The sequence below is a fragment of the Centruroides vittatus genome, unplaced genomic scaffold (genome assembly GCF_030686945.1).
Source record: "Centruroides vittatus isolate TY-2023 unplaced genomic scaffold, ASM3068694v2 contig_677, whole genome shotgun sequence".
NCBI lineage: Eukaryota > Metazoa > Arthropoda > Arachnida > Scorpiones > Buthidae > Centruroides > Centruroides vittatus.
This window is the reverse complement of record NW_027122424.1, coordinates 1-253971: the sequence shown is the minus strand read 5'-3', so window position 1 is coordinate 253971 and position 253971 is coordinate 1. Positions and strand designations below refer to the sequence as shown.

Here is a 253971-nt window from a genome sequence, read left to right as displayed (position 1 = left end):
TGAATAAAATATCCTATCAATTGCATTTATAATAAATTTTTGAAATGGTAAAGAGACTTTACGGACACCCTGTATGTCTTTTATATTAAGGAAAAAAGCTTTTAGAGGTTATGCTAAAACTTATCGTGCTCTTATTTTAGAAAATAGTGATCCATCTGTCTTTTTTGGAAAAATAACATCTAGTATTTATAATATTTTAGCTAATGATAATTTCGTTTGTAGAAGAAAATTTTTAATAAATTTAAAAACTAAATTTATAAAATATAAAGAAGATGATATTATAGAATATCAAGATGTTTATTTTTCTAGTCGTGTTGAGCATATTTTATCCTCATATATGATTAATGAAAAATTAATGAATGCATTTGATACAATTTTAAACTATATTGATGAGTTTATAAAATATGGATCAGGGTGGATACTGAAAGAAATTATATTTATAGATGTTCATATAGGAATATACAAAAATGAAATTGGAGGATGTGGTAATATTATTCTTCCAAAACATATAGTTAATAAACGTTGTGTGTTAAATATAAAATGTTCAGACAATCAATGTTTTTTATATTGTATAATTGCTAATCTGTATCCAACAGTTAATACCAACAAAAATTCTATATATTTGTATAGGAAATATTTAAAATATTTAAATATAAATAGTTTAAAATTTCCTGTAAATGTTAAAAATATTCCGATATTTGAAAAAAATAATTGTTTAAATATTAATGTATATGGATACGAAAACAAACTAATTTATCCGATTTATATAACCAAATTTCAATTTGAAAAAGAAATAAATTTGTTATTATATAAATCTCATTATTTTTTAATTAGAAATTTTAATAGACTAATGTCTGAGAAATTTTTGCCAAGAAAATTTTGCAAAAGATGTTTAAATGGTTTTGAAAGAGAATGTACTTTAAATGAGCATCTCAAATTTTGTTCTAATCATAAATATCAAAAAGTATCCACCCCGAAAGGAAAAGAAGCAATCACCAAATTTCATTCTCATGAAAAATCATTATTTCACCCAATCTGCATATTTGCAGATTTTGAATCAATTTTGGAAAAGGTTTCTTCTAATGAAATAAATCCTAAAGAAAGTTTTACTAAAATCGTTGAAATTCATAAACCTATATGTTATTCGATTATAATTATTGAAAATGAGGATAAAATAATATATGCTAATTTTTATTGTGGTGATAATGCTGTTAATAATTTTTTAATTGATATTCAAAACCAATTGAATAATTTGTTAAGTAAAATAAGTCATAATGTTGAAATTAATTTAAATACTGTTACTAATAATTCAAGACATTTATGTCATATTTGTAATGAAAAATTTGATGATGATGATATCCGTGTAATGGACCACGATCATCAAACAGGCTGTTTTCGAGGGTGGGCTCATAATAAATGCAATTTAAATTATAGACTAAAACCGTTTATTCCAATTATATTGCACAATTTTTCTGGTTATGATTCGCATTTAATTTTTAAAAATATACCTTCTAAATTATTTTCAAAAATTAGTATTATTCCAATAAATTCAGAAAAATTTACGACATTTTCATTAGATTATTTTAAATTTATTGACAGTTATCAATTTTTAAATTCTTCTCTCTCTGTTTTAACCGATAATTTAAAAAATGCGAATTATAATTTTCCAATTTTTAATCATTTTTTTCGTCATTACAAATATAGAGAATTATTAAAAAGAAAAGGAATTTTTCCATATTCCTATTTTAAAAACAAAGAAATATTAGATGAAATACGGCTACCCCCAAAAAAATGTTTTTATAACGAATTATCAGGAGAAAATATTACAGATGATGATTATAATCATGCTCAATTAGTTTGGAAAAAATTTCGCTGTGAAACTTTCAGGGACTATTTAAAATTATATCAATATGTTGATACCATATTATTAGCAGATATATTCCAAAATTTTAGAAAATTAAGTTTAACATATTATAATTTAGATCCTGTATATTTTATAACAACACCTGATTTAACATGGAATTGTGGTTTAAAAATGACAAAAATTGAATTAGAATTATTTAATGATCTTGATATGTATTTATTTATTGAAAGTGGAATGAGGGGGGGAGTAAGTTTAGCAGGGAAAAGATTTGCGCAAGCTAATAATCCATTAATACCCGAAACATATGATAAAAATCAACCTCATAATTATATTCTGTCAATAGATGCAAATAATCTTTATGGGTTTGTAATGAGCGCATACTTACCCGTAAATAATTTTAGATGGCTTCACAAAGATGAAATAGATGCTTTAGACATAACTAATATATCTGATGAAAATAGCATAGGATATATCTTAGAAGTTGATTTAAAATATCCCGAATATATTCATGACCGACACGATAATTTGCCGCTAGCTGTTGAACACACTGCCATTCCGTATGATTTATTATCTAATTATCAAAAAACAGTACTAGATAAATTAAATTTAAAATATACTAATAGTAAAAAATTAATTCCTACTCTTTTTGATAAAACAAACTATGTGGTTCATTATAGAAATTTAAAATTTTATCTAGAAGAGGGCCTGATAGTAACTAAAATTCATAGAGTATTGGCATTTTGTCAAAGTGCATGGCTTAAAAAATATATATATTTTAATAATAAAAAAAGACAAGAATCAACTAATGATTTTGACAAATCATTTTTTAAATTAATGAATAATAGTTTTTTTGGAAAAACATGTCAAAATGTAAGAAAGCGTATTAACTTAAAAGCAGCTACAACATTAAATCAATATCGCCGATATCTATCTAAACCGTCTGTAGAACAATTTCAAATTATAAATGATAATCTTACAATTTTTAAAATGAAGAAACCTAATTTATGCTTAGACAAACCTATTTATATAGGTTTTTGTGTATTAGAATTAAGCAAATTACATATGTATGAAACATTTTATAAAGTATTTAAAAACAGATATGGTGAAAACGTACATTTATTATATACCGACACAGATTCATTAACACTTCAAATTTATACAAAAGATATTTATGAGGATTTTAAATCATTCCCTGATATTTTTGATTTTAGTAACTATCCTAAAACTCACAAATTATATAATGAAATGAACAAAAATAAATTAGGATATTTTAAAGATGAAACACTTTCGAAACCAATAATTGAATTTTGTTCTTTAAAACCAAAGATGTATTCTTATATTTTTGATAAACAAAATAAAAAAACCGCTAAAGGTATTAAAAAATCTGTTATAAAAACATTTAATCACGATAAATATAAAGAAGTTTTATTCAACACAGAGCTATTAAGACATCAACAATATGGAATTAAAAGCAAAAATCATGTAGTAACAACATACCTGCAGAACAAAATTTCGCTTTCTCCATTTTATGATAAAAAATTCATTCAAGATAATGGAATAGATGTGGTATCGTTCGGTCATTACAGCTTCTACTCTTGATTCTTACAGATTTTTGGATATCATCATCATCATCTCCACAATACGGATTTTTAATAGTAGGTAAACGAAAACATAGTTATGTAATACATAGTGTTTGTAATAAAACTTATGTATGTTTAAAGCAAGCATGTAATAAAGCAGCATCATTAAAACTGTCTAAGAATAAAACATATGAATGTAAATTTTTTGTAATAAATGATAAAATAACATTACCAATATATGACAAATATTTTACAAGATGTGACTGTATGAAATGTAATAAATAATTTTGTATCTGCTAATATATGTACTCAATTTGAATAATGTTATCCATTTAAATATGTATTCAATTTGAATAATAATGTATTCTATTGTGATATCCATATAATAAAATGTTATTAATATGAATAATGTATCGTATTATGTAATTAATTAAATAAATATTTCTTAACAAAAAAACAATTTTGTTTCTTTATAGACAATACTCAACTGCTAATTGATTGGGGGGATTCATCATTTTCACCATTAGAAGAAAATAATATTCGTCATTTAAGAAATTATATTGACTGGGATATCATCAGTCAACGAAACGATTTATCTCTCACATTCATTTCTGAATTCGCTGATAAGTTAAATTGGGAAATCCTATGGAAAAACTATATATTCTCTACTTCATTTATTGAAAAACATATTAAATATGCAAAATGGGATTTAATTTGCGAATATCAGGTGTTAGATGAATCATTCTTAACCAACTTTTCACAATATCTTGATTGGAATAAAGTCGCTGAATTTCAAATTCTTTCAGATAATTTTATTAGGCGATACATACATAAGTTTGATATAAAAAAAATTTTAAAATACCAACGATTAAAAACTATGACTTTACGCATATTAAAAGATTATCTAAACTGGAATTATGTTTCTCGTTACCAAATACTTGACCAGCAATTTATAGACGACTTCCAAAATGAACTTTCTTGGTATTACATCTTAAAATATCAGAAAATAGACCGCGAATATATTGTCAACAATCACGAAAATTTATTACTCCACTTACTTGCAGAAATGTGTCATGTTTTAGATAAAGTAAATGAAAAAACTGGAAAAGCTTAAATAAAATAAAAAAATTTCAAAAAATAATTTTGTTTGGTGTTATATTATTTCATACAATTGTCATGTTTTAATTTTCTCAGATATTAAAACATTTAATAATTAATACAAAAACTTTGCATTAATGTTAAAATAAAATTAATTCAAATTTGTAAAAACATTTAATAATTAATACAGAAACTTTGTTTTAAAGTTAAAATAAAATTAATTTCATTCAAATTTGTGATTAGAAAATTAATTTTGTGATCAGTGCTACTCAAATCACTACTACTAACAGGTTTTTCTAGCCACGTAATCGATGTTAACACAATCCGGTTAGAACACTTACTTTTAAAATGACAAATGTCCATCTTGACAGATAATCAGTATATTTTTTATTCACGCGCAAAGTTTTCGTCTATTTTATTATTAATTATCAAATATTTTCACCAAATGATGTATTCCCCCATTTAAATTTATTGTTTCAAAGTACAGTATTTATTATTTTTATATGTCTTTTAATCTTACGTTTAATCATATCCGTCATTGGTTCGGCCAGGCACACAATGGTAATAGCCAGTGTTGAGGGACTAGAATAGACTTATGCGGGACGACATCCCATGAAAAATTCTTGGAGTATAAATAGCCCAGAATCCAGATCCGGTTAACGATTAAAATATTTTTTAATAAATTTCATTTGTTATAGTGAATGACTTAATATTTATCGAACTTTTGAAATAAAGTTTTCAGAAATTATAATTTATTTTCGAATAAATTGTTAACAATGGACAAAATATTGTTTTATGTAACAAAGTATTATTTGCGATTATTGCAGACAAAACTATTGTTAATTCAACCAAGTAAAAAGTAAGACGTTTTAAAAACTATTCTATTCATTAGTTCTGTATTATCCAGTATTTCTTTTTAATTTTTAATACAATGAGAGTTTCCGAGAAACAAGTTTAATTTGTTTGATCCAAAAATTATAAATCTTTAAATTCAACTGATATATAATTTTTCATTTGGCTCTTACCGACTCTTAAGAAAGCCTTTTCAACTAAGCCTATCGTGGGTTCGAATGGACAGTGAGAGACGGGACCGGACATATTCGAGACCTCCAAAAATTCATGGAGTGTTGGCCCATTTTCCATTCCGGGTTCCTCAACGCCGTAGTCAGTGAGCTTCCTACAGAATCGAGGAATCCGGATTAATAGCCTATATCAATTTTTTCACGTTTGCATGAATGTAAGTTAAGTTTAATAGTGTCTAGAGATCAGTGGCGTGCCGTCATTGGAAGCGATGGAAGCGCCGATTCCACCTTCCAATGACCTTCCCTTGTATTTTATAAAATATAAATTTTCATATTTTAACGTACTTTGCATTAATTAAAATTAATATTTTATTATAACCGCATTATGTATCTTTTACAAATTTCTATACTACATGTGAAAAAAACGATAAGATTGCTATTGTATATTCGAATAATTCAGTGGCGGAAGGAGTGTCGAAACCGGGTCAGTCTCCAATCAGCCAGATTATATAGGCATTGGCACATGCGGTTTACAGAGCACCAACCTCACCCGGTTTAGCTGGTAGAAGCAACACACGCATAAAGCATCTAATTTTATATCCCGGACCGGTTGTGAGCTGTTAGCCGCCTGCCTGCTAGATATTCGGCCGCCGTCGCCCGATTATGTGAATCGTGAGCAGGCTAGATCAACGGCGGGGAACCCCCGGCCCGCGGGCCAGCTACGGCTCGCGAAAAGTTTCTATCCGGCCCGCGAGATCTTTAATAGATTATTACATTGGAAAAATAACTAATTAATAGTTAATTTTCCAATTCTTTGTAATTTTCGAAAACGATAAGAGAAATAAATGTAGTAATTAACTTTTTATTTATTTATTTCATATTTGAAGACTAAAATAATTACAAGTCACAAGAAGGCGTCAATTAACTACTACGGTTCGCGGAAAAAACGTAAAATTTATTCTGGTTCATGTTATAAAAAGGTTGCCCACCCTATACTAGATTTATAACTTAACCCAACCGATAGGAGTTTACTGGCATGTTTTTATGATAGTTCGGTATAGTTGACACGAGTTTTAAAAAAATCCATTAAAATATTTGATATATTTATTCTGCGTTTATTCCGCTCTCCCATTTTATATTACTTACGGATTTCAATGTTAAACCGGTGATATACAGTAGAGAGTCGTTAATCTGAACGCCGGTAATCGGAACGATTTTCAGTCGGACTGATGTCATGCTGAATCGAACGTTTTTGATACTAGATTTACTTCTAAAATATAATTTTCATGTTTTTATATTCTTCAATATATTTATTTTGTTTGTACAAAATGCAGAAATAATTTTTAACGATACGATAGCCTCGATTATTATTATAAAAATTTTCGTTAGGCTTAAAATCGACGAAAATTCAACGCGAAGCGACACGCAAAGGAGAAAAATTTGAACATCGGACAGGTTAATGTATTTTTTCGTACATAATGGGTAATCGGAACAACCCCAGTCCCCAATTGATTCCGATTTTCGACTCTCTACTGTATTACGATTTAGTATGTCCCATCTGTAATAAGATGCAGAAAAAACGTGTACAATTCTAGTACAGTGTTAAAAAATTAACTGTTACTTTGGCAGCATCATTTACAACCAAATTTAATGAATGAGACGTACAATGGTACAAAAAAAGCTCTAGAATTTATTTTCCTTAAATTTACGATTTATGTATCGGTTGTCATGGAAAGTTCTTTCCACTTCTTTCCCAAGACTACAGATATCCAAGTACAAAGTAACTAGTTTCGACTTATTACTACTTAAGTAGTAGTTAAATAATTAAGCGATTAGGGAATTAGAAACATAAATAAAACCCTGATGAAAGAGCCGAACTTTTACTTAAACAGAAGCTGAACTGAATTAATCTCTTGCCGAGTACAGTGGGGTCTGATCTCTTCGTAATATTAGATGTAATAAAGACAGAAATTTTTCCAGTTCAATGAGAGTGACCGAAAAGTTGTAAATTTTGGAAATTTCCGTGAACACTTGGTCCTAAAACGAATTAGTTAGAAAAGGAACGACAGACAATCTGTTAAGTTTAACATATTTAGATTTTACAGCTATGATGAGAATCGATGCAAGATGTCGTATTACGGTCAGCAAGCACAACCAGACAGACAGTTTTTATGGAGTTTGTTTCAAAGGGTTGATACTGATAGAAGCGGGAGTATTACAGCAACTGAATTACAACGAGCATTATCTAATGGTACATGGAAACCTTTCAATGCAGAAACTGTTCGGATGATGATTGGAATGTTTGATCGTAGAAACAGTGGAACAGTCAATTTTGAGGAGTTTGCAGCACTTTGGAGATACATTACTGATTGGTTGAATTGCTTCAGAAGTTTTGACAGAGATAATTCAGGAAATATTGATGAAAAAGAACTTCAAACTGCTCTTACAAATTTTGGATATCGCCTTTCTAATAACTTTTATTCCATGATTATGAGAAAATTCGATAGGGATAATAAAGGAGCTATTAATTTTGATGATTTCATACAGTGTTGCATAAATTTACAGACTCTGACTGCTGCCTTCAGGAATTATGACACTGACGAAGATGGCTGGATCACCATTGCCTATGAAGATTTCCTAAACCTAGTGTTCAGTTTACAAATGTAAATTATTTACACCAAAAATCAAAAGATTCATTCCATTCCATTCTATTGCCAACTGTATTCAACTAAATAAAGGTGGAAAAAAGCCAAGTGGTTGTTATTAACACGAATTTGTGTTTGATACTTCGAAGAATAATACAACACGGTTTCACAAAAATCAAGTGTACTTTAGTTTTATATTCTCCCAAAAGAAATAAACTAACTCTCTTGCTGTCAACTTTACACCACAATAATAGCATTGATTCTTCAACCCACGAAAAAAACAAACCCGAAATCGTAAAGTTTTACAATCTTACGAAGGGAGGGGTCGACGTTGTTGATGAACTGGCGTCACGTTATAATTGCGCAAGATACTGCCGACGTTGGCCCCTTGTTATTTTTTGTAGTTTGCTAAATATTTCGGCCGTAAATTCTCATGTCGTTTATTATCTGAATAATAAACTTCCACAAAATCAACGCAGAAGATACTTCATGAAACTGCTATCGATCGAACTAATGACTCCGCAATTAAAATTACGTGCACAAAAAGAAAATTTACCCAGAAACATTAGGACGGCAGCCCTTCAATTCTCTTACGTTGCAAAATGAAACATCGAAATCGGAATTAACAACAGCATCAACAGGGACATCATCGGCATCAACATCAGTAGCATCACATCGAGATCACCACCGCAGCATCAACATCACGGAAGCGATCATCCTGTTCTGATTGCGGTTATAAAAAGGGCAGAAAGACGAGAAATCGGTGTTTTCGATGTAATAAATACATTTGTGGTGAGCACTCACATACTTTATGTAAGTCACGTATAGAAAGTTCAGAAAGTACAGTACAATAGAATAAGAAAGTTAACACTATACGAACGTATTCATTTTTTATATTACGTATTTTTCTGTATTTCATTTATTTTCTGGGTTAGACATAAGGGGTTGCTTTCACGGACTTGCAAACAGGACCTTTTGGATAGAGTATCCAACAAATGAACGACATTTATTGATCAATAAAAGTTGTTCATTTGTTGAATACTGCATCCAAAAGGTCCTGTCTGCTAAATCAGTGAAAGCAACACCTTTTGCCTAACCCAGAAAATAAAAAATTAACTTTTCTGCACACGCTAATTATACTTCTTGCAATACAAGATGTACATAAAGTTTTAGCATTGTATAATGTAAAATATAATAAAATAATAGAAATGAATAATATTTAAATGTATAAATAAATAATATAATTTTTTTTGTATTACCAATTTATGCTGTTTATTTTAATTATTATTTATATAAATCTTGTATTAAAAGTAGAATAGATGTAAAATATTTTGGTATTATACTTTTGTTCTGTTTTTTATTTTTTAAACACAGTAAGTAATTAATATATATTATTCCTATATAGATTTATTAATTATAATAAGCATACACTATCTAATACTACATTAAAATAAGTCTCTCTAATTAACATCTGAAATGAACAAATAATTGAATCGAGTCTCACCGCCATCTTAAGTGACGCGCGACAGTAATAAATTGATTCTGAGCGCGTCGCGTTGCATCAATTTAAAAAATTTATAAAAATTAAAATTATAAATATGTTTACAAAATAATTGACCATATCTGTTCGCAATAATACCGTAAAACAAACTGTGCTTATAGTTTAGCATTACCGATAATATTTAATTAATTTTCGAATTTTATTATATTTTATATATAAAACTCGAAGAAAAAAACATAAATGTGTAAAACTTCATAACACACATAAGTATGAGAATCCATCAAAAAAAAATAGTAGTAACAAATAAAATCGAGGAAAAAATAAATAAAACTTTCAAGGTAAGGTAATTTGTGGTAAAATGTGAGGTAAGCGATCACGTGACGCCTGTCTCCCCATCTGCTGTAACCAAACCGTACGACGTTGAAATAAAAGCCTAATCACCAGTAGAAGTAAACATTAACATCGGCGAGTGTCTAAAGCAATAAACTCGAACGGGAGCGAAGATGAAACACAACACTTTGTAATTTATGCTATTTACCTTCTAATATTATTAAAAAATTGAAATCATCAATAAATTATGATAAAATTAAAACTTTTTTGACAGAATTCGACTACAAACATATCATAAAGCTGGTTTAAAGTTAAAATATCCGTTTTTAGACGCTAAATTTTTCTTAATTAATTTTTTAAATTGGTGTCTAATTGACCGCGCGCGCGTGATTTCTATTTCACTGCGCACGCGCGTGACGACGGGTTAAAATACTTTAAATTATCAATATTTACAAATATAACAACCACTAATTGTACTGTTTATCCTTCTAATTAAACTGTACAAAAAGTGTTCCAAATAACTACATATGTAGTACATTATTACAACGTGTACATATTTCAAATAATTAAGTAACATTAGAAGATACGACAACATCTCTTAATTTAGATATGTTCACTAATTAGAAGTTGGATTAACTCTAATTTATTATTTTTTCTTAATAACTACAGTTCATTTCGAAATATCCGTAAATTAACAAAGTAAATCTAACTAATCTGCGATAATGCTGGTAAATCTGTAGTTTACCCGTTATTCCTGTTATGATGATACACCTGAATGAATTTGGATTGTTTTCTCTTCAACCGGAGAAGTTACTGAACGTCTGCCGACAGCTTCTGCGAGAATTCTCTGCATTCTTCAACTTTAATAGTCCCGAGAAGACGGAGTGTAGAGTTGAAGCCATCTACCGGTGAAAAAATATAAAATATTTAATGTGGACCTAATCGTTCTATTAATAAATTGCAGCGATTTTTAAATTACGCAACTATGCGTTACAAGTCATAAATACTTTTATGCAGGGAACCACCGAACATTGATGGAAGGTCACGAGATTGCATAGACAGGATGCCACGCGTATTTTTTTCGGAATCCTCTTAGCCAGTCCTAAATAGAAACCATTTTTCCAGAAAAATCCCTCGTGGGACGTACACTCCTTGGTGGATTGCCTTGATTATCGCTGCCTTATTTCATCCATCGAATCAGATTTAAGGGTATAATTGAAGAATATGGCTATTATCGTCCGTAAAACATACAATTAACAGTTAAAGGGCGTGACTGTAATCTGCTGACAATTTTAAACGAAAACAGATTTTCTACAATCTACCGATTCTCTTATGACGTTATTATTAAATTGCGTATTAATATCAGAACTGCAGGAAAATGAGGTATAAAGTTTAAACAACAGAATCTGTAAAACTACCTTTTGAGGAATCCTTTTATTGACGGTGTAGAAACCTCCAATCAACAGACACAAGGAGACTTTTCCAAATCTTTTCATGAAATCCAATACCTGAGAAAGAATTGATATTTAATACTAGCAGATGAGCCCGGCGTTTCCCGGCAAAATATAACCATAGCGAACATTAAGATTATTAGATTATAGACGACCTTAACCTAATCTTAAGTCCTAATTCTTGCACCCGTTTTTTCCGGGTGCAAGAATTAGGACTTTCTCTTTCGAGGCTAATTGAAGAATTTTTGGATAGTTTAAAAATATGTTCGATTTCCCGCAAAAACTCAAAAAAAAAAAAGAAAAAGAAAAACGCATCTAAAATAGTAGAGTAGAGCCGAGTTCTTCAGGGTAAGCCCTAACCCTCTTCCTCTCCCATGGGAGGAATTTCCAAAAATTCCTTGTTAATATGCATTCTCATGGCGTAGCCCCATGGTCGGCAAATTGCGGCTCGCGAGCCGCACGTGACTCTTTGGCTGCTTGAGTGCGGCTCTGCCATTAATATTTACTCTCTGCTAAATATTTAATGATTTACATTTAAATTACTCTTACCTTATAAACGACTTAGTCAAATAAACAATTACAGAAACATTAAAATAAATCACTTCATTAATCACAAAATTGGACGAATATTAAGGCGAAAACTAACACGTGCACACGCTGCTATACGTAAACAAAGAGGTCAGGTTTCGTGCTAACATCACTAACTTCGCATTCCTCGTTAACACTGTAGAATAGGGATGAAGTTCGTCAGCAGTCTCATTGTGTACAGTACGTTGGTTATCAAGAGGAAACGTTTTTAAACGTTTCGCTTCCTTACTAACAGAAATTAAAGCATTTCTTCTTGAGAAGGGTGTTCACTATCTAGGACTAACAGACAATCAGTGGATCCAAAAGTTTTATTTCATGGTAGACGTTACGTCTCATCTAAATCAGCTTAATCGTAAACTACAGGAAAAAGGAAACTCAATTTTTTCGATGTTAGAAGAAGTTATTTGGGTTAATGTTACCCTAGGTATACAAAATAGCGGCGCTTCCGGTAACCTCGATGGCAAGTGTTTTTAGAAAAGAAATGTAGATGGCGCTGATAGTAATAATGCCTCAGTATGCAAATATCCATCAAAAAATTCTGTTCCGGAAACTTGTGGACTAATGTGAATTTCGAATTTTGGTTACGATATAGACGGATTATGCACGTTGTTAATTTTTTAAAGGTGTCTGTGTTTTTTTAAAGTTTGTACAATTTACTCGAAGTCATTAAAGTTATCGAGGAGGAAAGTTTGTCAATGGTAATTATCATGTTAAACGTGTCCCTAATGTGTTTAATGTGTGTTAAATGTGACAAAAGTGTATTAAAGAAATGTTAATAGTTTGTAAACGAGGTAAAAATTTTGTAAATGTGTTTAAATGTGGTTCAAATGTGTCCTTAATGTGTGTAAATGTGTTAAAAGAGTTTTAAATGTGTCATAAGCAAGGATCTGTAATAGTGATTTCTGACACTGAATGACAACGTGAACGACACATGGAAGGCTAGGTGGCCGTGGATCGCAGCTGCCACACTCTATGGAGACGTTGCTCATCGTAGATGAAAAGGCGAGAGATGTGAATCGTAAGGCTGCAGTTCTTAAGAGGAGTAAAATTTATGTACAATACAGGCAAATTTTGTTCGAACCACTGATGTATAGAATCTCGTAATTAACTTTGTCCATACATCGATTGAATCGTTAATCTTACCCAGGGCCGGATTTACATAGGAACATTTGGGGCCGGTGCGCAGGGCCCACACAAAATAAGGGTTTCACAAAACTATGTTTAGACATAATTTTTTTTCTTATTACTGCGACAGCCTAGTGTGGCCAAATCATGAGGGCCACAGGCAAAGAAAACCAAACCCAAGAGAAAAACGTACGAAACATCGGAAAATTTCGGGAAAAAATTTTACATAGGTATTTTTCAATTAAATTAAAATAATTAGTTTTACACAATAAAATATATGCATGTTTACAATAACCTTATTTTTAAATGAAATTTACAACTTCCTAGTTGAAAGTACAGTATTTTGTGTAAATTTTTTCAATCATCAAATTTGACTATTCTTAAAGGGTATTTGTGCCCAGGGCCCCCGGATTGGTAAATCCGGCCCTGATCTTACCTATGGTTCCAAAATGGCGGTTCGTTTCTGATTCCAGCAAATAGAAGAAAGGAAACAGTGGGGACGCACGTTCTAATCTAACCTGTTCTAATAATTTTGTTGGTAATACTTATGGTAATTTATTAGAATAGGTTAGGTTAGGTTAGGTTAGAATCTACATTCCCACTGTTTCCTTTCTTCTATTTGCTGGAATCAGAGACGAGCCATTTTGGAACCATAGGTAACATTAACCGATTGAATTTATAGGTAGTATGATGACATTTTTATTTTTTGTTTCTGGTCCAAAAATAGGAAAAGTAAGTAGCAAATTTACTTTTTAAAAATGTTTTAATTTAAAAGAAGTTTAAATATAAGGGCGTTCATGTTATTGTCGACAGTCGCGGTCTTGCTTGCACATTTGCGTGTGTAAACAAGATGGCGACCGGCATTTTGTATATCTAGGGTAACTTTAACCGTTATTTCATTCGAAAACAAATTATCCCTTTTTGCTCAAGATTTTAAAAAAGAAATTTTGATTCACTTTCCAAGCCTCTTGAAACATCGCCAAGAAAATAATTCTGATATTGACATTTGCAATTTCAAAACAATAATTTTAAATACGAGGGAAGCTTTTCTCAACAGGTTTCAGGAATTCAGAAACAGCAAAGCGACGTTAGCCTCTGTTAGAAAACCTCTTAATGCTACTGTTAGAAAATTAAATTTTTCTCCCTTTAATATTGAGATTGGCAGCTTTGAAATGCCGTTGCTGGATTTAAAAAACAAAGAATTATAAAGCTCTAAATTTGAACGTCTTTTTGCTGATATTGGAGACAAAAAATGTGAACTTTGTTCACAGCGGAAGTGGTTTGCTTTGAAAGACCTGTAGAAGTAATACGTGATTTTTAACACCTGGAATAGTATTCCCGACTCATATGATCAGTTGAAAAAACTAGCGTTTGCTGTGTTTTCCCTTTTCGGTTCTACATATTCATGCGAACAATCTTTTTCAAGCATGAACCTTATCAAGAATAAATTGAGAAGTCTTCTTATTTATGAGAGCTGGAATCGTGCCTAAAATTAAAAACAACAACGTACAAACCTGATCTACTCAAACTTTTCAAGGAGATGCAAGGCCATTGTTCACATTAGTGTTTGTCAGTCATTATCATGATTTAATTTTATTGATACCTTAATTACAATTTAATTTTATCAATAAATAATATCATTATTAAGTAGGATATCAAGTTTGCTTCAATGTACAGTACCTATTGTGTAATTAGGACTTAATAAACTTTAATTAAAATAAAGATTGATTAAAGATTGTATGTATTTATGCACTAAGTTAACAACAATCTATCTACCTATATAGTTTAAGTTTAAGAAATTTGGCTCTAAAAAGGAATCTCAATCGTTGTAATGTTGATATTTGGCTCTTTGACTAATGAGTTTGCCGATCATGAGCGTAGCCTAACTGTGTACCAAATTTCAACATTCAACTCCTATCCGTTTGGGCTCTGTGCTTATTATTACTATTATCAACCCATCTCGATTATATTGTAAGAAGATTAAATATATTAAACAAATCTAATTTATAATAACAATAAAATAAAAACAACTTTTAGCTTTTGTCGCAAATCCAAATCGCAATTTGCAAATCGCCGAATGTCTTGAAATCCGTTTTGCATCTAAAATATTAAAACAAATTCAATTAAAATATTTAAAATGTTATAAAATAATGATAGTAATAATAAATACCGTGAAAGCAAGGCAGCATAGAAAACAGCAGCATATAATGCAGACAAACGAAAAAATAATCATCAGCAAGAAAGACCAAATTTTTAAAAGCTCATGCATATGAATATACAAGTAAGCGTAATACAAAAAGCTCGTTCCCCAAATTATTCCGAAATAAATAACTCCGCTAACTATGCTGGATTTCGTGTTCCACTGATTTATAAAAGCCCACAATTCTTGATGACGGTTCATCAAATCTTGTAACCTTTTACGTAGATTTCTGTCACTGCTCGTTATTATGCGGAACTCCGAAGAAAGTTCTTCGAACTCTGTATAAGAAACACCTATCATCAAACCAATCAATAGTAAAGCATTCGATATACCGCCTATAGCTATTGTCGTCACAAATCCAATGTTGACAGTGCACATTAGAGCTTCAAATTGAAAGTATTGCTTTTTTTCAAAAGCCGGATAATAAACACTTAGATTGACAATTTGAAAAATGGTCGTAAGTAACACGACAATGAACGAAACAAAGAGGCAGACGTTTCTTACTAAAGCATTATTCTGGACGACCATTTGCTGATAGAACCATTCGTTTCGTAGTTTCGTAATCAGATCGATCTTGTTGTAGCTGCTAAAGGTCAGAGTGATCGAATAAGTGAGGAATAATACAAGAAGACAAATGTTTATTATTTTACCATCGGGTTCAAATACGTCATACCACCCAAGACACAATGCGTATTCACCTAAACTTGGTAACGATTGCCACATTAAAAGAGCAGTAAATTGCCACAGTGTAAAGTGAAGGCATCGAACGTAGATCTTTGTCAATTTTGGATATTTATGTTTGTAAATTGGCCGCTTACAAGAACAAATTCGGAATGGATCCCAGCCGTAAACCAAGGCCACGGTCCAACAGGGTGAGAGGAAACAGCTCATGCAAATTTCTTCCTCGATATTCGAATTCATCTTGCTGATGGCTCTGCATCTACGAAAAAACTAACATAAATGGAAATTTACTGGAAATATCGAGTTATATAACGACACTAATTTAATTTTCCTGCAATTCCAATTTTTTAATAGAGCTAATTTGAAGTCGTGCCAAATGAAGTATTCTGAAGGAATATTCAGCTTCTATCTTATCGCAACTTTGTTTAATAGGTTTACTTGACTAATTGAAATGTGCATCTGTTTGCCTTAGGCGAATATTTTGTGGAAATTTATTGAACGTGTCATTATCTGAGAATGTAAAATTGAGATTGCTTTCAAAGCGAGTTAGATTACGAAGTATTTTAAAAGCTTATCGATTACAACGGCATTATTTTTTAATATAAACTATGAAATGTCAGTAATATTCGTTATATACTGTCAAAGCCGGATTTATATTTTTCTAGGCCTTAAGGTAACAAAGAGTCGAGGCCTCTTTCCCAATTTTTTAATTGTATAAAAAAGACACATCGGGGATACTATAGATTATTACCTATGGAATTTCGGGTCTTTGAGTATATATCTGAACTCGGAGATCGAGACGAGTTCAACAATACCATACTTTTCGACTGGAGACAAAAAGTAATAAAGTTATCATACTTTTTTCCAGCGATCGCGCGATGATACGGTTAAACACGCGTCGCTCTCTCCGCTTTCGTATCGCGTGTTTAACCCTACTGGAGATGACCGTAGTCCGACGTCATGGTTTGCGGACTTAACCGCAAGATGGCAGTACTAGCAAATATAATGCCTTCTTCATGAGAGCATTAAAAAGGTATGGTAACTTAAAAAGCATGATAATTTTTTTTATTTTTCGTTTCCGGTCCAAAAATAGAGTACCGTTGAACTCGTCTCGGTCCCGAGTTCAAATATATTATGAAAGTCCTAAAATTCCATAGGTGATAATCTATAGTATACCCTACAAATCTCCATTTAAACAACTTATTAATATATAACAAAGTCTTTATTAAATTATTTAACTTTAATACGTATAAAAATGCTATAAATAAATACAAAAAATATCAAAAAATACAAATAGCTCTAATACGTGCACACGATGTCATCAAAGCAAAGACAGGAAAAATTATTCGATTTTCACGCATCAACTGTAATAATTTATCGCCCGAAAGCGATCCAAATGCTCAAGGTAATCATGGTGTCGTACTAATCTTGTAATAGCAATTAAAATCGGAGAGTTCTACGTCAGTAAGTGCTGAAACTTTCTCTTTTTCAAACCATTAAAAACGTAAATATGCTATGAAAACCGACAGCCACCTTGGCAATCTTTGATGGCCACAGGTGAATTTCAATCGACTTTTTTACAGGGTAGCCTAAAAAACTTTTTACTTCAATTTTTCTTTTAATTTAGAAGCCCTCAAACGCCGAATCCCTGAGCTTTAGGTCATTTAGATTAATGGTAAATCCAGCATTGTATAGAGCTATGATCACAACAGATTTTCGAAAACCGTCAGTCAGTAATTTTTCCAGCTTTCATTCGTTCTATTTCAACCCAGATGACGCTTTGCATATTATAACAGATGCTTACTGAACATTGCTTGTATGGTTGATGAAATAAATGGTTTTTTTTGCCTATATTTTCAATAATAAAACGCTGTTCAAACAAGTATTAATGTTTAAATTCAAGTTTAGAATCTTATAAATAATAATGAAAAAAGGTAAGAATGAATTGAGGGTGAGGCAAGTGCTTGTTGACCGAAGCCAAAGAAAGTTGCACCCTTCGTCGTTTGCTCACTCCCGCAACTACCATCAAAAAATAAACGTAAATAATTCCGAAACGCGTTTAAATCGACTAATTTTAACTTCGATCGAAAATATATTAGAATTTATTCTCATTTGTTGGCTGTGTTAAAGATAACTTAGACTGTCACACTACTTTTACCTTATTCCGGTGTTCCAACCGACTTTGAAAACTATTTTCGTATTTATATCTACAAATATAAATCAATTATTGTTGGTTTGTCCTGTATACAAATCTTTATTCTTAAAGTATCTGAACCAAACTTCGTACGAGTATTACTTACACCTCGACTCGACACTAAGCTATAAATATTACCCGAAAATATTCGGGTAGTATTTAGACTCCGTATCCTTTACATATAGCGCCATCTGTTGGCAAAAAGTAACAAATAAACGCTAATTGTTGCTGGTTTGCCTGCCGATTATCTTAATGCCTTCCTAAAGGCATCGTCACTATAGATTAAAAAGTTACTTCATTAGACGAGAGTCATAATGTAGTCTACCATTGTTTTTAAAGTTTACCTTGGACATGAATAAAACGTCGGAATTTTTTTCTCGCTAATACGAAAATTAAAACAAAAACGGGAAAGAGAAACGGCACTTTCTTCGTAATTATAACTTTAATATTCTATTGAAACAAGTTATTGAACATTTGCGTAGATTCTTTTTCAGATCGTTAGAAAACTGATTTTGTCTAAATATGTGAATGTGTATTTTTTAAGAAAAACTATTTTATTTAAAAAATATACTTAAACTTCGCGAAACCGGACAAATTTGTAAAGCCAAACAACTACTGGCTGCTTTTACGCGATTATATTTAGTTAGTAAATAATTTGTTACTAAAGGGTTCGACAGCTGGATGGCCGAGCGGTAAAGATGGCAGCCTACTGCTCTGGGGACCCAGGATCGAATCCGAACGAGTCAAATAATCTCCAGGAATTTTTCGGGGGGTGGTCCGTTCGGATATGTCGGGCCCTGTACCTCACCACTCGGTCACTCAATTGTGAGCCTGGTTGAACCCATAATGGGCCTACTAAAAAAGGCTATCTTAGTGCCCACAGGGCGGAAACAGTTAAAAAAAAAAAGGTAAAGTACCTAGATATCAGAGTAGCGACATACGAGTCATCGCCGCCATGTTCTGTCGAATACATTCTATCGATACATTAAGAAATGACGATTTTTTTACTTTAATAAAGCATTTTTACGAATAAAATGCTTTATTAACACTTCTATAGTCACGTAATTATGCATTCTCGTTTTATCGCGTGGCTTCTAACAAAATCCATTTTTTATCTTTAAATTGTAAAATTTTTGGCTTCGCTTCAAAAATTATTATTACATCTTTACTTTTTCTACTTTTAAACAGTGTAAAATATTTTCTTATTGACACAAATGCTTTATTTGTGTCGAATTTAACGTAATTTGATACCTAAAATGCAAGAAATAAACATATCAAATTTCAACTCGCGTAATTTATCTCATGTTTCATCGGTCGCCATCGGGTTTGTTTGTAAATGGGCAAGAAATATGAGACTTTCAAGTAAAGTCAGTAGAAATTTCGTACTACTGCGAAAAAATTTGTCAATATACCCGCTTTACCCCTTATTACGAAAGTCAATAATCGTTAATTGTTTTATGACTCTATTTTCAAATGCATCTTACTGACTTGTAAATCGACCAACTGACAAAATTTTTATTTTGTTTTAACTTATAAAATTCATTAATTATATTCCGATTATTATTAGTAGTATAGATTCGATGCAAACTGGGGTATAAAATTAAATTAATATCGATTTTAATGTAAATGAATGATACAAACTGAGTTATAAAAATAAAGAGGATTACACTCTAAAGTCAAATTGCAGTTCATTTTACTATTTTTTAAAAAATTTAACGTTATTATATTGTAAAAGTTATAAAATACGTAATTATGAATTTAATCTGTCAATTTCTCTGAAAAAAGTTCTTTATATCAAACAAAAAAGGACTTGTAAGTCCTAATGTGGTGTAAAGCCTGACGGGACTTGTAAGTCCCATAATTTAAAAATTGTTATTATACATTTTAATTTTTTTATTAACTTATCTGTGAAGAAACACCTCTTCTGATGAGAAATTTAAAAAATTTTCATCAAAAATAACTATTTTATCTATATACACACTAGCGCCCTCTATTGTACACTTCATCCTGTGAAATAACTATTGTAGAGATTAAAAATCGTCTCCCTCCATTAATAAAATTTAATTTGTTAGAATTTAATGTAAAGTAATGATAAAATCGAATTATTTAAAAAAAAAATTATACTAGCGCCCTCTGTCATAGAGTTTGTACCCTGAACTAAGTTGTGTAAACCTGTTGCTTTTCTTTGTGTATTGGTAGATAGGTGCTGGATTTGAATACTGAGAATTATTTTTTGTCACAAAGTTGGGAAATATTGTAAGTTATTGTGATATATATTTAATCTGTAGATAATATATGATCTAGTATTAGTATTTGTAATAATTTAAAAACATATGATTAGTATTTTTAACAAAACGTGAGGGGTGAACTTTGTTTCTTTGTTCTATTCAAACTTGAAGCGATTTCTTTACCGATGTGCTCGGATGCCCTTGTTTCTTGTAAGAAGAACAGAAGTAAAATCCTCTGCTCTTTTTTTAAGACGTAAGTTTTTACTAATGATGTTAGAAATGGTACAATTCTAGGTCCGAATGACGCGGTTGGGACTTTAACAGAGCTGTAGAGCATACTGATAGGAACAAAAAAGTCTAATGAACTATGGGTCTACGAGCGCGCCTTCGCGAGATATAGGCCCCCCAAAATGACTATATGTGAACTTTTCGAGACCCTCAAAAATGGGGTAAAATTTAAAATTCTTCGCTAATTCTGTCGGGCGTTTAACGGCAGTCTTGCCCAAATGAAGCCCTATTCTAACGACACTCGTCGACAACGACCAAAGAAAAGCCACCAAACACGAGGGTGTCACCTCTCCACCGCCACTTCCGGGGAGCGCCGTCGGGACTCGTGCCGCTCTCTCCGCTAAGCCTGTCGCGCGTTTAACGGTCAGCAAGCCCTATTCTAACGACACTCGTCGACAACAACGAAAGAAAAGCCCGATTAACAAGACTAATTAGGCAACGCTTTCTCCGACGCCGCTCCTACGTAAACAGAGCGCGCTTCTTCTATTTCGAGCTATCTCTAACACGCTCTAACTACCGAAAAGGCCAAGAAAACAGATCCTGCACTCACCTTCGACAGAGTCTCCTCCTCTCGCTACCTGACGACGTCTAGCCTGTTTCCGATCTTGTGTAGAACGGGGTGAGGTCGCCGGTCGCCGCCTCCTCCTCGGCTATGTCCCGGAGGTCGGCGACGACGAAGATGGTGTCCGAACAATCGCATATAATCCAGGTTTCGCGTACAAGTATCCTTCGGTAACGCGCACCATATACACACACACAAGCTTTGCCGTTCGCTGGCCAGTCGTCTTTCCCCTGCCGTTTCTCTTCGTCGCCCTCGTGCACGGGTACATCAGAAAACACATGTATACAGATGATGCAGACATGTCGGCGAAGACAGAAACGTCGGTCGATCTTCACATGTAAACCTTCGCCGCCAAACTTTCCAAGCTACGATTAAAACAAGTCCTAATCCATGTTCGTTGAGGTTAGGCATCCATTCATTCGTCGTTCAAGCTTTTAACGAAACCCTCAGCGGTCTTATAACTGATCTCAGCATAAGGAAGCCTTCTACCGTTTACATCACGATAATCCTTACGTAATTGTCCAACGGTTATGTTTGAGGGACAGGAGATCGACAGCGAAGGCACGATTTGTTTCGTTTCTAAGAACAGATCGTTCATTTCTCTCACTTTCGACCTTACATTCCCTAAACCATCGATTACACTTCAACTTCCGGGTTGTGAATGGTCAAAACCGGACACCTTGATGCACAGGAAAGCTGTAATAGAAGTACGAATGAAAAGGCAATCACTACATATAAACTTCTCCTTGTGTTAACACTCAAAGCTGCAGAGAGCAATGCTTTCAACAGATCAGATGAAGACAGAATGTGTCACCAAACTGAAATCAGTTTCACATGTTCTGGATGATCTATAAAATAACGCAATATTTGGAAGTACAGTAACTATGTCCTGACTTCATTCATTGTGATAATCAAGACGATGAAAGCGAATTTGACATTACATTGCTATGTGATTACAAACTGACAATTTAAAAATTCCGAAACAATATCATTTACTTTACTTCTTCAAAGAAGTAACAAAGTCTTTTAGAAATATATATATATTTCTTTTAAAAGTAACTAAGTCTTTTGATAACATATGTGGAGAAAGTAAAAGTAAATCGCTTAGACAGTTGTCACGAGCCAATACCAAGTATGAGATTAAAAGCAGCTCCAACAAGTGTTATCATCTCATTCTGGACATTTGATTTTTGAAAACCATTGCTCTTTGCAGTCTTCACACGAGGAAAAGTTTTTATGTAGAGATTACGGGATGGTGACACGATAATTGATGGTTTACGAAATACAAGATCGAAAATGAGCGGAATCGACAATCTTTTACTAGAAACGAAACAAATCGTGCCTTCGCTGTCGATTTCCTGTCCCTCGAACATAACCGTTGGACAATTACGTAAGGATTATCGTGACTTAAACGGTAGAAGGTTTCCTTACGCTGAGATCGGTTATACTGAAGAGTTTATGTAAAGAGGAAAGCGATTCACATCACTCGACCATGGCTTTTATGATATCGCGGAACGAGTTTCCGGTTAATGTTACCTATGGTAGCGAATATGGCGGCTCGTCTCTGAAAACCGTGGGGGACGCATGTTCTAACCTAGCCTATTCTAATAAATTACCACAATTATTGCCAACCAAATTATTAAATAGGGGTAATTTATTAGAATAGGTTAGAACGTGCATCCCCACTGTTTCAGAGATAATCCGCCAGGTTTGCTACCATAGGTAACATTAACCGAGTTTCCCAGCATCATCTAAAACAGTCTGCTCCATCACTGAATGATGCTGTTGTTACCTCACAGGTGCAGAACTTGCTCCAAATTATTGTGACATTATTCAGAAAACTTTCGGGAAATACCGAAATGATACACAACTTGCGGGAGCCCCCTGTTCATCTCATTCGGAATCGTTTCGCGACGATTGTCCGATTCGTTCACTTAATCCACAGTCGAGTTTGTACGTTATCAAAAGACTTTAGTATTGGGAGAAGTAAAGTAAATAACGTAGTTTCGGATTTTGAAAGTTGTCAACACGTACCATTACTTCTTCTTCCGTAGCCTCGAATGTCACAACTATTAAACATTTACTGAATTGCACTCCCGACTATTCAGGTGACAAACACCGGCCGAAAATGCCTGAAGGTGGCGTACGAGCTTATAACACTTTGGTAGGCCGTGCCGCGGTCACGTGACCCGCGGCCGGCTTGCCATTGGCCGCGCGAGGGGCCCGCTTCAACTTCGCGGCCGAGGTGGGGCCGCATGGTCGGGCGCGCTGCATCTCTGGCGGAGGAGAGGCCCGCGTAGACGGTCAGTCATGCGCAGTGCGTTCCTCGGCCTCGCATGCCTTAAATATGAGTTTCAAATAGGTTCTGGCAGAGCGACTTGACAGGCGGGTGCGTACGGGAGTGGACCGGCGCCTGCTAGGACGGGGGTTCGAATCCCCGCTCAGGTAAGAGGTGTAATAATAATAGATACTTGTATTTACAGGCAATAGATGGTGACTCTGGACGACTGCAAGCGGGAGACTTGGCCCGCAGGCCGCGTGCGAAGGGGAGATGGCGGCGGCGGCGGCTCAGACAAGAGGGGGAGGCGCGCGGGGAGACTAGGAAAGGGGGGGCACGCTTTTTTTAAACACTGAGAGGCGGAAAAATCGAAAAAAAATATTGGGTCACGTGACCCGGTTATTTTGCCCGCGAACCCGCGTGACGTCGGCCCAACTTTCGAGGGCCATATCTCGCGAACGCGCACATATACAAGTATGGTTCCTTTGACTTTTTTGCTCCCCCAGGGGGGTCGAGAGTTTGCCCCCCCTCCTCCCCGCGTCATTCGGACCTAGAATCTTGCCAACTCGAGAATTTTTTCCATTCCAGTGAAGTGATGTATGTGTACTCTATAAAAAAAACTCGGTATTAGGATAAAGTTTTTATTTTTTTACATAAACATATTATTGGTTACAACATTTTTAAAAAAATACAGTAATGATTATTACAGTTGATTACTACAATTAACACAACCACATTTTATAAAATTCTTATTACATAACAGTATTGTTATCTGGTTAGTTAGTATAAAAAATTTACAATAGTATTTCTTATTTTCAAGTAATTTAAATAATCCGGCTTTATTCACAGCTTGTTTTAAACAAAGATATGTTTTACTCGAAACACCGTGTATTAAAGATTAATTTATTTAAATTTATTATATGTCAAGTAAGTTTATTTACAAAACGCTAATATTTTAATTCGCTTTAATATTTCGGTGTAAATTTGAACAAGGAATTTTAAAATTTTAAATAAACGATATACTGAAATTTTCTTTTATTTACAATGATTACGTCACTTCTACAGAAAGTAGAACACGAGACGACCTTCACCCACATTTCAGTCTGGGGGGAAAGGCCGCCAGGTTGTAGTCATAACAACCTTTACGTCTTCTATTGTTGTGGATGAAATTCGTTAACTGTCAATTACATTTTCTTGAATTTGATTCGCAGGTTGGAAAAAATCGTCATTACTTAAATGCCTAAAACTTTAAAAAATTTTATAAAATTGAAAATAAATTCAAAAGTTTTGAAAAAATCGTATCGGATGGAAAATCAAAAAAGAATTTAATATAAATTTGAAAAAAAAAATTTAGCAAAAAATTACCGCGAAAAAAATTCATATATAAAAAAATTATGTGATAATAAAGAACGATTTTTTCTTTACAAGTCGTAACTGTTTAAAAATTTTTTTTCCTAAACGGAAACGAGAAAAACGCGTGGGAAAATTCTTAAAAAAATTCCCACGGTTTATCTCCACAACTAACTGGTAGAGCCGAGACTGACTGTTAAGAGGTTAAATATATTTTTACTTTATTACATAGAATTATCAGATGTATTCTGAAAACCCCTCCTGCGTTGAAGAAAAACATGAATGTAAATTTTGTAAATAAAAACACAATTTTATATTTTAAATAGATTTTTTTATTGAATTACAACATTGGTTATTAGTTGTTACAATCGGTTTTGACAAATGAAAATTATTTTTAACAAACTTTTTAACGAATTCATCATTATAAAATTTATCGCTTACATGTAATTCTGATAAACATAGATTTCTATTAATTTTATATAAAAAATATAAGCAAAAATAACCACAGTTTAAGGAAAACAAACTTTGGTGAATAATATTATTCCAACAATATTTTTTTGAATTTCGTTTTATAAATCTGATGATATTTGCTTTCCTCGGTTTTAATCCATAACTATCGTAATAAATGCAAGAATTTTTATCTTTCGTAAAAAATACCGATACCCAATGGCTTCCTAGCTTATTTCTTTTATCTAACCCTTTTCCAGCCAGGGTACCGATCTATCGTTACCCTAATTGTTTCGCAAAACGGCCAGGGTACCGATTCATCGTTACCCTGTTAAAAATCGATTTTTATAAAATTTATCGACAACAGATGTCAGCACTTGATGGTATCGTCTTGTTTATAGTCTGTTTTACATATTTTTGTCCAGGTGGTGTTCTGTCGATTAAAAAAACTTATAATTATCGATAGTTTTTCCTTAATTTTTCATTTTCTGATTATTTTTTATTTTATTTTTAGCATATCTATGCAATAATATTACTATAGTAAGTTCATTAATGCTATAATAAGTTTATTCAGCTATAATATGTTAATGCATCATAAATATTCAAGTTATGACCTTCAGTTCTGATATTTTATATATTTTTTTAATTTTTAATTTATTTTTTAAATTTAAAATATCCGAAAATGTTACATCTATTGCTACTGGTAATCATATGTTTATTACGAAAATAAATAATCTTGTTTGATATAAAATGAATAAAGTATATTAGTTCATTATATTAGTTGAAAGCAGAATAAAGTTCAAATTTTAAACAAATGTTTGATATAATGTGCGATAATTTCACAACGAATAAACGTACATGCATAAATGTTATATCAAATTGTACAGAACAATATTCTACGTCGTATTGGCTCAGTGACAATAAGAATGGAGTAAGCAGGCAATGTTAATTTTGACAAATAGTAACAAATTTTCAAGTCTGAATGTCAGTTATCATATATTATTATTTTTTTCTCATAAATGTTTCAAACAAACTTTATTGAAATATGTCGTATTTAAAACTAACTATATTGATAAATATATGTAATTTTTTTCATATGAATAAAATAATAATTTAATTTTTAGTGAATTTTTAAAATAATATTGCCTGATTCACCTATTTTGACCTTGGCCGTTTTACAAAATAAGGGGCGTGGCAAACGGCAGCCTAAGGGCTAAATTAATTATAAATAATTGCTTATTACCAACTCGAAATGGGAGATCGTCTGATGCAAACACTCCCCCAAAATTTCTTTTTATTTTCGGATCGCTCGCTGCTAATCTCCATAAAGTAACGGTATTCATTAATAATCGGTGAATACAGTTCGTGAATAATCAATTTCTAAAGTATTATTATATTCCAACAAACATATATCATTTACCGTTTCTTGTATCGCCTTTGAGAACTTTAGTTAAATAGCAATGTTTCCCAGCTGGTTCACGCTTATATGGCCCTCAGATCCTGATTTATCAGGGGTGAGGTCAAAACAATAGAGAGCATAGCCATCTTTATATTCATCATAAGATATATTTGTAGATCTGTGATGGTGAATACATCCAGTATCTTCAAATAAGGAGATAAAATTTCTTGCATAAATTTTATTGCTATAGTCCGGACAGTATGGTTTAGCGGGAACCATCTGATTGTCTTTTGATAAACATATATAATTTAAATTATAATTTTTAAAATTAAAAGGATTACGCTTTACATTTCCGTTAAACGCTGAGTTGGAAACTAATCCCAGAGTTATTCTATAGGGTAGCTGACCTATAACTACATTCGAAATACTTGTAGACTGAATTCCACTCGTTAAAGTAAAAACATTAACATCAGTTCTACGAAATGGCATTTTTATTATACCGGTTTGTAATGCTTTTTCTATCCCAATTTGAACTGATGAACTAACATCTACTTTATTAATTTTCAACGATGCATTTTTAATAATGATTTTATACTCGTCGTTATTTGCCATTAGCGCAAAATTTTCTTTAGATCTCTCCAATTTCACCCTCAGGTCCACATTGTTTATTAAAAGCTTTGGCTGATTTGCTAAATCGATATGAAGACGCCCCATTAAATCTATTATTCTACTTTCTTTGCTAATGTTAAATCTTTTAACTAATCCATGGTTAGTATTATTTTCATCTAAGGGATTTATCGAATCCATTTGTCCTGCAGTATCTTTAAAAAATAATGCGCTTGTTAAAAAAGTTTCTTGCATTTCTTTCGAATTAAATAGTAAGGCTTCTAATATACTTTTATATGGGTAATTAACATGAGCGCTAATCTGTTTATCATTTAAAAACATCGTACACTGTGAAAACATACTATTTAAAAAATAATTAACAGGTGTGACTTTGTCTTCAGAACTTAGATTCGATCCATCCTTCTTTAGAATTTTTGCTTGAATGCATAAATAAATTGAATGTAGATCCATATAATGCTCACCCGATCCTGATATCAGAAACTCAATAGGTGCTCTGCTATCCGATATGGTGGCTACTGGATGAGCGATAACTTCGTAAGTATTCTCAATTGCTAGTTGAGTCGAAACAGTATTAAATAGGTCCAATTCTGATTTGAGACAACCACACGAATGAGGATCCATTTCTAATCAGCAAAAATATCGTTAAGTTTTCGCTTCTTCTTCTTCTTTTGTGACTGAATTAATCTTTTTCCTCGTTTTCTTTTTATACCTGATCCTGTCTGGACTTTTTTAAGTATATCTTGCTTAATTTCAGATCCCACATCTTTAAAACGAGACTTTGTAGATTCTTTAAACGACTTCCCTCCAATTACATCCGATCCTACATTTGATGCAAATTTTAAAGCCTTGCTACCCAGATACTTCCCCACTTTAGAAATTAGGGGAATAGATTTTCGAAACAGATTTGTGAAAAATCCATATCCTCTCTGTATTTGCGGTCCAGCAAAATAATTCCCTCTTCCAAATTGTTGTGTAAAAGGAAAATCGTGTTTCCATATTGTTCCTCCTGCCTGATTGCAGTAATAATTTATACAATCCTTAGGATCGAGCTTCATTTTCTACTTCTCAAAGACGAACTAACGTTAATAAATAAAATATAACGATATTTATATCTGTTTAAAAGATAAAACTAATAATGTTTTTCCCCCAAAAAAGATGATTTCTTTCCCGTTAGCAGTTCGCAGCTCAATTTCAATCGTATCAATATAATTACGGGTTAATGGAAAGTATAGAGGGGACTGGTAAACTCTAACTATTTGATCGGTCTTCTCCCCCATCACAGGTATAACCCTTAAAAGAGGAGCAGATATATCTCCAACACGATGAGAAGCAACAATATTTGAATAAATAAAAATTTCTGAAATTCCTGCAGACAATTCGATTGGATAGTCGCTCACATATTCACCCTCAGAAAATTTGTGTGTTTTAAACCCTAACAAATCTTTTAATTCGTTTCCAAATTCAATCGTTATATTTTTAGGAACTTTTAAAATGATTTTGTTATTAGGTAGTAATGCTAATTTAGTATATTTAAAAATCCCTAAAAATTTTTCTGCAGATGAATAAAGTCCAATAGGAATAAAAATTTTTTCCTCTACATCAATTTCCTCGACAACTTTTTTATTTCTTTCTATTAAAAGTATAAATTGATCTTTATAAAATTTAGAATTTGATATATATTCCCCTGACTCTGCTCGCAATATTAAATTTGAAGTGCCTTGTTTAAATATAATTTCTTTCAGCGGAAAATTTAATAAATAAAGTAATTTGTGAGCATTTTTTTTCGTAATATGCAGCTCAAATCCTTCTTTCAAATTTATTTTTATGTCTTTATAATTCTTGTCTAAAACGAATTCTGCCGTGTTAGACCCTGTTAATGAAACTATATTCTTGTTTATCCAATCGAAAAGAGTCTCTCCTTCATTTTCTTTAGCTGTAGTTAATGGAATCACATATGTTTTATCTTCTATTTTTTCTCTCCTAATCTTATGTCTAGTAATAGTATAATCATTATTATGATTAGATATATTAAACCAATTTCTAGGAATAATAACTTCTGTCAAACCAACCACCCATTTTCCATGTAAATCAATAGGCGGACTCATTTTCACGGTGAAATGAGACTGGTTATTTTCAGGGAATAACTTCATGCTGGCATTGCTTGTCAGAGTCACAAAAAAGTCTGATTGCATCATTTTGTTACCTTCTGTAATTCTTCTGTATAAAATCGTCCTTCCAAAATCTCGTTATTTAAATCCTTCAATATATATGTTGGAGGATGAGATGGAAAACGATCATGAATAATAAATATTTCCTTAGTCCAACCAGGTAGGTATCCTCGACTAAATGTTTTACGTATTTTCGAAATTCGAACAAACTCACCAATATTAAATTTAAACGTATTTCCTCCTTTTATACCATACAACTTTTCGAAAATCATGCTATGATGTAGGGGGGTAACTTCCGATGGAGACATGCCAATACTTCTATGAAAACTATTATTATAACTTTTCACAATATCTGATAATTTATCGATATATTTATAAGAATTACGATAAGTAAATAATCTATATATTTTATTCCGCAAAGTTTTATTTAATCTTTCCACAACTGCCGCTTTTGTATCTGAATGAGTTGAATAATGATTAATTTTAAATTTTTTAAAAAGATTTTTTACTAATCTATTATAAAATTCTTTTCCTTTATCAGTTTGTAAATTTTTCGGAACGTTTCTTTTTTTAAAAATGGTTTGAAAAGCATTAAAAACTGACTGAGGTTTTTTATCTTTTATAGCTACGACATAGCAATACTTAGTAAATACATCGATTACAGTTAGTAAATATTTTATTCCATTATTAAATCTAGAAAATTGTTTTAATACAATTAAATCAGCTTGCCATAAGTCGTTAGGATAAAAACTTTTAGTTTTTCTTCGCGAATATTTAATTCGTACAGGTTTATGAAGTGTATAAGTTAATTGAGAAGACAACCATTTTTTAACATCAGATCGCGGTAAATTCGATTCTTTAACTAATTTACTCACACCACCAAAAGATGCTGGAGATTTCGGATTATAGTATATCGATTTCAAAAGTTTTTCCATTCAAAATTTTTCTTCCTCTTCCTCTTAGATTTTTTCGGTTGATGAAATAGCGATGGAGAGAAAATTTCTTCTGGAGTTTCGAGTGATTTCGGTTGATATTGTATTTTTTCAGGTAATGTTGTCAAACCTTTGTTTCCAATCCACTCTTGTGGAAGGTTTATTTTCTTTAAAATAGTCCAAAATTCGTTAAAACCAACAGGAGGTGATACCGTTTTCCTATTTCGCATAACATACGAAACGAGGTCTACCATATGACTTCCGATAACGGGTTTCCCTTCAATTGTTAATTCGCCTTTAGAATTCCATCCATAATGATTTCGATCAAGCTTAGCAATTAAATGCGGTATATATTTTTGATATAATTGAGGTACTGATAAAGTTATTTGTTTAATAAATCCATCGTCGTGATCAGCTTTTTCTTTTAGTTGAGATTCTGTTTCTTCTGTTTGGTTAGACACAACAGATACTCTAACAGGTTCTTTAGGAGTGTGAACGGTTTTCTGATATCTCGAAATCAATTGACTTAATAGCTTGACTTTACTGTCGTCAGGTAAATTTGTACTCTCAAGTAATTCCTCGATATTAGAACCAATTCTTATTTCAGGCTTTTGATAACTCATCAGTAATTCGGGAGGAACTAGGGCCATCTGCTTCGCCATTAAATTCTTTTTCCTATTACTTTACCAATTAATCCTCCTGCCATAGACAATAATGGAGCCAGTAGAAGAGGAAGGAATCCACCGGATTGATTAACCAAAATTTTTTTCTTGGTATTTAAAGGAATGTGTTTTTCACTTAATTTCCTGATAATTTTTTTATATTTTCCTAATTTACGAACATCAGCAGGTATATTTCCTCTCCGCAAATTATCACATATTTCGCACAAAACTTTAATCTGATTTGGAGTAGCTTCTTTCAATATTGCTTTTCGTTGAGAAGGAGTAGTCTTCGCTAAAAAAGCCAGCATATGATAATTTTTCTTTACGTTCTTCATTTTATAGGCAAGTATATCCAGAAAATACCTTGTTTGTCAGGAAAACAGGAATCTCTCACAGAAAATTTCTTATCTGTTGTAGGATGAAAATCCAATAACAAATAACCAAATTCCTTTTCTGTTGCTTTTTTATATGCATCCATGAAAAAATTAAATTTTCCTGCAAAAGCCTGACGACCCAAGCAATTCACCTGACTTTCATCACGATTATTTTTAAATAAAATCAAGTAATGAGTATTTAAACTTATATCTCTCATAATCTTATTTTTCGGAAACAAATTTTGCATTATTAAAATCACACTTACATTACAATGATGAGATTCTGTTGTAAACAAAAATGCTGTTTTTGGAGACAACTCATGCATCAAATCATCGATTATTATCAAATCCCATCCTTCAACAGATTCTGGTAACCCATACATAAATGTGATATCCTTTTCTTCTTGAAAAAACGGTAGATATACAGAGTAACACCACAAAATCTTCTTCAGAGAATTTTCATAAATTTTGTTGTGAATAATTTTTCTTACTAATGTGGTTTTTCCCGATTGGGAAGGACCCACAATTACACAAGTACTAGGATGTTTGAAATACATATTAATCAACCTTGTCAACCTTTGGAAATTTAGAAAATTTATAATATTTCATTCCTGGACTTATCTCTTTAAACATCAGTAAAGTTTTCTTATCATTTTCTAAACATATTTCTCTCATGTCTTCTGCACACCGTTCGAACGAACCATATAATCCATTACATACCTCATTAATTTCCCCATCCTCGTCGACAATTATAAAACCATATTTTCCTTGTCCTTTCCAAATATCTTTGACTTTAAAATAACGAAGGATAAATGGAAAATTATCAGGAACATCGAACGAGAAATTTTTGGCTGCAGAAACACATGCGTCCAAGCTCTTATATAAGCACTTAGAGGCTGAATAATTTTTAGAGTCGCCGTAAGTAAGTACGAAACCATACATCCCCATGATCCTGGTTTAAATATAAAACTAGTTCCCTCTTTTTAAGAAAGTAATTTATATAAAAATAGTGACCAATCATATTTTCTTTTAAAAAACCTAACAACCAATCGCATGTTTTTAATTAACAGCAATCGTGTTAAAAAATAATAAAATGAACTGCAATTTGACTTCAGAGTGTAATCCTCTTTATTTTTATAACCCAGTTTGTATCATTCATTTACATTAAAATCTATATTAATTTAATTTTATACCCCAGTTTGCATCGAATCTTTACTACTATTATTATTTGTAAAATAATATAAACTTGCTTTATTAAATACATTTATAATTTATTTTGAATATATACATATATGGGCTATTTAATAAATAAACATGTTCGATTGTTCTTAAAAATTTGACTCAGAACCTAACCTTATATCGACCGTTATATTTTTGCTCGTTTTACGCCGATTTTTTTTACGCCAATGTCTCGCGGAACGGAACCCCAACGTAAAACGAGGTTTACCTATATAGGTATTTTTCGATTAATGCAATTAATAAATTTCTCGATGTTACCACTTATAACAAAATCGCGTCAATCAAATACATTTATACCTCGGTACTCGATTGAACGATCACCACCCGCTACAACAGATTTTCGATTAGTTGCAAATTCAACGGCTTTTGGGACCTTTACGTTTCGTATTCTTTAGTTCAAAATTTTGCGAACGAAACTTTCAAAACCACGTTTGACACATTCGGACTTTAGAAGCGTCTACATCATACACGGAACGAGTACTTCTTATTGTTTGTACAGCGGAATATCCTTTAAAAAACTGAAAAAGCATGCATAATGTGTCCCATGTGCATTTTATCTTTAGACATTTCGATTGAATCGAAATATCTAAAGATAAAAATAGAAAAATTTTAAAATAAGCTCGAAACAAAGAATACAATCGCACATCGGAAATAATGTGTTAAATTTCGCAACTTGTAATTACATCACTTATTTATGTTAAGTGAAAACAGCTGTTAATAAAAATACGCGAAAACGTTCCGTTTAAATCCTAATAAAATTACTGTAATATTAGTCGTATAAATAAAGTATTTCGCTACATATATATACAGTATATGTAATAAATAAAGTATTCTGAATTGCGTATACCTATTTTTTTTTTTTAACTTTTTTAATGACTTACACATGCTGGAATTGAAAACTTCGCTTTAAATTTGTGTTACTTCGGATAAAGATAGCTATTTTTCCATTATACGGCCGATTTCCTGATTTCCATTATACGGCCGAAAATACGGAAACGGATTTCCGCTATATACGGGTTAATTTACATTAATTTTTGCAAAAAATTCGAAAAACCGAAGAAATTTTCCGTTAATGATAGGTTTTCGCTATATACAGGTTGCGTTATAGACATGTTTAACTGTATTATAAAATCCTACGTTAACACTATTTTAGAATAGTTTTGTTTTTGTCGCGATTTGTTGTTTACAAAAGAATACGACAATGACGTTATTCGGACAGCAATTTAGTTATATGCACTACTGTTATAAATATTATCGTTTAAGAATAATTTTTATTTATTCAGTAATTAAAAGAATTTATAAAATTCCAGAAGAAGACCCACCGAAACAAAATGGAGGCCAGCCAAAAATTTTAAATAAACAACCTCCATTCGGCTTAATTAATAGGTTCTAAACTTTTTTATAATTTTAGTAATAAATAGTGTTTTAAACGTAATTAAACGTTCTAAAACGACGAAACAAAGTCGTTTATAAAAGTGTTAATGATTACGTTTATTTTACATTAATGTGAGAATCTGGAGTCGGGAGATTATGTTATTGACAAATTTATTTTAAATAATTGTTGAAATTTTATGTCACGAGATTTAGAGGAGCTGAAAAAGAAACTTATTACAAGACTTTTTTATGTAAACATAACATACGAAGTCTTTCGGACGTCGAGGTTAGCAACTTCGATGAGGTGCGGGGCCATCGCTGACCTGTCGTCAAACCGATAGACATTAAAAATTCGAATTGGAGAATATATACATGCTATCAAATATAAATAACATAAGTCGGCTGTTGCTTTACATTGTAACTCCTCAAATTGTGAAATTAATACAAACAGTGTAAAATTCCTAAGAAAAGAATGTAGTTTAATTTTAAGAAAGTTAAAAGAACATTTAGAAATTAAGAAAATTCCTAGAAAACAAACAATAAATCTTAATCGAGGGCGTGAAATTTCGACGGTTTGGGACACAATACTTTTTTATTAGATACAACTCATCTTTTATCCTTCTGTTAATAAAAGTTCAAATATCTTTCCTTTTGGCATGGTTTGTGTGGAGTTGGAACGTCTATATACTTTTATCGTATCTTTTACCTTTTAATTTAATTAATATTTTTTAAATTTATCTTTCTATTTAATAAGTATTAATTTATTTTAGCTCCTTTAGTTTCCATCTTTATACATTCGGAACCCAAATGATTATTTTTACTTATAAATTTTTAAAGGTATTTCTATTTTAATTTTGTATTTTAGTATTTAACTTTAATTACGTTTCACCTTTGTTTTTTTCTTGTGTTATATTGTAATTCATTCAATAACAATGTATGATTATCTTATTTGATTATCTTATTTGTCTACATTCTCTGTACATAATAATTTTATAAAGTGTATATTTTATGTAATTAATTTTAATGATTAATTATACTGATGGACGTGTTCTAACGTTAAGGGTCGATTTACACATAACAGTGACGTGCCGGCACAGTGACCGTTTGGTGCATAAACATCGATAAATATCACACATAGCCAGTGGTGATTAGTGTTGCCAATTTAGCGAAAAAGTCGCTAAATTTGGCGAGTTTTTGCTTTAGTTAGCGCCTTTGTTTGGAGCCTTTTAGCGATGGAGATTTTTGTAGAGAGTATTTTAGTAAATTTAGCTACATTTTAGAGATTTTTTTAACGAAATCAAAAAATTTCATAAAACTATTAAAATTTAATAAATTTCTTCATTTATATTATCTTTAATGTGCAATAATTATGTGCATAAGTCGGAAATCTTATTTTTAATAAGTGGCAACACTAATCACAGCTCAAGTTTTCTTATCATGACCAAATACGGTAAACATTTGTAAAGGGGACAGAGCTTAATGGGCATTATCGTCGCGACTAACAGTAGCAGGTCCAATCCTGATTCAAATAGTTTGTCAATTTTCTTAAAGTTTGATAGTCATCGTTGTTACATTCAAAATTTGGGAATCCTTATAAGTTACCTATCCCGCATCGTGAGTAATCAAGTGCTGTAATATAGTGTCATTTTGTGATAATACTATTTACTATTATTTATCGGTATCGCAATTTATTATTTATTACCCTAATATCAGTGAAAATACCAAATGAAAGAAAATACACTCAAAAATTTCGAATAGAACGGCTACGCGACGATAGGTATAAAAATTGGTTGCAGGAAATAAAAGGAAAAAATGCAAAGTGTCGCTGTAAATATTGTAACTGCATTTTGATAGCAAAAGTAAGTGATTTAGAAAAGCATAGGAAAACTGAAAAACATATAAAAGCCGAGCCATCGTTTAGTATTCAGCGAAGTAGTGAGACTCTTTGGATGTCAATTCAGACCGCTATTGATAGAATTTTGAAACAATGGAATGATTTAAAGGCAAATTTTAATTTGGCCAGAACAAACGAAAGATGTTATACGGCAGAAATTTTGTTCTCAAGTTCAAAAAAATTTCTTATTTCTTTTATTTCTTAAACCTGTACTTGATGAAGTTCAGAGATTAAATAAAATATTTGAATGGGAATAACGATCCTACGAAGTTGCTACAGGACTTGCTAAATTTAATAGAATCTTGTTGTTCTAAGATTGTTATTCCAGGAACAAAAATAAAAAGTGATGTAGTGATTGAAAACCATTTAGCACTCAATCCATATTTGGGTTATCAGTTTGAAACTGAAATAAACAATTCTGTACTGTTAGATGAAGAAAAAAAAACATTCGTAGTCGCTGCATTGCCTTCCTTTTGTCTCTTAGAAAACAACTTCGGCAAAAATTACCTGACAATATATCAATGTTGAAAACCATGACGTCACTAAGTATTGACCATTGTCTCAACCAAATTAGAAGTGATATAATAAACCTTGCGAAAATGTTTTTCACTGATGATGCAGTATTAACTCGCATTGAATTTCAATAGAGGAAAATCCCTACAATCCAGTGATAAGAAACTTCCAGCACGATAAACCTGTGGATGGAGGTAGCTCAATACCGAGATGCTGCCAGAAAAAATCCCTTTCAAGACTTGGTCAATTTTGTTTTAAAAATTCTTTTATTACCTCACTCAAACGCAGAAGTAGAGCGTTTATTTAGTCAGATGAGTATTGTTAAGACCAAACTGCGGAAAAGATTGAATATTATTTCACTCAGTAGCATATTAACGATTAGATATAGTTTGAAAAGATTAGGGAAATGCAGCTATGATTATGAATTGCCAGCAAATGTCATTCGAAAAATAGGCACTTTAAAATCATATCAACATTTACAGTTTGAAGCAGGACCATCTTTTGAACACAATGAGGAAATTGAAAAAGTAATGGACTTTTTCAATAAAGTTAAAAATAGATTAATTAAAGGTTGATTTTTATTTTTTGTTTAGCTATTTTTTTAGAGAATTTTGAAAATTTTTTAGCTATTTTTAGAGAGTTTTTTGTTTGCTTTTAGCTACTTTTATTTTTTTCAGTTGGCAACCCTAGTGGTGATATTTGAAATAGTTAACAAAGGGTTAGCTAGCAGAAAATTTTTCCATAACAATCACCGACAAACGAAATGAGAAGTTTTGGCTAAAAATAAATACAATACCTTTTCTTGCGATATATCTAATAATCAGTGGCGTATTTGGAATGTAAGGGGCCCTGGACGAAGACCAGGTAACAATAGTTTATTAGTGCTGTCGACCTTTTTTTTATTTTTTTTTACGCAGAGAAATTTTTTACCCCGAATGGCACTGCTGATAATAGACAGATGTCATCGTCTCTCAAAATACAATATCCTTTTTATTTCGCTGTCCATAGCCCGACACGTGTTCCACAGCCATCTTGTATTATCTCGAGCGCGTGAGATTGTGTGATCTCTCTTATGACTGGATCTAGTTTCAAGAACTCTCTTGAATCGATCGCGATTAAACCTCGTTTCGGTCGAGATTGAAACGGTCGAGAGAGATCGCACCAAGGCATAGTCGCCGACCTTGCTCACAATCTAGATTGAAATGCTCGGTGCGAACGGAGTATAAGGCTCTAGTTTAGTAGTGTTACAGAGTATAATATGTATATTTTAATATATTTTTTAAAGAAACAAAACCACTGAGAAATGTTACGTGTGTTTAACAGGGTTCGGGAAACTGAAAATTTTACCAACGGATTCGGGCGAACCTGTGCGAACCCGCTGAATATCACCACTGCACATAGCCAGAGTTTCATCTACGACGCGTGATCTGTATTCTGTCAATCATACAAGTGTCGTACATAAAACTCTGATTGGCTATGTGTGATATTTATCGATGCTTACTGCACTGTGCCGGCACGTCACTGTTGTGTGTAAATCGACCCTAAATCGAGTCAGACTGATAAGGAGCATAGTCCGAAATGCATTTCTGACAAACCAAAAGACAATAGCGAGGTTGAGGCCGAAGTTTTAAACGCGAAAACGTGTACGCCGGACGTTCAGCGCCGCTTTCCTGCGAGTCTAAAAGTTTGACAATGACGTTTCGAACGTCAGTGGAATCATGCTCGACATTTTAAACGCCATTGTCAAACTTCCAGGCTTACAGGAAAGCGGCGCTGAACGTCCGTCGTACACGTTTTCGCGTTTAAAACCTCGGCCTCTACCTCGCTAATAAAAATACTTCTTAAACGGTGAATCACTTGACTCCTTGTATGACTTCATCCCGCTAGAGTATTACAATATTTGTGTATGTACTCGTTTTATATATGAAAAATCAATGTTCTAATATTCATATTTTAGATGCTGTTCAATTATTTAGAAAATCGAGTCGGCCAGTTATTAATTTTACGACGAGTAACTTTAATATTCTCACCCATGGCGAAGTCTTTCCCAGGTGTAAAGACTATTGTAGGTAAATGATCAGAAATTAAGTCTTGGTGAAAAAGAAACTCGGACTCGCTGACATTTGTTAGACCATAGTCTATCAAATAACTTCATAACTCGTATTTCTATGTATAAATAATACAATACTATTTTACGTGTTTATTAGGTTGCCTTTCTGTTTTCTCTATACAGTAATCTTTTATCTTTGGAGGAGGATTGTCTGCATTTGTCAAGTTTCACAAAAAGTCAGTATATCAATGTTACAGTCCAGTTCACCTGCTGTATTAATTACGTCTAAATATTTATTACTCGAGCCTCTTACAACGCAGCACAAAAAGACTCCTGTTATTTCAAGTTTTTTTTCTGTTTAATAGTATTTGTAACTCTTTGTTTTATAACAGAGCTGATACACTCCACGATAATCGGTCTCACTTCGATTGCTGTAGATTTTTTATTATTATTGTTAGGTCTGATTCTTTATGCATTTAAAATAAGAGACCGATTAAAGCTGTTATCAACATGTGAGGAGATCTTATGCGTAATCTCAATCAAATTCTCATTTTGAGGTTTTGTAAGGTTAGTCAGATGGGAGAAAGTATCACGACAACCTAGCGATCAGCACTGTCGTGTAGGAGTGGAAAAATTCACGGAGAAAGGTCTTCCGGCGCAAACTTTTTATTGAGTACTAGCTGACCCGGCCACGCGTTGTTGTGGCTCAAAATGTATCTATTATAAATGTATAACACTTCCCCGTGGGGGGAATTTCAAAAAATCCCTTCTTAGTGTACATTCTCTTGACGTACCTATTAAAACGCAATCAAAACCGCATGCAAAATAGTATAAATAGAAGCCGAGTTCTTCACAGTAAGCCTTAATCCTGTCCCTCTCTCCCCGGTGGGGGGAATTTCGACATGTATATTATATAAAAACACGTGCGTATTCGAATGCAACGTGGTGTCAAAATTTCAAAGGAATCGGCAGGAACAAACGAACGTTATATTTTATTTATATAGATAGATAAAAAATGATCTGCTTTAGTCAATTCTCACAGCAAAACATAATGCCTCACAGAAAAGCAAACCTAGGTCGTCGGAAGTTAGCGCCATCTATTGGACATAAAAGCCTTAATCCATATATAAATATATTTTTGAAAGGGGTCTTCACATATGCCAGAAACCTTCGCGGGAATGTATTAAACAACTTCCCAAAGTTTCATGGCAATCGGATAAATGGTATGGTAATGCATGAAGGACAAACAGGCAGACAGACAGACAGGGAGACATACATTCGTTTTTATATATATAGATAAAAAATGACGCTTACAACTACTCTTTTTCTTCGGCGCTTACAACTACTCTTTTTCTTCGGCTTACAACTACTCTTCTTTTTCGGGAAGAAAAATAGTAGTTGATTCTGTCGGGTGAATCAGACCACGTAAAAATGTTCAGTCAATTCGACGGTCGGTTTCTTTTTTTCTTGCTAAGATGAGGAAGAGAACGTTGACCTCGGGGCGCACAACACAACTAGCAGGGATGATTTTTCGGCGGCGGGACCTGGACGATACTTGCCGGGATGAGATGGCGAAAATCTGTCCCGAAACGTCGACCAACTTTTCGTCGTTGAACAGCAACCAATATCCAAGAGCGGAGCACTCCAAAACTAAGAACTGACAACTGATGGAGAACGTCACATCATTTCTTTGACGGTTTTTACAAGTTTCTTCTGAGTCCCCGATCGAACATTCCGATAGGTAGATGCCGACTTCTCACCGCGCTCCAATTGGTCCCCCCTCGTTACGAATTGTAACGAGATCGGAACCCAGATCGTGGGATGAGTCAATCACGACTGACAATGCGATCCCTATCAAAGATGTTCGATCCCAGTACTCAAATTAATCCATTCTTTCAACCCGAGAAGTCTTACTTTCTCGGAAATTTCTACAGACATGCCCTTTTATGGACATAAAATATTCATTTTTCGTTTTCCCTTTTTTTTTTTACTTGTTGATGGGTTTTTTTACAACATTAACTTATTATAATAATAATTATTATTATTCAAAAACAATAAAAAAATTTTCTTTTTCTTTTTTGCACAAATTCTAGACCCATTTCCGTAGCTTTACAGTATCGTCATAGGCCTGCCTATAATTTCTACGCTTGAGTTGTTTAAACTTTGCTCTAACATACGAAATTTTTCTTGCGAACATTTTCATTCGAGTCTTATATGATCATTTTCTGGCTTTAAATCATAAATTGTCTCACCGAGTGTAATATAACTTTTTCCAAAGTGCCGATTCTCTTCTCCATTCTTTCAAAATTACTAGACAAGAACTGTACCGATTTCTGTACATCACCATTTGTTTTATTAATACTTCGTAATTCCAAATGTAGTAATTTCATTACGTTCGGCTTTTCGAAATTGTTTATGTCGATCCGTTTAGGTGACGTTGGGGTGACAGTGAGATTATCTTGTCTTTTACCCATATTTAGATCATGGTTACAAAGAAACGTGTTAATTTGAGCACACTCGCCTAATCCTTTATCTTCTTCCGAGTCAAATATCGTATTTTGTTATTCTTAATAATTTTCGACGACTTACAGTTGTCGCATTTCCAGATTCCCTTGTACGATTTATTAAATTTTTGTAAATTAAGATTCAACTCCAAAACAATAGAAACGTGCGAATTTACAACATCTATAACAAAACGACAAATCGCTTTCCGGAACTTTATGTTTGCAGAGAAAACAGATGTTCGAACGACAACTTGGAATTACTCTTCGTTATTATTTAGAAAACTCTTAAAACTGAAAATATTTATATCGTTTGAAACATGAATAATATTGAATAATTTAGTCTGATTTTTGCATAGAATCCAATTACACATTCATCAAAATAATCGCAACACCACTTACGATAATAATAGAAAGTGAAATTAATATCACATAAATTTTAGAACACTCGCCTTATTTCTCGTATAAATGTTATTCATATGTTTTTATTAATTCTGATAAGAAATGATGTGTTATAAATCGACGAGCGGATATAATGACACCACTTCTACCGAAAATTTACGCTGTAATTAAAAGAACGTTTCATCATTTCTTGTAAAGAATTTTACAGAAATAACCGTAATTTTAATTCAATATTACGACACGAACGTATTAATGCCATTGCATCGAATATAATTTGAGCAAAAATGCCCACAGAGCAGATTGGTGCCCGTGTCTTTTGCCCCTGTACAATCATATTGCCAACGTACAGTTGGATGACAATTAGAATAATAAGAATCCCAATCATTGTAAGCTCACGGAATTGAAATTCTGGAGTAAAGATGTGATTGATATCGACGGCAATTACCTTCCAGGTAGAACTGTAATGTTTTTTGAGTTAATTGTCATTAAATAGTTTACAAAATGTCTGAACTTTACCTTTACAACCCGACAAAGCGAGTGCCGGTGTCGGTGAGAGGTGGCGGGTTTGCCCCCCGCCAACGAGCTAGCCACGTAGAATTTTTCGGGTTTTCCATGCGTTTCTAAACCTTAAATGGGAGCCAGTTTTCTTTAGAAAGTTTTTCCTGGTGGCATTCTCCTTCGACAGATCGGTGACGTGTTGCCTGCCGAGAAGAAATGAACCTAAACCTATGGAACTTTCCAATGTTTCAAAAATATTAAACAGGCCTTTAAAATATTATCTGGGAATGGATAATGCCCATCAAAGCAACGGGAATGACTAGAATAATTAATCGTCAAAAGACAACAGATAACGTACGTGTTATCTATCTATTTATTTATTAATAATGAAAAGAAACTATGGCCATTAGGCCTTTTTCAAGTGGTTACAGACAAACCCATCAAGAAAAAATCAACAAATATTAAACCGGATGTCTATTGACAATGCTATTACAAAACAGATTCTTTGATAAATAAGAAATAAATATTATCGTTTTGACTAATAGCAACTTTTAAATGAAAATTTATTAGGCCTATATAAAATCTTCGGACGAAACTGTTTGTAAAAGATTGCATTTAAGAAACGACATGGATGTCTATGAGATTTCCATTGTAATATCACAAGGCGCCATTGAAGTTTAATGTTTTGCATTGATTCTCTCATTTCCTTAGGCAATCAAAGTCCAAAGAAGAGGACGTTTGTCTGTGAAAACTGCGGCACAGAATTATTTTGGAAGTACATCTTGCAACGTCATAGAAGAATTCACACGGGAGAAAAACCATTCTGTTGCCAGTTTTGTGGTACGAGATTCATTCGAGTTTCCGGTTTACGAAGACGTCTGGGGATTCATACCGGACAGAAACCTTTTACCTGCAACCGTTGCAGACAAAGCGATACAATAAGAAAATATCTGGTAAGTAATCTTTTCATTCACACGAGAGAAAAGCCATTTACATGCGATTGTTTACGACAATTCAGCTTGAAAATTCATAACAAACGGCATAGCAGAGAGAGTCTTAACGTAAATGTTGTAAAAGTTTCACACTTCGAAGAAAAAAGATAATTTCCAACTTTACTATTTAATTTTTTCCTTAGATTTTCTGTTGAAATTTCATAAAAGTAGTTTAGTTTTTCACTTCATCTTTGTAATCATCGTATTAATAACGCTATGGAGTTTTAAAGAACTTTTGGAACTGCGAGAAAGAGTTTTTATGTTATTGAAATTACAACAATTAGAACATTTACTTTTTATGAGAATAGAAGAGAAAATCGTGTTTTGTATCACGAAATTTAATTTCAAGTTACTCCATTTATTTTAAAATTAGAAATTAACATAAAAAGTAAAAATAAAATTGACTTGAAAAAATTGTAAAATGTATTTACAACTACAGTCGAGTCCGCATAAGTCGTCACCCGGATAACTCGACACCATCGGTTAAGTAGTCAGTTCTGTGGTCCCGGCCGACTTACATAGGCATTAACGTCAAAAAACTCCGGTCCCACACTCCGATAAGTCGTCACCCCTCCTGAAAAAATGAATTCACTCCGCACGTGTGGTGCGAACTCATTTTTTTCAGGACGGGGAATCGATTTATTTATTAATTAATATATAATTAATATATTTAATAATATTAATATATACAGTAGAGACTCGTAAATCGGCAACTCTGGTAATCAGAATCGCCGGTAATCGGCACGATTTTCAGTCGGACTGTGTCGTGCTGAATCGAACGTTTTTGATACTAGATTTATTTCTAAAGTATAATTTTCATGTTTTTATATTCTTAAATATATTTATTTTGTTTGTACAAAATAAAGAAATAATTTTTAACGATACGATAGCCTCGATTATTATTATAAAAATTTTCGTTAGCTTGAAATCGATGAAAATTCAACACAAGCGACACGCAACGAAAAAAATTCAACAGGAAGCGACACACAATGGAGAAAAATTTGAACATTGGACAGGTTAATATATTTTTTCGTACATAAACCGTAATCAGAACAAATCCCTAATCTGAACAACCCCAGTCCCAATTGATTCCGATTTTCGGTTCACTACTGTATATACAAATGAATAAAAATACCTTAACATTTTATGTATTTTTATGTAAAAAATAATAACAGATAAACAAAAAGAAAATATACAATCTACATCAACGTCACACCAGAATACAATTTTGCATTTTCTCGTGCTAGAGGCATTAAGAATCCGTAGACGTTACTTGCCGACAATTGACAATTGCGAAGATGATGTTTTCAAGGCGTTCGTAATCGTTGAAAAAAAAAGTCGAGACAGTTAAGTGCTCAAAACAAACAACACTCAAACGAATTTTTCAGTTTTTCATCTACAGAGTAATTATAAATGGAGGACACAATGTATTGTAAGGCTATACTACTGTATAACGCACTACTGCATTTATTAATTGTAGTTTTGTGGTTTTTTTTCCCAACTTCGCTTTAGTCGTTACATCGGATAACTAGACACATTTCCACTTCCCCTTGGGGTGTCGACTTATGCGCAGTCGACTGTAGTTTAAAAAAATCCAGCAACGAGTTACTTAACTTTCCCGGCAACCTTTGCTGCAGCTTTGTGTTATACTTTTATACTTTTAATAATTTCTGGATGATATAATATAATATTATAATTGTGTTATATTTGACCCAGTGGGTTTCTGAAATAGTGATGTTCCGTCACTTCTGAATCCAAGAAGTAATAAAACTGATCTCGGATTATTTATGTGTGGGTATTTTGTTGACCACCTCCAGAAACGACCAGATCAGTGTTAGAACAACCACGTGTCTCGAATACCTTTAGTCAATCCTGTCCAGACCACCACCAAGAATCTGCCATCAACCGATTAAAATGTTACGTATTTCAGCCATTATCCGCCGCTTACAATTATTACCCCCTCGTGTTTAATTATAATATTAAAATTACAAAATAAAATAGAAAGTTACGAAATGGAAAATGTTCTTACCGAAAGTTAAAGTATTTATATTAAATCAATACTTAACTACAAATATTAATACTCACCTTTATTGGAAGAAATATAATTGAAATTCCCGAGAACAGAGACAAACAGAAAAAGATTCATTATTGACAGTTACGCCCAATGACCGAGAATTATTTCAAAACGTCGACGTGATATAAATACAGCAGACATTGTTTATTTCCATTGTAGTTATGGAAACGACATTGAATAAAAACGAAATTTCGAAATTTTTATTCAGACTCGTGAGAGTTGCTTGTTACAGTTAAGTAATCGCTATTATAGTCATTTGATCAGAGAAACAATTTATAATATCTTTCATTGTGCTGAGTTACACACCGGAGTCCGAAACCGCCACCAAAAATTGTTTTAACGGTCGGAGTTCGAGCCTCCGATCAAGCGAAACGTTGGGTGCGTTTACTTTTTGCTAGCTTCCAAGCTCGCCGAGCTGACACCTAGCTCAGCCTGACGTCATACTAGCACGCTCGTAAAAGTATACACAGTAATGGCGGCTTCCGGATTAGTGTCAGCGGCTGTAGCGATAATTTCACAACTACAGTCTCTAGATTCGGAGTCTGAAGACGATGATCTGTTGCTAGAATGTGCAATATCTGCAGTAGAAGCTTGAGGCGAATTCATCCAGTGGTGAGAACAGCAAGTCAGTTGAGAAAGTGAAAGGGTATGTTGAGTACACCGTGCCAAGATACCGATCGAAGGATTTTCAAGAACATTTTCGATTAAACAGAACAACTGTGGACATTTTAATGTCAAAATTAGCATCCTTAATTAATAACAAACCGAATTCAAGAGGACGATGTCCATTGACGGTGGAGAAAAAAATATTGTGCAGTCTCTACTTGTTATCGAATCAAGCTCCGTTCAGGTAAAGTACAGATCTATATCGTTAATTGAGATTCATGTTAATAATATGAATTGTGGTTAAAATTAACAAAATGTATATATATTTTTGAATTAAAAGAAAACTATAAAGAATTTTTAAATGAAACTTTGGTACTTTGAAACTTTAAACATAAATTCTGTTTTACAGTATAAATAAGTTAACTTTTAACATCATCACAAATTTTGTAAATTCTTGATCTTTTTGTGTCAATTAAATATAACTACACCAAATTTTTATATTTTAAAGGTAATACATACAGAAGCTAAAAATAGTACAACTAACATTAAATACGCCTGTTTGCATAAAATTACAGTTTGTCCCTCTTAATTTCTTCTCCAATAGGTAATAAATGACTTTTTTTAGGACTTCTTGATAATTTTTAGATGTTTGTCAGTTAAAATCCCTAAATTTGATAAACCATTAAATCCAAAGCAGCCCCACACCATAACAGAACCACCACCTTGTTGACTGTTGAAAAACTGCACTTGTCTTTCCTAATACCATACCAGTAATTAGGCCATACAAATTAATTTTTTTTTCATTATTGTAAAGGACTGAGCTATTGGTCATTCCACAGCATGTGACCTTTAGTCTACTGCATTTTTGCCAATTTTGTTACTGATGATTTCTTATCAAGGCATAAAATTTCACATGTGGAGCTGCTGAAATTCTTTGACTAACAGTGCTTTTTGATGTTTGTGCGCTAGGGGCGAGATCGGAGCTAAAAGTAAACGCAACCGTTTTTACGTTGTTCGGCGCATTTTGGTAATTGCTGTATTTAAAAATTGTGGTTTTATGAATGGAATTCCCTTGCGACGTAATTCACATTCATTCGACATTCGTCTACACAGGCGTTTTGTTAAATGAAAGCGAGGTTGAAGCCGAAGTTTTAAACGCGAAAACGTGTACGTCGGACGTTCAGCGTCGCTTTCCTGTAAGCCTAGAAGTTTGACAATGGCGTTTGAAACGTCGAGCGTAATTCCACTGACTTTCCAAACGCCATTGTCAAACTTCTAGGCTTACGGGAAAGCGGCGCTGAACGTCCGACGTATACGTTTTCGCGTTTGAAACTTCGGCCTCAACCTCGCTAAAATTTTTTTGTTTTTTTTTTTTCATTATAATTATTGTAAATTACTAATATAAATTTTCACTGAATGTTTTTATTCCCAACGAATTTAACGTATCTCATATTTATATAAATGCAATAAATCATAGAATTTTTTTCTCCTACGTAACACAATTTATCGCTATTATTTTTTTAACATAAAAATTTCGCGATTTACTCGCTTTCAAACTCGTCTGAGAAGCCACAATATTACACACTTCGTTTTTCTAGAGAAATTTTCTATTTCTCTTACGTTTTGATAGGGATTTGGACCCTGCCTGGAGTCTCGCATGTACAATAGTACACATATCGATAGACAACAAAAAATCGCTTGTAAAACACATACGAACTATGCACATAAAAATGTAGAATCGAAAATGTTAAGTTTCATTAAATATATTTTTCTTCTACATTTTGTCTTTCATGAATTGGAATGTTCTTTTATTGCTGTTGTTTTAATACACATAAATCATAGAAATTTTACGAGCTTCTTTTTGTTTGCCGTCTTTTTAAATGTGTATTATCGTTCTAAATAGATTTTAAATAAATCGTATAACTCTAGCACCTGTCTTCAGATGAATCCAGAAATGGAATGTTTTAAAATTTTCAATTTTTGCCGTAAAAACGCTAGATGATAGGTAACATAATAATTATTATTACTTAAATAAATAAAAATTTTATTTGACGTACTGTCATAAAACTTCGTAAGATGATAGAAAACTACGAATATAAGAAATAAATCCTGTCAAAATGTATCTTTTTGAATTAAAACTTCGATTCCCAAACCAGGTTTGGCTTGGTCTAGAGCAGTAATTATTAAGACACGAGACAGAGAGAGAGCCTACAAAAAATTTACCAAATAAAAAACACTATTTACATATTTCCATATTTGGTAAAGTTTGGTCCTCTCCCTTCTCTGTAACGTGACTTTTTGCTCTGATACTATATAAGTGCAGTTTTTTCGCATTAGCTCGTCATTGTTTTTGCTGCTGTTGTTAATTTTGAGTATAGTTCTTCTTTTTTACGATTGTGTTAAAACAGCATTAATTTACGGATGAAACTAATTTTCATTTGCTTTCATCTTCGGAGATAGCAGAGATGATTGAAGATAATGATAATGTTTTTTCTTCGGAGGAAGAGGATGATATTTTGGAGCAGCGAGAATCGGACTCTGAATCTGAACAATCTTGTTCAGATCTAGACGAGGTTAGTACTTCTGGTCCATTTTTTTTTATGGGTAAAGACCGTGTAACTAGGTGAAATAAGGAAATGCCTCTTCAAACTCAAAGGAGAGTAAAAGAAAATGTTATAACTCAGGGCCCAAATGGAAGAGCAAAGTTCGTCAAAACACCTTCGGAATGCTGGAAGTTATTTTTTGATGACGATATATTGAATCATATTGTCGAAAATACAAATAAGTATACAGAGAGAATAAAAGAAAAATTTAGCCGCGAGCGGGATGCAATCTCAACAAATGTTTGTGAAATAACAGCTTTTATAGGAATATTGTTTGCGTGTTCGGTGATGAAATTAAATAAAGTAAATTTACGAGATATTTGGACCTCCGATGGTCTCGGAATAGAAATTATAAAACCTGTGATATCGGAGAAAAGATTTAGTTTTCTAATAAGAGCATTAAGATTTGACGATAAAGCAACTAGAAATGACCGTCGTAATGCTGACAAACTCGCTGCGATGCGAGATTTTTTTGAAAAATTTGTTACTAATTGCCAAAAGAATTATTGCCCATCTGAACTATAGACGAGATGTTGGAGGAATTTAGGGGCAGATGCCAATTCCGGCAATATATTCCAAGCAAGTTGTCAAAATATGGGATAAAAATTTTTGCATTGACAGTTTCAAGGACTTTTTATAGCAGCAACTTTGAACTATATGCGGGAGGGCAACCGCAGGGCCAATATTTTATAAGTAATTCTCCTAAAGATGTTGTGTTAAGATTATGTAAACCCGTAGCAGGCTCTGGAAGGAATATAACATTTCATAATTGGTTTACGAGTTACGAACTTGCATTAAAATTATTAGACATTAAGCTTTTTTTTATTTATTTATTTTAAATTACCGACTGACGGTACTTTAAAAAAAATATCGGTACTTTAGAAAAATAAATAAATAAAAGAGAAATACCGCCAGAATTCATTAGTTCGAGAAACAGAACTGTATTCAGTAGCATCTTTGTATTCCAAAATAAGTGTACTTTAAAGTATCAAACACAAATTCGTGTTAATAACAACCACTTGGCTTTTTTCCACCTTTATTTAGTTGAATACAGTTGGCAATAGAATGGAATGGAATGAATCTTTTGATTTTTGGTGTAAATAATTTACATTTGTAAACTGAACACTAGGTTTAGGAAATCTTCATAGGCAATGGTGATCCAGCCATCTTCGTCAGTGTCATAATTCCTGAAGGCAGCAGTCAGTGTCTGTAAATTTATGCAACACTGTATGAAATCATCAAAATTAATAGCTCCTTTATTATCCCTATCGAATTTTCTCATGATCATGGAATAAAAGTTATTAGAAAGGCGATATACAAAATTTGTAAGAGCAGTTTGAAGTTCTTTTTCATCAATATTTCCTGAATTATCTCTGTCAAAACTTCTGAAGCAATTCAACCAATCAGTAATGTATCTCCAAAGTGCTGCAAACTCCTCAAAATTGACTGTTCCACTGTTTCTACGATCAAACATTCCAATCATCATCCGAACAGTTTCTGCATTGAAAGGTTTCCATGTACCATTAGATAATGCTCGTTGTAATTCAGTTGCTGTAATACTCCCGCTTCTATCAGTATCAACCCTTTGAAACAAACTCCATAAAAACTGTCTGTCTGGTTGTGCTTGCTGACCGTAATACGACATCTTGCATCGATTTTTAAACTTAAAACATCAAATTTAAAACATTTCCTAAACCTAGTGTTCAGTTTACAAATGTAAATTATTTACACCAAAAATCAAAAGATTCATTCCATTCCATTCTATTGCCAACTGTATTCAACTAAATAAAGGTGGAAAAAAGCCAAGTGGTTGTTATTAACACGAATTTGTGTTTGATACTTCGAAGAATAATACAACACGGTTTCACAAAAATCAAGTGTACTTTAGTTTTATATTCTCCCAAAAGAAATAAACTAACTCTCTTGCTGTCAACTTTACACCACAATAATAGCATTGATTCTTCAACCCACGAAAAAAACAAACCCGAAATCGTAAAGTTTTACAATTTTACGAAGAGAGGAGTCGACGTTGTTGATGAACTGGCTTCATGTTATAATAGCGCAAGATACTGCCGACGTTGACCCCTTGTTATTTTTTGTAGTTTGCTAAATATTTCGGCCGTAAATTCTCATGTCGTTTATTATCTGAATAATAAACTTCCACAAAATCAACGCAGAAGATACTTCATGAAACTGCTATCGATCGAACTAATGACTCCGCAATTAAAATTACGTGCACAAAAAGAAAATTTACCCAGAAACATTAGGACGGCAGCCCTTCAATTCTCTAACTTGCAAAATGAAACGTCGGAATCGGAATTAACAGCAGCATCAACAGGGACATCATCGGCATCAACATTAGTAGCATCCACATCCGCAGCATCACCAGCCGCAGCATCAACATCACGGAAGCGATCATCCTGTTCTGATTGCGGTTATAAAAAGGGCAGAAAGACGAGAAATCGGTGTTTTCGATGTAATAAATACATTTGTTGTGAGCACTCACATACCCTATGTAAGTCACGTATAGAAAGTTCAGAAAGTACAGTACAATAGAATAAGAAAGTTAACACTATACGAACGTATTCATTTTTTATATTACCTATTTTTCTGTATTTCATTTATTTTCTGGGTTAGACTTAAGGAGTTGCTTTCACGGACTTGCAAACAGGATCTTTTGGATAGAGTATCCAACAAATGAACGACATTTATTGATCAATAAAAGTTGTTCATTTGTTGAATACTGCATCCAAAAGGTCCTGTCTGCTAAATCAGTGAAAGCAACACCTTTTGCCTAACCCAGAAAATAAAAAATTAACTTTTTTGCACACGCTAATTATACTTCTTGCAATACAAGATGTACATAAAGTTTTAGCATTGTATAATGTAAAATATAATAGAATAATAGAAATGAATAATATTTAAATGTATAAATAAATAATATAATTTTTTTGTATTACCGATTTATGCTGTTTATTTTAATTATTATTTATATAAATCTTGTATTAAAAGTAGAATAGATGTAAAATATTTTGGTATTATATTTTTGTTCTGTTTTTTATTTTTTAAACACAGTCAGTAATTAATATATATCATTCCTATATAGATTTATTAATTATCATAAACATACACTATCTAATACTACATTAAAATAAGTCTCTCTAATTAACATCTGAAATAAACAAGTAATTGAATCGAGTCCCACCGCCATCTTAAGTGACGCGCGACAGTAATAAATTGATTCTGAGCGCGTCGCGTTGCATCAATTTAAAAAATTTATAAAAATTTAAATTATAAATATGTTTACAAAATAATTAACCATATCTGTTCGCAATAGTACCGTAGAACAAACTGTACTTATAGTTTAGCATTTCCGATAATATTTAATTAATTTTTGAATTTTATTATATTTTATATATAAAAATCGAAGGAAAAAACATAAATGTGTAAAACTTAATTTAAAAAATATGTGCAACTTCATAACACACATAGTTATGAGAATCCATCAAAAAAAGATAGTTAGTAATAATTAAAATGGAAAAAAAAAAAAATAAAACTTTCAAGGTAAGGTAATTTCTGTGGTAAAATGTGAGGTAAGCGATCACGTGACGCCTGTCTCCCCATCTGCTGTAACCAAACCGGACGAGGTTGAAATAAAAGCCTAATCACCAGTAGAAGTAAACAAACATCGGCGCGTGTCTAAAGCAATAAACTCGAACGGGAGCGAAGATGAAACACAACACTTTGTAATTTATGCTATTTACCTTCTAATATTAAAAAATTGAAATCATCAATAAATTATGATAAAATTAAAACTTTTTTGACAGAATTCGACTACAAACATATCATAAAGCTGGTTTAAAGTTAAAATATCCGTTTTTAGACGCTAAATTTTTCTTAATTAATTTTTTAAATTGGTGTCTAATTGACCGCGCGCGCGTGATTTCTATTTCACTGAGCATGCGCGTGACGACGGGTTAAAATTCTTTAAATTATCAATATTTACAAATATAACAACCACTAATTGTACTGTTTATCCTTCTAATTAAACTGTACAAAAAGTGTTCCAAATAATTACATATGTAGTACATAATTACAACGTGTACATATTTCAAATAATTAAGTAACATTAGAAGATACGACAACATTACTTAATTTAGATATGTTCACTAATTAAAGTTAGATTAACTCTAATTTATTATTTTTTCTTAATAACTACAGTTCATTTCGAAATATCCGTAAAATTAAAAAAATTAATTCAACTAAACTGCGATAATGCTGGTAAATCTGTAGTTTACCCGTTATTCCTGTTATGATGACACACGTGAATGAAATTCGATTGTTTTCTCTTCAACCGGAAAAGTTAGTGAACGTCTGCCCACAGCTTCTACGAGAATTCTCCGCATTCTTCAACTTTAATAGTCCCGAGAAGACGGAGTGTAGAGTTGAAGCCATCTACAAGTGAAAAAATATAAAATTTTTAATGTGGACCTAATCGTTCTATTAATAAATTGCAGCGATGTTTAAATTACGCAACTATGCGTTACAAGTCATAAATACTTTTATGCAGGGAACCATCGAACATTGATGGAAGGTCACGAGATTGCATAGACAGGATGCCACGCGTATTTTTTTCGAATTCTCTTAGCCAGTCCTAAATAGAAACCATTTTTCCAGAAAAATCCCTCGTGGGACGTACACTCCTTGGGGGATTGCCTTGATTATCGCTGCCATCCATCGAATCAGATTTAAGGGTATAATTAAAGAATATGGCTATTATCGTCCGTAAAACATACAATTAACAGTTAAAGGGCGTAACTATAATCTGCTGACAATTTTAAACGAAAACAGATTTTCTACAATCTACCGATTCTCTTATGACGTTATTATTAAATTGCGTATTATCAAAACCGCAGGAAAATGAGGTATAATGTTTAAACAACAGAATCTGTAAAACTACCTTTTGAGGAATCCTTTTATTGACGGTGTAGAAACCTCCAATCAACAGACACAAGGAGACTTTTCCAAATCTTTTCATGAAATCCAATACCTGAGAAAGAATTGATATTTAATACTAGCAGATGAGCCCGGCGTTTCCCGGCAAAATATAACCATAGCGAACATTAAGATTATTAGATTATAGACGACCTTAACCTAATCATAAGTCCTAATTCTTACACCCGTTTTCTCCGGGTGCAAGAAATACGATTCCCTCTTTCGAGGCTAATTGAAGAATTTTTGGATGATCTAAAAATATGTTCGATTTCCCGCAAAAACTCAAAAAAAAAAAATCGCATCTAAAATAGTAGAGTAAAGCCGAGTTCTTCAGGGTAAGCCCTAACCCTCTCCCTCTCCACATGGGGGAAATTCCAAAAATTCCTCGTTAATATGCATTTTCATGGCGTATCCCCATGGTCGGCAAATTGCGGCTCGCGAGCCGCACGTGACTCTTTGGCTGCTTGAGTGCGGCTCTGCCATAAATATTTACTCGCTGCTAAATATTTAATGACTTACATTTAAATTATCTTATCTTATAAACAACTTAGTCAAATAAACAATTACAGAAATATTAAAATAAATCACTTTATTAATCACAAAACTGGACGAATATTAAAGCGAAAACTAAACACGTGCACACGCTGCTATACGTAAACAAAGAGGTCAGGTTTCGTGCTAACGTCACTAACTTCGCATTCCTGGCTAACACTGTAGAATAGGAATGAAGTCCGTCAGCAGTCTCATTGTGTACAGTACGTTTGTTATCAAGAGGAAACGTTTTGAAACGTTTTGCTTCCTTACTAACAGAAATTAAAGCATTTCTTCTTGAGAAGGGTGTTCACTATCCAGAACTAACGGACAATCAGTAAATCCAAAAGTTTTATTTTTTGGTAGACGTTACGTCACATCTAAATCAGCTTAATCGTAAACTACAGGGGAAAGGAAACTCAATTTTTTCGATGTTAAAAGAAGTTATTTGCGTTAATGTTACCCTACGTATACAAAATAGCGGCGCTTCCGGTAACCTCGATGGCAAGTGTTTTTTGAAAAGAAATGTAGATGGCGCTGATAGTAATGATGCCTTAGTATGCAAATATCCATCAAAAAATTCTGTTCCGGAAACTTGTGGACTAATGTGAATTTCGAATTTTGGTTACGATATAGACGGATTATGCACGTTGTTAATTTTTTAAAGGTGTCTGTGCTTTTCAAAGTTTGTACAATTTACTCGAAGTCATTAAAGTTATGGAGGAGGAGTTTTTCAATGGCAATTATCATGTTAAACGTGTCCCTAATGTGTTTAATGTGTGATAAACTTGATAAAAGTGCATTAAAGAAATGTTAATAGTTTGTAAATGAAGTAAAAATTTGGAAATGTTTTAAATGTAGTTCAAATGTGTGTTTAAAGTGTGTAAATGTGTTAAATGTGTCCTTAGTGTGTGTAAATGTGTTAAAAGTGTTTTAAATGTGTCATAACCAAGGATCTGTAATAGTGATTTCTGACACTGAATGACAACGTGAACGACACATGGAAGGCTAGGTGGCCGTGGATCGCAGGTGCAAATAGAAGAAAGGAAACAGTGGGGACGCACGTTCTAACCTTACCTAACCTGTTCTAATAATTTCTGTTGGTAATAATTATGGTAATTTATTAGAATAGGTTAGGTAAGGTTAGAACGTGCGTCTCCACTGTTTCCTTTCTTCTATTTACTGGAATCACAGACGAGCCGCCGTTTTCGAACCATAGGTACATTAACCGATTGAATTTATAGGTAGTATGATGACTTTTTATTTTTTGTTTCTGGTCCAAGAATAGGAAAAGTAAGTAGAGATTTACTTTTTAAAAATGTTTTAGTTTTAAAAGAAGTTTAAATATAGGGGCGTTTATTTTATTGTCGACAGTCGCCGTCTTGCTTGCCCATTCGCGTGTGAAAAACAAGTTGGCGACCGAAAGCGCCGCCGTTTTGTAAACCTAGGGTAGCATTAACCGTTATTTCATTGAAAAACAAATTATCCCTTTTTGCTCAAGATTTTTAAAAAAAAATTTTGATTCACTTTCCAAGCCATTGAAACATCGCCAAGAAAATAATTCTGATATTGACATTTGCAATTTCAAAACAACAATTTTAAATACGAGGGAAGCTTTTCTCAACAGGTTTCAGGAATTCAGAAACAGCAAAGCGACGTTAGCCTTTGTTAGAAAACCTCTTAATGCTACTGTAAGAGAATTAAATTTTTCTCCTTTTAATATTGAGATTGGCAACTTTGAAATGCAATTGCTGGATTTATAAAACAAAGAAGTATAAAGCTCTAAATTTGAACGTCTTTTTGCTGATATTGGAGACAAAAAATGTGAACTTTGTTCACAGCATAAGTGGTCTGCTTTGAAAGACCTGTAGAAGGAATACATGATTTTTAACACCTGGAATAGTATTCCCGACTCATATGATCAGTTGAAAAAACTAGCGTTTGCTGTTCTTTCCCTTTTCGGTTCTACATATTCATGCAAACAATTTTTTTCAAGCATGAACCTTATCAAGAATAAATTGAGAAGTCTTCTTATTGATGAGAGCTGGAATCGTGCCTAAAATTAAAAACAACAACGTAGAAACCTGATTTACTCAAACTTTCCAAGGAGATGCAAGGTCATTGTTCACATTAGTGTTTGTCAGTCATTATCATGATTTAATTTTATTGATACCTTAATTACAATTTAATTTTATCAATAAATAATATCATTATTAAGTAGGATATCAAGTTTGCTTCAATGTACAGTACCTATTGTGTAATTAAGACTTAATAAATTTCAATTAAAATTTTGATTAATTAAAGATTGATTAAGTGCATAAATACATACAATCTAAGTTAACAACAATCTATCTACCTATATAGTTTAAGTTTAAGAAATTTGGCTCTAAAATGGAATCTCAATCGTTGTAATTTGATATTTGGCTCTTTGACTAATGAGTTTGCTGATCATGAGCGTAGCCTAACTGTGTACCAAATTTCAACATTCAACTCCTATCCGTTTGGGCTCTGTGCTTATTATTACTATTATCAACCCATCTCGATTATATTGTAAAAAGATTAAATATATTAAACAAATCTAATTTATAATAACAATAAAATAAAAACAACTTTTAGCTTTTGTCGCAAATCCAAATCGCAATTTGCAAATTGCCGAATGTCTTGAAATCCGTTTTGCATCTAAAATATTAAAACAAATTCAATTAAAATATTTAAAATGTTATAAAATAACAATAATAATAAATACCGTGAAAGCAAGGCAGCATAGACAACAACAGCATAGAATGCAGACAAACGAAAGAGTAATCATCAGCAAGAAAACCCAAATTTTTAAAAGCTCATGCATATGAATATACAAGTAAGCGTAATACAAAAAGCTCGTTCCCCAAATTATTCCGAAATAAATAACTCCGATAACAAAACTGAATTTTGTGTTCAACTGATTTATGAAAGCCCACAATTCTTGATGACGGTTCATCAAATCTTGTAACCTTCTACGTAGATTTCTGTCACTGCTCGTTATTATGCGGAACTCCGAAGAAAGTTCTTCGAACTCTGTATAAGAAACACCTATGATCAAACCAATCAATAGTAAAGCATTCGACATACCGCCTATAGCTATTGTCGTCACAAATCCAAAGTTGACAGTGCACATTAGAGCTTCAAATTCAAAGTATTGCTTTTTTTCAAAAGCCGGATAAAAAACACTTAGATTGACAATTTGAAAAATAGTCGTAAGTAACACGACAATGAACGAATTAGAGAGGCAGACGTTTCTTACTAAAGAATTATTCTCGACGACCATTCTTTCATAGAACCATTCGTTTCGTAGTTTCGTAATCAGATCGATCTTCTTGTAGCTGCTAAAGGTCAGAGTGATCGAATAAGTGAGGTATAATACAAGAAGACAAATGTTTATTATTTTACCATCGGGTTCAAATACGTCATACCACCCAAGACACAATGCGTATTCACCTAAACTTGGTAACGATTGCCACATTAAAAGAGCAGTAAATTGCCACAGTGTAAAGTGAAGGCATCGAACGTAGATCTTTGTCAATTTTGGATATTTATGTTTGTAAATTGGCCGCTTACAAGAACAAATTCGGAATGGATCCCAGCCGTAAACCAAGGCCACGGTCCAACAGGGTGAGAGGAAACAGCTCATGCAAATTTCTTCCTCGATATTCGAATTCATCTTGCTTATGGCTCTGCATCTACGAAGAAACTAACATAAATGGAAATTTACTGGAAATATCGAGTTATATAACGACACTAATTTAATTTTCCTGCAATTCCAATTTTCTAATAGAGCTAATTTGAAGTCGTGCCAAATTAAATATTTTAAAGGAATATTCAGCTTCTACCTTATCTCAACTTTGTTCAATAGGTTTACTTGACTAATTAAAATGTACACCTGTTTGCCTTAGGCGAATATTTCGTGGAAATTTATTGAACGTGTCATTATCTGAGTATCGTAAAATTGAGATTCTTTTTAAAGCGAATTAGTTTACAAAGTATTTTAAAAGCTTGTCGATTACAAAGGCATTATTTCTTAATATAAACTATGAAATGTCAGTAATATTCGTTATATACTGTCAGAGCCGGATTTATATTTTTCTAGGCCTTAAGGTAACAAAGACTCGAGGCCCCTTTCCCAATTTTTTAATTGTTTAAATGGAGATTTGTCTTTTTTATACAAGTTATTAATATATAACAAGTCTTTATTAAATTATTTAACTTTAATACGTATAAAAATGTTATAAATAAATAGAAAAAATACAAATAGCTCTAACACGTGCACACGATGTCATCAAAGCAAAGACAGGAAAAATTATTCGATTTTCACGCATCAACTTTAATAATTTATCGCCCGAAAGCGATCCAAATGCTGAAGGTAATCATGGCGTCGTACTAATCGTGCAATAGCGATTAAAATCGGAGATTCTACGCAAGTAAGTGCTGAAACTTTATTTCTTTCAAATCATTAAAAAGGTAAATAGGCTATGAAAACCGCAGTGGCGTGCCGTCATTAGAAGCGGTGGAAGCGCCGCATCCACCTTCCAATGACCTTCCCTTGTATTTTCTAAAATATAAGTTTTCATATTTTAACGTACTTTGAATTAATTAAAATTAATATTTTATTATAACTGCATTATGTATCTTATTAAAAAAAATTCTATACCATATGTGAAAAAAACGATAAGATTTCTATTGTATATTCGAATGTCAGTGGCGGAATGGAAGCGCTTCCGAGACAGCTTTCACGGCGAGAATAACTGAATGGTGTAAAGCAGCCAGAAGGCATTGGCGCATGCGCCTTACAGAGCACCAACGTCAGCCGGTTTAGCTGGTGGAAACTACACACGTGTAACGCTTCCAACGATTCTATCTCTTAGCCACTGGTAGGGAGCTATCTGACTAAGTGAATTGTTTAAGATTTAAACAGTAAAGAGTATTCAATGTTATTTTTATGTACGTTTTTTGCAAATTTATATTTAATTACAGTATAATTAAAAGAAAATTATAATTATATTGACAGATTTTCAAACATAAAATCTTTAGAATTTTTATCACTTTTAGACGTTTTTCATAATATTAAAATTATTAACAATTTTTCCAAGCGTGTTTTAATTCTTTAAATTAAGTAAATTTTATGGGAAATTTTTTGTTTTATCTAAATTACGTAGTGAATCGCAATATTTATATTCGTGTCAGGACTATATTGACAAGTAACTCTTAAACATAAAACATATTATAATTAATGTCGATTCGAACAAAGACGTACTAAAATAATTATATGATTTAATATCATTAATTTTTATGGTCCCATCTACCGATGGGTCTGCTGAGCGCAGTTTTTCGACCACGGAGCGAATTCATACATTGGCCAGGAACACTCGGTCGGAGGAAAAATTGTCGTCGCTAGCGTTGCTTTAGATAGAAAAAGTGCTTTTAAATACGTCGATGGAGTCGACGACCAGCGACTTTTATGATAAAGTAATTAACGACTTTGCGGAAAAAATCGCCGAATAGAATTAGTTTATAAAAAAAAAACAAGTTTTTCTATTATTGTTTGTATCATGTCAATTTGTATTATGTATGTATTATTTGTATTTTAGAACTAAAATACATAAATTGTTTATTTTTGTCATTTCCAGTATTTGTTTAAAACTTTTATGGAAATGTGAGGTTCCGGACAGGTCCGACCTGCCACGAAAGACGCGCAAAAACGGTTAATTTAGAGAAAAATTTATTAGTTAAAAAAAACATAGGTAAAAGTCGTTTGTAATCGGACACCCATTGTTTATATCAAACTGCCAGGCAGAAACCATAAATTGCGGAAGGAAGTCGTCCTATGATCGGTGGAAGATCGAATTCATCTTCGATTTTGACTTTTCTCGCGTTCCAGGTAAGAGTCTCGTTACGTTTAGTAACGAGGGACCAACCACTCGGGAAACGTGATTGAGGAAAACGACCAATTAAAATGGATGAAAGATAAAATAGAGATTGATATAATCTCTCCGACAATCGAGGACACCTGGCACTCGGTTAACGTTCCGAATAACCAAAACGCCGTGTGTCAAAAAAAAACAAGTTCTCGCCTATTGTGCCAACCTGTAACCCGTGCCACTTCGGACTTAGACCGTGTCCCCGACTCCAACGGACAAAGTTTTCCTGTGCCTTACAGACTTGTCAACGCCAATGTCCCGGGGCTACCTTCGATCGACCATCGAAGAACCACATCGACGCCCAGGATGTCCGAACGGCTGATTGTCCTAAAGGAAACTATTTTGTACATAGTATATGTTTCTTTTATGTGAAAATAAACGGTTTTTGTCAGATACTTGTCGTCTTTGTCTCTACAGCCACCACCCATGTACGAATGGACCCTAGACCATTACTGACGCGCAATTAACTGATTGCCCCTGGAAGTCGGCTTTTTACAGAAACACAGCTTCCCTATCATCAAATGTCACGGCACGCCACTGGTGAGAAATGTTTAAAATTTACAACAGCCCCGTCGCGTCCTTTGAGATATACTAGTGATGCGACAAAAGAGGCATTTGACATTGACCGGTATCGGCACCCTCGGGATTTGGCACGCACACACCTACCTGGACCGTCTCTGATTCCATTCATTAGCCACTCGTAGGGAGCTATTTCACTAAGTAGATTGTTTTAAGATTTAAAAAGTAAAGAATATTTTTGTTATTTTTATGTACAGTACGTTTCTTCACAAAGTTATATTTAATTATAAGTTTCTATAAAAGTATATTCATACAATTGAAGAATTTTTTGTAATAGGTATGTATATTCATCACACATTTTGTTTTACCAAGTAAGTTTTTTTATAATTTTAATTTTAGCTGTTATATCGTGGCTAGTGATTAAAAAATTTATTTTAAAAAAGTTTTGGCTCGAGACCATATAATGAAAAAGAAAACATTATTAAAAGAGAAAGACCAATGCCTAAATTAAATATAAATACGTCAACAAAAAATTTCGACATTTTGACGATAAAATTTATGACGAATGACGATTCTTTCGTAAAATTGAAGCAATTTGGAAATCAAAATAGAATAGAATTTAACATTGGTAGACAATATAAAACAAATATTGAAAATTATAACGAGATAATTACGATTAATAGATATATCTAAATTAATAGATGTTATATGTTTTTTTCTCAAAGCAAGAATTGGCATTTAGAGGGCATAGGGAATTTATTGAATCTAATAACGGAGGTAATTATATTGAACTTTCTTATTTATTAAGTACGTCAGATAATCTATTAAAAATACATTTAAAGAAGTATACGGTTTTTACTGGCTTATCGAACAAACGAATACGAACGGTCCCTGACGCGCAATTAACTGATTGCCCCTGTAAGTCGGCTTCTTACAGAAACACAGCTTCCCTATCATCAAATGTCACGGCACGCCACTGTTTTTATATACTAACAGGGCTTATTATACTGAAAAATGTGGATGCAGATATTTAGTCTTACAGATCAAAAATAATGTTCTTTATTTAGTTCACCTCCTAATAAGTCCTGTTAATATGTAAAAAGTACTAGTATACAAAATAAATTTAAAAGTACAATAGAAAGGACACAGAGGCATAATAAATAAACATCTACAGTTCAACTGCAGCTAGAATGACGTGGTTTGGTTTGTTAGACACAGAAACACTTCAACTTTGCAACCAGTATGCTAAAGAATACAATTTTTGAAGTTAATTTTTTTTTTAATGAAAATGTGTCAAACTTTTGTCTTTTTAAAAATTTTTTCTCGTCAATTATAAAAACAAATACGATAATCAGAGAGACAGAAGTGTTTATAGACAAAATAAAAAGACAGCGCGTCTTTAGCGCAAAATTCAAGAATAATATAGCAATTTTAAATTATTTTACAAAAAATCCGAGCCTCAGGGCTTGTCGTTTTTTGCGTTTTTTTCGAAAATCCAGGAGTCAAAAGGTTAAGTTAAATCCATGGATCGAATTAAAAAACTAAACAGGAATTTTTATTATTATATTATACAAATATTATTCTATACAAAGATAGAGGAAAAAGTCATCGATAAAACTAAATAGTTACACATTGAGGAAGCTTCTTTTCCATGACTTTCGTGAATATACTTTGGAACAGTCTCTTTTTAAACTCCAGCAATAATCTGCCATCATATGCGTATCCCATCTTCCTTGCTAGCGGTCATCCATAGTTTTAATATCTTGGTGAAATCTTTCGCCTTGTTCTTCACTGGTGTCTCCTGAATTTTAGGAAAACGGTCTAAGTGACTGTGTAAATAGTGCACCTTAATACTCATATTACACCCGAGGGATTTGAAACTGTTAAGCATCTCTTTTACCCGTTCAACATAGTTTTCAGCTTTGCGTTTGCCTAGAAAATTTCTGACAACTGCAACAAATGAAGTCCAGGCTTTTCGCTTAGCTTCATTCATCGAATTTACGATGGCAGGATCGTTAACAAGTTGTGTTATTTGTGAGCCGTCAAATATTCCTGCTTTAATTTTTTCCATACTCAACTGAGGCATTTTTCCCCTACATATGCAAAGCACGTTCTTATCAAGAGCCTTTATAAACTGCTTCATTAGGCCTAGCTAAGATATGTAATAAAGGAAAGATGATTTACTCTCGTTTAACTAAAGGGTTGTTAGTGACATTTTTTTTCTCCAACGTCCATGTTTTCTCTCTTAGAACACTCTTTTCTAACCCAGTGGTGTATTTTGTCTCTGCTATCCCAGAAGCACAAGAAGCAAGGATATTTGGTGTAGCCAATTTGCTGTCCACCTTTTAATTTAATTAATATCTTTTAAATTTATCTTTCTATTTAATAAGTATTAATTTATTTTAGCTCCCTTTAGTTTCCGTCTTTATACATTCGAAAGCCAAATGATTATTTTTACGTATAAATTTTTAAAGGTATTTCCGTTTTAATTTTGTATTTTAGTATTTAACTTTAATTACGTTTCACCTTTGTTTTTTTCTTGTGTTATATTGTAATTCGTTCAATAACAATGTATGATTATTTTATTTGATTATCTTATTTGTCTACATTCTCTGTACATAATAATTTTATAAAATGTATATTTTATGTAATTAATTTTAATGATTAATTATACTGATGGACGTGTTCTAACGTTAAGGGTCGATTTACACAGTGACGTGTCGGCACAGTGACCGTTTGGTGCATAAACATCGATAAATATCACACATAGCCAATCAGAGTTTCATCTACAACGCGTGATCTGTATTCTGCCAATCATACAAGTGTCGTACATAAAACTCTGATTGGCTATGTGTGATATTTATCGATGCTTACTGCACTGTGCTGGCACGTCACTGTTGTGTATAAATCGACCCTTAATCGGGTCAGACTGATGAGGAGAATAGCCCGAAATGCATTTCTGACAAACCAAAAGACAATAGCGAGGTTGAGGCCGAAATTTTAAACGCGAGAACGTGTACGCCGGACGTTCAGCGCCTCTTTCCTGTGAGTCTAAAAGTTTGACAATGGAGTTTGGAACGTCAGTGGAATCATGCTCGACATTCCAAACGCCATTGTCAAACGTCTAGGCTTACAGGAAAGCGGCGCTGAACGTCCGACGTACACGTTTTCGCGTTTAAAACTTCGGCCTCAACCTCGCTAAAATTTTTTTGTTTTTTTTCATTGTATTAATTGTAAATTACTAGGTTCTGCATATAAATTTTCACTGAATGTTTTTATTCCCAACGAATTTAACGTATCTCATATTTATATAAATGCAATAATGGAATAAGGGATTATTGGTAATTTTTAAGTAGTAAACCATCACGTAGTTTCATTTCGCGAATATCGTAATATATACAACAAACAATATTTTAAAACATTTTCTAACATAATGATAATAATTTGAACTTCGAATTAGTAGATTTTACTCGTCAAATATTGTTTGACTTATCTTGTTGATCAAATTGGTCAATAATTAAGTGAATATCGGAGTTTTTCCCAGTTTCTGTTCGTAAGCGTAACATGGCTACCGCAACGAGATGACTTTTTTCCATCTTATAGCTTAAGTAACGTTTTATTGTTTATTTTTTAAACAACGAAAAAGAAATTTCCGCTGTAAAATTTTCATTGAAGCATTCTCAGAGCTATATCGGCGTTGGGATAAATAACGTACAACCTTCATTCTGTACACAAGTATCACAAAATTGTCTTCTTAATCTAATGTCTTTTTAAACACCTCGGGAACAAACAATCCTCACGGCGGAGTCGTCCTTTCTTTGTAGGCTACTTTTCCCGCCTCGATATGTAAAAACAGAAAAACCATCCCCTGGCTATTGAACAATCATAATAATTAATTTAAAAGTGTTTACAAAGACGTTATATTGACAAGACAATCTTGTGATACATCTGTGAATGAAATTTGTAATTTATTAATGTTTTTGTTACTTACAGTGTATATACCTTTGAGTGTGTGTTGTAGATCAATAATAATATACCTCACTGGAACATGTATTGCGAATTAAAATTAAACTAATGAGTCTGTAATGTTTCTAATAATTAATAGACATTATAGAATTTTAAATATTGAAATATTTAAATGTGAATCATAACCTCTTGTAATGTGCAATTAATCTTTGGTAAAAACAATTTAAAATGAATTTAAAAAGTTATATTAAAAATATCTTTGTATCAAATAAAAATATAACATGTCTATCAATAGTTAAATGATTTAATTTATAAAACGTTTTCATACGCATGAAATGGTTTCAAAAGTAATGTGAAACAAAAAGCTTTAGTGAAAAAGAAATCTTCTGGAAAGACTGGTGGGTAGCTTAGCGAGCGGCCATGTAGTGAGAAGGTGAGACCAGTGGAATGTAACGGCTAATCACGTGACACTCGGAATGTCGCTTCTGACCCTGCACACTTAGCTACGGTGAGAGGTTCTAGCTAGCGAGATGACGACATACGACTCGTGATGCCTGATAGAATAGGTATTTGGCAAGTAGATCTCACACAGCAGACTACAGAACTGCCAGACCCTCTATTTTCATTTTTCTTTCATGAAACGCCGTACATTAGGTAATTCCGGGTGTTGAAAAACTTAGACGTTACTTATTGATATGACATCATTGCTAATTGACGCGTAGAGTCGGACGAAAATCAGGATATTTACCAGTCAAAACGCTACATAAAACGATTTTTACATAGAATAAAAAGGCAGTATCCTGTTGTCACCAAAGACAATACTTTTCCATTATTTCGATCTCTTGTACGAGGAATTAAAATTTTAATGTTATGAATTTAACGTTTTCTTTTTCTGTAAAATGAAGCTAAATATTTCAAACAAGAGTTCGTTTCATTCTTTTCACTTAAAACAATTATAAATTCACTTTTCGAATATATTTTCAATAAATATAAAAAATTCATTTATTATTTTACATTCAATTTTCGAAAGTTGAGGTCGCGGTTACTTTATTTTGTACTTTATAATCGAGAATTTTGCACTTCATCACAAAAGCCCTATATATATATATATTATGATTACAGCATAAGGCACGAGTCATTGTTGTCAATGGAATGGAATTTTAACATTATAAATATAAACATTAATACTTGATATTTTATAAAACAAATAATATGCCTTTTAAGGTATTTTAATTAATTAGCGTGGAGTATTAATTTCCGATACTCCACGCTAATAATAATTTGTACTTTCCATATTTTCTTACGATCTTTTATCTTTTCTTTCGCCCGTCGACACGCACCTAGTGCCGATTCGGCACTAATCGATTTTTAATCAGTTCGTATAAAAATTCTAACTGACCAAAAAATTTGAAAAAATTATTACCTGTCTATTTTTTCTTCAATTTCACGATGCGCAATTCAGTTTATGCTTAAAGCGTTCCGTTATTTTTATTCAATTATTGGTGTCAAATCGTCACTATGGCGCGTGTTATCTGGGATTTCAATTTTCAAATTTCCCGCCAGTCGTTGTTACTAAAAATAGCCGCAGCGGCGGCGCGCGCGCGCTGCTTTGTTTATAATCGCGTTATTTCAAAGTGAATTACTTCTAATAAACTGAAATTTGACCGGAAATAATAATTTAATTTCTTACAATGATATTTTCTAATTATTTTGTAAAATTTTATGACATCATCACAACATTTCCCTGAGTGGAAGAACACGATTTTTTAGCCATTTGACCCTCAGCTGACAGAGAAAGGGGTTTTTGAAAACAAAGTAATAAAGCGATTAGTAGTTTGTTCTTTTTCACAGTTGAAAACTAGCAAGTCGCTGAAAAACACAAGCTTTACTACTCCGAAGTTGAAAAATAATATAATCCCGTAAAAGCTAACAAATCTGATGTCAATAAATGAAATTATTTATAGTGAGTTGATGTTTTATAAGTTTTATTTTTGCATTTACAAATCAAATTACAGAAAATATAAATAAAAATTTTATTTCTAATTACACCAAAAAGTATTTTATTCTGTTAGATAGTAGAGAAAACGAGGAAATCGAGGATGTAACTGTAGTCAAGCATATACTGTATATCAGTAGAAATATAAAAATTGCATGAATTTGATTTATATGTGCTGTCGTTACATTGCGCCAAGTAATCATTTAAAATTGAAATCATAAAATTTCGCTTATAAACAATCGAGATGCAACACACGGTTAATTCTAATAATCGCTTCGTTTTATTTATACACCACCTCTCCGCTCCAATGGGAGAGATGTTACCTGGATCAGACTACAGAGGTGGTGTCTCTGCTTCGATAAATATCAACTGTCACCTAAACATTTTTATGGCCATCACGCGATTGTTTTTTCTTCTCCCCGGCCATGCTGTTTTTGCGTTTTATATAAATTTTGTCGTTGATACAAGCGTCCAAGTCAAAGTTTAATCTTTCTGTTTGACATTTAACACCTATGATCAAGTCACACCTGCGACTTACGTTGTTTATTTCGTACTTTCACGACATATTGATATTGTAAGGTAGCCGACCCGGCGAAGATAGGGACTTGGAAACCCGCTTCTCGGCACCCGTGTTAGGTTGCCGTCCCTTAAATGGGATCGGTTAATCCCGTGTCAAGATACACCGAAAGGAGGGTTGTTTGTGGGTCGTGACGGAGGAGGCAAATGATAACAAGTGTTTTTCACACGAAAACCGTTTATTTGTTAACATTTGTGCTTACATCGTTAATCAATCATCTGATTCCTCTTTGTCGACTTTGCTCCGAGATTGTTTATAAAACAATAACACCTGCGCTCATAACTTAGGCCATTGTTTGTAATTTCTTTGCCGTCTGAAAACTTTAACAACCTTTTCCGTCTATCAAAATTTCATTTTTTTTTCCAGAAAGTTTATACCGGTCAAAAATTTATAGATACTCGAGTCAAAGATCTACCTGTTTATGAGCGCTCGTGCTAGAGTTTACCTTCCGGGTTGGCATTGACAAATCATTTGACATGTGTTCGAACAATTCCAAGTCTCGTTTACATTTTTGTGTCGCGTTGTTTAAATCATAGAATTATTTTTTCCCACGTAACACAATTTATCGCTGTCATTTTTTTAACACAAGAATTTCGCGATTTACTCGCTTTCGAACTCGTCTGGGAACTCACAATATTACACACTTCGTTTTTCTAGAAAAATTTTCTATTTCTCTTACGTTTTGCTAGGGATTTGGACCCTGCCTGGAGTCTCACAGTGTACAATAGTACACATTTCGATAGACAATAAAAAATCGCTTGTAAAACACATACGAACTATGCACATAAAAATGTAGCATCGAAAATGTTAAGTTTCATTAAATATATTTTTCTCCCTATATTTTGTCTTTCATGAATTGGAATGTTCTTTTATTGCTGTTGTTTTAATACACATAGATCATATGGATTTTACGAGCTTTTTTTTTGTTTGCCGTCTTTTTAAATGTGTATTATCGTTCTAAATAGATTTTAAATAAATGGTATAACTCTAGCACCTGTCTTCAGATGAATCCAGAAATGGAATGTTTTAAAATTTTCAATTTTTGCCGTAAAAACGCTAGATGATAGGTAACATAATAATTATTATTACTTAAATAAATAAAAATTTTATTTGACGTATTGTCATAAAACTTCGTAAGATGATAGAAAACTACGAATATAAGAAATAAATCCTGTCAAAATGTATCTTTTTGAATTAAAACTTCGATTCCCAAACCAGGTTTGGCTTGGTCTAGAGCAGTAATTATTAAGACACGAGACAGAGAGAGAGCCTACAAAAAATTTACCAAATAAAAAAACACTATTTACATATTTCCATATTTGGTAAAGTTTGGTCCTCTCTCTTCTCTGTAACGTGACTTTTTGCTCTAATACTATATAAGTGCAGTTTTTTCGCATTAACTCGTCATTGTTTTTGCTGCTGTTGTTGATTTCGAGTACAGTTCTTTTTTTTTACGATTGTGTTAAAACAGCGCTACGGATAAAACTAATTTTCATTTGCTTTCATCTTCGGAGATAGCAGAGATGCTTGAAGATGATGATAATGTTTTTTCTTCGGAGGAAGAGGATGATATTTTGCAGCAGCGAGAATCAAACTCTGAATCTAAACAATTTTGTTCAGATCTAGACGAGGTTAGTACTTCTGGTTCATTTTTTTTATGGGTAAAGACCGTGTAACTAGGTGGAATAAGAAAATGCCCCTTCAAACTCAGAGGAGAGGAAAAGAAAATATTATAACTCATTTGCCTGGCCCAAATGGAAGAGCAGAGTTCGTCAAAACACCTTCGGAATGCTGGAAGTTATTTTTTGATGACGATATATTAAATCATATTGTCGAAAATACAAATAAGTATACAGAGAGAATAAAAGAAAACTTTAGCCGCGAGCGTGATGCAATCTCAACAAATGTTTGTGAAATAACAGCTTTTATAGGAATATTGTTTGCGTGTTCGGTGATGAAATTAAATAAAGTAAATTTACGAGATATTTGGATTTCCGATGGTCTCGGAATAGAAATTATAAAACCTGTAATATCGGAGAAAAGATTTAGTTTTCTAATAAGAGCATTAAGATTTGACGATAAAGCAACTAGAAATGACCGTCGTAATACTGACAAACTCGCTGCGATGCGAGATTTTTTTGAAAAATTTGTTACTAATTACCAAAAGAATTATTGCCCATCTGAACTATAGACGAGATGTTGGAGGAATTTAGGGGCAGATGCCAATTCCAGCAATATATTCCAAGCAAGTTGTCAAAATATGAGATAAAAATTTTTGCATTGAGAGTTTCAAGGACTTTTTATAGTAGCAACTTAGAAGTATTTGCGGGAGTGCAACCGCAGGGCCAATATTTTATAAGTAATTCTCCTAAAGATGTTGTGTTAAGATTATGTAAACCCGTAGCAGGCTCTGGAAGGAATATAGCATTTCATAATTGGTTTACGAGTTACGAACTTGCATTAAAATTATTAGACATTAAGCTGAGGTCAGTCGGTACTTTAAAAAAATAAAATAAAAGAGAAATACCGCCAGAATTCATTAGTTCGAGAAACAGAACTGTATCCAGTAGCATCTTTTGTATTCCAAAATAAGTGTACTTTAGTTTTATATTCTCCCAAAAGAAATAAACTAACTCTCTTGCTGTCAACTTTACACCACAATAATAGCATTGATTCTTCAACCCACGAAAAAAACAAACCCGAAATCGTAAAGTTTTACAATCTTACGAAGGGAGGGGTCGACGTTGTTGATGAACTGGCGTCACGTTATAATTGCGCAAGATACTGCCGACGCTGGCCCCTTGTTATTTTTTATAGTTTGCTAAATATTTCAAGCGTAAATTCTCATGTCGTTTATTATCCGAATAATAAACTTCCACAAAATCAACGCAGAAGATACTTCATGAAACTGCTATCGATCGAACTAATGACTCCGCAATTAAAATTACGTGCACAAAAAGAAAATTCACCCAGAAACATTAGGATGGCAGCCCTTCAATTTTCTAAGTTTCAAAATGAAACATCGAAATCGTAATTAACAACAGCATCAACAGGGACATCATTGGCATTAACATCAGTAACATCCACATCTGCAACATCACCAGCCGCAGCATCAACATCACGGAAGCGATCATCCTGTTCTAATTGCGGTTATAAAAAGGGCAGAAAGACGAGAGAAATCGGCGTTTTCGATGTAATAAATACATTTGTGGTGAGCACTCGCATACTTCATGTAAGTCACTTATAGAAAGTTCAGAAAGTACAGTACAATAGAATAAGAAAGTTAACACTATACGAACGTATTCATTTTTTATATTACGTATTTTTCTGTATTTCTTTTATTTTCTGGGTTAGACATAAGGGTTTGCTTTCACGGACTTGCAAACAGGACCTTTTGGATAGAGTATCCAACAAATGAACGACATTTATTGATCAATAAAAGTTGTTCATTTGTTGAATACTGCATCCGAAAGGTCCTGTCTGCTAAATCAGTGAAAGCAACACCTTTTGCCTAACCCAGAAAATAAAAAATTAACTTTTCTGCACACGCTAATTATACTTCTTGCAATACAAGATGTACATAAAATTTTAGCATTGTATAATGTAAAATATAATAGAATATAGAAATGAATATTATTTAAATGTATAAATAAATAATCTAATTTTCTCTTTTGTATTACCAATTTATGCTGTTTATTTTAATTATTATTTATATAAATCTTGTATTAAAAGTAGAATAGATGTAAGACATTTTGGTATTATACTTTTGTTCTGTTTTTTATTTTTTAAACACAGTAAGTAATTAATATATATTATTCCTATATAGATTTATTAATTATAATAAACATACACTATCTAATATTACATTATAATAAGCATACAGTATCTAATATTACATTATAATAAGCATACAGTATCTAATATTACATTATAATAAGCATACAGTGTCTACTGTTACATTATAGTAAGCATACAGTATCTAATATTACGTTATAATAAGCATACACTATCTAATACTACATTAAAATAAGTCTCTCTAATTAACATCTGAAATAAACAAGTAATTGAATCGAGTCCCACCGCCATCTTAAGTGACGCGCGACAGTAATAAATTGATTCTGAGCGCGTCGCGTTGCATCAATTTAAAAAATTTATAAAAATTAAAATTATAAATATGTTTACAAAATAATTGACCACATCTGTTCGCAATAATACCGTAAAACAAACTGTGCTTATAGTTTAGCTTTTCCGATAATATTTAATTAATTTTTGAATTTTATTATATTTTATATATAAAAATCGAAGATAAAAACATAAATGCGTAAAACTTAATTTAAAAAATATCTGCAACTTCATAACACACATAAGTATGAGAATCCATCATTAAAAGATAGTAGTAATAATTAAAATCGAGGAAAAAATGAATAAAACTTTCAAGGTAAGGTAATTTCTGTGGTAAAATGTGAGGTAAGCGATCACGTCACGCCTGTCTCCCCATCGGCTGTAACCAAACCGGACGAGGTTGAAATAAAAGCCTAATCACCAGTAGAAGTAAACATAAACATCGGCGAGTGTCTGAAGCAAGAAACTCGAACGGGAGCGAAGATGAAACACAACACTTTGTAATTTATGCTATTTATCTTCTAATATTAAAAAATTGAAATCATCAATAAATTATGATAAAATTAAAACTTTTTTGACAGAATTCGACTACAAACATATCATAAAGCTGGTTTAAAGTTAAAATATCCGTTTTTAGACGCTAAATTTTTCTTAATTAATTTTCTAAATTGGTGTCTAATTGACCGCGCGCGCGTGATTTCTATTTCACTGAGCATGCGCGTGACCACGGGTTAAAATTCTTTAAATTATCAATATTTACAAATATAACAACCTCTAATTGCACTGTTTATCCTTCTAATTAAACTGTACAAAAAGTGTTCCAAATAATTACATATGTAGTACATTATTACAACGTGTACATATTTCAAATAATTAAGTAACATTAGAACATACGACAACATTACTTAATTTAGATATGTTCACTAATTGAAGTTAGATTAACTCTAATTTATTATTTTTTCTTAATAACTACAGTTCATTTCGAAATATCCGTAAATTAACAAAGTAAATCTAACTAATCTGCGATAATGCTGGTAAATCTGTAGTTTACCCGTTATTCCTGTTATGATGATACACCTGAATGAAGTTCGATTGTTTTCTCTTCAACCGGAGAAGTTACTGAACGTCTGCCGACAGCTTCTACCAGGATTCTCTGCATTCTTCAACTTTAATAATCCCGAGAAGACGGAGTGTAGAGTTGAAACCATCTACCGGTGAAAAGATATAAAATTTTAATGTGGACCTAATCGTTCCATTAATAAATTGCAGCGATTTTTAAATTACGCAACTATGCGTTACAAGTCATAAATACTTTTATGCAGGGAACCATCGAACATTGATGGAAGGTCACGAGATTGCATAGACAGGATGCCACGCGTATTTTTTTCGAATTCTCTTAGCCAGTCCTAAATAGAAACCATTTTTCCAGAAAAATCCCTCGTGGGACGTACACTCCTTGGTGGATTGCCTTGATTATCGCTGCCATCCATCGAATCAGATTTAAGGGTATAATTAAAGAATATGGCTATTATCGTCCGTAAAACATACAATTAACAGTTAAAGGGCGTAACTATAATCTGCTGACAATTTTAAACGAAAACAGATTTTCTACAATCTACCGATTCTCTTATGACGTTATTATTAAATTGCGTATTATCAAAACCGCAGGAAAATGAGGTATAATGTTTAAACAACAGAATCTGTAAAACTACCTTTTGAGGAATCCTTTTATTGACGGTGTAGAAACCTCCAATCAACAGACACAAGGAGACTTTTCCAAATCTTTTCATGAAATCCAATACCTGAGAAAGAATTGATATTTAATACTAGCAGATGAGCCCGGCGTTTCCCGGCAAAATATAACCATAGCGAACATTAAGATTATTAGATCATAGCTGACCTTAACGTAATCATAAGTCCTAATTCTTGCACCCGTTTTCTGCGGGTGCAAGAAATAGAACTCCCTCTTTCGAGGCTAATTGAAGAATTTTTGGATGGTCTAAAAATATTTTCGATTTCCCGCAAAAACTCAAAAAACAAACCGCATCTAAAATAGTAGAGTAAAGCCGAGTTCTTCAGGGTAAGCCCTAACCATCTCCCTATGGGGGAATTTGCAAAAATTCCTTGTTAATTAATATGCATTTTCATGGCGTAGCCCCATGTTCGGTAAATTGCAGCTCGCGAGCCGCATGTGACTCTTTGGCTGCTTGGGTGCGGCTTTGCCAGTGGCGTAGCGTAGTGGGGCGGCAGGGGCGGCCTGCCCCGGGCTGCAGTTTTGAGGGGGCGGCATTTTTTTACAATAAATAATAATAATTTGTTGTAAAAATTTGAACAATTCCATTTCATATTTTTATCGCACCTACGATACCGATTGAAATGAGCACGGAATTTTTCATTACTTATTCTGTAATGTTACTGGGGAATCCCCTTTCTTTAAATGAATGTATAATAATGATATCTTGCTTATTGTAGCGACTGACAACACCGTCTGTACAGTACAGACGACGTTGCCAAGTCAGTACAGACTGTACTGACTTGTAGGGATTCCCCGTATTTTATTTAAGAGGGGGGCGAAATTTTCCTCCACCCCGGGCGGCTGACACCCACGCTACGTCAGTGGGCTCTGCCATAAATATTTACTCTCTATTAAATATTTAATGACTTATATTTAAATTATTTTACCTTATAAACAACTTAGTCAAATAAACAATTACAGAAATATTAAAATAAATCACTTCATTAATCACAAAACTGGACGAATATTAAAGCGAAAACTGAACACGTGCACACGCTGCTATACGTAAACAAAGAGGTCAGGTTTCGTGCTAACGTCACTAACTTCGCATTCCTGGCTAACACTGTAGAATAGGAATGAAGTCCGTCAGAAGTCTCATTGTGTACAGTACGTTGGTTATCAACAGGAAACGTTTTGAAACGTTTCGCATCCTTACTAACAGAAATTAAAGCATTTCTTCTTGAGAAGGGTGTTCACTATCCAGGACTAACGGACAATCAGTGAATACAAAAGTTTTATTTCATGGCAGACGTTACGTCTCATCTAAGTCAGCTTAATCGTAAACTACGGGGGAAAGGAAACTCAATTTTTTCGATGTTAGAAGAAGTTATTTGGGTTAATGTTACCCTAGGTATACAAAATAGCGGCGCTTCCGGTAACCTCGATGGCAAGTGTTTTTAGAAAAAAAAATGTAGATGGCGCTGATAGTAATGATGCCTTAATATGCAAATATCCATCGAAAAAATCTGTTCTGGAAACTTGTGGGCTAATGTGAATTTCCAATTTTGGTTACGATATAGACGGATTATGCACGTTGTTAATTTTTTAAAGGTGTTTATGTTTTTTTAAAGTTTGTACAATTTACTCGAAGTCATTAAAGTTATCGAGGAGGAAAGTTTGTCAATGGTAATTAACATGTTAAACGTGTCCCTAATGTGTTTAATGTGTGTTAAATGTGATAAAAGTGTATTAAAAAAATGTTAATAGTTTGTAAATAAGGTGAAAATTTTGTAAATGTGTTTAAATGTGGTTTAAATGTGTCCTTAATGTGTGTAAATGTGTTAAAAGAATTTTAAATGTGTCATAAGCAAGGATCTGTAATAGTGATTTCTGACACTGAATGACAACGTGAACGACACATGGAAGGCTAGTCTTACCCATGGCCGGATTTACGTAGGGACATTTCGAGCCGGTGCCCAGGGTTCGCACAAAATAGGGGTTCCACAAAACTATGTTTAGACATAATTTTTTTTCCTGTTACTGCGACAGCCTAGTGTGGCCTAATCACGAAGGCCACAGGCAAAGAAAACCAAACCCGGGGAAAAAACATACGAAACATCGGAAAATTTCGGGAAAAAATTTTACATAGGTATTTTTCAATCAAATTAAAATAATTAGTTTTACACAATAAAATATATGCATGTTTACAATAACCTTATTTTTAAATGAAATTTACAACTTCCTAGTTGAAATCTACTTGAAAGTACAGTATTTTGTGTAAATTTTGTAAATCATCAAATTCGCCTATTCTTAAAGGGGGGCCCCACCGAATTTGTGCTCAAGACCCCCGGATTGGTAACTCCGGCCCTGATCTTATCTATGGTTCCAAAATGGCGGCTCGTCTCCGATTCCAGCAAATAGAAGAAAAGAAACAGTGGGGACGCACGTTCTAACCTAACCTAACAAAACCTGTTCTAATAATTTTGTTGGTAATAATTATAGTAATTTATTAGAATAGGTTAGGTTAGGTTAGAATCTGCGTTCCCACTGTTTCTTTTCTTGTATTTGCTGGAATCAGAGACGAGCCGCCATTATGGAACCATAGGTAACATTAATCGATTGAATTTCTAGGTAGTATGATGACATTTTTATTTTTTGTTTCTGGTCCAAGAATAGGAAAATAACCAAAAGCAGAGGAAAAAGTAAGTAGCAAATTTACATTTTAAAAATGTTTTAGTTTTAAAATAAGTTTAAATATAGGGGCGTTCATTTTATTGTCGACAGTCGCCGTCTTGCTTGCGTGTGAAAAACATGATGGCGACCGAAAGCGCCGCCATTTTCTATACCTAGGGTAGCATTAACCGTTATTTCATTGAAAAATAAATTATCCCTTTTTGCTCAAGATTTTAAAAAAGGAATTTTGATTCACTTTCCAAGCCTCTTGAAACACCGCCAAGAAAATAATTCTGATATTGACATTTGCAATTTCAAAACAACAATTTTAAATACGAGCGAAGCTTTTCTCAACAGGTTTCAGGAATTCAGAAACAGCAAAGCGACGTTAGCCTTTGATAGAAAACCTCTTAATGATACTGTAAGAGAATTAAATTTTTCTCCTTTTAATATTGAGATTGGCAACTTTGAAATGCAATTGCTGGATTTAAAAAACAAAGAAGTATAAAGCTCTAAATTTGAACGTCTTTTTGCTGATAATGGAGACAAAAAAGGTGAACTTAGTTCACAGCAGAAGTGGTCTGCTTTGAAAGACCTGGAGAAGGAATACATGATTTTTAACACCTGGAATAGTATTCCCGACTCATACGATGTTGAAAAAACTACCGGTTGCTGTCTTTTTCGGTTCTACATATTCATGCGAACAATCTTTTTCAAGCATGAACCTTATCAAGAATAAATTGAGAAGTCGTCTTATTGATGAGAACCCGGAATTGTGCCTAAAATTAAAAACAACAACGTATACAAACCTGACTTACTCAAACTTTTCAAGGAGATGCAAGGCCATTGTTCACATTAGTGTTTGTCAGTCATTATCATGATTTAATTTTATTGATACCTTAATTACAATTTAATTTTATCAATAAATAATATCACTATTAAGTAGGATATCAAGTTTGCTTCAATGTACAGTACCTATTGTGTAATTAAGACTTAATAAACTTTCATTAAAATATAGATTGATTAAAGATTGTATGTATTTATGCACTAAGTTAACAACAATCTATCTACCTATATAATTTAAGTTTAAGAAATTTGGCTCTAAAAAGGAATCTCAATCGTTGTAATTTGATATTTGGCTCTTTGACTAATGAAATTGCCGATCATGAGCGTAGCCTAACTGTGTACCAAATATCAACATTCAACTCCTATCCGTTTGGGCTCTGTGCTTATTATTACTATTATCAACCCATCTCGATTATATTGTAAAAAGATTAAATATATTAAACAAATCTAATTTATAATAACAATAAAATAAAAACAACTTTTAGCTTTTGTCGCAAATCCAAATCGCAATTTGCAAATCGCCGAATGTCTTGAAATCCGTTTTGCATCTAAAATATTAAAACAAATTCAATTAAAATATTTAAAATGTTATAAAATAACAATAATAATAAATACCGTGAAAGCAAGGCAGCATAGACAACAGCAGCATAGAATGCAGACAAACGAAAGAGTAATCATCAGCAAGAAAAACCAAATTCTTAAAAGCTCATGCATATGAATATACAAGTAAGCGTAATACGAAAAGCTCGTTCCCCAAATTATTCCGAAATAAAAAAGTCCGATAACTATGCTAAATTTTGTGTTCCACTGATTTATAAAAGCCCACAATTCTTGATGACGGTTCATCAAATCTTGTAGTCTTCTACGTAGATTTCTGTCACTGCTCGTTATTATGCGGAACTCCGAAGAAAGTTCTTCGAACTCTGTATAAGAAACACCTATGATCAAACAAATCAATAGTAAAGCATTCATCATACCGCCTATAGCTATTGTCGTCACAAATCCAATGTTGACAGTGCACATTAGAGCTTCATATTCAAAGTATTGCTTTTTTTCAAAAGCCGGATAATAAACACTTAGATTGACAATTTGAAAAATAGTCGTAAGTAACACGACAATGAACGAATTAGTAAGGCAGACGTTACTTATTAGAGCATTATTCTGGACGACCATTTGTTGATAGAACCATTCGTTTCGTAGTTTCGTAATCAGATCGATCTTGTTGTAGCTGCTAAAGGTCAGAGTGATCGAATAAGTGAGGTATAATACAAGAAGACAAATGTTTATTATTTTACCATCGGGTTCAAATACGTCATACCACCCAAGACACAATGCGTATTCACCTAAACTCGGTAACGATTGCCACATTAAAAGAGCAGTAAATTGCCAGAGTGTAAAGTGAAGGCATCGAACGTAGATCTTTGTCGATTTTGGATATTTATGTTTGTAAATTGGCCGCTTACAAGAACAAATTCGGAATGGATCCCAGCCGTAAACCAAGACCACGGTCCAACAGGGTGAGAGGAAACAGCTCATGCAAATTTCTTCCTCGATATTCGAATTCATCTTGCTGATGGCTCTGCATCTACGAAAAAACTAACATAAATGGAACTTTACTGGAAATATCGAGTTATATAACGACACTAATTTAATTTTCCTGCAATTCCAATTTTCTAATAGAGCTAATTTGAAGTCGTGCCAAATTAAATATTTTAAAGGAATATTCAGCTTCTACCTTATCGCAACTTTGTTTAATAGGTTTACTTGACTAATTGAAACGTACACCTGTTTGCCTTAGGCGAATATTTAATGGGAATTTATTGAACGTGTAAATTTGATCTGAGTGTAAATTGAACGTGATCTGAGTATGTAAAATTGAGATTCTTTTTAAAGCGAGTTAGATTACGAAGTATTTTAAAAGCTTATCGATCACAAAGGCATTATTTCTTAATATAAACTATGAAATGTCAGTAATATTCGTTATATACTGTCAGAGCCGGATTTATATTTTTCTAGGCCTTAAGGTAACAAAGACTCGAGGCCACTTTCCCAATTTTTTAATTGAATAAAAAAGACACATCTCCATTTAAACAAGTTGTCTATATATATAATCGAGACGAGTTGATAATAATAATAATAATAATAGGTGCAGAGCCCAAACGGTTAGGAGTTGAAAGTTGAAATTTGGTACATAGTTAGGGTACGTCACGAGGACGCACACTAAGAAGGGATTTTTCGAAATACCTCCCCACGGGGGAGAGGGACAGGATTAAGTCTTAACACTTGCATTGTTGATGGAAGTGTTACGTAACAATGGAGAACAAGAGAAAGCGACGTGCAAGATTTACCGGCCCTAGAGAAAGAAGAAAAAAAAAAAAAAAAAAGATATGTTAGAACATATTCAATTTTCAAATTTAAACACATTAGTTCGGTTTTTCTCGACTTTTCTTCTTTAGAACATTCGATGAAAATCAAATGATAAAATCAGAGCACGTTGTGAAAATCGAACATTAGAACATTCGATTTTCAAATTCGACCTTTCTTTAGAAATACTTAGTTCGTTGATGAAAATACACTTTTTCTTTTGTGACTATAAAGTAATAATCTTAATTATCGCTATCGCTTTTGCCCGAGCAACGCCGGGCCTACCTGCTATTTAATATATAACAAAGTCTTTATTACATTATTTAACTTTAATACGTATGAAAATGCTATAAATACAAATAGCTCTAACACGTGCACACGATGTCATCAAAGCAAAGACAGGAAAAATTATTCGATTTTCACGCATCAACTGTAATAATTTATCGCCCGAAAGCGATCCAAATGCTGAAGGTAATCATGGCGTCGTACTAATCGTGGAATAGCGATTAAAATCGGAGATTCTACGTCAGTAAGTGCTGAAACTTTCTCTCTTTCAAACCATTAAAAATGTGAATACGCTATAAAAACCGGCAGCCATCTTGGCAATCTTTGATGGCCAGAGGTGAATTTCAATAGATTTGTTTTACAGGGTAGCCTAAAAAACTTTTCTCTTCAATTTTTTTAATTTACAGGCCTCCAAAAGCTGAGGCCCCGAGCTTTAGGTCATTTACGTTAATGGTAAATCCAGCATTGTATAGAGCAATGATCACAACAGATTTTCGAAAGCGTCAGTCAGTAATTTTTCCAGCTTTCATTCGTTCTATTTCAATCCAGATGACGCTTTGCAAATTATAACAGATGCTTACTGAACATTGCTTGTATGGTTGATGAAATAAATGATTTTTTGTCTTATTTTATTCATATACATTTTAAATATATTATATTTCATACTAACAGGTATAACAGATTTATAATTAATTATTTTGGGTATTTGTATAGGTTAAACATATTTCTCATAAACTAATCTATCACTTTTTCTTTCTATAGTTACATCTAGATAATTTATACTGTTCTGTTTTTCTTTTTGTAATTCAAATTTAATATTCTCTTTGATCTTATTAGCCATATTTATGATTATATTTTCATTTGTTTTCCTTTTATCAAAAATTATTATCCACATACCTGCTATAAAATTCAATACCTTCTATATATATATTTTTAATCTTTTCATCTATTTGTATCATTGATATTTCAGCCAATTTTGGACCTATAGATGTGCCCATAGGTATTCCTTCTGTTTGGATGTAAAATTTCTTATCAAACTGAAAATAGTTATTTTTAATTACTATTAAACATAATTTAATTATCCAAGGTAATATATATAGAAGGTATTGAATTTTATAGCAGATATGTGGATGATTGTATAATAATTTTTGATAAAAGGAAAACAAATGAAAATATAATCATAAATATGGCTAATAAGATCAAAGAGAATATTAAATTTGAATTAGAAAAAGAAAGACAGAACAGTATAAATTATCTAGATGTAACTATAGAAAGAAAAAGTGATAGATTAGTTTAAGAAATATGTTAAACCTATACAAATACCCAAAATAATTAATTATAAATCTGTTATACCTGTTAGTATGAAATATATTCTAAAATGTATATGAATAAAATATAGACAAAGAACAAGTGAAATAGAAACACAAAAACAAGAGGAGAAGAAATAATTAAAATGTTTATTTTAAATGACTACCCAAAATGTTTACTAAATAAATGGAATGAAAAATTACGTAATGACAATCAATCAAAATCAATGGACAGAGAGAAAAAATTTGTTAAATTAAGGTATGTACCAAAATTATTTGAAAGAATTAAAAAAGTTGTAAAAAGTAGAATTAATTTAATACCTGAAAAAATAAATTCAACTAAAAAATATTTGTGTTATAGAAAAGAAGAAAATTATGATATAACAGAAGAAAAAGGTGTTGTATATTCATTTAATTGCAATTGTAACCTAAAGAAAACGTACATTGGAAAAACAAAAAGAAAATTAAAAATAAGATTAAGTGAGCATAAAAGGAAAGTATGCAAATTCAGCAGTGGCTGAACATTGCAATAAGGAAGGTTGTGAAATTCATTTAAATACTGTTAAAATAAGGAAAAAAGAAGAAAATAATTATAAACGTGTTATATGAACATATATTTATAATCAGACAAACAGAAAGAATAAATAACAATACCGGAAGGGAAATCCACCAATCCTGGAGAAGCATTATAGAAGGGGGAGGGAAGGGAAAGCATAAAAGGAGAGATTTGGAATGAATTGTAAATATGCCCCACCGGTGGGCGAGTGGACTCCGTCTCCGCTCATGCGGGCGGTGACCAGACCCTAAACACCGGAGTTCGATCGGAGGTTCTCGCCTCACTCGGACGAGCTGGCAGCGGGAGTTTTTTCCGGGTTTTCCTCCTTGCCAATGACGCCTGAATAGGGGCCAGCTTTCCCCTAAGTCCTCCCGGAAGGCATTTCTACCTCTCCTTCTCGCGGTGGCCGCCTCCTATAAGGCCGACTTTGGTCGCCTCCGTGACCTCTCCTCTGTCTTGTCTCTTGGCTGTCTTCTATCAGGCCGACTCTTCGGTCGCAGTGCGATCATTCTTCTGTTCTTCCTGAGTATAAAGCCTAAGGTGCTAGCAACTCCACTCTCCCACAAGGAACAAGGAATTGTAAATATAATAAACCCGGGAAGAAGAATTGTAAATATAGATTAAGTAAAAAAGAATAATAAAAAATGTAAGTAGTCAATGTAGAAATTTTAGATGAAATTACGATTATAAATTTAATAAGATTAATTATAATGTATAAAAAATAGGTATACGGTTCGAATTAGATGGTTAATGTGGATTACAAGTATATTTGAATCTTTAAAGAAGTTCGGAAATACAGAAACTGTAAGATTATTTTTTTATCGTCGGGAAATTGATGTATTTATTTTAATTTTTAATTATAATTGTAACAAAAAAACATTTTGTTAATTGTAGAAAGTGCTTTTCAAATGCCTGCTGAGGAGGAACAAACAAGTCCGAAACACAAGCTTAAAGTGTACGTGTTCAAGTGAACTAAATAAAAAATATTATTTCTGATCTGCAAGACTAAATATCTGCATCCATAATTTTCCAGTATAATAAGTCCTGTTAATTGATAAATGTACTAGTATACAAAGATAAATTTAATATATTAGTATTTATTCTCATTTGTTGGCTGTGTTAAAGATAACTTAGACTGTCGCACTACTTTTACCTTATTCCGGTGTTCCAACCGACTTTGAAAACTATTTTCGTATTTATATCTACAAATATAAATCAATTCTTGTTGGTTTGTCCCGTATACAAATATTTGTTCTTAAAGTATCTGAACCAAATGTCGTACGAGTATTACTTACACCTCGAGTCGACACTAACTGTAAGCTAAAAATATTACCCCAAAATATTCGGGTAGCCGCGTCCACTTGACATACTTGTTCAGAAGCCACTGTTTGATGGTTTCTACAATTACGTTCAAAATATATGGAAGAAAACAATATAATTTCTAGTTTTAATTTTAGTTTTCACTAAAAACCGAATACTAATTTTATTCACTTTGTATCATGTATTTTGGTTTGTGTATTCTTAGTGTTATATACCCATAGGAGAGGTGCACTTATTCTAATATAAAAGAGAGAAACCACTACACGGCCTCTCTCCCATGATAAATGCGTAGAGCGTGATTCTGCTAGCGTTATTATTCTATCACGTCACACGAGATGGCGTTAGTACAACGAGAGTTCCGAGATCAAAAAATAAAAATATTACGTAAGACGAGATCTATTACCCCTACCCGAGTAAGAAATCCTTGACCCCCACCCACCCCAAAATACCTTACGTAATTTATGGATGGCCCCTTACATGTGGGTAATAAACGGAACCGAAAAACACCTAACTTTAAATTATATTATTTAAATTTAGATTGTTATGAAGGGCAAAAGACGACTAAAAATCGATTAAAAAACGGAACAGTTAAAATGGTTGGTCTCGCACGCTCTTCCACCGTCGGCGTTTGGGATCGAGAAAAAATGGCGAGCATTTGTAAACCTTCGGTCGTTCCGGATGACTTCGAAAATTCCCCGCCGGTACGATACGTTGTCAGTCGGTGCGAGACTAACCATTTTAATTGCGAGCAGTTCCGTTTTGTCGCATCTCATTTTTAATTATTAGCAAGGTTGAGGCGCGCGTATTCAGCCCAAAGCGTGAATAGCGGACAGACGAGCGCCGCCATCTGGCAATTCTATACGGTCGATAATGGCGTTCGTTACGTCTAGAATGACGAATAGACGATCGGCTTAAACTTTTTGTGTTTGTGGTTAAAATTACGACGTATTTTATTAAAATAATTATTACTTAAGCATTTACGAATAATATTGTAAAAAAACAAATAATTTCTGGATTAAAATCGTCTAATTATTCAATTTTTTAGCAAGTGAAGTGCCTATAGAATTTACATATATTTGTCTTCATAATAGCATATCTTAAGGTAGGTTTGTTCTTCCACGGTATCATCTACCATCAATAGTCATACGTTTGTAAATTTTCTAAAAATTAATTTTCCGAGCTGCTTTCGAATTTACATAAGCCACTATTTCCCTGGACGAAAGTATGAGGTAGTCCTATCGTTCGATTGTACAGTAGGAGACACAATGCTAATTAAAAATAATTATTTAGTGTTATTACGCATCCTATAAATACTTTTAAACAGTTTAATTTGTTTATTTACCTTTGCTAGTAACCCTGGATGTTAAATATATCCGCCATTTTTTCAACAAATTTCCCGTGAGTCAATGCGCGACGTTCAGAGTGATGTGATGTTGTGAACGAGCGCCGCAACGTCTTTTACTTGGGCTTAAAACGCCAAACGTGTACTTCTGCTTGCTGTACAAATTTAACGTTTGTACTTGAGCCTCAACCTATTTACTATCGAATTCCGTCGAGTAAGTTTCGTATTTCTCGTTTTTTTCTAAAAAAATTGCGAATCATTGGCGATTTTTATTTATTTACATGTTTATTAAAACCCCGACGACCGTGCAAAGCTAATCGCCCAAGAAATATTTTACTTAAATTTAATCGGTGGGGAAGGAAAATGACGGGTGGTGGCAGTCTACGCAATACAATTTACCGACACGAAAACACATAGTAAAGACCAGCGCGTGGGTAAGCATTTTTCGGTAGCCATTCGGGCAACAAAAGAAACCCTTCGACTCAAACGGAAAGTGTTGAAAAGTTCGTAATGAGAAGAAAATACTCCTCCTCCTTCGTCGAGACATTCATCTTAAAATAAAATGGTGGTCGAAAACGTGCTTCGCGCCTATTAGTAATTCCACGATATTACAAAAATATATCCTTTATTCCCACCCGATTGCGCGAAACGCCAGCAATGCCGGAACTCGATTCGACTGCTTAATTTGTAAGGCCTCCCTCCCGTCTCGGGCCCGGCGCCAATCCCTTCCGACCGTGGGCAATGGGGGTCGTGGGGAATATCTCCCAGCCCCTCAAAAATGCCAGAAAAGGATCCTCGGCAAAACTCGTCTGTTTCGTCCATTCGTCCATTTTTTCCAGTAGTAAGTCAAAGATGAAACTGATCTTCCCTTAAATCAATCCGGGCTTATAAGCCGATAGAAAATGGCGGCGCGTAAAGTACAGTACGTCCGACGAGCCAGAAGATACTAGAATGGCAACGACCACGGTTACAGGCACTCTAAATGACAATCACGGATATTAAACACTTTTACTAGCGGCCGGATGGCCGAGCGGTCAAGGTTAGCAGTCTGCCGTCCTGGCGGACCCGGAAACAAATCCGGGCGGGTCGAAAAATCCCCAGGAATTTTTCGGGGGTGGTCCGTTCGGATATGTCGGTCCCCGTCCCTCACCACCCGGCCCCCCATTGTGGGCCTGGCCGCACCCATGATGGGCTTGCTTTAGGAGGCCCTCTTAGTGCCCACTGGGCGGAAAAAGTTACAAAAGAAAAAAAAACACTTTTACATAACGAGTTGGAATATTCTAGCTCGTTCCTTTAAAAAACAAAAATAAAACGCCCGTTGACCGAAAGGAAAATTAAGGACACCTATTCATTTTCCTCATACATGGTGTCGCTTCGGCCATTCTATGTAGTATATTCTAGCTCGTTGAGTACGCCATTACGTCGAGGACGGTCGATACTCGGCCAGAACGCGGAAACCTTTCCCGCCCTTTACTTAAATCGTAAATTCTCGACTAGTCGCGTTTAATCTCGTTTGTCCACTTCGAGAAGTGAGAACTGAGAATGAAGCGTACTCCCGATTATCCGTGCAGCAACTTTTTTTACATAAAATTGGCCGAGAAAAAATATGGCGCCGACACAAAATTTTCTTTTAAGAAAAAAAAAAATACATTTTGTGTAAACAAAACAATGCCCTCCGGGTGGGAAAAAACGTAAATCAAAGCTTCTGGAAGTTTCCCCAGGAGTGTCCGGATGTCATTTTCTCCTATTTGTGTTAGACTATCTGTTTTTTGATTTTTCCGGCACGTTCTCCCCATCATTAGCCCAAATAATCAGGAGTACACTGTATTATAACATTGAGAGATGCGAAGGGACGGTCCCAACTTTAGGTAAATTTCTAATATGTACGGACGCAATGGAAAGACAAATTCCGCAGTAGTTTCATGATCCTCAGCGCGTTCAAAACCCCTCGACTTTCCTTACCCACGAAACAAATGGAAGTGCATCGGCAGTTGTGCATACTAAATCTATTTAGCTTTGTTTTCTTTGTTTACACAAGGAATTTGGCCATTTCTAGACCGTAAGCGACGTTATTCTGCCTTTACCTCACGTGAGAAAACGGACCAAAACGAACCGGAAGTGACTCGTTTCCGGAAAGGAACCCGGAGGCCGGGAAATCCTCACTTTCGGTAAAAAATCGCGCGCGCCCCGGGCCACCGGAAGTAAGCGAAGAGATGGAATAAACTGAAAAGCGTATCTTTATTAGGGACGAACCGATTAAAAAGAAAAGAGGGACGACAATAAAACGCGGCATCCGTAAAAAATGTACATCCGTGGTAAGGGCGTCCAGTCGGACCTCCGACGCCGGGTAAAAGTGCGGCATCGACTCTGTACAATACTTTACACGTCATTATGACCTACCGCTTTATATATGTATATATATATATTTATATATACGCGCGTGCACCGGCGCGCGCGGCGGGCGACTCTTCACCTTCCGCTCTCCAAGACGGACAGCAGCGCCGCCGCCGACTTGGCTAGGATGTCGGCCCAGTGCGAGCTCTGGGCCCGGGCCGGGGACGAAGACCCCGGGCGTCCACTTCCGGCCCCCTCCGCCGATCCGGTTGTCGGGCTGCCGCAAGCGCCGGCCGCCTCTCCGTCTCCGGCGCTGCACGAGGTGGATTCCGAACCGGTGGACAGCCTGCGTCTCTTGGAGGGGGTCTCTTCCGGACGACCTTCGGACGCCGTTCGACCTGCCAAAAGATAAAAAAAAAAACACCAAGATTAAATAAGATTCTTCACTCTTACCCTGTGTGCGGACGCGACGCGACATACGGAGACAGAGCGATTGCCCCTTTGACTTCACGCACTTTGTTTACTCAGACGTTTCGGCGGAAGAGGAAGCACCTACAAAAAGTATGGGCGCGTTTTCGCAGTCCTCCGCAGCGGCGACTTCCGACCGTTGGCTAAAAATTGGGCTGGGTCTTACCGGATTCGGCGTCCCTCTCCCCTTCTGACTCGGCATTGGTCTCCCCGCTCTCGGCTCGGGCGATTTCCTTGCAGTGTTCGATCAGACCGTTCATGACGTCGGCGAAATCTGAAGGCACCTCTGCCGGTTTCTCCACTGAAAACACCAGCGTCAGGGCACGCAGGTCCTGCAAAAAAGCCGATTAGGGAGACGAAACTGCCGGAAGAAGATCAAATGGGAGCAACGTCCTCTTACCCCATTCAGCTTCCAAGCGTGTTTGGTCAGGTCCGTCTCCTCCAACATTCGCACCAGCGACGTCATCAGTGACGCCACCAGCGACATCATCTGGTCATTGATCACCTGTCCGGCCACCTGAAACGTCACGCAGAAATGTATCCGGGCCCGGTCCTGCGTCAGACAGAAGGAGGAGGCACTCACCTGAGGTAGAAGCACAGAGAAGAGCTGGTAGACCACGGGATGGTTGAGGCAGGCCCTCTCGTCCAGCAAAACCGCTTCCAGGTAGTCGACGAAGTAGCTGCTATTGCACAGAGCCGGAAGGAACTCTCGACCCGCCCTCTGAAAGGTTACTCCAGTCAGTTCCCCCTCTGGATCGACCGCTCTTCTCAAAGAAAAACAGGCAAACCCCAGTGAAGAGAGAAAGAAACTCACCTCAGAGTGAAGAACATCCAGCCACAGCTTGGGGAAGGTGGGCAAATGCAGGGGAACTCCCTCGATGGCCACCATGGCACCTGTGAAAAAATCCGGCATTCAGTCTCTCCATGGCCCCTCTGGCAAAATCTTCCAGAAGAGGGAAGAAGACCAGAAGTACTCACTCAGGTTGACCAGATCGGAAGTGACACCGTCTCGACCCACAGCCACCCGGCACAGGGTGTCGACGAAGCGGTGATAGGGAAGGAAGAACTCCAGCAGTGCTGCATCGTACTCGTCATCCACCCCCTGAAAAAGAAGGGAGCCCAGTCACCAATATCAAAAAGCCTGGGGGGGAAAGAGGGGGTGAGAAACTCACCTTGGCCGTCTCCAGCTGACTGGGGTGCAGGAACATCTGTAGCATGGGCCTCTGCGGCCGCGCATTGGATTTGCCGGCCAAAATCTTCTGTCCGCGTCTGGGAAAGAAGGGCCCCGGAGTGACTGCAAAACGTGGGAGGAGTCAGGAAAGGCGGAAAGATCCCCGCCGAGAGAAAGCGTTAAGATGAAAAGGGAAGAGACTCACCGGGTGAATTGTTTTCTTGGAAGGAGGCATGGCAACTGGCCAGCAGAGGCACCAGCAGGGACAGACTCTCGGCCGGATACAGCAGAACCAGTTCTTGTAGCACTTCTGCAGGAGAGAAAACACGTGAGGTGACGTGTGGTGAGGACCAGGCGGCAGACAGAAGAAAAGAACATTACCAGTGCAGACATGCCGAACCTCTGGAGGGGCGAAGGAGTTCATCAGGGTCAGCAACTTCCTGTTGGCTTCACCGTGCTCTTTCCACCCAGCCAGCCACTGTCGGACTTCGGCCGACTCCCGACAGGCCCGGGCGCATTTCAGCAGGTCCAGAGCAATGGCCAGCAATTCCACCACATCTCCGGTCACGTGGCAGGCAGTGGCCTCGTGGTACATCATATGCAGGGTGTGAAAGGCCTGAAACAGAAAATGGATTAGTTGGAAGCATCACCTGTTTTCCAATAATGTGGAATACGACTAATAGGCAGCGAGATGACGCAGAGCTATGGCAAATTTGTCATTTGAGTGCTTGTTCTTTCTGCAAGCATAAAGTTTCGAAATGTGACTCGTTAATCTGTTCTAATTGTCCAAAGTTTGCTCATTTCTACTGTTTCGGAATCCAGGCAGCTGACTTTCATAAGTTCAGTAAGTCATACAAAAAAACTTGGAAATGCGAAGATTGTAAATTGGCAAAAACTATTAAGAACAATGTAAATTGGACACAGGAATTAGAAGACAACAAAGAATTGGGTGAGTGTGAGCAAATTATTATGTCTTCACATAATTATAACAAGAATGTGGATAAAACACCAAATAATCTAACTGTCACCTATATGTACAGACACCAAAAATTTTGAAATACTTCTACATGAAATGAAACTAATACACTTGGAGCTAGGTAATATAAATGAAACGAATATAGAAATTCAAAAGTCGATAAAATTCTTGACAAATAAGTTTGATAAAATGGAAGAGAGAATTCATATCTTAGAGAAAAATTATGTAGCCCTAGGTGAAACAATCTCAGAATTAAAAGAAGAGAATAAACATATAAAAGTAGAATTAAAATCCTCAAAAGAACAACTTTCTACGTTGGAAAAGAGTTTAAGCAATTTGAGCTTGGAGATTGTTGGCTTGCCAATACTTCAGAATGAGAATTTAAAAGACATAGCAAATAAAATCTTTTCATATGCTGATGATGATTTTTAATCAATCAACTTTATTAAATGCATGCAGAATTAAATCCAGCAATAATGAAAGCAAAACTATTAATACTAGATCACAACCAATTATAGTGAAATGTGCTAATTCAGTTATACAAAAAATTATGATTATTATTAAAAACAAGAAGTTAAAAATAACTACAAATGCATGTAATATAAATAAGGAATATAAAATATATATAAATGAACATCTTACTCCATATTATAGGAATCTTTTCTATAAAACCAGAATGTTAAGAAAGCAAGGAAAGATATATACATGGACAAATAATGGAAATGTGTACTTACAAAAGGATACTTCTTCCCCTCCAATTTGGATACCAACATTCGAAAGTATTTAGAAAATTTTTTCGGAATGACTGAACTATTGATACATAGAAAGATAGCTGATTTCTCTAGAAAGGGTTTATTTGTGTTTTATTGCAATGTAAGAGGTTTGAATAACAAATATTTAGAAATACTTAAAACAACGGAGGAATACAATTGTAATTTTGATGTACTGGCTTTCTGCGAGGCTTGGACATATGATGAAAATCCTTCACCAAAAATAAAAGATTACCGACAAAAAAGAATGGAAAGAAAACTTAATCAACATGAAGGCATAGTATTATATATACATAGTAATAAAAATTATGAAGTTATACCAGATTTAACTTTCACAAAGAACAATAAACGAGTAGATGCAGATGCAGTTACGATAGTTGTTGGTAAGTTGATGATGATGATAATCTATCATTCCCCATCATGGAATCTTCCTTAATGTTATAAATGATATATTATTTTATAAATCAACTAAATATGGAAAATATAAGTTACAAATAATTGGGGATTTCAACATTGATTTACTTAAAAACAACTCTTCAGACACCTCCGATTTGATAAACCTGTACTTTGCAGAAAACCTAACAATTCTGGCCAATTTGAATCAGTCTATCAGATACGGTAAAAATACTTGCTCCTTGATGGTCTAATAAATGATAGTGAGTATGAATTCTTAATACACCAAAACTTGATCTCTGACCATCTACCTATCATCATCTTTACTCCTGAGAAAGACCTTGATACGGAAACGAAGAGTAAAGCAACCTACCGAAAAATCAATAACTGCTCCATTTACTATTTACAAAATGCTCTGTTGTCATGTTTTTCCTGGGATTATTTTTATAGTCAAAGTTTGACAACTTACCAATTAGCTGAATACTTATATACTAATCTTACTAGTTTTTATTGACAAATATCTTCCAAAGAAAGAATATGTAAAAAAAAAACAGAATTAGCAGGAAAGCATTCCTAAAGAATTTTATATCAGATCACATGCCGACATTAATAAAAAAAGAAGAAAACTTTAAAACAGTTAAGAATAGAAATTGGATAACTCTTGAAGATCGAAACAAGTACTTAGAGGATATAAATAACTTGGATAAATAAATTATGAAAAATATTCCGAATGAATAGAAAAACTACTACACTTTTTAGTTTTCTAATGTTAACTCCCTTTCTGATTTCAGGAAAAGGATTAAAACCTTACCCTTTGAGGTAACCAAGACAAAGAATAAAGTTAAAATAGATCAATTAAATTATAAGGGAAAAATAACTAACGATGAGTACACAATTTGTAACATCTTTGCTGAGCACTTCAGATCCATGAATGGTTTTGCAACAGATGTTTGTGGTAGTGTCAACTCAAAGCAACATAACAAATACCAGTAAATCTAATACTTTCTTTTTGGAAAACTCAACTCCCTTAGAGATCTATAATACTATAATGGTTTTGAAAAACAGTTTTCTGGACATTAATTTTTTAAAAATTGAAATACTAAAATATATATCAGACCATTGCTCAACCATTAATGCACCTGATAAATAATTCTTTCAAAAATGGCATTTTTTCCAGAAAAATTAAATCAAAACTTCATTTTGCCATTATATAAGGATAAAGGATCTAGGTGTGAGATAGAAAACTACCATCCAATCATAATAGTATCTATTCTGGCAAAAATTTTTGAGATGATTTTCTACTTTTATAAACAAATTCCAGATTATTCACAGTAATCAATATGCTTACAAATGGGGATTTTTGACGGTAGATGTTTTGTTGCATTTAAAACAATCAATAATGTTTCAACTTGATAAATCAAATACAGTATTATCAGTATTCGTAGACCTTTCAAAAGCATCTGATAGCTTGAATCTGGAAGTTTTAGAATTAAAATTACGAACTGTTGGTCTAAGAGGAATTCCTTTAAGTTGGTTACAGTCATATTTGAGAATTTACTATGTTAACCCTTTCCATGCGGTTAGCTACCGATCGGTATGTATCACGTGACTTCCTCGTTTATCGGTGATGCAAAACTTACCAATCGGTAACTATTAAAAAATTCGATTAATTTGCGCTACATTCGAGTTTTCCAGAGATCTTAGCTTTGATTCGCTCTTCTGTATGTCGATTGACTTTGTTTAAGCCAATAAACGTTTTGTTACCACCCCTGGGCCATAAATATTTTGGTAAATACATCCCCTACTATTCTACAGTAAATCTTCGCAGTTAACAACTACACAGTTGGCTGAAAACAATCAAAGGGAAACTCTTTCTACAGTTTTATTGAGTCTCTTTTGTCTTTGTTGACGTTACTTTAACTAATCACAGACTTATGAAACGAAAAAATTGCCGCGAAAAGCCCGCCTCCAACCTTCGAAGTAAAATGTAAACAATCACTGTAAATTCGCTTTTTAAATCGATTTTTAATTCTAATTAACTAATTTAATGCACTTAGACATTAAATTAGCTAATTCGACAATATTTAGGCGAGTAAATATGTTTTTAAAACTATCTAGCGATAAATATTTCCGGGAAACTCCATCTTCTTATAGTAAGTCTATGGAAGGTGTTCGCGCTGTTAATTTGGCTTTAAAATTTTTGTCAAATGAATTCATATATATTTTGAATACATTTAATTATTTTACAAAAGTAAGAGCAAAGCTCTACGACTGACACAGTCGTACAGCTGACTAATCGGTGTCGCTTCACGATAACAATCGACTACTCTCTCAGCGATTCTCTGTAAATTAATTTTTTTTTTTGTTCGTAACCTTCAAATTTGTTCGTAAACTTCATATTATTTTAAATATGTATAAAACTAAAAATTATACAATCGTAAACTGTAATATGTTTTTAATAAAACACAAAAAACAGATTGAATATAGCGCGATATTGAAGCGAAATATCGCGATTTAAAAAATTACCCTAAAAACGCAAAAATGCGCCGCATAACGAATTCCACCTATTTACTTAATGCTAAAGGTTTTCTGCATGGAAAGGGTTAAAATTGGACAGGTTATTTCCAGTTCATTTAAGCCAAACAAGGACATTCCTCAGGGCTCAATTCTAGGTCTTCTCTATACATCAATGATCTGTTCAATCATATATCAAAAGATGATATACTTATGTATGCTGACAATATAGTGATAACTTCTCATAAAAATGCTACAAGTCTTCAAGAGAATTTAAACAACATTTTAAAAACATTAAACAATTATATGGGAAAAAATAGGTTGGTAATTAATAAAAACAAGAAAAAACCCCTCTGTTTTGCCAATAGAAACTAAAAGATTAATTTCAACCACCTAAAAATCAAAATAACTGATAACATAGAAAGAGTAAATGCTATTAAGTTTTTAGGAATAACTTTTGATGATAGCCACACTAGAACAGACAAATAGATGATGTTGCTCTATCCTTGGCAAAGTATATTGGGATAACAAGAAAATTCAAAACTTTTTAAGTACATTACATTTGAAACGGGTGTACCACATATGCACGGAATCCAAAATAAGATATGGAATTATAGTTTGGTGAATCGCATCTTTATGCTATCAACAAACTTTGGGTGGTACAAAATTGCTACATGCATTCAATTCATAATCTACATTTTAGGGAATAAGTGTCGGAATTCTACCGCACCCACAATATTGATAGGATGTGTGAAATTTACATGAAACAAGTCCTGTTAGAGAGTTATGAATACACAAAGGATAATAAGGAAAACAGCTGTCTCAGAAATAACATAGGTGAACATTGAAAATCAAACTCGTAAGATCTGTGGATATAATCTTCCAATCGTTAAACTTAAGGTGGGAAAATATGCACCCATCTTCCAAATGATTTCCTATTAGAATAGTTTGAGTAATAATTTAAGGAAGATATCAAGTTACAAAAGCTTCAAAAAAAATGTAAAAAACTTAAGTTATAGTGATTGTTATTAATTAATCTAAAAAGACTTATGAAAAATAATGTAAAATTTTCAGCTCGTGTCTTGGTTATTGTTTAACTAACCCTCTTACTGCTTTGTTTTATTTGTTGGTTTTTGTTCTAAGATACTTGAGAAAGGCCTACTTGGCCACAGTGTCTTTTTGAAAAAAAAATAAATAAAGAAATGGTCATATTCCACATTGCTTGTATCTTCATGGTAAAGCCTGGCTCCCATGCTAACAAAAAGCAAAGAAAGCTTGTGCCGCAATTTGCAGTAATGGAATATTTGCCAATTGAGGAATAAATCCTCATACTTCACTGGAGGAAGTTTTCCACATTTCAGTGGCAGGAAGAAAACAAAAGATTGCAGCACATGCCATGGAGGGGAACTTCGCGATTGCACAATATTGTGGTCAAAAATAAGAGTTATCTGTCTAATTTTGCAGGTTTGCATTTCTCACCTGAAATAAGAGTGCCAATCCGTTGTTACAAATGACAAAGAGACGATCATCAGTGGTTTCCACCAGTATTCGAAGGGCGTTTATCAGGGTGGCCCAACAGGCCCTGGCGTCCAACACCGTCAAGTACAGACGCAATGTTGTCCGTTTGAAATGGTGTATCTCCCTCAGTTCCTGTTCCGTGCTGTCCGTGTACTTGGCCACGAATAATCTCATCAACTTAAACAGTTCGTTTATTGCCTGTGCCAAAACACAAAATAATTCCACAATTACAAACTCTTTTGTAACATTAAAAAAACAAGAAAAACACTGAAATGCCAACTTACGGCCGTATACTGTGTGGTGTAAGGAGTTATGTTTTTGAATGCCCACTGTATATTTTGGTGATTAGCTAACTGGCGAGTGAAACTTCTCGACTGTTGGCAACATAGCCTCAGTAATCCGTAGTATGCGGGTAGCATACAACGATTAAATACTACTACTTCCTGATCATCGTGGTCGGCTCTGTGAAAATAACCAAGGTCACTCTTGCCTTACTTATGCATACAAATCTGCTACTTACGATTTTACTCACAGAATATAATTAAAAGCGATATTTTTGGTAACATGTGAATTCTGAACAATTAACTTAACATTTTCTGGACAGTCTATGCATACTTGATACCAAAATATTAACAAAGCCTGAAAAGTTAATAATAATATAAATAATCTGCTGGAGTAATAGCTTTTATTTTAAAAATACACTCACCTGTTTGTTGTGATGAACTGGTATGGCCGGTTCGGAAAGTTTAGGTTGAAAGAGATTCCAAAGATCGAGGAAATAGGGACTAAACTGTTTAAATGAAGTTATTTGTTAAATTTGAACCTGTTTAAATTCTAAAAAATAGGTATTTTGCACTCTGTTAAAAGAAATCATTATAAAACCACTAGTTCCTACTTCTTTATAGAGACTCCCAAATCGACCAAGCCCCGCCAAGGTTGCTAGCAACCGGGTTAAAAACCCAAGCAGAATAATTATCTATTTAATTTATAACTTAATTGATTAGTTCTATAGGATGTAGATCGGTTGGGGATTCAAGATGGATGAAGTCCTAAAGTGTGTAGAGTGGATGGTCATTTGTGATTTCAATTTAAACATAAGGGTAATACTGTACAAAATTTACACCTAAACACTCCTTCCAGCAGAAAAGTTTTATGATTGCAATGTGTGTCTACAGAGAAGGATCCTATGTTGAACACATACTGTAAATATTTAAAATGTAATTTTGTTCTTCTAATAAAATTGTCAACTTGTCATATAATTGTCGTCCTTACAGCATCACACTTCCCCCTGGTGGTGAAAATTTCAACTAATTTTTCCTCTAAATCTTTTCCCTGTAATCTGCATTGTATGTGTTCAGTTTCATTCAATTTGGTTCAATAGATCCAACTCCATGCATGTCTAAGTACATCAGTTTAATTCTACCCATCTTGTATAAAATATAGTAATATGTGAAAACAGACATTTGAGCCAAACTGTGATTTTCATTTATTACTATCTTTGCTCATCAATAATATGTACACCTGCATAGCCAGAATGAATACTCAATTAAAAAAAAACTAAATGTATAAGGATAACTAATACTGTATCAGTGTAAGACTGTGGTCCAACCATCTATGTTTAGTCTGAATTACCATGTTTTGATGATTAAAAAGTGTAATCTAATTCCAGCTCATAAGATATCTGCCAAAACAGTCATCCCTTTTTACTGTTCATTTAAATAACCTACTTATGAAATACAAATATATCTAATAAAAAAAAATCCAGCAACGACTTGCATAACTTTCCCAGCAAAAAGCATTTAAAGTTATGGTGTCACTATCTCTTATGATATTTTAATTAATAATATGAAAAGTTTTTGATATAAAATGGCAGAATTTAATTTTCACGCTAAAGATGAGTTTTATAAAAAAAATTTTAAATGACAATAATGAGTAAAATCTTCATTAAGTCCAACCCTACTTGAGATATGACACAGTACCCTTTCTATCTTGCCACTCCTCAACCTTTAACCACCAAGATTTAATAGCATCAACTCCCCTAATACACAAACCTCCCTGCAAAATTTTCAACAAAAGATATTAAGCTTCAAAGTGAGTGATCAAACTTATGCCCCCCACACAAATATCCAACACAGAAAACCCCCAAATTTTTTTGCAATTCCTTGACATTTAAAGATGCCAAGTCCAAAAATGTAAAAATCTTGGAAAGGAGTCATTTTTTGACTAATCAGCATACTCCCACTCTGTTATATACTGTATAACAGTGGGGAAAGTAAACAAATCATAATTATAAATAGGGAAAGTTTCATCTTTTGTTACTTCAGGTTACCAAAATTCTAATTAAAAAGCATCTTACCATCAATTTCTCTGATCTACTAATTAAACTATAGGTCATGACTGCAAAATAAGATGTAAGTTTCGTAGTTCCATGTCCAGTCGGATCTGAAACAGAATAATAGAACTGAAGTGATTTCGTTAACAAATGAGAATGTTTCAATGGCTGATTTAACACTTACCGACATATAATTTGGCACGTTTCAGTAGCCTTAGCAGTAAATCATATATCTAATGTAAATAAATGCCAAAAGTAATTTATACTTTAGGTATTTTATTGTCCTTCCTTAATAAAAATGAGTAACTTACCTGGTGCATTACTATTAAAGCTTCGCCACTCATCTGAAAGCAGACAGTTGATCTTAAACAAAACATTAATATGGACTGTAAAGAGAATTCGAAATTCTTTTGCAAAATTTAAATATATTTCGAAAAATATCAAGAGACAAACATCTAACTTAGTTACCGGAATTTCTTTTTGAGGTGTCAGCATACTTCTGGCCGAGCGATAGGTTTGTCTAAAATGGTTACTTGGCACTAAAGATACTAATAAAAGAGCGGCCACTGGCAAACAAAAATTTATTATTAATTTAGCTAATCAAATTGCTCATTACAAATTAATTGAATCTAAAGTAAATTAATAAACATTTCGAAAGTAAAATAAAGTAAAATATATAATTCGAAATTCAATATTTTACTTTACTAAAATACAGAATGTATAGTACCTAAATGACATCCCCAATTCCAAGTGTTACCTACGGTGGAACATAAGACAGTGATACATATGAAGATATTGAAGCAAACACTCAAAAGTTTCTTACATATCCTATAAATGCTTGATATGAGCCCTCTCTACCCTGCAGACCATGCCCATAAGTGGCTGAGTGAACAACTGGTAGTTGGTCATGGGTTCATGCCTTGCCAATAGGTCAGCCACATGAAGTTTTCTGGTTTTCTTTAAGTTTGTAACAACTAAATAAGAGTTAGTTTTCCATAAAAGACCTCCCAGAAGATATTTCCCCTTGACAGATCACCCACATCATGCTTCTGTAAACAAACCCATGCACATCAACTTGGTAGTCCAGTTCATCCCACACACAATACAGTGTACTCCTATCTATTGTTATGTTGACAGCAATGATGCACAAATTGCTTGTATCATCTCTGAATAGTCTTCATGTCTGGTAGATTTTTTTATTGAACTTTCTACGAAAGATATGCTGGACACTTACAGCTGATTTTGTAGAATGAAATTCCAGCACACATGATCATCCAGCATCAATGATCTCTTTGCCTGTTGTCATGTCTAACTGCTGGCCCACTAGTGGTTCAGTGATAGAACCACACAGGCTGTGTGACTGAAATGAAACTTTGAAAGAGATTTATCTTATAATGATCCCATGACATTACTGCATCTTTTGTCTACAAAAGCTTCTCCTAATCAGAGTATTCATTTAGGTACCTGTATACATTATAATAATTTACTAAAACAGTAATTTTCTGAATGTAAGTGAAACTCAAAAATTATAAATTAATCATTTAAATACAGTAGAGAGTCGAAAATCGGAATCAATTGGGGACTGGGGTGGTTCAGTTTAGTCATTTGTTCCGATTACCAATTATGTACGAAAAAATATATTAACCTGTCCGATGTTCAAATTTTTCTCCGTTGCGCGTTGCTTCGTGTTGAATTTTTCTCCGTTGCGTGTCGCTTCGTGTTGAATTTTCGTTGATTTTAAGCCCAACAAAAATTTTTATAATAATAATCAAGGCTATCGTATCGTTAAAAATTATTTCTGCATTTTGTACAAACAAAATAAATATATTGAAGAATATAAAAACATGAAAATTATACTTTAGAAGTAAATTTAGTATCAAAAATGTTCAATTCAGCACGACACAGTCCGACTGAAAATCGTGCCGATTACCGGCGATTCCGATTACAGGGTTCCGATTAACGACTCTCTACTGTAATTAAAACTTAAATTATGTCTGTAAAATCATTTGGATTCAAATGTGGCTACCATATATAAGTATAGAAACGTGTTCTGGCTACAAAAAACAATTTGCAGAGAGCAGTGTTCCGTAATCTTTTTTTTGACTTGCGGCACACCCATGCTCGACATGACTCAACACGGCACACCAAAATGTTGTTCTCCCCAAAAACGTATGATATGATCCTGTTAATAGAATTATGTAATGCCACTAACCTATTATTATTATTATTATTATTATTAAACAGATATCAACATCTGTGAGCAAAGTTATTTTACATTTAATTTCTTAGAAAACATAAAACTGAATAATAAAGAATAAACAAACATTATCTTATTTTATCAGTGCTGTGAAAGAGAATACAAGCATAAGAAACACAACAACTGTGATAAATATATATAAATAAAACTTGAAATTAATAGAATATGTAAATGTTCTTGTCACACCGTCCATCTTGTGATGGCACACTGGCATAGAGTGAGCAAAGATATATGATTAGATTATTTTGAACAGAATAGAAATAGGTGTATTAATTTTTGATTAGATATATTTACTGGGGTAGACTGAAAACTTTTGTCCCACTGTAATAAAATAGCAATGAGTGGACACAAATTAACAAAACAAAAAAAAAATCCATCAACAAGTTGCATAACTTTCCCGGCTGTTAAAAAATAAATTTTACACTATATTTTTAATAATAATAAATAAAATTGTGTATGGTACCATCTGTTTTGAGATTCTGTTATTAAATTTTCTTATATTTTTTAATTATTATAAAATGGCAAAAGGTTTAATTTTGAGGGTAGAAACGAGTTTCATAAAAAATTGTAAATGCTAGTAACAAGTAATATCTTTGTTAAGTCTTGCCCCCTTTCAGATATCATACCCTTTTATCTCTTTACCACCTCAACCTTTAACCACCAAAATTTATCAGTATCAATGCCCTTTATACACAAGCTATCTTGCTAAATTTCATTTCTTCATCATTATGCCTCCTGAGATATTAAACAAAACAGACACAACACATACATACACAAAATTTTTTCCATATTTTGACTTTTTTGGATTCAGGGGTCTCAAAACGGAAATTTGCAAAACCTTGGAGGGTCAGATTTGACACAATACCAATACTTTCCCTTGTTATGTATAAGTTACATAATAGCCAGGAAAGTAAAATGGAAATGTTATTTAATGTATTTACAAAATTACATAAATTTTTCTGCCAACATGTCACAAAATTTGCAGTGTCCATCATCAAAAAAGCTTGGGAGTTTGTTCATGTATATACTGGGATTGTCTTCTCACCAGATTTGAAATATCTGTCTCCCTTTACTCTTGGAGAGAAATAAAAGTCACTTGAAAAAGTGTATAAACTGCATTTTGGAATATTCAAATGAACTGTGTTAACAGATTTTTTTGGTAAAAGGGACCAGTGTCAATAGAAATTAACATCAAAACTCTATAGAGACACAATGGTAAAAACATATCACAGTTAGATAAGATTATGTTGAGAAATAATTATATAACTTTGTAAATATATTGTTGTATTGTTGTATAGGTGAATTATATTGTTGTATGTCAGTGGTTCTTAACCTGGAGTGCAAGAGAACATTTCCAGGAGTGCAAGAAAAATTTCAAGGAAAAAAAAAAAAAAAATACAAAATACAAATGAGGCAACCATATTTCTCTACAAACCGTGGTATCCAGCAACACGGCATCCCCACTTCTTCACTCTCTACTCTCCTGTCTCTCGGCACATCGTGCTTGTCATCAGTCATCAGTACATGCAGTTAATGTAGTCACTAGTGATTTTGCAAAATTTGTGCACGAATAGTGATTTTGCCGAATACCGAATATTCGGCTATGCTCTCGGCCGAATGTTCGGCAAAATAGCTGTACATTTCGCGGGTGAAAACATGTTACAACCTGTCTCATTGCAGTGGATGCAGTGGATGTGGTAGTGATGCCGCAGGCGCATTTGTTTTATTTGTGAGTAGATCGTGTCATGACACGCATTATGTTCATTGTTACATCAAATTGTGTTACTAATAGTCCTTATGACTATTAGTAACACAATTTGAGCTTGAAACTAAAATTGAGCTTGAAACATGGTTCAACTTTGATGAAAATGACAAATATCTGGTTGCCACTTTTCTAAACCCACGTTTCAAAACCAGTTTCCTGGGATTAGTTCAAACGCAAAGAGCAAAACAAAAAGTTCTCTGACAATTAGTTGTGATGAGTCTACTAGTACCGATGATGATTCTTCTCCACTTCATAAGAAAAGAAATATCAATGAAAATGATAAAACCATTGAAATACGCGACAGTTTCTGGAACTGTTTTAAGGAAATCACTACAGAAAATATGCAAAATGATGAGGATATGGAGAAAAAGTGCTATTGCAAATGTGATTGATTTTTATATGAAAACTGTTCGCTTAGATCGGCTGACAGACCTTTACAAGTGGAGGTCAGCAAATGCAAAACAGTATCCAAGCCTGACAGAATTCACTAAGATTTATCTATCGTTTCCCAGCAGTAGCATATATAGTGAGAGGCTACTTTCAGAAGCGGGTATAGTTTATAAGGAAAAGCGCAATTGTTTGCTATCAACAAATGCTGAAAAAATTGTTTTCATTAATCACAACTTACCACTGATAGATTTTAAGTATTAAATGTATTAATTTGTAATTAAAACAAATACATTTTTGAGTAATATGTGCGTTTTTTCCATGATTTGGTATTCGGTATTCAGCTGAATAGTACGGAATATTCAGCTGAATACCAAATAGTAGCTGAATATTCGGGGCACCACTAGTAGTCACATTGTCATGTGCAGTACAGAAACTAGTTGAGATGTGTTTGCATACCTTCAATAAGAACATAAACAAGATTTGTAACAATATTTACAGGTAACTCCGTATAACATGGCACTTCTATAGCACGGATTCACTCTAACATGGTTTGAGAATTGGGTAAAACCCTCGTACAACAAATGAACACACATTTTTTAAGGGGATGAAAGTTTATTTTCAGATTCAAGGGGGTGCTGACCAATAAAAAGGTTAAGAACCACTGTTGTATGTAATAAATAGAAGTAAATACATTAGAAAAGCCTTACTGTCCTTAAAATTTATTATTATTTAAAGTCGTCTACGTGGACGTTATTATTAATAGGACCTTGTACTGGTGTATTGGCACAGTAATGAGAGTTAATTCAGGAAAATTTCTTTATTTTATTGGACAATCGTAAAAACGAATATTGCTACTACAGGTGATAAAATAAAGAAATTTTCCTGAATTAACTCTCATTACTGTGCCAATACACCAGTACAAGGTCCTATTAATAAATAACGTCCACGTAGACAACTTTAAATAATAAGAAGTAAATACAGTATGGCTGCACTAATCCAAACCTCCAGTCATCAAAACTTCTTGTAATCCAAACAGCTTCTACCATTCTCCTAACTAAAATAATGGACGTGTTAAATGTACACTTGCAGCTCGCATGTGAAGTAAACATAAATCATGCTAAGAGCATTGTTGCTCGGTAACCCTGTTTGACTTAAAAATTCTAACCTCTATTTTCTGGCATAATATATCTTACAACAGAAAAAGTGGCCTCAAAGCATATCCTTACCATCGTATCCCCATTAATCCAACTATCACTCGTCTCAATTAGTTTGGATTAGCACGACCATAAGTAAATGTAAAATAGTAAAGCTACATTTCCAACTTTGTTCCGTTAATTTATGTCCACCAAATGCTGCTTGATCATAGTAGGGGAACTTTTCAACCTGCTCTCTTATATAAGTATTAGACGTTTATGGTGTGGTTTTTTGTATATATTGCTTAAGTATCAACTATGCAAACACACTAAGCAATACAATAAAATTTAAAAGTGATACTGAAAGTAAAAAAGCAATAAATTATCTAGACACAACTATAACCAGAGAAGGAAACAACATCAACATAAAACCGTACAAAAAAAGCAGCAATGTGGACAAAATCCTTAACTATAAATCGTATTGCTCCATAACTATTAAAAGAAACAACTTTATAACAGCATTGTCTAAAATATGGAACAGAACATCTAAAGTTAAAGAGAGAGAAAAACAAAAAAATGACCTAATAAATACTTTTATCCTAAATGATTACCCAAACAGATTATTAAAAAAATGGACAACTGAATTTATTAAAAACAGATTCAATGTCAAAAATAACAATGAGAATATTACACATACGTCTTTCCCCTATATTAAAGACACACATGAAAAATACAGAAAAGTCTTCAGAAAAAATGGTATTATAATAGCAGCCAAACTAAAAAATAAAATTAAAAACAGCATCAACATCAACGAAATCCAAAATGAAAACAAACTAGACGAAACAGGAGTGGTGTATGAAATAAAATGTACATGCAAAAAACCAGCAATATACATAGGAGAAACAGGAAGACAACTAAAGACCAGAATTAAAGAACATGAAGCAGCAATCAGACTCAAATATAACCAATCACCATGGACCAATCACTGCAGTAAATTCGAATGCACAATCGATAAAAAAAGTATAAAAATAATCCACAGAGAGAAGGATAACTATTTACGAAAATTCAAAGAACACTTTACAATAGTCAATAAAATCAACACAATAAATCTAAACAACGGCATGGAGGTAGACGAAGTGTGGGAAGAAATGGGGAGGGGCTTAAGAAACGCAAATAAACTAAACGAAGGACAGTTAGAAATGCCTCGGGGGACGGTGACATAAACACCTCATAACGGAATGGTCTTAAAAAAGGTTAGTACCGAATAATACTAACAATAATAAAATTTGAAATAATCCCTTACATTAATTTGTGTTAAATCAATCTAAATAATGTAATAATTATAATAATTGTAATAACTCTTTATGACTAGTCCAAAAAAACTGTAATAATCTTTTATAACTTATATATATTAAGAAACCCATCTACAATAATTAATGTAACAAATGTATTCTCTACCAATTGTAGAAATGTAACACCTGATGAGGAGTGCAAAATAAACGGAAAAGATTGCACCCGAAATGCATAGTGAAATAAAGAATAATGTGAATAAAACCCAATAGTCTTTGTCTCTGATGAAATGCGGTACAGACGAAATAACGACGGTTAAACCAACTGTGAAGTTAAATCAATTAATCTATTGAGAAAAAGAAAATTTTCAAGGGAAACTGCTCTCTTATTTTTCTTTGCATTGCTGTTATCACTGATTTTACTTCTATTTACTAATTTTGTTACAAGCTAAAATGACTATTCCGAATTTAAAATTTATTTTAATTACTTTCATGCTTTTTGAAACAATTTCGATAATATCCTTACACTTAATATTTCATTAAAAAGCTTTTGAAAAGAAATGATTTACCATTTCTAACCCTTTGCATGTTATGAGCAATTAGAAACCTTTCTACCCAACTATCCATGCTCTGAAGCACCCAAGTATGGGCCATTTTATTTCTTGGGACTTGAACGGTTAGCCATTCCAAACATTGTTGAGGACAGTATTCGGCAGCCTACAATCAAAAATAAAACTTTTGTTATTAATACCTGAATTATTTTGATTAACTATTTATAAAATAAAAATAGTCAGCTAATTATAAATAACTGCAGTGCAAAAATCATGCATTTATATATTTTACATTCTGTTTCTTACCTCCCAAATTCTTTGTAAGACTAGATTAGTAAAAGGAGGCATCCCTGGAGGTCCACCAACAAATTCTACTAACATGGACAGTAATTTAAAGAAAGGTCCACTTCCCTGGAATATAAATAAATTCATTACATAAAAAATAAAAATTTTATTAGTAGTAGGTAATTTTAATAAGTAGGTAAAAAGTATTTTTGCCTACTTTATTTTAGGCTCTCTCAGCCTAAATATAAGTCAAAAATAATATTGAAAAAAGTTATTAAGAAAAGAAGTAAATGACAACAAAAGTCTCTCTTTTATTATCATTTACTTCTGTCATTCATTATTTTATAAAATATGTGAAAATAACAGAAAATTTAATAAAGAACATCAACCGAGTCACAATGTTACCACTATTTAAAGATTTTACTGCGAGATTTTTCCTTTAAATAAAAGACCAAAGAAGAAAAATGCTAAGATAGTTACTAGAGCCAGAAATCTTTTAATTTAATTTTTGGGATACAATTAGCCCATCTTTAGAGTACCTGAAAACAAACAGTTACAATGATGCTAACCACTATGAATTTTCCTTACTTTCTACAGAATTCAATTGTAAATTGAGAACTTATGGATTACCCTCTAAAAACTATGGAACAATCTTTTTTTTACTTTCAAATAATGCAAAATAATGTGTAGGCATTAAAATGGTGATACAAACCCTAGTCTACTGATTTTGACATTCAGCATTAAAGTAAATCATAAAGCACACTTCAGGAATAAGAGCAGAACATTGAGCTCCCTTGCAATGGGAATCCCATAGACCACGTATCTAGTGTTGTCATGTCACTAGAGCATAAACTAAACACATAGACTAAAGCATAAAAATTTTGACATGACAGAACCTGTGAAATACTGTTCAAGCATTGTGATCAAATGTGTTATTCAAAACTGTTCATTAGAAGTTATTCTTAAATGATTCCTATTTCTAAGTGACAGCTTAACATGTTAATTTTGCTTTTTAGAATCCAAACTGATAAAGCTACCAGCACTTGAATTAATTAGTACATAAAATGGGCAGATATAAGCAATTTGAAGCAACAAAAAAAAATTTTAAACTGGCAAAATGGTTGGCATTTTTTAAAAATTTTCCAGGGCCATCCCTGTATAAATATGTAGATTTTGCAAAGAAGCACTTAACTGCATAGAAATATTACCTACATGATATACACACATATTTATGACTTGAATGTAGGTAATATAATTTGATTTTTGTACCAAATTCAACTTCTCAGTTTTCCCCTTTCTTTTGACAGCTCACATTCAAGGCCACCCTGTGACTGAAGAGTTCATTACCTCACAATCCTAATCCCTATATAGAATTACGACAAGTCGATTATAAAAATTTCTGGAATATTAAATGCCAAATGAAAGAACTTTTAACCTATAACATATTTTTTATATCACGAATATTACTATCATTTCTATCACCGTCTAATATATATAAACAATTTAATTATTAACAAAAAATTCTTACCTCATGCTGTTTAGCAATGGCAGAAAATATCATATTGACTATCTGGAATAAAACAATATAAAAATTGTAAAGGCTTAAAAATTATAACGATCATCAATTAATAAGCTACGTACATGATGGGCCAAATGTTCATTCCATCGACACAAACTAAATATCAGATTGCACGTCTGCCTCAAATGAATACTATCTCTTATTTGTTGATATAGAAATGGAAAACCCTGAAAAATAAAATTTTTACAGAATGAACAAAGGAAAGTAATGAATGTAAAAAAAATATAATACATAACGTCATTAATTTAAAAAATTTAATTTTTTTAAAGCACATTTATTTCGAAAAATGAACATCCAACAAAAGCAGAGGAATGTGGACAAACTTGGTACTAACCTACTGTAATTTCTATTCAAATCAATATAATAATACAACAACCCAGCTAGATTAACTTAAAATGAAAAAGGAATACAGTCCAGCAAGGACTATATTTTAATTTTGTACTGATTTAAATTTATATTTTAATTATGTGAGTGGGTTCTTCTTTATACTGTTTTATGCAATTTTATTTTACTTACTATCTCATATTTATTCAGTGTAAAAGTTTGCTAATTGGAAATGTTGAAGTTTAAAAAACATTTATTGTGACATGCACCAATCAATTTACTTCAGACTTCAATGTTTTATTTTATCAGTTCAAATTTTTCTGTGCAAGAGTGAAGGTATAAATTTATCCAGATTAGATTTCATCCCAGAATCTAAAAATTATTGAAGCATTTTGCTTTCTGTTTAATTTATAAATTACTGTATATATTCTATTACCATCAAATTCAAAAAAGTTTTTGACAGAGTCTTATTTCTCTTGCCTTATTCCTCAAACGAATAACTCGTGGTAATTCCAGTAACAAAATAATTTTAAAGTAATATTATTCAAAATAAAGATTAAAGACAATGAATATCATAACAATATACATATTGAAATGTTACTACATTGAAAAGTTTAGACACTATTGATAAAAATCCAATTTTGTGTAATAAAAGAAAAACTTAAAAAAAATTAAAAGACCATTTTCTTAATGTTAACAATAATTTTAACAAGTTTTGCATATTGAGGCAGTGAAGAGCCTCAAAATTAAGATCGATTCCACCACTTCACGGGATTCTTCAGGTGTGCGAAAAAGAACAGATTATGAAGATGCACTTTTTAATGTTTTTGAATGCATCTTTTATTACACATAATTTTTAATTTTAGAATCTGTATTTGGATTTCGTTTTTAAGATATTAAATTTATTTTAACAAAGTTCAGAAAATGACTATAAAGAATCATAAATGTTCTTTAGTATATGTCTGAAAATGAAAGTAAAAAACACAGCTTTCATTCCACAAATAAAAATTTTGGTATATATATATATATAGATCAAATTCCTTGTATTTTTCACATTTATTGACAGTTAACTTACTAAATTTCATTAAAATTCAGTTGTCAAAAAAAAAAAAATATCTTAAAAAATCTTTACTAAAAATTTGCAGAATGACTAGATGTCCATAAAACTTACTTTTCCTCCAGCAATAGTATTAAAATCATTATGGGATAAATGCAACCGTTGATCTTCTCCTCTTGATTTTTCTACCAAGAGAGCTATCAGTGTAATCATTTTTTCTAATGAAGCGGGTTTATATTTGTCATCGACTGATGACACGACTTCGTCTTCGTCGTCATCCTCCTCGTCGGAAACTACTTCGACCTAAAGGAATAAGTTTTAAGTTAATTCCAATGTATATCATAAAAGCAATTTAACCAATACATTAATTAAGTCATTTGGTAATTTTTGGTTGTAGAAATTGCCAAATTTAAATAAATTTTAAAAAGAAGCCTTGCAAAACCCTATCTAGTCAAACCAGACAGTTCGGTTAATGAATAAATCAGATAACAAACACTTTCACTAACGATTTTTATGTTCGGACAGTGAACACGATTGGATAACGAACACCTCACAGAACAAACACAAGAAGCGACATAAAAGAATGAATACCGATTGGTCTTCCCTTGTCTTCAGGTAACAATTTGAAACTTTTCGGAGTGTGGGAGACATCGAAATTGACGCTCAACCCGGTATATACTGATCGGATAGTATTCCTCCAAACTTTGAAACTCTCCCTTGTAATTCCAGCCTTTTATTTTTCTGACAAACAATTTTTTTATAGTATTTGCAAGACTGTCAGGCAAACACTTGTTAAGTTTTGTGTCAATTTTTATTTTCGAAAGGTGAGAGTATAATAGCAAAGGCCTACTCTCTTACATATAAGAGAGTAGGCAGATGTCTGATGTTGCTGGGCAGTATGGCTTGAACAGATCTACAGTAGGCTGCAGTTCAATCTTATCTAAGAAAGAGGCTGTATTGTCAAGAAGACTAAGGAGTAACAAAAATCACATCTGAGAAATAAAGAACATTGAAGAGCTCATAATGAAACCTGAAACCAATCTGACGACTGAAGAACCCCAAGAAACTCAGCGAGATATGTTTTCTTCTGAAAAAGAGGATTAATGCCAATATCTGCTATTAAAGATCTTTTGAAGAAGTGAAAGGATGTCAGAACAATGGTCTTAGAATGGCATCCAAACCAGGTTGAGGTTAATAGGCTTGGGGATCTCTACAATTACAATGCTATTAATTACTTTTGAAAAATCCTGAAGAAGAGAGAAAACCAAATCGACATTAGATAGATTCTTTAACCCCCACAAACAGAAAAAACATGACTAATAAAAACGCAAGACTGTGTATCTATGTATTTTTATTATTACATATAAATAAACATAGTAAGAAAGTATAAATTTTTTATTTTTTGAAGTTTCCAGAACAAATTAATCAAATTCCCATATAAACCTATGGTAAATTGATAATCGGTTAGTAAACAATTCAGATAGCAAACAAAGTCTTGGAACAGATTATGTTTGTTAACCGATCACACACTGTATTTCTTTACTGGAATCTAACACCATTATTCAAACTTTGACAAAAATTTGTTTCTCCACAAGAAAACATAGAAAGATCAGTAGTCCAGCTGAAATATGTCTGCAAAAAGATAAAAGAATCAGCTACTTTTAATATTAAAAGCCACCTAGCTACTGAACTTCCCAAGATATCTTTAAAAATAGAGTAAGAAATGATGAAACTTAGAAGCTTATAAACATATCAAGAAAGTGTTTAGACAATAAGATAACATTTACTAGCAAATAAGTATATATGGGTCTCAAGTGTGAGTGTGAAGCCATGCAGAAAAGCTTCACACAGCATACCCCACATTTCTACATTGTCTGGCTGCTTTTCCTTTAAGTATTTCAATATAAAAGAACACCTTTTAAAACTGGAAGATCAAAATCAACACACCAACACCAAAAATCTAGCAAAACATATTTTAAAAGACAAACTAACATCTCTTAAAGTATGTTTTTCTGGATTTTTAGTATTGGTGTGTTAATTTTGAGTATTTTAATCAGACAAAAACCATTTTGTATTAATTTTGGGGCACTCCATGACTTTGAGTAACCTATACTTTTGTGTTCTTGTATTTAGCAAATACATAGCAGAAGTAAGAATTTTATGGACCAAATAGCACAAAACTTATGGCCACTTAATATAATTTTGTCTTCATTGTTGAAATACATTTTTTTCCCTTGATTTTTAGGTGTGTTACAAAATTGCAACAAGTGGCCTGAATGATTTTTTTCTGATCAAGTTATACCATCTCGTGGAGTCATTCAACCGATTGCAGAGACAGAGTTTACGTTAAACGACGTTTAACAACAGAACCGGCTATAGATGTTGGCTGGCTGAACCGCGGTTTAAAATGCATTGCAAAGACGACGAGTGTTGCTAAAGGGACTTTGGCAAAACATTGGCTCTTACTTTCTTCACCATTACTCCCGTTTTAGGAGTCATTCGGCCAATCAAGTTATTCATTTGTGACATCAGAATAGGTCGCCATCTATATTCCGAAAGCTTCCGGAAATAAAATCTTAAGGCTGTCAACAATCGTTGTTCGACAATTAATGACAGTCCTTTTCTATTTCAATATTTAATTTTCATCGCCAATACGGTTTAAAATACGAACAAATCCATATTTAGAAAATTTATACCGAATTCAAAATTCGTCTTGGGAATAGATTTTTAAGGAATTATTTCGACATCGTCTCCCTTTGTAACTGTCGAAATGTAATAGTAATAATAAAATATTTAAAATTATTCAGTTTTTATTTGTGTGAAAAGATTTCGGTAATTATTAAATTTATCTTGTTTGTTTAACAGAATTCTGACTAGGTGATTAACTACAATGACTCCGAAATGCATTAATGTTTTATAACCGACCTGATACTCAAATTGTAAATAAATGCATCCGATTTAAATTAATTGTAGTTTTAAGTCTTCACCCATTTGAATATCGGAATTGGAACATTTAAAACAAATTTAAAATATTTAATTTTGCTATTTTTGTTCCAAGCAATTAATTAATAAATAATTTTGTCGATTCTTATTGTTTACAACATTTATCAAAAGAATGATATCCACTTTTATCTAAACTTTTCCACCAACAAAACTATTGCTCAAATTAAAAATTCCTCTAAACCTGCTGCCCAGTGAGTCTAGAAAGTAGGTCAAATAACTTGTTTCTAATCGATGTCTACATTGTGGTAAACTCAAAACGTTGTCTCTGCAATGAAATTTTTTTGAACCACGATCTACCCGATCTGTAAACCGCCGTTGGTCTCTAAATGTTCTCTCTGCAATTGGCTGATCGAATTTTAAATTCAACAGAACTTTTACCACACAAATGCATAAATCAATCGATAGAAATCCATGGAAAATAGAATAGTACGGATTTCAATGTATGGCATTCAACATAGTACAGATACGATTGTATGATGTGTGATGCAACATTTCTGCAACACGTCATACAATCGTATCGTATCTGTACACACAGACTAGATAAATTGCTGGACATGTTGCATATTTGCAACACATGGCACTTAATGTGTTGACTATTTGTGCACAGCAGTGTAATAGTTCACAAATCTAGGACTCTGCTCTGTACATTTTCTACACTAGTCAATTGGAAATTTCACTTTTGAATTAAAATGTCAAAAAAAACACAAAATTCACAGCAACTACATAATTTTGTCACCTTCATATCTCAGGAACAACAAAGTCATGTAACGGCATCAGGCTTTATTTGAAGGCTCTCCTGTGCTTTGGCATTGTAATTTTTTGTTTTATATATATATATGGAGTCAACCTTTTTATTCAGGCTTCTCATTTGCCTCGATAAACAGTATTAAAACCTGTTTTAATACTTTGAATTAATTGAAATATAGCTTTTATTTTTGACATTTTAATTCAAAAGTAAGTCATTATCCCAGTTTTTAATTTTTATTAATAACAGTTTCATATTTTCGAATCACATATTGGCTTAGCAAATTTTAAGATATGAATCTTTGTCTTCAAATAAATAAAGATTTATCCAACAAATGTTCATGTAGCAAAATATATATATATATATATCAAGTGAAATATGTATATTTTATGATCAATGTACAGTATTCCAAATATTTAAATTATTACAAAAATTCTGTTTCTTTAAGTGAAACCATCTGCATTTTATTTGTACTATAAACTTCAATTTGAAATTATTTAATTAGTTATAAAAAATCCAATAAATGCATGATGCAGTCTATAAAAAGGTATCTTATACCAGAAAAATTTTTCTTTTGCATCCAATTCTACAGACTAAGAGAAGTATATATAAGGACATTTATAGCTTAAAATGTCAACACATATCACTAGAAACATTTGGCATCGAAACCTAAAATTTAACAATCTCAACCAACTTTAGATTGCAATTTTTGCTTTGTGGCAAAATTTACTTTTCCGACTTAAGGTGCTTTATATAACTCCTAAAAATTTCAACAAACACACAAGACACTTTTACATACTATTTTCATACATTTGTTTTCAGCCACTATAACGGTTCTTTACAAAGAGGGCCACTAAAGCAGTCAAAAATGTTTGTTTCCTTTCATTTATCTAACATTTATTAAACATCAGTGCTAGAAGTAATATGTAAAAGTATCTGGTGTGCTTTAGATGCCTTACATAGATTGCATCACGTATACAGAAATTAGTACACTTACATAATCCGAAGATTTCTGACCAAGGTAAAAGTTAACAATTGTGGATATCGTCTCAATAGACAGTAAAAACTGACATTCTTCTTCACCCATTTTTGCAAATTCCAAAAGGAATGCAAAATATTCAGTTAGATGTTTCAAATGTTGTTTAGCTCCATGTTCTATCTGTTTAAAGTAAGTACATTTAAAATTATTAAATAAATAATTAAATTCCTAAAACATTTTTATATTTTTTTAACATTCTGAACCACTACTTACTAGAGTTAAAAGTTTCTTTATAAATCTTGTCACACAGGAATATTGTCCTACTTGGGAAATATCTACATCAGAAGAATCATCACTAAAAATTATAAATGATATTAATTCAAAACTAGGAATTAAATTACAATATGTAAAATATACACACACAATAAATAATAAATCTTTTACCTGTCAGAGTAAGGTTGGAGATACATGGAGGAATGTACGGGTTTAAGTTGATTTATGACGTGTATGCATAATCTTTGAAATAACTATTAAGAAAAACTTTTATAACAAACAATAAAATGAATTTTGTAGGTCAAATAAAATAATCATTTCACCTGTCTGACTACTTGATTCGGACATTTGATAAGAATCTGTACGGGCCACCAGTTATTTTCGGCCATGTGATCTAAAAACCACTGAAAAAGATAGCACATTGCATTATATTGAGAGAGAGAAAACAAGAGAGAGAGAAAAATGAGGAGAAAAACAAAGCAAAATCTTACTTCGCATGCTTGTTGACTCGCATTAAACTGTTTTGTTAATAATTCAATCCATTGAGCAATGGTTGGCTAAAATACATAATTAAGAATGTCCAATTAAATTCATTTAAATTAAATATATTAAAGCTATGCCAATCATCATAAATAGAAAACAATGACTTGGTAACCACCCAATCATAACAAGAAATAAAAATTATGCATATTTAAGTTCATACATTTTTTATTTTGAAATGTTTGGACCATCACACTTCATCATTGCTTGGTTTTAGAGCAACAGAATAACTGCTTCCCTTTCAAATGAATTTACTATTCTATTCCGTTGTTCTAAAGTGGGATTCTAAATGAATCACCTAATTATTATTGGGCTATTATAACACCGGTAAGTAATTATATACATATTCATTTTAACTAGGGTAGGTGGTTAGGTTGCCATGGAATAAATTTAATAATTGGTAATGCAATTGCATAGAAGAGGTTGTGTTCAAGTTCTGCTATGGATCAGTTCTTTACTTTTAGAATATTCTAAATTAAAAATTAAAATTATTCTAGAAGAAAAGAATTGGCCCAGAGAAGGATGCAAACCCACAACTCCCTCTTGCCTTGCAGTTGCATTGCTAATTATTAAATCTGTCACAAGACAGTCTACTTCTAGCCAAATAACTTGTCAAAATATTTATTAGCCCTACAGTAGCCCAATAATAATTTGGTGGTATGTTTGGAAACTAACATACTACTTTGAGTTAGTTGTTGTTTATATATCTAAGTGGAATGATCTGAATACATTTAAGAAAAAGAACTTTTATACTTGAACAAGTAAATGTACTAAATTTTTTTTTTCTTTATGATCTTCATATTCAATTATCTTCTTATTGGCCAAACTAATATATAAACTTTGGGTTGTATAATAAGCCAAGTATATCAGCCAAAGATGTTTATTTGTATTACCAAATGATCACCGTAATTAATCAGACTATTATTTTGCTATTATTAATAATTAGTTTATTAAGAAATTTAGTATTAGAGGTAGATATTAGATGCCATCTCTTATCTAAATTAAAAATTATAATAGTTTAATAAATAATTTAGAACAGTCTGGAAGAAAAAAACTAGCACAGAGCAGAATTTGAACCCACAACCTCCACTTACGATGTGGTGGGCTGCCAGTTATGCCACTTGAACCTCCGAGCAATTCTTCACTTTCAGACATATGGGGCATATCTAAATTGGTGTCCATAAATGTAAGATGTGTTCCTGACATCAAAACATTACAAAAAGTTCATATAAACATGGGTCCGAAAATCCTTCATTAAGGAGTTATAAGGTTTATTGATAATGGCACATGTGAGGCATTTAACAACATAGATTTATTGTAGTATTTATGAAACCGTGCCGGTACATACTGCCGGCATCAACTGAATAAAAATTAGTGATGAAATTTGCCATGTGTCCGAGTAAATACACTATATAGTTAGTGTTCAAGTTGCAAAACATAGATTTACAAAAATTGCTTGAAATGACCTCCTCCTGCTTCAATGCATCCCAAGTCTGTGTTCCATGCTTTGCCATACTTTGTAAAAAATTGCTAGATTTGGTCAAAGCCATTCTGGATACGCTCCCTCAGAACATCAACATTAGGTACATCGTCTGATAATGTCATGGAAGTTACTCTGAATAAAACAAAACAGAGGGGGAAAAAAAGACAATCAGACAAAACAAACCAAATGCCATGACCAACTGTAAAGAAGAAAGTGCATAAAAATGCAAGTTACACAGGGGTCACTATAGGGAATTCCTTTCATAACTCTTTAACAAATGATTTCAAACCCATGTCCATATAAACTTTTCGTAATGTTTTGGTGTCAGGAACACATCCTTACATTTATGGACACCAATTTAGATACACCCTGTATTTAAACTTAGATAAATATATAAATATAACACTTACTAGAGCCTGTGACCAGTGTGAAAATAAACAAAATTAAATCAACAAACGTTTTCCAAACACCTTCCGTCTCCTTCCTCAGGTTAAAACGGCTGGATTCTTTTTTATAAGATCATTCCGAACTTTTAAAACGAATTTGAACGATGACAGTTCGATTGTGTAATGTCCATTGCGCATGCGCCGTATCCCGAATCATATTTATTATGCGTGTTTAGATATTCTTACGTTGCATTCTTTTTTAATTTTAGGGTCACATAACCCCATGCATCATCCGACCTCAGCTACCAAGCATCATCTTGTAATAACGCTTGCCAAGCAAGCGAAAGAGCCATCTCTTCATGCGAATTAATGCATGTCGTTGTAGTTTGCACTTTATGAATCTCTATTGCTTCTAGCCATTTGAGGTGGTCTGTCTGGGGTGTTTTAATTATTAGTGTGGCTCCCGCGAAGTCCACATTATGCCCGGTTCAGAAGCATATATCGCAAGTGACGTGGTAGCTCTGTTATATCGTATATCAACCTTGTGCTCTTTGATTCTGATTTTCATTGAATGTTTCATTGATCCTATATAGATCATATCCCTATTAAATGGTCAGAAGGGCATACATGCATTCATCTACTCAAGAAGCACTTAAGAATGAGTTGAACCACATTGAGAGGATTGCGGATATACACGACTACCACAACATTATTCCTAGAATATCGAAATGCCAAAAAACAAGAATGAACCAAAACACACCTACAATGCCACAGGGTAACATACAGGATACGGAGGTGGAGAGAATATCCCTCACATATAACCCAGCTTTGAAATCCATATACGCTTCCATCGCCAAACAATGTAATGTCATCATTGCTTATAGGAGAGGCCCAACTATCTACAGTATGATATGTAATGGAAAGGACCCATCTGACCCGAGTAGAATGCCGGGCGTCTACCGAATCCCTATGAGGGATGAGAGGTTTAATAGGAATCTGATCTATATAGGATCAATGAAACGATCGATGGAAATCAGAATCAAAGAGCACAAGGCTGATATATGATATAACAGACCTACCATGTCACTTGCGATATATGCTTCTGAACCGAGCATTAATGTGGACTTCGCGGGAGCCACACTAATAATTAAAACACCCCAGATAGACCACCTCAAACGGTTAGAAGCAATAGAGATTCATAAAGCGCAAACTACAGCGACATGCATTAATTCGCGTGAAGAGATGGCTCTTTCGCTTGCTTGGCAAGCGTTATTACAAGATGATGCCTGGTAGCTGAGGTTCGGATGACACATGGGGTCATGTGACCCTAAGATTAAAAAAGAATGCAACGTAAAAATATCTAAACACGCATAAGAAATATGATTCAGAACAGTAGGGAACACGACGGTTACGGCGCATGCGCAATGAGCATTACACAATCGAACTGTCATCGTTCAAATTTGTTTTAAAAGTTCGGAACAATCTTATAAAAAAGAATCCAGCCGTTTTAACCTGAGGAAGGAGACGGAAGGTGTTCGGAAAATGTTTGTTGATTTGATTTTGTTTATTTTCACACTGGTCACAGGCTCTAGTAAGTGTTATATTTATATATCTATCTATTACACCCCGGTGTGTATGAGGAAGATATATTTAAACCTAGATATAACCATTCACGGTTACTCTATGGCACTATCTTACAAAATCTATTTGTACATGGTAATCAGAGATTGCAGGTTCAAATACTGTTCTGGGCTAGTTCTTTTCTTCAAAACTGTTCTAAATTATTTAATAAATTACTATTATAATTATTAATTTAGATAATAAATGGCACCTAACATCTATCTCTAATACCAAATTAATTACTTAATAACTAATTATTAATAATAATTACTTAATAATAGCCTGATTAATTACAACAACCATGTGATTTAGTATCAATGCATCAGGATGTTTATTATATTTATTTAAAAAAATCATTACTAGATAAAAAGTGTAATTTAATTCAATATTTAAAGATATAGATATAAAGATATATTGAACCAAAGATATAGAAAGTTTATTTCTAGATCTTTGATATGTCACTTCTATATATAGTTTACTTAAATATCAAGTAATTTTTTAATTTAAAATCATAATTTTTCTTCAATTATATATCACACTATCTTACAAAATCTATTTGTACAATATATTAATATGACTAAAAACAATGAAAAACAGATTTAAAATTAATTTAATTCCTCACACCAAAAACAATTACATTAAAAAGCCTTAAAATCAAATTTTTAAAATCTTTTTAAGTACTTGCAAATATTACATCATTTAATTTACAATAAGAAATGTATACTACCGTAAGCACTCAAATATACCCAATGTGGATCCATTTTTAAAATTCATTTGAGGTGTGGGTTTAGTTGAGCTGGTGGGACTACTCGAATCTACGGGTTTGATTTTTCAAAATGTGTTTTCTTAAATACCAAATTCACACATTCCTCTCACTTTCCAGCATGAATTTTAGTATTTAAAAGACAATTCCAGCTTTACAATTAACAAGTTAGTTTTCGTGTGTCGGCACAAGTGGCCCTAAGAGTCATTAAACAAAAATCAAAAAACGTTTCTAAAAACTTAACACAGATAAAGAAATATATTGCAGTAATTTAAACAATTATAATTTTCAGTAGGTTGTTTACAGTAATCTCTGGCTAGAAAATGTGATTTGAGTGAACCCACATGCATGTTCATTTGAATACCGTGGGGTTGCTTTTAAATTCAACCGCGGCATGTGTCTAATCGAGTGCGTGCGGTAATTTTAAACATCAAAAATTAACTCATTAACAAAGTAATACCTTTTCTTTTGCATGAATAAGTGTTTCCAGAACAAAAGACGTTCCTAATTTTGCAGACAGTAATGTTACTTCTTGGTATCCTGATAACGTCTGTGGTATGTAACCACAAATTTGCCACATAAAACTATCAAAAAAATGTTTTAAAATTTATAATTATTTTTATATTGTGATCTATTTATATATCTTAAAAATGTGTAAGAAAACCTTATGAGTGACGAGTGAATGTAAATTTGAATTATATCAAACACAAGATTTAATTTGTTTAGACTTCTTGTAAAAAGCTTTTCATACAAACCTGTAAAGATTTGTTACAAACCTTTAAAGGTTAAAGCCATTCCTAGAGAGTGTTTAAAATTTGATTCTGACATTTAATATTTGCTATCTTATATCCAGTTTTAACTAACTATAATTTAATTAATTGTAATTAATTAATACCAATCAATAATAATTATGAAAAACTGGCAAAAACATTTAATGAGTCACTTACTTGAAATAAGTATGTTCAAATACACTTTTATCTTGAAGAAAGTGCATGTTGTCTTGCCAGATCCACTAAAAATATTCATATAGAAATTATTTCAATTTAAAATAATGCAAACATTCATAAAGATGTATTACAACAACATTTTCAGATATATTATTTTAAAATTAATTTCTCTAATTACATTTCATATTTTAACAGTAATAAAGAAAATCAAAATATTGGATAACAACAACTAAATTTAATTTGGGCTCTTCCGGGAAGGTTTGTGCAGACAATGGGATTCTAATGCAGAACTGCCGTTTGCATTCATAAAAACTGCACAAAAGATTTTACTGCCTCTATCATTAAAGTAATTGAAAGATTGAATAACTCAGAATATGACTCATCTTTTGAAAAATCATAAGAGCAAAGAGAGAGAAAATATAACTCAGGCAAGCAAAATATAAAACGATGCAAAATTAAACAATTTATAATAGGTTATACAAATTATTGAAATTAACAAAATTGCAATTCACTTGCTTAATTCCTATTTATTAAATTTTACTTAACTGTAGGTGTTATTTACATGTAAAAACTGTTTTTCTGTTCGTTTGTATACAGCAATCTAATATGTGGGCTATCTGCTAAAAGAAATGCATTCTGGGACTTTCTACAGGAAAGTGGCCCCTATTTATGTGTTACAAACATGAAGGAAACATGAAAAACTCCATGTAACTAGGCACGAACCCATGACAGACTACCAGTGTTTGGTGGCGTTATCCATTTGGCCACTAGTGAGTAATAATTTTTTTCACCAAATTATAATCAGTATTGTATTTACTACATTATTTATATTTTTCTTTATAAGCAAAAGAATGTATATTTTATGCACATTTATTTTCATATTGTATATTCAAATTCCACGTTTATTTTAAAAAGAAAAAAAAAACCATATATGAAGATTTTGAGAGATAAAACAAAGAAAATGTCTTTTATTGTTGCTTTTACGTTCAGATAATAAATAAATAACTGAATATGACTAATTGCAAGCATTTTTTTTGCCTTTTTTCCAACAGCAAAACAAATATATTGCCATTAGGTAAAAGGCAAAACATAACTGGAATTATGATGCAATTTGCAAAAAAACTAGAAAATTGCTAGAATAGAATAAATCCTTTGCATAATCCAGCCCCCATTCCTCACACCTCTGCAGCAACCATTGAAAGGATGATACTTACTGGTATGCAGTTCAAAAGGTTTTGTCTCAAACATTAAAACATTGTTTTTCTATTTCACTTCATTGGAGATGTAACTATAAAACAAGTAAAATAAAAAATCAGAAAATGAAAACTTCCTAAACTTCAGATGCAGAACATACAACTCCCTATCAAATGGAACTTTTTATCATCATAATAAAAAATACTAAAATAAACTCAGAAAAACAAAGCATAATTTTAATGTCTGTAATATTCAACGGCACAAATTTAAGAGGTAATGGTTCCGTTCTTATCCGCAGAGAACTCTAAGCTTAGTTTGGATAGATGTTTGCTAATGAAACCAAAATCAGAATGTGAAAAACAGTTTACGTTTGCTTGGAAAATTTCATTTTCACTGCCATTTTGCAAAAACAAGAATAGTGAAATGAAAGATCGTGTGCAAACCATTGCAAACATTAAAACAAGAGGGCAACTAACAAATGGCACTTTTTCATTCATTTACTTATCAAAAATTCCAAAACTAATCATAATAATTTTAAGAATATAATCAGAAGGTATATTCTTCACAGCTGTTGTAATCCTATGCATGTATTTCTTTCCAAGTTTTCTCCTTGTGTGTTGCCCATTCACATGAATGGCTTTAACTACCTACAAAGGACACAAGATACACAGCAATTTACTAAAAGCATCCTGATAACTCACAGGGGAGATCATAAGCTCTTCAATATCTTCAATTCCTTTTATAAATATACGAAAGCTAAATCACTCTCTACAGTTTACAGCACGCTTAGTCATTTACATTTGTTTCATGCTACAATGTGTAATAGAATTACAACGTTAAACAAAAAAAATATTGGCTTTGAATATTTTAATACTTTGGATAAGCAGCATAAATGAAATATAAATAAATAATTTTTAAATTATTAAATAACAAACATTTACTCAACGGAAAAAAAACCTTCAATTTTCTCCTTACCTCTGCTAATTCATGCGACAGTTCAAAGGTTACGCTTTCTATCTGCGTTTCAGTGTTAGTCTGTAATATAGCTGTATGACTGGGAATATTGTTTATATCTTTTGGATTCATTCTTTCATAAAACAGCATATAGGCACTGTTGTCTAAATACAATAAAATTTCAGTTTAAAATATATACAAACAATTTAAATACAAATAAATATAAAATAATGACCAACCTTCTCAAATGAAAAGTCCATAAATTTATCAGTAACTGAATCATAAGTTTTACTCTGGAAAATATATTAATTTTATGTAATTTCAATTAAATTGCCATCATTAGAAAAATAACAAAAAGATACATTAAAATTCTTTTATTATAAACAAACATAAATCTAAAACGTCTCTCCGTGCAGAAATCTAACACTTAGAATGCATATACTGTATAACAAATTTGTTAAGAAATATCAAATGTTTAAACAAATCGTTTGAGATACTTAATATTTTCAACTTCCATACAAAGTATAATATATGCTATAGGAAAGAATTGCAACATTTGAACAATTAATTGGATTTAACAAAACTGAGGTGAATGTGAACATACATAAAGTTGTAAATGAGAAAATAATCATTGGTACAAAGTTGAAAAACTACAAGTTCTGGCGAATGCTAGGAAATACAGTAATTGTTTACCTCTTTGTGCAGCAATATGTGCTTGAATATGGCAGCAGCCATCACATCGCTAATACCCTAAAATAATGCCGAAAATCACAGAGTTGCTGGTACACCTATATGCTGATGTTTTAACTGCTGATTGTATTCCAAACACGTTTAATAAACAAAAGATCACACAAACAGATTGGCCACTGAAGTATAGTTGTGCTCCAGTCTCGACGATACCAAATGCAAGCATGGACAGTACAAGAACACACTTTATTTTACTAGAAGTGTGTTCCATGTTCTTGAAAAAATGAAACCACTACCGGCCATAAAATCTCAGTTAAATATTACTAAGTATTTAGAGAACCAGTGCAGATCAAGATGAATGACTGATCACACACCAAATCACCATAATACATTTGACTTGTGTTCTATTGTTGAAAGCCCCAGAAACCATTCCTTTCACCTTAACCTATCGGATGGTCAAAGTTTTCACCTATGAATGACACCATGTTGAATTTTCATCGATGTTAAGCCTAACGAAAATTACACGTTTTTGAAAAAAATAATTGTGGCTATTGTGTTGTCCAAAATTATTTTTTTATTTTGCACAAACAAAATAGATATATTAATAAATGTAATAGCCAAAATTTATATTTTGAAAGTTAGTTTTAATATAAAAATTATAACGACTAGTGACATCTAGTTTTAAAAATGTTCTGATACCGAAACAAGCTATCTTGGGTCAACCGATCAAGGTTGGAGGTCATTACCCCAAGATATGTCGAAAATAACACAACAAGTTAAAGCATTCAAACTCATTGTCTTTCATCATTCTGTTCAAGATAGAAAAGAGATTCACATAATAAGGGGTGGCTTGTAGACCCAAAATATGGCACAGCCAAGTTAAATAAAAGTTATTTAGATTAATAATAGCAGATCAGAATTTAAACATAAATAATAAAACAAACCAATTGCCTATTTTTGATTTATTTATTTATTTGTTTGTTTTTTGAATTTACAATATTAATTGGCAAAGTTAAAAATAATACGACAATGACAAATTCAAAATACTTAATTACAGTAAGCACCAGTATTGATAATTTAGTAAAAATAATGAAAACTAAAAAATTTTCAAGGACCAATTTAAAACCAAAACAAATACAATAAATAAAAATTCTGCAATGAAATGAGCAAAAACAGTACATAAATAATTTAATACATATTTATAAATCTCAAAATAAAACAGAAAACTTAAAATATAATAATCACAAATTACTAAATTGGTAAAAAAAAAATATAGTGAAAAATACTGTACAAACTCACACACACACAGTTAACAGTCAAATGTACATTGGAAAAATGGCCTGACTAAGCCGGCCCCAATGCAACACAAACTTCCACGTGCTCCACTAGCATGATGACTAGTGGCAACAGCATATGTTCCTATCAATACATCTAATATTTCTTGCGTGCTATTTACCTGAGGACTAACTCTACAAGTATGGTAGAATGCAATAATAAACATTTTTCTAGAAAATTTCTTATTTTTACAATAATTTGTTACTAAAGACACTTATTGTTGAATAATTTGATTTAATAAAATTATTGATGGGAAACTGGACCTCTCTAGCCCTTAATGACCAGCCACTTGTGCACACAATGAACAGTGCAGCATTACTTTGGTTTTTGTTCCAGTTCACTCTGTCATGACAGCATCAAAGACATTCTATTATGTGACTTTATATTAGATATTCTTGTGGCAAAAATTATAGGAGCTCATTGTTTACTGTCCAAATAGCAAGTCTGTGAGAATACAGCACATAATCGGCATGGCATTTGCATCTTCATTATTTATGCACAATAAAATGATAATTAAGATTTTCTTCTTAAACATTTCTACAATATTCTCTCTGTCATTCTATAAGTTTTGTCTTTTGGTACTTGCAAATTTATGCTAAATTTTACTCACCGTCATTTCGCCGCCAAAACATTCCGCTGCAATGTGAGCTGGGTCGAATGGTTTAACTTCGGCATCGTTAAAAAGAAACCTATTTTGTATAAATGAATTTTTCTTAAAACAAAAACTTATTTCAAATATTGAAAAAGTTTAATTTTATAACAGAAAACAAAAGGTAAGCTAAAATCAATTCTTTATTACTCTTGTTTCTGGTTTAATTGTTATCTTCAGACAATCACAAAATAATTTCTGAGTGTTTGGCTCTTAAATTTGATTATTTTCACGTTAAATACTTTTGATATTGCTGTCTAAACTTTTACGGTTACTTTAAGAAATTAAAACACAACAGGTTACACTGAAAATACTAATGAGAATCAACGTTCTAAGCATTTTACCTTTTGTTTTCTATTTAAAACTGAGTCTTACCATTTATCTTTTCCTGGATTTTGTCTCTCTCGAATGAAACTGTAATAGTGACCTCCGTCTGCCGTACCCGTATGAACAGTCACTCCTATTAAATCATACTCATAGCAGTCACCCTCCTCATCTTTTTTTTCTTCATTAAAAACATCTACAAAATAATGTTAAATGTTACACAATAATTACTTTGTTTTTATATACATTTGAATTCCTTTTACAAACATTTCATTTGTGCCCGCTTTTATGTTTACAAATACCTAACTCCATCTACATAAATGTCTAAAGTAAAAATTTTGGTAAAATGTTTTCGATGCTTTGTGCTCAATCACTGACTTCAGATCAGTGTTTCTCAACGAGAGCAATATTGCCCCATGGGGGTGATTTTCCATGTTGGGGGCAATTAGTAACAATTTATATTTTGGAGAGCAAAAAACAATTTTTTGGGCGATATAGTAAAACATTATATTAAGAATAATTAGATATTTTATTCATTATATAGTACGATAATTAAACAAATAACATTACATTAGTCACTAGTCTATTCAATGCAACACAAATTTGAGGGCAGAGGCTAACACCCAACAAATTTTTTTTTAAAGTGAAGGGGACAATACTATGTAACGATTTTATTGAAGGGGGGTGACGATTCGTTAGAGGTTGAGAAACACTGCCCTAAATCAATCCATACCATATCTCTTTCTAAAACAGCCTTAATTAGAATGGTTATCATCCTTTCCCTTTCCTACAGTTCTCCAAATGTTCTCTAAGTCTCTGATATTGTAAGTTATAATGGTATCATATAAATTCCAGCCTTCTCTTTTGTCTCTCTCCAATCTTTCTCATTTCGAACTCTATCAAAAAGTATGGAATTTCTCTTCAAACCTTCTTTTTATTTGCTACTTCCTTCAAAAATTAATTAAACCCTTAGGAGAAATGAAACTCTATTCCCTACAATTTGGCACAGTGTAAGATCATCACCTTTTTTATCTCTGCTTTTGGTTTCCCCTCTCTCCCAGTCCAATTTTTAACTCTTAAAACTATAATCTAAAAGTCTGATTTCATTACTCCATGCTCTTCTGCAGTTCTCTTATCAGTTCTAAATTCTACATCTAAGAAAGCTCACATTGAAGATATAACAATTACTGTTCTCAGTAAATTTCAAAAGTAGCAACCCTATATTTATAGGGATCTCACAAATCAAACAGTTAAATCACAGGATTGAAATGGCCCTTAATTTGGATCTCCATCTCCTTTAAGATGCATTGCTATTTTGTTTTATATTTCAACACAAATTTTTTTTGCATTATCAAAATTCAAAAACCTACAGAAAGATAACAAAACAAACACTGAACTATCTTAACTATTTTAATTAAGTACGACAGAACGTGCAATATTAAACCCAGAAATAACATTTTAAAATTTTAAAATGGCAATAAACTAGAAATCAATATCCTTTATTCGTACCTGCGTGTTGATTCGGCATGAGATTTTTTTCCATGTAATTTGACATGTCAAGACGAAGTGGGAAAGAAAAATGAGTGTTGACCTTTTCCTTGGTCATAGTCACCATATTAAAAGTGTATCTCATTGTATTGAAGCATAAGATGCGAGGTAATTTTTTAATACATGCTCTGAAAATAAAATATTTTGTAATAAACTTACTTTACATTGTTTTATTATATTTTTAATAGAAATAAAAAAAAAGATTTAAATTACCTTTTTTCAGCTCTTACTTTCTTTCCGCACTGTGAACAAGTATACATGTTGTCTCCTTCTAAAGTATCTTTTACTGTTAATTCGTCAAGTGACTCCTAAAAGCAAATTTTATTTTAGACTTTTTGTTATATACAGTAATCAAAAATCAACTTATTTAGTAGATTAATACATAGTTAAAAACATTTATGAATTTTAAATATTATAAAGTTGTCACAGCAATTTCAATTTATTATATTTGAATAAATCAAACTCGTAGATTTACCCAACACTATTGCAGATATCGAGTTAAATTATTATAAGAATAAGACCAAAATACTAAGAAACAACAATAAACATTGATTTGCTTCATTTATACATTAAAAAAAATATCATTGTCATTATTACTTGTAAAATTTATTGTTATGCTGATTTGGAGTACAGTTGAACTCTCTCCATTGAGAATAACAGACTAGATATTTTTAAAATCAACTCTAAGCACTAGATAAATAAAGATCAAATATTTGTAACAAATAAAATAAATTTTAATTTTGTAATACCCATTCTGAACTATTCGCAGTCTCAGTAACTTCAAATGTTAATATCAATATTTTTCTCCCTCTGTCAATATAAATTTTATAAAGAAACATAATTTTAATATATATATAAGTGCGCACACAATGTAAACAGACTAACTCTTCTCACTGCATCAGGCCACATCATACTAAAGTTGTGTATACAGTTTTTTAGTATTATTTATTCAATAAATCCATTAAATTATACTCTAATTTTAATGGTGTGGTTGTAACTATAATTAATTAATAGCTCTGGAATCAAAAATCAGGAGAAAGTCCACATGTATGACTGGAAACACATCTGCACAGCACGTGGGAGTTGTGGATTCAAGTCTGTGCTGAATATTCTTTATTTAAATTAAAAGTTAATCTGTTTATAATTAATAAATTTATTGTGTGATGGCAACATAACCACGTAACTATAGCCAAACTGCTTTACATCTAATTATTAAATTAGCCTTAATACAGCCCTATAAATAATCTGGCAAATCATTTTGCAATATTAATTGAATCAGACTGTTGTATGTCATTTTAATTTGGTATCACTTCACAAATTACAAATAATTATTGTGTAATGATCAAGTTGCTGAAAATATCATGTTCCATTATGTAATATAAAACTTAATACATAGTAATTTCTAAATAGTTATACTGTTTAATATTTTGAACTGTTAATTTAACATAATTCACTTTTTATAATTTTGATCATTTTTAATCCATGTTATTTTGTATACAGACATACCTTATCATAATATAAATTAATATGTTTATGTCTGCCATATCGGTTAGTAAATTATAAGTAAGTCATCAGACGATTATTTACTTACATACAAATTTCTCATATCTGCGACCTGGCAACGTAAAGTATAAAATTCTTCCAAAGTACAACTGATATGAGGACAATCCTATGAAAATTTTTCAAAATATTTTCAATTATAATCACATTATATATATATACATAAATGCAGTACAAGACCAAAAAAATAGATCTACACTTACTAAAGAGACGACGTTATTTGACAAAACACCACAAAACAATTTCTTTACAAGTTCTTTCTACAATAAACAGATATTAAACTTTAATATTAAATTACTTTCTGAAAAACAAAAATATCGTTTTTCACATACCAACTGTTGAGTCATTTCTTCTAATTTGCTGATTAAATCTGTAAAAAATTCTGCCATATCTTTCTGTTCGCCGGTATTCAGTGGTTGATGGTCCATCGTATAAACTTTACAGAAACTTCTGGGATTATATGCCTTCCGTTCACTTTCCTACAAAAATAAAGTAAAATGAGCAATTATTTATTGTGACATGGTCACAATGCCAGGCTGTAATTTTAAACCATATTTTTAAATTTATTTAATTTAAATATATGCTCTAAATCTCAAATTAGTGGCGGCTTGCTCCCGTACATCATACTTTTTCCTTAACAATAGAATCATGCCGGCAATAGGGTCTAACACCTTTCAGGAAAAATTTTTTATTTGAAATTATGTGACTTCCAGTTTGCATTGGAAGGTCATATATAGTTAATCAGGGCCTTCTGCTCCTATGCTTTCCATATATGGTCACATATTTCATCTATCTAACTCTGTTCTTGAGATTGAGGAAAGACAAACGAATGACAGTGGGAATTTATAGGTCTATAATTTTTTCAAATTGCAGTCCAATAATGTCTAATTATTTATTTAATTTTTACATTGAATTTGGCAATATCTCATGGACAATATTTACGACCCCAATTACAACAGTCCCAATTAATTATAAGTATGTGGCGAAAGTAAGACAAGAGAACAATGCAATATAAAAAAGATTATTTGGAGTCTAGTAACTTTTTACAAATGGCTTTGAATTTATAGAAATCGAGGAACAATTTATCTTTGACATTGGTAGTGGTTTTTTGATAGTGGTAGAAAAGAGACCTGATTGTTACATTCAAATTGCAGTATGGCATACGGATACTAGTTAATAATCTGCTATTAAACATAGGAATGTGGATAAAAGTATAATGAGCAGAAGGAAAGCCATTAAAGTATTTGTAGGTGTAAATGAGATCAAAGTAATCTACATACTGGTATAAGTTAGAAAAGCCAAGACGGATTTGCGTGGCATCAGGAGGATTAGTAGCTGGCAAATGCAAGTTTTGTTGAGAATAAAAAAATTGTTTAGCTTTATATTAAGTTTATTTAATACAGATGTAGGAACTGAGACCCATATAAGTAGTGTATAATCAATTAAAGATTGAAAATTAGCAAAAAAAAAAAAAATAGCATGGTGTGTGTTTTCATTTGAAATGTTTATAAAATTTCGCCAAAGCATTCTGTGATAGATGTATATCTTTTTGATTAGATTTTCTATATCTAGGTTAAAAGAAAATCTGTTATCAAAAATGAAATCACAAAATGTTATTAACAATCTATAGACATTGGCTATAAAGGAAAACATTTATTACTGAGGGAGTTTCTAAAAAGACAAAATCATAACTTTTGTTTTGCAAGAGTTTATTGAAAGATTTAATAATTTAAATGACTTGTTTATACGATTGATATGTTTTTGTAATGTGTGTTGGCAACTATTAGCTATTTTTATGTCATCGGCATATACATTCATAAAAAAAAATTTGTAATGCTAGAAAGAGTTTTCTTAATATAAGCTATACAGAATAAATTGGCAAATATAGATCCCTGTGGATGCCTATTAAAGGAGAAAAATTGACTAAAATAGAAAGCAGGTATCTTAATTTTTTTAAGTGCAAAGTAGAAAGTAATTATTAAACTTTGTTAAAATAATACCATTTATATTAAATTTGATTGATAGTTTATCCAGTAGAATATTACGGGCTAAAGAGTTAAATGCTTTTGAAATATCAATGTAGACAACATATGTTGGAAGTTTTAATTCAAAGTTTTCAGTATTCCATGTTGAATTTCTAATAGATTACTAGTAGAGTTGAGGAATCATTTAAACCGGAATGTTGGCGAAAAGAGAGGAAAGACATAATTGAATAATACATGGATCTATACAGGCACACTTCAAAAATTCATCCATTGACATCCAAAAATTCATCAATATTGGACAAACAGAATTGGGTTCATTTTTAGTTACATAGAAACAACAGACAGCAAAAACTTTTCAACCCCAGAACGTTCATTAAGTGGCTAAATAAATCTGTAAATATTTTCTATATCAATTTCTAAAATTATTTTCTTCATTTATAAATATCTCGTGTGTGTACGCAATCTTTTAAATAGGTACCCATTGGTATGTACCACATACTAAGGGTGGCACATAAGGAGAAATCATTTGGCATGTAACGTATCATACAATTTCTTTTTATCTTCTGTCTTTTTCAATCATCCTTTCATTTATCACCCTATCATTCTTTTTTTTTCTATCAGCTTTTTTATATTCATTCTAATTAAAGCATATTCATTTAATTTCTTTAAATATTGTTATTTGAAGTCAAACTTTAGCACGCATTAACATCTTTAAAGCTAAGTATGCTTAATATATAGCAAGCAAGCTCAAAAAAAATTAGGCATTCCTGGTATACACAAAAACAAGTACCCACCACTAATCTGAAGTAATTCTAAGATAAATTTATGTAAAGTAAAAATTACTTAAATATATAAAAATATTTATCATCACAGAGTCTGAGTAACAATATTCATCATCAGAGAGAACAAGGGTAAAAAATGATCATTATATCTTTAATTATTGTGTATAAGATGAACATGTTTTTGATTTTAGTAATTTTAATAGAAATATTGTACTTTAGTATAGTTACATTTTCACAACAGACAAACCAAATTCTGTCACCAATGTCACAAAAACACAAGACAAGCATTTAGATCCACATAGATTCCACCACGATCATAAAGACAACAGAACACCATAATTTTAAGATACATGTACATGGCCAAATGGCTAGCCATTTGTTGTGTGTGTTTTTTTTATTGAAAAACCATTCTCAGATACTATTTGCCATACAATCTTGTTGCAAAATCCATGATAAACTATTAGTTTGGTAGGCAAAGGGACAACAAATTGTTCTCTAGAAGATTTTGATAATCCATGGCTTTAAATTTTCCATATACAAAAACAAGATCTGTCTTACCGTAATATCCATAGCCAGCCCAAACCATGACTGATCCTCCTCCTGGTGTTGTTTCAAAATAACTCTGGTTTTTCAGAAAGTCATGCCAGTAGTAGAACCATCTAAATTAATTTTTTTCATCAGCAAAATATTCCTCTTTCATATTCTTTTTCCCAGGTCACATGATATAGTCCCAGATCAAGCAATCAAAGTAATTCTATTAGGAAGTTTGGGGGGTGATATTAAAGTAATTCTAATTAAAGGTTTTTCTTGGCCTATCTTAAGCATCAATTTTGAAATGTTTTTACCTTTATATTGTATATGTAACAATTTCCAAATTAATCATCTAGATAAATATATTGTATTTTCATGTGTATAGCCCATGGTAGAGGAATTGTTCCTGGCAAGGTGCAAAAACAGTTGCTCCCTGCACCCAGGCGGCCATAGACCATTTATTACATGTAAAATTTTCACTATTAGAAATAATAATCAAAACTTTTTGGATTATTTTTTACCTTTTACATGAACACAGAAAATTGCTAAAACAAAAATAAAACCTTTGTGTAACCAGCTACACTGTTTACGCAAATCTATAGAGGCAGCTGTTGTTCTAGAGGCACGAGTTTGTAATTGCAATTCAAAACAGATATATACCTGCCCCAACTCTTAATATGCACGCACTTCCTTACAAGTAAATTGACTTTCAAAGACATAATCTGTAGGTTGTATGTATGAAGACACAGTAGTTTGTTATATCAAATATAATAAATTTATAAGTTATAGTATGAAATAAACTAAGTTTAATTTTCACATTTCTTTAATATAACAATTTTTTTATAACATCTAAATCAGCGTTTCTCAACCTGAGGATTGTGGTGATATTAGCGAGGTTGAGGCCAAAGTTTTAAACGTGAAAACATGTATGTCGGACGTTCAGCGCCACTTTCTTGTAAGCCTAGAAGTTTGACAATGGAGTTTGAAATATCGAGCATGATTGTACCGACTTTCCAAACGCCATTGTCAAACTTCTAGGCTTACAGGAAAGTGGCGCTGAACATCCGATGTACATGTTTTCACGTTTAAAACTTCGGCCTCAACCTCGCTATTGAAGGGTGGTCATGAGAGAATAATGATATCATTTTATGAGAAAAAATCATTTATTATAAACTTATAAACATTTTACTCACAATAAAGAAAAGAAAAGAAATTAATGTGATGGTTGCATTTGTTTTTCATTTAAAATTTTCTCCATGTGTGGATGTACACGTCATACATGCATGTTCATACCTGTCGCTATAAACGCGGCGACATAAAATAATAGGAATAGTTGTATTACATTTTTTATACTGTCGGTATTTTCTTAATGTATAAAATTAGTGCAATGTGATTATATAATATTTTAAAAAATTTACATTTATAATTACAGTCAAAATTCAATTAGTAATAGTAAGGCTTACTGTTATTATTCCTTTGGGTGGGGGCGGGTCGCAAAATATTAATTTTATTTATACAGTAAAGAGTCGTTAATCCGAACCCCGATAATCCGAATCGCCGGTTATCCGAAGGATTTTCAGTTGGACTGTGTCGTGCTGAATCAAACATTTTTGATTTACTTCTAAAGTATAATTTTCATGTTTTTATATTCTTCAATATATTTACTTTGTTTGTACAAAATAAAGAAATAATTTTTAACGATACAATAGCCTCGATTATTATTATAAAAATTTTCGTTAAACTTAAAATTGACAAAAATTCAACACGAAGCGACACGCAACGGAGAAAAGTTTGAACATCGGACAGGTTAATATATTTTTCGTACATAATCAGTTATATAAACAAATCACTAATCCGAACAACTCCAGTCCCCAATTGATTCGGATTAACGACTCTCTACTGTATTTACTATTTGGGGGGTTGCAGAGCTAAGAAGGTTGAGAATCACTGATTTAAATAATACTCTCATAACAAACACAATTTTTAATATAATAAATGTATCAAACTTACCAATAGATAGGCAAACATTCTTTGCAGTTCTCTTAGTGTATTTTCATGCTTGCTTTCTGTACTAATCTATAAAATACATTTAGTAAACACTAAATGAGCCACAAAATATACTTCCATTGGTCATTTAAGAAAATATTTCAACTTATGAAAAAATTGTTTATGCAAAAAAAAATGGAAATTTAGAGAACATATATAGAGAATTTAGTCAAATATGAATAGTTTCATTAGAGGAATAATCAACTTTTAAAAAAACAAAAATTAAATGAACATATTTATTTAGCCTAATTAGAAAATGCTTTTGTGCTCCATGAAATGTTACTTGAGCAACATTTCAGCATTTCATGGATGACCGGGTAATAAGCCAAAACACTTTCCCATTTCTTGGCCACCCTGGTCATCAGACCTCAACTCCTGTGACTTCTGATTATGGGGTTACCCACAAAGTCACTGTTTATGGTGATAAACAATTTGACGGAATTGAAAAATGTGATACACCAACATGTCTGTAACAATCCTCTTGATATGCTAAGTGCTATTGTTGAGAACACAGTAAAGTGATTTAACTTGCTTTCAGGAAATGGTGTCCACCATTTCCTGAACATGCTTTGTAACACATTTCAGAAATGATTAAAAACATTTTCAACTGATGTCTTCAAGTCTTATTTTGTTTAACACTATTGCATAAAGTGCTGGTGGTGAGTTGTTATACTTTTTTTTTTTGCAGAAAATAAAATCCCATGCTTTCCTGTAAACTATTACCAAGTTTGATAACATTTTGTCCAGTAGTTTTCCTTTTATGACCATTTCAAAGTGGAACTTTAATTATAAAGACCCTGTATAGCGATCATGTTGCCAAGACTGTGGTGATAATGAAATTACTGCAGGTTCCGAGGGGGGAAAAAAAACAGTCACAGTGGGAAGAATCTTAAAAACTAGATAAAATAAAAGTCGACATTTAGGAAAAGGTTTTCTTCAAAAGATGACTTTCGTAACTTTGTAAGTCTACAGAGCTGTATTAGAATAAGATACAATCTGTTTGGAAGTATAAAACTGAAAAATAATGTAATACATACATAAGACTAACTGCAAATATTTGAAAAAATTTTTCCATCCCTAAAAAAAATTCCATATTTTAACTGATTTTTAATAGATCTTACCAAATTTTGTGTTTTGCTCAAATTGTTTGTACACAGACCTACAAGATCTTATATAGAATAAAATACTTTAAAGACATACTAAACACATCAAAACTCCTAAGATCAGTAAGTGATTTCGAGTTACTGCTATCTTGTATAAACCTTTGAAAGCATTTTTCAAAAACACTTCAAACTAGACTCAAACTTGTAATAATTTTATAATGTAACTAACACTAAGCAGCTTGCTGCAAGTGCATGTTACATGGAGGATTACAGCAACAGAAATTCAGTCTGAAGATGCGCTAAGTCAAAAGCACTTACCAATTCTGCAAGTTTTATTATATTCAGTACTCTTTAAAGGCATTTAATTATTTTTAAGTTTATATTTTGGTAATTTTATGTATATCTAACAAGATCTTTTAAAAACTGCAACTGATAGTTAAAAAGCATTATAATAATTTGATGGAAAAAGTATTTGAAACGTTTACATTTTATTGGTGTTAAATTGTATTGCTGAACCGAGTCTATTATTATATTATCGTCTCTTAAAAACTTTACTATTTTTTTTACCTTGGCTGCTAGAATAGATGCTCGAGCTTGAGGCATCATATATAAATGTTGCATGCATGATGCCAAATAGCAGGTGGCACCTAAATTCGTCAATCCCACGTAACCACAGTCAGATCTCCCGTCTTCGTGAGGCCAATAATCCCAAGGATACGGTGCATGAGATTCTGTAGAAAATATTTTGATATAACCAAAAGTATTTAATTTGAGAAATACTTTTAAAATTAACAAATGTAGTAATTTGTCAATACTACAGTGTATATATATATAAATTTTACTTGATATATAAACAAATTAACATTAATATTTCACCTGGACTATGTTGTTTCAACAGTTTTGCATGAAGAAATTTGTAATTTTCCTCGCAGCCTTTGACCAGTTCAACTAATAAGTCGAATGCTGCAGAACGAACAGGCTGAGATTTACACTTAGGTAAATATCTATGACCCGGACTCGGTAATGCAAACAGACAATCAAACACTTGCAAAAGAAATTCCTAAAAAAAGTCCAAAAATTTACAAAACTGCTTTCCTTCCATAGAATATTTAATATTTCGTACCTGGCCTTCTTTTGAAAACTTAAAAGGAGGATTATGTTTTATCACAACTGTCGCTAGTGTAAGCAAGCCTCTCAATCCGTCATCTTCGACTGTATTGTGCCTCGTCTCCCTAAAGTCACGACTGATGACCGCTTCTGCTAGGTAACGAGCCAAACTTTCCAGATCTAAGAGAGATTTCTGAAAAGAAAAATTTTATATTATGTGATCTAATAAAAACACTAATAATGCATGACATAATTAGTAATTAATTTTAAATTTTGCATAAAATTAAATGTTAAGTTTTAAAAATATAATTTTTTCACAAACGTAAATATTTAAAATGTGTTATACAGGATTCCTACTCAAATTTTTGTTTTAATTTCTATGACTTTCCCTGACCTCTGATCAGCTTTGTACAAATTTCCTGACTCTCACATCTCTTAAAGTATGGCACATTGACAAAATAAAACAGCATTTGACTTCCTATGCACGTATGTTTTGCTTCTCCAATGTTTGTTAGTTATTTTTTCTAATTAACAGTTATATATTTTTTATAATTGCCAAATTGTTCAAATTAAAAATAAAATGTTTTATTAAAATTCTGTTATTATTCCACAACCATAAAATCTACATGGCTTTAAAAAAAGAAAAAAAGCAATTATTTGTTATTATTCATTAACAAATTCTATGTAACTCATGTACAAAAGTATATATTTATTAAATTTCCTGAACTTTACAGAATATTAATAAACTGGAAAAAAATCAGAAACTGTTTTGTTATGCAATCAAAATTATTAAAATGAAAAATTATAAAAAATACCATTTAAATTATTTATCATTTTGTGTACTTTGTAAATTTTTGGGAAAATTTTGTGTAAGCTTAAGAGAAATTTTGGGTCCTAAAAATATTCTTCACACCTTTTCAAAAGTTGTATTGTAAAATTGCTGCCTGGAGATGGCTACACTTAGTCAAGCATATTGTCAGCAAAAAATCAACAAGGCAGCCAAGGAAGCAAATTCCCTAACTTTTTGACAATTTTTAACAAATTCTTTGACATTCCATGACTTTTTCTGAACACATCCCTGACTTTCCAGGTGTGTAGGAACCCTGGTTATAACTTAAACAAAAATATAATACATCATATAACAATTAACAGTAGATTAATTCAGACTAAAACATTAATAAATTCTGAATAATTATTAACTAATTATCCCAGAGTTAGACGTGAATCTGCAACTCTCACTCTGGGTCATTTCTTTTCTTCCAACATTCTAAATTATTTATTATATATTTATTTAAATATAATTATTAAATGTATCAAGCAATGACTCCTTACACCTACTTCTAGGATAAATTACTTTACATTTAATTATTGATAGTAGCATTATTACAGTGATATAATCCAACAAACATTTGGTATTACTCTAATTTAGTTATTGGTTGTTTATACTAATATATAGATATCACCAAATTAGTAGGAAAAATTCATCCCATAATGGCATAAATTATACTTCTATAACACAGGTTACCAAACTACATCTTGCAAAGGTCAGTTCAACTGGCACGCCACCGCACTGTATGCCATAAATGAGCTAAAATATAATTATTTATATGAAAATATCACACATTGTAAATTAACTTACTATGTAAAAAATTTAAAATAAGTTTAGGTAAAAATGCCAAAATTAGTCGAATCTGATTCTTGCATTTGACAGTAATATAATTTTTAGGAAAATCAGTGAAATGAAAAATTCGGTGACTTTTTGTCACTTGGATATCACAGCTCTTTTTGTGTAAATAGCTGCAATCAAGTTTCCAAAAAAAGCGATTACGAGCTTGCTGCAGGAATCTTGTTTCTGTAGTGGTAAATAAATATGTTGGTTTTCTTTATGTTTTGGGTATTCAGTATACTGTATTGAACAAAATGGTTATGCGGCCCACGCCCCTCATTCTCTCAGTTATCCAGCCCGCTGTGAAAAAGTTTGGTGACTCCTGCTATATAATATCATTAAATAAAAACTGAAAGCTTTCTTAAACTATGGAATTTTTAAAGTTTGTAAACTGAGGATGGACTTTGAAAATGACCAAACTAAAAATATCAAAAAAAAAAAAAACATGAAAAATTTCTTATACAAAATTTCTATATTAGTCATTTTCAACTTTGTGCAAACTCTGATGACACATCATGTAACTAATATATTTATCATGGAAGAAATTCAAATAAGCCAAATAAGGCTTAAAGATATTTTTGGGATAAGTCATTATATATTTCTTTTTAAAAAATAAGAAAAAACTATACCATGTTGTTGGTCAAACAGTTATATATAAATGAAATAAATTTCTGGATGAATAAATTTGTTTTAAAAAATTGATTAATACCTGATCTTGTGCATTTTCTTGAAGTATGTCGTCGTCCAAACTATCGACCAGGCGACATATTAGCCAAAAATAATCTTTACATCCCGGTCCATACGGTTCTTTCTCTTCTTCCTAAAAAGTAAGATCTAAAAGTTAAAATAAAAAAAAAACCCAAAAAAAAAAGTACATAAAATAAATAATTCCTACATCTGGTCTTGGAGGTCTCATGTTTTGTGCCACTGACAAAAAGCTCAGTAAACTGTTCAGTAATGGAGCGATGAATCCCAGTCCCGTCTTTCCATCGACAGTTGATCCCAGACACAGCCGATACAGGCCTGTACATGTCTCCCTTCGAACTGCGGGCTGTAAGTAAAATGTTTGTCATTTAAAACCAAGCTAACATTTGATTAAATCATTTAAAATTTTATACTTATAAAATTTACCTCTGGATCATCCAAGACTAGTCTTTTCAGCCACGATTCCAAATCAGGATGTTGAAATAAATAGGTTTTGACGAGCGGTTCGGAAACAGCCCAAGACACCAACAATGTCATTGCACAATACACAACTTGAGCTCTTCCCCAAAATCCTGTTTTGTATTGATTGGGATCGCACGGTAAAGCAGCTTCATATAAAATACTTAATAAAACTTTCAGTACAGATTCCACTTCACACATCATTTGTAACATAACCTAAATCATAAAAAGTATACTTCTAAGTCTCAAATTCAAAAAAAAAAAAAATATATATATATATATATATTAATTCATAAATTATTGAACAGTTGTATAAAGTTAATTCTAATTTAATTTTTGACAGAAATTACTGCACTTGAGGAGAGTATTTGGTTCTGGCTAACAAATCAGAATATTGACTTCTAATATTATGAAAAAATAATCATTCTAAGATGTGAAAACTAATAAACTGAAGCAAAATTTTACAATCAGGCAACTTACAATCAGGTTAACAATCAAAGTAATCTGCTCTGAAAGAAATATGTTTTAGAAAATATATTATATTCAATTTAGGTGTGTCCAATTTCTTATTCCATGGCTAAAATATAAAAAAAATTGCACTCTGTACACTGGAGGTCCTATTTTTAACCATTTTTGGAATATTTTTTTCCTGTATTATTATTATTTTGTTCCTTTGTCTAGTTACTTGCTTTCTTGATTTTACAGTTAAAACTAAATGAAATTGTATAGTGTGTTGCATGTTAAGCAAATTTTTCGAAAGTAGCCATTTTATGTATATGCATCATAAATTTATCAGCCCTGTACTAAGCCACAGTCTATCATATATTTTTCCTTTGGTATGATTCCAAATTATACTTACGCATTCACCTTATATGTATAGCAAGTGATCTGATATACAGTACTACACAAATTAACATAAGCTAAAATAAATTTCATTGAAGTCTGTTATTTTATATCGAATTTATTATTGTCCACACCATAAATTATATCTAGTACATGCTTAATAAATAAAGTAAGTTGTTTTAGTTATTCATGTTTTGCACAATAAATGATAAATAATACATAACTGTAAATATAATTTTTACTAATATTAAATCAAACATCTTGCAAGATTTATCAGACTACGTTTGAGCTATTTATTTAGTTAACTATGATTTGACTAAAGATTCGAAGTTAGATTATAGCCTTGTGCTAATCTTCAATGCTAATAAATAATATCAAAATACTACATAAAAAATTGATAATACACTGCTAAATAAAATTTATAGTACACTTTTGTTTTAAAACATTGAAGCCTTCTTTGGAAATGAAACAGGATTGCATTCTATTTACTTCATCTTTCTGGTTTACCCTAGCATAATATAGTAGCCCAATAAATTTGGTAAGTAAATACTTAGTTTCATATTACTAAAATCAGGCTGGTTCATTGGTATGTACCAAGCAAGAGTAAGTTAAACTGGTAGAGAATCAGAGCCAAGAGTCAAAGATGACCTCAGTAGGCAAGACAAGACAACCTCCACAATTACATAGCTTTTATTAATATTGATCTGAAAGTAAAGACTTAGAAGTCTGGGTAGTGTACTAATAATGCATTGGTCCAATATGCAGAAAAGTCAAGTCCCCACCATGAGTCAATCTTTTCTTCTAGATAATTAGAAATTATTTAATTTACTTAAATTGAACTTCTAGTTATTAATATTAATTAATACAAGATGGTAGTTAAACAACCTGCCTTTGGTTAAATTATATGGTTAATTAACTAAATTAGTAACCCAGACATAGCCTAATACATCTAGTAACTAACTAATAGATTTAATATTAATAAAATCTGACCAGTTCACTGCTTATGTACAAGATCTTAAATATAAATTGTATGTTCTTAATCAAACAAACAACATATATCTAATATTTCTATTCCATAATACTATTTCATTTTAATTTGAGAGAGAGACTAAAGTTACTATAGTTACGAGATTAAAGTTCCTTTAATCTCACATAACTTCAGTAGAAAAATTTATGTATATATATTTCAAAAATAATACAAGAATCATCTTATAATGTAAATTAGTATTTCAAGTCACAGTACAAAAGAATTTTTACCTTATTAAGTTTTGGAATAAGTAGTTTATCTGTGCTGCCTTTTCTAGAACGTTTAGTTTTCTTGCGAGGCATTTCTCCATTATCGTGCCCATCTTCGATGACAATTTCGTTGTCTGTACTTCCAATGCCAAACTGATATATCAATCTCAGCAGACAGGCAACACAATCTTGGTTCCACTGATAAAAAAAATTCAAATATTTGAAATTATTTCCATCATAAATTTGAGCAGAATTAAAAATATATATTTTACTTCATTCCATTCTTCTCCATCTCGTGCTTGAAGGACTCCGGAAACAAATATGTCAAATAAATGTCTCAATCCACCATGTTCCACAAACTACTCGGTTACAGCGAATGGTTTAATAATAAAATTTCAAATTAATATACAGTATATAAAATTCATACAATTCAGAAACTTTTACATACTTTTTGTGCCCATGCTATTTCCTGATGAGATGACTGCTGCTGATCAGTAAGAGAGGATTTATAAGGCTATAAAAAATGAAATGCACAAAGAAATAAGTATTCATAAAATAGATTTTTGTTATTTAATTCAATCTGCAATACAAACGTGTGTTTTTTTTTTGTTTTCAAAAATAAAATTTATAAATTTTAACATTTGATGCCAAATATATTGAATTAGCCAAACAAGAAATTCAAAATTACTGACAAAGAACATTACCCAAGTATCCTCCTCTAATTTTTATGCTTTGATCGCATTGTCTGATTTGTGTTATAAAAGAAAGTCATTTGCTGCACAATTTAAACTAAATAGGATTTTGATATACCTAAATGGTAAAGTAATTAATGTTTTACGTGACTCCAAATGTTCTTTTTGTGGAACAACAGTGATGGATATGAGAAAACACATTCTTGATTCTTGTCATATTCTTTTGAATGTTCAAGTTGCTACACTGCCATCTGATTTTTGTTACCAAATTTTATTCGGTGATAATTTTGCCATGCTATTTTTGTATAAATTATATAATTTCTTTGTTCATGTATCAAACTTAAAACAACAATGTTCTTTAACCCCCTTTGTAATAATGCCCATTATATCAAATAAAGATTGATGATGATGATGATTACATAAAATGTACGTATTTCTTTTGTATTTTAATATAACTGTTCTATAATTAAATATTTACATATTACTCTCTAACATTTAATCAGCATTTGTTGTTTTGAAAAACTGAATTAATTCACATTAAATAGCAGTTCTACTGCTTTTCAAAAGGCACAAACTAATGATGTTTTAATGTATTTATTACTTTTTAACTAGTCTTGTCGTCGTCATCCAACACTAAAAGCAAACATCATTTTTCTACATCTTTCTCCTCTTCTGGTATATTGCATCAATAATTTCTATTTTAGTAACTGAATTCCTCAAATCTGTCTTATTCAACATTTAATGTCTTGCCAATTAAAAGATATATATGACAAAATGTTCTTAGAAACAAATAAGCTATCTTAATGTTACTCTTAAAAATGTAATAGTAATAAAAATACTTACGAGTGATTTATTTAGTTTAGGACCCTGGCGTCTTAACGACTCTACAATCTGAAGAGAATACATTAATTTAGGAGGACCTTCAGGATTCAATAACTTTTGCAACAATGCAGTGTTTTTACCCGGTTCTTGATCCTATAGTTTTTGTTAGTAGATAAATTATAAATATGATGTTAATTTTGTGATATCCTAACTTTAAACTTTTAAAAAAATAAATTGTGATGACTATACTTTAGCAATGTCCTTAAATCCTTGTAGCACAACGGGAGAGGTTGGTAGCATCGTTAAGATTTCCCAAACACGCCGAGATAATACTTGAGCTCTAGTATGAGCAACTGGTTCCTTATTTTAGAAACACAATTATAATACATTTTAATAAACAAAATTAATTAAATTACAAATTCAAAACAGTTAATGACATTTTATCATCTTGTAACAGCAAGATTATATAAATATGTAACAATATCAAACATAAAACTATTTCAACCCTGATAGGTCTGAGAAAGTTTTAATGTTAAGAAAATTTCAATAGACTACTACCAAAAAACTTGATAAATAAAAAAATAACTTGCAAGAAAATTAATAATGTAAGTAATATTTAAAACTACTTACTCCTGCTCGATTTACAGCTTTGTAATAACCAAGTTGTTGCATTAAACTAAATAATTGTTCAAAATACAGTGGCTGCAATAATAAAGTTATCGGAAGACGTTCTTGTGGTGGAGGAGGTAACGTTGAGGCAGGTTCAAGTCCCTCTCTTCTACGCACTGGTCTGGCTGCTCCGACCGAAACAAAAACCAACTGAAATTTTTAAAAATTTTGTACAGAAATATCAATGACTGTAGCCATTAACCCCTTTCTGTCCGCAATCGAACTCAGTTCGATCGGTTTACATAGCGTTACACAGAAAATGGTGTTTTAGACCCTCGGAGAAAAAAAATCGGCGAAAAAAAAATGTTTTTTTGGACTTTCGGATGTATTTTCAGTCCCCAAATTTTTTGAAAAATTTTTTCCCGCGCGAAAAAATTTTATTGCGATTTTAATTAACCCTTAATGACGGGCAATTAACGCTTAATTGTTTTTTTATGGGATTTTTTTATAGAACTTTATTTATCCTTCTAAACTTCTAGCGCACCGATTTTACTTCGGTAAAGTTATTTAAAGCTATTTTCTGATGTAAAAAACAACATCCAATAGTTTTTTAATTTTTTTAATTAATAGATTTTTTTATAATTACGTTTAATTAAGTCGGGGGGGTCGGAAATTTCAATAAAAATCGTAATTAAAAAAAAAAGTTTTGAAATATCCAGCCATCTAGTATTCACCCTACTTTTTACCCTTCTCCTCCCGAGAGTTTCATGAGAATGTCCCGCGAAACACGACACCAGCTGTTCTCAAGGTCATCCAGCTGTGTAAACAATGACTCATCAGTGTCAAGTTTCGCGCTAAGGCGAGAAAAAGGAAATTGTACTTTGAAGTGTTTTCTTCAAAATTAACACATTTCTTTCGTTTTTTTTTAGTTTTGACTATTTTTAATTATAATTTAATTATTAATTATGATTTTTTTTAAAATTCGCGCGGACAAGAAGGGGTTAATTAAAATTTTTATTGTCAAATGTTAATAATAATATTTATCAATTTTTAATAATTTGTAATTGTTAACTCTAATCATTACTGTTTTTTGTGTCCTTACTCATTGGTGTTTAAAATATAAAATCAAACATTATTTTTTTATTATTAAATTTGAAATTGTGTCTTCCTATTTGCTTTCTCTCCTCGGCACAATAAAGTGCAACTGATTAGACACACGGCAGTTTTGACACACCAATGAATAAATAAATAATATAAAAAAACCACCTTGTATCTAATCAATTGCACTTCATGGTGCTGAGGAAACAAAATAAATCAAACAATTAAACATTCAATAAATAACAATAAAGAAGTCATATGACTTGAAAAATTTTATTTGTAAGATTTATAAAAGTCTCTTGTTATTTCTATAGTCACAAAATCTTCAGAATTTCTATTTAAAAGTAATAGTTTTCTAAAAATGTTAACAGAATCCAAAAACATTTAAATGTATTCAGTTTGAATCATTTGAGAAACAATAGGGATTTACATTAATTTTTTTTAACTTTGGCATGCATATGCACACATGTAAATAAGCTTATAAGTAAGAATACTTAAATATACACAACCTTATACTTGTCTGAATGCATTTAACTTTTATTTGCTCTTAATTATTTTGTTGTTTACTATATTAAATTATTTATATTAGAAACCAAATTACAAGAAATAAAACAATTCTCACAGAATACAGATTCGTATCATTCATAAAAGTCACATTTATAGTAACATTTGTGTAATGCTGCAAATTTAAATCCTATTCAATTACATTATTAACAAAATGTAACTTTTAATTAAAATAATTACCTGTAAATCTTTGAATCCCATTTCTGAAAGTGTTTTCTCGTCCAAATCACAAGTCAATTCTTGACCTTGAGAAATCATTCTTATCGGGCCTTCGGATAGCATTGTACCCAAAATGGGAGACAGGGCTGAATTACTTCCGCTACTACTACTTCCGCAACTTCCCTCGATATCCTGTAAAAAATTTGTTTGTTTGAGCTAATTTTGTATAATATTCTCATGAATTCTAATTTCTCTTCGTTCTTTAATTAAACGACGCAAATGAAAATACAATTAAACTTTAATGCCAAGATTCACAATACAGATTTCTCTTTAAAGAATTTTTTCTGTAAAATGTGAAAAGTATGTGTCTTAAAATTGCAAAAATTTTGTACTGTATCATAAAAATCCGTACTGTTTTTTAATGTAGTGAAATATTTATTGTATACAAAAACATTTTCAGCGTTTTCATGTCAACTCTAGTTACATAGAACTCTTGAAAATGGAATGCAGTTCAGAATGTTACAGAATCAAATAATAGAGAATCTTTTAAATACAAAAATTTACACCTAACTTTCCAGCAATTCACTGATTAAAAAAACATTTTTGGCCACTTTCAGTGGCCTGCATAGGTTAAGCAGACTTTTAATCAGTGAATTGCTAGAAAGTGAGAGGAAGGTGTAAATTTTAGCATTTAAAAGATAGTTCCAGCTTTAGAATTAACAAGAGAATCCCTTTCTTTACAAACTAAAAACAAACTGCAAATTGAATGGATGATAAAATCAAACAGAAATTACAGTAGAGTCCCACAAACTGAACTCATTATTTTTGGTAACTTGTTGTCTTCTCAGTCCACGTTAAGTGGACTGAGAAGACAACAAGTTACCAAAAATAATGAGTTTTTATAAAATAGTGATGCTAATCTAAATATCAGAATTTTTGTAAAGGTAAACATGTACAAATTTACATATGTATTAACTACTACCAATAGTGGCTGTTTCTATTTGTAGTCAAGTTTTAATTTTAAAAATACTGGCTATTTGGTGACTATCTAGTAATTAGAAGTCATTAGCAATTAGGCCATAAATCAGTGCAATAAATATTTATGTAGAAAGCATTACCTGCTGTTCTCTTCTACTTTTCTTTTGTAGCTGTTCCCACCACTGACTAACTTCAGCACGAAGATCTGCCACATAATCTGTACTCTGCATTTCTAAAGTCGTCTAAATTATACAAATACTCTCATTAAATAACATAAAAAAATTCTTGTAATTAATAAAAATAGTTTGTATTAAATCAAAAACAATTTAGTGAAACAAAATTTAAAGCCCAAGAGTTTTATTTTAATGAAATTAAAATTTTAATTATACATTAAGCACAGAAAAATATTGTAAGATTGAAATTACAATTATAATTTCAGAAGATTCAGACATTTCACAAATCACCTGATAAAATGTTTGATTACATTCTGCACTAAATATAAACAAAACACACTCACATTTTACTAGCAAAATGGCATACAACAGAGAATAGGTACTATTTAGAATACAAACCTTACAATTTTAAATAAAAAAATACATATTATAAACATAAAAGAACACCTAAATTACAATTAAGTTGGGATTTGGATACTCTGGGAAGACGCCGGTCAGGGAAAAGCGAGTGCCCTTGCCCGTCTCCGATGTGAACCCGTGGTCAGCAACCACGGGGTTGGATGAGACAACGGATGCCGAAGGTGAAGACAGACCGGCGAAATTATGTTGCGCTTTCATGTTTCCATCTAGGCAAAACGCGTTAGTGAAACACTTGTGGAAACACCGGCTGCTGGTCGACGAGGACGAATCCACCGGTTGCTGGAGACCAAAGTCAAATCATGGTGCAGAACATGCTGAAGAGACTCAAGGAGAGCCAGTTGGAGTTGTTGGTGCAGGCGGTGGAGAGTCGCAGCTGTGACGTCACCGGCTGCGCCCTGGTGCCGAGAGGCGATCTCCGCTTGGGACGGAGGACCCTGCCGCTGCATGTGCTCTGTTGCCAGCTGTGGAGGCGGCCCGATGTCCGGCAGCCCTTTGAACTCAAGTGGTTGCATTGGTGTGACACCGCCAACGATCCTCTGTACATATGCTGCAATCCATATCATTGGAGTCAACTCTGCAAGCCAGAATTGCCACCTCCTCCCTACGCAAGACACGCCCGAAAAGCGGAGTCCGAAGCGGAAAGGATGACGCCAGTTGCCGGGCTACCTTCGTCGACAGCCGCCGCTGACACATTCGTTTACTTTGAGGGAAAGACGTTCGACACCGAGGACCGAGGCTCCCACCCTCCCAGTTACCCAACCACAGGTGAGAACAGAGCCTCCGACACCTGGTGCAGCGTGACCTACTGGGAGTTACGAACTAGAGTGGGTCGACTGTTTCCAGTCAGCGGCGACCGAGTGGACGGCTTTTCCGAACTGCCTCACGGCGACGGCCTGTGTCTGGCCATGCTGGCCGAACTCCACTCCACTCGGACCAGGTGTCAGTCTCTCCAGGGAGGCGGACAGTGTCTGGCTGTACAATCGCTCCGACCATCCGGTCTTCGTCAATTCGCCCACCCTCAAGCGGTCCAAGGCGGGCGCTCCCACCGTCTACAAGGTGCCGCCCGGATACTCCATCAAGATCTTCGATTACCACAAATCCGAGTATCGCAGGGCCCGCCTGGCCGCCAGTCCGACCGAACGTTCAGATGGTCCCATCGACCCCAACTCCGTCAGAGTCAGCTTTGCCAAGGGCTGGAAACCCAAATATTTGCGCCAGTTTGTCACCTCCTGTCCCTGTTGGCTGGAGGTACTGCTGGCTCGTCTGCCCAGGTGCCCGAGTCTGCGCCCTTCTTCCCAGACTCGCCTCTTTCGGAGGCCTCCCGCCCAAGGCACCGCTCCTCTTCTCCTGTATATAGAGTGTACATATTTTTGTCATGATTTCTGCCGCGGACGCGTAGCTTGTATAGATTGTACGGACGTATCGACTGGTATCCGTGGGACCAGGCGCAACGGCCCAGGCTTCGTCGTCCACCAAGGGAGACGTAGAAATCGTCGAGTACGACTCGGATAAAGGATTCATAAAGATTCACAACAAAGGAAATAAGGTGCTTCCCATTGGAGGATGGCAGTTAGTGCAGAAAACTTCCGAAGATGAAGGAACCTCCTTCAAGTTCCAACGAAACACCACGAGTTCGCATGCTTACGTCACAGTATGGAGTTCCGATAGCGGTACTTCACACAGTCCTCCCAGAGACAGTCATGAGGGGACAGTTGTGATTCCCTCGGATTCTTTACCATCACACTACTAAATAACAATGGAGAGGAAGTGGCTTTTTACAAACTTATCAAAGAATCTCACTGTTCTGCAACTCACAATCTGTCTGACTCTGGATTATCCGAAAGCATTTTACAGGATCGTTCAGAATCTTCTCATTAAAGGAAGGTGGCTGGCCACCCACCACCCAGTGTTTTTATCGTTGCATTTGTTTTGTATACTTCAGTATTATTTTTTAGTTTAATCTCTTTCTTCTCTGACTAAAAATGAAGAAGATTGTCCCTTTGTCTTACTTTGTGTCTGCCTTTATTCACATTTTATTTTTATATGCATTTTTTTTCTACACTAACTAAATTGTTTCATATCAAATGATTGTTATTCTAACGCTGAGAATAATTAAAATTCCAAAAAAGAATTTCGGCGTCCTTATGGGTACTTTTGTTTTGTCAGCTCCAAATTTTTAAATCTGGTCGCTTGCCCTCAAACATACTGAAACTATATCAAATCATCTTTCTTTATCTGTAGTCAAGAAAAGCAGACAAGATTCAGTGATGGCAAGAACGACATGGTAAACTTAATTAACATAACATGTGTTTGTCTTTAACACACTCCAATGATGAAACTGGTCAATTTGTTTAGCAAAGTCTGCATTAATTGTTAGCATTCTTTGGAGATGGAAAGAGTTAGTCATTGTGCCATTTCCTCCTCCTGCCATTTCCTTCCCGATATGCCTCCTTCTTTCGAAATTATATTTTGAAAGTTTAATTCTAAAAATTCTTATAGTAAAATTCAAATGTGTAAATATCATTGAAATAAAACTGTTGTTTATTACATTAAAGTAAGTATATACATAATTTTAGATTAATTTTTCATACTTTTTCAGAAAGTCCAGCAGGCTGACACACAATTCTAAGAGGTGGAGATTGCCTTTCACCAACACATGATCTGTGACTACTAACACTTTGATCTGCTAGTTGCCAACGACGGAGATGATAGGCATATCTAAAATAATAAAAAAATAATAAAGTCATCTTATTATATTTGTTTTTCTTAAAGTACATTTGAATAATAGTTTACTAACCTTCTTCGAAAAGCTTCAATGTGGGTTTTTAACAATAACAGGGCTCTTTGAATAACCATTAAATTGTTTTCTTCTGACTAAAAATAGAAATCATTCTCATAAATTTCTTCACACAACACTTATGAATTTATTTTTTTAATATAATTAATTATTTCTTACATCTTTTATATCTTGAGATGCCATATTCAAACTACCCATGCAGCGTTCAATAAATTCTTCTTCTTTTTCAAGCGTTCCATGATGTACTAAATACACATTTTGATAAAATTCAAAATTTGCTATTTAATTATAAAATTTATTATAAAATGTAAGTAAAAACAAAATGCATGAGTTAACAATAACAGAATTTCTCCATTTTTTTTCTTTTGTTTAACTCAATAATACATTTATATTATATTACAGGAAATGGACTAATTATCCAGATTATAAAGACATTATCTATTTATCTATTTAAACCATAGTGCCAAACACTGGAAATTTTCATACCTGGATACTCAAGATAATTCAAGCATTTCACAACCAAAGGCATGCAATTTTTCAGATTTTTCAAGAATTAGTATTAATTTTAATTTCCTCTTATAATTTAAAGAATATTAAAACCAATAAACTATTACAGTATAAAAAATTCAGCAAAATGTTGACGTAATGAGCAAGCAAGAGTAGGAGTAACATTCAAAAGACAGGTGAGGCCGTGCAGAGAAGACGCATTTAGTCTACCTATCAATTTTTTGATGGTCTGTCACTTCCCCTTTGAGTATTTTAACTAACAAAAAAATGTCTTGTACTAATTTTGAAATGCTCTAGGCTTTGTAATTTAAATCACAATGCTATCTTTTGCAGGAGCTAAGACAGGATATTGTAAGCATGAAGAGGGAGGGTTAGAGGTGTGTGATTATGCAATCAAATGGCCAACTACATCCTCGAAAACTTATATTTACATAGTAGAAGCAAGATAATAATAAAGAATCGATTTTTTTTTGTTACTGTCTATCTTTCATAACATATACATAGCTGCTAGTAAAGCATTCAATTTGCTTTACATTCTATACAGTTTGATTACATTTAACCAATCAGTAGTTGACAATTGTCCAATTAGTAGACTATTGACTAATTGGTACTGGAAACGGAGCTTCTTCCAAAGTTGCCAATTAATTGGTAACCAGTTAAAAAGATCAATTAGTCTATAACTAAGAATAATGATAAACATGAATATAAAAGCTAATGTTTGTAAATTTCCAGAATGATGAATGAATTCCTCAGCTTTACATAAAATATAAAAGTTTTTCCTGACTTATTCCCAACTATTACAAAATTCCGAAATTTCTCGGTTTCCTTCCGAGGGAAACCTTTCTAGTCATAAATATATGCCAAGTTTTGGACTTATTCAGAACAATTACCAACAAAAACTAATTTTTTAGTCATAGTGCGTCAAATTGGTGGCAGTGTGAAATTAGCACAAAGCTTGATCACAAACCAAATTCGTATGCTTAAAATCAATTAAAAGAAAATAATAATTATAGTTATTTCCTTTTCATTAAAACTTACCATTTATGTAATAATTATTCAAATATTGAATGGCTGCCATACTAACATCAGTATTGAGAGCTCTTAATGCTATTGCCCACAACTGCTGCATTCCACTGACCTGTATTAAATATATTTAAACATTTCTTAAAAATTAATTATTTTGCAATTATGTAAATAATAAATATATAAATTGTTACAATACATCAGCTTCTGATGTTGGAGTGTCGTAGGATGCCGTGGCGAGATGGGCCAAACTGCTTAACTGCTGTAAAAGACTGAGAGCAGTCATGCTAGTATTCTGTGCAGGTAACTGTGGCATCTGAAATCATTGTTTGTTTTAAAATAATAATTTCAAAAATTATATTTCAAATTTTAATATTTGATTATTATTACCTTTTCTAAAAGAATATGTTTGAAAAGACCTAAATTAAGTGCATGCTGATCTTTGCTCATGGCTTGATTGAGAAGCCAGCTAAATAATTCGTCGGCACACTCATTGTCGGTAGCCAAACAAGACCACAGCATGTCGACTTGATCTTTACTCAAACCTGATAAAAACAAAAAGTTCATTTATAAAAAAAGTTTTGCATGTAGTCACATAAAAATTTAAATTAAAACTTCTATAATCTCTAATTTTAAATGCTGCTATGTTGAGAAGTCTAAAATAATGAAAGATAATTATCAGTTTTTCTAAGTTTTCCTGCATTTCAAAATGTTATTTTTTCTAACTGCCTAATAATGCTACTGTAAAATAAATTTATTTTATTTACAGATTGTTTTGAAACTATCATTCCTAAAAATATCAAAAGGTAAATAAAGATAGACTTCTTTAAATCAAACAATTTGCCATGAATTTATTTTTGAAAAACTTGTAAAAGTAATTTGGAGTTTCAATTGTGCATGCACATGAGAACCAATGTATCAATAAAACAATACCAAATTACACATAAGAGCTCACCAAAATTATCTGGAGATCCTGCTGCCGAGAAAACACAAGTTAAAAAATGTAAACGAACTTGAATTTCTTCTTTGTGACTGTACCTGCAAAATGATAAGCAAATGTTGTTATATAAATTCATATATATTAACAGTTCAAGTCAAAAAACATTTATTTTAATGAAAACACTTTACAGAAAAACAAAATTTTACTTGAAATAAAACAAAATGAATTTATATTAAAAAAGGATAGTTCCTAACTATACTAAATCAACAAAAATAGCTTAAATTGAATATTTTGTGATGAAACAGTCAAAAACCAGTCCTCTCTAGAAACGATATAAATAATCACCAAATGCTCCAAATGTCCAAAATACAACATCGACCCTTGACTGGCCGAGAGCCCAAAAGTTTAAAAAGCATTCATTTGGAAACACTGCATCTCAATACATAATCATACTTAATATACATCACCACTATATACTTACATTAAAAATTACATCAAGACGGGAACAAATTACACAGTAATTCACTTTTGTTGTTTACTTATTAGTAGTAAACTTTTTATTCTTTATTGTGCGAATACAAATATCACATTTGCCAAGAAAACTAATTATTCACTTTATACACTATTACCAATTACTCAATCTGGAATACTTTTCATATAATAGAAGATTTAAGATATGGTAATTTTTTAATATTCACAAACAATTACATTTGTGTAAAATACCAAAGCTATTAGGATCTCAAATGCAAAAATCCCTCGATTCACATAGTTTTAGACCAGACATTTACTAATAAAATCTACTCTTCCTCCAAAATCAAAAAATTGCATTTGTAAATTTTAAAACTAATATCGGGTAGTAATATAAAATATTGTTAGTATCAAACTCAATTGTATTTGTTAAATTGTCGATCATTGATTTTCCACTTCCTGTATTATTTACAGAAATTATTATTTTTTACTTTGGTTATAAATAATACTATGGGAAAAAACAGTAAAACTAATTTAATAACTGCATAATAGACGTGTGTAAAATGTTAAATTATTGCATAAATAAAATTGTAAATTAATTTCTGAATAGTTACAGGCAATTGAAGAATAAAATAAAGAATATGCATTTCAGACTGTTACATAGAAAAACATTTAAAAGAAATAAGAGAGCTTTACAAATCCAATGATGATTGTTGCAATGTGATGTAAAGAAATGATGTAGTAAATGCAAAATAGAATATGAAAACAATAGTAATTCAAAAATATTAATTCTTTCGTAATTTTAACTGATCAAACAACTGTTTCCAGTTAATTTAATACTTCAAATTATTTGAAAATATTTGGAAATTTCAATAGATTTAAATAGTTTTTGAAATTAACTTTCACAAATGTACAATAAAAGTTATCTTTAAATAATAATTTTCTAAATATGACTGTAAAGAAACAATTAATACAGCAATGGAAAGGAAAAAAAAACAAAGTATCACAAAAAGTGTTAAATTTAAAAAGGTAAATTAAAAATTATTCAAAGCTGTGGAAATAACAAACGTACAGCTGATACTAAACAAATTTCCAATATGGTATTTTGAAACTAAAATTTCTAGATTTCTCATGTCAAAATATTTAGAAATTTGTTATGAGAAAATTGTTTGTCAATTCAAATTTATGAAATTCAGAAAGATTTTTAATTTAGCAATATATTTACTGCTATATTTTATAATTTAATTAATTAATTAATTAATTGGATAATAATAATAAGGAACTTTTTTTCTATCTCCTCTCCTTATCCAAAATTAATATCTTGTAAATAAGAAAAATCTAGTACAGTGGAATAAACTTGAACGAACAATGCTACAACAAAAATAATCAACATGGTACACGCATGCACATGTCAAGGTTTTCCCACTTTGATTAGAGCATTAGTCGTCGTCTTTATTGTAGTTTGTAAGGTTCAAATATCTGTTTATTTGCAGCTTTAACAATAAAAATATATTTTGTAAAATTATTCTGCTGTATAATTTTAGCCACGAGCTGGCAAAATAGTGAGAGAAAGCTAATTAACTTAAACATTAAAAAATAAATAATTTCTAAATAAGAAAAGTGGAAAAAAGACAGGGGGTCTGAATGCTGAATATGGTGTAGCTAAATTAATGATCGGTAAATCAATTATTTAGCTACACAATATTCAACAAAGAAAACATAAAAAGTACACAGGTCGCAAAGGGAATCGCTATATTAAGCAGTTCACATAATATCACAGAACAGATGGAAACTTACATATATGGTGTATAAAAATTGAATAAATTAATTTTGTATTATTTTTACACTTATATTTCTGATATTGTATTATTTTTCTCTGTTTAGATAGCTATGTCAGATGGTAACTCTGTTCTAGGCTGTGGACTTGGAATGGATTATCCCTAAATACATATACAGGGTGAGTCATAAGTCTCCATACAAATGGTGAAAGTGGTGACTAATTTCTTTTTCATTTTCAGTAAGGTGAACCAATTGAAAAGAAATACCATTAATGAAGAAAGAATGGGTTGACATTATTCTGTTGCATCATATGATACCATTTGTACAAATAAAATAAACATTAGTCACCACTTTCACCATTTGTACGGAGACTTCTGACTCATCCTGTATTTCAATGTATGCTAGAACAAACAGATGCTGTAACAAACAAGGTTCTAGAACCAATTAGGTGTTGTGCACATATTGCGATGACAGATTGCACTTTATTTTTACTCCGACCCCCTTCTGTATACAATTTGTCATCATAACTGTCTTCCCCCTCCCTATTTACGCAATCATATTTACACTAAATGTCAATTAACAGAATATTCCAAAATAAATGAATTATTTTTGTATGCACAAACACTTGGATGACTTTCCCTCTCCATGTCAGCATTCAACAACACCCTCCTGACACCCTCTACATCTCGACGTTGTTGCAATAAATGCCCATCACCTTATGTTCATTCTAGCATACCAAACTGTATTTAATCAATTAAATATAATATACTAGATAAATCTGTCAGATTTTTCTCTGAGCAGAAACAAAAATATACAGTATCAGGTTTCTTAGAAATTATTTCCTTATCATTGGAATCTCTATATAAGATAGTTATAAAATCAAGTACGAAAGTATGTTACAAATAAACCAAAGAAATGTTAATATTGCAACATAATATAATTTTCTCTAAATAAATCAACAAAAAGCATTAAACATTATTTGAAATTAAAATTTATTAATAGCTTACAGTGAACTGTTCGACGAACTTGGCGTCTTAAGCGTCGACGTATAAGTAACGAGATTGTTGAAAAAATGATTCATCATTTTATGTTCTCTTTCTGCCCACCTAAAATGAAGTTATAAACACACTTTAATTGAAAATAGATTTTATTTTATAAAAATAATTAAAATATTTAATTACATTGTTATGGAATGAGTATCACTTCCACCTCTGAACTGTTGAAATGATCCTAGAAGTTTCGGAAGTAATCGTAGCGACACGACGACAGATCTAATACAAATTTTAGTTACTTGATAACATTTGTAAATAGATAATATGAAAAATAAGAAATAAACCTACCTGTTATTAGCTAAGTTGTCGAGACAACCTTCGATAAATTTCATTCTTATCATTTTATCAGTGGACCAACACACGAGATTACACAACACCTTTTCTGCCTCTAAAGCAAGTCCTTCACCAAGATGGCCCTATTTTTAATAATAAGTTAGGGATTTATTTATTTATCAATCTTTTACTAGACATGTTGGGATTATATAAATATATGTTATAATATAGAATTATGTCATTTATTCTCTTTCAAATTGATTCTCTACTGCACTTGGCATACAATATTGTATGTATACCATTTAGCAAAGACATTCCCATTTTCTTTCTACTTTCATTCTTATAACTAGTATTACTTCTGAATAGCATATATGCATTTCTGTTATGAAATATCCTATTTATTGCATTTATAAAACACAAAATTTTGATTGAATTATCATCAGCTTGTAAAGTTTAGTTCGGTTGGAGCAATTTGAAGACTTTCAAGTACAATTAAACTTTACATTTAGGCATCCAAACGGATACTACCAACAAATTAATAAAAGGAAAGGAGACTACAGTTTGAGGCTTAGTTATACTCTAATGCAGAGGTCACAAACTGACAGCCCGCAAGCCAGATACAGCCTGTTAAGGCTACATATCCGACCCACAGCTTTGACTTCTTTTCTAAACGTCAATGTTTGTAACATCTTGTAGATTAAAACAGAAAATACTCAAATGCCTAACTGTTTACATAAATCATAAACAACAAAGATCTGGCAACAAAAGGATCTTTGTTAAAGCCTTTTTTTTTATTACAGTGTGTTTTGGATTACCGAATAATAGTGGGTACAGCCCACATCTGATATACATCTATTTGACTGGTCCTTTGCTGTATTTGAGTTTGAGATCTATGCTCTAATGGAAAGTCAATATCTTATATCTTTATTCTGGTTTTATTTAAAATTTTATTTTGAAGAGAAAAACAAATTTCTGCAGTTTCTTCAAAAGGGTTTGTTCCATTACAAGAGTAGACTGTCCTTTTGAATCGATGGACAACAATTCTCAGTCAAAAGCATTGCTGACTTTGCTCAATTGTTCCACTCTGCCCAACTGGCTAGTGTGGCAATAATAGAGAGCTCTGTCGTTGACACCAGAATGGCATATTGTCCCAAAGATATGGCAACGTCTGGCTTACACAATAGATTGACTTTTTCATATTCATCGGGTACGTTTGATCCCAATTTTTAACACAACTTATATTTACCAAAACACATTCAAAACTTAAATAAATATCCATTCTTTCAAATTAATCATTAACACCTCTACATGAACATATCCAAGATTATTTTAACATGTCTAAATGAATATCTGTTAAACATATTTTCACTTGTATCCCATAATGATACTTTTGTAAAAACATATTCACATAGATTTGTGAAAAGTTTTTGTTTTATTGTAAATTAATAAAAATCCCTAAATAAGCGACATAAAAAAACAAGTCATGTGAGACTACCATACATTACATCAAATGCAAATAAACAGATATGTCAAAATCTGAAACACTTCCAGTCCCAAGCATTTCAAATAAATGATTCTTAACATGTAACAGTAAAAATAACATTATTATTTTACTTTAAATAGGCACATTCTGATTGATTAACTTCAACTTTGACTATCAACTTTTTGTTGGTGAATACAGCCATTAGTAACCTCATCTTAGATTATCTTATCTGTCTAGACGTGTGCACCTCACCTTACTAATGTAAAGTAAACATTTCACAGTCCAATACAACTGACAAACAATTCATGCCTCACTAAATGCTGCCAATGAAAAATAATCTGTTCATAACAACAGTAACTAGCCAAAAAAATGAATTAATTCTGTGTAAGAAGAGTTATGATGTTACAACACAATTTGCCATTATAACTTCGATTAAACTAGCACACCAACTTCCCGTGGTTACCAGCATACTGGTCAACGTGCAAAAAATATAGTAATTATAACAAAATAGCACAGCACAAACTGAATTATACTATTGAAAATTAACAATCACTAAACGTCTACATAAAGATTAAGAATAAACATTATAATATTAAGTTAGAACTTTGTTACTACATACAATTTTATCATCTTGTAATAAGTCCCACAGCAATGTCTGTCCAGGATTGCAAACAGACTCCAAATCAAACTGTCCCTGAACACCATCTCGACTGGAGCCACGATGATGAGGATACGGCTTGACACCATGTAACTGATGAGTATACATGCAAGCCATATTAGCTAACCTCTGGGTCATTGGATGAGAACCTAACTGAGCCTGTGCATGAGCTGCCAACTGTGCAAGTTCATCCTCACAACCAGACTCTTCGCCTTCAAAATCAGCCATATTTTTTTCAGATTTGTTGCTAACTCTTGAACTATTACAGCTTCCGTCATCTGGACTAAGAATATCTTCAACCAGATCTCTAAAATTTATCATAAATACTTTAATAAAACAGATTATTAAATTTTCACCCAAATAAAACTGGAAATATGAAAAATTACCCTGTTCCAGGAAGATGTCTTTGAGGATGTAAACTAGCTAAATATTGTCTGCATTCATAAATATCAGAATCAACACCTTCTGTAAATTGTGGAAGACCACCTTCTCTTTCTAAAACTGCTTTAACTAACTGAGGTAATAACTGAGGTCTGGTAATCGGACCACAAACTCTATTTGCAGCCTGTTCTTCTGATACTTCGGGAATACAACTCTTCTTACTATCTGCATCTGTTTCACCATCTCTGGATGTTCCGCCTGGATCATCGTCGTCGTCATCATCCTCATCTCTACTTCCTCTTCCTGTTACATCTTGAATCACAGCATGGGGCAATGGACTGCCTTTTTCCATACTATCTTCGGAAAAGTTAACCTGCATCACCGGCTTTTTGTCGACTTTTCCTTTATCACTTGACATTATCCTCGCTCTTTTCTTCCGAAGTATCTTCCTCCTCCATATGTGTGATGGTTTTTCTCCGTCTCTTCCCGAATCGTCTGATCCGACTGGCGAACATTTTGGTTTACGATAATCGGATTTTGAATCTGTACCTTCGGCAGGATCGGTATCACTCTGTAAACTATCATCACTTACGCTGCTCAATTCGGTGGCATCTGCACTTGACGCTCCGTCTTCTTTTTCAGTTTCGCTCTGTTGATTCGTTTTTCTTTCGGGTCGTCTCCGCCTCCATTTCCGATTAGAAGACCTTTGGTTAGAAAGATTTTTCTTATTTAGAGGTAAATGCTGTTTACTATCTTCACCAGGACTACTTGGTTGACTATCAGCAGTGTGTTCACTTCCTTCTCCACTGCTTCTTGGCCGATCACTAACTTGAGAACTGTCAACCTAAACGTTTATAAACAACAGCTATTTTAATTATTCAAATTCTACATACAAAAAATATACAGTAGAGCATCAATTATCCGACTCAATTGGAGACCGAGGTTGGTTGGATAACTGAAAAAACGGATAACTGAAAAGTATGAAAAAATACATTATTAATATAGTGTACAGGTATACCTCGCCTTACGTCGGTAATTGGTTCCAGGAGAGGAGACGTAAGTCGAATTTACTTGTGTAGTTACGACGTAAGTCGAAACTACAGTGGAAAACGCCAATAATGAGCACTTAAAGACCACTAAATAAGATGACAACACAGAAACACAGATGTTTTCATGTTTTGTTCTCTAGGATTTATGATGATTATATTAACATTTACTGTAAATGTACATATTTTAATATGATTTTATGTGCTTTTAACGCTTTTCTAGTGATATTACGACTTCAATATTTGTGGCGGACGGATGTAAAGTCGAATAAAATGATTTAAACTTGATTTTTATTTTTCCATATACTTCTTTGACAAACGACGTATAATCGAGAATGACGTAATTCAAAACAATGTAACTTGAGGTATACCTGTATTAGTATATTAGTATATCCCACATAATAAGCATATAAGCATATTAGTATATCGCTATTAACCTACTTCGCATTGAATTTTCATTGATGTTAAATCTAACAAAATTTTTTAAAAATAATAATTATATTAAATTAATTCTTTATTTTGCACAAAATAAATACAGAAATAAAGAAAAAATAGAAAATTAAGCATGGTTTAAATACTGGCCTCCCTTTCATGGTCGAGCCAGTGTTTCCAGCTAAAACACACAAAAATTTAACAAAAATAATATTAAAGTAGCCAAGACATAGCCAAATATTGTAGTGCCACATCACTAGTGGACATTTGAATTTGTCGACTAGAACGCGGTCGGTTAACCGATGTGACAGATAATTGGGGGTTGGATAATCGATGCTCTACTGTATTCATATATCAATTTAATTAATAAACGTAGACTGTACAGTATCTAATTTCGTTTAAAAAAAAATATTTTCAGGTGTTTCATTATTTTAAAAAAAATTTATTATAATGTTTTGCATGTTTTCATGAATAATTATTATAAATTAATATTAAGTTTGTTACAATATTTTAATGTATTTACATAAATTACAAAAACAAAATTACTCTTGAGGGGGAAACTTAATTGCACTAAACTGGAACAATTTAACCCTTTATATCCTGATGGTACTTCTGAGTACTGGATACTTTAAGCATATATATTAGCATTGTAAACAATTTATTCCTGTTTGTACTGTAATGTACTAATCATACGTAATATCGAAAAAAGCCAGAAGATGACAGTTGAGAGTAAATTCCAATACTTTCCTCAAAATTAACAAAAGTTTTGTCTAAGGTCTACGGCATCAGCCATAGTTTTTGACTTCTGTACACTGTTTCATTTTCAGTGCTTTTTTGTGTATTCTAATTCAAAGGCCCTTACTCTAATATTTTTTTTTATTAGATTATTTGAAGTTAGGTAGATCTACTACTACACATATTTCATAAAAGTATGCTAAAGCTTTTATTTTTTCAGCAGCAATAGCTACAGAGAAATGATATAGTATCATCCAATGATAATGAATCTGATGCTTGTGATTTAAGTGACAATGAGTCACACAATATTCTGCAACAAAGAAGATTGCAGAAATCACCAACAACATATACTTTCCTTCAATTTTCAAATGAAACAGGTGTAGTTCATCAGCACTTTATTGGAAAAGAGAATGTTACCAATATACTTTTAACAATATTTTTTAAAACATGCATTGGTAACATACTTTTTCAAAGTAACCTATACATACATACATACAATAAAGACATTGGTCATACACAAAGTGTTTAGCCAGCAGAAAAGAGGGTAAGGGAAAGGGGAGGAGGAGGGAGAGGAGATAGACAGCAGTGAAAGGTAGGATCCCTCTGAATGGCATACATATGACTACAGTACCCTCTATATTTGATGTTGGCATGCAGTTTTTATGCTGCAAGGCCATAGTCTTCCAAAAGGTCTAAAAGAAAACCTGAATATAGCAAACATCAATGATTCAGTGCTGCCACAAATAGCTAAGTGTAGAAGTTAGTATGAAATGGCTGTTAGTAGGAAGACTTATAACTACTTAATAATAATAAAACTGAATGTGAGTGTGAATCTTAATACTACTTAACAGCTAGACAGACAGCACAAAAAGCAAACAAACACAATGACATGCTAGACAAGACGAACAGACCAACAGAGACAAATGAGCAAGACCCTCAATTATTTTTTATTTTTTATTTTTTAAGTAACCTATAAACACATCAAAACCAAAACAAAATGAAGCCTATTGAAATTAAAGAAATGTATACTTTTCTTTGTCTTCAGTTTTTTTAGGCAACCATTGTTTGCCAAGAGTACATGATTAGTCGTCTAGTGGTGTAGACTTATCAGTCCCAAAAGCTAAACCAAGAGGTAAGTATTTAGAAATTCTTTCAAACATACACATGAATGATATTGTGTATGTAATTTTTGAAGAAAATACGGATAAAATTTACAAAATTGATTTCTTACAAACATTCTCATTTATAGATATAAATTAATAAACGTAAATGAAAAGTTTGATAAAAACTTATAAAAGTTTTACAAATATCTCTTCACTCCTAATGATCTCAGAAGTACCATTAACAAAATTTATGATATATATATATATATATATAAGAAATTTTAAAATACATTTGTATGTATGTATGTGTTTTATTGCAATATTTTGGCCAAGTTAAACATGTTATATACCGTATTTACTCGCTTATAAGACGATCTTGTACATAGAACAAGGTGTAACTTTAAAGATCAAAATAAAGAAAATTAGATTTATTAATACAATTTAATTTAATTTCATTAGGGTTTCTCAAATGGGATCTAGAGATCCCAGAATCCCGGTTGTTTTTTTAAGCCGGGAAATATCCAGGGAAATTTTTCTTATCCCGGGAAATCCCGCAAATTTCTTAAAAATTCACTTTTTTCTTATTTTGTGTTAAAGTTGAGGAAATTTTGCAAATAGAAAGTATAATTAACTCATAAACTGTCAGAATACATTTGTATTTATTAATTTTAAATCTACTTATTAGTTTTTTTAAATTTTTGCTCGTTATGGTATGTTATATATATAAATAAACAACAACTAACCCGTTACATATAAAGATCAACAACTGCCGAATTATCGGGCTAGCAAATGGCTATAGTAATATTAATAATTAAAGTTAATTTGCTACTAGAGTTAGGCGTTAGGCGCCATCTCTTGCTAAATTTAATAATTAGAATTTTAATTAAATAATTTAAATAAATTTAGGCCTAACTGGAATTAAAGAATCGGCCCGAAGCGGGATTCGAACCCGCAACTTCTGCTATCCGTGCAGACACGTTATTTAATTAAAATTCTAATTATTAAATTTAGCAAGAGATGGCGCCTAACGCCTAACTCTAGTAGCAAATTAACTTTAATTATTAATATTACTATAGCCATTTGCTAGCCCGATAATTCGGCAGTTGTTGATCTTTATATGGTATGTTACAAATGGTCAATAATCAATGCATAGCTTATTTGTGGCAGGACTTTGAAAATTCTTTACTTGTAATATCTGGAATAATTGTGCTTATGCTGTTTTAGTTTTAACCATGCCCAGTAGCTTCAATAACTGTGTAACGCCAGGTTGTGCAAATTGGGCAAGGATACAAATGAGTACGAAGTCTGCAAGTATGAAGTTTTTCGGTACTTATCAGTTAAGAGGACGCCAGTCGGAAATTGCGATCAAAATCGTATTTTTGAATGAAATTACCTAAATTTACTATTCTATTGTTATTTAACTCAAAAATTACTGTTTAAGTTGTAAAAATGAAAAAAACAGCAAGAAGGATGATTATTGATATCACGTCTCTGATTCCAGCAAAGAGAAGAAACAGTGGGGACGCACGTTCTAACCTAACCTAACCTAACCTATTTTAATAATTTAGTTGATAATAATTATGATAGTTTGTTAGAATAGGTCAGGTTAGGTTAGAACATGCGTCCCCACTGTTTCTTCTCTTTGCTGGAATCAGAGACGAGCCGCCATTTTGGCACCGTAGGTAACATTAACCGTTATCTGTAATCGTAAGAAGTAAGCAGTTTTTGAAATTTGTTAAATATTAAAACTAAGCATTTGTAAATCATTAATTTGTTGTTTGATTTAACAATTGTTTTAAGTTTGAAAAATAAAAACTTGCATTATTCGGAAAAATCGCAATTTCCGACTGATATCCTCTTAACCCATAAGTACCAGTTTTTTTTCATAAACCTAATTATTAAAGACAAACGAACTGTCAAATTATCGGGATACAAGCTTAATACCGCTATTAAAGCAGCCAAGGTAGACAAATCAAGAATACTAGAGAGCAAAAGAAGTACTACAATCTTGAAAACAAACTAGAAACCCTCCATGCTATAGGTGAAAAAACATATAACATCTGTTTTCTCTTAAATGCATTAAACACGATTCCAATCACATGAATTGAATTGGAAAGGGCATTCTTGGTAGCAGGCTTTTCATTAGTTAAATAAGAACCAGATCGTGTGATTGGAGTATTGACTATCTTTGCTTTTTAAAATCTTATTATAAAATTTTCTAATAATTTTTTGTATTGTGTTATATTTAAAAACAAAAATTACTTTTTAAGTTAGAAAGTTGATCTAAGTTCATTTTTTTAAAATTTTCAACTCAATTCAAGCATTTTTTCGTTGTTGTTGTTGTATGCAGTTTCCAGCAAACTTTAATAAATTTTTTCTATTAGTGAACATTTCTACGTAATTCAAAGATAATTTTTAATATATATCTTACACTGCATTATTAATATGATTTTGGAGGTTGCAGAACGTATTAAATTACTTTAAAAAATAAAAAAATAATTATATCATTTGATTTCAAGATATTTTGTATATCTTAAAAATAATTAATTTTGTCCCGAGATTTCCCGAGATCCCGGGAAACAGTTCACTTTTATCCCGAAATCCCGGGAAAAGCAAAAGACCGGGAGACAAGAAACCCTAAATTTCACTTAATCACAAATAAAATGTCAAATGCACATAAATGCACCTGTTGTCCTGCAAAAATTACTGGCATTTTAAACTTTAAGGAAAAAATCTTGTAAAATCAACAACATAATTTGTTCATGTAAAGTTGAATAATCGGGAACCTTTTTTGCCAATTCTTAACAATTGAATCCACTCTCCATTGATTACACTTACTAGCTTCTTTGAATTGAATGTCCAGATTGATACTAGTTTCTGATTTCCAAATACTGTTTTCACTTCAGAATGGATTAAAACTTATATAGGGGTCCCATGTAATTTTAGATTTTCAAATTGGAATTCAATTCAAAAGCTTTGCTTTTCCTATTGCTACTCACCTTTACTCCTGACAATACACAAGAACAATTGAAATGACACAGACAAAATACTTTTGTTTTTAAACACCAGAGGGTGAGCATCCGATAAGAAGTGTGAACACACAGTTAACAAAAATTATTGCAAAATTGCAAAGAATCCTTTGCTAGTGCGTATAGGACAACCTATGTTTTTGAAACAATAAAAAATGAATAAAAACCTCACCTTATATGCGAGTAAATACAGTATGTTTAACTTGTCTAAAATATTGCAATATGAAAGAAAAAAACTGCTGCTAAGAATTCTTGAAAAACATAATTCAGAATATAAAAGGTAAAAATAACAATTTTATTGCTGAAAAACTAAAGTGTGTTTGTTTGTCATTTAATAAAAAAATCATATAATATTGAAAGAGAAAAAAAATCTTTGCATAACACCCAAAAATTACAAATATCATAATTCATTTCTGGAACTAAACTTTTTGAGGACTATCTAATTTCACATAGCATTTATAGAATTATTGAAAAATATAATGAAATAGCATATTAAAGTTTTCAATTAATTAATTTTAATACTAAAGCCTTTATTAATATTATTCTAATTTAATGACAAAATCATAATCATATACATTACCTCACTAGCTGTCTGTGCATGTCGCACATCATTTGGTTCGTCTTCACTATTGCTAGCCTCTACGCTAACGCTTCTCTCACTACTGCTTAATTCATGTTTTCTACGTAATCCTATAAACAAAATTTAATGGTATTAAAACAAAGTAATTAATTTTATTAATATTTTTTGTAAAAAGATTATTTTTCTTACAAATTTTAAAATTAAAGTATATATATAGTAAAACCTCAAAAATTGAACACCTTTAACCTGGACAATTTTCTCTTGCACTGTGTGAAAGTGCAGGCATTATAATGTGTTCCTATCTCCCTATCCCAGACACCTCTTACTGCCACTGTCATTTCTTTGCACCTCTCTACATTAGACATTTCTTGGTTATGACTCCAAGTTGGACAGTAAATGACAACTACTCACATGAAATCATGCTCAATTTGGCAATAGATAGCACATGGTGATTGTTAATGTAAAGGGAAAAGATTTGGAGGAAAACAGGTTCAAGAATAAGATTGTGCCATCCATGAAGTTGTTCACACAAACAAAGTTTCATCACAGAAGGTATGCAGGTTATTAAAGTACAAGATCACTTATCATTTAAAATCTGAAAATCTAATATATTGATGAAGTGTTAGAAGTTCACAAGTGTTCCAGTGACAATTCAGAGAATATTCTCAAAAATCTTATTGCAAAAACATCTGGAAATGCCGTGTTGAATCAAGTGATGCATCAGATGATGCAGAACTAGTAGTGATGGGAACAGAACCGCCAAACCATCAGTCTGCCCTTGTACCTATTACATAACTTGAACATTATGCATTTGTACAACTGCACATTGACGTCTTCATTGATTGCAGAATCAAAACAATTATTTAAGATCAAAATTAGCATATGGAGAAACGATATACTCACTGCAGCATATCAATGTGTTTCTATGGAAAGTCTCATTAAAATAATATTAATGTAAAGACATTATAACTCAGGCTACAAGCTGGCTTAATGATACTTTAATACTGTATGTTACATAGTTCATTATTTGGTCATTAAATTTTGTGATATTAAAAAATAATGCTTTTTTCATTATATTTAGCAAAACATAGGTGCAATAAATGTGTTATGCATGTAGGTGCATACTACTTGTCTGCAGGACTGTTTGCTCCACTAATTTAGACATTTTGGACCCTCTCCATAGGTGAACAACTTAGTGAACAACTGTATAAGCAATTTTGGAGTAATTGTTATATTTTGTTAATAAATAAACACAACTTTTTCATATAATTTAAAAGTTCTATATATAAAAATTTCATTTAAAAATTTGCAATTACAGTAGAGCATTGATTATCCGAATACCAATCAACCGAAACATCGGTTAACCAAAAGCGTTCCAGTCAGCAAATTCAAATTTCCACTAGTGCTGTGGCGCTGCAATATTTAGCTGTCTTGGGCTACTCCAATATCATTTTTGTTGGTGTGAGTGTTTTAAGGATGCACTAGTATTTGAACGAGGCTTTTTCCCCCCATCATGAGTGGTTAGTTTTGCTTGTTTTGTGTGGTGTTTTTCTGAGGACTCTGAACGTTTATGATACTAGATTAACTTCCGAAATTAATTTTTATATTTTTCAATATATTTATCTTATTTGTGCAAAATAAAGAAATCATTTTTAACAATACAATAGCCATGATTATTATTGTTAAAAAAATTTACATCGGGCTTAACATCGACAAAAATTCAATGCAAAGCGACAAGCAACGGAAAAAATTTTCAACATGGGATAGGTTAATATTTTTTTTTGTACACGATCAGTTATCCAAACAACCCCAGTCCCGAACTGTTTTGGATAATCGATGCTCTACTGTACTAACTTCAATCTCTATAAATTATACTTAATGTAGTGGCACAAGATATTAAATGTGAGCGGAAATTCTTTAGTTTTGGATGTTAAAAGAAATCTTTTTGAAATTAAAACAGTATATAAGCTGACACTACAATTAAGATCAGAATTTGTTTGTTCTGAAATTTTTGCTATTCAATGGAATTTAGAACACTTTTGAATTTTTAAACTGCTGGAGTTTAGTTTTGATTTTTTTTTTTAAATATACAATTTTATTGATTTTACCCATAATGTGTCAAGAGGTTGGAAAAGTACTCAACACTTATTGGGCAAAATATTTTGTTGATCTCTATTAAAATGCATTTGTGTATAAACAAAAATATTTTCAAACTGAAGTTTTAATACGTAATTATTAAAAATAAAATATATTAGAACTTTTTAGTATTTAGTAGGAGCTAAACAGCATTTATTTAACATTCAATGTATTTAAGTGAGAACACTTCTGATTATAAGAATTGAAGAAAGAAAAAAAAAAAATCTCAAAAACAAAAATTCAACTTTATTAAATTTATTACTGGAGTTTATGATGTGAAAATGTTTTCAACCAAATTAACAGGTCTTATTCAGTTACCAAACTAAGGAATAAAAAGTTTGAACAAAAAAAAGATCTTGTTCAAACTTTGTCAGTAACAGTTCGACCTGTTAATTTGGTCGAAAACTTTCCACATTATAAACTTATTACTGCAGTTAATAAGGTGTGAATTTTCGTTTATGAGCATCTTTTCCTACAATTTTTACTTCTCTTTCAATCTAATTTTAAAAAATTTGGTTGTTAGCAAGCAGAACATCACAGAACTAACTATCAATTTTAACACTAGAGCTATCAGAGGTGTCATTTTTACCAATAATCTAGCTATTTACTAAAAATCTTCTAAACCTTCTAAAAGCTGTTCCTTGAAATTTTATGTAATGTAAGTAAAATTTCACAAAATTGAAAAATATAACTTTGTTTTGTAGTCATAAGAACATGCTATCTAGAATCACCAGAAGGGATCATACTTGACCTATATACAAAAGTGTTATTTCTGATATCAGTGACTTTCAAAAGTAATCTTTTTAGTTCCTGCTACTAATTACCTGTTATTTTTGTTTTATGTATAGGTCATTAACATGTTCTGACTTCTTTCAAATTGTATAAATTAGGTATTCAGTACTTTTGATTATTTAGCTATCTTTAAAAGAAGAAGGAATTATGTCTCATCCTTTTTTATTGCAATAGGATATTTTTAAAATACTGCTAAAAGCTAGAAAATAATATAACAACTCACAGACACCTTCCATACTTACTCCACCGGGTACATTTATTGGGAATATGAACACTTTTGATCACTTTCAGAGACCGTCGTGAGGTTATCTACATTTCAATAAATCGAATGCAATTAAACACAAAATTTTTAATGGAACGGAAATCCAATCACCAGGTGATTCAAAAAACTTTTTGATTAATTGCATTCAATTTATGAAAACATAATAACCCAACAAAGATCTCTAAAAATTTGTTATTCCAACAGGTACATTTATTGGAAAAAGTATGGAAGGTGTCTATGAGTTATAAAATATTTTTGATACACTAAGAGCAATTAAGAAGCTGCCAAAAGTATTCATCCCACACTGACAAGCAGTATTTTCTATTCAAACAATTGGACAGTAGTAATTCAATTTCTAATGGTGATTGTTATTTGGATAAACATCACTAGTTACTATGTATTTAATTCATACTGATTAATATCAAACACACACACACCTTTTGCAAATTCTCCCATGTGCAATGCACCTTTCATGAGAACTGAAAATGGGCTGTTTGTTGCAGAATGATCTATATCAGTTCCTCCTCCTGGTATATTTGTAGCACTTCCTCCATTGGTCCAAATAAATTTAGTTAAAGCAGATGCTAAAAGTAGTGTCTAAATAGCAAGTCACATAATTAAATAATTTTATAAATTTATAATTATTTATTTATTACTACTTTATGAACAAACTTTAGCCAAAAGTACAGACAAACAAGTCAAATACTATTGGATCTCTTGGGCTGTAATTCTGTGATTTTTAAATGAATTATTAATATATTTGACACTAGAGTCATCTCACATTAAATTTAATAACAAGAAAATAATTTGATTGATTAATTTAGAGTATCTGGGGAAAAAACTGATCCAGAATATATTTGACAGTTTGATTGATTTGATGGGATAAGGTATAAAACATCAGGGACAGTCCCTTTGGAAAATTTGATATGTCAAAGCTGCCTCTTGGGAGAACTTTGTATGGGAAACTAACCCCTATTCAAGGTATTAGACAAAACTTTATCAAGTACATTACTTAAGAAAATACAGACCATATTACTCAACACAATGAGAAGCATTCAGTAATTTTCTATGTTTGAAATTTTAAAAGCTGAAGCAGCATGGTTTGCTGACTTTAAAACTGAAATCTCAAACACTAGGAGAGTGTTAATCTAACCATTCACCTTCCACATTAACTCAAATATACATATATCAATCTCATGTAAAAAAAAGTATTGAATATTTTTGACGTGTGTACAATGAAACCAAATGTTAGAAAATACTACAACTTTGAACTGTTTTCCATCTCTCTCTCTCTGATACCAAACCTTAACATAAATTAATGTAACTTTGCACACTGTCTTTTTACAAGAATCATTTATCCTAATATAAACATTTGGCTTACATAGTTATACAGTCTTTTTGGTTATTATTTGTTCCTGTGTACATACACAAACCATATCAATGCAAAAGTTAATAACAACTGAGTGCTACATATACAGAATTACAATTAATGAAATAAATCAATCTGTGCACCTGTGTATGTATATACCAGGCATAGCAAATGCGACTCCGAGAGCCACATGCGGCTCTTGCTGAAAGTACTATCCTTCCCATCCTTACCATACTATCCGCCACGACAGTACAGAACTGCAGCTCCCATGCATTTTGCAAAACCTACATTTCAGCTCCCACTAAACTCTTGCTTGCCCACCTCTGGTATATACAATAGATATAATTCTGGTGACATAATTGGTAACAAATCCATCCAGTATGAAGAGGTGAATAGTACAAGTCTCATTCCAAGTCAGTATTTTCTTCTAGATACTCTAAATTAATTAAATCCAGTTCTTTCAAATTATTAAATCTAAGATAAAATTGGCAATATCATCTAGCTGCATTCTAAATTTACATTTTAATTAATAATGAATTTAAAAATCTGCAGTTTAAAAAAAATAAAATTAATATCATGACATTTACCTGTTCAGTATGTTCTTTTGGTTCCATGCTGCACAGAAGTTTATATAAATGAAGGACAGGTCCAACTTCTAAATTTTTAATTAAGGGCGGTAACAGATCTAGAACTTGACGGCTACAATGTTTCAACTGTGCCGCAGACCAAATGGCATCTATGTGCTCGTTGGTAATACGGCCTTCCATTGCCAAGAAATTTAAGAGGATGTGACTTTGTTTAATTATCTATTTTATAAAAAAATATCGTAAGTATACAACTTTATTTTTTTACAAATTTTAAAATTTATGTGTCACTCACTTCTACATGAAGATTGGGTCCAAATATATGTTCAGTTATTTTATTTTCGGTTAACCAATTTGCAAGAGCATTTCCTACTCCTTCAACTTCGACAAGACTTTCATTATGGCAAAGTTCATTGTACATATTAATGTGACTCTAAATTTAATATTTCAAGATTTTACATTCATTCTACATGTCATGTAACGTTTAACATTAATTATAAAGAAAAAACAATATAAATTATTTTAATTGCAAATTTAAAATTTATAATCACTACAGAGCATCATAATTGAAATTAAAATAATTTATTTTGTAGGAAGATTAATGAAAAAATATAAATTTCTCAGTAAAATCTGTAATCTTTAGAACAAAAACTACACAAACTTTTATTGAAAAGTTCTACTATATCACTATACCAATAAACCAGCATTAAAGAACAACTCACTTTGGAAAGCAAAGCCCATCCATATTTAATCTAATTAGAAATGTGAAAGACTCGTCAATCTGACAATATTTGTAGTGTGTATACTCCATCCCACTTACAAACCATAGATCCAACAAAGAATTAGAATACATAGGATCCACATATCGGCACATTACCACCCGTCTAAAGAGGAACACCAAGCCGACATACCAAAAGACCCATTAACCACCACCCCGTCAACATATGCCAGGGACCCGAAGGTGAAAGTCCACTTCAATCGGACAAAAATCCTATGTAGAATAGCAGATAGATCACACATCACTCATCTGGAGTTAATAGTTCTTGCGACAAGGCTGTCGCAAGAAAAAAGCCAACAACTATAAAGAGGATAACACATTCTCAAACCCGTGAAAAACATATCAATTCAACAGAAATATCACATTCCATGCAAGATCCTAACTATAACCTTCCCATCCAATTAGTGACAGTCAACTATTGTGAGGTTGCCGAATTCGTGATTTCCAAATGTCAGGACTTATCGTATGTGGGGTGAAGGAAAGTGAGGCAAATAGCTGCAGTGACAAACAAACGCGTTTATTTACACTAAGTCTTACAATCTAGTGTGTCTTGCGTGTCTTGTCTTCTGGTGGCTCTTGATGGTTCGGTTGTTGGCCCCGGGGCAGACAGTTGATGCTCGACCGTGGGAGGTTGTGACGAATGGTGAAAGCCCGAAGTTCAATCGGATGGTGTCCACTTGTAGAGGCAGGGAAAAGTCTGGACAGTTGATTATAGTTGTTAGCTGGGGAAAGTCTGAACAGTGGTTGACACGGACAGAAGCTGGGAGAAGTCTTCACAGGGAAGGCAGAGAAAAGTCTGACAAGGGGAGGCAGAGACAAGTCTGCTTTGCCCTTGAGATCCAGGTTTTTATAAGATCTTTCTCCCCTGGATCTCCAGCTCCTGATTGGTCGGTTTCCTGTCTCTAGGCAGACGACCGACCATTTCGAGCTATCAAAGGTTTAAATTCGACACTGTGTTTTATTCCGATCAGGGGAATTTAATCGCAACTTGAAACCTCTGCTCGTATTCAATTGTTTCGAATTCTTATAAGTCTGATACATAATATCAGCGCTGCATCTCCTTTTAAGGTTAAAAAAAGAACATTTTTCTCTCGATTAATAGCTTTAATATTTCCCGATTTAAAGTATCCTTCCAATTTCTACGAGCATCAGAATCAAAAGCTTGTTCCCCTGATTTGACATTTTTTTGATATCAAAAACACATGAGCTCGAGTCTCGCTCGGGCTTCACAGGGCTCCGGCGCTTTTGAAAATGTTGCTACAAAATGGAATGCAACATTTTTCCATAGGTACGACCGCGCGGAAAAAAAACATTTTTCTTTAAATCGGTTATTACACACCTTGCGATACGCGACAAGGAGACGAAGTTTACTTTGCGCGCGCGCGAGATTGGTTTCGCGTTACAATCATGAATATCAGGTGTTTCCGGTCGCACCCAGAATAACGTTCTTCAGTGCTTGGGATACATATAAAGTTTATGATACTTAACAGTTTTTCAAGGTATAATCACACGGATAACAAAAACAGGGTAGGTACAATAATTAATATGACAGAGTAACGTCGTATTTATGTCTTAACAATCGCGTTTATCGAAATAAAATGTCAATAACATAAATTCTGTTTTTGACAAATGATTTTTCTAAAATAGGTGACATAATAGCATCTTACTGTATTTGGCTTTATTAAATTTTTCAATAGTAATAATAAGTATATCTTAAGAATATATTTTCTTAAAACAAAGCATATATTGTATATACATATACGTAGTATATATTTATTTGGTGGATTATCTTAAATGTTTTTTTTCTATAGAAACAGTGTATACAATAGGAGGGTTTTTTTTCTCTCCCTATTTTTTTTTTCTTTTGTTTTTCTTTCCTTTCTACTGGGAGTCTAAGATCGGTTGTCCATGCCCTCTTCCTCTTCCTCCAACGTTAAGTGGTATTTAAAGCGGAAGCTCTTCGTCCTTTTCCTCTTCCTCTAAAATTGGAAGTATTTAAAACGGACGCTCCTCTTACTGATCTACCTCCTTGTGGATTGATGTCGTTGGAATTACATCGCTCTAGTGTTCTTCCTCTTCCTCCTACATCAGTAGATCCTATCGCACCCGCTCGCTCCAGGCAAGCCAGGTAAAATGCCGCTCTCCGACCTTGACCTTGGGATTCGGATAATGGAGATTTCTGTGTAATTTCTTCGGTTAGATCCGTCGAAGTTTTTCTTTCTTTTGTGCTCTTTTCTTCCTGTATCGTAGCGCCCCTCTCGTCCGCTTTAACCTGGACGAGTGAGTTTACCCTATCCAAATCCCTTTGAAGTTCCTCAGTTAACACGACTCCCTCCGGTAGGACGAGAATTTCAGCTCTCGGAGAGTTCAATTTTCTGCGGGTTCTTTCGATCGCATATCGGACCGTTTCTGTATCCACTTCTCTTTTCACCGATTCATGGGATGTCGAAGTAGAAACAAACGGCTCCCACTCATCATCCCAATTATCGGGGCCGTCTCCTTCTCCGATTGAACTATGGATCTGGATTGGTCCCGTCGCCATTCGGTCTGGGTAAAATACAGAAAGAGACAGTCAAAATAAACTTGAGGGAATCATGATTACCGATATATACATATACATTTCAAGGACTATGACCATAATCATTTTCTCATAGGAAACCTTTTTCCTCCCTTTTGTTTTTGTTTTATAGTGGACCGATCTGTATCATTAAATATCTTCTTCCTCCTGATTCACAGTCAAACTGTTCCTTTCCGTCTGTGTTGGGCGTATAAATACTGCCATCGACAAGATGCGATTCACTAAAAGCTGTTTAACTGTGGGTGCGCGGATAGTCATACAATCCCCGTTTTTTGTGATTTGGTTGATGTCTCCTGCGACGTCTCTGGGAATAGACTCCCAAATCAATGTCTTTCCTCTTCCATTCACCTCTATCCGTCCTTTGAAATGAGTTGCTTCATCCCGGTGCCCTACCAATCGGACGAGGAGATGAAGTAGGTAAAAATCATCCTCTGTTTCGGTTTTGATGATTTGGATTATAAAATGATGTCGGTAGCAGGTCGTTCTGGTAGTCCAAGCCAAACGTTGAGGCAAGTCCAGACCGAGTAATGCCATGTAAACGGTATGATTGTTCAAATGAATCACTCGGGGGTGCTTGTCTACTACGTGAGGGATAACCTGGAGATGGGTTCCCTCCCAATGGCAGCCTGAGCTGAGCGACGGACAGGCGCAAGTTCGAAAAGCGCACCGTCTCTCATGCTTTCGTCTATCCCTGAGAGTCAAAATCTCTTGACAACCATTGTCTCTAAATTTACAAGGGAGCGCCAGCATCTCCGCCACCTGATCCAGTAGGAAATTCCTGTTGTCCCTCATCCATCCCCTGCAGGTGGGGCATCTTTGAACCCGTGTCCTGCATTCTGCACATACAACGTGTCCCGTGGAGCATTGATAGACCGGAGGTCTAATGTATTCATAACAAACCGGGCATTGGAAGAGGGTCATCAACGCCGGATCTGTTGACGAAGATGGAGGAATAGCCTGAGTGACTCCAGACACCTCCCGACATTCGGTTGATTCCTGTCCCTCCATTCTTTTATTTATTTATTTTTCTAAAAAAAACAGAAAAGAAAGGGAATAAGTTATTAATATAATATTCTGGATAGTGTAAAGTTTGAGGAGATTAAGTCCCTTATTTTGCTGGGTGACACAGATATCTCTCAGCTTCTTGATTATAATCGTCTCGTTTGTATCGGCAAAGTTTCTATTCCGGGGAGGGGTATCATATTTCCCTCTCGTACGGCCGGAACGAAGATCTTTTCCACTGATGTGTTGTTTACCTGTAATTGATCGGTTCTGCTCGGAATCAAAGTCAATTCTACCAACTCAGTTGGCGTTGCTTCTTGACGTTCTCTCGGTCTGGAAAAAGTGGTCGCTTTTCTCTCTTTCCATCTCTTTATTCGGCGTATGCGATTTCGACAACGCCAAACGGTTACGAGACCTATAATAACTGCTATTATAGTAACGATAACGACTATATTCCAATTTAATAACGGATGATTGTAAGCCTCCAACGAATTTTGAAAGACATCGGTTTTCACTGTCGCGATATCCCTAGAAATATCGCGTAATGCACGTCCAGCGATCTCTAAAGACCAGTCATCCTTTCGTTCTCGGAGAAAACTCGGGGACGAGTTTCCGTGGATGTACTCTTGGAGAATTTTGGTTTCCGTAGTATTAAGTATATCGGATATTGCTGGTATGACGTAATGACTGCGAGCTGCGAGTGTGAAGGTTGCTCTCGATTGAAAGTGTGATGTCAGACGAACTCCCGGCACATGTCCAGTACATGTCATTGGTAATTTAAAAATGCCGGTATTATTTAATTTTATCATTTTAATTTCGGGTTTTGGTAAGTTGCTTAACTGACGACATTCGACCACCAAATTCAGTGGGGGAAGGAGTCGAATAGATCCAAGTTCCTTCCTCATCTATTCGGCGGAACATCGGTTTTGGATAACTTGTAACCCTCCGTTTGCACATTCTATTAACCGATGGTTCGTCGGCCATAAATAATGCATATTCACACGAATGATAAGGTAATTTCCATACTGCTACTTCCGGTGCGCATACGGTTACTACACTCGCTCTGCACTTCTGAAGGTCGTGGGCCTCCAATAACATATATAACTGCCGATCTCGCGACAGAGCAATGTATGGATATTCAACTTGATAAAAAGCGAATACTTTCGTGTGCGAAAAATAAGCGGGGAATTTTATTATTTCAAAGAGGTCGAAATACCCTTCCGGAGTGATTAACGGAAACTTAGCGAAAATCCGAAGTATACCGGGAAGCGCGACTGCCGTCGTCGTGATCCATTGGTAGTACTTAAATACGTTATCTTCTGATACTGGTTCTATTAAGGACACTCCACTAGGTAAGTATCCGTTTATTTCTGCTAGCATCTTCAATAACTGGGATTTTGATAAGAAATAAGAGCTAAGTCGGTTGCGCTCCAACATTTCAATTGCTTGTCGTAGGTCGGTGATACTTGATCGGAATTCGGCGATAGCGCTCTCGGCGTATCGTAAGACAGTACTTATGAAAAATGTGTAGCTAAAAGTTTGTAGGACTTTATCCAAATATTCTTGTCTACGTAATAACATGTCGATGTACTTCCGGTTGTCCTTGACGGCTCGAAGTGTTTGGTTTAATACCGTCGTTTGGGCTTCTAAGATGTGTATTATTCGTTGATTGTTTTTGTTCAGTTTGTCAATCTCGTTATTAGTGGCTTCGATCTCATCCGAGGTTGCTGTCCCGAACAAAAATTTTAATATTTTTCCTCCCACATTTATAAGGCCTCGTTTGGTTCTTGTAGTTTTACCAGTCGTAACCGTGGACTTTAATTCTTTATACTCTAATTCATAGTCAGCTAATTCTTGTTTTATCGTAGCCAGTTCGGTATCTGCCAGTGACCATAAAGATCCCATAGGATCGTCCTTGTTTTGCTTAGCTCTTTTAATAACAGGAACTAATGAACTTAGGTGATAGCGTAGATCGTTGAGATATCTATCATAGTCGTTAAATGAAATTTCTATTGCTATTGTCCATTGACTTGTAGTCATCAAGAAATTTCCTTGCGGTAGGAAGATAATCCCTTTTGTCAGTGCCGGTGCAATCGTATATGCCTTGTAATTAAAGGTCATAATTATCATATAAAAGTAAAGTAGTACGAGGTTTCCCATTGTGATCTACAAAAGAGTTCACATTAATATAATTTTCGATTTCCGATAATCTAATATTTAACTAATACGCGAATTCTATACCATTCGTCTCTCTCTCTCTCTTTTTTTTTTTGTGATGGTGTCCTTTCTGTTGTAAAAGAGGGAAAGGTCACCATTTACAAGCTCCAAAGAGACCGATGGGCACAGGTGGTTGCTCTTGCTCGGGGTCTTGGCCCTGAACTGAAGAACCTTGATCTACTTCCGCCCTTGAATTTGTTTCCGTGTCCAGTGACCTGGACCACGTAGGCGTTGGAAGGACCCAAGGGTATTCTTCCACGGGACCCTGACTCCTAAGAGCATACCTAGACGAGGTTTGCGATTGATTGGTTACTTGTGGAATTCCAATTTCCTCTTCCGGATCATCTACTTGACCAGAAGGAATAGAAGTCAGTATAATTTCATCCCAGGGGTCTAAAAGTTCTGTCAATTGTTCTACGTGAGTTGCTTGGTTATTTAGATCTCTTCCTTCGGGAACGTCACTTCCCAAAGTAGAGGTTCCAAATTCCATCCGTGCGATTGCGTGTTTTAATCTATTAGAGTGTACATGTAATTGTTTTCCTGAATGTATATGTTGCACCTTAAAATCTACTGGGCTGGTTTCGGCTATAATGCGATATGGACCAGACCATCTTGGCGCTAATTTTCGTTTTAGGCCTGGCGTAACAGTGGTCGCGTTAACAAATACCCTATCGCCTATGGAAAAAGCATATGGTTTATTTTTGCGTTGATGATACGTTTTTCTGTCATTAGCAGCTTTTTCCGAGTATTCTTGGGCTAATCTGTGAGCTGATGAGAGTCGTAACCGTAATTCACTTACGTAATTTTCATCGGCATCGTATCTGATTGTATTCGGTTCGGTAGCTATATCAAAAGGATAAACAGGATCTCTCCCATATAATAGAAAAAACGGAGTTTCGTTAGTACTGACGTGTACCGTTGTGTTGTAGGCAAAAAGTGCGTAAGGGACCATAATGTCCCAATTTCTTTGATCCCTATCGACATAACATGTCAAGATATCAGTTAGTGTTTTATTGAGCCTTTCAACAACTCCGTTACATTCAGGGTGATAAGCCGTAGTGAGAAGTCTTTCTATGCGCAATAATTTACATACTTCGGTCATCATTTTTGAAGTAAAGTTTGTACCTCGGTCCGTAAGTAGTTGTTTAGGAACCGAGTGCCGTAAGATAATTTGTGTAACAAAAGCCTTTGCAACTGTTTTAGTAGTTACATCAGGTATTGGGATGGCTTCAGCCCATCTAGAAAAGTGGTCTATGAAGACTAATAAATATTTATTTCCATTTTGCGTTGTTGGTAATGGGCCCTGTATATCCATGGCTGTTCGTTCGAATAATTTTGATACCTTAGGAAATATCTGTAATGGCGCTTGATGTCCAGGAAGTGGACGTCGTCTAACAGCACATTCCTGACAACTGTCGCAGTAATGGGCTATGTCTTTGTTCATGTCAGGCCAATAAAATTGCATGCGTAATTTTTTCTTCATTTTCTTTGCGCCCAAATGTCCCGAACTTGGAATGTCATGAAATAATTTAAGGATATAATCTACCATTATTTTAGGGATTACTAATCTATCCCAAATCTCATTTCGTTCAGGGATTAATTTCCTGTGATAAAGTGTCTGATCTGCATCTAAATAATAATTTGTGTTAGAGTTTGTATTTAATTCCTGCAAGGGTGTGTCATCTAACAACTGTTTTCTAATCTGATTGCAAAAGTGGTCTTTTTGTTGTTGCTCTCTAATCTGCGTTTTACTAAATATTGGATGAATCTCACGGATGGGTGCTACTGGTGCACGACTTAATGCATCTGCATTAGAATGGATCTTTCCTGGTTTGTGCACTATTTCAAACTGATACTCCTGCAGTGCTAAGTTCCAACGACTCAATCTTGAACTTTCATCTTTAACATTTATAAGCCATCTAAGTGGCCTGTGATCCGTGATAATTTTAAAGGGTCTTCCATACAGATAAGGCCTAAAATGCTTTGTCCCCCAAATTAGGGCTAGGCATTCTTTTTCTGTGGTGCTATAATTCTGTTCTGCTTTTTTTAATAAGCGGCTAGCATAGGCTATTGGCCTTTCTCCATGTTCGTCCTCCTGAGACAACACTGCACCAATTGCAAAATTTGATGCATCGGTTGCCAAAATAAAGGGCTTGCTAAAATCTGGGGATCGCAATAGAGGAGCAGTTATTAATATCTCCTTCAGCCTAGTAAAGACGGCTTCATGTTCCTCAGTCCATTGAAACTTTACATCTTGCTTTAATAAATCTGAAAGAGGTCTTGAAATTTTTGCATATTGGGGAATATGTCTGCGATAATATCCCGTTAAACCCAGAAATGCTCTGACATCACGTTCATTTTGAGGTCTTGGGAAATCTCGGACAGCTTTGACCTTTTCCGAATCTGGTTTAATGCCTTCATCTGATATTTCATGCCCTAAAAATTTTATTTCTTGTCTTAAGAAGTGACATTTTTTTGGCTTTAACTTTAGTCCGGCTGCAGCTAGTCTCTGGAAGACAAGCTCCAAACGTTCCAGGTGCGTTTCAAAGTCGGAACTGAAAACTAAAATGTCATCCATATAGACTAGGCAGATTTTGGTCTTTAATCCGCTCAAAATTAAATCTGCGCAGCGAGAAAATGTTGCAGGTGCATTTACTAAACCCATTGCCATGCGATTGAAATGATAATGTCCTGATGGAGTGCTAAATCCAGTTTTTTCCTTTGAATCTGGCTCTAAACCCAGTTGCCAAAATCCACTCAACGTATCCATCGTAGAGAAATACTTTGCCTTTCCCAACAGGCTCAACGACTCCTGAACCAATGGCAAAGGATAAGGGTCAAATTTTGTAACCCTATTTAATAGCCTATAATCCACAACAAATCGATAATTTTCATCTTTCTTCTTTACCAAGAGTGCAGGCGAAGCCCATGGACTGCTTGAAGGCTCAACTATACCGTGTTGTACCAAGTCATCTACTAACTTATCCATTTTTTCGCGTTGGGCATAAGGGATGCGATAAGGAGCACGACGGATCGGGGAACTGTTTCCTGTATCTATCCTATGTTGTATCAAATCGCAATATCCCAAGTCAAAGTCGTTTTTTGCAAACACACTTCTATATTTGTATAATAGGTCTAACAAAGGGATCAGTTTATCCTTTTCCACTTCGCTCAGATCAAACAAATTCGCTAATTGGGCTCTAGTCAGATCATTGTTATCAAAGTGTGGTATTTTGTATTGATTTGCTTCTTCTTTAGTTTCTTCTTCTGCCTTGAAAAATGCTCCTATCTTTGTTCCCTTATTTAATTTAATTGGTTGCGTATTTGTATTCACTATTCTAACGGGTATATTCCCACGTTTTTGAGTTTTTACTAACACACTTGCACTATATAAACCCTTGGTCTTCAGAGGTAAAGGTTCAACAACACCTACTTTTCTATATCTACTTCCTCTTACTCGCCCTTCTAGAATTACCTCTGATCGAGGGGGTATGACGCAGTCATCAACAAGTGTGACATCATCTGAAGTGTCACTTCCTTTAGGGATAGTGTTTTCTAGCTGTTCGAATTTCGTTACGTTTCGTTTTACACATTTCCGAGATTTACTTTGTTTCCTCGTTCGTGCTCGATTATCTTTTCTTTTCTTCTGCTCATTATTTTTACTATTGTCACTATTTTGGGTATTGTTTGCTTGTGCTGCTTCTCTCTCAGCAGGAAGATTGGTGTTATGGCATATCTCTGCTAGTTCCCTGAAAGTTATTTCGTCACCCGTGGGGAAAATCATTTTTGCGTTTTTAATAGAGATAGTTAGATCATATTTTGCAATGATATCGATACCCATAATTCCATCATTTGGCTCCGTAATCTTGGAGTCTACAAGATAACAGTCATGATAAAATGTCAATCGACCTAGTCTAAACTTGACCCTATACTTTCCTATTGTCTCAATTGTGTGTCCAGTGACACCGACTAAATCCAAAGTCCCAATTTCCACTTTAGTTAACTCATCTAAGTTTTGGAAAAAGGACCTTGATAACAAGGACACAGCAGCACCTGTGTCGATCGTCAATCTTGCTGTTTTATTTTCTACTTTGCAAATTATGGTACATGGAGGTAATTCTCCACCTTTTGATTTACTTATACTATTTAAGCGCATTTCTTTGCGCATACTATTTTCATCACATCTTAGGTCAGGTCGTTCATTTGTTTTTACTGATGTTATCTTATTTCTATTTCTCTTAACATCAATATCATTACCATTCTTTCTCTGCGATTGGCTTTCTGTTTGCCTAAAATCTTCAGGAGCTGGTAACGCTAAATGTCTAGGAGAGGACATGTTAACTGGGGTTCGTTCACTATTAAAACTACTTTCTGGACCGAATTGACCATAACGCGCTTGAGAAAATGTCAACTGTTCGCTATTCTGATCAACTCCTCGTCCATAAGGACCATAACGTGCTTGATAAAATGGTATCTGTTCTATACAATTATATCGTGGTGAAACTGTCGAACCTACAATTGGGACCTGCCATTCAGGGGCATTCGTTCTTAAGCCTCCTTCCTCTCTAAATTGTGGAGGAACATTTCTCCCCTGCCACTCCGTTAATGGTCTAGCGTAATAGCTACTTCCTATCCAAGCTGGATCTGTTGGGGAATACCTTGTCAGCTCACCTCCATTTCCCAACCAAGAGGGAAACTGAACATATCTATCACAGGAATATCTTGAGAGGGGTTGTCTTTGCCTAACAGCTGGTGGTATTTGCGGGTGATTTGGAGGGGGCAAGGAGTGCTGTGAATTCTGATAGGGACGGTAATTCCCTATGCTGAGACTTGCTCTTTCTACCCTCTGAGGTGTATGCTTAAATTGAGACCTTTCACTTTTTCTAGGACTATTTGCTAATCCAGGGGTGGTTTTACTTCCTAAATTTTTGTGTAGCATCTCTAACTGCTGGGTAATTTTATTTATTTTCGCATCTAGTGTGTGGTTTTGGTAAGACTTTTCCTTATTGAATCTAGTTGAATGAGACTCCTCTGTTTCTCCTATGCTTGCAATAACGTTGCGTGTCTTTCCTGTTAACTGCTCTATTGTCTCTTCCCTAATGGCAATCTGTAGTGCTTCCGAAAATGTAGCAGGGTCATGAGACATTACATTTCGTTTTATGCGTTCATTTAGGCCATGCAAGAACTGAACTCTAAGTTTCTCGTCCAATTCTTTTTGTTGATACCTCCTTATAATCGCACTTTCCTGTTCTGTAGCACCCGTCTGTTCAATCTTAGTCGCGTCTGCCAGCGTCTGAAGGCGAACCGCAAATTCCTGCACTGACTCATCGCGTTTTTGAGTGCATGCATGGAACTTCTGTACTCGGATAGAATACGGTTCTCGATCGAACCTTTCAATCATGGCGCGTTTAAAATTTGCATAATCTAAGACTGCTTTCATCCTAAGATCTTGCCAAGCAAATTCTCTAGCTATTCCTGAGAGCTTGCATTTTGCAATACTTAAACATTGTCGTGAGGTCCAACCTGCCAAACTCGAAATTTCTTCCAAAGTATCGAAGAAATCTGAGACGCGTCCACTTTCTCCTGAGAAAGTCGGTATCATTCCCCCAAAAGCCGAAAAAGCACCGAGTGAGCTGCCACCTGCATCGCGAGATCGCGCTGCAGTACTTGCCTCAGTATCCATCGTTCAGTCCCACTTTTCCTTCTACTAAACCAATCGAGAAGCAAAATTTGGATGTCGGCCACCTCTACGATTTGGTAGGACTGCCAAATTGCATAACAATCCCACTTCTGACACCAGTGTGAGGTTGCCGAATTCGTGATTTCCAAATGTCAGGACTTATCGTATGTGGGGTGAAGGAAAGTGAGGCAAATAGCTGCAGTGACAAACAAACGCGTTTATTTACACTAAGTCTTACAATCTAGTGTGTCTTGCGTGTCTTGTCTTCTGGTGGCTCTTGATGGTTCGGTTGTTGGCCCCGGGGCAGACAGTTGATGCTCGACCGTGGGAGGTTGTGACGAATTGTGAAGACGTCTCTGCGTCCACTTGTTCAGACTCGTCTGGCTTCCCTTGTGAAGAGTTCTCCCAGCTTCTGTCCGTGTCAACCACTGTTCAGACTTTCCCCAGCTAACAACTATAATCAACTGTCCAGACTTTTCCCTGCCTCTACAAGTGGACACCATCCGATTGAACTTCGGGCTTTCACCATTCGTCACAACCTCCCACGGTCGAGCATCAACTGTCTGCCCCGGGGCCAACAACCGAACCATCAAGAGCCACCAGAAGACAAGACACGCAAGACACACTAGATTGTAAGACTTAGTGTAAATAAACGCGTTTGTTTGTCACTGCAGCTGTTTGCCTCACTTTCCTTCACCCCACATACGATAAGTCCTGACATTTGGAAATCACGAATTCGGCAACCTCACACTATCTTCCAATCAGCAATGGCAATGTAGAGATTAAAATCCGTTCAAAAATTGCACAGTTTAAATTTAGAACACCAGCCTAAAGATGTCCTTTTAAAAATGGACGAAACATCTTTCCAAAGTGAGTTGTTCTTTAATGCTGCTTTACTGGATTAGTGACAGAGTAGAACTTTTATTAATGTTAACCAGTAATTGGTTGTTTGTTTTATAACACAAACTTTTAAATAACTTTTGTTATTTATCTTTAAACAGAACAAAAAACAAAATAATATGATGGTAATTAATATTAAAAAATTAGTAACGAGTTGCTCAACTTTTCCGGCAACATTTAAAATTTTGGTGGTGCCATCTGTTGTCATACTTTATTAAAACTTTTTATATTTTTAACTATTATAAAATGGCAAAACTAATTTTGAGGATAGAGAGGAGTTTTATAGAAAAAAAATTGTGCGCTCATAATGAGTAACATCACACTTTGCATCTACAAAATACATTCTCAACTCATTAGTTTCCTTGGTTTTACCATGCTCCACTAGAGAACAACATTACATATTAACCTCCATAACACTCACATAAAAACAAAGCGAATATATAATACATCAAGCGAGGAATTTTTCAATGAAATTCCTTGAGTCCTCTTTAGTTTTGTCTTGCACTTAACTCTTTATCTAACACATTGAACAAAACACAATATGGTTACAATATCAGACAGTGCCGGATTAAGCCTCTAGCGGGCCCTAGACAAAATTTAAATTGGGGCCACTTTGCCATTTAAATAAGTTGCTTCTAAACAATATAATGTGACATTAGTGTAGCTAGCATGGGTGACACCCGGTGCGGATATCGTGGTGTCACCCCAAGTCACACCGTAGTGTCACCCTTTTTAACTCTTTTATAAAACACTATTGAATTGTAATATCTTCGCACTCGACTTGAACGCTGTATCGTATATGCGATGTCGCGACATATAGGTGTAGATTTAGAAAATAAATCATAACCATCCATACATCGGTACTACTACGAGACACGGCCCTAGGAATATATCTAGATGGCGCGAGATACCGTGGCGTTACTTTTGACCCACAGGAGGCTGTTGACCCCCCCCCTTTTTTTTTTAAGGCAATGGCTAGTTGAGAGGAGCTTAGTAAGAAAAGAATTGTTAAGTACAGCATTATCTGTCCTATCGAATTTCTTAAATTTCACTCATTTTCAAACAGAGAAATCTTCTGCACTAAAGCCAGGCCCTAGACATTTGCCTACTTTGCCTATTCAATAATCCGGCCCTGATATCAGATGCAACAAAACAACACAGTTCATGTTATCACACCTCATGTACATGGACGATATCAAACTTTACACACAGAATCAGCTTCTTTATCTCTTACAAAGTACACACACACTCAAATGAAATACAAATGAAGTATGGTCTAAACAAATGCAAAACACTACACATTGAAAAAGGAATTCTGAAGAAAGGAAACTGTGGAAATATGGTTCAGAAGAGGAAATATTATCGAATTCAAGGAAGAGAGAGAGTTTTAAATACTGTATTTAGGATTCCAACAGGCCAAACTTACAAAACATGCTTGAATAAAACAGTTGGAATACCAGAACAGATTACTAAGAACACATTTAAATGCAAAACATACTATTAAAGCTATTAATTCCTACATTGTCCTTGTACTCACTTATTCTTTTGGAGTTATACACTGGACATGCACAGATCTTAAGCAACTTCAAAGGAAAACAAGAAGAACACGTAAGCATAAACAATACCACCCAAAATCATCCGTAGAAAGACTAATTTTTCCATGTAAAGAAGGTGGCATGGCCTGACTAATATAGTTAAGCTGCACTACAAACAAATTCTTAAACTGCAGGAGTTTTTCCACAAAAAACAAAAATTATTAAGATTACATAAAGTTATAACTCTGGCAGACAGTAATTACATGCTTTAAACTTGCACCTGGACAAACACACACCTGAAGCACCTCTGATTTCATGCTCTCCCTGATTAGACTGGAATTTCAGTCATTCCAGAAAAATACGGTACTTCACAGGCAGTGTTAGAAGATGACACACAAAATATACTACAACAGAGCAAATAATCACAGATAAAACAACTCATTACAATAGACCTGACATCACCCTCATGAACAAATGAGGTAAGATCACTTATATAATAGACATCGCCATTCCAAAAACTCATAACACAGAAAATGCTCACACTGAAAAAATCAATAAGTACACTCCACTTGCTCAAGAAATAAGACAGATCTGGAGGATGGATAATAATGTGTAGTGTATGTGGTGTAACACCAGTAGAATATAGGATAACAAGTATTTATTGTATCTGTTATCCTATCTTCTACTGGTGTTATACCACATACACTACACAAAAATCTAGGAGTGTTAAACCTTAATAACATATATATATGGCACTACAGGAAGCCACAATACTGAACACATGTCACATTGTTAGGAAGATTTTAGATGTTGGCACACATACCAACAACACAGCTTAATGTTACACTTGTTTGGGTAGCTTTGATTTGACTTTAGTATGGCATAGCACTGGCACCACTATTAGCTGAGCATGACATTCGCAACATAATAATAATAATACATCTTGTTCTGTCTAATGAAGTTTTGTACACATGGACTTTTGTGCCTTGTAATTTTATCTTTGAGCTTTCGTCCTGTGACTTATCACATAAATCTGTCATATCATAAGAAATCATCATCACAATAATTAATTGTGATAATTGGATAGGGACACAAAACTAATTAAGTCCATATACAAAAATTATTATATTAAGTTTAACAGAAACTACAATAGAATAAAATTTAGTCATATCACAAAAAAATAATAATAAACACAACTATATGTATTTTTCTCTTGTACAGGTATGAATAGAATTATTTTAAAATAATTCTGATTAAAGAAGGTAATGAGGATAAATATTTTATTTAAAATTCACATTTTAATCTACCATTAGATCTTAATTACAAAACAAGCATATATACATTTTTATATTTAATGTAGATTATCCTATTATTGCAAAAAAATAAAATACTTACATTTATCTGAGCTATTCCAGCTAATCGCATCGTTAAAGTAGTACTACTGAAATACTTGAAAGCGAGGTCTAACCCTTCTCTATCAAAACTTGCGTGTGCATCTAGCGGATCTTTCACCGCCGTCCACATAAATTCGAACATGTTTCGGCTTCCCGTGATTCTTAAATCGGAATCTGATACTTTACACAAATATCTATAAATAGGTGCAATAAAATGCTTTAACTACAGAATACATATTTTGAAATTGTGTGTATTTGTATCTATAAACAGATACAAAAACACAAAATTTCTAAGTCATTTCATAGAGACTTTACAAATAAAAGAAAACAATACCTTATTACACATGATCTAAGAGGAACTAGATGTTGCATTATGGAACCAATATTCATCCATAATTTCAACTAAAAATTGATTTAATCATTAGCAGGAAATCAAATTTATTTATTATAAAATATGCAATATTAACTTACATTAGAAATTACAGCAATCATTGCATGGGCCACAGTCATAGGTAACAGAGTCGGAGATGCATCTTGAAAACAAGTAGTAAATAACTTCAAACCACCTCGTTCACAGAAAAAGCACACATTTCGAAGTAAATAAACAGGAATATCCATATCCTAAATTCAACAAATATTAAGATTTAATTTAAGAATGCATTCTTAAATAAAAATCTTATTTATATTTTAAGAAACAAGTCATAAATTCAATAGAACAAAACTAGTAAATAAAATAATAATGTAGGATAATGTTCCAAGCTATATGACAATAAATAATAATAATTTATTTTTATGCCAACTGCTTTTTGAATTTTATATTTATATGAATTATTGGGCTGTAATTTTCAAGTTGCAGACCTGTAATTCCCACTGTCATTTGTCTGTCCTTTATTATAAGAAGTGCAATAATTGTTAGGACAAGAAACTTTGAGTACATGTCCTTCATTAATATTGAGAACAGAATATATATAAAAATCCACAGGCCTCAATTAATTATATATGAACTTTCAGTCTGAACCAAAAACCATGTGATTGATTAAAATTTCTCAAGAATGGAATGACTTATCAGAAGAATTATGGTGTACAGAGACAAGAGACCACTAAAATCATATGTGAAAAGATTAAGGGCCAGAGACCAAATTAACTATATACAAACCTGTCTGGACCAGAAGGCATGTGGATTTTCTTAAATTAAAAGACGGATAAAAACTGCTGCCATGCATTGTGATGATGCCACATTAAATTACTGACCATTTACATCTATCTAATCATTAAAATCAGTAACAATGTATGCTTATGATATAGAACTATCGAATCATTGAATAACCTAATTATCACATGATGATTTATATCAAAATTAATCTGAAATTGTATAAAACAAATCAACAAAAGAAAATGTTTGTATTGCAAAAGCAAATTTTAATCCAAAAACAGACATTTTGGCTTAATTTAAAAGTCTTCTTTAGCAGATAAATTTCAGCTTCTAACTCAATGTCCACAATACAAAAATAAACCATTTTCCTTTTCAACAGGGCAAAGAAAAAGTCACTAGGAGCTATTAATAGATCAGAGGACTAGAACGGTTACAGAAGCATAGCAGTTGTAACTTTAAGAAAGAAAACTGGCGAATTTGTCCGTCACAAATGACAGACTGTATTATGTTTACAACAATGAAAAATAAATGAAATAACTACAAAGTTTATAGTACTTTTTAATGGAAAAATTTAGTGTGTATTCGCATCACAAAATTATTTAAAAATAATGTTTCTGATAGATATATCATTTTATCATTATGTGCAATTGTTATTTTGAAAGTACAAAAAAAAAATTAATTTGTGACACTGCTATATAAAGTTGCTAACTTGTAAACATGGGTTATTTGTTACTTTGGCAACAGAGAGAAATGGCCTCTTATTTTTTCATAAATAGTAAAGCTGAACAATATCTAATATCTAGTAATATATTTTACACAATTTTATATTAACACCCCATTGAGTTGTTGTAATCATTTTTCTCCCGAATTATCATAAAAAGCTTTCCAAGCACACAACAAATCTGCATTTTGTATATTAATACACTCCTTCAGGCCTGTTTTAAATATCTATAATGTCTCTAAGAATTTAGTTTCTTCTCTACTAAAACATTTTTCAAAAAAATGCTGCTTGCTCCAGTTTAGCTTCAATTCCTGGTTCCAATAAACAAACAACAATGCTATCCATATGTGCCTGGGAAGTTTAATTTCGTAAAATTTAAAGCTAATATCTAGGTTTGTGATGCGCGTGCACATTACATTTTTCTTTAATAAGTATTATACTGAATAGTTATTTCATTTATTTTCAATCATCATTCTTCGTAAGCAAATTCAGTAGTCTTTATTATAGTGTTTCAATAAAATTAAGTTATTTTCTTGTTTAAAATAAAAAAAAAGAAAGATGCAGTGGAGTGTCAATCTATCATTCCCATATCGATCGTTTTCCTGCACCTATGTGTAGTTTTCTCCAGTCCCGAATAAGGACACATATATGTTCATTTTTCCCACATCATTCATTCCTGCATCATTCGTTCTGTATTTTAACTGAAAGAAAAATGTTATCCACCTCAACTGTTTTACAACAGATGGCATTAAATTGAAACACTGATTTTTGTGTACTGAAAATAAAAGCATGTCAAATTTAACAGTTAAACACTTTGACTATAGTTAATCAGCTTTTATTGTAATTTTTGGCTACTTTTTATCTACTGCTTTACAAAATACTGTAGTTTATTGGCGACATTTCCTCTTAAAGCCTGGCAACACTGGTAAAATTAGAATTGTTGTCTGAGAGTTGCCATCTGTATGATAAAGATCTTATTTGTACGATTATTTTGTGCGCCATACTATATACGATAATGTCTGTGTGATAATTTCATAAATATGCCCTACTCTGAAAACAACTGTTAATTTTTGGAAAAAAACTAATTTGCAATCACTATTTTTATATATGTTACAGTAAAAACCCGTTTTTAGTGAAAACGCGTTTTAACTAGTTGAAACTATTTTTTACTGGATGTCATTGTTATAACCCGTTTTATCTAGTTAAAACTAGAATTTACTGCAGTACATGTTTTGATTTTAGATAAAACTAAAATCAAACATTAACTTTTTAACTTTTAACATTAATTAAAACTAATTTTAGCTACATAAATATGTTTGGGGAAATAAATAAAGTGATGATTGGGATTAAAACATTTGTATTATTTAATATATTTATTGAAAATATTGGTCACACACTGTTATTAACATTAATTAACTCTTTATCCCCAAAGGCACCGATCAATCTGTACCCTAACTTTTTAAGCAAAACTTCGAGGGTACCAATTCATCGTTACTTTGGTAAACATCGATTTTTGTAAAATTTATTAACAACAGATATAATCTCGTTCGATATGAAGTGAATAAGGTATAATAATTCATTATATTAGTTGATAGCAGTATAAAATTTTGATTCCAAACAAATGTTTGATATAATGGGCGATAATTTCACAACGAATAAACATACATGCATAAGTGTTATATCGAATTGTACAAAACAATATTCTACGTCTTTCTGGCTCAGTGCCAGGAAACAACTATGTAACTAGACAATGTTAATTTTCACAAAATGTTACAAATTATCAAGTTTGTGTGTCAGTTCTGATATATATTATTTTTTTTCTTATAAATTTTTCTAATAAAATGCATTGAAAAATATCATATTTAGAACTAAAGATATTAATAAATGTAAGTGATTTTTTTCATATAGATATAATGATAATTTAATTTTTGGTGAACTTTTAAAATAATATTGCCTTAGGAGGGATCGCAAAATAAACATAAACAAGATGTTGGGGGAAAAGGGTTAAAGTGATACGAAATTCATCATACACTACAGGAACGTGTTAGCTGAATGACCTTGGTCAAAACAGTTTTTACTAAGCCATTTTGTTAAAACCCGTTTTGTCTAGTTAAAACTAGTTTTAACTCAAATTCATTTTTGACTAGCAGTAAATTCTAGTTTTAACAATGACATCCAGTAAAAACTAGTTTCAACTAGTTAAAACACATTTTCACTAAAAACAAGTTTTTACTGTATCATATATATCGCCTTTTCGCTGATATTGCGTATCTTTTTTCAGCGCTAGAGGGCTACTAAATTTTCGGACTTTTTAGATTGGCTACTACCATATATTCTCAATTATAACATGCATCTTTGCCATACTTTTTCAAACCACTAACTGCTATACTTTTAGACCCTATTGATAAAATGCTTAAACTGATGTGAAAAGAAAATTTGTGCAAATAAATGTTCTGTTAAAATTCCATTATGCTTCTACTTGTACAAAATGTCTTAATATAGTACCTATAGAGCAGCGATTTTCAACCTTCTTAGCTCCACGACCCCCAAATAGTAAATATAAATAAAATTAATATTTTGCGACCTACCACCCAAAGGAATAATAACAGTAAGCCTTACTATTACTAATTGAATTTTGACTGTAATTATAAATGTAAACAAATGCAACCATCACATTAATTTCTTTTCTTTACATGTGTACTTATTGTAAGTAAAATGTTTATAAGTTTATAATAAATGATTTTTTCTCATAAAATGATTTTATTATTGTTTCATGACCACCCTTTAATATCACTGCGACCCCCAGGTTGAGAAACGCTGCTATAGAGTAAAAAAATATGTAATTACCGATAACCAGCATGAATCAGATTTAATTAAATGAAAAACAAATGTTTTCCTCCATTTTTAACAGTCATCATCAGGTATAAACTAATAGTATGTGTGTTTTAAAAAAGTGAAAATTTAAAAGTTTCGAACATTATGAAAATATGCACATGCACAATATCGCATTTAACAAAGTTCTTCAAACTGGATAACAACTTTTAAAAATAGCTGGTTTATACAAAATATAAAATCCAAACTTAATTCAAGACCTATTGTAAGTCAAAACACACCCTCCACATGGTTGCTAGTGAGTCCATTTCCTTTAAATTAATTGCCATACCTCTTTTAAATGCTTTGAATATTTCTAGTCTTTCAAGATATTTCAGGTTGGTTGGATCATCATTGTGTTCCAGTAACCGGGCATCTTCAAATTTAACTTGCACATCATTATCAACAGCAAAAGAAGCTAATGTGGTAGTGGAAATACCCTTCTGAATAGTGTATTTGTGCTCCTTTATTCTCATTTTTAGACCATAAGCAGTAGCCCCTATATATTCAGATGGACAGTTCACCCTATAATCATGTACTGTACATGGATAGTATAGACTCCAAGGATGCAATTTCCCTCCAATTGGTCCTTATTATTTCTAATACTAGAAAAAACATACTGCACTCTTAGAACCTATAACTGGTGTGATATAAAAACAAAAAAAACAAAGGATGCTTATCACCACAAACGTTTTCGAACTGCTGGGAGTTCTTTGTCAGGTGTGAGACTGAATTACTGATGGGACAGAGTGAACCGTTAAAGGAAATTTGAGAAACAATAATAAGGTGTTACATGAGACGCGTGTGTGTTCGTCTAGTTGACCCAACATGACCTTAAAGGTCAGAGTCTATCAACGTCTGCCATGCTGTCGACAGAATCAATTCATCCTTAAAATTGATGCAGTTCTCATTGAGGGACGATTTGTCAATTTGAATGGCCTCCAGCCACTTAAGGTGTTCGTTGTGTGACGTAGTGCGAATGAGTTTTGCCTGATGGAAGGCCACCACAATGTCCAGGTCGGCGGCGTACACAGCAAGGGCGGAGGTACTTCTCTGATGACGTATGTCCACTATATGTTCCTGGAGTTTGACTTCCAAGGAGCGTTTTGTGGATCTGATATAAACGAGGTCCCTATCAAATCGGATCCACAAAACGCTCCTTGGAAGTCAAATTCCAGGAACATATAGCGGACATACGTCATCAGAGAAGTACTTCCGCCCTCACTGCGTACACCGCCAACCTGGACATAGTATGGCCTTCCATCAGGCAAAACTCGTTCGCACTACGTCACACAACGAACACCTTAAGTGACTGGAGGCCATTCAAATCTACAAATCATCCCTCAATGAGAACTGCCTCAATTTTAAGGATGAATTGATTCTGTCGACAGCATGGCAGACGTTGATAGACTCTGACCTTTAAGGTCATATTGGGTCAACTAGACGAACACGCACGCGTCTCATGTAACACCTTATTATTGTTTCTCAAATTTCCTTTAACGGTTCACTCTGTCCCATCAGTAATTCAGCCTCACACCTGAAGAAGAACTTCCAGCAGTTCAAAAATGTTTGTGGTGATAAGCATCCTTTGTTTTTTTTTATATCACACCAGTTATAGGTTCTAAGAGAGTGCAGTATTTTACACATCCCAGTGTTCTCCAGTGTAGTGTACTAGAAAAAACATTAGGAGATCTTATGTAAGCAATCCTGTTACTCATAAAGCAGGATTTTTCCTTGTAAATGCTGGTAAGAATCTTATTATAAGTAACAAGTAAAAAGAACCTGTCTTCCTATTGTAATGGTTCTGTTGGATGTTCTTGGCATACAATAAAAGCATTGATAAAGTGTGGAGGTTATCCATGTTGCCTGGCTATGCTTGAAATGTGATCCAGCTTTATTTTCTTATCCTCCGCCATCAAATAGTGGGTGTAAGCCCTTCTTACAAGGGACTTAAAGGAGGAGATCTTATAGTTGAAAGAATCATGCAATTCTGCATGGATGAAGAGTGGACCATGTGACTTTTTACAGAACACCTTTGTTCTCAACCAACCATGTTGTAATGTAATGTCTAATGTAACATAATGTCAAGAAAGTGTACCCAGGTGCATATTTGTTGCTCTACCTGCAAAGAGAGGTTGAAAGCATTTTTAATTTAATTAAATCTAATTCATGCTGATTATCAGTAATTACATATTTTATCACTTTATACCAGTAGCTTAATAGAGATTAAAACTACCTATATAGAGTAGTTTCAATCTAGTGAACTGTCTAAAATTGAAAATTTTTTGGCATAGGGAGTTGCAACCACTCGAAGAGTGAACTAAAAATGTTAGACAGTCGCAAAAATTTAGAAAAACTAAGGTTTATGCATATGAAATAAGGAATGTGTTGCATATTTGTTAATAATAATTTGTTAATATTTGGTGTATTCAAATTGTACAAAAAAGCGTAAACATTAACTTACACCCATTCAGAGGCTTGTTTTGCATCATATATTATAAAGGAGAGTCGTGAAAACTTCACTGTAAAATGGGGTCTAAAATTTTTGTGTTGTAAGGGATGACAGATAAAAAGTTTATGAAATTCTGACATAGGGTGAACCTTGTTAATATTTCTACAGATAAAAAGTGTAGGTATAAAGGATTGAGATGAATGTATGATATTTTAAGTGAAATAGAATAATTTCAAGGGGGAAGATACGATGATTTTCTCCCGTAAGGTTGGCAACGCTTCATTGTCTTGAGGTAGGGGAAATCATGTCTGGAGAAGTGAGAAAAGTCAGAACTAGGGATTGCAATTGTTGGATCCCTCATCCAGCAATCCAGCTGGATCCAGCGCATTCTTCGGCCTGCTGGATCCAGCACTTGGTGCTGGATCCGCAAATACTCAATTAACTTTCTAAATAATTGCGAAAAAGTCTACGTCGTCGCGTTGCCGCTTTGCTAACTACTAGACTGCTACTAATTACTTATTCACTACTTTACTAACACTAATAATTAAATTACTCATAAATAAACTATACCTTAATCAATCCAGCAAAATTTAATAAAATAATAACGTATTCAATCGCTTTTAACGATCTTCCTCAGTTACAAAAAAATACAACTTTAACTATAGAACATAAAATGTGTTTGGAATAAATATAAAAATAATAGTGTTTAATTACATCTCATTTTTTTAAAACAAGATACATAGATGTACTGCCAGGTCTGATAATTTTCGTATTATATACCAACGTAATTCCACTGTTTTCAAACTTTTAAGAAACGATAAAAAGAAGGAGGATCGGAATTCAACAACGGGTATATATTCGGTGCCTTTACACAACTAACGTTTCAATTCCAAGCTTGTTTATGTGGGTGCAACGATGCACAGTTTAAAACAAAGGCTCAAGAGCACAAATATACAATCAGTAAGAACCTTGACAACACTGCGCTGGCATCATACGCAAGACAGAAGGATGTTAACGTCCAACGAGATCAAGCGGCAATTATAAAAACGACGACGAATAGGCAAACGGTCAAACATCTTTAGAGATTGGAAATCTGCAAGGCGCACATGAAAACTGGTTGTATAAACCATAAGGATGCTGTTATTAACGGACAATGCTGGTTTCATTGGATCTTATATACAAGGTGTTTTTTTTTTAAACTGACGGTACTCAGAGACATCTGTAGAGCAATCTAACAGCCGAACTGTCGCCAAATTTGGGAGAGTGACTAAGGACGACATGGGAAAGAGATTCCGCGAAGAAAAAAGTAGTACCCAAATTTTCCGGTAGGGGTGGATTTGGCGCTGTTGTAGCAAAACAGCTAAGAATCTGCATAAAATCCAGCTGCAATTAACAAACACACGAATGAATAATCAGACAGAGGTTTCAGTGTAATAACGAAAGTTTAATTAATCAGCAAATAACCTTCTCCCTTCTTCAATGTGATCACTGTCCTGCTGGACAACTCATTGCATCCTGAACACCGTGTTCTCTATGGCCGAACGTAACATGTCCGCAGGAATGTTCATCACAGTTCAAGAAATGTTGTCCTTCAAAGTCATCAAGTTTGGGACACTACCAAGATAGACCTTGGACTTTAAGTAACCCCACAGGAAAAAGTAACATGGGGTTAGATCCGGGGAGCGAGGTGGCCATGCAAGTGAAAAAAAGCGACTGATGACCCTTTCTTCAGTAAAGTGCTGGTAGCTTTTTCGCTACAACAGCGCCAAATCCTCCTCTACCGGTGAATTTAGGTACTACTATTTTTCTTCGCGGAATCTCTTTTTTATGTCGTCCTTAGTCACTCTCCCAAATTTGGCGACAGTCCGGCTGCTAGATTGCTCTACAGATGTTTCTGAGTACCGTCAGTTTAAAAAAAAAAACACCCTGTATATATTTTTTCCGCTATTTATTTTGTTTATTTATCTATATTTTGTCCGTTTGGGCGTTTTCCGTTAATTTTCATATTTATTCCGAACACATTTTATGTTCTATATTTAATGTTCTATTTTTTTTGTAACCGAGGAAGATCGTTAAAAACGATTGAAAACGTTATTATTTTATTAAATTTTGCTGGATTGATAAAGGTGTAGTTTATTTAACTTATTCTACTTCCAGTACATAGTTTTACATACCTATAAATAACTACAGACTAATATGTAGAGCCTATATATATGAAAACTGGTAAGACTGATAGCCACTTAGCCACTGATTATCCGTCCTTACATTATTATAATATATTAATATAAATTAATCAGTAGAATTACCTTTGCTATTATTTAACTTAAAGATTACATTATAATTATAATCTAACTAAACATTTAAAGTTAATTATCTCTATCTCAAGTGTTAAACCGAACCAAAGTTAATTTTACTACCTAAATGTGTAAAAAGTTTTACTGATTTATAGCGACCAGTCTAAATAATAAAAGCTTTTAAAGTATTTTTTTAAATGTTTTATTTCATTAAAAAAACATAAATTGCAGGATAGATAGATAGATAACACTTTATTGCACCAAAAATACATCCCGGATCCGGCTGGATCCAGCTGGAATGATTTCAATCCAGCAAAAATCCAGCTGGATTCAAAACACTGCTGGATTGCAATCCCTAGTCAGAACCCTTTTCCATAAGAGAATCAACACATCGTAACTGACAAAAATTTATAATTTCACTAACATTCTCGACATTTCTACAGTAGCATCTTCAAGTGCAAGAAAAGAGTCAATATATTAAATATTCTTACCAAAAAAAAATAGATCAAATTTCAATATTCTTAACAATTTTTTAAAATGTAGAATAAACAAACATCTGTGTACATGCTCCATATTGTTTAGTATTACAGAAAGCCACCATATAAGACTATCACTGGAAAATACATGTTTCATACGACAAACAATAAAAACATCAATGTCATAAATTTCCCACATCAATTGTTTTTTCCCCAAAGTCCTGCTAAAAACAATAGATCGAGAATTCACTGTATATGTAATAAACCAGGCAAGGTCGATTTTTGGGACAAAACTATGTCTCAGAGACTCGGGCTTGATGTAATCGTTCAAACTTTGCCAGCCTCAGCCATGACCAGAGGCATTTTCAGTGAAATTAACCTATCCAACGTCGAAATTTCTGTCCTTTGCGTGTCACCCCAGATTGAATTTTTGTCGACAACAAACATTTCCCGTTTTTGAAAAAATAATAGTGGCTATTGTATCATCTGAAATTATTTTTTTATTTTGTACAAACAAAATAAATATATTAATAAATGTAAAAGCAAAAAAATTATATTTCAGAAGTTACTTTTAATATAAAATTGTAACAACTAGTGCCATCTAGTTTCAAAAACGTTCCGATGCTGAAACGAGATTTCTCGGGTCAACCAGTCAAGATCAGCAGGTTGCGACCAGAGAGGTAAATGGGTTTTTTCAAAGATCTGTTTTTCAAAATTCAATTTCTCAACATTTGCATTTGCAACTTCCCAACACAGGTGCAAATCTTGCACTTTTGCCTGTTTGTAGAAAGATGTCTCCATTTTGTATTTTATTTTGACTCGGTTCTCGACCCCAAGTACCTATTAGTCTGATTTTTTTATGTGTGTATGATTTGGGCACCTAATACTCCGTGCCAAATTGCACCACCTGACATGTCCCCCTTATACCTCTAAGGTGCGGACCCATAACGGCACCACAATTTTATAAACAAGACATAGTCTTGTCAATAAGGGTATTCACAATGTGCAGCTTTTCTTGCTAAACCAACTTTTACAGTTTTAATAAAAGTCACAAACACAAAAGCATCATTTTTCTTGACCTTGTTTGCATAGGCATAGGTCTTTTGCAAAATCCAACAGCACAATGGAAAACTGCCTCAGAGCAATACTCACCGAATGTCAAAATTCACCAACAGAGGAATTACTGTCACTTTTTTTTTAAATCTACCGAAATGGCATAAAGTTATTACACTAAAAGCAAAAATCTTGACTGATATAAGCAGTCCAATAGAAATGAAATGAGGATTACATGTTTTTCTGTAGACAAGTTAAAAAAATTGAAACGTTTTTTTCATACATCTAAACTTCAACCATAAAATCCTGCATCTCTTACAGAAACATCTAAGATCAAATAACTATCAAAAAATAATTAACAAATATCCAAACACTGATTATTCAACTCCCTTATTGCTGTACTTAATTCTGATATGTAAGAAAAACTTGCTATTTTGTGGCTTATTACTGTAATCAAGCGGTCATCATTTCCATTTTTGTCACTAGAAAACACCGACTTTTCCACAATCATTCCATTGGCATACACGTTAACAGCTCACATTTTGCACAACTCTGCTCTAAAAGTGAGAAAGTTTCCCCATTATGAATAGCTCTAATATTTACAATTAAGCAGCCTTTCTGATTTATAATTTTACATTTTATGCATTTAGAAAAAGGCACTACAAATTAAGTATTAATTGTATAAAAACTTACATTTACATCACAATAATTATTTAATGTAGATACTTCTTCTTGAGAAACTTCCTACAAGAAAATAAAAGTAAATATTAAATTTAAATGTTTAAAATTTAATGTATTTATTTTTATTTATTCATTCTTGTTTACTAAGCTGATATAAAACTTCTCTATTACCAGCAATATACAAGGTAAGTGTATCAAAGATCAACATATTCTACAAATGACACATACAAACACCAAGCTTGCTCATATGATACAGTCAAAAACATTATGCGTGATTAGTAGAGTTAGAGAAAGTCCTCATTGTTGGACTGAAGAAAACAGGATGACTATTTTGTCAAATTAACTGCCATCTGGATAATTCTGACCTGATTGTAGAGATGTTGGGGATAATAGATACATGAAAACACATACTTGTATGTGGCAGGCAGGCTCTGGTCGTACCAGACAGACCATCGAGAGAGATGACTATATAATCACAAGCAAGCACCAACAGCTGCAACAGCATCTTTGTCCTTGTACCATTAGCAGATTAGACTAGAAGGAGTAAATTTGCATGCATGACAACCATTACGCATTCTGCCATTAGCTTTGTTTTCAGCAATGCCTTGACATAGTAGCATGGCCTGTTACAGACTGTTTTCAGCAACAAATCATGGTTCTGTTTAGGAACGAATGATGACCATGTTACTGTGAAAAACCACTCACGTATGCTTCAATCCTGCCTTTATTGTTGAGTGGCACACCATCCCCACTGCTGGCATGCTGGACTATGAAGCCATCTTGTATGACAGTTGGCTACTCCTACTTTGGTGCAAGGAATATTGAGGAACAGCAGTACATTCAAGAAGTCTGTGTTCTCAAGTGTTACCTTTCATGAGTGTTGCAAACAGCTATTTTCTAGCAAGACAGTCACTAGCTACACAGAGCTAGGTTTCCCAGGAAGTCTCAGTCACATTGCACAATTGCTTGGCTTGAACACTCTCCAGATTTGTTATGCCTCCAAGTATTTGTAGAACCACATGGGATGCCATCTCTCAGTCACACATAAGGAATATGGAACAGCAGTTGCAACATCTGTGGATAGGAGAGCATAGTGTTTACGTGCCTGTATGCTCAAATGTATTGCCGCATATCCAGCAAAAGTCCAACAAAGTACTAAAAATTCCTTTAAATTGTACCACTGTTTCATATGAAATTGTCTCTTTGCTATGATATTGTAATTACCTATCACCATTGTTATTACATTCACATTAATAAAAATTCATTCAATTCAAATGACTCCTCTTTGATGCATAAATTTTTTGTCAATGAGTGTATAATTTAAAAAAAAATTTAAAGTATGAATATAAAAGTATTAAAAAATTTAAAGTATAATAGTAATATGTAGATGGTTCAGGTCCTAACAAAACTTAAAAAAAAATAATAATTTTTCATCTTCAGACTTAAAATTACTTTATCGTCAACTCATTGTCTTTGGGTAAAACAATAAAATTTTGCTCTTTTGCCTAAAGACAATAAGTTAAATTGTTAAAAATATTAATAAAATTACAAGCAAATGAAATTCATTGACAATTTCAATTTAAAAGTTATTTAGCATTGGGCCTTTAGATTAACGAACTTCATATTCATACATTCTTTTAAACTTCCTGCACTTAAACACAGTCTAACTGCTTCTAATTATGAAATATATTCAGTTAAAGAGTTGGAGTCTGAAAAATGCAGATGTCAACTTAAACTGCCAACTCCTGCTGACAGACTCCCCAGTCCTATAAAAGCTAGTTATATCAGGAATATTAATTTTAAGTAATATCATTATCTCCAATAAAATAATTTTAATAGTAGTTTCCATACAAATCACCTTTCAATGTAACTAAAAAAAACAGTTAACCAATCTTGTCCAAGTAAAAGAATTTATCTTCATTAAATCAATGTATACACTTTGATTTTCATAGCAGACCTCTACATTAATAAGACACAAAATTGGCATTTGATATTCACTGTAACTGAGCAAAGCAAATGTATTTTATTTTAATACATATGGAAACAATTCAATCTCTTCTAAATTCTTGTAGTAAAATCTGATGTCTTTCTTTTAACAAATTTTCATCAAATTTTATCTTTTTATCCTACATTTGTGACATTGTATCTTTATATTTACATACACATTGCTAAATTATTAGGTTCTCTACAACAAAAACATTTTAGAGATTTAGTTTGACCAATCTTTATTGATCAACCTTGAGCAGCATTAATACCATCTTGAGCATTGTTTTTGCAATCTCTAAGATTACATTTATATAATCAACCTTATTTACTTGACTTGCATTAACCATGCAAACAAAAGTTGTATCTTTTACTATGGTTTTTCACAGCAATGTTCCACAGCTTTGTTGAGCAATCTTCATGGGTACAAATAAAGGTTAAAGCAATTGTCTGAAAGCAACTTTCTGCGTGTCTGTTGACTAAATAACCCGCACACAAACTTGTCTCATAGAAAATCATTAAGGAAAAGGAAAACTTCAAATTCCCATTTCCTTGCTAGGTAATGCAGTTCCACAATGTATGCTGCAATAGATTCATTCTTTTTCTGACTCAATAAAACTTGCTGCCAAATCTTTCCGCAATTTATAATAGTTCTGTAACAACTGTTTCAGTTCAGCATAAGACCTTGTGTTGTGTGTGTCTGGTGCTGTCAAATTTCTGAAAATCCCATATATTGCTAAACGGACTAGTCACTAAATTAGCCACCTTAATAACCTTAGATCCTATTTATCAATAAAAATTGATCCAATTGTTCTAAGTAATAGTCCAAGCCTTCAACTTTAAATCGAAATTCTCTTACATTGCCAATGAGTCCTAATTCTAACTACTGTATTCCAAGCATTCATACAGTTTATTGACCACCAACAAATTCATTTAATGGCCAAGTCATACTACAAATATTCAAATAATAAACAACAATAATTGCTGAAAAACATTCTAGATTTAAGTAAATAGTAAATATGCAATTAAATTGCTACATTCAACAATCTCTACTGTAGGAGCTAATGCACAGTGGGATCGTAAGAAGCTCCACAGTGGGCCACGCCCCACATGCTCAGCCCAGTGTTGATATATCTTACTATAACTGTTTGTGACATTGTATCTTTATATTTACATTAGATGCCATTACTTTGTTCCTAAAAACTTCTTCCATTTCTCTGTCCACTGCATAACAACTTTACAAGTACACCATACAATAAATGGGTAAAATGAAGATCTTGTAATTTCCTAAAACTGAAGATCATAACAAAATTAGCACAAAATATCCCTGGCACCAGTTTTATATCATATCTGTGCCATGGATTTAAGAGTTACAACTCAAAACAATAGTAAACAAACTTAAAACTTTAAAATTAAATCTTGGTGACAGTATTTACATTAAAATATATAAATAAAATTTACATGAAGCTACAAAATTGTCTTCTTGTTCCATCGTTACAAAACACCAGTAATTACTCAAACTAAAGTGTTACAAATCAGAGACACTGCACAAAAATAATAAATTCTCTCTGTATTTGACTTAATCATAAAGTGAAATAGTCAATATTTTCTGTAATGTTATTTTTACAACTTCTCAAAGCACTGTAAAAATATAGCAATCTTCCTGTGTGTTAAAACCGAAACTAGACTTAGGCAAAGAACGTGTGTGTAAAATGCAGGGTAAATATGAATGGAAAAAGTATTTTCTAATGTTTCTACTAAGGCTAAACAGAAAATTGAGCAAATTTCTTTCTTTTCACTTGCTGAAAAATTTTCTAAGTTTACTCTAGAGTAGTAGTCCCTCATGATGACATTCACTTTAATCACAAAGTCCTATCGTGATTTCAAAAGTAGCAGATACTCTACCGGCACATATACCGTATTTTACGGACTATAAGACGCACTTTTTTCTTCGAAAGATTGCCTCCAAAAGTCAGGTGCATCTTATAGTCCGTAGCGTCTTATAGTCCGTAAAATACGGTAGTATCAGATAGATATGTAAATCTAAATTTGTCTTAAGACCAAATTTACACACTTGAGATTATTTATTAAAGTTTACTAATTTTTAATATATTTTGCTTCCATGTTCAATATTAGAATATGTTCAATCTTGTTGATCATATTAAATGTAATTTGTGTGACCTTAATCACATATATTATGTTTTACAAATACAGGTAGGCCTCCTACAACGTGGTAGATACGTTCCTTGAAAATACAGCATTGTGGGAAATCGCATTATAAGAGAGACCAACTTAATACAAAAACTGGGATTCAGTTCTAAAAAGAGAAAAACTGCCTTTTATAGTGTAACATTTGCATCATTTTTTAAATTTATGTACATAAAAAGCTTAAATAAAATTCAACATCATATAAAAAGATTATGATTTCAAGTCAAAATCAGAAAGAAACAATGTTATGCTCACAAATTCAGTCCTCATCATCACTTACAGTTGTTCGAGAATGTTTGACTGGCCTTATTTCAAGATCTGAGCTTGTTTCATGAAGTTCCACTGCACTTATGTAATCCGTTGCAATTTTTCTGTTATGTGAAAGATAATTTGTTTCTAAATACCCTAAACTGCGTTGTAAAAGTACTGCGTTGTAAGAAAATTTCTGCGTTTTTCCAACCGTATTAGAGCGAAAACGCGTTGTAAAGGTACCGCGTTGTAGGAGGCCTACCTGTAGCTTATAAACTCATTAATACCAATTATTATATTATTTAACTATGTTCTAACTCAGTGATTCTTGACCTTTTTTTTCATCACGGTACACTTTTAATAATTTAAAAATTTGGCAGCACACATGGTTACTTTGGTAAGTACCACAGGACAACTGATGATGTCATAACAGTGATTTTTAAACACGGTTATTTAAGTCACATTTTTTAAGCACCTTGGTAACTATTGGCAGTTACCAGTAACACCAGTTACAATTTCCAAATGCACCCTAGGAAGGTAGGACCAATTAAACTACTGTCTGATGTCCTTATGTATTGATATTCACAGTGGTGGCACACTTCAAAAATCTTGCGACACACTAAAGTGCCATGGCACAGTGGTTGAGAATCGCTGTTCTAATAAAAATTAACAATTGAAGTATAATACATGTAGCGTTCCATTCATTTCTCTCAAGTCCATCTTAAATGGGATATTTTGTGAGAAAAATTTGATGGCAATGAAGAAGTTAGTTAGTTCCAGCTTTCAAAGATTTTTATCTTAGGGTAGTTCTTTCTCTCACAGATTTTACTGTGCATTCCACTCAGTTATTTCATTTTAAAATTGATAAATCATTTATATACTTGAAGGCTACAATAATAAGCAAATATAGGTAATCCTATTAAACTTAAAACTCTGTACATTCTTCTGCAATTATGGAACCTATTGAAACCTCTCTTTAGAAGAAAGATCCATTATGTTTAAAATAAAAGGGGCATATTGCCGGTTGGACAAAATTACGGCAGATTTTTTATTACTTCTTTTCTTGTATCCACCAATAAGAGAACTAGTGTCTTAAGCCCTCTCCCACTGGCATTAAAAAAACAATTAAAATTTCTTCAAACTTCAGAAAACATTATTAGCTTTTCATTGGCTTTTTGTGTTTTTACTGGTGCTTATTTTACATTTTCTAGAATAATATTTTTTACAATGTATAGAATATATTTTAAAACCTATATTTATTAATTTGCTCTTTATTCAAACATTTTGTTTGGTTTTGTATGGATCTAAACATTTAAACAGTAAAAGTTCAAAACAGCATTTAATCATAATAAAACTTAGACTCCAATGAATGATAGAGTGGGTGGAAAGTAATTTGGCATTGAGAAATTGCTGTAATTTCCATGTTTCTAGGCAAAGATAATGAAAATTACAGGGCTCATAGGCAAGTCAAAAGTTGTGAGAAAAGTGAATTTTTTGACAGAAGGAGTGAGTAAAATGTAACCAAAAAGTGAGAAACCTTTCTGTAAAAAAATTGACAGCAACTGGTATATGCAACTGCAATGGATTAATTTTTTATTTTCACTGTAATTTCTTCTAGTTATCTGTATCATTGTATCCAAGCAAAAACATCCGAGATGCAAAAAAATTTCACCAAGTAAAAACTTATGACAATTTAGATGAGTCAAAATCTTTTTTAAAAGTTTTCCTTTGGTAAAGATAAGCATTTGAGTGAAATGTAGAAAAGAATAATACAGGTAAAAATCTTGCGGGTACTGCTTTGAAGAACCAAGCTTATCTTTACCAAAGGAAAACTCCTAAAAAAGATTTTGACTGTTGTCAAAATTGTCGTAAATTTTTACTTGACGAAATTTTTTACATCTCAAATGTTTTTGTTTGGGTATCAATTGTTTTTCTTTAATAATTGTGTTATTATGTCACAACATAAGACAGTGAAGTACAATTCAAACGACACTCGGCGACTGAACGTGCTGCTAACCGATGCTTTTGATGCGCTGTTTAAAAAAATTGTTACAAAAAGTTTTAATTGGCATAAATTTGAACTTTTGTAATTCTGAGTAACATTTTGAATGTAACTCATTTGTTTCCATGCAAGTTTATCTTCATATGCATAAAATTAGCCATAAAACTGAATTAGCTCTATGGGAATCCCCTGTAAACGTTGACATATCGACCCAGAAGTTTTGCCAGTACCTCACTGATAACAACAAAGGCTTAAGTTTAAAAATTTGAGTTTTCAAGACCCAGTAGTTTTTCTCTGTATGAGCATCTGCAGTGTCGGATGAAGAAAAAGAAGCAGAAGAAGAAAATACAGCTTTTTTTGACAATTTTTGCACTTTTCAATCACTTATATTTCAGCGACCATTTTATAGAAAATATTGAAATTTTGCACACTACTTAAGGAAACAATTTTGTTTCGAACCAGATATTCAGAATTACTTTGAGTGTTTGAGGGGAAAGAAATCGACCAATGAAAACTGGAAACCGATTCCAGTATATATATAGTCAGCCAGTAACTTTTTAGCTTGATGGAGAGTCACTGCTGTGATTCATGACATGATCAATAATGCGTGTTTCTACTAGTGACAGAATCTTACCAAAATTCCTCGTGATTTCAATTGAGACTTCTGATTCCAATTCTTTTGAATACATTTTGAACTTTATTTTAGTTTAGCAAAAAATTAATGATTTACATTACAAGCATGATATATTCATTAATTAATAAACATCAAGCTTAAGAACAGAAAATGATTGGAAAATCCAGAATCAATCTTTCAAAAGAAAGCTAAAAAAAATTCTCCATTTATATATGGATAAACGTGCTTTTATTGTGTACTATGAAATAAATATGTAATCATACTTCAGAAAAAGTTAATATTATAACACTACTCTCAAATAAATTACAGCTAATTCTCTTTCACTCAAAGAATTATCCCATCGTGTCATTTACGGTCGCCATCTTTGAAAACTGCTTCATTGGTAAAAGCGACGACTGATGGAAGAAGGAAGGTTAATGAGAAGATCCACATCTTTTTTCAGACTTCTTGCAATGGGCATGCCTCGTAAATGTTTTAATTCCATCGTATTCGACACTAAATGAGGTTCGACAAATGACGCAACAAGCCGAACAAATATCATCATCATCACAAGTTAACCAATTTTTGAAATCATTCACTTCAGCCACAAATGTCTAGACCAACTCATCTTAAAAAAAATCAATTTTTAAAACTCAAAAAGGCAGTAAAATTAGCGCAAACAATTATTTTTACTTAGAATCGCACAAATCACATTTGAAAATTCAAGGCATTACGGCATCATCTATGAATCATAATCAATAATTTCATAATTATAATGAGAAAATTGTTTTATCATTATAAATAAACTTAAAAAAATTTTTCTTAAGTTTCAGTATTTCAATTTTGAAAAAATGTTATATAATTTTGTGTGTGTTTAAACTGTTTTGCCGAGTGCCGGCCTGGATTTGAAACTATTTACGTCAATAGTTCAACCAATGTTAATTAATTCGCTTATAATTAAAATTTTTAAAAATAAATCTAAATTTGATTATCTTTTTATTTTAACAATACTAAAATAATTTTTATAATTGTGTCACCAAAAAAAAAAGTTGCAAATAATTAAAAATTGTAATTAAGGGTTCAAAAATGCAGGCAAAATTAAACATAAATTATTAAAAATAATTATAAAAACTAAAACAAAATTAATACTATATAAAGTAAACTAAAAATAATAATTAAAATTCTGGCCTTTACACCAAAATCAAAATTAATTAAAATGAAATCAATTGAAAAATCAAAATGTTTTTAAAAACGTTAAAAGTTGTTCTGAAATTTTCAAATGGTAAATCAAATTAATTTTTAAATTTATGTTTTTTGTGTGTGGCAGTGATTGAACATTTTGATTTCAATATATACACAGATTGCCAGTCAAGCTGGCTGGATGGAAGCTCTAATGTCACCCTCCCCCCCTTAAAAATGGGGACAGTTAGTACTAAGTAAAATCTCTCATTGCTCTGACTACACGAAAGAAGAGTCGCCACGACAGACATCGTCGCATGCTCTCTGTTTTATCAACATGAAAGTTTCCAATAAACAAATACTTAATTGCTAATATTGTAATTTTAAAAATGTTTCAATCAAATCTTCAATCGAAACAAATAATTAATTTTCTTATAAAATATAGAAGAATTGTTTTAGGAATCAGAAATCGTGATGAGATGTGCTCAATTCCAATTCCCAGAAACTGCTCAATTTTTCTGATCCAGTTAATTCTCCCATCACTAGTTTTTACTAGTGTCATCTTCATTTGCACGCGTCAGTTTTCGTTATTTATTAATTGTCATTTTATTTCTTTTTCAAAATAAGATGTGATGAATACTTCTTTCCTTTTCTCTCTGCAGTTAAGAGTTCAGCGTAAACACTGTGCTGTTTGAAATTCATTATGCCAATCGATGATCGTGACGCATGTGACTAATGTAGTAGAAAATTCTCTTCGATGACAGTATTGAAAAGCCTGAGTCAATTTTTTCTCCAAATCAAATCATCAGTAGCTATTATTGCTTTTTGGTATTAATTTATTGTAGCTATTAATCTGCATAAACTATGTCATTTTAGATTCACTTGGTCCAAAATACATTATCCATTTAATTATCTTGGTGGTATTTTCATATTTTGAAATTTTAATAAAAATTTGAAGTGAAAATGATGTAAGTTTGATAACATTCTTAGCTCATTTCCAAATTTGTTATGTAAAGTGACTTTCCAAGATGACTTTGTGGGAAATCGCTAGTCCTAGCCCTTCTTTTGCTCACATCACCATACTTTCTCTTGCGAATTGATGATGCCATAATGAATTTTTGCATGATGATTATCATTAATGATTACCCGATCTATTCTGTCACAAACCTTGTAAACACGTCACAACTGTATCCAAAATATGGTATATGGCATGTAACTCAGATTTCAAAATTAGCAAGAAAGAAAAGTTTTTATAAAAATAGTAGTGAATAGTGAGCAATCTGAAAAATAGTGAGTAATAGTGAGACTAGTAGGTTGCTACAAGCCCTGAAATTGTTGACATGTACCTTATTAAATGGAAATACAGATGCTTATCTTAAAATTCAATGTACAGTACATACCAGCACCATCCACAATGGCATGGTTTTCTCACATCAAGTGGATGGATGGCAACTTCTTTGTGCGTCTGCAACCAAACCTGTGGTCATTAGCTTTGAATGACAATTCTTCATTGTTTCAAGACAAAGTTTAGCATGACATCCTCTCACCACATGCTACCGTCCTTGCACGGCAACCGCCGATTTCCAAAGCTCCTAGCATGTGGCAATCTGCACTTGCTCCCACATAGGCTATCTTTTCTGCCATTGCATGCAATCTTTCTCAGTCGCTGCTCACTCACCAATATAGGAATTATAAAATCCCAATAATTGATGTGCATGCATGTATAAGTTTTATTACGATTGCATTATTATTATTACAAAAATTATAGCATTTTCTTAATTTCTAGCTACTTTCCATCCATCCTGTATTAAGCATGATTACATAATTACATAGGCTATATATAATTATTTAGTTAAGTAATCATGCCTAATGTACCAGTACATATTTTTGATTTCAATTTGTATTCTATAATAATCAGCTAATATCTGTATAAAAAATATGGACTGAAGAGGGATCAATTAGACCCAAAATGCATATCCATATCCAGTAATAAAGTCTATATCAATAAGAGTTCCCTGTGTGATAAGTTACCGAAGAAAAAAGCCAAAAATTTAGGTTTAAAAAAAATCCATAGAAACTGGTAACAGAAACAATCAATTAAAAACTAATACTATTTTGCATATCATTGGTAACCTATTCAATTCAAAAGAAGTTTTTTAATATAAGATTACAAATATTGCCAGTGATAGAAATAGGGCAACAAAGAAATAAAATACAGTGATACCTTGGTCTTCATTGATAATCTGTCCAAAAACAATCGGCGAAATCCGAAACTGATGAAAACCAAGGCAATTATTTCCATATGAATCAATGTAAATCCAATTAATTCATTCTAAACACTCCAAAATACAAACCAAAAACACATTTTAGAGAGAATAAATATTGTGTTTAATACTATAACTAATAAGAAATTAATATAAAATGAATATAAAAAACTAATGTAGAGAATAAACAAACATTTAACACAGTATTTGAAGTGCTATGGTTCTAAAAACTTTCTTTGGTCCTATGGAGCTAAAAGGAAAGGAAAGCAATGGAATTGTTTAGCTAGACTCGCAGGGTAATGCTCACACGAGAAACAATGCCATACTGAGCAAGAAAACATGTGGGTCATCCTATGTTTTTGCAAAATTAGCAGGTGAACATAAACATGCCAACAAAATTCGGGGCACACCAACGAAATCCAAGGCAACTGACAAAAAGAGAGAAATTTTTTGCAAAAAAAATTGACGAAAACTGAAACTGACGATAACCAAAGTCAACGAAAACCAAGGTATTACTGTATACATTTAATGAGTTCTAACTAAAATTAATGTGAATAATTTCCATTGCCAGTGAATCCAGGATACAGTGATCAATGGAATGCAATGTACTAAGCATCTGTCTGATAAAAAGGCTATTTACTCAAATCCTTCTGTAGACAGTTTGTCAAGAAACTAACCCAAGTGGTTGCAGACAACTCCAAAGACAGCTGCCAAACAGACATTCTTCTGTTATCATGCTGTTAATGTCAAATAACAGTCCTGTTAAAGGGTGGCAACTTTTAGATATCCAATTCCTGGATAATGATTAAAGTCTCTTGTTCTTTAAAATCTGGTTCAAATCCTGGATACAATGCCCTGCAACAAATTTGGAATGCTAAATGCATTTGTCTTCTGGTAACTCTTTCTTTCATAAAACTGTCTACATGTCATCTTTGAAGCATTATTGCTGTCGATATAGGACAGTAATAAACTGTCCTCAATGGTTAGAACCACCACAGAAATAATGCCATGCTACTGCTGTATTTATGAAATCTGCATATTTTGCATAAACTTGCACTTATTGATAAAAGATTCAATTATATCCTATGTATTTTTTTGTCTGGAAACAATCAAATAAATTTTCTGCCGGTAAAATTGCACTTAGGTTATGACAGCACTTCCTATCGACATCTTGTTTGTGAACACAATGTCCACAAACAAAATGGCGACCGGTGCAGCTATTTACTACATCAGCAGCTTATTTAAAGAAAAAAATCTTTCACTCACTGTTGGCATATTTCTATTGATAATTACTTTTCTCCAATTTATTCGGTAAAAAAACATGGTTCAGATGATTCTTTTGTAACTTCATCCTTTTCCATTGTAGGAACATTTTCCACATTCTTAACACACGTCTACATTCTTCTTCTAACAATTTTTGGATTTATTGGTACCTTTTTTCAGGGCTGAAAGTACAATATCTGGCTCTTTCCAAACTAAAACACATCCCACTCCTAAACTTACTTGTATGTTGAACAAATAGGTCGAACCATTCGCCTAATTTTTTTCCCTTCTGCTCACAACATGCTTGTTGATTTCGACAACCTTTCCAGGTCCATCCAATTTTCATTCCGGTAAAATTAGACTATGAAACAATCATAATGTGTCATATGAAATTTGCCCAGTCAACAGCTGTTAGACTACTCACAACCAAACAGGTAACGCTCAATGTACATTCTATGCAAATTAGACGACAAATAAATGAAAAAGTAGTTCCCCAGAAATTTTCCAACATTTACATTTAAAACTTATTTCAAACGACAAACTGTTCATTTTGCATTTATGACATCTAAAAGAAACAGAATCATGAACTTTCAATAATTTAATTTACGACGACCATCACATTTTGAACAATCTGCATCTGCGGGTTGTATACCAAACTTTATAGCAAACATACCACTGATGAAATTTTCTTGTCAGAATTAAATTCAGGATATTCTGATACTAAAAACTGAAAAAAAAAAATCCCTTGAAGTACACTTTTGCCAAGAAAATTGTTCATGTTTTCCAAACACTGCCGTTACAACAATAAATGAGAAAATATCAAATGTAAACTTTGAAAAAAATGATTCACACAATAATATATAACTTTTTGAACCTGAATAATTAAATTACTCTTAACAAAATTGTAAAATGTTAAGAAATTAATCTAGAACTGAAATGATGTTAGAAATCTTGTAAACTAAAGATAGCATCACTTAGATTAACTTTCAAAGCACATGTTGTTGAGATCCCCGAAGTGCCACCATAGGGGGTTACCTAGATGCACTTCTACCTTTTGTTTACTTTATGCTCTCTACTTTTTGGATAATTATGCTTTTTTTTGGACATGAATATATTTTATTAGATGATATGATGGTTTCTAACTTATTTAATTCTAGCCATACTGATAAATTACTTAATAATTTGATGTTATTTCAGATTTCACGCATTATCTTCTTTTCATTCAATCTGTTAATCCTATTATTGTTAACCTCAATATACAGATTCAGATATATCTTCAAATTGTTGCAATTACTAATGAAAAAATCCAGTAATAAGTTGTGTAACTTTCCCAGCAGACAAATTAAAAATTGTGGCACCATCTGTTATGAAATTTTATTTAAAAAACTTTTTATATTATAATAATAAAATGGCAAAAAATGTTTATGGTAGAGACAAGTCTTATAAAAAATTGAAAATGCTAACAAGTAAAATCTTCATTAAGTCCTTACCCACTCAAGATATGACACATGACCCCCGTCTATTTCCTTACCCCAACCTTTAACCATCAAAATTTAACAGCATCGATCCCCTAATATACAAACATCCCTGCAAAATTTCAGAAATTTTCAACAAAAAGCACGGGAGTTATGAAGATTCAAACTGGGTAAACAAAATCGTGACTGCCCCCATACACCAACACACATACATACAGAAAAAGCCCCTAAATTTTTTTGCATTTCTCAATATTTCAATGTCCCAAGACCAAAAATACAAAAACCATTTTTTATTCCAACCACCATACTTTCCCTGCTGATATATACATAACAGCGATAAAGTAAAAATATGTACTAACTAATTTCTACCGATAAAAATTATATCTACTTAAAATTATTTTTTACTTACAAGTTAGTTTTAATAATTTGTCATTAACATTAGAATATGTCAGTTATAAAACACGACAACAAATTCAAAAAGTTAAGATTTATAAATGTGACAGAAATGATAATTCAAATCTTTATCAAATTAAATCTTCAAATTTTTAAACTAAATTTCATTGTAATGTGCTAAAAACTATAACTAGAAATATTTTAAAAGCAAAATATTCTCACCTCAAGTTTGGAATGAACACTGTGTTTGAATGCAACATATAAAGGGAAATTAAGAAGGAACACTTTTGCCGAAAAATGTAATAATTTTTCTTTATCTTCCAACGACCAAGACTCGGACAAATTTATTTCTTCCTTTTTGACGTCGTCGTTATCACTTTTTTCATTCACTAACTTTGGCAAATCAATGACAAAATCTTTATTCTGCGAGATCTTCCTTTCTACATTTGTAGAATCTTTGTCATTAAGCAGATCTTTATGACAGTTTTCTAATAAATGATCATCAATTTTTGATTCTTCATCACATTTTTCTCTTTCACTTTCGCTTTTCAATTCTTCTAATAATTTCTGAAGAACTTCTAATACACTTAAAATAAGTCCTTGTATGACAGAATTAAATCTGTCAAAGTTTTTTGGATCTTTATAACAGCAAGTGCACTGCCTACACAAAAGAAAAATTTTCTTAATTTACTATCAGATCTATAAAATACAGAATTAAATTACAGTATCAATGCCTTAAATTTAAAATTGCAATAAATGAATAAAAGCAAGCTTAGACTATCCATATAGTTAACACTAGGTCATAGCATGCTCTGCTTATTGAAATAAATGTTGAAAACGTTTAGTACACCCTCATTTATCTATCTGTGTTGACCCGTTTTTGTTAACTCGTTCTGTTTGTTTAGCAGCAAAATATAATGGCTCATCATAAAAACCATTCTACTGAGCAATTATTTATTAGCAGAGCAAAACTTAGACTGATCAATCTGATATAATTGATTATTCTGTCTCAGATGTGAAACTGATCAGCGAAGGTAAAAACTTTACACTTTGGTAATCTGAAATACTTTTGGTCAGTGATTTGTCAGATGAAATAGAATGAACTGAGAATGAATGAATCTTCTCCAGACACAGTTACTGATGTTTCCAATGTACCTCAACCTATAAACTTGTAAACAGATAACTTGCAAACAGAGAACAACTTCCTGACAAGCAATTTAACAGATATAGTCTTGATAATCATGGTAGTAAGCACACATCCAAAAGTTTCATTTCTTTTGTAGTGGAAGATAAATTAGCTGATAAAAATAGTTCAACTATCAGATAGTTTTTAACCTAAATGTCGGTCAATGTGGAAAGAAGCATAGACAAAATATTTTAAAAGATTCGTGGATCTAGTTCATTTGCAAAATGAAATGATTCAAACATGGTTATTGCTCAGTGCTTGCTTTTCATTCCCCAATGTTCAAACATATATAATTGTGTACGAGACTGAAGCTCACAGGTAGAAAAATGGAAACCGGTCAATGTTTCTCAGAAAACTTTGTGCTTTTATTGCACTAACATATACTTGATGGTCTTATAATACCATAAATTAACCTTAAACTAACTTCATGCACATGTGTTCATGGTCTGCTAGTCTTTACTCAAACAATGGAAAAAGAAGTTCAAAGAAATAATGAAATACCTGTGTTCTGACTTGCATAACACTAGATCTACAAGTTACCAACAGTTTATGTAAACTTCTGAAAGTTTAAATGGTGAAAGAAGTTCATTGCAAGCAGGGTTATATTTTATGGCTTAAAGATGGTCTCAGAGAGGCTAAAAACATTTCTGTTCATCAACATAAGATTGATGAAGACATAAGGTTAGTATGAACAAAATTTTATATATAAGAAACATAGCAGATATGTATGACTTTCAGAAAAGCTGGTTACCCCAATTAACTCCTCTGAAAACTTGAATGCTCTGACACCTATCTCAGATGCAACAAGTGCAATGGCTAAAAGTTACAGCATGTTCCAGCCATACACCAAAAGTATACATCAATTGGTTGTAAAATGAACGAACATTTCACATCAATTAGTAAAACCAACACCTCAACTAGTACATCTTTAGCTTAGCGAGCCTGTGTGGTTAAAATCCTGTTGAATCATCCCCATGTTATTAAAGAACATAACTTTATTTCATAGCTCAAAAACTGGAATAACATATACAGGGATACCTCGGGTTACATCATTTTGAGTTAAGTCGTTCTATGTCGTTTGTCAAAAAAATATATATATATGATTTAATAAAAATCGTGTTTAAATCATTTTATTCGACTTTACATCTGTCCACAACAAATACTGAAGTCGTAATATCACTAGAAAAGAGTTAGAAGCATATAAAATCATGTTACTATGCGATAAATAAGAATAAAACTATATAAAATCATATTAAAATATGTACATTTACAGTAAATGTTAATACTGTACATCATAAATCCTAGAGAACGAAATACGAAAACATCTGTGACTCTGTGTTGTCATCTTATTTAGTGGTCTTTATTGGTAAATTTAATGTAAATTAGTCTATTTTCTACTATTGCAAAATAATTTTAATAACTATATTTGTTATTTAACCTTACAAAATGATTTTATTTTATAATGTCTTTATTGCAAACCATATTAACAAATAAAGAGTCCGCGATGTACTGCAAACATTGCCAAATTATAAACATGTACCAGTACATCTACAAGTATGGGGGATACTATAGATTACCACCTACGGAATTTCGGGTCTTTGGGTATATATCTGAACTCAGGAAACCGAGACGAGTTCAACGATACCCTACTTTTGGACCGGAGACGAAAAATAAAAAAGTTATACTTTTTTCCAGCGATCACGCGATGATAGGTACTCGCGTCGCTCTCTCTGCTAAGTCGGCCTCGCTATCGCAATCGGGAGTCACATTGCTTGTCATTAAAATTGCCTTTAGTAGACGTTTTCCCCTTTTTTTACTTTGTTCAAGAACTACCGTGAATGAATAACTAGCGATGTTTAGCACATGGCGGCCTGCCGGCGGCTCCCCTCCGGGAGGTCAGTCGGGAGCACAAACAGTGGGAACGGCCGCCATGTTCGCTGCCATAAGTAACATTAACCAAAATGGCGATCGCACAATGATCGGAAGTCGCGTCGCTCTCTCTGCTCTCGTATCGCGTGTTTAACCCTACTGGAGATGATCGTAGTCCGACGTCATGGTTTGCAGACTTTACCGCAAGATGGCAATACTAGCAACTTCATGAGAGCATTAAAAAAGTATGGTAACTTAAAAAGTATGGTAACTTTTTTATTTTTCGTCTCGGTCCAAAAATAGGGCACCATTGAACTCGTCTCGGTCCCGAGTTCAAATATATAACAAAGTCCTGAAATTCCATAGGTGGTAATCTATAGTACACCCCAAGTATGTACGTACTGTGCATGTATTCATAAATTTAGATAAATTTTAGGTTTTAATATAGTACAGAGAAAAAATAATTTGTTTGTAAGCTTAAAATAGATTCTTATTAACCACATATCATTAAAAATGAATTAATAAATAAAATACAGAACTGGAAATGGTTATTTGTGGTTTAGCCTAGTGACAAGTAAATTCAACTTAAGTCGCCTCTCCTGGAACCAATTACCGACGTAACGTGAGGTGTACCTGTAAAGTCAACTCCACTTAATTGGGATACATTGGGACTAATCCATTATGGCCCAATTAAGCGGCTGCCTCAATTAAACAAACCAATAATAAATTTTAAAATAAAATATGTAATACATAGGTAAATGAATAAGTAGGTAAAAAAATAATAATTAGGTACCTATTTTAATGCTTTATTGAACAAAATACAGAAAATATTTCTACTATAAATTTGCCAGACTCATGATGATAGATAACTGATTCACATTACACTAGTGTTGCCAAATATTAGTACTGATGCACACAAGGGTTGACTGTTCGATCAGGAACGAATCAAACAATCTTTCCTCATCCTGCTATGCTGACCCTCTGCAGAAAAACTGATCCACCAGAGTGAAAAACAAAATTGCTTTGTTCCCACCAACCATTCGTGTACATAGTGTTGACATATTTTAGGGATCTTCCAAAAGTATATCAAAAATTGCTAAATTCCTTTTCTGCTACTGTCCCAATTAAGCAAAAAGTTGTTCAAATTTAAGCATTTAAATTATTTATTTGTTTATTAGTTTGGTTTTAATTCTTTGAAATTTGGCCCAATTAAACGGCTGCCCCAATCAAGCAGAATCGACTGTATTTATTAGTTCAACAAAAATAATAGGGTTATAAACACAAAACCTGTGAACTCCAGAACATGGAGGCAGTTATTGGACTCATTGAACATACAACCTACAACAGAATAATTAGCAACTTTTCAGTTTTATAATATAAACCAACACAAATGAAAGTACATAAATTTTTATTCCTATTTGTCATTTTATCCCATATTTTCCTGTAATTTTTAAGATGCAAAAAACTTTTACAAATTTAAATGTTTGAAATATATTCATGGAATGTTGTGTGTATTCTGCATTCTAAGTAAGATTTTGTTTGAAAAAACTGATGATGGGTCAAAATAAAGACTAAAAATATTTCTCTTAATTACATTCTTAGTTTCCTTAATTAGTTTTTTCTTTTGATTTATTTAAACATTACTTATTAAATAAATTCGTTCGAGACTGCATATTATTCAATATTAAGCAACTTACTACAACACCTTGTGAACGTGCAGCCTAATTAGGCTGCACGTTCACAAGGTGTTGTAGTAAGTTGATTATTATTAAATAAATGTTAATTGTTAAATAATCTATTTCTTATTAGGAAAAACACAAATGCTAAGGTTAAAAGAGCCATAGTTTTTTTATTTCGTTAAATGTTTTACAGGATTTCTGCATCCCATCATCAGACCCAGAATATTTAAATCTTAAGTTAGAACAAGAATAGTCATATAATTACATATGATATATAATAATAGTCATATTAGAAGCATGTAAGAATAGTCATATAATTATCAAGTCTGCACAAATCACAATATAGGCATGACTAAAACTCCCACTAGAAGGTGTGTGACTAAGCAAAGTATCATACATCCATTGCAAGCCCTGTTGCAATGGATGTATGATACTTCGCCCCTTATGCTGTACAAATGTACTTTCAAATAGTTGTATACACCTAACCTTTCAACTGTGTGTGACAAAATGTTGTATTTGCAATTTAGCAGCATTATTTAAAACACTTTTATATGAGGGAAAGTTCAAAATACATTGATTTGAATAAGTTCAGAAAACACTCGTTCACACAAATAATTGAGCTTCTCTCACAAGCAAGCAAAGAGAAAAAGATTTTTCTCCTCCCTTACAGTTGACTCCCTTATGACCTTCTCCCCCGGTGACAATATATTTCCATTGAGCATTCTGAAGAAATTCTAAATCTCAAATGGTTATTTAACACAATGGAAACATACAAATGTTCGCATTTAAACTTTGCAGGTCTGATGATGGAATGGAAAAGTCTCAAAAAAATATTTAAGCAAATAAAAGCAGTGACTCCAACAATCATCTTAGAATTTGTGTTTCTCCTCATAATGCATGGAATTGACATATTCTGAAACACTTCTTTTTAACACTAATGAAATAAGTAAGTTGATAAAAATGCAGTAAGTGAAATTAATAATTTAGAGAATATCTTTAAAATTTTAACTTAGAGAATAGAGAAACATTTTCAAAAACACTTTTAATTACCTTTGTGTCCAAGCTTGAACGTAACTACATAATATTGATATTTCTGGTTTTGACAGAGGTTGCAGTTGTGACTTCTGGGTTTCACTTTCATCTAAAATATAATTAAATTAAAAATAATTTATTTAAATTTAAGTAAAATTTATAAATCATCATAATTATTAAATTAATTTATATGATTATAAAAACACTTTATAATACTTTGAAATGATTTACATACATTCAGTATCAGCCACACATAATTAATTGAAAAAGCTAATACTGAACATGTAATATATACATACATAGATAAACTATCAAATATTTATATCAATTAGTTATTATATAACTGTGAATCAGATCAAGTTCAAACTTATATAACAGTAATTTAACAAAAATCCCAACCACTGCTAGTATATGATAGGTTGTAAAATGTTATAAAATTCTATGTAGACAGTACAAAGTATGGAAATAAAAATTCAACAACACAGATCAAATGATTCTGAAGGTAGAAAGACAATGGCATTATCAAAGGAAACACTAAATACACACACCGGACCCAAATGAAGAGAAATATCCTCTACAGATGGCATAAGCATTGTCTTTCAACATTAAGTCTACGCAAAAGAATATATGCCCATCATCATGTATTCCTGATTGTTTTTCTAAAACAAATGTGTCATAAACATGGAAATAATAATAAGTTATATTGCATTCATTTACTGGTAAGCTGTGGCATAAGTGCTAATTATATTCAAGAGATGGGAAGCTTCATTCATGAATCTACAGATATAGACATTAAACAAATCCCTTCACAAATAAAAGTCCTTTCTAAGAATTGTTTGCGCCAAAATCCAAGAATTTATAGAATTCCCTCAAAAAGGCAAATTATTAAAGTGCACAATCCCTAGAAATAATATGTAGGAAGCACATACAGAATCTTAAAAGACAGAATTAATAAGCAAAAACAGATATTATAAAAAGGAAATCAAGTGCTACATTAGCACAAGAAATACTTAGTAACACAAAAGCACAATTAAAATGGGATAAATTTATGCTGACGATAACCAATGCCAAAAACCTATACAAATGAATTGCCAAGAAGCTACTAACAGCTACATGTTCCAATCAGATTATAAACAACTGAAAAGAAGGATACCTCTGAAGTGTTCCTCAGAAATTTTTACTAGTCAAGTGGAATGTAGCAGTAGCTGGATGCGTCAAACAATAAAAATATTGTGCATTATTATGAAATTCTCTCTTACATTGTAAAGACAGCCCCCCTCTACAAAACCCATACATATATAGTTCCTACAAACTTATATCTTCTAATTTTCAGAGTTTTTCTATACTGTTCTATTCATACATATTTCTCCCTTAATGTCTTTCTCCGCCTCCATTTTTCATTACCTTCTTTCCAGGCATGGGTGTCTGCAGAGAGGCATATGGGGCATTTGCCCTCCCCTGAATCAAATAAAAATTCCACAAATTATAATCATAAAAGTTATTGAATTACATAGCCTTATGTAAACCCTTGATCATGGGAACTTTGTCTTTTCATACTGATGCATTGCATCAGTACAAAAAAGACAAAGTATCCCATGATCAAAGGACAAAGATTATAGAATACAAAAGTCTTTTTGTATTTATAATCTACTTGTGAAAAATATCCAAAATAATTAAATAAAGATTTACTGATGTATTATTTATCTCCAAGCTTTGCTCCCTGGAAAATTTTCTGCAGACACCCATGTTTCCGGATCTTTCTTGGTCTAACTCTTCCAAGGTCTTCATTGGCATTTGCACTCTCACATAACCACATCATATTAACTGCCTATTTTTCCATCAACTGATTTCTTTATGTACATCACTTTAAATTTTTTCATTTTTTATTTTGCGCATGAATAATAAACTACATAATCTCGTCAGTGCATCCATTTCAGCTGTACTTAGCCAGATTTATTTAATCTTTCTTGATATTTCCTGCATTTTGGCTCTATATAATACTAACCCTCACTATAGTTTTTTTATATATTCCTTTTTTTTTTTTTTTTTTGAAATTGGCATTCTATCAGATTCCATTCAACCTCTTATTGCCTTCCCTTCTTTTTTCCTGTTTCCTATTGCCTCCCATCTTGGTTTCAGCTCCAAAATATTTCATATTCACATACTCTATTTTACATTCTCCACTTTGATACATCACACAAATTGTATTTCCATAGTAAAGTTTTCTAAGATCTGGCTCACTAACTTTAACTATTAATTCACACAGATCTCCAGATAGGTTTGGTGTTTCAATGGGTAGTCCCCTATCTTCAAAAAAGAGGGGTTCCCCATCTGGATAGAGATCTGTGTGAATTAATAGTTAGAAAATTGTATTTCCATATTCACAGCTAATCCATGTACACTCATATTGAAGAGCATTTAAAAGAGGTTATAAAGAAGGCAAAGCCTATACGGTTAATTAAGTTCCTCTGCAATTGGGTAACTGATGATTGTATTGTTGATTTGATATCTTCACTATCATGCTTATTAGTTTCTTTTTAAAATAAAAAAAAAGACATTGTCTTCTGAATTAACTTTAAGGCATAATTTAATGAATACAAAATTCTATTTACATGGTTCTGTTATCTAAAAATATAGAATGTCCAGAATAAGTCTTACTGAATGTCCAGAATAAGTCTTACTGCCATTAAAATTCCAAGATGGATAATAGTATAGTTGATAGCAAATTGCAAATAGTCCACTTACAAAAGAATTTCATCATAAGCCAATCATAAAAATAGTGGTAATAACTGAATATAGTTCCAAATGCAGTGAATAAACTTACATATTGTAATCAAACACTGTTCCTCATCTATGACAGCAAAATGTCTATCGTCACACAATTCAAAATGTGAATGAACACAGATAAAAACAAAAAAAAAGGTATTGATTTAGAACAGGGTTTCTTAAACTTTTTTTATTCATGACCCTATTTATGATTGTGATTTTTTCTCGACCCCCAAAAAAATAAAGATATATAAATATTTTGCAATATACATATGAAATACAATGAAAATATACATATATATTGAAGATATATACAAATTTGCAAAAAACAATAATGGTGTACTACCACAGTTCACTCTTGTGTTACAATGGAACAGAGACAACTGAATACACTGAAAAGCAACAACACTACACTAGTTCACACTACAATCAGTGTTGCTGAATCGCTGTCTTGCTGCACCAGAAGTGACACAAAGTGCAACTCACAAAATCTACGACACAAAGCATGCCATTTTCAAACTCTCACAAATTATTTTCAATATTTTGCATTAAAATCTCATGACCCCAAGATTTCGCTAAGCAACCCCAAATGGGGTCGCGACCCACAGTTTAAGAAGCCCTGATTTAGAATGATTCTACCAAGTAATTGTAATTAAAGTACCTCTATTCAATACTGTCTAGAGAAATATTTACTAGTCTAATTGGCACTAAATGGTGACATTTCAGGATGTGCAAAAGATATTTTCATAAAAATAAGAGTTTTGGCACTGCAAGCAACAAACAATTTTATTTCTACAAGACACCCGTGATCTATACAGAGACCTGTGTTGCATGAATTACTTCTCAATCTGGTCCCTATTTTGAAGATGTAAAACTTGAAGATGAGTGTGTTCAAAGACCAACCATAACTGATCCTCTGTGATGCTTCTCATATGCAGTACAATACTGTTTTTCAATGTTGCCAAATTTACAGTGTCTCTCTGATACACCACACTTTTTAAGTATCTCACAACCAAAACTTAAACAGGTCCAAAGTTGTTTAGTGCTGGAAATGTACTTGGTGACTTTGATACTAAATTTTTTTTCCACAAAAATGTCCTTTGCATATCCTGAAATGTCACCATACCAAAATTTGGTTACATTTGGACTGCTAAATGTTTCTCTGAATAGCAATGAATATGGATTCCTTAATTACAATCAACAATTATATTTCACACTGAATTAACTTTAAAAATACACTGAATAAAATTCATCTGCCACCAGCCAAAAAATTAGCCAATAATCCATCATGCTAACATTCTATACAATCAAAATTTATTTGAACAAATGATGTGCTGAAGACCCACTATGAAAAGAGAGTACAGAACTACAAGCAATTACATCATCACAGATATGTTTTAAACAATCCAAAAACAAACTTCGTCAGAAAACCATTCCGCAGAAGATATTGATGAGCCAATACCAACAGACGAAGCAGTTCCATCAAAACTGTTTCAAGGTAAGACCTCAAACTCCATGTGATGAAATTTGATAAGTTATGCCTAGTCTATACTGTATTGTGCTGAACAAACATTGTTTCAAAAATAATTATAAAAACAATGGAGTCAGACTTTCTACTCTTCTTACTTGTAAAATATACGAAAAAATGATATTTTGATCATATATAATAGTGCAGTAACAACACATTTACAAATTTTAGAATACGCAAATAAAATCAAGTCAAATATTAAATTTACTCAAGAGCATGAATTAAATAATCAGTTAAATTATTTAGACATAACAATTAAAAGATTTGATGATCATTTGGAATATTGCAAATTTGAAAAACCATGTAATACGAAGAAAGTAATCAATTTTAAATCATACTGTCCTTTAAATCAAAAATATAATGTTTATTTAATGAAAATAACAAATATTTTTTCTAGAACAACAAATATAGATCAATAAGAAAAAGAAATTGAAGACACACATAAGAAATATATCTTAAATGGATACCCGAAAAGATTGTTAAATGACTGGTATAACCGTTTTTTAAGAAATAGATTTAAAGTTAAACAACGTCAAGAAATAAAGCAGTATGTATCATTTCCGTACATAAAAGGTATTTATGAGAAATATAATAAATTTTTTAATCAAAAATTAATTAGATTGGCTCCATCCCAAAATAACAAGTTGTCAACTATGATGATTATACGAAGTACCAATAAAAACGATTTATTAGAAGAAGAAGGCATCATTTATCGGATAGAATGCACATGTAACAGCCGTAGTTTTTACATTCATGAAACGAAACGAAGTTTGAAGATTAGACTGTCCAAACACCTGGCTGCTGTAAGGTTAAAAATAGTAATTCTCCTATCTTCCAACACTAATATTAATAATTGTCAGATCAATACTGATAAATTAAAAATTATCTTTAAAAAAAAAAACAACGTAAAAAGGAAAATAAAAGAACATTTTGCTATCATTATGTAGAACAACAATGTAAATTTGAATACGAGAATGTTAACAGCGGAATGCTGGGAATTCTTTGTAAACTATATAAGTGGTTTCTCCTAACAAAGTATTGTCGGAATATGAACTTTGTACGATCAAACCTACTGAAGAGGCCTTTCGTGAAAGGCGAAATGCATTTAGGAAGTTTGTTAATGTAAATAAAGAAGTTTTTCTCTCTGCAAGTTGATTTTATTCTACCTTTCTAACTTTAATCTTTTTATTCATTGTTTATGCAATGTTTTAAAAATTTTTTAAGTTATACAATATCGATAAGTCAGAACTGGAAGAAAAATATAATTTTTTCATATATTTTACAAGTAAGAAACATAGTTTCATTAGAGCTAGAACAAATAGTGTTTTGTATTCAACAACATTCAGGTCAGATGTATTTTCTTTCCCATTATATAATAATACAACTGGAAAATAATTATACACACTTTATTAACACTGTGAATTAATAAACTTCCACTGTAATACAGTTATCAAAAGCATTTTGAATCAACTTCCACATTAAGAATATTCTGAAGATTTGCTTCTCAAAAACATTTAACATAAATGCCATTTTTAGATTCCAGCTGGTCTAAACACCACTTTCTTGTTTTGTCATTATTAGCACACACAGTCAAATAATTTGTAATCATTAATTACATTAAACAATTACACGTTGCAAAAATGAAAGTTGTCAAAGTTTCGAAATAAGTTTGAATTCTTAAATTTCTTATGTATAAAGTTTTTATTAAAATTACACTAAAAAACCAGTTCCGAATTTAAAAGTTTTATATTCAAGACTTTTTTAATAGTAACTAAAATTGTAATGATTCATTTTCCAGAAGATAAGCACTGCATTTAAGGAAACAGAGTATTCCATACTTCAATATAACTAATAACTTTCTGGACACGATCAACTTGGCAACAGAAATTATAACCGAAACATCTAAAATTTCATAAATAATCACAGTTTTCTTGTAATTTAAGATAATATTTAACATAAAATGTGCATGAAATTATTACTACATTTCATTACTAATTAATATATCGAATACGGAAATAAGAATTAGAGAAAGTCAATTTTTCCACTTACTAAATTTCATCTAAGCACTTTCTGAATTCTTCCACCAACTTCCATTAGAACCTACAGGTTTCAAACCTGTAGGTTCTAATGGAATTCTAATCTACTTACAGGTTTCAAACAAATGTTCCAATTGGAATACCACAATTCAAATTTAAAAACACCACCATGTATTTCCTTTACTTAAGCATTTTCCGATCATCTCTCTTTCTTACATGATGTATAATATGTATAAAAAAAGAGATGAAAGGAAATTAGTAGTCTGTCTCATTTATTTATAAAGATCAAATAAATTGGTTTGGAAATTATAATTTAAAAAAAAAGCTATTTAAGGAAAGGAAATACAATACTCATTTTTTTAATTTGAATTATAGTATTCCAATTGGAACATTAGTTTGAAACTCATGAAAAGAACTGCGGTTGCAATGGCAGTCAATGGAAGAATTCAAAACTAAAAATCAACTCTGAAGCTGGACAAATGAAATCTGAAATCATTTAACCGAAATTTAATAAGTGGATCACCATTTTGGATGTACATTTATTGTGACAGAGTATAATAATGCCTAAATTTCCATTCAGACGTTCTTTCGCATTGCAACACTGCTTAACAGAGATCAATGTTTTTGACTAAATACTTTCAGATTGCTATTTCCAACATTTTCAAAAACAAAATTTAAATAGTGATATGTTCTATTAAATATTAAATAAGTTGTTAGTTATAAATTCCAAACTGATTTTTAACAAATAATAATATTTTATTTAATCAGTTAAAAGTGATAACACCTTTAACTGATCTAACAAATTCAACAGAATATAACAAATACATTGTAAATAAAGTATTACTATTATTATTGTAAATAATGCAAAAAGCAACATAAAATAAACCATACAAGGTAATAATAAATTTATAAACAATAAGTATAAAGTAATTTAATATTTTCAAAGAGCTAAAGCATGCTTATATATATATATATAACTTTATTCTAACATTTTCACTTGTTTTAAACAATCTAAAACATTAGAATAATGTTATATATACTGCATTAAAAGGTTTTTAAGTGATTATTTTATAAAAGTGTAGTTTAAAAAGGAGTAAATATTAGTCAAATTTATGAATGTAAAAATATTTTTTTTGAAAATGTTCCTAAAACTTAGCCCAACACTCTGAGTTCCAACACCTATTGGGAAACTGGAATAACTCAAAACAGCAATAAACACATCTACGAAAGAACCTTAATTGATTCCAGTGAGGTTTAATGTGAAACAAAAACTTTTAGACTAATGTTTTCAATCTGCAAATGGAGATCAGCTTCAGATTCATACGTTCAATGATGGAATGTATCATCAAGTGTACAAACCTGAAAATGATCAAAAATGTTACTGTGAAAGTTACTGTTTCACATTAAACCTTGCTGGATCTAATTAAGGCTCTTGGTAGATGTATTTATTGCTTCATCTCTAATTGGTTGAATTTGCATTATTTGTATTTATTCATAATATGCCTGACATCGTATTCTATTAAATTTTTCAATCAACGTTATTTAACATCTGAAACAACAACCATATAACTAGCCAAACATTGTCCATTGAAATGTTATAACCAACATAATGACAAATTGTTATTCGATATGTTGGCATTAATATTTTTCTACATCAAGGATGTATTTTCATAATAGCATTTTTGTAATCAAATGCAGATCCAGTTACTAATAAAATATATAAGTCAATATCATAATAAATATTCAAAAGATGTCAATGTACCTTGATTTTCCAACAACAGAAACTCTTTTAATAGTAAACATTAACATTTCCATCCTTTTAAATGGCCATCTTCCAGCAATCTCAAAATAAAAACTTACTTTCTATTTTTATTTTGAAATCACCTGAAAATGGTCATTTAAAATGATTAAAAATGCTAATGTTTGCTATTAAAAGAAATTTTTGTTTAAGTATGTCTGAATAAAGCAGTCTTATTTGATAACGGTTAGTTGAGAATTGGAGTGCAGTGATTGCTTTCAAAAATTTTTGTTACTAGAAAATCAGTGTGTGTTGAAATCTTTTGAAACTGAATCCAGTTTAACACTCAGTCATTCTATAATATAAACTCTTGGTATTTTATTAAATTTACAAATGTGGAAAAATGTAATTGATTACAGGCTGAAAGTTTTAAAACACTAGAAACCAGAAACAATAATTTCTATCAAGACAAAACAACTAGAACAGTTTGTCAATTCTACTTCTATATTGAAAACATTGTTAAATTATAACATTTAACTTTATTAAAATGAAAAAAAGTCTAAATTTAATCAAAAATTACTTTATTAAAAGAAATAATCTATACGTGCGGGCTTTCACTGTGAAGTTTTAAACTGATAATTCATGGTAACAAAACATTATATCCAAATAACTAAGAATAAATTTATTACTTTCAGATTTCAATAAATGCTAATTTATCATTGAAAAACAAATAGGCCTATCTTAAAACAGATTCCCAATCTTTTTCTTTCATATACCTCTATAGAAACTTTTCTTTTTAATCGACCTTCTTATAAATTTTATTTCCCAAGATTTTGCATAATATCTTGTACATCAAGCAACTTATTAAATCAGTTAATGAATTGTTGCTATTATTTGAAAATTATCTGAAATTTTCAAAAAATTACAATAAGTACCTGATTTTTTATTGACCCTCAATTGATCCCTTTCAAAATTCCATCGACTCCCAGGGGATCTGTGTCTAACCCATTGGGAATCAGTCTCGAAAGGACAGATTTAAAAGGAAATTTTTAATGACTGAATCCACAAATAAAACCAACCTAACATATGTTAATGATCAACAATACAGTCAGATTCTTATTAATTAACCTTATAGGCTAAGGCCCATTAATTATCAAGATACTATGTAATTTTGACTAGAGATAAGCAGTTAAGTCTCCATCCCATGTTACATTTCATCATCGGAAATAAAAATTTAATTTAGAATATTTTGGAAGAAAAGATTGGTACAGAGTGGGATCCAAACCCAAAAGACCCACTTGAAATTTTGTCCAATCTTCACTTTCAGACTAATTTATTTAGAAGACATTACCATATTAGTCATTCACTCACATTAATTAGCCATAGCATAGTTCAATAACAATCCAGCTGTATCATTGTCTGTCTACATTCAAAAATGTTCTGGCAATAATCTATTTTCATTTCTAAAATATTGTGTTTTTGTTACCATCGTTTAAAGCAAAAATTAACTGTATTGCTTAATTTATAAATTTGGTTGACAAATAATCAAATAATTTAAATTTGACTGGGCAAATATACCATATTAAGTAAAACTATATTCCTAGTAGAAAATTCACAAAATAACTAGTTATATAAAATAATCAAAATAAAACAGTTTTGTTTGTATACTCCTTCAACTGAAACATTGCATTAACATATGAAATAACTAAACATTTTACAAAAAGTGCCAAATTATACATTTTGACAATAATTAATGAATTTAAATATCTATTGTCGGTGTAAGGTAAAGGTATAAAACAAGCAGAAAAATCAAACAAGAAGTAATCCAAACCGCCAAAGTTTTACGGTGCAAGAAATAAGACACTGACGACAAAATGCCAATCTCGCTTTAAATATTCGGAAGCATCTCTTCACAATCTGAGAAGAGCCAGATTTCCCCACATAAGTAACCAAAATGTCAACCGAAGTCCAAAGCCACCAAATGGCATGTCTCACCAGTTTTTGGCACCCGGAGACCGAAGAACAGTCCGGAGTGCGCCCCAATCTCCAAACCACAACAGAATGCACTTAATTTCAAACGTCCCACAGCCCCGGCCAAAATTCCAGGCCGCAGAGTTCTACGGTGCCCCGGCCAGACCAAAGCGGCTTGCGATTTGCACATCTAATCCGAGAAGAAGGCCAGACCGTGGCGTCTGGGAGAAAAACCCAGAAAGGTACTGTACATCTGTGATTCGACGCGAGGGCGAAAGTGGAGACGAAAACGAAACTAGGGTTTTAAGGAGTGGAGAATTCGGGCAGAGCGAAAGGCCCCGTCGGTGGGCCTATAGGATGGAAGGGAGCACCATCCGGAGAGGAAAGAGCGGAAAGACGGGATCGCGAGAATTGGAAGCGGCGAAATTAGCGGGCGGCGAAACGGTCCGACTAAATAATAATGGGCAGTGCGAGTGCGAAAGACTGCAGAAAACACTAACATTTCTCTAGGAATTCGATGACCTCCGTACATATATCACACATTTCCGACTTCGGCTTATTTTCTCCAATGGATAAACATCACAGGAATTGGAATAAGTTAAACTCCTAGCCGACTACAACTATGTTTCTGCGGATCACACAAAAGAATTTACATCGTGAGAGTCGCCATTTTCTCCATTATCAACCGCTAGACGTGCAACGCAGTGTTGCCAGCCGGTCGATGGAGAATACTCCCGTAAATTTCCTCGACGAAATTATCACCCGGACAAATTTTTAATAAAACAAATAGATAAATCTGTCGTCTCGGGAGCTCGGTTGCAATGTTTATTTTTCTCATTTGAGAATTAATACGATAATATTAAAAGGAATTGTTTCTATTAAAAATATGATAGTCTTACGTAAACGAGGGGAAAAAATCGAAATAAGACGAAAGGAGTAATGAGCAAAATCGCCGAAAAAAATACGTTATTGCGGGAAATAAACTAACCCATTCTGTAACGGTAGAGAGTTTATGGAAAGAAAACGCAACCCGGGAGACAAATGATAATTGGGGTTCCAGTGCCCAGTAGGGGCCGAGTTTGGCAGCCGGATGGCCGAGCGGTCAAGGTGGCAGCCTACTTCTCTGAGGAACTTGGATACGAGTCCGATACTTCTCCGAGGAACTTGGATACGAGTCCGATACTTCTCCGAGGAACTTGAATACGATATCCCCAGGAATTTTTCGGGGTGGTCCGTCCTGATATGTCGGCCCCGTCCCTCACCACCCGACCGCTTCATTGTGGGCCTGGCGGAACCCATAATGGGTTTGCTAAAGAGGCCCTCTTAGTGCCCATAGGGCAGAGAGTTAAAAAGAAGTAGGGGCCGAGTGGATAAAATCACTAAACGTGGTTAATTGGTCTCGGAATAACGACGGGGGCGGTTTTCTTGGTTTTCTTTTTTTCGGTCTGTGGCCCTTTTTTAATTTCCACGGAGCGGTGCCCTTTTTCTAGTATTAGGATAATTATTTTTTATTTGTAAGCGGTTACAGGTAAGCATGATAAGTGTAATCTCCAAAAACATACTGTAAACATTACAGGTACAAAAACTGCCGTCAAATATGCGTACATCAATTGTTTTCAAATTATTACAGCTTTATCTGAGACGTACACAAAACACAATAAAGTATGAAACCTTCATTCAATGACTACGTTTTACATTCTTAATTATTCGGCTATGGAAAATCGTGATATCGGAAACGTCAAGTAATCGTTCCAACGTCAAAAATGGGACAATAATTTTCATTATATAAAGTCAGTTTTGATATCGGTGCCAATGCCATTTTTAATAATACAATATTTCTGCTTTCAAACGCAGGCCTACACTTGGCGGTGCGTTCATTACAGATTAATTTCATTACTAATTATTCCAAAGTTTATTTTATTATAAACAGTTTGACGAAATTATTAGAGGTTGAGGCCGAAGTTTTCATCGCGAAAACGTGAACGTCGGACGTTCAGCGTCGCCATCCTGTAAGCACAGAAGTTTGACAATGGCGTTTGGAACGTCGAGCATGATTCCAATGACTTTCCAAATGCTATTGTCAAACTTCTAGGTTTACAGGAAAGCGGCACTGAACGTCCGACGCTCACGTTTTAGCGATGAAAACTTTGGCCGCAACCTCTCTATTATCACATTACAGTATATACATTTTAAAGCAACAGTGAAAGAAATTTTTAGATAGACACCTTATTATAAATGAATGATTTTTCCATTAAAAAATACAGTAATGTTTAGAACGGAATGCTCTAACTCGTAAGATTATAAGGTGGAATTACGAATAAAATAAAATATAAGTAGGTTTAATTAAAAGTTGATATTTTCTCACTCTAAAAAGGCTCCTGGAAATCTTTTCTAGCTACAAACTTCTACAATTCAACATTTATGTCATATCTGTAAACAAGAAATCGTAATACGGCGAAACTTCCATTAACAGACACTCTTAAATAGCGAACACTTCTACTTAACGCGCACTAGACCCTTTAAATAGAACATCTATTATATTTACTTCTAAATAACGGATGCGATCGTCCATAACCGACCTTAGGATAACGCAACGTCCCGCCTTTAATATTTTAAAATTAAAACAAAGAATTAGTTCGAATATTCTTTCAAAAGACAAACTTTGTCAGCAGGCGTCAAATAAAGACACTGTTATAAAAAGTCGAACAATACTATTTACGTTAGAAAATTTGGTGGCTCCATCTGTTATCATATTTTATTCAAAAATTTGTTATATTTTAACTATTATAAAATGACAGTAAGCTTAGTTTTGAGGGTAGGGATCAGTTATATAAAAAATTGTAAATGCTAATAACGAGTAAAATCGACATTAAGTCCGACTCTACTGGAGATACACACACTAATATCCGTACATACAGAAATTACTTTCGAAATGTTTTTCCATTTCTCAAGGTGTCGTTTAAATTACGTTTCAAGATGCCCTAAGTCTAAAAATGTAAAAATCTAAAAGAGAGTCATTTTTGCCGAAACTCCATACTTTGTATAACACCCGGGAAAGTAAACAGAAAATGACAACAACCTTAATTTTCAGAGTAGGGGTGAGTTTTATAAAAGGGGAAAAAATTGAAAATGCTATCAACGGGAAAAAATTCTGTGGATGCCAGCGCGAATGTTGGCATCTATTTCATTTAATATCTCGGGATGAATTAAACATGAAAACACAAAATCCGGCACGGTAACTTGATTATAAGGGACATTAATGATGATAAATTTTGGTGGTTAAAGATCGAAAAGGTCGAGAAACAGTGGGCCATCACGTGTCATATCTCCAGACAGATCGGACTTAACGAAGATTACTTATTAGCATTTACGATTTTCTTTATAAAATCAATTACTACCCTCGAAATTAAGATTTTTGTCATCTTATAATAATTAATAATATCGAAACATTTTTTCATAACAAAATCTCATAAAAGACACAAATTAAATGTTATTTTTAAAATAACACACAGGAAAATTAGGCAACTCATTGTAGGAATTTCTTTTGACTTTTTTGGGTCAAAAACGTCGAAATTGGCAAAAATCTCGGAGAGTAAAAGTTGATACGATTCCAATATTTTATCGTGTTATATACACAAGAAGCCGGGAAAGTTAGATGGAACATTGGTTCCAGTTGCTTACAAACCAATAAAAATGAAAGGTTACCTACATACAATTCATATCCTCTATCAATTTACATCATCTTGCCCCCCCCTGATCCATTGGCTGGCGTCGTCCTTGCGATATTATCTAATATAATCACAAAATATAGATATATCGGAGTAAACTGGAAATTTTTATTACTATGGTTAAAATTTTGCTTTGCAGGTTCAAAAATCATAACAGGGAAGATCTTATAAAGGTTCTTTTATATTTATGTGGATGAACTTTGCAAAGCCATGACGAGCATAGGAGATGGGTTCGGCCACAGAGAAATGGCAGAATTTCTAGAAGATATGAAAGTTCACGAATATGGACAGTTCAACTACATAGATTATGTCACTAAAGTGTCAATGAAACGAATTCAAAAGAACATATAAATATAAATCTAGGGTCCAATATCACTACACACTGTTTAAATTGCCACCGTATTTGATTTCAAAACTATTATTTTCGTCTATTGTTAATAATAAGATCAACTTAAATTATTATATACATTTTTAGTCATTTTTAAGCCCGTGTATTATAATTTTGTGACACTCCAAAATAAAAAAATTGAAATAACTTTTAAACTAGTAAACATTTTAATATAAAAATTTACCAAAATGTATTAAATTATATTTAAAATCTGTAGACATCAATAATTTTTATGCTTTTAACCTAAAATTTAAAAAAATATAAAAAAACAGGTGTTTATACATATGTTACAGACTAGAATTTGGTATATATTTATAGTAACCAAGTTAGAATTCTTAAAGGAGTGTCGGATAAACGGGATTTATCCAATGTTTATGTTTATAGTAATTACAGAAACTTCCTCTAAACTCCACATTTTAAATTTAATGAAATCTCTCTGGATTTACTTCGAACTTTACACTCAGAAATATTTGAACTCAAAAATAGTGTTAATATTTGTTTTTATTTATTTTGTTTTACAGGATAGACTAAAACATGGACCAGACTTTCAACAGATGAACAATGTACAAAATCGCTTATGCCACACTACTGAAAACCTATCTGGCTTTCAGTAGATTTCTTATAATACAAAACCTATTATGACAACCTACAGAGGTTGTCATAATAGGTTTTGTATATGGTGTAGGCAGACAAAGGGGCAAATATGATGTATTGCTGCTCATGCCTGGGTCAACAACCTCAGAAATTTTTCAGGGGAGGTCTGTACTCGATATATTGAATGCATACTTCATTACCCCAGCCAGTCTCGTAATGGGCCTGGATAAAAGATCTTGGCACCAACAGTACAAAGTTGCCTTTTGTATTGAAATACAAACTGGAATAAATCTCTTTACAGTTTCCTATCCATGAAACATTAAATTGGGTACAATAGAAATTAATAGGATTGTCATCGGAATATAAGAAGTAAAGAACGGACTGTTTGACGAGTGGAATAAAGGTGTAAAGCTGAATAGCAGTGACGTCATTGCGTTACAATGAAATGTGCCGGTAACCTTGAGCCCATGCAATTGCTAGAGAGCTCTTTCTTTTTTCTTTGTGTCAATAAATCGATTTGCCTTATTCGTTTCAATGAATCAGTGGCGTGCCGAGACATTTGATGACAGGGAAGCTGCGTTCCTGTAAGAAGCCGACTTCCAGGGGCAATCAGTTAATTACGCGTCAGTGATGGTCTAGGGCGGGGATGGGCAACCTGCGGCCCGCATTCATATATTTTGCGGCCCGCGACACATAAAATGTGAATAAATATATCAATTTCCCAGCTTAAGGAAGTATGCAGCAAAAATTCAAACGTTATTTTTACAACTTATGTATGTGAATAGTTTTTCCCGCAATGAATTTAGTAAAAATTAAAACAAGAAACCGGCTAACAGCCACATCGAAACTAATTTAAAACTAGCAGTGACGAATATTTAACCAAATATTTCCAATATATTACGTTCACATCAGGTCCAGAAGCTAAATTAAGTATACCTAGGCTAATTTATAATTATATATGAATAAATAATTCTGATTTACCAACATTTTTTTCTTTCTTTCTGTTGTATGCGACCCGCATCAGTTCAAAAGTCTTAAAATGCGGCTCTTACATAGAAAAAGGTTGCCCATCCCTGGTCTAGGTTCCATGCGTATTCATTTGTTCGATAAGCCAGTAAAAACTGTAGACTTCTCTAAATGTATTTTTAATATCACAATTACATTTTGAATCGCTTGCCACGATATAAGGGCTAAAATTAAAAATAAATTATGAAAACTTACTCGGTGAAATAAAATGTGCGGTGGATATATCCTGGTACAATATATTGTTCGATTGTATTAATATACTTTAAAGAAAATTATAATTAAATGTAGCTTTGTAAAGAAACGTACATAAAAATAACATAAAATATTATTTACTTTTTAAATTTTAAAACAATCCACTTAGTCAAATAGCTCGATAAGAGTGGCTAGTGATGGAATCAGAGACGTCGGGTAGGTGTGCAGTGCGTGCGTGCCAAATCCCGAGGGTGCCAGTACCGGTTAATGTCAAATGCCTCTTTTGTTGCTCACTAGTATATATCAAAGAACGCGATAGGGTTGTTGTAAATTTTAAACGTTTCTCACCATAGCTGTGAAAATCTAAATATGTTAAACTTAATACTAAGTAGATTGTCCGTCATTTGTTTTTTTAACTAATTCGTTTTAGGACCAGGGTCCACGGAAATTTCCAAAATTCTTTCCCCGGTGTAAAGGTGTAAGATCGATTATAATCTATAATCTTAATCATACGCTATCGTTACTTTTTGCCCGAAAAACGCTGAGCTCATCTGCTGCAATGCATATATTTTGACTTTTAAATTGTTTTTAAAGGGTATTTTTACTTTTTATTAGAATCAAAGTGAAATCTATTGTCCAACGACATTTTTTATTGTATTTGAAATAAATAAATTATTGCGGTTAATATAAACACTGAAGTAATAAAATTCCAGTAATAGAGAGTGGTTGTCAGCAGCCATATGTCTTTTCTGACAAGGCGTACTTAAATTTGAGGCAGAACGCTACCTCTGCACCGTGCCTTCCACGTTCAGGCATGTGTCTCTCTTAGTTGGATCTGGCCGCAACACTCTGACAAAAAATTTCATCGAGACACTGCAGCACAGATCACCAAGCCTCCCCACCACGACAAGGTGGAGACACGACGGGGAGGGTACCCCCTGCCTTGTTAGCATTATTCCAATCTCACCCACTGCCCGACACGACACCGACCAGGATGAAGAAGAAAATGTTAAAGAAAGAGAAAGAAAAAGAAGAAAAGAAAGAGAAAGAAGAAAATGTTAAAGAAAGAGAAAGAAGCAGGCCGTAGATGCCCTCGAGTCGTCCAGACGGCCGTAAAAGTCCTGGTCAGATCAGCCAGGAGTGCGGCAGAAAAGAGATAACCCCGGGGGCACCACGAGGAGGTCAAGGCTCGGAGGATTTGAGTTTCCGCCTTCATTTAATCCGGAGAGACGCGAATTTCGTCTGTCCCCATTACATGAAGTCAAACAAATAAAACGCCCGATTGTCATATTACATTCTTATTATTTGTATTGTCGATTGTTTATTGTTTCGTCAATCGGTATATTGATATTTTCACAGAAATTTTTGCAATTTATAAATCAAATTCTTCACAATTATATTAATGTATAATTAATGAATTAAATTATTGCAGACAATTTGTAAATTCGTTCTAGCAACAACATTCTCCATTGCAACTTTTTACTTATTTTGTTTTAAATTTAGAAAAAGTGAATGTTTATGAATTTATGTAAACATATTTCTTGTCATTGTCTTAAATTCAGTACTGTAGTCTTAAACTCGGGGTATACTGTTTGTGTTTGTTTAATTTATTTGTTCATAATATAACGTAGGACAGTGGTTCTTAACCTTCGAGTGTTCCACGAAAGAAAAGATTTTAAAGTTTTTATTCAAATTTATTCCCATTGCAATATTGGTAGACAATTCCATGTTTCTATTTTATTCAATATATTAAAGTTTATTAGTTTATTGCTTCCTGAAAGTAGTACACATGGAATTTCTTATCAATTTTTGAATATATTGATGCTAATGCTGCGTATAATAAAAAGTGTATGAATGGTGCTCCGCGGCCTCAGAAATGTTGAGAACCACTGACGTAGATGAATCATAACTTTTTACAAAATACAGCATATATTTGTGATATAATCAGAGGATACACAATATTTTTCCAAAACACAGGGTATATGGAATATACCATTTACTACAGTAACTAATAGAATATACAGTTTTACATAGAAAAATAACACACAGCAGTTGAGCTTAAACCTCAACTGCTGTTATTTTTCGACTATAATATAGTCGAAACATATGGTAATCCTGTAAAGTACTATTTTTAGTATCTTAGGAAACCGACACTAACTGCGGCCGGTAAAACTTCCGGTAGCCTAACGGGTACTTTACGCGGATTCGAGATTAGTTTGCCAGGCCTGGGCTTTTACGCGTGCACCGAAAAATTAGTAAGAATAACGACAAATATCAAGTCAAAGCGAAAAAAGTTTCAAATATATTTAATTAGTAAATAGAATTTACTATGTACAATTATCTATAATCCAAAACAAAATTTATTAACGAAAATCAACAAGTCAACCCGACAATAAACTCAGCTACTTAGCTTAACTTAATATTAATGGGGAGTCTATCCGCTGTTAGACGTGACTGCTTAACTTTTTTGCTTTTCTTTTTTAGAACCATCGCAGAGAAATTTGCATTTATTGTCAGGGCGATCTGCCATTGGATGCTTTTCACGTGATAGCTAGATGTACAAACTTTGAAAAAATACGTGAAAGTATTTTTGGTATTCCTAGTATTCAGTTTGATAAGTTTTTGGCCCTTATTGTGTACCTTTTGTACGAAGTTTGGCGTATATTTTGTGTTAATTTGCATATTAAAATATTTGATTTGACCGAAAGGTGGCATTCGCTTCTTTCCTTTAAAGTGTGTTCGTTGCAAGGGATTTTTGGGAGTCTATCCGCTGTTAGACGTGACTGCTTAACTTTTTTGCTTTTCTTTTTTAGGTAAGTTCTTGTTTTATTATGTCTCAAGGAGTAAAGAGGAAGACTTTCTCACCAACTGTTCCGGAGAGAACACCAAGTAGACTTAGAAGGAGTAGTTCCGGTCAGGACGAGGAGGTTTCTGAATTACTACAAAATTCGAATTTTGATGTATCGGAAGGTGTTCGTTTATTACTGCGTATGCATGCGGTTCTCAATGGTAAAGTGGAGGATTTTATAAAGCGGCTCGACCATCTTACGGAATGGCTTAAGAATGTGGATGAGGCTCTGGTTGACTTTGAGGTTAGATTAGTTAATATTGAGACTAGGATTGGTTCGGGTGGGTCGGAGATGACGAGCTCCTCCCTTATTGATAATATTAGTATGAAGGTGTCGAAAATGGAACGGGAGATGGATTATATGGACAATCAGCGGAGAATTAATAACTTGGTTATTCATGGTTTGGAGGAGGGAGCCGGAGAATCTGCAATGGAAACATTGGAGGTTGTTAAATCCTTTGCTGCGAATAAGTTGAATTTGCCTCTGTTGCGATATGTTGATGCCAGGCGAGTCGGTAAAAAATTGGGTGATAGGCCTAGAATAATAATTTGTCAGTTTAGTTCTCTTAGTGATAAATTATCTTATAAAAAAGCAGTTATTGAGTCGCGTAACTTAAATGTTTTTGTTAACGATGACTTTTCTCAACGACTAAGAGACATTAGATATAAGTTACGTGTGTTTGGAAGACAGAAGAAATCAGAAGGTGCTCATAGTATTCGTTTATCCTATGATAAAATATTTATTGATGGAGTAAAATATGGATATGATGAGAATTTGGGGAAAATTATTGTTGTCTCCTCATAGCAACCAGTAATCCAGGCTACCTCTATCGTGGCGTGGAATTGCGCCGGTATCAAAAATAAGCCGAATTCATTTTGGAAATATATATCGCAATTTGATGTAATCTTTTTATCTGAAACTTGGTATTCTGCTAAAGGTAATAATAGTAATTTTGAAGTTTTATCGGATTATAATTGTATCATTGGTGACGCTTTTCGTGATGGTAGTAGGGGTAGATTCAAGGCTGGATGGTTGTTGTTTATAAAAGTGTGTTTTTGTTATAGAGTAATTTATAGAGATGATTTTTTGGTTTTGATTAATATTATAGTACCTACGGGTGAATTTTTGTTATGTTTTGTGTATATGCAAGAGCATAATTGGCAGGAAATTTTTGAGATTTTAATTAACTTTCATTTTAATGAAGATTCTAACCTAATTATTTTGGGTGATCTTAATGCTCGGATGGGTGCGGAAAATATTATTCCTGATTACATTGGTAATGTTCTTGGTATTGATTATGTTAAAAGAAGCAGAATATCCAAGGATGCTATCGTGAACAGCAGAGGGCAAAAGATGCTTCAGTTTTGTATAGATAAAAATTTAATAATATTGAATGGTAGAATGTTGGGTGATGAAGCCGGTGAATATACGTTTGTGTCTAGTTTGGGTTCATCGGTTATTGATTTTGGTCTAACAACTTCCTGTGTATGGGGTTGTGTTAAATCTTTTTTTGTTGATGATTGTTGTTTATCGGATCATTTTCCTATAGTACTATGTTTGGACAATCCTGCTCAACTTAAGGTGACTAATAAGGGCAGCTTTTACGAAAGAATTTTTTGGAATTGTGAGACTATGAATACATTTGTGCGAGACTTTGAGAAATATTTGTTAGATTGTGATTCGGTTTCTCTATCAAGTGTTAGTAAAGTAATTGTTGAAATAGCTAATTTGCATAATATGAACTCTAAACCTAAGGACTATTTAAATATTAATAATTGGTTTGATCTGGATTGTCGCCTAATGATCCGTAACAGAAATAGAGCTTGGAGAGCGTTTAAGAAACGTGGTTTAGAATCGGATCGTAAATTATTTGTGTTATTTCGTAGTTTGGTTAAAAAGATTTGTGTAGCTAAGAAAAAAAAGTTCTTGTATACGGTTCAGAACTCGGATATCTTTCGTAAAAATAATAAATGGTTTTGGAATTTGTGTAAAATTAGAAATTATAATAGTAAAGTGAATATTTCTTTGGAGGAATGGTTTACTTATTTTTATTCCTTATATGGTTCTGCACTTCCGTATAGTGTAGATTTGTCTGTTTTCAATGAGTGTTTAAGTTGGTCTGATGAAATTTTGGATGTAGACATTATGGATTCCGAATTGAGCTATGTTTTAAGTAAAGTTAAGGTTGGTTCTGCGCCTGGGGTTGATGGTATACCTTCTGAATTTTGGAGAATGGATTGTGTTTTTCCGATACTGCTCAGAAGTTTTGATAGAATCTTGAGAACGGGGGCAGTCCCAAAAGACTGGGGCAGTGCTATTTTATGTCCGGTATATAAAAATGGCTCTAAAGTAATCCCTAGTAATTATAGAGGAATTTCACTGCTGAACTGTGTTTCAAAGATTTTTTGTAATATATTGTATCACAGGTTGGTTACTTGGTTAAATTTGAACAATATTTTATTTGAGAATCAGGCCGGTTTTCGTGAAAAATATTCTACGGTAGATAATATATTTATTCTGCATACCCTTATTTCTAAGACTTTAATGAGGAAAAGGCGAAAAGTATATGCATTCTTTGTTGATTTGTCCTCAGCTTTTGATACGGTGGATAGAAATTTAATGTGGAAAAAACTTTTGAAATATGGCATTAGTTTTAAATTTGTTTCTTTACTTACAGAATTATATAGTGAGTCTAATGTAAAGATTAAATGGGGTCGTCTTTGTTCTAGGTCTTTTTTTACTGCTACTGGGGTTAGACAGGGCTGTTTTAAGTCCGGTATTGTTTAGTATATATTTAAATGATTTAATTGAACAAATAACTAATTCTGACTATGAAGGTATAGAGGTGAATGGCATTGGTATCAAAATATTGGCTTACGCAGATGACATAGTCTTGATAGCCGACTCTGTTAGAGGTTTACAAGGATTTATTAATATTTTGGACAAATATCTTTTAGAAAATAACATGAGTTTGAATCTTATGAAATCTAAAGTTGTTGTTTTTCGTAACGGTGGTAAACTTGCTAAGTCGGACAAATGGTGGTTTAGAAACGATGTGATTCAGGTAGTTTCTCAATATAAATATTTGGGTGTTGTATTTAAATTTAACGGAAATTATAAATCCCATATTCAGATTGTGAAAAGGAATGCTTTTATTAAAACTGATAGAGTTATTCAGATGTGTAGGTCGGCTAAACTACGTAATTTAAAAGATTGTTTAAAGATTTTTAACTCAATTGTCACATCATCTTTGTTATATGCTGCCGAGGTTTGGGGTTATCAATCTGATGAGTTGGATCCGGTCCTGGCTAATTTTATTAAAAGATTATTTGGTTTGCCTCGTTGTACCCCAAGATATTTGATTTTTATGGAATGTTCGCTATTACCTTTGTCTTTTACAATACTAAATAAGTGTTTGAATTGGATCTTTAGGACTATTGATTTGGATGAAAAGCGATGGAGTAGAACGTGTTTAGGTTATGTGTTAAATAATAGGGATCTGCTGTGGTCCAAAGGTTTAAGGAAAATTTGTGCTGAGAATGGTATTAATTTTGATGAATTGCTAAATAATTATCACTGTTGCGCTACTTTGAAATTAAATTATTTTGACAACTTTATCTTTGATTTAAATCGTCGTATTAATGTAAGTTCTTATAATGTTTGGTATAAGCACTTAAACAAATCTTTCTTCGACTGCTTGATTTATAACAATAATCTCTCTTTTAATATTTGCTCCACGATAATGCAAATCAGATGTAATTCCCTTAATTTTTTACAGAACCATCGCAGAGAAATTTGCATATATTGTCAGGGCGATCTGCCATTGGATGCTTTTCACGTGATAGCTAGATGTACAAACTTAGAAAAAATACGTGAAAGTATTTTTGGTATTCCTAGTATTCAGTTTGATAAGTTTTTGGCCCTCATTGGTAATGAATGTAATTTTGATTTAATTAATTTTGTTCAAAAAATTAAATTATTTTTTAGGTAATCTATTATTGTTTTATTGTTTCAGTGTACCTTTTGTACGAAGTTTGGCGTATATTTTGTGTTAATTTGCATATTAAAATATTTGATTTGACCGAAAGGTGGCATTCGCTTCTTTCCTTTAAAGTGTGTTCGTTGCAAGGGATTTTTGGGAGTCTATCCGCTGTTAGACGTGACTGCTTAACTTTTTTGCTTTTCTTTTTTAGGTAGGTGTGATTGCTTTTTTACTTATATAGTATTCTTTGTTCGGATAGTTCTCCCCACATTTGTTTTCTTTTTATATATATATTTATATTTTGGTTAAATATATAATGTTATTGTTTTGTGTAATATATTTCTATATTTTTTGTATATGTTCAGTTTCTCTGTAAAATTTATGTATTGTATTTGTATATTAGTTTTGTTGTAAATGTTATGTTTTGATTTTGTACTCCCGCATCATGGGTTCGTCCTAGTATGACTAAATAAATAAATAAAAAATAAAAAAACTTAATATTAATTCCCCTTTGAAAATTCGACAAATCAAATACTTAGGACTTATGAACAAAATCTCTTACGAACTAAACGTCTATCTGTCACCTCACTATACTAGGAACCTATTTCCTCAATCTTTTCGCTATCGTCAATCGAATTCCTCTCCCCTTGGATCGTCTAATTCTCAATCTGGACTTCGACCAGGAATCATCTCGCTCTGGAAATCACCTCGTCATTCTTCGGTTAGCGTACTGGTTTTATGCTGTGGGGTTACGTCACAATTCAGCTGGGTTACTCCCCTTATTTATATACTTAGTTTTCTAACATTAAGTTTCTTTCTGGCAGCTTTAATTTTCCGACAAAAGCTTATAAACCGTTTACAAAGTATTTAGCACAATTTTCTGGGATGTTTTATAACGGTTTAGTAAGTATTTCTTTGCTAGTGAGTGTGGGGATTCCCCCTCCATTTTTTTCTGCGGACCGTTTACTTCCGCTGGGCAGCGCAAGTGCGCGAGATTTTTCCTACGGTGCTCGTTCCTTCGTGAGTTGGTTTATCTTCTTTTTTCGTTACTAATAAGAGAGTGGTGGAGAACCTTCGTCCTAAATAAACATAAGCCCCAAACAAAATATAATAAAACGAAAAAATAATAATAAAAATAAAAATAACGCTCGGACTCAGTTCCTTACAATCCGGATTAGCGACACGCAGGATGGGATTCACAATCTGACTCCGGACTAATCGTTTCTTTCAGAATTTTCTAAATTATTTAATAAATGTATTGAATTTAATTAATCTTTAAACAAAAATGCAACTTAATTGGCTCTCTTCACAGCAAATTCCGATACTTTAACTAAAAATTATTTTCAATGTGACTAGAAAAATAGTGGGCAATTTAGGGTGAAGTTTGATTCAAACAATTAACCGATGCGGAATGGATTAATCCACGTTCTACTTTACCACGGAAATAGTTCTGTAATTCTGCAATTCTTTGCTTAATTTTTGTAAAAATAAAATAAATTTATATAAATACGTAGCCTACGTCCTCGGATGATCGAGGCGGTTAAGAAATCAACATACGGCTGTGAGATTATATAAAGTACGAACGAGTCGACACGGAGAACTTTAGTGATTTCTTCGATGGGACAAATTAATAACAAACGTGCTTGGTAGAGCAGACGCTTAGAAGGAGGAATCCATATATCTCAGTAGGGACTAGACAAAGACAACTATCCAAATTAACAAAATAACCCTTTAATTTTCCTTGGAAACACAAATACAATACAATACATCCAGGGAAACACAAAGGAACGTACGGAGCCCGACAATCAAATTGTGTGTTAAAGCTATTCGGTAAGAATAGCTTTAACACACAATTCTCCCGACAATAATATGCTACAGAATTCCCGTAACGCGCAGACATAAAACGTACCGACAATGAGTTTAAAGTGTACCTCTTCTTTTACTTCTTATCGGACAGGAAACAGTTCGAAAACGAAATCTTCCCGCTGACCTGGTTGCAGAGTCTACTTTCCGGCTTCCCGATTAATTTTTTCACGCACTTTCATACACCACACTCTTCCCTACTCATCTTTCCTTCTCTCTCTACTTCCGTTCTAACTTCTCCCCGAAACACACCCTCCAATAAATCTGCCCCCTAGGTTACACACCCAGATTTACACAACTCCTCTCCACCCAGTCGGACCCACCACGTGGCGAAGGGGGGCAGGAAAAGACGTAAGGCACACGGCTTTAGGGTATCCGGCGAGCAACCCCAAAAATTTTTCATAAGCGGTCTTGTCCCGATATGTCAGGCCCCTAAAAGGCTCTTTTAGTGCTTAAAAGGAAGAAGTCAAAAAATGAAAAAACCCTATACCCTTTGCAACATTCCACGATTGAACCGACTGTACGAGTGAACCGAAATATTCATTATACACCAGTGGCGTGCCGTGACATTTGATGATAGGGAAGCTGTGTTTCTGTAAAAAGCCGACTTCCAGGGGCAATCAGTTAATTGCGCGTCAGTAATGGTCTATGGGTCCATTACTGAGTATATGTTTATTTTAACATAAAATAAACATATACTATGTACAAAATAGTTTGCTTTAGGACAATCAGCCGTTCGGACATCCTGGGCGTCGATGTGGTTCTTCGATGGTCGATCGAAGGTGGCCCGGGATAGTGGCGTTGACAAGTCTGTAAGGCACGGGGAGACTTCGTCCGTTGGAGTCGGGGACACGGTCTAAGTCCGAAATGGCACGGGTTACAGGTTGGCACAATAGATGAGAAGTCGTTTTTTTTTTCCGCGTTCACACGCGGCGTTTTGGTTATTCGGAACGTTAACCGAGTGCCAGGTGTCCTCGATTGTCGGAGATTATATCAATCTCCGTTCTTTCTTTTATCCATTTTGATTGGTCGTTCTCCCTCAATCACCTTCCCGAGTGGTTGGTCCCTCGTTACTAAGCGTAACGAGACTCTTGCCTGGAGCGTGAGAAAAGTCAAAATCGAAGATGAATTCGATCTTCCACCGATCATAGGACGACTTCCTTCCGCGATTTATGGTTTCTGCCTGACAGTTTGATAAAAACAATGGGTGTTCGACTACGAACGACTTTTACTATGTTTTTTTAAACTAATAAATTTTTCTCTAAATTGACCGTTTTTTCGCGTCTTTCGTGACGGGTCAGACCTGTCCGGTACATCACATTTCCATAGAAGTTTTAAACAAATGCTGGAAATGACAAAAATAAACAATTTACGTATTTTAGTTCTAAAATACAAATAATACATACATAATACAAATTGATATGATACAAACAATGATAGAAAAACTTTAAATTTTTTATAAACTAACTCTGTTCGGCCATTTTTTCCGTAAAGTCGTTAATTACTTTATCATAAAAGTCGCTGGTCGTCGACTCCATCGACGTATTTAAAAGCACTTTTTTTATCGAAAGCAACGCTAGCGACGACAATTTTTCCTCCGACCGAGTGTTCCTGGCCATGTATGAATTCGCTCCGTGGTCAAAAAACTGCGCTCAACAGACCCACTAGTAGATGGTGCCGTAAAAATTAATGATATTAAATCATATAATTCTTTTAGTACGTCTTTGTTCGGATCGGCATTAATTGTAATATGTTTTATGTTTAAGAGTTACTTGTCAATATAGTCCGGACACGAATATAAATATTGCGATTCACTACGTAATTTAGATAAATCAAAAAATTTCCCATAAAATTTACTTAATTTAAAAAATTAAAACACGCTTGGAAAAATTGTTAATAATTTTAATATTATGAAAAACATCTAAAAGTGATAAAAATTCTAAAGATTTTATGTCTGAAAATCTGTCAATATAATTATAATTTTCTTTTAATTATATTGTAATTAAATATAACTTTGCAAAAAAAACGTACATAAAAATAACATTGAATACTTTTTACTTTTTAAATCAAACAATTCACTTAGTCAGATAGCTCCCTACCCAGTGGCTAAGGGATAGAATCGTTGGAAGCGTTACACGTGTGTAGTTTCCACCAGCTAAACCGGCTGAGGTTGGTGCTCTGTAAAGCGTATGCGCCAATGCCATCTGGCTGCTTTACACCATCCGAGACAGCTTTCACGGCTTCTCGCCGTGAAAGCTGTCTCAGAAGCGCTTCCATTCCGCCACTGACATTCGAATATACATTAGCAATCTTATTGTTGTTTTCACATATAGTATAGAATTTTTTAATAAGATACATAATGCAGTTATACTAAAATATTAATTTTAATTAATTCACAGTACGTTAAAGTATGAAAATTTATATTTTAGAAGACAAAGGGAAGGTCATTGGAAGGTGGATGCGGCACTTCCAATGACGGCACGCCACTGGCATTTACTACATATGTCTCTTGCACTTACTGGCATGTTTTCTTTGTCTATTTTTGATGGGCAAATGCAACGCTTCTTCTATTTCCCACAATTATTAACTACATATTACCTCTTAGAAGGATTTTAACTTCAATATTGTGGTTCGTAACATGACAAAGGTCAAAGTGTGGTTTTTCGTAGTAAATATTTTCACAAATTGAAAGCAAAGTTCTCACAAAAACTATAACTACGAGCAATTATTTATAGTGACATGGTCGCAATGCCGGCTGCAATTTGTAATCATATTTACTGAATTACACTTACAAGGGAGAGTTTTCTTAGGTCAGGCTTCATTTTAATAATAGCGAGGTTGAGGCCGAAGTTTTCAACGCGAAAACGTGTACGTCGGACGTTCGGTGCCGCTTTCCTGTAAGCCTAGAAATTTGGCAATGGCCTTTGGAATATCGAGCATGATTCCGCTGACTTTCCAAACGCCATTGTCAAACTTCTAAGCTTACAGGAAAGCGGCACCGAACGTCCGACGTACACGTTTTCGCGTTGAAAACTTCGGCCTCAACGTAGCTAATATACAGTATATATCGTTCCATAAAGGGAAAAATACGACGACCCGTATTTTTTCTTTTGTCTGCAAGTCGTCGTTCGAGAGAAATGAGAAACTAAAATATTCTAATGTGATGCATTAGATATAGCGCAGGTGGCACTGATCTGAATGATTTTTTGCAATTCAAGATTATAACAATATAATGATCAGAATGGAACTCAATGATGCAACCTTTTTAAATTAAACAAAATTTATTTTAACTCTCTTATCATTTACGTATAACTAATTATATGCTCATATTTTTAAACATATGTTAATACTGTATATGCATGGCAAAATTCAGGATGTATGATAGAAGAGAACATACAAGTTATTCTGTTGTCGTTGTAAAATTCATATTTCCCGAAACAAATTGTTCATTCGATTATGATAGAAATGCCTTCATTTCATGTGCTTATTGTAAACAATTAGTCTTAAACATTACTTTTTAACGTTTAAATGTAAAGAAAAATACAAAGTCCTCGAGCAGAATAATCCCTAGACATTCCCAATCCAGATGAATGCTACCACTGAGCCACCAGTGCGATATACAGACATGAATTAATTAAATCCCTATTTCTCGTGACAGCTGACTCGAGATAAAGAGAAAAATATGCATCGTATATTTTTCCTGTATCGGATGACATATTTTATTAAAATGTAAGACTAATACGAGAAACCCCCTCTTGTTAGTACTTTAAGTCTCATTTAATTAGGTGCAACTTTCGATATCATGCTGGAGTCAATTGACAGGATTACCCAACAGATTATAAATTCGAAATTTTATTAGTTTTACTAACAAACTTTAAATGTTTGTACAAGTTATATTAACTCTACGTATAATTAATAACAAAAGATTACATGAAAAAGAGTTACACATATTTACAGAAAAATATTTCCAAAATCAAACGATAAATATTAATTAAAGATATTTCAAAGCATAATACACACTTCTTTAAAAAAAACTGGATAAGGTTAATGTGATCATTAAGATCATTTTCTGATTTAGCCTACATCTTGTCTTCCAATTATTACAACGAACCAATACATATTCTTATACTAATAACGTTGTGTGCAAAGGGGTCTCTGCTGACGACTAAATATAAATTTGGTGCACTCGCAGCGTGAGAAATGATATATTCAATCAATCCCTTATCAACTGAACAGCAAACCATCCCGACAATAGCAATGATAAGTTCAAAACTGTCAGCATTTCAATAAGATGACTTACATTATAAATAACGTTATGATTTCGACCAATCAATACATGAACTCTAAATAGGAAATAATTTCGTTTCAAATAAAATTTTGAATACTACAGATTAAATTTTTGACAAAATCTGGTTTCATCAATAACGTAAGAAGCAAACTGTGTTCAATACGAAAAAATAGGTATTATTTGTAGAATATATATCTTCAAAGAATAGATGTTGCCTGCAATTTAACTTGTACTTAAAAAACGATAAATACTTTATTGGCGTAACATTGTTTTTAACGATAAGATATTGCTTACTAAAATAATTCTTACTAAAATGTTTTATAAATTTATAAATTACCAACAAATTTAAATTTACACACATTGGCTTTATTGCATTATTATACAACAGAATAGAACACAAATGAAACAATGTAAAAACTTTTTATACACAGTGATCGATTATTATCTAGACTACGTACGTGTTGTTTGTATGATGATATGAATTAACTTCCTACGAATCTGATGATGGCCAGATTTATGTCGATGTATTTTTACAGTCACATACTCTCGGCGATGACAAGATGTTGTACAGTTTTTATCAAAAACATAAATATAGACGTTTCATCTGCTCAGACTATGAGATCGCTCCCTATTTTCGATTTCTTTTCTTTTATCTAGTTCGTGCAATTTTAACGAATTGGGAAGTTTACTAAAAAATGAATGACTCATGGCATCGTCCAGAGAAATTCGCTGAGATGGTTCGTATTGCAGCATCTGAGATATAAGATCAAATAACTGCTGATGATCTTCATCGTCTGACATCATATACCTCTGCAATGCAATCCTCTTCATTAGTTGCTATATCATACAGTACATTAGAACTGAATTAGTTGAATAACTATTTTTAAAAATAACTTGAAAACATCAAATAAAAGGATTAAACATTTTTAAATCACTTATTGTTTTATTCAATATAATTCTATAAAATATAGCTTGAAATAGAAAATTTATTAAGTTATTAATAATAGAAATGAGTTAATTATTTTATAGAACATTACATTTTCATGACAAATTCCCTTACGTTTGCATTTTTACAACTAAAGTAAAATCTGCGAAATGTAATTACTGTATTTCTGTGATTAAAAGTATAGTACATACCACCCCTACTGGAGACATATCAAAATGTAATTATGGCAAATTACTTCCTACATAAAACAAAGTTTTTCCTCATTTACTTTTCATAACTGAAATGTTATATTGAGAAAGGAAAAAAAATCCTCATGGGATCAGCAATTTAACGAAATTATAAATTTTAGTTTAAGTATTCAGGAATTCATTCGTATTTTTATAAATCTGAGATAAGATCAAATTCGACATTTTCATTACATATTTAAAAAAGTTATGAAAGTTTTTGAATAAAACTGTATTTTTACATTAATTGTTTGAAATACTGAAAAAAAAACATTTATAATCTATCTTATATTACATTAACAATATCCATGAATGTTGGATGACCTGCTAAACAGCATTTATCATCATATGCATTATATATCAACTAATAATTGCTTCAAGAAAAAGTTTCTTCTACTCTAAATTTATTTAAATTTTGTAAAGTTCATTAATAAAGCTATTTTATGTCTTGTATTTGGAATAAATTAAAAACTATAATTTTACTGTAAAAACAGCATAAATATTTGATTTTGAAAAATACACTTTTATGAAAACTTTCCTGCTAAAAAAAATCATTTATTTCAAAAGAAACTGTGACAGAATATTAACACTTATGACAAATTTGATGAAAGGCATATTCAAAAAATACAATATGATAATTTTGCTGTTCTATTATTTCATATAATTTATTAAAACAAGTTCATATTTCATCAGAATGTTAAAGAGAAGAGAATGTATTTCTTTTCTATTATTCTATTCTTATAGGCATTCACATTTCAAAAGAGGAACGTGCATATGCTTTTGGTACTTGCAGTTAAGTACACTTCATTTTAGACTCACAAAATTCTTATAAACCACACAAAATCTTGTTTTTTAATTCAAGAAGAAAAGCGGAGAGTATTATAACCTAATAAAAGAAATCAAAGATGATCTAAAAGGACGTTTTTGATATTTTAAGTAAGTTTTAAATATCAATGACAAATTATGATTTATCGAACATTATGCAGCTCCAATTCTAATCATTTCAATTTTATCAGTTCTGAATTTAAAGACAAAAAGGATTGTGGACTACCCAGCAGAGAAAAAATAGCTTCTGACAGTTTTTCACACTGACCAAAAGAGAAAAGAAGTATCTCACTAGTAATAATACATGAAGTGTTATGCACTAAACCTATTTACTGCTGTTTTCTTCTCTTTTTCATTCTCACAAAGTATGAATGAGCCTTTATGTCTAATTAATGATCAATGATTTAATTTTTGGTAAAGTAGCTTCAATAAAATGAAAGACGTTTATTCTTTTATGTTAAAAAAATTCAATAAAAGTATTCAGTATTAAATTAAATTAAAATTAATTGTATTAATATTACCTATAAAATTTACCACATTAGTAACAAAATTAGCATAACAGGTTATTCGAATCTGTTTTAATAACATAAAACAAATCATCATAAAAAACTGATGGAAAAACAAAATTGGTGCTGCCTTATACCATCTATGAAAAATGAGATTCTTATAAACAAACATACCTGAGGTTTAAATGTAAGACATTTTTCAAGAAAAATGTTCTACACTTAAACCTGAAGTAATGAATCAGCAAATGCTTGGTATTATTATTTTAAAATTTAAAATCAGCAGAAACACATACATTACATACTTATCCAACATTAAATGATAAGACATTATAAATACTATTTTACTTGGCATTTGTCATGAATCTCTGCAATATCACATTTTAAAAACATAATTATTGATACATAAATTAGCACTTACACGTAATGGCTTGCAATTCTCTTTAACATATCTTCCAGATGAACTTTTCTCATCCCAATCTAATCGACCATGATAAAAATATTTTGTTCTGCATTAAAAAAAAAAATCATTTGTTAGTAAGTGATTTTAAAACTCATTATTTATATACCGTAATGAAAATATGAAACCACTATAAAAATGTTAAACTAAGTTAAGGTATTAAAAGTTTCAAATAAATACAATCCATACAAAAATTGCTTACTGCAAATGTTTGGGAATCATATACATTAATTATAGAAAGTACTTTTAAATATACATTGACAGTAAGCAATTTTTGTGTAGGTTCAATCATTTCAAAATTTTAAAACCTTATCACAGTTTAACACTTAACTGGTTTCACATTTTTAATAAACATTGGTGTGCTGAAATAATTTTATATATATATTGTAATAAATATTCTATACTATGTAAGTAATAAGGTAGTGAAATTACTAATATTAATACCTGACCTAACTGTCAAATTTTTTGTGCTGTGTTTAGACTACTAATTTAATTAACTATATAATTTTGCCTCAAGTAGAAAGACTGCCAACTTATATCAATACTGCCAACTTGCCTTAAAACAAACACCAACAAAGCAAACTTTTCCATTGTCCTGGCTAAACACCATTGTCCCAATGTCAATTTTCACATGGTAAAGCAAGCAAAAATTTTACTAGAACTCATTAAACCAAACTGTGAATCACCTTCACAACTCCCAAGAATAACCTTGTTTCCGATCATGGTTGTTTTTTTACACTTTTTGATGTAAACCATGAAAAGTGGTACTGTAATAAATGTTCCATCAATGGTCGTCCACAATGCATTTTCAGTGAAATTAACCTATCCACAATTTCGAAATTTCTCTCTGTTGCGTGTCACCCTGGGTTAAATTTTTGACCATGCCAAATGAAAATTTCCCCTTTTTGAAAAAAAAAAATAATCCTGGCTATTGTATCATCTGGAACTATTTTTTTTATTTTGCACAAACAATATATATATTTATTAATAAATGTAAAAGAAAAATTATATTTCAGTAGTTAGTTTTAATATAAATTTATAACAACTAGTGCCATCTACTTTCAAAAATGTTCTGATGCTGAAACGAGATATCTCGGGTCAACCAGTCAAGGTCAGCACATTGTGACCAGAGATATGTTGGGAATAACACAGAACAGGTAAATGGGTTTTTTCAAAGATTCGTTTGTCAAAATTCAATTTAGCAATGTTTGCATTTCCAAGTTCCCAATAAGCAATGCATGTGCAAATCTCTGCTACAAACAGGCAGTAGCCTGTTTGTAGAGAGTGTCGCATTTTGTATTTTATTTTGACTTGGTTCTCGGTCCCCTGAATACCTAAAAGTCTGGTTTTTTTTATGCACACATGATTTGGGCACTTAATACTCTGTACCAAATTGCAACTCCTGACATGTACTCCTTCATACATCTTCATACTCCTGACATGTACAGTACAAGCAAACAGGCAGTGCGATTTTATAAACAAGACATAGTCTTATCAATAAAGTTGTATAAAATTAAATAACTGAAAGTAATTCAAAATGATTGGAATAATAATAATAACTACAATATTGAACACATCACATTGTTAGAAGTTTCTAGATGTTGACACACATGCCAATAACACAATCATAATGTAACACTTATTTGGAAAGCTATGCCTTGACTTTAGTCTGGCATAGCCCTTGTAATCAGTATCAACTAAGCATAACATTTGAAAAAAATAAAAAGCACCCTTTCCCAGAATTCCTCACCTATGTTCATAATTGTTTTAACAATTAAATGCTTTGTTTTATAAATATGTGTTCTATATACAATATTTTCCACCAGTCATTGCACAGTATTAGCAAATGAATACTTTTTAGTTTGTTCAGTTTGTTTTCAGTCAATTTATTTTTAACTTAAACAGACTATAAATATAAATTATCATCTGTAATTTTAGAAATACTTACTTGCTTTTCCTACACATACGATATGGAAGAGGTCCTAATATACGCTCCATCATTGCCAGATGTTCTCTGTTATCATGTGTCTAAAATAAAATAAAAGAAGATAAATAAAGTGCTATAAAATAAGAATTTAATAACAAAAACAAACATTCCAACCTGAAAAAGTGTAATTCCCAAATAAAGTTCAAATAAAATGCATCCTATACTCCATACATCACAGGGTTGATTCCAACCAAGTTCTGAAAATATGAAAAGAATAATACAGTCAAAATACATCTTTATGGCTTTGGTAACAGTTTTTCCAAATCATAATTATTTGCTTTTAAGAGAGTGCACGAATTATAAATGTTTAAATTTTTTTCTGATATATTTTTTTTATTTATTCAAATATTAGGATAAAGAATAAACTTTTGATTTAAACAAAGTGTAAGCAGCCAATACTGTGTTTCACATGTGCATGCGTTGTTGAATGCTTGAACATTTACATTAATTTAAGCATATTTGAGATTTGAAATTCTTCTTGGGCAATTCAAAAGTAACAACAAAGCCTGTAAGTACAGTACATGCCATTGTGAGATTATATATATATATATAGTGAAGAGTCTCTTAAAAATAAACAAATTTCCAAAAAAAATTAATCTCTAAAATACTTTAATTTTAACTATTTTCTCTACTATAAATACACAGTGTCCACAGTTTAAACATCAATCAGAAGCAAAAGAGCTCTTTCAATATGGACTACAGCAGACAAATATACCAGATATTATATCACTATCATATGCACCAATTCCACAGCTATTTCCAACCAGCATAACGTGCAGAGGACACTGCACAGCACTGAGTGGTACAATGTGAGGATAAATTTACAGCATGATGAACTCCAACCATTTCAACACATTTTATGGATTGACCAGGCACTGTTTTCTCAGAATGAAATTTTATGATCATTACAATGTGCACCATCACTGGGGAGTGCATGCTCTGTGATATAAAGTGCATTTTACCCTAAACATCTGATGTGGAATATGGGGTGAGCAACTTTCTGGTCTCATATTCATTGACAGCATTCTGAATAGCAGTGACTGATATCTGAACATCCTAAATACTACAATGAACCAATGGCTTGAAGACTTGCCATTGGCACAACTACAGCAGGTTTGGTACCAGCACAATGGCACACCATCTCATTCATGGTCAGAAGTGTCAGTGGCTCACAGAGAAGTTTGGCAACCACTGGATAGGACAGAACAGTCCTGTTCCATGATCATGTTCTCTAGACTTGACGCTTCTGGATTTTTCCTGTGGGGTTATCTAAAAGTGCAGGTATGAAGCATACCCTGCAGCATTGCATAACATCAACAAACTGAAGAGATGCATATGAAAAATCGTGACATTAGGAATGCTACATGCAATCATTAACATTTACATAATGTCACACTCAATCATTTACATGTGCAACTACCATCAAAGGCAGTTGTTTTGAACACGTTCTCTAGCAGAACAAAGCTCACTTTTTATACCAATTTCTGCAATACTGTCTTTATCCTTTACAGTCAGAGATTATTTGTATGTTATGCTAAATCATCTTAAATTGATTCCCTGTGGTTATTTTAGCACTAGAACAAGCATGTACCATATGCACACATTTGTGAAATGCTGAAAAGATCTCTTTAACCCTGGATAAATGTTTAAGTGGACACCTTTTCAACAAATTTTCATTGCCTTTAAAGTAATTTAGCTAATTGCTCAACAAGTATGAATAAACACTCCTCTCAACTCTTTTTACAATAGTTTCTGTGTCTCCAATTTCATATTTTTGATATAAAGTTTTTGATTAATAAGTTTATATCAAGCAGTTTGTTGATCATACAATTGCCATATTTTAAAATGCACATGAAATTATTGTACATATCAAATAATGCTTTAAGCTGATTTGTCTGCCCATGTTTTCAGTCATAAAAATTCAATTTTTTTGATGCTCTGAAACATGGTTGTTCATAAACAGGTGTGTGCTGCTACATGGAAAAACATGTAGCAGCACAGTCATTTAAACAAAATAGAGAAGTGTTTTAATCGCATATAACAATTTTTGGCAACTTAAGCTTTGTCTAAATCAGGCTTAACATTAATACTTTAAAGATTAGATCAGTATTATACAAAAAAATTAAACTAGTAAAGAAGATAAATGTAATATATTTAAATTTCCTTTAAATACACAAATCTCTTTCTCAAATATTATTTAGAATTTTTAAATTAATTCCATACTTCTTTACCATTCTACACATTCTTTGCAGTCTCATTAAGCTATCTGCATTCAAATTTTTCTTAAAATGTGATAAACATTTACATATTGAAATAAAAGGTAGTTTATTACGAGTATGTTATATAAGATAAAAATATAATACAGTAGCCCATTGTTATCTTGCATATGTAGTCAGACAAACCAAATGAGTAATATATCAGATAACACAGTATAACCAATGTCTGTACTTATCAATTATTCACTCAAGTGTGTCTATATTTGAAAAAAAAAAAAACATCCAAATAAGCATTATAATGAGGGGCTACTATAAATTGAATGTGATGAAGTAATTTTTTCTTTTTACATGTTTCAGTATTTTATTATTAATTTCTATTTCATCCTTTTCAAGAGGGATTTCTATTTATCACAATAACAGAAGTGATATATTTGGAATTGCAACCATAGTTAAAAAATCTCGCAGTATTTCTTAATTTTGTTCTGGAATAACTCAGTCAACCTATCTATATTTCCAATTAACATTAAAATGATATAAAATATATTTACTTATCAACCAATAATTCTAAATAAAATTAAATAAAAGTATTAATTAGCTTTTCATCTGATATAAAAGAAACTAATAAAAAATATAAAACCTTTCTTAATTTGATAGTAAGAAAGCAAGCAGAAAACAATATAAAATTGTATTTAATAAATGAAATTTTAATCATAGAGAGGTGTTTGCTTGAGAAAATGAAATAATTGTTACAAGTCTTTTTCAGAGATGAATGGTGGCAATTGTTGCCATCACTTATCTTTGAAAAATATTTCTCAATTATATTTTTATTCTAAGAACAAAAATATAACTGGAATGAAAAAAAAGGATTGAAAACTATGAGCCATATAATTGGAGCACAGAAATTTCAATCTCATCAAACTTGTAACTAGAATATTTTGTTGTTCTTAAATATCAGTTAGCACTTGTTATAATGAATATTTTGTCTAAAATAACAAAGAAATAAAAAAAACAGCAGCATCAAATTCTTCTATACTGAGTGCTTGCAGATAAGGGTGACAGTATAAATATAATTAAAATAAAATTTTTACTTTCTAAAACTGATTATATTATTCTACCTTTACCCAAACTAATTTTATAAAATATCAAATCACTCCTCATAAGACTTTGTTCAAAATATTTATAATTTTGAGATTTAAGTAAATATAATTAATTACCTAATATAACTTCAGGGGCACGATAATGGCGAGTTGAAACTATTGTACTGTGATGTTCATGATCAAATGTTGCTGAGCCAAAATCTATCAACCTTATATCTGTATTTCTAACCCTGCGCATATCTCTCTTTTGCTAGAATTAAAAAAAGTAATAATAAAGGTACATTAAAAAAATTCAAGTCCTAATAATGAATATCCATAAAAATACTTACTTTTTTGGGATTATAACTAATATCATAATCTGAATTTACAAAAAGTATATTTTCTGGTTTAAGATCGGTATGAGACAAATGATTATCATGTACAACTGTAAAAAAAAAAAAAAAAAAATACATTAGATTTTACTACTGCAATAAAATTAGCCTAGTGCATTTAAAATTAAACTTACATTTCACAGAATAACCAATATGCCTGACTTGATCTATAGGATACGGTTGATAATTATTATCTTTCTGTAAAAATAAATACAGAAAAGTTTGTAGTCTTATGCAGGCTATTATACATTAAAAAATAAAAATATATTTAATAAATTATAATAAAAGTCATGATTAGATGAAAACAAGTTAATATTTTTATTATTATATTTTATCATAATTTTTTTGATTTCACTGATTTAAAATAAAAGCTGTTATTAATATATTTAATAACTTGTCTGGACAATAACCTAAAATTCCTTATTAGTTTAACATATAATGATTATTGAAGTATTACATTAAATATGTAGTTTCATAATAAGGAAAATATTATCTAATGATATTTCAGTTAAAACTAATTTTAAATTATTTATAAACACATTGGTTTCAAAAACTAATTCCTGCTAATTGAGAGTAACATTTTTTAAATGACAGTCCATTATAAATTTTGTTTAGTTTTCTTTTAATTATATTAATTATAACTGTCTCTTAATGTTAACTAATTCAAATAAAATAAATTAAAAATTGTACATTGATCATTACTTATCATTCATATTATAGATCCCTAATTTTAATATATTTATATAAATAATTGGTCTTATTTGCACAAATCTATGCTTATGCAAATAGACACAAACCATACGAAAATCATAATTATACTGTATTTGAGTTCTCATAGTTCTTCCTTATTAACAATGAGATAACTTAAATGGCAAACTATTATATTTCATTCATGTATAAAAACCAATTCATTCTAGGCTCATTTTTTGTTATTTTGAAACATGCTTTTTTTAAAAATCATATTAGCCAGAATCCATTAAATATTTGGTTTGATCAGAAAATGACTTGCCAATTAGTTCAATGTCATATCATTAGAATTTCGAATCTCATTCACACTGAATAAAATCTGTATATATTTTCATAAAGGCTATTCATCTCTTCTTTCTTAACAAAATTCACTTGTGAAAGGAATAAAGATTTTTGAATATATTTTCAAAATTTGAAATCAGTTTATAATTTTTACATTTTACTTTTTGAATATCTCACTGAATACCACATTCTTAACAGAAAACTTATTTCCACCAATTTTTGTGAATATTCAAATATTTAAAAAAATTTCACTCTGGACAGAGCTACTTCACTAAGTACTGTCATGCATGTGCAATGCTAGCCTGTTTGATCAATTCCTTTCTATTCTGCAAGTTATGAATTTCTTTGGAAATAACCTTATCCATTAGCTAAATAATAAAGCTTATTTTAATATCTACTTACCAAAAAGTCAAACACACTCAGTCCTAGCATTTCAAATGCTATACACATATGACCATGATAGTCAAACCAATCTAGCATCTTTACACACAAACTGGAAAGAGAGAAATATAATTATTTTAATTCATTTTTATAAATTTCAAAATTATCTTAAGTGACATTTACCACTATACTTCTCACAGTAAAACAAAATGGTATTATTGAAAAGGCATAAAGTACACTATCAGAAAATTCTGAGAGCTTTAAAAAACTATATATTGTGAGTGCTATATATGTTAGTGTTTGACTAATGATGCCTAAAGAACAAGGGTCTCCAATCTCTTTTGAGAAGGGCCACATAAATTGTAAAAACACAAGTTAAGAGCCAGGTACAAAAGATATAACCAAAGATTTTTTTATTTCTATGTAACAAATGAATGTGAAATTTGCAACAAAATTTGGGCAATGTTAAATCTTTTTTATATATTCATTGAACAGTGATGTCTAATATTTTGATTTTATATATTTCATTTTCAAAAAAAATTTTTCACAAAAATTCATAGAAATAAATAAATATAAATATATATATCCTCTGTGCAAACTTCTTAAGGCTTAAAATTCTCTTCTGGTGGGGATTTGTGAAAATTTAACACACTCTTTAAACAGGTTTTTATAAAAAAAAAAAAAAAAGCATTTAAAGCAATGTCTATTAATTCTAGTTGACTTTTCACAATTTATGCTTTTTTGAACAAGTTTTGAATGTTGATATAAAGCTTGTTGGTGAAAATGAGCTACAAAGGCCAGATAAATTTGTCTTCGGTAATAGATAGGAGACCTCTGCTACAGATCAAAGCACAGTGATTTTTTTTAGCATCATC

The 253971-nt window shown here is 32.6% G+C and overlaps 4 protein-coding genes and 2 pseudogenes across 5 annotated transcripts; 2 read left to right on the top strand and 4 right to left on the bottom strand.

The window, feature by feature from the left end:
- The first annotated feature begins 7685 nt into the window (after window positions 1-7685).
- On the top strand, window positions 7686-8282 carry LOC136980088 (programmed cell death protein 6 pseudogene; annotated as a pseudogene).
- An 18600-nt stretch (window positions 8283-26882) lies between these two features.
- On the bottom strand, window positions 26883-28079 carry LOC136980086 (uncharacterized protein F54H12.2-like). The gene has a single exon (XM_067276125.1). The coding sequence runs from the start codon at window positions 28077-28079 to the stop codon at window positions 26883-26885; it is 1197 nt and encodes a 398-aa protein (XP_067132226.1).
- Window positions 28080-49394: 21315 nt separating this feature from the next.
- LOC136980087 (programmed cell death protein 6 pseudogene) lies at window positions 49395-50017 on the bottom strand (annotated as a pseudogene).
- Window positions 50018-85644: 35627 nt separating this feature from the next.
- puf (ubiquitinyl hydrolase 1 puf) lies at window positions 85645-224863 on the bottom strand. Its single transcript, XM_067276129.1, has 75 exons — window positions 224648-224863; window positions 214127-214217; window positions 208565-209003; window positions 183484-183633; window positions 183347-183414; window positions 183014-183206; window positions 167224-167361; window positions 166932-167150; window positions 165413-165572; window positions 161786-161895; window positions 154866-155704; window positions 154441-154786; window positions 152354-152481; window positions 152195-152284; window positions 152021-152119; window positions 148782-148864; window positions 148217-148371; window positions 148026-148142; window positions 147842-147941; window positions 146456-146541; window positions 146297-146373; window positions 146091-146217; window positions 143047-143148; window positions 141950-142120; window positions 140129-140317; window positions 139748-139858; window positions 139520-139651; window positions 138433-138498; window positions 138257-138343; window positions 138006-138182; window positions 135873-136121; window positions 135637-135792; window positions 135451-135561; window positions 133092-133268; window positions 132845-133028; window positions 132536-132699; window positions 130830-130895; window positions 125854-126000; window positions 125725-125781; window positions 125553-125630; window positions 124175-124269; window positions 123923-124089; window positions 122465-122609; window positions 122051-122129; window positions 119654-119711; window positions 119440-119582; window positions 117271-117335; window positions 116784-116907; window positions 112023-112088; window positions 111855-111935; window positions 111703-111785; window positions 111532-111613; window positions 111277-111438; window positions 106646-106834; window positions 105213-105317; window positions 105100-105141; window positions 103593-103697; window positions 103305-103452; window positions 96370-96467; window positions 96213-96245; window positions 96086-96134; window positions 95926-96011; window positions 94276-94359; window positions 94102-94208; window positions 93854-94031; window positions 93531-93767; window positions 87780-88014; window positions 87604-87708; window positions 87400-87521; window positions 87206-87329; window positions 87042-87121; window positions 86811-86948; window positions 86628-86744; window positions 86394-86559; window positions 85645-86157 (listed from the first exon to the last, which is right to left on the bottom strand). Exons 1-75 carry the CDS (start codon window positions 224688-224690, stop codon window positions 85895-85897), a joined length of 10443 nt encoding a protein of 3480 aa, XP_067132230.1. The 5' UTR covers window positions 224691-224863; the 3' UTR covers window positions 85645-85894.
- On the top strand, window positions 143799-145249 carry LOC136980091 (mothers against decapentaplegic homolog 6-like). The gene is given in 3 exon segments (XM_067276130.1): window positions 143799-144427; window positions 144429-144901; window positions 144945-145249. Coding segments are annotated over 3 exon segments (1407 nt in total).
- An 18538-nt stretch (window positions 224864-243401) lies between the features above and the next one.
- Window positions 243402-253271, bottom strand: LOC136980089 (serine/threonine-protein kinase Doa-like). Of its 2 annotated transcripts, none has more exons than XM_067276127.1 (8): window positions 253118-253271; window positions 251821-251884; window positions 251645-251739; window positions 251433-251565; window positions 248117-248199; window positions 247964-248043; window positions 245977-246064; window positions 243402-243894 (listed from the first exon to the last, which is right to left on the bottom strand). In XM_067276127.1, exons 1-8 carry the CDS (start codon window positions 253193-253195, stop codon window positions 243658-243660), a joined length of 858 nt encoding a protein of 285 aa, XP_067132228.1. In that variant the 5' UTR covers window positions 253196-253271; the 3' UTR covers window positions 243402-243657. The 2 variants fall into 2 exon arrangements, with proteins under 2 accessions (XP_067132228.1, XP_067132229.1); XM_067276128.1 differs by having other exon boundaries at window positions 243402-243867.
- Between the last annotated feature and the right edge of the window lie 700 nt (window positions 253272-253971).

Excerpts from the sequence above, each read along its gene's own strand:
- LOC136980086 (XM_067276125.1), bottom strand. The coding sequence starts at position 28,079 with ATGGATCCTCATTCGTGTGGTTGTCTCAAATCAGAATTGGACCTATTT.
- puf (XM_067276129.1), bottom strand. The coding sequence starts at position 224,690 with ATGTGTGATATATGTACGGAGGTCATCGAATTCCTAGAGAAAT. Across the intron at positions 135,562-135,636 it reads TGAGACCTCCAAGACCAGAT|GAAGAAGAGAAAGAACCGTA; the intron begins GTAGGAATTATT and ends CTTACTTTTTAG. Across the intron at positions 122,610-123,922 it reads CATGCCGAATCAACACGCAG|ATGTTTTTAATGAAGAAAAA; the intron begins GTACGAATAAAG and ends ATTATTTTGTAG.
- LOC136980089 (XM_067276127.1), bottom strand. The coding sequence starts at position 253,195 with ATGCTAGATTGGTTTGACTATCATGGTCATATGTGTATAGCATTTGAA. Across the intron at positions 251,885-253,117 it reads TGAGTGTGTTTGACTTTTTG|AAAGATAATAATTATCAACC; the intron begins GTAAGTAGATAT and ends TTATTTTTACAG. Across the intron at positions 248,044-248,116 it reads TGGGAATTACACTTTTTCAG|ACACATGATAACAGAGAACA; the intron begins GTTGGAATGTTT and ends ATTTTATTTTAG.